Raw genomic sequence first — 210,310 nt, 5'->3', positions numbered from 1 at the left:
CGCCTGACTCATGAGGCAATAACAACTTTCTCAGTTTGTCTTTATGAAGACATCCACACTGCAGAAATAATACATCTTGATACCTCTTTAACTGCCGGGATTCAATGCCTTGCTTTCTGGTTGCATTCACATTGCAAAAATAATCCAGTTTGACACTGCTTGAAATGCCGCGGTTCAAGACTATAGGATTCTGGGAATTATAGTTTGTGGTGGCGCCACAGCCCTCTGACAGAGAAGGCTAAGTGTCTCACACAAAACTACAGTTCCCAGAATCCCACAGCACTGAGCCATGGCAGTTAAAGCAGTATCAAACTGGATTATTTTTGCAGTGTGGATGCAGCCAGAAAGAAAAATGGAGGGGCTTTCTTCCAATCTAACTAAGCAACCTGAGCAGCAGTGGAACAAATGCAATGGTCTGCATGAGCAGCAGACAGGGCCCCTGGAACTGTTTAAGGCTGCATCCACACTGGAGAAATACCCAGTTTGGCACTGCTTTAACTTCTTGTCTGGCTCAAGGCTATGGAATTCTGGGAGTTGGAGTTTGTTGTGGGGCCCAGAGTGGAGCTCAACCCTAGCAGGCAGTTCTTATCAACAGATTAACTGGAACCATGTTTTTACAAAACAATGCGAACACAATACATTGCATTAAGACAGTCATAAACATCCAACTGGAGCTGTTAACAAGGTTAAACATGAGGAAAGCCAAAACAAAATGATAATTTTAGTACATTACTGGTTGGTAACTCAAGGGGCCTCAGCTACAGGATGAGTATCCCCTGTCTCCAATTCAGAATACTCCCAAAATTGTCTACCTGAGTGGCCGAGATAGTAACACCTTTGCTTTCTGATGGCTCATTATACAAACTTTGTTTCACGCACAAAATTAATAAAATATTATACATAAAACATTTGTTGGATGCCTTTAACTCACTTCTGACGTGTGGTGACCCGAAGGCGTCTTATCATGGGGTTTTCTTGGCAAGATTTGTTCCCTTTGCTGAGGCGGAGAGCATGTGGGTGGGTCTTTGGGTTATAGGGTTTTTATGATATTATTATTTTGTATTTTAATGTATTTTAATGCTGTTTTAACATTGTAAGCCGCCTCGATCCAATTGGAGAGGCGGGATATTATTATTATTATTATTATTATTATTATTATTATTATTATTATTTAACTTGCCCAGGGTCACCCAGTGGGTTTCATGGCCAAGCTGGGAATCGAGCCCTAGTCTCCAGAGTCACAGTCCAACCCTCAAAACAACTACTTCACCACTGGCTCTCTTGCATAAAATGACCTTCAGGCTATGTCTATATGGTGCACACGAAACACAAATGAATTTCATGTTTAGACTTGGGCCCATCTCCAAGACAGCTCATTAGGCATATGCAAATATTCCAAAATCCCAAACATTTCTGGTCCCAAGCATTTCAGGTAAGGGAGACTCAGCCTATACATAGATGGTCCAATTTTGCCAAATCATTGCAAGGTGAGTTCAGCCACTGCTACCACACTTCTACATGTTCCATAGTAAATGAGAAGCATCAGGAAGCTCTCTGGAAGAAAAGATACCTCATTCTTCTGCAGCTTTCCCCCAACTTGAGGCCTCTTGACACTACACAGTATAGCACTATATCATATGCCTAGATCCTGGCCTGTGGAATCCTGGGACTTGTAGTCTGTTGAGCCACAGGCACTGGCTGAGAATTCTGAATGCCCCTCCCTAAACTGCCAACCCGATTCCATAAGACAGAACTATGGTAGTTAAAATGGAATAATAGGATTATAATTGTGCAGTGTGGTGTCCAGATGCTTTGGACAACAAATCTCCCATCAACATCTGGAGGACACCAGGTTGGGAAAATCTGCTCTGCCCAACAACAGTTCCAGTAGCTGATTTTTCAAATATTTTAAACATGCCTTTAAATTATCTTGCACCTGAATTAAGTCGGAGTGCCATATGAATACAGTACTTTCAAGCACACAGCATAGGAATGCATTGCTGTTGTGCCACTAAGCAGGGTTCAATGTATGGCAAACCGACAAACAAAGGATATCCAGTAACAAACTCTCAGTCTTGCAGACTCAGGGCAGTCATGCCTCCTTTCAATCTGTATTGTAATATTGTCTTCCTCTTTTCCTACTGCTTTCAACCTTTCCTAGCTTTATCTTTTCCAAGAAATAATCTTGCTTCATGTATTTCCAATGTACAATAGTCTCCATTTAATCATTTTGGTATCAAGTAAGACTTGAGGTTTGATTTACTCTCACACTTATTTGTCTTTTTAGCAACTCCTGGTATCCACGGAATTCTCCTCTAGCATCACCTTTCAGGGGTCCCCTCACATCATCAACTATCTTCACTATCCAAGCTTTGGTAACCACACAGTGCAAATACTAGGACACAGATGATCTTGACTCATTGACTTTCAATGGTGTTCAGTGATTGTACCTCACTGAATGCATTGTTATCATGTTTAAGAGGGCAGTTTTGCTGTGGGGGGAAAAACTAGCAATTTCAATCAGAAACAAAATTTATGTTTATTCTGGAAAGGAAGAAAGTAAAGGAAAAATGCTGCTGCATCATATGTCCACTATTAAGTAGCTCACTTGAGCTCCTATGAGGAAGGATGGAATGTTAATCAAAATGGAATTTGATTTTTCAGAATTAATGTTATTCAACCTTCCTGGGAAATAGGTTTTATATCTAGCATTTAGAAGAGTGATGACAAACATACGGCAAACCAGACTGGACTGCAAATCCCAGCAGCTTTATCCAGCATAGCTAGTAAGTGATGCTGGGCATTGTGATCTAACAACTGATTCCCATTCCTGGTTTAGAAGCTCAGGAGAGCATGATAAATAAAAATACATCAACTTCTCTGTGGTGCAGAACCCTACTAAAGAGGCAGGGAGAGGATCAAGATAGCTAAACGCATACAGCAGGAAGATTCTGCTATTATGTGCAAGCACATCTTTGCACTGGCTTTTCACTCTTCAATTGTGAGTCTGCATGTGCTTGCATGTTAAGGCCTCCAAACAATATGCTGTTGCTAATTCAAAACAAAACCCTAAGAACACTATAGTCCTATTTTAAAGATAAAATTATTTTAGGATCTGACAGAATGACTCTCAATGAAAGAACTGCATTCATCTACTTTTCTGATTAGAAGCTCCATTCAAGATTAGTAACAACATAAAACCAGTAAAAGGGAACACTGACTAGTTTGAAAAACTACTTTAGGGAGATGCATTAAAGAAGCCAACAAGAGTTATCTTCAATAGATGGTCAGGACTGTTATTAGGAGCAGCATTATTTGTCTTTATATTTCTTTTAATTTCTCCAAATTAAGAAACAGCACGAAAAAACAGCAACTCCCAACTGGAAAAAGTAATTATTTTTTATGTCTGGAGTTATGGTTGTCTCAGTACAAGCAAACAGGGGAGAAAGAACTGAAAATGCTTGTCAGAACACTTCTCACTCTACACTCCCTGAAAGCTTGTTATTTCATGTACCTGGTCTTGAAAGAATTACCTTCTTTGGCATCCTTTACTCTGGTGCCCTGTCATTTGATTCAGTGCAGTCTTACATTCCTGAGACAGGGTGAAAACAGCACAAATACAATCCATATACTGGGTCATGTTCTTTCATGACATCAGATTTTTCATTCACTGAATACATTGATCTTTCTCATCACTTAGTAGCCAGTTTTTTGAACAGCCTACATTAAGCCAATTGAACAGGTAGCTGCTTTCCTAACTATTTTCTGGTTTCTCAGATATTTGTCTACTATAGACTTACATAAACAATTGTTCCATAACTATCAGTAATCATGATAATTACAGTTTGTTAATGGGGAGGTAAAACCCTAAAACAAACAAGCCCCAAACTGGCCTTAGAATGCCCAACACACCTGGATAGCAACCTCAGTTTGAAAAAGGTCAGCAGAGAGGAAGCTAAAGCTTGAGTGCTACACACACATTTATGTTCTGTCACAAAGGGAACAATTGGTCATACTTACCTGACCAAAAGTGTTAAACAGAAAAAGCAAAAATAATGTGATTGACTTCAAATAGATGCATCTGCTTTGGAAACATAGAGATAATATATTTCTGAAACTCCGGCCTACAGTATGCAAAGAGAACATATAGCAGTTTTGAGATTTAAGTGAAACAAAGAAGCATAAGCTTTCATAGACTTGAGTCTACTTCCTCATATGCAAGGAATGGAATCTGACACATCTGAGAAAGTAGACTCAAGTCTACAAAAGTTCATGCTACCAGCTTCTTTTTTCAGTTAGTCTCAAAGATGCTACAAGATCCCTTTGCATACTGATTTCCCAGACTAACACAGCTATGTCTTTGAATTCTCCAGACTACAGTAAAAGATTTACCTTTTTTATTTTACCAAATAGCCCCCCCCCCCCTTTTATTTGGAAGGCACATTATCTTTCCTGAATTGTCTAGCATAGTGCCTAGTGCTAGTTAGCTTGGTAAACTAGAGAAAGATCTACACTGGCCACAATACCAGTGAACAGCCCCGAATTCTCTCTGGAGCACCCTGGCCGCTCCGGGGTGACACCGACGGTTGTCTATACATGTGACCCATTGTGCCACCATTCATTGCTCCCTCTGAGGTCAAAAACAAGGTGCCCAGCATCAATCACATGACTGGCCCAGATTCACTGTGGAACTTCTCTTCCCACATGAAGACAATCTGCAGTCAAATCGGGCCTTTGGCCATGCCCTGTGCGTAAAGGGCAACATTGAGGGGTGGGACCAATGCAAATGGCCTGTGTAGACATGCCCTGTCTGTGAAAAGGCAGAATAGGACTATTTCTGGAATACAGATGTGCTTACTTTGTGCCTTCAAGTTGCCTGTCAACTTATGGCGACCCCATGACTTCCTTAGGGTTTCCTTAGGTAAGTGATACTCAAAAGTGTTTTTGCTAATTCCTTCCTCTGAAATATAGGCTACAGCACCTGGTATTTGTTGGCCTTCTCCCATCCAAATGCTACCTAGAGCTGCCAATATCAGCTTAATTTACTCCATTCCAATAAGTGGAACAGAAAATCTCAAAAACATTATATAATCTAAAATTATTTTATAGACATTCCAGTAAATGCTTTGAAGCTGGCTTTAAAAAAAAGATTTACTTACATCTGCATATTTCTACATAACTACAACATTTGAGATGAAGACAATACTTCCTCAAATTCAGAAAACATATTCCCTTTCAAAATTTCAGTTCTATAGGAAAGCATGTATTTTAAACAAAGAACTCAAATCCTGAGAATGATAGCAATGTGACTTGTTACAAATCAAACTCTACATCTTGAGAATGGAAGAAAAGTTCCTTTGGAAATCCAGCAATCCAAATAAAATCAAGGCTTTAATCACTTAGTTTAACATAACTCTGACTTTAATACTACTGCATGGGAGGCTCTTTTCTCCTCTTCTTTCAGTGGCTCCCAAACTTTGATCCTCCAAGCGTTTTGGACTTCAACTCCCAGAAGCTCATCAGCTTGGCGAACAGTCAGGAATCTGAGAGCTGGTCCAAAACATCTGAACGACTTACAGTCTGGGAACGACTGCATCATCTCAAGCCACTGAATGCTATGAACTGACTTTAACAGCAGAAACCTGACACATTCTACTTGCAAGTGCAAACTTTATGCCTGGGAAATAAGCAAGATCAGTTCTTAACTATCTACTAGGCACCTCACCTCTGCCATGACTATGACTCTGGGATGACAACAGTCTATGTCTACATTGTTCCTAAAAAAGTGTACATGAACCCAGAACAGGAAACAACAATGAATTACATGTTTTGGTTCAGTAAAATTCTGGCAAAAGTAGGAAAACATATATGTTTTTTTCCAGTGATGATTCCAAGCACTAATGACAGTGTGGATGCTACCATATTCATATTATTGATTATAATGCTGACTGAAGCCAACTACCAGTAATACATCTGCCATTATTTTTAAAATGCATTCCTATGACAATTTACGTGACAATTTACACTGATGTCAATGAAAGCATTAATGTGCAGACAAGTCGCATTTGGAGATTTCTAACTATTTTTTACCCTTCACTATTAAAAATACTATATCATCTCATTTACGTAACACACAGTTTCTTTCTTATAAAGGAACAGCACTTTTTTAAATAGAACCCAAACCTGATATTTTACAGTTCACATTCTTTGGGACACTCTACATAGGACCCAAGAGTTCCACTTTCTTTCAGGTTCTGATTTTTTTTAAGCTAATAATAGATGGAGATGTACTTTGGAAGAAGAGGTTTAGCCCCTTTTCTTTCATGCCTTATGTTCAATCCTAATCAGACCCATGAAACTATTAGCAATGTAAAGAAAATGGTTACCTTTTGTCATCTCCCTCCCCATCAGAGCCATGTGGATTGAAATTCAGAACAGACAAATAACAGAGGAAAATAACTTATCACACACCATTCCTTAGCATCAGATCCTAAAACCTCAAAGTACTCACACAGATCTACTAATCAATTCTAAAAAACCAAACAAAATTCATGTTACAACCTAATCACTAATTAGATGCATTTAGTCTGATTTTAGTTTTCCAAACTAGTTGCCCAACTTACCTAACAACATAAAGATACATTCAGATTGGCGGCTTTTTAAAATCCAACATATTTGTGTAAGTACAATAAACCAAACATTTCAATACAGTCATTTACATTAGAAACTCTCCTGGCTGAGACTTTTCAATGCAAGGAAGGCTATTCATATTGCCCCCCCCTCCACCAAGAAAATCCCAAATTACTCATAATTTTTTCCTCTGTCTAGACATTGTGTAGGAAAGCTGATGAAACAGCAAGCAACTAGCGGATTCTGAATCTAAAACAACAGCTAAGTGTTATCACACCACAGAAAAATAGGCTGTTTATTTTAAACAAGAAGTTTATTTAAACAACAAGACGGAAGGGAAAACTATCCAAGATCAAATTTTTGTTTAGAGTAATTTATCCCTACTTAAAGACAGATTGCTCTACATGTAACAGCTACGTACAAAAAAGTTATAAAATCGTCCTTGGTTGTACAATGATAAAAGAAAAACATTGAAATTATCCAATCAAATAAGGTATGCATGTTTTTGTTTTTATCAACAATGAGAGCAAAATAACTTACTGGAATATAAAGATAAAAGTTAGAGGAGCATGCCACTAATGGAGAAATGGGGTATTTTCACAGACCAGTTTGTTTTTACCACCCCATCTCCATGATGTTGATCAAACATACCATTGGCCATTTAGTTAAAAAAAATATGCATGTCTGTGCACATACACCAGTTACTTTATGTACAATAGAAGGAATAGGAAAAGAAATCAAAGAAGAGAGAAAGCTATACTGCAGTAGTCAAAGATGTGGCTGAACCAAGTCTTGTTCTTCTAATTGTGAATGTGTTGTCTGTGGGAAAGGAAATTTTGGTTCTCTCTTTTAGTACACTCCTCCTGTCTGCTGCTGGAACACGTCAATTGTATCCTCATCCTCCATTTCCAACTGTATGGGAAAGATTAAAAATGAAATCCAGAGTATGAAAAATGACAGAAACCAATTACTACTTATATTCTTCATTAAAACCTAAAAGGAACACAAAACCAACACAAGGAGAGCCTAAAGATCATCATGTGTACCATATGAAGCGTCACTATTGTGAAACGATAATCCAATTTCTGCTATACAATGGTAGTAAAGAAGGAAAGATAAAGGGTGGCTCACTGGCACTCACAATTATCTATGCTGGCTAGGGCTGGTGGGGGCTGCAGTTCAACATGTGTGAAACATTCACCACTCCTCCAACACACTCAGCTGCAACTATGTTAGAAAAACAAGTTCCTACTACAGAACTTGATACTATCGGATTTGTTAAAAAGAGTAACAAACATTCCACATGACACAATGGGGCTTTTCTGGCCCCACTTCATCTGTGTTATCTTCATTTTCCCCTGCTGCAAAGCTACTCCTGAGGTAGAGAGACCATTTAGAAAAGCAGGGAATGGGCACTTGGATTTGGGAGAACTCTGGAGAGGTTGCTTTGCATTAGTGGAAATGTCTTTTCACTTGTGTAAGGTATCTTTGGATCTAACCCATTCTTTATATTACTGAATCCCACCATGTACCTGCAGAGGACTGTGAATCTTTCACAATCATCAGACAGGTAGGGAGCACCAGAACCCTGCAGGGAGAGAGGCAAGGCAGTAAGACAGCGAGAAAAGAGCTGTATTCTAAAATGTCAAAAACTGCATTAAAAACCTGACTGACAGAATGTGGGATACCAATCCAAAAATAAAATTGCTGCATTTGACAAGTAATTGTATTACTCTACATACAACAGTGTTACTTCCCCCCTAAATAACCAATGTCTAGTTGCAAATATGCAGCATAAGAAAGGTCTAGTATTAAACCATTCCTTGCTGGATATCTGCATACTGTTCTTAGTTGCATCCAGAAAAACAGTTTACTGCCTTTTAGTAAAACAAATTACCTGTGCAGGTGTGTCCGTTTCATTGATTGGCTGCCCATCGAACCGGAATCTGATTTGCCTCATTGACAAACCCTACAGAGCAGGGGGAAAAATAGTAGCAGGCTAAAACATCACTGAGTTTTATCAAATTGCTACTACTAACCACCCTACTTACTTTCCCCAACACTATATGCTCCTTTTGCACTTACAGAAAGTGTCCGGCAATTCAACAACCCAGTTCACAAAGTAAGGGTGCTCAATGGTGCCTCTGCTGGTAACATTTATGTGATATCTCATAAATCTTCAAAGGAAGAAGCAGTGATTTGTAACCATTAAACTTAAGAAAATGAAAGTAAAACTGAAAAATAATTTGGAGTGGCAGGTCTGAGACAGTTGGCAACTATTTAAGAGAGGTGGTTACCACAAAGAAAGTGTTTCCAAATTAATAGAAAACGTATCTAAGATTAATGCACCACAATTTAAATTTAACAGAAACAACTATTCCTGCAGTCCTGATTACTAACCCCTGAATTCTGCTAATCCAACAAAAGCATCCGGGTATGAATTTTCAAGACTGTTTCTTAGATGTCTCTTACCTGTTCCTACTTCAGTGTGCTTACTTGTTCTTAATCATTGTGGTTCATATTACATATATAGTTGGGTTTAATTTTGTTTACTCATATTCCAATACAGTACACTGATCTGATTATCGAAAAGATAGTAATGTTTACTTCCCAAAAGGATATTCAGGCTAAATATCCTTACACGTTTATGAAACTGTTCCTATTAGGCTATGCATATTAAACAATATGCATTTGTTGCTATGTACTTTCAAGTTAACTCTGACTTAGTGACCCTATCAAATAGTTTTTTTGACAAGACTTATTCTGAGGTAGTTTGCCCTTGCCTTCCACTAAGGCTGAGTGTTCCCATGGCTGAGCTGGGAATTGAACCTTGGCCTCCCAGAGTTCTAATTTAACACTGAAACCACTACACCAAACTCTTAGTATTTCCTATCACAGTGTGCCCGCATCATATGCGGGCGCACTATACGTGGCTTTCAGTTTATGCAGAAGAGGGAATGGCATGTGTGCCCTTGGTGCATGCACATGAGCTCCATTAGCATATGTAATATTTGCCTTACAGGGGGGGGGGGGCGCGGGGGCAGCGTAAGGAAAGGGCGCACTATATTTCCTTTACTGCTTTCCACAAAGTGACAATCAGATAGTTAACACATGCAAACATTGCTGCCTCAAAGGAGTGTATAAACTAGAAGTTACTCTAAGCTAAAAAATAAACTACCAGGACTAAAGACACTTTAAATCTAAGCTGCTTTGTCATTAGCCTACTCTGCCCTGATACATAATAATAACAACAACAGCAACTATTATTATTATTCTAATTCTAAAAACCCTATCCCTCCCTCCCCCAGTATAAAAACATAGTAATACTAAAAAGAGATTAAACCAGACGGATATTAAAACAGTAGTATAAAATCACAGTTAAAATCAATGGAAGATTTGTAAAAAAAGAAATGTATAGCAGGGACCAGAGAGGATGGAAAAAGGGATGGAGAAAAGGGGAGAGAAGTGGGGGGGGAGGAGAGGCAGGAAAAGAGGTGGACCTAGTCTGGAAAGGCCTGCTGGAAGAGATCCATCTTAATAGCCTTCTTAAAGGTTTCCAAGGTGGTAATCTGGCGGAACTCGTCTGGCAGGTCGTTCCAGAGTCTAGGAGCAAATGCTGAAAAGGAGCGCTGGGTCACTAGTCCTCTTTGGTTGAAGCAGATTCTTCCCAGCAGAATGAAAACTGCCTCTTAGAATTAGAAATTACTAACCTGTAAAGCTTTGTACTTTTAACAAATTTATGCTACTTCCAGCACTAGAATATTTTCTTGCTTAAGTTTAATTAAGCAGGTTTTTCACATGCTGTGTCTAATTTAAGGACAGAAACCTATGGACCTCCAAGTGTTCCTTGATAACAACTCTACGTTTCATGGAGTTCTAGCAAGCATAGCCAATGATGAAATTTGGAGAGCTACTGTATATACTCATGTATAAGGCTAGAAACTTTTAGTAAAAAATTGGCACAAAAAAACCTTGGGTCGATTTATCCATGCTTCAATGTAAGTACTTGTGATAGAGTCACTGGGAAGACTTGGGTACCTGATAGCCAATCCCAATTTGGGCTGCCTGTGAGGGAGGGACTGCCAGGGAAGGGGTAAAGGGAGAAGGGAGAAGGGAGTGGCTGGGAAGTCTGTCAAGTCAAGTCAAATTAAGCTGAGTTAAGTTCAGTCAAGTTGAATTCAGTTCAAGAGAGCTCTGTTCAGGGGAGTTTGGTGCAGAGCAGTTGAGAGGGAGTTGAGGTGAAGTTTAAGAAAGATGAAGAGACTTGAAAGGAGTTGAAGAGAACTTAGTGGAAAGATGGATGCTAAATGGGAGAGAAAGTGTATTGGAGATTGTAGAGGAAACTGAAATGCCTGCAGCTGTAATATTTATGTAACCATACTACCTTGGAACTACTCTACCTAAGTTACATTCTTGCTAAATGTTATTCAATAAAGCCAATACTTATTTGTTACAACAGAAGCCTCTGCCTGTGTGAATTCTAGGCCATATAGGCACATAAAAACACGCTACCAAAAATATTGAACTTGTAGGAGGAAGACACCTGGGATCATTGTTCTTGTACATTTGGAAAAGGAGCCCCATAGGAATTATATCCTATGGGGCTCGAGCATAGGCAGATTTTCCTTTACACGGGGGGATCCGGAACAGATCTGAAGGGTTACTGTTGCCCACTCCTATTAAGTGATCACTGTATGTGAGGCTGGAAATCAAAGTACAGTCCAACCTTCATATCCATGGGAATTTCCTTCCAGACCTCCTTGCCTGCAGATGCCAAAAATCACAGGACTTCCAAGTACCTTTTTAAAAATGGTGGAGTGCAGCCATGTGCGTGTGCCACCATTGTGAGAATAGTCTGCGGATGGTAAGTCCACAGATAGAAAGGGCCGACTATATACATAAGTCAGACAATTTCATTTTTGGACCTACCCAAGATCTCCCATTTTTTCTTGCTAAATCTGTTGTCACTAGGACCACACCCATCTTGCAACAGGGTAAGGACAGTCTTATCTTGAACATCATGGGCGCTGTATAGATGGGCCCTACAGGGCGCCGTCGTTACATGTGAGGGGCAGCGCTTCCAGACGCGACTCGCCCCTCACACGTGATGAGGGTGGCAAAATGTTGGCGCCCTGTACATAGACACCACCATTTTGATGTGATGGACGCATAGCGTCAGCACGTTCCAGCGCCACAAGAGCCCGCTTTTTGCAGGTTCTTTTTGCTCCGTGACGGAGCTACTCGGTTTGTCCGCTGCAGCTCCCTTGCGGAGCAAGCCAGGGTGGCGGGAGACCGCCCTTTTTGGGCAGTCTGCATCCCACCATGGTTAGCTCTGAAACACTTTTGAAGTACAGCACCAGTCTGGAGTTCATCCTTATTGCACAATGCTTCCAAAGTATGTACAGCACTTTTCAGGCCCAGCAAAACCCACACTAACCCATCTCTCCTCTCATGACTGGAGCCTAATGAGAACAGCGGATTAATCCTGGAGTCCTGCTGTACTTAATGTATGTGGTTCCCATCGCAAGCACTTGTGGACTCAAGGATCACTATTCCTTTCATCCAATATGTAAGCCTGACCTTCAACCAGAGTTAAGAACATACTCTACTGCAAAGAATAGAGGTAACTTAAAAAGGTGAGGGCTCCTCTTTCATTGTACACCAGAGTCACAGCACACTTCAGGGGAAGAAACAGAGGTTGCATCTGCATTGTAGAAATAATCCAGTTTGACACCACTTTAACTGTTGCGGCTCAGTAGTATGGAATTATGAGAATTATAGTTTTGTGAGATATTTAGACTTCTCTGTCAGAAACCTCTGGTGTCACAACAAACTAAAAATCCCAGGATTCCAGTGCATTGACCCATGGCAGTTAAAGTGATGTCAAACTATTACTTCTGCAGTGCGGATGCAGCCAAAGTCAGAACTGCAGCATATACACTCTTTCTGAAGCAAACTCTTACAGTGAAGTCTGTCTACTTTACTGAAAGGTTGTTAAAACAACTATTGCAAATAATACATGTTGAATTGTTACAGTATTCCATCTCACCTTGTGAGAACAACTTTTTCTGTAATTACTTATTGGGACAAAACAGTTTTATAAGTCTACCAAGCCAATGTAAAAGTACTGTATGCACTTTCTAAAACTGATCCATTTCCAAAGTGTGCATTCATTCAGACAATGATGTTACATTCTATAATCCTCACATCTTCATGGATTTTAGGATCAATTCATAAACAGAAGGTAAGACACACCAGATGTGTCTTACCTTCTATTTTTATCAGAGAATGTGAATATAGATGATACCGTCATAAATGCTAACCTAATGTCATAGTTCTGAGTAAGTTCTGGAAAGTAGTAGTTTAAAGTAGTCAAATGTTCTTTAATGTCATAACCATTCACTTTATTTTTAGGCCTTCAAATGGTACAACTGAATGTATATATCCAAAAATAGATGGGATCAACATGTTCGCTATACAGTAAGTAGAATTAAGTCTGATTATACAAGGGATATGTTGTTTCACTGTCACAAAACTAAACTGCATCCAATTCCAAAAACACCTTACTGTCAATATTTCAACTTCATGCAATAAAATTATGCTAATTAGAATTAAAAAAAACAATGTTCATGTTAATTATTATCAGCACCAAGGGGCCTAGGCACACTTCATGAAGGAGGCTTCTGCCTCATTCTCCAGGTTATAATGTCTGAAAGCAATAGAACAGTTATCTTCTAAACAGGAGCAAGCCATACAACAAGACTGAACCAAGGTAACTTGCCTTGGTTTTACTTGTCTCCTGTCAGTTTATCTTGAGAGAAGTAAAACTATAACTGGATAAATTTTTAATTACATCTTATTAATGGACATGAAGATGCCTCAAGGTTTCTTTGATTATTCATACTGCGTCCTCACCTGTCGTTCACAATAAGCTTTCATTAGTTTACTAAGTGGTGTATGCCTTTTAATCTTAAACTGCACCACAGATCCATCTTGCCCTGCAACCTTGAGATTGATGTGGTCATTATTTTCGGTCTTCACTCCTTCCTGTAAAAGAGAGAGAAAAAAAGGATAATCTGAAAGGCAAGTTATCCTACCTAATAACCATTCCAGTTCAATGTTCAGATCACCTCTGAACTAGCCTTCTCAATTCTCAAATCCAAAGACTGACTAGTAAATTCTACCAAATTGCTATCAACAAACAATAGATCATGGCAACAAGGACCACTAGACCATTGCAACAGCACACGTTTCATGTTTTGAAGTGTATGATTTCATTTGATTTCCCCATGTACTAAAACTAACACAATTTATTAAGCTTACAATCATATACACATTTATCTGAACTCTGGTGTTCACTTTTTAGTAGACATAAATCATGCTGTATTATAAGTTCCACAATGAAATGAACCAGTACAGTTAATGTTAAGTTAGCTATCATAGCTCCAAAACACACTGCAGAAATAATCCAGTTTGAGAAAGCTTTAAACTGCCCTGGCTCAGTGCTAGGGAATCCTGGGAATTGTAGTTTATTGTGGTACCAGGGCTCTCTGACAGAGAAGGCTAAATGACTCACAAAACTACATTTCCCAGAATTCCCTAGCACTGAGCCAGGGCAGTTAAAGCAATCTCCAAATGGATTATCTCTGCAATGCATTTTGGACCATTGTTAACAATGAACATTTAAAAGAGTACTTCTGACTCTCTGTGAGGAATCTAAGGGCTAAGGCAGTGGCATACAAGAGTTAATGTTATCCTCCTTAGGAAAGCTGCATCTATTCATGGAGCTTTAGCTTCCCAATACTTCCCTGGTTTTATTTGAACTAAGTCAAGGTATTATTCTAAGGCACTTAATATACACAGGTCTGGATCACAGCCCCTTGGCACATCCATATTAAACTTGTTTTCTTCAGCTCCATTAATATGCAGTAGCATAATTCCTTCTTCTTTTAAAAACAATTTCACTTCTGAGAAGAACAATTGAGATCTCCTGTGTTTGCCTATTTGCTTTAACGCAACTGGGTTTTTTAAAGGTCAATAGGAAACAGAGGCATCCTTACTTTTTATTAACTGTATTATTTATTTATGGCATTTATACCCTGCCCTTCAGCCCTAAAGGCTCTCAGATAAGCTTACAATTATTATTATTATTATTAATTAAAGGGTTCCCTGCACTCAGGCTTACAATCTAAAAAGACAGGACACAAAAGGAAAAGGGAATGGTGGGAGGGAGTGGATTAGGTCCAGCAGTTCTTCTCTCCCTCTGAGGCCTGGAATAATGGGAAGGTTAGAGAAGCAAAGGTCCAAAACACACTACAGAGATAATCCAGTTTGAGACCACTTTAACTGCCCTGGCTCAATGCTAGGGAATCCTGGGAATTTGCAGTTTGTTGTGGTACCTGGGCTCTCTGACAGAGAATGCTAAATGTCTCACAAAACTACTATTCCCAGAATTCCCTAGCATCAGGCCAGGGCAGTTAAAGTGGTCTCAAACTGAATTATCTCTGCAGTATGGATTGGACCAAATTCTAGAGTAGCATTAATAAATGTGAGCAGAACAGATGTACCACAAAGAGATGTGTGTGTGGGGAAAATCTACTCCAAGAAACTAGATATCAATAGGGAAGAAGCCTCTGCCATCCCAGTTCAAAGGGCATCACTTGATATTTTAAAACTTTTTTCAAATAAACTACAGTGGACCCTTGTTATCCGCTGGGGTTTGGTTCCAAGGTCCCCCGTGGATAACAAAATCTGTGGATGCTCAAGTCCCATTAAATATAATAATGGCATAGCAAAATGGTGTCCCTTATAAAAAATGGAAAATCAAGGTTTGATATTTGAAATTTATACTTTTTGGGAACGTTTTCAAACGGTGGATGCTTGAATCCGTGTATAAAAAATCTGTGCATAAGAAGGGCCCACTGAAAATGCGCTCCTTCAACACTTTCCATATTTATTGTGAAGATGCCAAGACTATTCCCATTGAGTTTATAAGATGCAACACTCCAGATATGCACTGTGCCTTTTTCTTCCAGTGTATCTATTTATTTATTTCATTTCTTATGCTCCCTTTCTCCTAGAAAGGGATTCAAGGTAAAAACATTTTTTAAACTTTGCAATGAACAGTTTAAAAAAAGTAAAAACATCTAGTTAAGATGAGAGCCTTTCTTGCTGAAGAGTGGGGTATAAATACAGTAAGTACTGTACGTAAGTAGTTAATACAATAATAAAACACCTAATATTCCTCACAGAGGTTTCAGTAGACACTTTCTTCATAATCTTATATGAGAACTTAAGACTCTTGACTTAACTGTTAAATAACTATATTTCCAGTATATAGAGAGATCTTGTAGCACCTTTGAGACTCACTGAAAGAAAGAAGTTGGCAGCATGAGCTTTCAGACTTTATGCATCTGAGGAAGTAGATTGAAGTCTAGGGGAGCTCCTGCCGCCAACCTCTTTCTTGCAGTGAGTCCCAAAGGTGGTACAAGATCTCTCTACATACTGACTCTACAGACTAACACCATGACTATAGCTTTGAATTATATTTCCAGTTGATCACTTCTTCATCTGGAGTGTCTTGAAAAGAATATATTGTGGATCTGGGATAACTCACAATTAACCCGCAAAGACTTTGATGAGGCGTAGAAAAGGAAAAAGCAGGAGAGGCTACAGATCACAAAGCGAGGACAGGAACATCAACCCCACATTTAGTGAACATGCAGGGGCAGCTGTGGTGGCCATTTAGCAAATCCAAACAAAACTCCTCCAAGCAGTGATGCCTTTTATTGGCCAACTGAAATACACAATAGACTTTGTAAATAATACTAATACTAATACTACTAATGATATACCTGCAGCAAGTATACTGTGCGTTTTGGCTGGCCAATAAAGCTATCACTATGAGGTCGAAGGCTTTCATGTCTGGCATCCATAGTGTTTTGTGGGTTTTGGGGGCTGCGTGGCCATGTTCTGCAAGAGTTTATTCCTGATGTTTGGCCAGCATCTGCGGCTGGCATCTTCACCGTTTGGTCCAAGACTGAGTACTGTATTTCATGTGGAGTGAGGGCTGTTTGTAGGATGAGAGGCCAGAGTGGGATCCACCCAGATCCCCAAAATCTAGTACAAGAAATGGGGGGGGGGGTGTTGTGGGTCTTTCAAGACGAAGCCCTTGGCAAACCCTCTTTTAGGAGGAGGTCGAGCCGCCTTGAGGGGCAAGCCAAGCCCTAGAGAGAGGAAGAGGGAGACTGGGGGGAAATGAGTCTTCCACCAGGCAAGGTTTTGGCGCCTCTGGAGCCACATTTGAAACGAGGCGGAGAGGAGGAGGAGGAGGAGGAGGAGAGGGAAGAGGCTGGGCTCCTGGAGGGAGGGAGGGAGGGAGGGAGGTGCACAAAGAGGCTGGAGAAATAATCCGGCTCCATGGCGGTGTAAGAGGGGGAGGGAAGGAGGGAGTCTGCGGCTGGTGGCTTGTTGTGGCTGCAGAGCGGGCCGATTCATGAGTGCTGCTCTTAGACACAGGCTGAGGAACCACCCAGCCTGGGGCCGCTCCGGCTGCAATGGCCCGATGCCGGGGGATGCTGGGAAGCGTAGTTCCTTCTCCCTCAGAGGCCCCGCACACTACAATTCCCAGAATCCCCTTCTCCTCCCCCGGAGCCCCGCCAGCGGCAGCGCAGCCACACCGGGCTATTATTATTGTTGTTGTTGCTGTGGCTGCTGCTGTGTCTCCAATGCGGATGGAGGCCTCTCTCAAGGCTGGCCGCAGCCTCTTCCCTTTTCCCGAGGCATGGAAAGATAGGCAGGGATCCGGGTTTTACTTAAAATACAAAAGCCGAAGAGGCGAGGCGGCCCCGCTCCCGGGCCCCAGAGAGGCCCCTCTCCCTCCCAGGCGGAGCAGGGGAAAATGGCGCGCAACCACCGCCGCCGCCGCCGGCGCTCTCGAGGAGGCGACGCCGCTCCCGCTTCCCTTCCCGGCCATCCTCCCCCTCAGACCGACCCCTCCGTCCTTCCCTCCTTCGCTGCCCTGCCCCGGGGCCCCGCTTCCCTTCCCTCCTTCCCGGCTCCCTCACCTTGGGCTTCTCGTCGGCCATGTTCCGCTCTCAGCTCCGGACCAGAAAAGATGGGGAAAGGGCGACCGAGGCAGAGAGAGAGAGAGAGAGAGGCTGGGGGAGGGGAGAGTGTGAGAGCGCGCACGCACCGCCTCGGGGACGCGCCTGGGTTTGCGGGGACGCGCACGCACCGCCCTCCCCTTTCTCCCTCGCACAGCGCCGCCATTGGGCCCGGCGCCTCGAGAGCGCGCACCGCCGTTACATAACCCTCTGGAGGCAGGCGCTGCGTGCGCGCTCCCCGGTTCGTCGTCCGCGCTCCGGCCCTCGACGTGCGCGCCCCCCGCCGCGAGCCTTGCTCTCGTGAAGAGAGAGGGCATTGTCTTTTCAAAATGGCCGCCGGGCCTGCGAGGCCTGGAAAGCTCTCCTCCACAGCTGGCCCTCTGAGGCCTAGGACCAGTTTGTGAAAGGACACTGGCTCCCTCCCCCAGTTCTTCGTTGCACCGACGTTCACCCTTCCTTCCCTCTGCACAGCCATTTTATCTTTACACACCCTGCAGGACTTAGCTCCTTGTCTGCCCCAATGCTAGCAATTATTTACATACATTCACGTTTCTTTCTTGCATTAACACCACCATGTTTGTTTGTTTGTTTGTTTATATTATGTTTATTATATTTATTTGTATCCCACGCTTTCCCCAGAACTGGGACTCTTCATGGCCCATTAAAAACACTTCGTCATAGCACATTCAGTATACATCAATGGCGGGAGCAAGCCAGGAATCTCCCTGGAAGCCGAGATGACTAAACTGTGGCTGTCGTACTTTGGTCACATCATGAGGAGGCACTGCTCACTGGAAAAAGCATCTGAGGAAGTAGACTGAAGTCTAGGGGCTTTATCACACGGAGCCCTTACCATGGGCAAAATGTTCCTGAAGTGTTTCTGAAGCGCAAAGGTGTGATTATCCATCGCACTTCTAAAACATCACTGAGGCATCCGGCTTCTCTCCCATGGGCAAAGCGTCCATTGAGAAGCCATTTTTCAAATAATGGGAACTTCAGAAACTTCAGGAACATTTTGCCCATGGCAAGAGCTGTGTGATAATCCTCTAGGAAAGCTCATGCTGCCAACTTCTTTTTTTCAGTGAGTCCCAAAGCTGCTACAAGATCTCTCTACATACCAGGGAAAAACAGCAATGCTAGGAAAGGTAGAGGGAAGTAGAAAGCGAGGAAGACTGTAGGCCAGAAGAATGGACTCTATTAACAAGGTCACAGGTATGACTTTGTAGGACCTAAGCAAAGCAATGGAGGACAGGGCATCTTGGAGGTGTCTCATCCATAGAGTTGCTGTAAGTTGAGATCCACTCAAAAACAGTTAACAACAATTAATGAGCCAGAGTGGGAGGGAGAGCAGTTTGAAATATGACACATGACTGACCACAACTGTTGAATACCTAGAAGACAATGAGAGGGTGGATTTGAGCGGTAGCAACTCAGGGTCCATCATGGTGTAGTGGTTTCCGTGTTGGACTACACCTCTGGAGGCCAGGGTTCAATTCCCCCATTCAGCCATGAAACCTACTGGGTGACTTTAGGTAAGTCACATGTTCTCAGCCTCAGAAGAAGGCAATAGCAAACCTCCTCTGAACAGATCTTGCTAAGAAAACCTTATGATAATTTACTTTAGGGTCACCATAAATTGGAAAAGACTTGAAGGCACACAAAAACAATGGAATAATACGGTGAATTGTTACATATATGTCAAACTGCCATATCATTATGAAGTCGAAGGCTTTCATGGCCAGCATCCATGGTTTTTTGTGGGTTTTTTGGGCTATATGGCCATGTTCTAGCAGAGTTTCTTCCTGACATTTCGCCAGCATCTGGGGCTGGCATCTTCAGAGAATGTTTGCCTGAAAAAAGTGGGTTTATATATACTGTGTGAGCCTGGGAATGCAGGAGTGATTTGCATGTGTATTGTTCTGTTGTTAATGGCAGGCCTCAGGGTGGGAGGCTAATAATAATAATAATAATAATCCGTTTTATTTATAGACCGCTATTCCTCAATGATCATAGCGGTGTACAGTAAAAATTGCAATAGAATACAATACAAAATACACAATGACAGTTAAGGAGGGAGGGGCCTCTTCCTTCAGGCAGTCCCTGATGTTGCTGGGTCTGCCTGATCGCTCCCTCTGAAGCCAAGATGACAGTTGAGGGAGGGGAATGCAAAAGAGGATTAATATCTGCTTGATTAGTGCTCACTGTCTGCTAGGAGATTTCTCATTTGCATTTGTTGAGTCTTTATCTTGCTATCTTTCAGGACTGGTAGCCAAACCTTGTTTACTTTAAGGGTTTCTTCTTTCTGGTTTTTCATTGTCCAGGTGTTTGTGGATTTCAATGGCTTCCCTGCGCATCCTGATGGTAGTGGTTGGCATGGTTCAGAATTTCAGTGTTTTCAAACAGTATTTTATGCCCAGGATGGTTTGTGGCATGTTCTGCTACTGCTTGATTTTTCTGGCTGGCCCAGTCTGCAGTGTCTCTCATGTTCCTTGATTCTTGTTTGCACACTGCGTTTGGTGGTCCCTATGTAGACTTGTCCGCAGCTGCATGGTATGCGGTAAACTCCTGTGGCTGTGAGAGGGTCTCTCTGGTCCTTGGCTGGGCGAAGCATTTTCAGGATTTTCTTTGTTGTTTTGTAAACCATTTGCAGGTTGTGCTTCCTCACCACTTTGCCTATTCTGTCTGTGACTCCTTTGATGTATGGTAAAAATACCTTCCCTTTTGGTGGCTGTATTATACATGCAAATAATATACATGCAAATCACTCCTGCCTTTCCAGGTCACACCATATATATAGCCAAGTCCTTTCCAGGCAAACATTCTCTGAAGATGCCAGCCACCGATGGGTGAAACTTCAGGAAGAAACTCTGCTAGAACATGGCCACATAGCCTGAAAAACCCACAAAAAACTACCATATCATTACTTAAGCAGCTTAAATAGCGGCTCTTCATATGGGAACTTAGACTCTTGACATTACTATTAAATAATTATATTTCCAGTCCAATTCACATCTTAATCTCGAATGTCTGGAAAAGAATATTGTGGATATGGAATAACCCGCAAACACTGCTCATTAAAAAAGAAAATTTGAGTACAAATTGCAAAGAAAAGACAGGAACATCAACCTAACATTGAATATGTCAATTGGACTGAAGACTGTTTATAAAGTAGAAGCTTTCCTTGGAGAAGAATTGAAGAATTTCCTTAGACAAAAACTGGCAATTAATAGGAGTGGGAAAAGCCTTTGTCAGGCACAGAAAAGGAAAAAGCAGGAGACATAAAGAAAACTACCATGTAAAGATCGTAGGAACAACTTCCATTTGCTGAATGGCTGAGAAAAAAGTAATATAAATTTAGGCACCATGATGAGTAAAAGGAGGAAAAAAACTCAAATGCCTAACTAGCAAATGAAAAGACTTCTCAGAACCTGAACCCAGACTGCATAGTCCAAAGTATATGTGGATAGACTTGTGTGTGAGAGTGCATTTAGTAAAACCCTGAGATCCACCCATTGGAATTTGATAAAAAAAAAATATGCTAGGGATGTATTAACCAAGGAATTTATCATCATCATCATCATTACCAGAATCCAGCTAACAAGTTTTTTCACATAAACCTAGGAGTTTATCAAAGGCGATGAGAGGTTATCCCAAAAATATCCCAAACAAAATGCGTAATTATGTGGCACAATTTCAGACAATATTGCACAAAGACTGCAGTTTAACCAGACATAAAGTAGGATTAGTCCACATCTTTTTAACTTTGGAACTTTAGCGAAAATGCATTTTTGAATTCAGTATATTTACAAAATTGTGATGGTACGATAGCCAAATTCATATTATATTCATGATAACCCTCGTTTTTCTTGTTTTTTCTGATTTCCCCATGGTTCCAAGGGGTTGGGATTGCTGCCAGTGGTGCCTAGGTGTCCGGTTTTGTTATGTGGTTATTTTGCTTTTGGAAAGGAGATTACAGCATTGTCCATTCCTCAGGGAGATAGCATTGGGTGGGATGATGCTGGCTGGCAGAATGTGTGGGAACATGTTTTGGTTTCTGAAACATATATTTACTGGAACAGCACTATGTAGACATGTACAGTTGGCCCTTCCCTTATGCGGGGGATCCGTTCCGGACCCCACTGTGTAAGGGAAATACCGCGTAAACTCTAGCCCCATTAGAAACAATGGGGCTTGTTCCTGTGGCATGCACACGGTGTGCCCCAGTGTTTCCTCCAGGGCACAGGAGAAGCCTTTCCGGTGCAGCTTCCAGTGTATGCTGGAAGCTACGTATAGCGCACCCATGTATGATGCGGGCACACTGTAGTATCTTTCCATACACACACACACACACACATGAAGATAGATAGTGTAATAGGGAGCTAGATAAAGGCACCTTTATATGTCTCCAACCTACTCACAGTCCTGGCATAGACTGTCTTGTTAGGGTGGGAGGAAGACCCCATAATGACCTCTAGGTGCCTACTCCTTCCCCAAAGCCCCATGAGGTACTGGACCTCAGGGGCAGTCCAAAGCTACCTCCTAGCCATCACAAAAGGAGGTAGAAGCTGTGGGGCTCCATGATTTCCGGCGACGGGATGACTCCTCCTCCATTTGTGGACATGTGCAGTACGTCCAGTTCTCCTTTATTTCTACTTTATCTCTGCTGTAAACATCGCTGAATATGAAATGCAACTTCGTTCCCCCCCCCCCCCCATTTTCACGATATTATGTGCGGAATGCAAATGTATGTGATCCTCATTTGCGAAATTGCATGTCATTTCCCCTTTATTTGCAGTATTGTTTAACTTTGCTTTAATCTCTCTTTAATACTGAAATTAGCCCCAATGTGATAAACTCCCTTGTCTTGATTTCCCCACATTGTTCTTCGTAGCAATTTAAGCTAGTGTGAGGAAAGCTATTTTTAGTTTTTGCTAATATTAGCTAAGGGCCTAAATTTCGTAAAGGCACCAGATGCTGTCTGATCTTGGGAGCTAAGCAGGGTCATCCCTGGTTAGTCAGATGTGAAACTGCCAATTAATACCAAATACATGTAGGTTATATTTTAGGGGAAGGAGCTGGCAACATCACTTCTGAGTATTCCTTGCCTAATAAAACCCTATGAAATTCATGGGTCACCACAGGTTAACAGGTGACTTGAAGGTACACGTGACATTGAAAGATTCTTTGCTGCAGTCTGAGACTAAATTGACCTTACATCCAAAACAGGACTTCTTGTTAAACATAGGTGACTGCAATACAAATGTAGAAGAGTAAAATCAAACACTGTTGGAAAATTTGGCCTAGGATCAAGAAATGAAACAAGGGAATGACTGAATTTTGCAAGGCGAACAGTTTGTTAATCACAAATATATTCTTCAAGTGGCCAAAGAGGCAACTGTATACATGAATATCACTTGATGGTAAATGTAGAAATCAAAAACACTACATAATTGGAAAGAGAAGATGGAGGGGTTCCATTCTCTTGCAAAAACAAGACCAGGAGCAGATTGTGGCACAGACTATATATAAACTGTTAATATCAAGAAATGAGAAACAAGGGATTGCAGTAACTATTAGATCATTGCATTAATCTCCCACACAAGCAAAGTGATGCTCAAAATTCTTCAACAAGGACTTTCACCATATATGGAGCAAGAGATGCCAGATGTTCAAGCTGGGTTCAGGAAAGGAAGAGGCAATAAGGGTCATATTGCAAACCTACATTAAATAAATAAAAATAAGTACGTTGGATAATGTAATGCATCAAAGAATTTCAGAAGAAAATCAGCCCGTGCTTTATAGATTATCCCAAAGTCTTTAAATGTAGATAATTAAAAACTCTGGATCACTCTTAAAGAAATTAGTATGCCACAACATTTTATTTTCCTGATTCATAACCTGTACTCAAAACAAGAAGATACCATCATGACACAACGTGGAGAAATGGAACAGTTTATAGTTGGCAAGGGGGTCAGGTAAGGCTAAATTTTGTCCCTCTATTAATCGCTGAATGTATCATAATCAAAGTTGGATTACACTCTGAAGGAGGAAGTGTGAAAATTGGTGGAAGGAACACCAAGCATATTTCCAGGAAGATTCAATAAAATATCCATATCTAGTCATTTTCTATCGAACTAGCCCACTCCCCCCCCCCTTTAAAATTGTGTTCTTGCCAGTCTGATCAATGCCTTGGATCAAATTGTGGTACTATGTCCAACCATAAGTCAGGCCTTCAGATTGCTGTAAGATCTTCATAAATCTGTCCCCCCCAATAATGCAAAAATAGTTACTTAACAGTGATCCCCAAACTGTGCTCTTTAAGTGATTTTGGACCTCAGCTTCCATAATTCCAGACTATTGGCCAACATGGCTGAGGCTTCTGGGAACTGAAGGCCAAAATCTCTTAAAGGACACAGTTTGGGGATCACTGAGCTAGAACATCAGCTTCACTTTCACCCAAAATTCCATTCCACTTCTTTAATTTTATTTAATGTGAAATATAAACCCCACCTATGGCACTACCTTTCTGTGGCCATGCGATTTTGTGTTCCTATGAGGCAAGATGAATTTAATCTCCTAACACAGCAAAGCAAATACAATACAATAGGCATAATGAAATCTGGTGAAATGAGTCTCATGATTGGAATACAGTAATAGAGGGGTATAACCTTTTAAAGAGGTCAAACAGAAAGGGAATAGAATTAGCATTATGTATCAGGGATGTTTACACCTGTGAAAAGATCCAGGATTTAAATCCTGGAAGACAGGTGGAGAACATCTGAATAAAAGTTATCTGGAGTCCCTACTATAGACCCCCCAAGTCAGACTGAGGAACTGGATGATGCCTTTCTAGATCAGATGACTGCATACTCAGAAAGGAGAGATGTAATAGTGATGAAAGTCAAGCCTTGCGGGACAAAGAGGCAGGGAACCCAGTCCCCCCTCCCAGTCCCAAATAGGAATTCAAACAAATAGCTAGCACATGTAGGGATAAAGTCAGAAAAGCTAAAAACCAGAATTTATAGTCCCTACACTTGATCAAAGTAGGGCCCATAAATATACTGGTCTCTGCCTGCATTCTTTTATCAATTAACCTCAACTCAGCAAAAGTCAAGTACTGCACTGTCAAGTAAGAATAGAGTGTATTCAGCTTTTGATTCTCATCAATCGTATATCAAATACCTCAGGGAAATCACAAACAATCCTGTTAGAAAGCCACCTAAAATAAGGGTTAATACCACAGGTTCATAAGTTAATTATACATAAATTAATTGTCAGGCCAATTAACATTTGTGAGTTTCTGAAGTTCTAGTATGATGAAAGGGGGCAAATTATATTTGTCTACACAGTACTGTAAAGCAGGGATATGGAATTTCTAACTTGCCAGCCACTTTTGCCCCTAGGATTTTCTCACCAGCATTTCAGTTTCTTCCCTTTCCTCCTCTAGTGCTATGCAGGAATCTGGTTAGGGGTAAGAGCTGTGTTTCCCCTCTTTATCCCTAGAGGAGGACAGCCTTTTTCAGCCCAGTGCAAAAAACTATATTTTATCAATGACTGGGCTTTAAAAACTGATCTAAATCAATAGTTGGACCTTCATTTTCTGGTAAGAATGTTAAAATCCAGTCATAAAAAACAATTGCTTTGTTTGTTGTGCACAGCAGGTTTAGGAGCAGTATCAAGCACAACCTGAAACCATCACATCACCTGACAGAGCTTATTTTAAAAAGTAATTTTAATATCTGCAACACCCCTCCTCCCATACAGAGGTAGCTGTGTTGGCCATTTAACAAATACAAACCAAAAAAATGTCAGCATTACCTTTATTGGCCAATTGAAATGCACAATATACTTTGTTGCAAGCTTTCAAAGCTCCATGGGCTTCTTCATCAGGCAAGATGTCACAAACCAAACAGGAGGGGGGAAAAACCAATTGGAGATGTTAGTCAAACGCCTGCATGATGATTCAGTCCTTAGTAAAGATGTTATGGTGGGGAGCATATCTCCCAGTTTCATTTTAAGACTCTGGCATGCCTGCACCAATGGAAGGGATGAAGGACATTGCCCCTCCAAATAATTCTGCCCCAACGGAATTTTCTTTCATTACCCAAATTTCTTGCATTACTGAAAACTGTTCACACTCAGCACTCTTAAATTTACTGGTAGAATTTAGAGATGTAGCCCTGTTAGTCAAGAATATCAGTATGGGAAGGAATCTTGTAGCACCTTTGAGACTAAATGGTTGAAATAAGTTATACTATAAGCTTTCATAGACTTGGTCCGCTTCCTCAGATACATGGAGTGAATTGATGCCCAGGAGCTTTATAATTTGACTGTTTGAATAGCCATAGAAATGCAAAACTTGTGTGTATGGTGATGAAGTGATAAGTTTAAATGATGGTCCTTAAAGGACAAAAGCAAGAGAAAAAATGTTGCCTAAGGCCAGGGTAGGTGGATGAGTATGTGAATGGTGGAGGGAGTATTGGAATGTGGTGTGTGCAGGCTGGAAACCAAAAAGGAAGCATGATAACCTGGTCCAGATCATCCCTATAAAGCAGAGTATTAACCAGTGTTATGTGTGGTGGTGTTCCAGGAAGCCATTGGCCTGTTACAGACAGCCAAAATAAAGCTGCTTCGAGTCACAGTGGAGATATGGTGTTTCAATGATGCATGCGTCCTAAGAGTCCAGAAGCCACACCAAAGCCATGCTCCAGTGGAGCGTGGCTTTGGTGCGACCTCTGGACTCTTAGGACGCATGCATCGTTGAAACACCATACCTCCACTGTGACTCGAAGCAGCTTTATTTTGGCTGTCTGTAACAGGCCATTGTCTCCCACTGTTGATGGATTCTGGGTATGTTCCAATTCAGCAGTTTCTTTTCCCAATCTTCCTTTGGAATTTTTTGTTTGTTTGTTCAAGAACCACTGTCCTGAGGTCATAGATATCCTGAGGTCAGTTCATGCATCTGAAGAACTAGACCTGGTCTACAAAAGCTTATGCTACAACTTCTTTCACAATATGTAGAGATATCTTGTAGCACCTTTGAGACTAACTGAAGTAAAGAAGTTGTCAGCATGAACTTCCGTAGACTTCAGCCTACTCCCTCAGATGTGAAGTGGCAGGTAAAAAGGCCAATGGTATTTTAGGCTGCATTAATAGCATGGTACAGACTGTCAAAATGCAGCATACCGGTGCCAATTCTAGGGTTAGAGACTGCACGGCAACCGCATGGTTCCTAACCCTACAACGTCACCGTGCCATCCTCATGGTGGCTACCCATCCACACAGGGGCTGCCGTGATGCCGGTGGCGCCGTACAGCGACTATACATCACACACAGGAAGTGGCGTCTTAAGGGTGCCACTTCCTGGTTGCCGCATCACAAAGAAGGAGCTGCTCGAGACAGCTCCTTTTCGACAAGGCATCATTCCCACAGTGACCAAATGGCCCCTTTCTCCCATGGCTGTGGCTTCCAGGGTATCTGGGGGCATGAAGCCCCAAGGACACCCCTTTTCCAGAGCACGCTTCTCTGTGGTCCGGAAAAACTTCGGATTGGGGCCGCAGGGCTGCTGGTGAGGCTGCCCTGCCCCAAAGGGGTAGTCTGTACCACACCACAGTGTCTAGATCAGGGGTAGGCAACCTTTTTGAGCCGGGGGCCGGGTTGCTGTCCCTCAGACAACTGGGGGGGCTGAAGCCAGGGGGGGTGCTTCCACCCTCTGGGGGTGGGGCCGCGTGCTGGGGGCGGAGCTTCCAACTTCTGGGGGACAGGCTTTCTCTGCTCCTTTTCCCGACCTCCAGCTGTCTGAGAGACAGCTAGAAGTGGGGGGGGGGGATTGGGAGAGGGGGTGACAGGCGCGCGCCTGCTCCTCCTGCCCTTCCTTGGCCCCCAGCTGCCTCTCAGAGACAGCTGGGGACCAGTAAGGGCCCGTGAGGGGCAGGAGCAACAGGCGCATGGCCCCTGCTCCTTTCCTTGGGGCTTCGCCAGGCCTGAGGTGTCCTCCTAAGGACACCTCAGGTCTGCCGAAGCCCCGCGGGGAGGAGGAGGCGTGTGCCCACCCTCTGCTCCTCGGTTCCTTCCTTCAGCCGAACAGGCTCCAAGGGGCCCTTTCGGCCGAAGGGGAGGGAGGCTGAAGGGAAGGGCTTGGGCACCCGTCCCAGGCCCTTCCCTTCGGCTCTTCCCTTCAGCTGAAAGGGCTCCAAGGGGCCCTTTCGGACGAAGGGAAGGGCTTCGGCACGGCGCCTTCCTGGGCTCCTCCACGGCCTTTGCAGCCCCAGATCTCTCTCTCCAGAGGGAGGCCTGGGGCTGCATGGCCTCCTATAGGCCCGCTGCGGCCCCTGGAGCCCTGCTGGAGGGTTCTGGCGACCGCAGCGGGGCTCCTACAGGCCTGGAAAGAGCCGGCAGGGGCCGCCAGCGCTGGAGGCCTCCTCCTCTGTCCCGGCCCCTGACGGGGCCCAGGCCTCGTCAGGGGCCGGCAAAGAGCCGGCGGAGGGGTCGCCAGCGCTGGAGACCTCCTCCTTTTTCCCGGCCCCTGACGGGGCCCAGGCCCCATCAGAGGCCGGGAAAGAGCCAGCCGGGGGGGCACCAGTGCTGGAGGCTTCCCCCTCTTTCCTGGCCCCACGGGCTCCTTCCTGGCCTCTGTGGAGGCCAAGAAGGAGGCCGGCGGCCCCCCAAAGGCCTCTCATGCGAGTGGAAGGAGGCCAGAGGCCCCCCAAAGGCCTTTCGTGCGAGGGTGCGGGGCCTTTGGACTCTCGCGTGAGAGGGAAGAGGCCAGTGACCCCCCCAAAGGCCCTGCGCGCTCGTGCAAGAGACCTTTGGCCTCTCATGCGAAAGGCCAAAGGCCCTGCGCGAGGGGTCCAGTCCTGCCGCCAATTGCCACCGGCGCGGGGCCTTTGGCAATCGGCGGCAGGACCAGGCTCAGGCCGGTCCCCCGGCCTTGCCGGGCCGCATGTGGCCCGCAGGCCGGGGGTTGCTGACCCCTGGTCTAGATCAAGAGAAGTAATAGTGCCACTCTATTCTGCCTTGTTCAGGCCACACCTGGAATACTGTGTCCAGTCCTGGGCACCACAATTGGAAAAGGATGTTGACAAGCTACAGCACATCCAATGGAGGGCAACTAAAATGGTGAAGGGTCTGGAAACCATGCCTTATGAGGAAAGACTTAGGGAGCTGGGTATGTTTAGCCTGGAAAAGAGACATTTAAGAGGTGACAGCCCTGTTTAAACTTGTTTTCTCCTGGTCAAGAAAATAGGACATGGAACAATGGATGTAAGCTCCAGGAAAAAAAGATTCCACCAGAACATTAGGAGGATGCTTTGATTGAGAGTTCCTGCATTTATTTATTTATTTATTTATATCCCGCTCTTTCCCCAGGACTCAGACCGGCTTCACAGCATAAAAAAATGTACAATTAAAAACATTTTTTAAAAAGTACATTAAAAAGAATTTTTAAACTGGTCCAACATCCCAGCCTGTCCTTATAGCAATTCCTTCAATGCCTGTTTGAACAGGCGGGTCTTCACCTGCCGGCAGAAGGCCCTCAAGGCCATCGTGGCAGGGGGTTGGACTGGATGGCCCTTGTGGTCTCTTCCAACTCTATTATTCTATCATTCAGTTCTTTCACAGTTACTTTAAAGGTATTAGAAGATCCCTTTCCATTCTTATACTTGTTGTGCTTGCATTCCCCTGGTAATTTTGCCATCTCCTTTTCTCTGGATGCTTATGCTCTTCTAAGTTTACGTTATTGCAAGAGATACGTCGGCTGAAGGAAAATTTCATTTGGGGTGAGAATTCTTATGGAGGGAGGCAGTCCCATCCTTGCCCCTTGTAACTGCAACCCTGTACTCTCACCAGGAGTAATGATTTCCACAAGCGGCAGCAGCCTATAACAAAAAAAACCTATTTCCCCAACCCTTGTAAGTTGTCAGAGCCTCTCTTATGAGATATGAAAAGGTTACACATTTTTGTGGCCTTTGAGTTGACACCATACGAATTTTGGAGTACTGCAAAAAGTAACCAGCACAGGGTGACTCAGATGTCCTAACAGCCAAGGAGGACAAGGCACCGCAAAATGTAGGGCATTAAAGAAAAATGCAGGACATGGCACAATAAAAGCTAAAAACACTTATGGAAATGTAAATTCATGCTTGTATGTCCTGCTCAAAATGGAGGACATTTTAGAATTCCTCCTGGACAGGAGGCTGAAATGTAGGGCATGTCCTGGAAAAGGAGGATGTCCAGTCACCTTGCAACAGCAATGACACCTAGGTGCCACGGTGATCAGATGTCCTAACTGCAAAGCAGGACAATGCACTGCAAGATGTAGGGCATTGAAAGAAAAATGGAGGGCATTCCCAAATAAAAGCTAAAAACAATATAAATATAAATGCATGTGTCATTGTCATGCTCAAAATGGAGGACATTTTGGAATTCCTCCTGGACAGAAGGCTGGAAATGTAGGGCAGATCCTGGAAAAGGAGGACCTGTGCCCACCTTGCACACCAGCACTGCTTGCACTTCCACACCTTTCCACACAGTCAATGTAGGCCTTTTTGGAAATGGGGAGGGGGTCCTTCCATTTTGGTAGCTACTCGAGTGCCTGATTCTAAGGAGAACCAAAACCTTTCCAGAAAAGACCATCGTGCCAGTTTCCTTTCATCTGGAGGATGGTATCAAGTGGAAGCAATTGTCGGGAACCTGGCTTGAAGGTGCTTGAGAAAACTGTACGCTTTACAGGCACTTAAATAGACAGCCTCAGAGGCAGGGAAGGGAATGTGCCTATGGCGAGCAAAAAGATGGATTTAAGGAACAGCAAGAGTTGCATGGACACCCGGAACAGAGGGTTCCTTTTGGTGCCAGTTCCATCTGCTATCCCTGAGGTGAAAATGAGAGCCCTTTACATTACAGCCCTGCACTCTCATAGTGCTGCTATTCCACTTGTACTGCCCTGGCTGTCTCCAGTTGCATTATGTGAGAATAATGTGCTGTATTAGCTATGGCTTTTGCAAGCCAATTATCAGGATGCTATTGCCGCTGTTACTCAATTTGCTAACAAGTCACACCACTACAAAAGTAGAGCTGTGCTGCTAGCAAGGCTAGCCGGTTTAAACCAGAGTCCACAACACACTGCAGAAATAATTCAGTTTCAGACTGCCTTAACTGCCCTGGCTCAGTGCTAGGGAACACTGGGAATTGCAGTTTATTGTGGCACCAGAGTTCTCTGATAGAGAAGGCTAAATGTCTTACAAAACTACAGCTCCCAGCATTTCCTAGCATTGAACCATGGCTGCTAAAGCAGTCTCAAGCTGGATTATTTCTGCAGTGTGTTTTGGGCCCAGGTTGGTTGAAACCTTGGAGCTGCATCCACACTGCAGAAATAATCCAGGTGATGAATTGATTGTCCATATATATTCTAAAAGCCCATTATTATTATTATTATTATTATTATTATTATTATTATTATTATTTCTTTCCAGCCCTCTTACTGGCAAAACAATGACTGTCTGATTTAAACATTCTACCTTCAAGAGTTGATTGGCAGCTGTTCCTGGTTAGACCAGTCTCCTTTGCCAGCTGCTTCTTTTTAATCGCTCCCTTTAACAGCGCAAGGGAGGCCATTCAGAAACAAATCCTCCACTTAACATATAAATTGGGCCAGGACAACTGGCCTTTAAAAGAGCACTTTTTAAAGAACAATTATTATACAAGCTAGAGGTCACCACACCTGAAAGGCATACTGTTACTTTATTTTCTGATTTAGTCCTATGTTGGTATAAAAAAACCCCAAAACCAAACAAACCGGTTGGGGGGGTGTTATTTAAACAACAAACAAACAACCCAACCTTGGCTTCTGGTAAGAAACCCCTGGATTCCTCCATTACTTTCTAGGGAGACTCCTTCCTTATTTAGGTCTTGAGGAAGCGAGGAAGGAAGAATCATGGTGATGTGTTTTGAAGAACGAGACCAGGGTTCAAGTCCCCCACTCAGCCACGGAAATGCATTGGCCGACCTTGGGCAAGTCACGCTCTCTCAGCCTCAGAGCCAGGCCAAGGCAGTCTTCTTCTGAGGCAGAGTGAACCAACGTCCTCATCTCAAAGGAAGGCCAGGCACCGGCTGCAAGATGTAGGGCATTAAATAAAAAAGGAGGACAGGACCAAAGGGAAAACTAAAAACACTCATCACGAGAGAGATTCATGCTTTTCAGTCATGCTCAAAATGGAGGGCAAAATTCATGGTCATGGTGAAAATGAAGGACGTTCTGAAACTGTCCCTGGGCAGAAGGCTGGAATGGAGGACAGGTCCTGGAGGAATGGGGAAAGCCTGGTCACCCTGGTCTGCATCCGTAGCCTAGTCTACTTCAGGTTGAAATGGAGGACGCGTCCTGGAAAAGGAGGACCAAGTCTGGGCCAGGCTGCTCTTTCTTGCCAAGAAAACCCTTAAAAATGGGGTCAGAGAAACGACTCGGAACTTTAGGCGCACTGCAGCAGCAAGCTCTACCAGTTTCCTATCTCTAGGGGGCGGGGGCGGGGGCGAGGGAGTGCGCGCGACACAGAGAGAGAGAGAGGGAGAAGGAGGGCCCTGGCGTGCGCGCGCTGCCCTGTGAAGGATGGCGATTGGCTGGGCCAGGGCCGGGGAGTTCTCGCGAGAGCGAGGGAGCGGCGCGAGCGGGAGAGCGGCGGCCGGCTGGAGCCCGGGCTGGGCGGGATGGAGGAGTTGGACTTGGAGCCTTCGGTCACTGTGCGTTGGAGGGAGAGTAGAGGGGCCCAGGGAGGGAAAGAAAGGCAGGCGCTGCGGAGGGTATTTGGTGCCCGCTCCGGAAGGGGATTGTTCCAGGAGAAAAGTCTCCAGGGCCCAGTCCACACTGCAGAAATAATCCTGCTTCACACCACTTTGGTCCAAAACACACTGCAGAAATGATCCAGTTTGAGGCCGCTTTAACTGCCATGGCTCAGTGCTAGGGAATCCTGGGAAATGTAGTTTTGTGTTAGAGCTCTAGTGCCACAACAAACTGCAGTCCCCAGGATTCCTTAGCACTGAGCCTGGGCAGTTAAAGCGGCCTCAAACTGGATCATTTCTGCAGTGTGGTTGGGCCCCTTGTGTCTAACCTTCCCATTATCCTGTTAATTAAAGGTAGAAAGGTAAAGTGGTCTCTGTTTCCTATTGACCTTTAAAAACCCAGTTGCGTTAAAGCAAATAGGCAAACACAGGAGATCTCAATTGTTCTTCTCAGAAGTGAAATTGTTTTTAAAAGAAGAAGGAATTATGCTACTGCATATTAATGGAGCTGAAGAAAACAAGTTTAATATGGATGTGCCAAGGGGCTGTGATCCAGACCTGTGTATATTAAGTGCCTTAGAATAATACCTTGACTTAGTTCAAATAAAACCAGGGAAGTATTGGGAAGCTAAAGCTCCATGAATAGATGCAGCTTTCCTAAGGAGGATAACATTAACTCTTGTATGCCACTGCCTTAGCCCTTAGATTCCTCACAAAGAGTCAGAAGTACCCAACTGCCTGCCATGGCTCCATGCTGCAGGATTTGGGGGATGGCAGTTTATTGTGGCACCAGGGCTCTCTGACAGAGAAGGCTAAGCATCTCACAAAACTACATTTCCCAGAATTCCCTAGCATTGAGCCAGGGCTGTGAAAGTGGCCTCAAACTGGAATATTTCTGCAGTGTGTTTTGGACCTAGTGTCTGCCATGAATAAGCTTTTCATGACTGGAAAAGGCAAACGGGTAGAGACTTAAGCAAGACAGAAGTGCTCCCGTTCAATGGCTGGGGAGATCAGGAAGTCAGCCTGTGCTGGGGAGGGTTACACTTGCCTTGAAAATCGAGATTCATATTTGGATGTACTCCTGGATGCAGCCTTAGCTGGATGACCTGGTTTTTGGTGGTAGCCAAGAGTGCATTTGCACAGTTAAAACAAGTGTGCCAACAGTACCTGATTACAGCAGAGTGCTTGAAGAATGTTTGGAAATTTCAGCTGGTTGAGAGTTTCAGTCTGATTGTGAAAAGGGGCTGGTTACAGGCAGCAGTTCCCTTGTTACAACGGCTCCAGTGGCTACTGGTCTGTTTCTGAGCATTACTCTAAGTTATGATCTATCGAATCCAGGTTGTCTGAAGGACTGAATCTTAGAATCATAGAGTTAGGAGAGACTGCAAGGGCCATCCAGTCCAACCCCATTCTGCCATGCAGGAACTCTCAATCAAAGCACCCCCAACAGATGGCCACCCAGCCTCTGCTTAAAGACCTCCAACGAAGGAGACTTCACCATTCTCCGAGGGAGTCTGCTCCACTGTTAAACAGCTCTTACTATCTTCCCATATATGAGCCTGCCCAATCTGTATGATTTTCAAGCGGGGCCCATCTGTCAGTCCACTAGCACAGGTACATCGGTTTAGGAACATCAGAAAGGGTCGTCTTTGTGGCTGCCCCCACTTGTGAAAGTCCCTTTGAAGAGACCTTAGGTTGGTGCCCTCTTTGCTTTTCTTCTGTCGGCAGGTGACAAACACTTCCTCTGAAGAAATCTTGCCAAAAAATCCCATGATAGGGTTGCCAAAAGTCAGAAGGATTTGAAGGCACACAACAACAACAAAGTAACTCAAGAGAACTGAGGCAGTACTTACATAAAAAGCCATTAAAAACCAAGTGGTAACTCTTGAGCTCTGGATGACAATATGTTGTTCTGAAGATTTGACAGTAACTCCAGAAGAAATAGTGTCCCATATTAGGTAGTTGGTGAATGATGGATGACACAAGAAAATAATTTTCTGCTGCAATAGAAATGCTTGTTTGTCTTTATAAACTAAGCTAGTTCAGTTGACACGTCTGCACTTGTGCCAGTCTTGCAAATGTCTGCTTCCTCCATCCTTAGATATCTGCATATATGGCAGTGTGGGCAACTGTTTGGGTTGGGGGGGCTTCCAGGAGACCTGGGGTGCTGCACCTCCACCATACTCTCCCTGCAGAGAAAGCCAAAACATTTTTGTCACCAACTGTCCCTTGTAGCCCTCTTAAGAGTCACAGGGAACATTTTTGTCTCCTCTTGAGTTATTTTAAACCCAGGATAGGCGTTTCTTAGAATGAGAAGTGGCCCAGAGTCACTTCTTGTTTTAAAAACAGACCTCTCGATGTTGCACACCCCTGATGTATAGAATGGGCTGATTCTTCTGCCGATATTTGCACTATATGTGGCTGTGAAAGGACCAGCTTTCAGCCATTTGATGTGGAACTGTTCAACACAGTCTTGCTGAGGTACTGATTGAATGCACAAGGCCTTAATCTAAGAAGGGGTTCTGTTCTTCCTTCCAAACTTTCTTGCTGTCAGTGTGTGTAATTCCAGTACTTTTCAAAAGTACACTTTGTAAATATTTTTGGTTGAAGAAATGTCACTATGTTTACCTGTGTCATTTTCTCCTTTTCTTTAAAAAACAGCTGATTCCCGAAGTGGACTCTGACAAGAAACAGTTATGCTTCGAGTGGGGACCTGGGGAGATGCTGGTTTGTGAAACATTGTTTGGATCTGCAGGTTGGCACCATGTTGTTACTTTGCATGCATTTGTTATGGTTTACATCTTTATGGTAGTGAATAGCCTGCAAGGGTGATAATTGTTTTTCTGTTTATGTGAAGAACCTTGTGAGGTTTCAGGAAGTTTGTAAGAAGTTCTGTTCTTATTGGTTAAAAGGCATGGCTGGAGTTCTGCTTCTGAAGCTAGGTGGGCTAGGTCTGGTGAATTCCAGGATGAGAGACTTCGTGGGAATTCCTTGTACATAGCTCACATTACAGCTGGAGATGTTTTCTTCAGTAGAATAAATAAGTATATGGCGGACTCCATTAAAAGAAAACTCTTTTAAGGGTTGCTATTACAGCATTCACAAATGTGACTTCACAAAATGCCCATTGAAATTAAGTGTTTTATACACATTATTACTTTAATAAAACATTTATGAAAGGAGGCAATCTCTCAAATAGTTTGATCCCAAATTGTTTTAATATAAGTCATATAGAAACGTCAAAATCTGGAATCTGGCCAAGTTGCACATTGGCAACCAGTAGAAATCCATCAGCAGAGACCTCATGTGTGGTTGATTGCCCTCTCCTGTCAATTGATGAGCAACTACATTCTACAACAACTACAGCTTCTGAATCATTTTCGGTAATTAACTCACACAGAAGGTTTTTTGTGTTATGTGGCCATGTTCTAGAAGAATTTATTCCTGATGTTTCGTCTGCATCTGCGGCTGGCATCAATGCAGGTGAAACGTCAGGAATAAATTCTTCTAGAACATGGCCACATAGCCCGAAAAACCCACAAAAAACTGTGGATGCTGGCCATGAAAGTTTTCAGCGTCACTTCATACAGAAGGCATTATAGTAATCTTGACTTGAAGCTACCAATGCCTGGATCACCATGGTTAGGTTGAACCATCTGAAGCTCCTAGTTACTGAGCTTGCTGGGGCTTCACATTACAGCAATGAATGCAGGAGCACGCCCAGGCTCCATATCCACTTTTTCAGACCAGGTTCTTGCGTATGGGAGCCAGTAACACTGAAAAGCATTCCCAGGCATTGCGTGACTATTATTTGTTATTTGATGTTTTTAATTTGTTGCCTGCTTTACTTTATTGAACCCTTTCCTTTATTGTTATGTATTATTTGTATGTATTATGCTATGATTTCTTAGATTGTATGCCATGGGCAGGTTTACTTTATCTATTTTATTGTTTGTATGTACAGCGCTGTGTAAATCTACAGTGATAAATAAATAAATAAATAAATAAATAAATAAATAATCAATCTTGCTAGAATGCAAGGCCAGGGCAGTTTATTTTGCCTGTATTCAGTCTCTCCCTACATCTAGGCACTGTTCCAGGGCTTTGATGTCTTAATCTGATTGAAATGTCATGGAGAATTTTTGCTGTGTGTCATCAGAATGCTGATGCCATCTTGTCCAATTTTTAAAGTTACCACTCCCAGTGTTTCCATATGTGCCAAACTAATCCTAGACTATTAGTTGTTGTGTGCCTTCAAGTCATTTCTGACTTATGGCAACCTTAAGGGGGACCTTAAGTTTTCTTGACAAGAGTTATTCAGAGGGGGTTTCCCTTTGCCTTCCTCTGAGGCTGAGAGACTGACTTGCCCAAGGTCACCCAGTGGGTTTCCTGGGGATTCAAATCTTGGTCTCCAGAGTTATAGTACGACACTCAAGCTACTACAGCACACTAGTCCTCTCTTAGAATATTTACTATGGCTTAACTAAGAAATAAGAATGACAGTTCTTTTTACTTGCCTTGTAATTTATTTGTGTCTGGCTGCCTTTTTATATTAAAACATTTCTGGCCTGTTTCAGAAAATAAAGAGAAAAGTCCAAGCTGTCCCTATGTCTACATTGTTCGCAAAGATCAAGACGTGTACTCTCAGACTTTGAGAAAGCTTTTCAACGAATCACATGGAATCTTTGTTGGACTCCAGAAGGATGAGAAAGAAAAGTCTGGGAAATCTAGGACTGCTCAGTAAGTGGTCTTCCACGTCTTGATTCTGTGCAACTATTCAAACAGCATCCATAATATATCTGTGATACATTGTAACTCAGTTCTCAACCCAAATTAAACTGCTTATTTGCTCACATTAAAGTTTTACTACATTTGGTACTCACAGGTGGATGAATATAAAATTGCAGCCTCAGAGGATTATCCTTGTTTGATCTTGATGTTTAGTCTTCTGACTTCTTCTTTTTTTTGAATGCATATCCATTTGTTACAATAAAGAAAACATCCATAAAACAAAATAAAATATGCTGGTCCTTAAGAAAATCCAAATGGGCATTGTCATAATTAATACCTACTAGTAATGTAGTTTTGGGGAGTACAGTCGTCCCTCTGTTCTTGTGGACTTGGGACCCGCTTCCCTTGACTATCCGAGTGAGGTTGAGGGGGTTGAAATGGGGCATGTGCCTGTGGTGTGCACCTCCATTTAAGCCAATAGGGCTTGAATATGCATGATTTTCCATTTTCACGTGGGGGGGTCTGAAACGAATCCCCTGCAAAAATGAAGGGAGGACTGTATAATTTTGGCAGCTGAATAGAAGATTATTTTATACCTCTCTTGAAGCACATGGAGTATGGCAATATCTTTACATATTGTGAGTGGGTTTTTTTTTTAATTTGTTCATGCTTTTCTACTTTTGAAAGATTGGTTCGAGTGAGCAAAAGCTATCGTTCAGTCATAAGAGCTTGCATGGAAGATTCACATCAGATGGCTAGTAAGTTGTCCTACACTATTAATGTGAAATTCACTGGTTTTGAGTCCAGGTCCAAGTGATATTAGAGAGAATTTGAATTGCTTATGAAATTGAACTGGTGTTTACCCATGTGTCTTACAAAAGTTGTCAGTTTGTAAATCTGTTGTTTTAAGATTGTATTTCAGTATTCACAAAATCAGTCCATTGAGATCCAGTTGGTTGAAGTGTGGGTGGCCTACATAGGCATTAGTATTAGTTATTGTAGTCGTTGGAATGTAGCTTATAAAAGTGATTGTTAAGTAAATGCACAAAAACGTTTCTCTTCAGCAAGGATGAGAAACTACAGCCTATTCCTATAGAATGTAGATGGCCCCCTGTAGGCTGTTTCTCTGGTATTCAGTGGGCCCCAAAATTGCTTTTTTGGAAGGGGCAGAGGGAAATTGTTCCTCATGCTCTCTATAGTGTACAGGAAGCACTTCTGAGTACTGTATATACTCGATTATAAGTCGGCCTCGTGTATAAGTCGACTGCAGGTTTTGGGGGCAAAATTATGGATTTTGATATGACCCTTGGATAAGTCAAGGGTAAAACTTAGGTTCATGCAACAAAGGACCTAAATGATGAAGCAAAGGAAAACAATGCCAAAGAACCTACAAAATTATGGCAGGCATAACTGTTTTGGCTCACACTAGAGCAGTGGTTCCCAAACTTTGGTTTTACAGATGTTTTGGACTTGAGCTCCCAGAATTCCTTACCATTGGCCAAGCTAGCTGAGGCATCTGGGAGCTGAAGTCCAAAACGCCTGGAGGACCAAAGTTTGGGAATCACTGCACTAGTGGCTGATGGAAGAGAGAGTAGAGGGAGGTCAATGCTTCCAGGACAGTTTGCACTCTTGCCTTTAATCAGGGGATGGTTTCCTTTTTAATAAGAGTTAAAAATAGTATTTACATTGACCTGTGGATAAGTCGACCTAGGTTTTTGGGGTCAATTTTTTGACTAAAATTTCTAGACTTATATATGAGTATATACAGTATTTATGTTAAAATAAAGGGGGAAAATTGAAAATTGCTTACCAGTCCTGCTCTAGAGTGTTGTGAGTCTGGAATAAAATTGTTTTTTGGCTCAAAGAGTTTCCAAGGAGGAGGACATCTTGATTTCTGTATTTTTTTCTTTTTCCAAGTTTCAACACGGGACCCAGTAATGCATTTGCATCACAGTACACAGGTAACTGAAATATTTTTCTTGTTAAACATTTATTACTGAATTCCTGCTAGCATTGTCAATGTATTTAATACAGGTTGAGAATTCTGAAATCCAAAATATTCCAAAAAACTAAAATTATCTACATGGGTGGCTGAGATAGTGACACCTTTCTATTCTGATGTTTCAATGTACACAGACTTTGTTTCATCCCAAATTTCTTTGAAAATATTGTGTATAAAAGTACCTTCAGGCTATGTGTGTAAGGTGTATATGAAAAATAAATGAATTTCATGTTTAGATGTGGGTCCCATCTCCAAGATATCTCATTATGTATATATAAATATTCCAACCCGCCCCCCCCCAAAAAAAATCCCTCTAAGATTCAAAAGACTTATGGTTGCAAGCATTTTGGATAAGGCAGACTCAACCTTATGCTGATTAATTTACTTGTTGGGTTTTGTTGAACTTATTGAAGGGAACATAATTACTTTAGACATAATTACATTGTGCTTGTTGCAGAATCTTTGTGCTCTTTTATTAATCACATCAAATTTTTCATTGTTTTGGACAAGGTTACTATTATAATACAATAACACAATAAAATTTTAGTCCATCCAAAGCTGTTTTGCACCTGAAATTTCCAATGATAGATGTCTCCTTCAATGTATGTGATTCAACATGTCTAATTCTGAAAACTGAGCTCTCAAACCAAGCATTACATTCTTATGAGAACACTAAAATAGCAACTTTGAAAGAAGGATATAGAGTGGAGAAGTACTGGACGATGACGATTGCTTAGATTTGCCCATTTGCCAGTTCTTTACTCTGAAATCTGTCTCCAGACCCAGCTGTGGGATGCCATAGAGTTTTGGAACAGTAGAAAAGGAGGATATGTACTTTTTCAAACATAGATCTGGAGCCCTGCAGGATTAAAAAAAGTGACCTGAGGGGAGTATGGAGTGGAGACCTAACAGCTAATGATAAGGTTAAATCCTCCTTTTCCACTGTTCCAAATCCTATTCCTAGAGCCAATTTTTTCCCTAGGGAAAGCAGCTATTGGACTCATGTTATAAATAAATGCCTTTAATATTCATTTATGCCTTGAGTTACCAGCACTAGTGGAATTTTCTAGAAAGAAGTAGTACTGTGGGAAGCCTTTTTGCTATCAGTGGCAGTATAAACAGTTGCTTTCAGCTAATCATAGGCGGGATACAGACCGTCCAAAAAGGGCAGTCTGCCTTCGCCTCCTTTTCCACCGGCAGGAAGCCGCAGCGGATAAACCGTGCGGTTTCCTACCAGCAAAAAAAGAACCAGCAAAAAGCGGGTTCTTTTTGCATCATGCTTGCAACACCCGAGTGCGCCAATGGCGCACTCATGACGTCACAAGCGCGCCGCAACGTGCTGACACTAAGCGTCCGTTGCGTCAAAATGGCAGCATCCATGTAGACAGGGCGCTGCCATTTTGACATATGAAATACATACTAGGGTTAGAGGGTGTCTGTATGGTGCGTGCTCCCTAACCCTAGTACCGCCGCTGCCACACCACATTTTGCCCGTATGTAATGGGCCATAATCTCAGATCTAAGAACTGTGCTACATTATGTACTATAGAGTTCAGCAGGTTGTGTGCAGAATACAGTCCCTGTAGTTGCTGGGCTGTATCCATCACTGGAGTTCTACTCATGCAGGGACAGAATCCAGTGTAAGTGGGAGAAGCAGTCTCCTCTTTCCTGTTGTCGGACCCCATCTCCCAGTTCCCCGAAGCATATTTTCATGGAGAGTGGATGATGGCTGTGAAGGGAAGGAGCTGAAAATCCTGATGCTTTCAGGCATGCCACGTTGGATTTAGGCATATTTTTAAATCTTGGAGGATTTATCCCAGTCCGTATAACCTAGAAAAAAGAGGAATATTGTGGTGACATTTTTAGAAGTAGTTCTTTGACATTTGTACACTTAATTTGTGTGTGCTACCAAGGTACACAGATGCTCACTTTCCTTGATAGGCAGCCAAATCATGTTCTATGAACTGATGTCGCTTCTCTTCAACGATTATTGGTGGGGGATGGGTCTTGTCCAACATTAAACTGTTTGAAAAGGGATTGGGAACAACACACAAGACTGGAAAAGACTAGCTGCAGAGGAGGGCAGGGACATACTAGGTATTTGCACACCAGAGTGAAGAGGGCGCTTGGCATGGTGAGTGAAATGTGGATACCTGACCACATGTGCTGATTGTCCTCAGATCTGAAATTTTATGAACCTTAATACTATACTTTAAAAATAATAATCTAAATCTTATGTTTTATAGCATTGTTCTCCACGCTAAAAGTCTTGAGCAGTGTTACACAATTTGGCTGCTGCTGATACAGTTGGCCCTCCCCATAAGCAGGCTTGCCTTCTGCGGTTTTGAGCTTACGCAGAAGGCAAGCCCCAGCAGAAGTAATGGGGCACGTACCTGCGCCACGAGCGTGTACCCCATTATTTTCTACGGGGCTTGAGCGTATGCTCTTTTCCCCATGTCGGGGTGGATAGGTAGGTGGGTGTTTGGAATGGATCGCCTGCGTATGGGGAGGGCAGACTGTACTACTATTACTACTACTACTACATTTTTTCCCTCAGACTCAGAATGTTAGAGTTACAGCTGCCTTTACAGTGGTGTCTGTTTTTCCCCAGGTCTCTATTCTGTCTGCAATGGAATTGATCTGGAATCTATGTGAAATCATGTTCATTGAAGCAGCACCAGGTAAAAACTGGACTATAATGAATTGAAATGTAGCATATTTAGATATACTCAGCTTCTTTGACTCTTTGTTTAGCTGTTGTAAGATCACTTTCCACAAGATTAATTTTTACAAGGAAATTGTTACATATATACTTCCCAGTAGATAAGGGTGGAACATCCTGTAATTTGGGTAGCTCCACCCATTCCCTTCAGTAGGGAATGTAGCAAGGCTACAAAGAATGAGAGAGGAGAATCTCTGACCTAGCTGGTGATTCTTCCCCTCTCCTGAAGGGAGGCCAGGAATTCCCCTTGGTGGGAAAGGAAGCATGGGAGCAGACAAGTGAGGAGAAATTCCTCCATGTGCTGCTGCTTCTATGTGTTGCCACTACCCAGCCCAAAACATGCCAGGGTTCAAGGTGAACAATATTGAAGAGAACAGAAGTTACCACCACCAGACCCAAATGAGCCAGGGATCAAGGAGGTAAGTGACACTGAAGAGACTAGAGAAGTCTCTGCCACTACCCAGCCCAGAACAGGTTGAGGAGGCAAGCAATACTGAAAACGACTTCTACTGCTGTCTCCATTATAATCAAGGTCCTTTTTCTCTGGGCACAGTAGTTGCCAAAGGAATTCCCAAGCAGCAGTGCCAGTCTAAGACACAGGATCAAAACATTTTTGCAAATCTTGCCATGTACACCTGGTGTCAGTCTTAATACCTCTCAGTTTTGGTACTAGAGCATAAGCCATAGTGATCCAGCTTTGCTTAAAGTTTAATGAGTAAGTAAATTGGTCTGACTCTTAGGTCATAGCTCATTTTGATTGGTAGTACTTACACATATTTGGGGGTCTCAGAAAATCATCTTAAACTTGGCAACAGATTTACATCAGTGCATAATGGGTTAATGATACCAGCCCATCCCCTCTTCAAGGCTAGAAAGGGCAGTCAAGTTCCTAGCATGAAATACAGGGAGTCTCTCAGGCTACTTCTTAGGAAACAATTAGTTCCCCCGCCCCCATAGGAGAGCTATCTATCTGGGGCGTATGCAAAGGGATCTTGTAGCACCTTTGAAACTAACTGCGAAAGAAGTTGTAGCATAAGCTTTCATAGACTTGGTCTACTTCCTCAGATGAATGGAGTGAGAATGAGAAATACAGTATCCTTTCTGCCAAGGAAAGAATCTCCTCAGAAATAGAAATAGTTATGAATTTTCTAACCTGAAACAAAGGGTCTCCTTCATCCCAGGAGGATCCTTTAACCCAGGGGTAGGCAACCTTTTTGAGTCGGGGGCCGGGTTGCTGTCCCTCAGACAACTGGGGGGCTGAAGCCGGAGGGTGGAGCTTCCACCCTCTGGGGGCGGAGCTGCACATGGGGGTGGAGCTTCCACCCTCTGGGGCGGAGCCACATGCTAGGGCGGAGCTTCCACTATCCAGGGGCGGAGCCACATGTCAGGGGCGGAGTTTCCACCCTCCAGGGGCGGAGCAGCATAATATTTGCAAGAAGCTACTAGGGCCGGCAATGCCATAACACAGGAAAAACGCATGCCACTGTCTCAACCCACAAAAGAGCAAGCAAGTCCATGTGGAGGGATTTTGCAAAAAGAATACCAAAGGATAACAACAACAATAATAAGAGCAATATTTGCAAGAATGGAAGCGACTAGGCAAGGCCACAAAACAGCAAAAAACGCATGCCACTGTCTCAACCCACAAAAGAGCAAGCAAGTCCATGTGGAGGGATTTTGCAAAAAGAATACCAAAGGATAACAACAACAATAATAAGAGCAATATTTGCAAGAATGGAAGCGACTAGGCAAGGCCACAAAACAGCAAAAAACGCATGCCACTGTCTCAACCCACAAAAGAGCAAGCAAGTCCATGTGGAGGGATTTTGCAAAAAGAATACCAAAGGATAACAACAACAATAATAAGAGCAATATTTGCAAGAATGGAAGCGACTAGGCAAGGCCACAAAACAGCAAAAAACGCATGCCACTGTCTCAACCCACAAAAGAGCAAGCAAGTCCATGTGGAGGGATTTTGCAAAAAGAATACCAAAGGATAACAACAACAATAATAAGAGCAATATTTGCAAGAATGGAAGCGACTAGGCAAGGCCACAAAACAGCAAAAAACGCATGCCACTGTCTCAACCCACAAAAGAGCAAGCAAGTCCATGTGGAGGGATTTTGCAAAAAGAATACCAAAGGATAACAACAACAATAATAAGAGCAATATTTGCAAGAATGGAAGCGACTAGGCAAGGCCACAAAACAGCAAAAAATGCATGCCACTGTCTCAACCCACTTTCTTTCTCTCCCTTCCTCCCTCCCTATCACTCCCACCTTCTCACCTTTTCTCTCTCTCTCTCTTCTCCTCTCCCTCCCTCCCTTTCCTCCCTCTCACCTTTTCTCTCTCTCTTCTCCCCTCCCTCCCTCCCTCCCTCTCCCTCCCACCCACCCTTTCTCTCTCTCTCTCCTCCCTCCCTCCCTCCCACCCTTTCTCTCTCTCTCTCCTCCCCTCCCTCCCTCTCTCTTCTCTCCCTCCCACCCTCTCTCTCTCTCCTCCTCCCCTCCCTCCCTCTCTCTCTCTCTGCCTCCTCCTCCTTCCCCCCCGCCCCTCCATTTATAGGAGGGAGGAGGGCGGGGCCAGGGGAGGAGGGCGGGGCCCATTTGAAGGCCCGGTGCGGCTCCTGGAGCCCCGTTTCAGGGCTCCAGATGCCGCATCGGGCCTCCCAGGGGCCCGGTGAGGCTGCTGAAGCCCCGATTCAGGGCTTTGGCTGCCGCATCGGGCCTCCCAGAGGCCCGGTGCAGCTCCTGGAGCCCTGATTCAGGGCTCCAGAGGCCGCATCAGGCCTCCCAATGGGCGCCGCCATTTTGCCCTTCAAAATGGCGGCGAAGTCTCGCGCGGCCTTTATGGTCGCGCGAGACTTTGCCGCCATTTTGAAAGGCAAAATGGCGGCCGGAGCGGCCGAAATGGCGGCGATTTCGGCGGCAGGAGGGAGCGGGGGCCGGCAGAAAGGCGCCCGCGGGCCGCATCCGGCCCACGGGCCGGAGGTTGCCGACCCCTGCTTTAACCCCTTCCCTCTTACAAAGTCATTAAAACAATGAAAACAGTTTCTTCTCCTAAGGAGTTGCTTTTCCCCATCACCCCACTCATCCTGAGAAGCCTTGAGGGGGTTTGCCAAAGAGGAAAGTAAAAGTACCTGTTAACTAGTCTAAATACAGTCGGTCCTCCTTATAGGCAGGCTTGCCTTCCGTGGCTTTGAGCTTAAGCGGAAGGCAAGCCCCGGTAGAAATAATGGGGTGCGTATTGACGCCGCACACCCCATTCGGCACCATGAGTACGTGCCCCATTATTTTCTATGGGGCTTGAGCATACACTCTTTTTCCCATGTGTGTGTGGGGTCCGGAATGGATACCCCACATATGGGAAGGGTGGACTGTAGTTACATTTTAAATAGGAATTGGCTACCCAGAGCTCTGGGTAGATTCGTCCAGTCTTTCTGAAAGGGTTAGTACTTGCCCAAGAATCCCTAGAACTTGCACCCTAGAACAATGAATTTCTGTACAGGTTTCAGACATCATAACTATCTTTGCCCCTATTGTTATAAGATTAATAAGTGTGTGTGCATGCGCGCATGCCCACACCTTCAAATAATTTTTGTCTAGATTTTTCTTGGCAAAATTTCTTCAGAGTAGCTGCGTCCCACACTGGGGTGTCACCTAGTGCAGGAGGCAGGGCTTTGGGGCAGACCCAAAAGGGTCCACTCCCAACTCCCTACCATGTGAGGCTTTACTTCAGAGTAAAGCTGCGTGGGACAGGGACTGGGGGAGGTGCCGGGACCTCTCCCCTGTTCTGCGTGGCTTTACTCTGAAGTAAAGCTCTGTGCAATAGGGACTGGAGGGGCACCTGGACCTGTCCTGCATGGCTTTACTCTGAAGTAAAGCTGTTTGCAACAGGGACTGGGGGCACCAGGACCTCTCTCTCCCTGTCCTGTGTGACTTTACTCTGAAGTAAAGTCATGCGAGACAGGGATTGGAGGGGGGCACCAGGACCTCTCTCTCTCTGTCCTGCATGGCTTTACTCTGAAGTAAAGCCACGTGGGACAGGGACTGGGAGGGGTATCAGGACCTCTCTCTCACTGCTGTGCACCATGGTGTGTGGCAGGGAGGTGGGGGCACTCACCGGATGTCACGCCCCCTTCAGTGGTGTCACTCAGTGAGGTCCACACTCCTCTAGTGACGCTACTGGTTCAGAGGGTTTTTTTTTATCTCATTGCCTTCCTCTATAACTGGGAGTGTATGGTTTGCCTAGAGACACCAGAAGGTTTTTCTTTTTCCTGCCCACTGAAGTGAGTAGGAGGAGCTATCCAAGTTATAGGATATTTGATCCTTATCTACTGGAAACTGATGTATCACAGGTAAGAATTAATATTCCCACACCTACAATGGCTTCAAGCTGAGGGTTTGATCTGTAAGGATTCTCACTCTTAAGCAGAGTTTACAAGGAGACTAAGTGGATGGCAGGACACATAAGGCCTCTGTCCATTTCTATCCCTTGCAGCTCAAGTTGTGCACTTGGAGCTTTATACAGAACTCCGGATGCCGCCTGTCTTGCCTTGGGGTTACCTGTTACAGATAAATCAAAAGAGTACCATCATAATTCAGACCTACTGTGAAGTTTTATCTTCTGTGTTGGAAATGCATAATCATCTTTAGAGTTGTCTCTAGTGAGTCAATGTGAATAAATGTGACCAAGAGTGATAACTTCCAAAAACAATAGGTAAGACAGAACTGTTTATAGAAATAATTCCTTTTTCTCCCCAGCTGGTCCCCTCCTGTGTCACCTTCTTGACTGGGTTCGTCTTCATGTGTGTGATGTAGACAACATGGTTTGTGAAGTTCTGAGGAATGAAAGTCCAGCAAAGCATGAAAACTTCTGGAATGTGGTGAGAAATTTTGTTTTCCAGAAATTCTGTGTGTTTGCCTTCAGTGTTTCTTCTTTTTCTTCTTCTTGGAAATCTGTCCAGTTGGACTTAGTATAGAAGATTCTCAGGAGTGATCACTCCTACTGGTGTAGGATCTTTTAAGTTTAAATCAGACTGACTCAACTGTTGTAGCTGAGCCATCTATAATTGTGAATGAGAAGTCATGTTTACTAAGCATTACTATGACCTAATACCTTGTGAGCATATGGCCAGCAAAACAAATTTGGAGGCCTGTGTGTAGGACTTTGGTTGGTTGCTCTGTGACTACAATATATATAAAGCCAGTATGCATGGTGAAGCTATATCACTGTTGTATCAGCTACAGAAACTATTTACAGATATAACTAGTGATGGCTTTTCAGCCACCATGTGTTTATTTACATCAGTGCAACCTAACTTGGAGGCAGTTAAAAACAACAAACATTATGTTCTTGGTAGAATTAATTAGTCCTAACTCTTGTTTGAAATGTTGCTCTGACTATTTTGTTCTGAGCCAGTACATATGTCACTGCAGCTGTGACTCAATTGTTACTGTTCATATGTAGGTTGTATCACTTGTTTGATTCCATACTTGATTACAACATATCTTGTTCCTTTTGCAGGTGACTATCTTCGTACTTCAGGGTCGGATGGATGAGGCTCGACAACTACTCTCTAAGGAAGCCAATACAAATCCCACTTCAGTGAGCATGTGCAAAATTTTGGACGAGCTGATGAAGAAGATGCCTGTTCCCAGTGTATGTAGACTGTAGCTTTATCATACAATTCTAGCCAGAGGTAGCAATGACGGATTCATGATAGTGTTGTTATTGTTTTGACTATATGGTCCAGATACGTTACTTCTGTTGACTGGTAGGAATTCTTCATGGTTACCAATCAACATTACTTCTTGCTAGACTACCTGGGATCATTTTAAACTTGAGGTGCTGGTAATTTTAATTGGGGAATTTTGCAGGCAAAGCATGTGCTGTATTGTAACATATGAAGTGATAATGAGGAATAGTTCATTCTTTTTTGTACTGATTTCTTTAATATAAAAATCAGCTTCTTTTGTGTCTGTAGAATACTGTATATACTCAACCATGAGTTGGCCTCATGTATAAGTAGAGGACAGGTTTTGGGGCCAAAATTATGGATCTTAATATGACCTGTGGATAAGTCGAGGGTAAAGCTTAGGGGCATGAAACAAAGGATGTAGAGGATGAAGCATAGGAAAACAATGCTAAAGGACTTAAAAAATTCCAGCAGGTATAACTGTTTGCACTCATACTAAAGGCTGGATGGATGAGAGAGTAGAGAGGAATTGGTGTTTCCTGGACAGATTATGCTCTTGCCTTTCACCAAGGGATGGTTCCCTTTTTAAATAGGAGTTAAAGTACAATACTTACATTGACCCATGCATAAGTCAACTGAGGTTTTTTGCATCAATGTTTTGACCTAAATTTCTAGACTTATACTTGAGTATAAATAATCTTTCAAACATCTTTGATACTGCCTCAAAAAGAGTCTTGCTTCTCAGCTTCAGCTGTGATTGTAAAGACACATCAGTGGGAAGAAGTTCCATTAAAAATTAGTGATATTCATTCTATATACAAATATAGATATTGTTCTCTCATAAAGATGTTTTCTGAAAAAGGAGGTTGCAGATATATTTTTACTCTAAAGTTTTTATGTATGCATCCCTTTTAGTAGGTGAAACTAGAAAATGAGAATGTTTCTGTTTTCATGGAAAGTTATGAAAGGAAAAATAATGTTGCTGCCTGTCTATCCCTTTTCAGCTTGGACACACCCAGACTTTGACGGAGCTGGAGCTGAAATGGCAGCACTGGCATGAGGAATGTCAGCGGTTCTTGAAAGATGGCACATTTGCTTCCCACCCTCACATGGAGACCCTCTGCAAGGTATGTGGGATCTGAGAATGAATGTTTGTGTGTGCATAAGTGATAGGTTTAAAGCAGTTGGCGTATACATTCTGTAACAAAGGTGTCATCATGAAGCATTAAAGGAAGACGTTTGGAGCACTTTTCATTGTGTAATTTTAGGGAAGCCATTGATGCCAGCACATCAGTGTCTTGATTGTATCCATTTGTAAGAGTGATAACCCCAATGAAATGACTGGCACTGGATATCTTTTGTGTAGTGGTTGTGGTGATGATGACTGATTGGGTCCATGTTCTGAAAATAAAGGAGTGGCAGGTTCTGAGGACTGAGCTGAAATTAAACTTTGAGGAGCAGGTATGTTCTGAAATGTAACAATTCATGGCTGCTTTTTAAATGATCTGCTGAAAGAGTATGTGATAATGCAGATGTGGCTTTTTTTTAATCACATATGTGGATTTTGCACAATAGCAGGCACAAGAATAATTGCTCTCCACTTCGTATTGTATGTGCAGTGATGAGGCACATTCATGGATATATTGTGGGAACTTCTTTCTTACTCTAGGTGCACTTAGCAGGAAGTGCCCATGACATTCACACAGACACATCCTATCCCTAGGCACTGTTTTGTTGCTTCTCCGGCCTACAAAAGCTCCCAAGGTGTTGAACAAATAAAAACCAATTATAACACTACAAAGATAAAAACTTTTTAAAAACACATTAAAATACTCATGCCATTGCTTGCCCAGCTGGTTTCTCTGTTGTAGTCTGTGATATTGTGTAGAACAGGGATTATAAACACTTGGATCTCTAGATGGTTTGGACTGTAGCTCCCATAATCTCTGTTGGGGCCATTCAGCCTGGGTCTTCTGGGATTTGAAGTCCAAAACATCTGGAGAGCCAAAGTTTCCCCACCCCAGTGTAGAATACATCTGTGTGAATGTCACTGGCACCTCCTGATTAATGGCATTTATGCCATTGATGTGTGATACTGTATGACTTATATCTGTGCCATTTCAAGAAGCCTGAGAAAGGATATGTATGTATGTGCCTTGAGAGGCTCTGGAGCATTCATTCTTTCTTTTTAAGTCACTGGGAATTGGAAAGGTGGGCTTAATGAATACTAACACATTTAGCATTTTAGTTTTGTGGATTTTAAAAAAAGTGCTCCATCATTGGGAATCAGGAAAGAACAAAATATAGAGTGAAGCTTTGAAATGAAGAGAACTGTTTGATGAATGTGAGGGCTATGCATACATGTTGCATGGGCACAGAAGCATGCCAATAGTAGTTGGTTTTTGAAAGATTAGGGCAAGAAATGCATGCAACGCCTCCAGCACATGAAATTTCCTGGATCAAAATATCAAAGTATTTCTCTCCCCTATCCAACACCACCACCTCCAGTCCACAAAATCTCCCAAGGTGATGAACAAATAAAAACTAATTACAACACTACAAAGATAATAAAAAACCACATTAAAATACTCATTAAAAATTTGAAAAACCCTAAAATCCAGTTTTAAAACAGTTAAAACAGCAGTTTCAAGCACTGCATGCTGTTCTGAACAGCACTGTTTTATCTGCCTGTCGGAAGCTTAAAAGTGACAGAGCCAACCTAGCTTCCTTGGGTAGGGAGTTCCATAGTTGAGGTACTACTGCAAGGAAAGCCCTGTTACATGTACCCACCAACCTAACTTCATGAGGTGTTGGGACTTCTCTGAAGATCTCACATTTCTGGCAGGCCCACATGGAAGGAGGCAGCCTTTCAGGTATCTTGACCCAAGCCGTTAGGGCTTTGTAGGTCAATACCAGCACCTTGAATTGAGCTTGGAAGAAAATTGGAAGTTAGTGTAGTTCTTGCAGGACCACTGTTATATGGTCTTTAAAATGCACACCTGACACCTGGCTGGCTACAGCATTTTGCACTAACTTCAGCTTCCAAACACTTTTCAAGGGCAGCCCCATGTAGAGCACAGTACAGTAGTCTAATTGAGACATAACTAAGGCATGAACCACTGTAGAGTCTCTTGTGTGAGTACTTAAAGGATTTTCTGCTTTGTCAATTAGATCCTACTGGGAGATGAGAAAACCATTTTAGAGAAGAAAGATCTCATGACGACCTGGTATCACTTTCTGGTAACTCGCCTGCTGTACTGTCATCCTACTGTGAAGCATGTGGAACTCCATCTCTATGCCCAGGTGACTTAGGAAATCCCACTTCTAACCAGTTGCTGTCTTGCTGCTACCCAAGCAAAAAGGCAACTGCTGCTTGATTTGGTTTGGTTTGATTTTTGCCTTCCCACAACAGTGGAAATAGTAAGGGACGATGTCATTTTAGATGGATTGGATTGGAGAGAATCTGCAGGGTATTTGCAAAAGTGTTGACAGTACATTTTAAGTAATCTGCTTTTAAGTAACAAAAAAAAAATTAAGAAGCAATACCTCAGTAAAACAATTTATTTTTCAACATCACAAGAAGTAACAACAAATTCTTTCACAAACTACAATAAATACCAGTAGCAGGAATGAATCACTTTTTTTTAAAAAAGTAACTTTCCAAACTCTGCCATTGATTATGTTGACTAGGGCTCAACAAATTTGCAGTCTAACAGCATCAAGGCCACACATTCTCCTCATCTACTTAACTAAGAATGTGTATGTACATGCAGATCCTGTTTGATATTTCTCTGTACATGTTTGTTTGTTCTTATGTAGCCTCTGTGCCAGATGGCTTTTAATGGCATAACCAAAGATAGATAGTGTGGTACACATCCTTGACACTGAATCTATCCTACCTTTATGTGTATTCAATAGTCCAGCCTGGACCTGTTCCTGGGAGGTGAAAGCAGTCCTGAGCCTTTGGATAGCATCTTACTGGCAGCATTTGAATTTGATATCCATCAAGTGATTAAAGAATGCAGGTAACTTACTTTCTGGAGTTTCTTCTTTCCACCTTATTTTAAGGACAAAAGGGTTCTTGTAAACATAGTAGTGGGTGCAAGAAAAAGAAAAACAGAAGTAAAACCAGTTTAAAATCAAAATGTATTGGCAGAAACAGCCACAGAATGAGATTCTGTTAAATGCAATAATTTGTTAAATTGGGTGGAGAAAAGGTTGCAGTTTTCCAAGTAATGTTTTTTTTTTTGGGGGGGGGGGTTAATTAAAATGCTATACCTCTTCCTTTTCATTACTTTTTACCTGCAGCATTGCCCTGAGCAACTGGTGGTTTGTAGCCCATTTGACAGACCTGCTGGATCACTGCAATCTCCTCCAGTCTCACAACCTTTAGTAAGTTGTCTTGTGTGGGTTTCAGGTTTTTTTTTGGTCTGTTCTAGGGCCAGATAGGGCTGCTTGAGAGGTACCTTAGGGTCTTGTGGTAACTAACAATTAAAAACCAAAATATTTGATATTAGGAAGCATTCACCAGAAGAACTGTGGTATAGCCAACTCATAAAACTGAATGTTTAATGCCCTTTTCTGGTTTCAATGGCTACTTATTTTAACATCTTTAAAAAAATGATGCATATATGAAGCACTTTACAGTGTTTAAATGTTTAATGTACATTATCTGTACAGTTCTACAAGTATGGTCCAGTATTACGAACACTTTCTTGCAGATTTCACACTGAGTTTAAGAGAACAGTATCTTGCCTGATACCACCTGCATTCATAACTGGCTTGACGTTTGAACAGCTTACAGTCATAGCCTTTGCCTCCACCACAGTGGGTAGGAATTGTGTGGCTCTTCAGATCTTATTGAACTGCAGCTCCTATGCTGGCTAGAGCTGATGGTAACTGCAGGTGAGCAATATCTAGAGGGCTGCACAATTTCACCTCGGTTGTGCCAGTTCTTGGTGACAAAAGACAACTACAATTCCTTCTGCTTAAAAAAAAGTACAGTTAGCTCTTTCTCTTCCATGAGCTTGCCATCTGCAGATGGCCCCACCCTGTTCTCCCCAATGGCGGCATGTGCATGCGGCCGTGTCTCCATTGAGGAGAGTGGGACTTGTAGTCCCACAGAATTTGCTATCCATGCAGGTGTACAGAACAGAATCCCCGTGGATACGAAGAGCCAACTGTATTCACGAGCAGAATGAATATGTTTTGTAGTAATGGCTATTAGCTCAGTTTAGTTTCACATATAATTGGTGAAATGAGAATATGAATCAGATATGAATTCAGATGTGATCGTGACAAAAGAAGAAAGTGGGACTTGATTTTTGCCCATAAAAATAATATATCTGGAACTGTTATATGTTAATAGGAAGCTTATTACAATGTGTTCTTCTTTTAGTTTTGGTTCCAATATGCGTGAATATCTCCTGCTGGAATATGCTTCTGGACTCTTCTCCCATAATAGGTAGCAATATTTTTTGTTTATGTTAGATGACTATAAGGGGGAAGAAAAAAGTATATTTAGATGGACCAAATGGTTTCTAGATAAGGAGTGAAACCCAAAGCAAATGTATCTTAAAGATCTCCACCTGTGTTACATTGATATTACCTTGAGCATCTGATGTTTTACTGGCAGATGCTGTTTTACTTGTCAGTTGCTTGTGGAATATTCTGCATTTCAGACTGATGGGAACTCCTGATGTTCCTTACATAAGTATAGGAGAGTAAAATAAAAAACCAATTTGATGTCATCCTCATCACAGTTCAAGCAACAAAAATTGGGGAGAGGGGTTAGTGGTATTTCCTTTTGTGTTCAAGGTGTTTCATAATCTTGATCTCTTGATGCCTAAATATAATGAAAGAATATAGGAAGCTGGCTGAAGTTTGCAGTCAACTCACATTACTGAGAATTCATTGCTGGTCAAAAGGCTCCTGACCATAATAGTTCTGATTCAGTTTTACATTATTTGTGACTTAAGTCCCATTAAATTAATGGTGTAAGTTATGACTTAGGGACTGTGCACACTGACCATAAAGGCTGGCCTGGGGGCGGAGTTGGGGCGTGGCGTCCACATGACGCACACCTCAATTCCACCCCCAGGGTGGCGTGACAACGCTCCACATGGTGAGTGGCTTCCACAGGATGTAGTCCCAAAGGAGCGCCTTAAAGCCACAGCTATCACGCCCTTTCCAGGGCGCAAAAAGGAGCTGCTTTTTGCAGCTCCTTTTTGCGACCTGGAAAAGCCAAATCAGGGCTGTGATGTACAGTTACCGCCGCCCTGATCCGGCGCAGCTGGAGGCAGTTGCAGGCTGCCCCTTGGGGTGGTCTGCACAGCCTCTGAGTTTCCATTTGTTTCATGGGATGTTTGTTCAACTGACTTTACTTGGATGGGGCAATTATGTTACGTTGATTCCCAACTGGCTTCTGATTTATTTTGATATTTTGGGGAATGTGGTGCTATTAAAGTGTATTGTTTCCATAACCAGTGAAAGCCAGAAATAGTTTTTCATGGTTTACCATATCCATCTACATGGTTTGTTTGTTTTTTCATCCAGACTTTCTTTTCCTCTCTGACTCGTGGGATGTTTGCTGACTATAACTTTGCATGTTAAATAAGTCTATGAGAACTGCCTTCCAAATAGAGCCATTTGGTTATTCTTGTTCTCTGTAGTTTATGGCAGCTTGCAGTAGACTATTTTGACCACTGTCCAGAATACGGCAGAGCATACTTGGAGCATCATATTGAACGGATTCCTCTAGACACAGAACATAAAGCCCTCAAAATACTGAGGATTTGTGAGCAAAGAATGATGAGTGAACAAGGTGAATCTTGGTTGTGTTTTTTAAAGTACAGTAATGTATTAACGTTAAATATGAATTACTGAGTGTACTTACCTCTCACTCTTCCACCCCATTTCCTGCTCCCAAGTTCGTAGCATCTGTAAAACCATGGCCATGAAAGCTGTCCGGAACAATCGTCTTGGCTCAGCGCTGTCTTGGAGTATCCGTGCAAAAGATGCTGCTTTTGCTACCCTCATATCAGACAGGTAAGCTTTGGGTCAGGAAAACCATTTGCAGTAAGAGCAAAGGAGGAGATCTTAAAGTGGTGGAAGAAAATATGCTCAAGGGAAGGGGAAGCAAGATGAGGGCATTGCCCCACATTTCTAGCATAACTAAGAGTGAAATGTTGACAGTTGTTCACACCTAAAACTCTTCTCTGGCGTGTTGTCATTTTCTTGGTCACTTTGCCTACCCCTTTTCTTTAGATGCTTAAATTTTATTTCTAAATGCTCAATTGAAGTGTTAAGCTCCTGCAGTGCAGGAAATTTTAGGACTTCAGGGAAAAAATAATTTGGAAGGAGACAGAATTCTTCCTCTCCAGCTTTAAAAAATGTTACCTTTGTTACCAAGCTACCTTTCCTAGTGTTTTTGTTAAACACTAAGCACACTTGAAAAGGCATAATTTGCTCCACCTGTTTTAAGATTTGACCAGGTAGAGGGTTACAGATTGTTAATTTGGCAGTTCCCTGCCTTCAGCCTTACAGTCTAAAAATACATGACACAAAAGGAGAAGGGAATGGAAGTGGGGAAGGGGGTCAAGTCCAGCAGATACTGCTTGTACTTTTCTCCTTCTAAGGCCAGGATGGTGGCACTTAAGATGGAGAGAGGGCCTTTCATCTGCCTCTGGGCCTAGGCATGGTGGAGCTGTGCCTGCCTCTTCTCTTCCTCTGTGGCCAGAGTGATAGCAGAACTTTTTATGACTTTTCATGACTTGCTCCAGGCTGCTTTACTGGAATGTTAGTCTGCCATTTTTTGTTCTGCAACCAAATTACTTGCTGTAATTGGCATATTCTAGGCCAGACATTCCCGAAGGTGGTATGGAAGCTTTCTGCTGTGGCTTTCCCCCAATTCTGTGTCCTGGCTTTTCCACTCAGCTCCTCCTTGGATTAAACCATTCTGCCATGTCTTCAAGAGCCTGAGTGTTTGAATCATTTCATAAATATGGAGATGGATCAGAATTACCTGCCCCTCAGTAGTAGTCTTTATGCATTTCTGCCAGTCTGGAGGCATGTTTGGAACAGTGGGCCAGTGGAAACGGGTAGGGGTGGGTAAGGATTTCATTTCATTTTTGTTTTGGTATTGACCAACCTTCATAAAAGTTGAATGTGAGTGAAGACAAAACTAACAGATGTGTCTATCCCTAACACAAGGCTGGACTTTGTCATTTGAGTAATTTTGTACTCTTTCATACTCTTAAAAATACATTGGGATGTAAGATTGAAGTGTGCCTTTACCTTGCTTTAGATAAAAATGTGTCACTTGACAGAAATACTAGGTACTAAAAGGCAATGCCCTTCAAAATTGCAGGCTTTGAATTGTTTGAATGGAATAGAATGGTTCCTTGGAATGAAGGACAGCTATGATGCTAATCTGGCTTCACACACATCCATTCTTCCAGATTTCTGAAGGAATACTGTGAAAGAGGAACCTTCTCAGACCTGGACCTCATTGATAACTTGGGACCATCCATGCTGCTCAGTGATCGACTGACATTTCTTGGTGAGAGCTACATTGTGCAGCTTTAGTCTAGTGGCTGCTAATGACTTGTCCCACTGAAATTAATGCAACTCTCCAATTCATTTTGGTATAGACAGGGCCCTTGGTATCCACTGGGGTTAGGTGCCAGGAAAACCCATGCCAAACTCCATGTATGATTAACTTCCTTTTTATACAGTGGCATAGTAAAATGGTGTCAGGCTTTGCTTTTTGGGTTGGGTTTTTTTGGTGAATATTTTTGATTAGTTGTTGATTGAATCAGTGGATGCAGAGGGTGGATTGTATTTGTTGCAACTAATCTTCACTGGACTGTGCCCAATAAATTCGCTTTAAGCTAACCAAACGCTGGGTTATTTTGGTGAGTCAAAGACTGATAACCAACAGTGTTAAAATTCTGTTAATGCAATCTGTCATCTGGCTACAGGGAAATATCGGGAATTTCATCGGATGTATGGTGAGAAGCAATTTCTTGCAGCAGCCAAGCTGTTGTTAATGTTAATGACTGCTCGTATTGCTCCATGCTCCTTCTGGATGACTTTGTTGACTGATGCACTTCCTCTCCTGGAACAGAAAGAGGTAAGTCCAGCATTTCTGAAGAGCAGATGACTAGCCAATGGTAGAAAAGACTAAAACTGCATGGAAAAGTCTGTGGTTCAAAATGGCTTTCAACCAGAGTTTAGAGAGTTCCCATACTTTCCCCTTGAGATTAAAGTTTGCGCTAGCTAATTTCTAAAGGGGACAAGGCTGGATATCTTTTTGAATCCTTTTTAGGCTTAGGCAGATAATGTGAGCAGTAGTCTGTAGAAACCATTTTTGTCTGGCTCTAGTCCAGGGATGAAAATCCTGAAGCCTTCTAGATGCTACTAGACCGTCTCCCATCACCCAGGCCAACATAGCTATAGTGAGAAATACTAGGGAGTCACTGTACAACTGGGGAGGGCTGCATGATCACTGTCTCTCCTCTAGCCATACTGCACACATGTGCTAAGATACCAAAACATGGTATACCACACCTACATTTATACATAGTACTGAGCTCTTACCTAGAAGCTAAAACTAGTGAAACAGGTCTAAGGAGAGCACAGAATTCTCAAGATTAGTGTAATCTTTTTCTCTCCTGAAGCCACCAACATAATACTATTCATACTTTAAAGGGCTGACCTGCTAGAATCAAGGCTTGAAAGCCAGCCTCCAAGAAATTATGAGAAACTAAGGTTCTATAAATGTTAACTGTTGCTTTCCTCCAGGTGATCTTCTCTGCTGATCAGACATATGAATTGATGAGATGCTTAGAAGATGTAACAGCAACAGAATCAAAAAAAGAGAAACTTCAGGTAATCTTGTTCCAGGGCAAATGCTGAAGCTCCAAAAAAGTGGTTGTTTAGGTTGTTTGACACATAATGATTCTAGGGCATGTCTGCCCTATGGGTTTACATTTCCTACTGAGAACTTTGGCGCAGTTGCCCACTCTTGCTGTTGATAATACTTGGCAGAAGACTTGGAACAAGCCATGCTTGCTGTTTTCTTTCCATGTATACAGAGCGAGAAACACATTTGGCATTGCATAGTGTGAAACAGCCTTAAAGATGGGAGAGACCTGTCATGGGTTATCAGGCTGAATTGGTTCTCCCCCCACTCCCATGCCTTGCTCCTGGGAATGTCTGCACCCCTAAATCCCCAACTTTTCCTTCTGCTAAAGGAATAGGGGGGGGGGACCCTAGGAGCCCTGAATAGCCTGTTTGGGCTGCACTTTCTCCATACCTGTTTTATAATTCATGTGAAAGGAGCCACAAATATCATCTTACATTATTCAAGTTCTCTGGCATACAAAAGGGGCTTCACAGAGAAATTTATCATTTGTGTGGCAACATTGGCAAAGCAAGAAACAGCAGGAAATTTTACCATGAGAACTTTACTTTTCTTCTAAGTCATCAGCATTTGCCAGAGTGAAATATCCACTTATTTAGATAGAAAGTATTATTGATTTCCTAAACTTATCCAAGTTTTTAGACAATTTGACCAAGGCTTTTCTAAAGAGCTAGTCAGATGGTAGCAGGAGCCAAGGGTAGTAACATTAGGGCACTGAGCATTAGGTATCATTCTTATGTCCCACAGTGCCATGGACTATTATATTAGAAGCACTGTAAGAAACTGATAGTTTCCTATGGCTGCTTAGAGGTGGAACAGTTTTAAACAGAGGGTCAGAGCTGGTAACAGCTGCAGCTGGGACTTGGGCAACTTTCCATGGATACCAGGCACTGAAAAGAAGACTCGGGTTCAATTTTGAACCTTCTGACGAGTCTTAAGGGCTTGGGGAGGAGTACGCAGAGTAAATTCCTTATGATTCTTTTAATTTACAAACTACAGTGTAGAAATAGTCTTGTTAGAAGCTGCTGGTTATTGTCCTGACCAGGAATGGGTTTACAAAAGCTTCTGGGTGAGACATAGTAAGTTGCAATATATATATTTATCATCAAATTATAAAGGAAAAGAAAAACCAATTAGGGAATCAGTTCCATGTGCAACACGATTTTCTGTGTTCCTATCCAAAGCAGAGTGTGAGATGCTCCTGGGGGCTTAATGACTGGAGGGGCCCAGTCATTACAGGGCCGAATGCAAATCACTGAGTTGCTTCATTCTTGGCAGCTAAAAAAAGGAAGTGTACAGCTTACTGTGGGACATACCAGTTGAAGAAAAGAATAGCCTTTTTGTTAAGAATATGTAATTTTAGATACATATTGTGACTATTAGGACTCACTCAGATGACTAGTTGCATTTTCCCCCCTAACATCATTCTGAAATATCAAATCAATTCAAACTTCATTGGAAAATGCCATTTAATAAAAAAATCATTAAAAATGAACATGAGCCTTTAGCACATAGCTCTTGGAAAAATATTGAAGTACCTTTCTGTAAGCATGCACTAGAAATGTGTATTTCATGAAATCTGCAAATGAAAGGAAACCTTAATCCTAACTAAAAGTGAAGATTGTCCCTATTGAATTTTATTGGAATCAGAGGCATTTATCTTCGGGGATAATCTGTTATGGAAACTGCTTGTTAGACAAACTCTTTAGGTTTCTGTTCCAAACAGGCCAGCTGTGTCCAGAAATCTGAGAAGGGAAGTAGAATCTAGGCTATGTTATCTAATTTGGTAAATTTCTGTGATTATATTTCTTTCTAGGATGATGATGCTGAGACTATGAAGGTAGAGATGCTGAGGCTTGCCCTTGCACGGAACCTTGCACGCGCTATTGTAAAAGAAGGGACATTAGAAGAACCATGAGAGTAATGGAGCAATATGCAAAATTTGCTTTGTTGATTTATTGTACATACCATGGTGGTTTTCTTCTTCTAGGAATAAACATCAGATTTTGCATTTCTGTTGTAACTTGTCAGGAGAAATGAGTTTCCATTGAGTTCACTATGGAGGTTATCAGACAGGGAAAATTTGAAGTTTAAAAGGGTCAGAACCTGCAGTTAGCCAGCATATTTGGCACAATTGTGCGAATGGTCACGTCCTAGAATCATAGAGTTGGAAGAGACCACAAGGGCCATCCAGTGCAATCCCCTGCCATGCAGGAACTCACAATCAAAGCATCCCTGACGTTGCGTACAAACCGTTTAGAATCTGACAAGAAAATGACATGCACCAGAAAATAAGCATTTTTTGGGAAATATTGGAAATTCATTTCCCTTTCATTCACAAATTCGTTGTTGGTTTTTTTTTTGTGCATTTGTATATATGTCTTTTTCTCAGTAGTTCCTAATAATAATCTACCAGGACAGCTAACATTTAGTTTGCAGGCAGTCCACCAGTAAATTATTTCCAATACCATTTCTCTCATTCAATTTTCAATCTGCTATAGAACTGGATTTTAAAAGAAGTAATATTTCATGTAAATTCCCCTGCCGACATGTTATGCCTGTTGCTTCAAGGTAAACACTGGGCACTTAGCCACAAGATCTTTGTCTCACAACACTGTTGATGAAAAGCTGTAGAGTAAGCTGTTGAGTGTCACAATCTAAGAACAAAACACATTCCAGAATGAAATGGCTACAAGGCAGCTGAAGCAGAATAAACAAAGCCGTTTTATTGAACGTGCAGAAAAACAAATGCATTTGAGACATATTTACAATCTTGAGGATTTGGTAAGAAGCTGCATCTTCAGCCTATGAACAAGTAACATTCATAAATAATTTCTGAAGCTTTTAACAGTACATTTCTACACAGTGAGACTATGGGAACCTCTGGATTATACGGTATGGGATGACAGCACTGCTGACAATGAGAAAGCCATTTCTTACAAAACACTTCGGCTTTTTCATGGTTTCCTCAGTCAGAGCAACTTGCTCGTGGGCAAGCGCTAGTAGTGAAACCTGCTCTCTATGAATAGGCTATGGCAGTGGGGCAGACTTCAGCAACCTAAGCAAAAACTTGAAGCAGAGAGAGATTACAATGCTAGTGAGGACCATGGGACAAAAAAAGTCATCCTGATCCCTCAGCTAATGCATTCCCCCACACTGCCCCCTTGCAATTTATGTACATAAGCTAATCTTTCCAAAACACTCCCAACTGCTTACCTTGTGCTATCATACAATCTTAACCCAGTGAGGATACAAACCAACACAGATGTCTGACTGATCCATGGTGCTTTCAAATTCCTTCTGTGTTAAGTATGAGATAGCCAGAAATGTATGAGAGCTGCTGATGGCAGGACTGAGTTCTTTAAGATACCATTTACTTAGCTTCAGCAAGATTTCTGCCTTCAGTTTAGCAAGGAGTACTGAAAACTACCCATCTAACAATTCATAACCTACTTGAGATTTAGCTCCACAGAACTTTCTCTTCATGACCAAGCAAAATTATTGGCTCAGGACAAGAATAGATATTTCATAATGGTAATCTCAGTGTTTTTTTAAAGGAATATTTAAACTGAAAAACAAAAACAAATTGTGATAGGAAAAAGCGACTACTTGACCTGAACCAGAGATACTCACTTTATGGCTGATGTGCCTGATCATGAGTACCTCTAACATGTAGAAAGGTCAGTTTGTCTCACTACAGGGATCTCTCCTCCTGGAGACAATTGCACTTGGCCACTTTATATCTGGAGTGAATAAAACAGAGAATAATAAACTGAGCACATGCATTGCCATGGCTTCTGTTTTCCTTTATCTGCAGGCCTGACACTTTCCTATAGTGCTATGTACATTTTATGTTCCTAAGTAATACTGCCTTCAAAAAATATAAATAAATCAAGACTCCCAACTGCACCACTTTCCACCTTTGATCCTGATTAACATCAGAATGGATGCCCTTTCTCACTATTAATTTCTCTCCTTGCTCTCCACATAAGCAATTAATAAACTGCCTTTGTGACTGTTATCACAGTTTTAGCTCACAACAGAATAGAATTGTTGAATGCAGAAAAAGAGCTGCCATAGAGTTGTGTGCATACAAAACCTAGCAGCTGCCTGGAAAGCCCACATTGCTGAGTCAGCTGGAAGTAAAAAAAACCTAAAGGCAACAGCTTGAGAAATGTGTCTTAATATTTACCTGTGGGAAAATGTAAAATACACAGCTATTATTCAGCTGTATGGACTGTGCTGGCTTTTAGGAGAGATGTTGCCTAAAAAAGAAAATGGAGTGTCAGATCATAGCAGAAACCTCCTCTTTTGGAACCTGTGTTATTGCTCAGTGAGCCTATAGGTGGTGAGTTCTGGCACCAGAAAAGAAATGGAGCATAGGAGCATCCATTAGGGCTCTGCCCCAAAGGAACGTGTGAAGGCATCATAGCCCTTTGTAGACATCTGACCAACAGAGAGTAACCAGTAAGTTGCCCTGCTGCATACAGAGCTCACCACAACTATCATATTTCAAGTTTTAACAAAGTGGAAGGTTGAACCAATTTGACCAAGGTAGAGAAGGGAGTCGGGCCCCTGTTCTTGGCTGCCCATACAAGTTCATGTTTGGCGTTCACGCCCCAGACTACTTCATCCCAGAGTGCAGGAAACATTCTGGACTAAAGCTACAAGTGGAGCGGACGGGACATGTAAACAAAGCTAAATATCACTAATGGATACCGCATCTGCCCTTTCCACTGCACATTCATTCCAGTCCATTTATATGTCTCTGGGTCATAGATTCCCCCACTGTTCAGTTGGGGGAAACTGATCTATTTCCCCCGCTTCTGTGCAGTGCTGGTCTCCCAGTGTAAAAGTCAGTCGGTACCTCAGCCTCACTTTCTCCTGCAATGAAGAAGAGAAACAATGTTTCAGCCAGCCACAGAACATATGGGAAAAGAGACAAAATGATGCAAGACACAACAGTTCTCAGTTACACATGGGGACAAAGATTAAGAGACACAAGTGAAGTTTGTCATTTGTTTGTAATCATTAACAAATGAGGTATCACATTCTTGGAGAAATGTATTAAAAGAAATCATCCCCCCCCATCCTTCAGCCAAAAAATGCCTCCTGAGCAGCTTACAAAGATCAATACTATGAATAATAATGTGGATAATGACCAATGATATCATCTGCATTGTGGTTTTCTTTTCAGTGGGAGGAGTACAAATAAATACATGGCAGGGGGTTGGACTGGATGGCCCTTGTGGTCTCTTGCAACTCTATGATTCTATGAGTACAGTGGAAACTCCATATCGTCAACCCTAAGAGAAGCCGAACAATGAAGAGAGCGTTCACTTAGTCAGATCATACTTTGATTAATATTTGATAAGGCTGCCATTCCTGGGCTTAAACACCCTAAAGGCACCAGACACTGTCTGATCTTGGAAGCTAAGCAAGGTCAGCCCTGGTTAGTACTTGGATGAGAGGTAACCAATGCAGATGAAGTGCTATATTTCATAGGATGGAACCAGCAAAACCACCTCTTGAGTATTCTTTATGAAATTCATGGGGTCTCTGTAAGTCGACAGAGACACTTTGAAGGTATGTGTGCATGCATGCGCAAACACACACAAACATACACAAGGCTGCCATCAGCCAAATGAAATTCTACTGCCATGTGGGTGCTCTGCATGTAAGCATGTGCGACTGCTCTAGTTGGCTCTGCTTGTTCAGCATGACCAGTTGGAAGAAATTACATTCCTATACCAAAGTCATACTGCTTCAGTGCTGCCTGCCCAGGAGAGGGTGGCAGCTGGTTGGTGTTGAAGCCAGTGGCTTCATTCCCTGGTCTGAGTTCTCTCAAAGAGCCATGCATCCAGCTCAGTACAAAGGGAAGAGTTCAAAGTTTAGCAGAACATGAATTTAGGATTCAAAAGAAAAGCCAACACTGCACTTCATTATATATTCCTTAAACATGAGTATGCGTAGGGTAGAAAAATCAGGCAGAATAGTACATAACATAACTACAAATTTCCTGACAGTATAGTACATTAGATTAGAACATGTTTTCCCAGATTTTACAATAGCAAATTAACTCTGATTACAGACTACAGACTACAGAATGCACTCTCCTGTGGACAATCTGAAGGAAAATTCAGAAATATCACACAAATGGCGTTTTTCTATCCTTCTACAAATAAATAGCAACTTCCAGTTGTTTCTAGAAAAATCCAGGTATAATTATAATTTAAGAATTAACCTTTTGGGTGGTATAATACTAAAAGATAATGAACTCAATTTGACTTTTAGTCCCAACTAAAGTAAACCCACTGAATATATGAAATTTACCTGTACTGTATGTTGACTCACAATCCAACACTTGTTTCATTGGATCTACTCTAAATGTATTAATCAACATAGGATTCTAATCAACATAGGCTTCTACTACCACTGGTAACCAAAATATGTTTCTGCAAGCTTTCAAGAAGACAGTAAATAGCAAGGACCATTCTGTCATCTGCCCTTTGTTCTGATACTCAGACCCAGCAACAGACTAAGCATCTGATATATGGCCTTGGAAAACAGCTATTCAGACAAGGAGTCTGTGTACTGGACAGTCGTTCTACGTCTGGTCAAACCAATAGGGAGCAGAGGCCGAACATTTGAGTTTAAATGGTCCAGTCTGGAGAAACATGATGGATGTAATTATCTTCTAAGAAGAGATGGAGTAACTGAATACACGGTATCTTACCTTTCTAGGATTTGCCAGCAACATGACTTGGGTAATAGCAGCTGGGGGCTGGATGGGATTGAATGGTGTTAGCGCTGTCCCTGAAGGCGGCTGCAATTTTACTTTCATGGACTGCAAGTAAATGACAAAGGAGAAAGTGTTAGGTATTGGCAATGTTTGTGCAAAAAACAGAGTTGTGCAATGTGACAACATATTTATTTATTAAGTATTTATTTATCACCTCCCAGCCTTCCAGAGCTTCTGGGACACAACAGATAAAAACACTAATTAAAAACAATATCAAAACATTTAAAATGTTTTTTTAAACACAATAAATTAAAACCGTACTAAAAGCCACTGACCAAATCATAAATATAAATACTAGCCTAATAGATTGGGTCAAAGAAATAACACTAATTGGCTCCTTGAATCAAAACAAATTTCAAGGGGGCAAATGCCATTGATTCATTAGAATTTAATTCCGTCCAAAGTTACTTATGTGTTGGGACCTAAGGCCCTAATGACCCTGCCAAATTGTAACAGGAAAGTGGTCCAATGCTTCTCATCAGAACTGGCTGGGAAGCAGTTCACTTCATCCTGTTCAGTCCTCTGATCCTGCAGGTTTGCACTGATGGGGGATTCTCATTTCTCCTTGCTCCAGCAGCAAGAAGACAGCTGTTTATTCCCCATTATGGTGTATGTGAATTTCCATCCTGGTAACCCTACCTTTGGCACTGCAGCTTGTAACACAATGTTCTTGACAGGCAGGGGAGCTGTGTTTAACATTGATACCACTACTACCAACACATCAGGTCTCCCGGGTGGACAGTCCTTGGCAAAGTGCAGAAGGATGCGTAAACCATCTTTGTCATAGGCAGTCACAGGAACAGCACTGCCTGCAAGAAAAAAGAAAACACACATGAAGTCATGGCTAACTCCTGGAATGCAGGCAATTTCACTAAGAACATTTCTAGCAATTTATTTTGAGCCAAAGTTGCATAGCTGCAGTAGATTATAATGAGATGCCCCCCCCCCCAAAAAAAAAATGGATGTGGGAACCTGTCCCTTCAGTTTGCATGTATTTCTATTTCTATTGGTGGTAAATCTTGCTTCAAAAGGGGAAGCCCCAAAAACTTCAGATGACTAAACCTTCATTTGAGAAGTTAATTGTATAGCCTCCTTAGACATATTTGTAAAAATACTATTTTTAGGCATGGAACCTAGAATACTGTACTGCAATTTCAATCTCACAATAAGGCAATGGTGCATAATTTTTCTCAATTTCCTTTCCCCCCTAATGATAAAATGCCAATATTCTGAAAGGTAAGAGTGACAAAATGCAAATCCTGCATAGAATAACAGAGGCCAGACTGGCATGGGCAGAGACAAAAGATCTATGTTCCATACATCAAGAAACAGAAAACTAATAAAAGCAAAGAAGCAGCTTTCTTTGGCTCCATATGTTGGACAACAATATTGAAACCTCCTCCTTCAAACATGGAGATCTTTTCTCACTAAAGGGAAAAAAGCTGATAAGAAGTTTCCCACATCCATGTCTGATACCATTCACAAAACTTGCTTCAGAACAGCAGTGTGGGTAAACAGTAAAAATGATTTGTTCCTCAATCTCCTAATTGTTAAAGTGAGATGACAAACAGAAACACACGAAGATGAAAAAGGCTGGTAATGCCTACTGGGCTTAATGGATTCCAGTGGAACATGGACACTGGCCAGGGAGATCTCAGGTCCTTTCAGAGGACTTCCTTGCTGCTGGAATGAAGCTGGCTGGAAGAGGGGGCTTCCTGACCCAGGTGTGCAGCTGCTTGGGTACGGAATTGCAGTGATTCCTGAAGTAGTGATTGGTAATCCTGCAGCAGTTGCCAGAGATGCAGATGTAGCAGCAGGCAATGCAACTCCTGGATGGAACACAGAGCCTCCTATATTACCATGAGCAGAAGTCCTGCAATGGGATGGAGAATAAAAATATAAATAACCTAATTAAACTACAGAACAAGAGGGTATAAAGATGAACTGTTCTCTAGTACCAACATATCCCTTCTTTTTTCTTTTTTGCTCTGTATATGCCGTTTTGGAGTGTGCATGTAATACTACTGATCCTTTGAAAAGCTGTACCACCATCAACACCTCACTGTACAACTGGCCCTCCACATTTATGGCTTTGACTTTTGCAGCTTTGATTATTTGGAAGACTTGGGAGATTCCCAGAGCGGTGTTTGCTTACATAAAAAGAATAGTGTCAATATTGTTAAACTGTACTTGTATATTAGCCAGCAGATACATGCAAAGTAATGCCTACAACAAGGGTTGTATTCACCTATAAGTGATACCTGAGAAATTATCTCTCTCTATGCAGTTACTCATTGGCCTTTGGATGCTCAGTCGCACCTCCCTTTCATGTGAGGAATGTAACACAGAGGTGAACCATATACAGTGGGTCCTTGGTATCTGCTGGAGTTTAGTTCCAGGACTCCCTATGGATAGCAAAATCTGTGGATGTTCAAGTCCCATTCAATACAATGATGCAGTAAAATGGTGTTCCTTATAGAAAATGTCAAAAGCAAGGTTTGCTTTTTTATATATTTTTTAATATTTTCAAGCCGTGGATGCTTAAATCTGTGGATAAAATATCTGTGGATAAAGAGGGCTGACTGTATTTATGGTTGCAGGTATTTATAGATGTGACCATGTGTATCTGCACTTTATATTTTGATGAAGTAAAATACTACAGGATAAATTTTTCACCCAACACATTATTAACTATGTTTTATACTTTTTCTAAATATACTATTCTTTCATATAGGCACACATGATTTCTTAATGAATCTGTACTTAGGATAGTCACTATCAAGGGCTAGAAGGGATGCAAAAATCTTCTTCCCAACAGTGAGAGGTGCCAACTTCATCTGTCACTTTGCAGATCTGTCTACATTATCCAAATTAATGTGTCACAATGTATCATCTGTGTGAAATAAGCATTGTGCACTTACAAAAACGAGGACTTTCTTTGTTGTGGTGCTTCACCTTTATAACTCTCCCAAGAGAGATATGATTGAGGCTTTGTGTTTTCTTTACTACCAAATCAAAATTTGCCTTTAACATTTAAAACTATTACCCGCTAGTCAAATAGTTTTTAATGTCTTGTTTTTTGCTTGTTGCTGTTCTGTGCCTTCATGTCATTTCCAATTTATGGTGACCCTATGGGGAACCTATCATGGGGTTTATTTGGCAAGCTTGGGTCAAAGGGGGTTTGTCACTGCCACCCTCTGTGGCTGAGAGAGTGTCAGTTGCCCAAGGTCACCCAGTGCATTTCCATGGCTGAGTGGAGATTTGAAACCTGGTCTTCAAGAGTCTTAGTCCAGTACTCAACCCATGGTGGCCTTCTTGTTTTCCTACCTTTGTCAATGTAGTATTTTGGTTTTGCCTTTTTATAATGGTATATAGCCATCCTGGAATCTTTTGGAGGATGGAGGGGTGGTTTATAAATATTTAATTTAATGTAACATTAGATAACATATGGTGCTTTGTGCCCAGAGTTTTTTTGTTTAAGAATAAAAATAAAATAATAAAAAACAGTTTAGTATCAATCACTTAACTGATTGAACATTTTAATAAAACAGTCCAGAAGTCTCAGTGCTGCATGATGTAAGGGAAATTCCCTATTTTTAACATAAGAGAGAAAGGGGAGAGAGAGAAGAATGAAAATCTATAGCAGCGATTGTTATCCAGCAGAGAAAACAAGCAAACCCCCTACCCTTTGCTTTCATCTAGAAGATGTCCTAAGGGATTCATCTTGTGCAAGCCATTGCTTCCCAAAGCACAGCCAATGTATCCAGAGGCAGCTGGCACTGTATTAGGGAGGCCCAACGGTGGTCCAGCAGAGAACATGAAAGGGGCTGAGGTAGGGGCAGGGATACTTGAAACAGGCGGGGGAGCTGTGAATGTGGAAGCAAGAGGTGCTGATGTTCCACACATGGGCTGCGACACAGTAGGAAGAAGAGGATTTGTTGCAGAGTTGCAGGCAACAGAAACTGGCTTTGGATTCAAGAAGTCCAGCTCCACAGGCTCATTCTGAAACAAGAAGATGAAACAGTGCTCTGTAACAGTAAGTTATAAAATTTCACTTTCAACTCATTATGGCACTGTATGTTGGTATTCATGCCATTAGGAGGAGAGTTCTGTGGATATCATGGATCATGAAAAGCAATAACAACAACAACAATAATAATTGTTATTTATATATCGCCTTTCTGAAGGATGGATCTGAGAGCAAATCATGCCTTCACTCTCACTAGAAGTCTCCTTCTTTGGAGGTTTTTAAACAGAGGCTGGATGGCCATCTGTTGGGGGTGCTTTGATTGTGTATTCCCACATGGCAGGGGGTTGGACTGGATGGCTCTCGAGGTCTCTTCCAGCTCTATGATTCTATTATTCTAATTCAGTGATGGAAGACACTTTTCTGAGTTTATAAGATCTGAACAGGGCTGGTAATAATAAGGTGTTCTGGAGGTCTCATTTGTGGGATCACCATAAGTTGGAGCCAAATTGACAGCAAAAAAAAAAACAACAAAAAACACAACACTACTGGCACTCCATGAGGTCAAAGCTACCCTAAAAGGCTGTGAGATCAGAAGGCCTGATCATAAAAGGAAGTACAGTGTGCCCTTTTTTTACGTGGGGGATCCATTCCGGACCCTCCCCCCCACGTAAAAAAAACCATGTATGCTCGAGCCACACTGAAAATAATGGGGCTTGTGCATGGTGCGGTGGTGTGCGCATTATTCTTAATGGGACGCACCGCCCCTTGCACCCCGCGCACTCCCTAGCGGCTTTCAGTGAATGCTAAAAGCTGCATATGGTGCATCCGCGTATGACGCAGATGCACTGTACTCTTCCAGGTCAGCTATGTATCCTTACACTCTAGATATGATATTTGGAGGTTAGAGCTAATCTGTATCAAGTGGGAAAGAAGGCTTATCCTTATTGCTTCATTCCTTATGACAGCATAAACTGGAATAAGAAGGCAAAGCTCACCTCATCAGATCCATGTAAATTAACAATTCCCTGGGCCAAAGAGCTTCCCAAAGTATCTAAGGAGTCCCACCAGCATCAAACAAAATACCTGGAACAAGTTCCATTGGTTGTTCTCCGCTGATTCTTTTGCTGCAGTGGGAGCTGGATCATTTAAGCCTGAGTACAAGAGATAATTTTAGGGAATGGAAAGGACAGAAATGGAAACATTTTACCAGGGGAAAGCACACAGCTGCATACACTGAAAGCCATTCTGTAACATTTGGGCTGAAACAACAAGAAGCTGAATATAAGCCTGTGACCAATCATGCTTCATCCTAAGCAGCCTTGAGCAAATCACTCTTTTCAAGCTTGTTCCCAAAAAGGCTGCTGTTCATTCTGAAAATGAAGGACAGGCTTTATATGGGAAATAATTTAAATTACCTCCCTTTGCCCAACGGGAGTTGCTGCACATTCAATTGTGTAAGGTTTTGGAAACATTGGGCCAATTCACATATGCATTTTTTTTTTGGCTGTTCTTCAAATGCAGGCAAATATTATTTATTACTATTCAGATTACACTTCTTGTGCAACCGACAGATATAACACTGTACACTACAGATTGTGTTCCCAAATACGTTTTTTTAAATCAGATCAGCCCGTTCAAACAAATAGATAATGTGATACTCTACAAGAGAAAGACTTTTAAAAAAGGAGCACAAGGTCACTACCTAATCAGCTACAGGGGTGAGGAGAAGACCTTGAGGTCACAGTATCCTGTCTGACTTACCTTCTGACTATCATAGCAAGGATAGGTAAGGTTGCACAAGCCTCCTCCTGTCAATCTCAATCATAATCCAATCCAATAAACTCAGGGAGACTTTTTGAAAAAGTGTCTGGGCAACAGAGACATTGAAGCAACAATACTACAAGCCCTATGCACAGCAGCAATCAATACCTAGCAGTAACTTCCACAGCAAATGCACCCAGCTCACTCCTGCCTTACCTAAGCAAAGCAGTTCTTCATCAAGCAAGGAGAGGGAATTGGCTCTACTAGCCACCTGAGTAGAAGTGGCTTCGGCCTGGCTGGATGAACGACTTCGAGAGTGGCCAAGTGTCTGAGGAGGAGGTGGGAGAATGGGTATTTCTGATGAGGCTGGAGCTGGAGTTAGGGTTGGTGCTGGCATCAGTGTTGCAGGAGGCATTGGTGGTGGTGGTGGTGGTGGTGGTGGTGGTGGTGTTGTACTAGAAATGTCCAATCCCGCCAAGTCAATGAGTGTATTGATGTTATTTGTAGTATCACTTCCTGCAGCATTCAGTAGAACAGAAAAGATGACAAGGGATGCAGCAAGCACAGCACTTGTACAATTAAGCTGTTATGTAATGAGGGTTATAACCAACAAGAGCTATCATGGTTCTGAACACTTAGGTATGAGAAATGAAATGTTGTCTATTTGTTAAGTAAAGCATACATTCCCACATTTTTAGGGTGCTAGCCAGAGCAGTGGAATGGTTTGAGTGTTGGACTAGGAATCTAGAGAACAGGGCTCAAATCCTGGCTCAGCCATGGAAACCTACTGGGTGACCTTGGGCAAGTCACACTCTCTCAGCTTCAGAGGATGACAATGGCAAGCCCCTTCTGAAAAAACTTGCCAAGAAAATCCTGTTATAGGGCCACCTTAGGGTCACCATAAGTCAGAAATGACTTGAAGGAACACAATAGCAGCCTTTTAGAAAGTGATCTAAATAACATTCCTAGTCCTTCATGTTTCTGTGAGAACACACACTAGTGCCTCATTTCAGCAAGCTGATCCTGAAAAGTGGCCACCTTCACCTGATTTTTAAAAAAGTACAACCCTTAGACAATGTCCAGGTACAGACAAGCCTTTTAGTTTCAATTTAAGGAACTACAGTCGGCCCTTCTTATACACAGATATTTTAATACACGGATTCAAGCATCCACCGTTTGAAAATGTTCAAAAAAAGTATAAATTTCAAATATCAAACCTTGATTTTCCATTTTTTATAAGGGACACCATTTTGCTATGTCATTATATTTAATGGGAATTGAGCATCCACGGATTTTGTTATACACAGGGGATCTTGGAACCAAACCACAGCGTATAACAAGGGTCCACTGTACTGCACTAGGGCAACGTTACTGTTTATAAAACTGTATACTTGGTATGTTACAAAGATTCAGGCTGTGGTCTGCAGGGACTTAACTTCTAAAAATATGCACAACAGAGGATGGGGAGAGTAACAGAGAATAAACAAGGGAAGTGAGGCAGGAGTAAACTATATTTTGTCGACTGCATTGTCACCAGTTAGCTCTTGAGACACACAGGCAAAACTGTTTGTTGAGTGTATGGGCAAGCTCATTTCTTCCATTTCTTCAACAAAGAGAGGAAGAACTTCCTTATCCTCCAGATTTTAAAGAAAACTCTCTCTCAATACCTGTGTTGAGGAACCTGAATTCATTGCAGCTCTTTGACATATGCACACATATCAATGTCAACACATTTAATAATTGGGTTAATATCTAAAGCAGCAGCGTGCCAGTATACAAAACTAGTAATTTGGTTTCATCGTACCTTGCCCTTTCCAGATAAATTTCTAAGGGGCAAAATGTGTGATATGAAAGATCCATGCTGAGAGACTCTGATGCACATCATTTGCTTTTAGAGCATCATCAAAGAGCGTAAAACCATGAGAGACTTCTGGCCCCATGTATCATACAGCTAGAGGCAGCCATTCTGGAACAGTTATTTCTCCAGGACATCTTATCTAAAATATGTAAAGTAGAGACTCCTGTAGGGTATTGCTACCATTTTGGATGCTTTTTGCAGTATGACTTAGGAATATTCTGCAGCTAATAAACAAATTTATTTGCTGGTATATTTTCTCTGGTATCTTCTGCCTGCACCATCACCCCCTCTCCCCGCACTGTCTGACTGGAACAGACTAGGAAGCAATCTAGACAGGAAGAGTCAATGCTTTCAAGGAGACTGGCAGACCAAGCCTATTAATCCACTGTAGTACAAAGGAGTATAAAATACTCTATGCATTGCAAGTGGCAAATAATTTTAAAATCACATAAAAGCTAGAAATATGATTTTTAATAGAGGGGCGAGAAATGTGACTTACTGTCTGTTGTAGGCAGGATAGAAATATCCACTTCACCATTGATGACTTGCCCCTCAATAATTCTTTTATAGGAATTTATTACCCGTGATAAGTTGTCACTGGCTTGTAGAATATCTCCTGTAAGAGACAAAGACCACACTACAAATGTAAACAATTCTATTGTTAGTAATGATTTTTCCATGTGGGACCATGATCAACTTCTTTGATTCAGTCACTGTCATTACAACACCTGGAAAACAATGGTTTCCCCAGCACTGATTTAAGTGTTAGGAGGCTATTTTTTAACCAAATGTTTTTTAAAAGAATGTTAAAATGTGCGCAGAACCCAGGAAGCAAGAAACAGCTAGCAATGATACATCTCCTTAGCAATCTTGTGCTATGCTCGCTGAATCCTTAGACACGACTAGCACACTGTGAAGTACTCAGGTGACTAAGGAATACAAGTTCCATTCTAGGAAGACATGGAAACCTAAGGGCATATTTATTCTATTTTATGGCATTTTATTCTTATTACAGATTAAATATGGAAGTGCAAGAGGTCAACAGAAATACAGACTTCAGGTTTCTTAATGTAAGCCCACTTACCAACAATTCTGCCTTTTGCCATTTGAAGTTGCTAATGACCTTCAACACCTGACTTTAAATGCCGGCGAACCTATGGCACGTGTGCCAGAGGTGGCACTCAGAGCCCTCTCTGTGGGCACATGCACCATCATCCCAACATAGAGTTCACCAGAGTTTGTCACTAGAAATCCAGAGGGACGCGGCACTTTGCGATAAATAAATGGGGTTTGGGTTGCAGTTTGGACACTCAGTCTCTAAAAGGTTCTCCATCACTGTGCTATAACCATTAAAACCAGCATGGCTGGAATCACTTCCAGCCCTGCAAAGAACACACTTCTGTTTACCTAGGCTGCTGTCATTATCCTCTGTCTCACTGGCCAGTTTGAATAAAGTCCGCCTCTTGGTTTCACATCTATCATACAGCTCCTGGGGGGATAAATGATAGAAGAAAATAATCAATAAGTCAGAAGAGATATGCAGTCTTTTATCCTTGAGCCTAATTTACTCATTCATAAAAATTTAACTGGAGACATTATCATTTCCTGATGTGTGTATAGTGTGACTGATGCAGGGAGATGTTTTTGCATGGAAAGATGGAATATTTAAGGTATTTGCTTCAAAAGGTGGAAGTCAGAAGAACCAGATGATAACAAACAGTGCATTATCTTCTAAAAAGAAAACTCACACCCACCTTCATAAGTTCTTTATCAGCCTCTGAGGAGTCTTCTTTGCTGTAGTGTACCAACATCTCATTCAACAGTTTCACATTGTTGTTTACCTCCTCCAAGGTATGCATGCGTTTTGTTACTTTCTGTATTCGTGCCTCATCCTTCAAGTTTGAAAGCAATAGAAATAAAGTAATTCTTCCCCTTTTCTTTCTCACCACAATCTAGGCTAGCTTGAAGAGTTCAGAAGCCTACATTTTTATAAACAGTGCTATTACAAAATTATACCAACCAGGTTCCTACTTACTTCTACCAGGAAAGTAAAATGCATGCTTTAAGTGCAGTGGCAAATATACTTAGATAAGTCTGCACAGGTCTGTAGTCTTAGGGGCTCTTTAGACTGGCACTTTGGGCCAGTGGGGGGGGGGGGGGGGGCGGAGTCAGGGCGTAGCATCTCCACAACACACGGCTCGGCTCCGCCCCCAGAGTGCCATGATGCTGCACGCCACTACAAACAGTGCATGGCGTCACGGCACTCCTCTGGCACTGCGTACAGATGACGCCCTGGAAAGGCCAGATCAGGGGCGCAAGATGCGGTTGCCACAGCCTTGATCTGGCTGAAAAAGAGGTGGCTGGAGGCCACCCCTTTGGGGTGGTCTGCATAGCCTCTTACTTATCAGTCTAAATCACCTTGGACTATTAAAGGTGAAACTGTTGAATCAATATTTTGATCTTTTTTGAATAGGGAGTAAGAAACTAAGAGAAGGGATGGATATAGTACACAGGTGAGCTGAGGAAGAACTTACTAGAATATTATAATACGAGGCTAATGACAACTTCACATAAGGCATTCGCTGTTGCGACCCCAAGATTATGGAATGACCTGCCAGAAGAGATCTGTCTCATTACTACCTTAGAGGCCTTTAAGAAGGCACTCAAAACGGATCTCTTCCAGCAGACTTATCCACTGAATTCCATATACAGTAAAAAGGTTATGACGACTGCTCTTCCTTGACTCTGATTGTTGGCTAATGGACAAATTGTAACTTTTAGAGAACTAATAGGAATTCTTGGTAAATTCAGTGTTAGTATTTTATTGTTGTATTGATTGTAAATTGTACTAAGTGTCTTTTAAGGTTGTAATCCCGCCTTGATCCATGGGAGAGGCGGGAGGTATAAATAAACTATATCATCATCATCATCATCATCATCATCATCATCATCATCATCATCATCATCAGTTATGGGAAGAAAAAGGAAGCTATGTGAAATGACCAAATGCAAGGGCATGCTTCTATTTTCAGAGTGTTCTACAACAGCAGTATTTTAACAGGTACACCTCATTGTGCACAACTGAGAGAAGTTGCCCTTGCCAAATTTATCTCTTTTAGAAATGTACTATTGATATTAAGTGCTGAAACTCACCTCTTTCACCATAGATTTAATAAGCTTGTTTGCCTCTTGTAAATCATCGGGATTTTTGCTTTTCAATAGTTTAGCTAAAAGCTGCAAAAAATTGGAGGAAAACAACTTTTAAAATGTTTAGAAATTGATGAACATTTCCTGATTTTGTAGAATGTTGTTTGATGAATTGGTACCTGATGCTTGCATTAGCAATGCTTTGATTTGTTTTTTAAACTTCTATCTATAGTTGTGCATTCTGATCATAAATGCTTTGATAACACTTGCCTTGTGCACCACTTGTAGTATAAACTTGGAATAATTGTAATTAAAAACAATAATTTATTTATTTATTTTTATCCCGCCTTTCTCCCAAAACGGGACCCAAGGAGACTAAAAACATATATAAAACACATTAAAACAACAATTAAAATTGTACAATTAAAACTGTAAAACATGACACACTACACAGAAACAAGAACCATGGATACTGTCAGAAATATTTTTACTAGAACCATGCTAAGAACAGTGAGTCTGTGCTCTGAAGCTAACCACAGTTAATCACCAAATACTTCAGAATGAGTATGGGGCTTGGTAGGATTAATACTGGCTTGTCATTACTTCTACTGCATGACAGGTGTAGAGGTGTTACTGTAGTCCAAAACACACTGCAGAAAAATACAGTTTGAGATCATTTTAACTGCCCTGGCTCAATGCTAGGGAATTCTGGGATCTGTAGTTTTATGAGACATTTAGTGTTCTCTATCAGACTGCTTTGGTGCCACAACAAACTACAATTCCCAGCATTCGCTAGCACTGAGCCAGAATAGTTAAAATAGTCTCAAACTGGATTATTTCTGCAGTGTGTTTTGGACTATGTGACATTGACAACCAGAAATTTATAACCAATTTAGCAAGAGGAGAGGGGGACAGAGAAAGAAGGTGAACTTTAATTATTAATCTCAGTTTCAGAGTATCAATTTGACATCCACTTCCATTCTACCCTTGTAGTGGCCTGTTATAATAAAAGCTATAGAAAGATGGAGAGTCACTTTGGTTAAAAGAAAAGCAGTTTTAAATTGAGGCTTGAGAGAACTAGGGCAAAGTAATAGGAAGGGCATCTTGACCTAAAGGGAAGCTGGCACCAGCAAAGAAGACATAACATATACAACTTAGATAAAAATGCAACTGTTGAAGGTTAATGGAAAGCTACTGAATGCCTGAGGGAGGGGGGGACAGAGTCAGGAATGCAGTTTAATATATGCATAAATTTCTGTTCTGATTGTAAGAATTTTGTATGTTTAAATTGTGATTAATCAATGAAATGTGAAGAAGGAGCTTCTTTGTGTAATTGACTATAAAATTAAGCCATTTTGTTTTGTTCAGGACCTCAGCTTTTTGGAACTGGAATTCCACTGAGTTCATTGTTCTTTGCCGGTTAAAGAATAAATTTATGGATTTTCAAATTACTAGGTCCTCTTGCTAATTCTTTGCTCTGCCAAAACTGAAATTTCCTGAAATTTCTGTTACACCCTCTTTTGGAAGAGCAATCACAAATTCCACAGCTGAACTCAGCTAAGCCTCGGAAGCTTGTTGTTCTGTATGCTTTCAAGTTGTTTTCAACTTATGGCAACCCGAAGACAACCTTATCACAGGATTTTAATTTATTTTTTTGTTTTGGAAAGACTAGTTCAGAGGAGGTTTGCCACTGTCTTTCTTCTGAGGTTGGGAGAGCATGACTTGCCCAGGGTCACCTGGTGATTTTTGACAACCAAGCAGGGATTCAAATCTTGGTTTTTTGTAGCCCAACACTTGAGCCACTAGACCATGCTGGCTCTATCACCTTAGAAGCTACTGATTCAAACCTAAATTCAGCTCTAAACTTACCGGGTGACCTAAGGCATTCACTAGCAATCTCAGCAACTCATCTAAAAATAGGGATAACAATACTAGTTTTTTTTAAACTATGCTATAATAGTGATTTGAGATAATGAAAGAAAAGCATGTAAGTACTTAGGAGCAGTACTATATAAGTACCAACTGCTATTATTAAAAAGTATCTTATTCTTCTATTGCTAACCGACATACACAAAAAGTTTTATGTTGGATTAGCTCCAGTGAAGTCATAGAAGGCTTTCTCAGACATCATTTGTGATAATATTTCCCCCTAATATAAATATAATTATATGTTTTATCTTCCTTCCACTTTAGTGATGTTTTCAACATACAGTAAAGATAACCTGAAATAAAGTGAATACAGGTTGAATCTCCCTTATCTGAAATGCTTGGGGAAAGAAATGTTTTGGATTTTTGAATATTTGCATGTAATAATAACTTGGAGATGGGAGCAAAGTGTAAACATGAAATTTTTGTTCATATATACAGTACCTTATACACACAGCCTGAAGGTAATTGTATACATAATATTTTAATTAATTCTGAGCACAAAACCTAATATGTATACACTGAATCATCAGAAAGCAAAGGTTTACTTTGTTTGTCACCCACGTGGACAAATTTGGATTTTTGAATATTTCAAATTTTGGAATTTCAGATAAGGGAGACAAAATCTGTAGCTTCCCAAAATGAGGCAAGTATTTGTGAGAACTTCACATGAGTGTTACTCTTCATTTATAATATGAGAGGACAACAGGCACCATTTCCCAGCCTTCCCTCCAAAAATGTTTCACTGAAAGCAGGAAAGCTCCTTTTAAAATAGGATTTCTTATTTAAGGGCCCTTTCCAGTTTGCTGGGGGGAAAACACAATACATCACTGAAAGAAAGGGGTAGGGTCAACAGTGGGTAGAAATTAATGCTATAACACACATGGAAACCTTTAAATTTTAAAAACTGGCAGCAGACTCCCAGAAGCCCTAGCCAGCATGGTCACCGCTGAGTGACAATGACAATTGGATGGCAGCATTAATTCTACCTCAAAACAAACCCCAACTTTACTATCTCCTAAAGGAACCACAACAGGGCTGTTCATTGTTACTGTAAGACGTGGCTTCCTATTTACCTTGGATTTCTCCTCATCATCAAACACAGGGTTTTTGGGACGTGATGGGGGAGAAGGGATTAGGGTTCTCTCCACAGGAATTACAGGATCAGACAGAACAATACCTGAAAGCAGAAAGAAAAAAATGTCATTTTTAAACAAGACAACTGAGCCTAAAAAAATACAAATCATTCACAATATGGAATCTGATCTAGGATGTTCAACATACTAATGTTCTTATTATACTTGTTACTAAAAAATCTGACAAAGACTACAACATCTTACATAATTCTTATCCCACAAAAGAACTTGATAATGTTCTGAAGTATTGAACCCAAATAGTAATAATCAGCTCACTTTCAGGGAAGTGACAGATATCTGCAGTTGAACTCATTATGTCCATGATGGTGAACCTATGGCATGAGTGCCAGAGATGGCACACAACGCCACTGCCCCTGGCATGCAGCGGGGGGAGGATGAGGAAGAGGCACACACCTGTTCCTCCTCATTTCTGACCCTTCACGGCCTCCAGTTGCCTCTTTGGAGGTAGCTGAAGGCCAGGAACAGCACAAGGAGAGGAGGAGGAAGAGGCGCATGCCTGTTCCTCCTCCTTCCCAACCCTTCCCAGTCTCCAGTTGCCACTTTGGAGGCAGCTCGATGCCGGGAACAGCCCAGGAAGGAATAGACACACATGTGTTCCTCCTCCTTCCTGACCCTTCCTGACCTCCAGTTGCCTCTCCAGGAACAGCATTGAAAAAAAGAGAAGAGGTGTGTGCCTGTTCCTCTTCCTTCCCGGCCTTCAATTGCTTCTTCAGGAATGGCTTGGGAAGAGGAGGAGGAACAGGCGTACACCTGTTTTTCTCTCCACCACCTTCAGCTGTCTCTGGAGAGGCAGCTGAAGGCCCAGGAAGGCAGAAGAAGAAGCCCTGCCCTGGAAGCCCCGCTCTCAGAGGGCAGAAGTTCTTCTCTTGGCACTGTGTAACCCCCAGTGTCAGAAGACCTCTTAGTATTGGCACTTGACACCTAAAAGGTTCACCATCACTGCACTATGATATGCTGGGTAAATTCTCTTTAGATGGCTTTCTTCTTATGATCTAATCAGTTTTTACCCTTGAGTCTACATTACTGACTTTAATTCTGTTCCTTGCCTAGTATTTCTTAATATCATGTGACCCAAGTGATCAAAGCAAATATTAGGCTGAGAGGCAAACATAAAATTAGAAGTTAACATATAGATTGGTAATTAAAGTTAAGGAAATAGTGAAGTCAGACCTACATCATCACTATTCTGAATTCTCCATAGTGAAGTTAAGTTTCTGCAGAGAGATCTGTTTTATTAGGTATAAATCAACCTTCTGACTGAACTAGTCTTCTGCCTTAAGACTGTTGGAGTCTTACCTTTGATGCCACCAATATTACAAAGTCCTAGCTGACAACAAGGAAGGATAAGGAAAGATATAACAGGGAACTGTTCCCCACCTTGTCTTTTCAACATGTAGTAAGCATCTTTGATTTTGGATTCATCTGGCAAAGCCACTGTCCAGCTATATAGCAGCTCAATTATTTTGGTTTTGACCTTCTCCGACACTCTGTCTCCCAGGTACTGCAAAAATAACCAAGAAGTGAAAATATTTAACTTAGGCAGCCCTCACTTAAAATGATTTATTTTGGGTCATAAAATACTAAGTTATATGTAAACTCTGTTACAAGTTTTGTTTTTCCTTATACCAGGTACAGTCTATTAACCAGAAACAATTACTGCTACATTCATCAAGGAATTAAAGATACAAATTACTAGGCCAAAACCTGTTTTCCAAGGATGTTTTCAGAGAATGTGAGCACTCTGAGTTTTAAAAAATATTTTGACCCCTCTCCCCTTAATCTGAAACAAATTGAAAGAGCTATCAGTATCTTAACCTTTGTTACTCGGCATTGCAATCCTATGCATGTCAACCCAGAAGTAAGTTTCACTGAGTTCAAGGACAATTACTCCTAAATCAAAGAGTACAAAACTGTAATCTAGAAATCCTTGATAATCTGAATACAATATATCTTCTTTGTACAACTCCTAATGATATAGCATGCATGTCTAACTATATACCATACTTACCTAATTTTCACATTGGACATTGTTTTTTGCTATTATGTGCCTTCAAGTCAACTCTGATTTATGACAACTATATTATCCTGAGGTTTTCTTGGCAATATTTATTCAGAATAGTTTATTCTTGGCAATATTTATTCATTTGGAACTGCCTTACTCTTAGAATGAGAAAGTATAACTTGCTTAAAGTCACTCAGTGGATTTCATGGCTGAGCAGAGATTCAAAACCTGGACTCCCCAAGTTCTATCCAACACTCATACCACTACACCACACTGGCCAGGGAATGGCACATTATCCTCTGACTATTCAACAGATGGTCCAGGAAGAGTAAGGCCCTTTTCTTAAGTGCTGGATTTCTGTTAATTTATTTAAAGCTTTTCTCACTCTAGAAGAGGAGAGATGGGCAGGCCAACCCCAGGCCTTGCCTGAAAAAGAAGAGCCTTCCCTCCAGTCCATCTGCTGTGGTCCAGGCATCAGAGGGAGAGAAGATCTGTTGGACTTTTCCCCTTCCCCGCCATTCCCTTCTCTTTTTGTATCTTTTCTTTTTAGACTGTAAGCCTGAGGGCAGGGAAATGTTTAATTTCAAAAAATGAAACCGCTCTGATAGCCTTTTGACTGAAGAGTGGGGTATAAATACTATAAATAAATAGATAAATAATATTTTATGGATCCAATCAAGCAGCACGAAACTGTAAGAAAAATAAACTTCATACTAACCTTGGGAGATACAACTTTGATTAGCTCATTTAAAAACCTAAACTTCCCCACTTCATTATGAAATCTTCGGCCACAGTTTTTCATACAAGCTTCTAATACCTGTGGTCAAACAAACAAATAGACCTAAGAAAAATTCAAGAATTCAGATCTATCTACCTCAACGTGTAGACTAACATTAGTCTACAACATAGACTAACATTACAGTGAAGTTCCCCGCAAATCAGTCCTAGTCCCATGGCAACTTCTCTCTGATATTGTATACATTTTTTTCTGTGCATTTTTCCTAAATTCACCTGATGAGAACTAAGAAGAAAAACTGTGTCTATGCTGATGACATTATGCACAGGGAATAACATGGAACTGTAATGTTTACAACTTACCCCAGTCACTGTATGTCATGTCTTCAAAGGAAATTATATATGTTGGCCACAACATATGCGAGTACAAACTGTGCTATCTCCCAAAATTAATGGTGCATTATTTATGCAATTTGATTGGATGAGATCTATGCACTCATGTCTCTATGTAAATGCAAGGTTCAACATGTCAATGCTATGCTAAAGAGGTTGGGCCTGTTGGCACAATCCCCATGCATACACAATGTTCTTTGTTCGAGACTGTTGCTTTAGATAACAGCATGAATACTTGTTTAATAACTAATGTGGTCATGAAGAACTTGATAGCAGAAGGGAAGGTGCACATTAGCTAAAGGGGACAATTTCATTAAGAAGAATTCCCACACAAAAGCTTCATATGAGAGGGTATTATCAATATGAGAGAGTATTTTTAAATAATGTATTCTATTTAAATATTATCAGGGCTTTTCAGTGCAATATATCTGAGGCTGTATGTATTTTGCATTCAGAAAAAAAGTTTCTTCCAAATTTTGCACTCAGAAAAAAAATGATTGCATATATACCACTTATTTATATAACTTAACTTAGGGTTTCTGTAGAATATGAAATGTTTTAGCAAAGGCCAGAAGAACAGGGTGTGGAAGAGAGGAAGGTAGGCACAAACATGAAAAAGAGGAAGAGAAATGGAACAAGAATAGAATGGTAATATTATGTGGGCTTCAACAGGAAGTTGTTCAGGGCACAGATGGCCTTTCGTCTAATTACTGAAAATTCTGTCCACATTATTCAACATACAGCACATATATATTCTCAAAATTTACTTCCAAGAATGAAGAGTAGGAACTTACTTTTAAACAAAACTCTAAGCTGAACACAGCCTAATCCTATACACATTTAGCCAGAAAGTGAGTTCACTATGTTCAGTACAGCCAAGAAACAACATACAGGATGATAACATTAGAAAGCCAAATACACGATTATGAAATGCAGAAATGTATAGATTACAGAAAACATTGTATCTGACCATCCTCACTGCACTCTTTTGTAAGGAATCATGAGTCATGAACACTATTTGTTGTGGGAACAAAGGCTCAGGACTGATGGGACCAGATTATCTTTTGAGCAATGTGAATCACCCACTCTCAATTTGTGTCCTACAGTTTAAGAGCAGGAAGGTCATCTAATTCAAATCTTGCCAAAAGGAGATGTCCAGCAACTGCTCCCAAGGTGAACCTATCTACTTTAATCTAAAGAAGAAACACCCCACCTTTACTTAGTGAAGATGTGACATTTATAGATAAACACAGAATTTTAAAAAGAGATAAAGAACACGTACTGTCAAGGCCTGGACTGCCTCCCATTCCTGTGGCGATTGGACTTTATGAGCCAGCAGCCTCACGGCTATCTGTGGACTAAAATAAAGAGAGTATTTATTTATGTAGATAGCATGATCCATGTACATTAAGTTTACAGAGGAGGCCATAGCTGTCCCTGCTCCAAAGGGCTTATAATCTAGATACTGGAACAAAGGGAAGGAGATGTGATCATTGCAGGAGCATAGGCTTAGTTGCTGTAGGGTTTAGGGAATAAGGGGTGGTGTCAAATTGCATAGCTGGCACTGCACATGCAACAGCCATATTTTCAAAATATTATATGCAAACAGAGCTTTCAAATTTGCTTTGGAAAAAAAAAAAGAAAATTGAAACTTCCAAGGGTTATCACAAAGCCCCAAGTGAAGCAAAATTGTCTAAAAAGTTACATGTGGAGTGTCAGCTGCACATCCTTCTGCATAATTTTATAAAACAAGACTGAAGCACATAAAAGGATGCAATAAAAGGCAACAATAAGTTGCATGTCTATAGCCTGAAAACCCTTTATCAGCATTAACTGTTCTGTCCTCACCGTTGTTTTAGTATATCAAGCAGAGAATTGGAAGATTCCTGAGGACACCCTAGATCTTACTGTGTAGTCCTGGGTAGACTGTAATTTTCTTGCCCTTCATTTCCTCAATGTGGGAATGATAATATTTCCCAGTTTCACAGAAGTGTTATGCTTCATGAGAGTTTGCTATGAAAATCTGCAAATTGTTTTAGAAACAGAAAAGCCCTGTATAAATATAAAAGGCTGCAGTCATGGCAATGATGTTTGTTCTCTGGATGGAATTAGCATTCTTTATATTCTAAAAGCATTTAGAGTCAGAAATAAAGTTTTTCAAGCTACTCTTTACTGAAACTTAGCCCTAGAGTTGGCCCTACCTATGTTCACTGGCTGTTTTGTTACAGCTATCAAAACAGTTTGAGCATGGTATATCCCTTGGAATGATCTGAAAAAGCATTAAATATCAAGCTTTATAAAACACCAGTACTACACATCAAATCACTGTATTTTGAACTGCCCACACGGAACACATTAACTGAAGCATCAAAACCTGCAATTTTATAAAATGGCTTCTTCCAGAAATTAGTTTATGATGAAGCTTTATGATGTTTTGGACACAGACCCTTCAAGTTCTTTGTTGATCTGATCGCAGAAGCCAATGATATATTCCCAGTCTTCTTGTCTATTCAGAGGGTTGGTGGCTTTATCTGATTAAAAGAAACAAGAATGCATTAATCCAAAATGCAAACGATATTCTTCCTTTCCAGATATTGGAAGGGCCACACGCTGCCACTATTTCCTCTTCAATAACAGCTCTAAGTACTAAAGCTCTCTCATGTTCAGCATAGTTCTTGCCGCTCACATAGATCAGATTTGCCCAAATTGAGTGCCAAATGCTACATATTATGAAACTGGCACTAAAGCAGTTTAATGTAGAAAAGAGATGACAAAACTGATCTCTAGAAAATGAGGCAACCAGCCACTCATTGCCCCACATTTTCCATTTTGCCATTTTCTACCAGTTTTTAAAGTATTGTAATGAACTGTCAGATCCCCTGAAAACTGCATGCAAACTAATAAGGATATTAAAATCTCAATGCATCTGACACAGTTCATAGCATTCCAAGGTGTAATCTGTTGCTGCTTACTAACCACTTACTAACCAAACTAAACTGAAACAATTCTGGCTCCTGTGTATCTTTTTTCTTGTTAGGGCTTAAGACAGTTTTCTCCCAGTTGCCTTTTAAACAATTTTGCAGATTTTACACAGAAAGCACCTCTGATCTCCCTGTGTCAGGCATTATCTCATATGCTCAACACTGGGGACTGGGCTTCCTTGTCCTTATGTAAGGCTTTTTTTTTTTGCTTCCCATTGTGGCTTATCTACCAAGAAGTGCCCACATATCTACGTGTCCCTGAGGGTTCTGGGGGACAGGATGTGCTAAAGACATATATTCAGTTTGTACAGACCCCTGGCCAAGCCTCCTTACCCTCAACTTTTGTCCCACTTGCCCCAGAACACATCCAGTACTTTCTTGGGGCAATTCAAAGATATAGCCATGTTAAATTGTAGAATCACTATGTAGAGAGATCTTGTAGCACTTTTGAGACAAACTGAAAGAAAGAAAATGGCAGCAGGAGCTTTCGTAGACTTCAGTCTACTTCCTCAGATCCACATTGCAAGAGATTGATAGCAGCAGGCAAGCTGTCTTGCAGAAACCTTTATCTTCATCTTAAGTATTACTGAATGAAACAATAGGCTTCTGAGGAATCCCAATGTTTCTTTTAATAAAATGTGTATCTTTGCTTTGTTGTTGAGCAGACTTACTGTACTCAGTGGAGGTTTTACATTTCTTATTGGGAACAGATATCTATTAAGGTTCATTACTTCAAGACCTGCCTCTCTGATGCATTAGCGTTTTGAAAACAGCAGATTTCAGAAAGCACAAAGTATTCATAATGTTTTCTGTTTCATCTGCTCTAGATATATCAGTTCAGACACTGGGCACTTCACTGTCTGCCACACAAGCACCAATTTAATCTATTTTTTTAAAGCAAAACTGACCCAGACAACATGTGAGAGAATGAAATACTGTTCATTCTAGGGCTGAGCAATATGGGTCTGTGCTGTTTTACAAAGGCAATAATTATAAACAAGTAATAACTGACAACGAACAAAGAACAAGGAACACAATGAATCAAATTGTTAGAAGCCTTAACTATGCATGATGTAAGCATCTAGTAAAATAGGCACAGGCTGATTTGCAAGCTTTATTTTCTTTTATTAAAATCATTGTACATTTTGATTTTACAAAGAAAGAATAACCTGAAAATTCTGCACAGTTATGGCACTAATTTGTGTACTGTAAAGAGTTCCTAAGTAGTCCTGTGAACATAAATAGCACCTTAGGAAAAGAACAGGATCCAAGTAATGCAAGATCTCTATACAAACCTATGCAAACATACTTCATGGCTGCTTCCGTCATGTTAAAGTTAGGCCTATTTAACTCTGCTGCAGCCATGTTGAGAGCTTAAGTATAAGGGAAGGGTAGGCTTGCCATATCCCGCCTGGGGACGGGACTTTCCCGGTTTGGGGCAGGTCCACACGGTCTCGCCCCAGTTTGGCCCCGCCCCTGGGATTCTCCCCCCCCCAGTGAGGCCCTGGAGGCGGCTCCACGATCACGGAGTCCTCCAAGGCCTCGCTGGGGCTTGGGAGACTCTGTCTCCCAGGCCCCAGGGATAGGGTTGCCATCCCCAAGGACCTCCAAACCGAGAAAAATGTAGGACAATGTTTTAAAATGTAGGACTTTTTATTTCTTGGCCAGGAAATTAAAAAAAAAGGTCCTACATTTTAAAACCTTGTCCAAGGCCTCCCTGGGGCCTGGGAGACAGCATCTCCCAAGCCCCAGCGAGGCCTTGGAGGACTCCACGATTGCAGAGCCGCTTCCAAGGTCTCCCTGCCACAGCCAAGATCAGCTCTAATTCTCTTGGCTACATCCTTATCTCCAGAGACTATAGCTTGCCTATTCAGTTGTCAATCAAAGGCTCTTCAGTGCTGTTCAACAACTGAACAGGCAAACTGTAGTCTCTGGAAATAAAGACGCAGCCAACAGAATTAGAGCTGCTGACCAGAAACCAAAGCTGGTATAGTGTTCTATTATAAACAAATCCATAACTCTGCTACCGTGCAGCCAGGGAATCTGTCACCAAAGAAATCTGGGTCACATCCTTTAGTGGAGCAATACTGCATCACGTGTAAAACTTTGTTACCTCAAATCAAAACATGGCTATCCAATCATAGTTTGGACATTAGGAAACCTGGGGCCACTTCAGAGGGGTGGAAGGGAAGGGAGTGTAGTTAGTTTCTACAAGGAGATGAGAGAGAATTCAAAGGAGAGGGAGTTATGCCAGTTGGGGCGGGCAGAGGAAAAGTGACATTTGGGGAATTGGCTCTACCTTGTTAATTCTGCTTTCAACACAGGAGTTAGTTATGTACAATCCTGCTATGTATAAAATGAACTCAACTACTGTTTTGGAGAGATGTCCAGAAGTATATTGTTCTATATACTGAACTCATGTTCATATGATTTTGAACACATACACAGGAAATTTTTACACAGAAAACATGAATATACAGTATGAATTAATGGATGCAAAGGGGTCTTGTAGCACCTTTGAAACTAACTGTGCAAAATAATTTGTCACATAAACTTTTGTTGACTTAGGGTCTGTACGCATAGGTCAAAAGGCCCATGTTCCCACTGGCCTCACAGTCTCTTGTATGGACGATGCAAGCTGATAGCCTTGGGATGAGACTGACCAGTCCAGATGTTGATCTGGTGGTCCCAGACCAAAGGGGTCTTAGCAACAACAACAAAATCAACAAGCCTTTTTTACAGTTAACAAGCCATAAGGCAAAACAACAGCAACACAACAACAACAAAACCAACCCAAACACCCCAACCATTATATACATCTATACGCAAAAGTGTGAGCATTCCATATTGGAAAGTAAGAGCAAACCTCCTCTGTTACCTTTTTTTTTATCCTCTAGCAAATATATCCAGTACTATTTTAAAACTATCTGGGAACTTACTTTAAAAAGGTGTAATTAGTCTTAATCTGCCATCTTTATAAAATGTACAGAAAAAGAGTATATGGCTCCAAGACTTTGGAATAGTTTTCCTGAGGAGATCCGCCCGGCGGCCTCATTAGAAACATTTAGAAAAGCAGTTAAAACCGAGCTTTTTAGCCGAGCATACCCCACCTGATATGAATACCCCCCTGATATGATATGAATGATATGCCCCTGTCTGTGTATGATCCCTGCCTTGCTTGTTAATGCTATTGTTATTGTCTGATGTTGGTTATTTTATTGTTTTTAGCTGCTTTTAATTGAGTTTTGAGGTAAACACTTTGTGCTTTTATTTAGTCTGTAACCCTGCTTCGATCCACTGGGAGAGGCGGGGAAACATAATTAAATTATTATTATTGTTATTGTTATTATTATTTGGGATAAAGATTCTACTAGTCCCTCCCCACAAGGGCATATGAGAACCCTGTATTCAATTCGCTGGAAATATCCCTCTAAATACAGTCGATGGAACTACGTTGAATCTGGCTTTCCTGAATGCCATCCTACATTTAAAAATTGTTAGACTTCTTAGATAATTTGCACCCCCATTTGAATTAAACCTCAAGCCCAAACTAATGGGAGAGCAAGTGGTGTGAGCAGCAGAAACAGAATATATTTTATCCATTGAGCAAAGATCAACTTTGCCCTAGGCCAATTGAGCAACCACACATTGTGCCTCTGAAGGCAAGGGCACTCAGGGAAGAACCTCTGTTAAATATCTTTAGCCAGCCATACTCAGCCTTGCAACCTCCAGATGCAGTGGACTACAACTGCCATCATACTCGTCAGTGTGGCCAACAATTATGGGTCTTGGAGCCTAATACACCAAGAGATCATAGGCTGGAACTAGTTGTCTTAATATGATGACACACACACATGGAGAGAAGTGATGGTCTGTGACTAGACTGAGACCATGTTGGCAAAGTCAGAGTATGGCACAATATGAACCAAATGAATAGTCCCAGTTCATAATCTAGTTGTTGTATCCAGAAGCAACAGCAGTTTCTCAGCCATCTTCAAGCAGCTCAATATACACCACAGTAGTCCAGGAATGGAAGAGCCTTTATTTGTCAGATGTAGCTCACACAATCCCTTATCATAGGTCATATTGAATGGAACTTCTGGGAATTGATTCAAATCACCTGACTAGGCAGCAGACAAAAGTCTCACCAGGTCCTCCCTAGAGATACCAGGGATTAAATCAGTATCTTATCTATGCAAGATGCACATATTCTACTATGAGGTACAGCCCTTTCTCCTTATTCACTGCTGGCAAGGCTGTGACTCTCAAATACCTTATGTCTGACTGCAAATATACGCATGGGGGAGAAATGGTGATTTGGTTGAATATTTTGGAATAAGGATGACATTAAAACTTCTATGTGTTATGGTTACAGAAAATTAACAACAATAGTACTAATAATAACAAAAAAATTTTCCCATCTCTCCTCAAGGCTTGAATGAACATAATACACAATTTCTTAACAAGTGTGCCAGTAAACCAGAGAATTATCCCTCCACTCCCAACTCACCCCAAACCCTAAAAATAGCTATGGTGGGAATGGTTAGAAAAAAAATAAACCAACATTCTGAATGAAATTCTACAAAACAGCATCCGGTATGAAGCACTCCAATAAAAAGAAAAGTTATAACACCAATGTCATCTATGGTTGCGGAGCTGATGCTGGAAACACCCAGGCTGCTTGTCCTGGGTGACTTCAACATCCCCTTCGCGGCCAACTATGTTCCATCCGGTGCGGCTCGGGAATTCATGGATACCATGGCGGCCATGGGCCTGTCCCAGCTGATCTCGGGTCCAACGCATTTTGCGGGTAATACACTGGATTTGGTTTTTTGTACGGATGCGGAAAATCCGTGGGTGGAAATAACCAATATTTCCCCCCTGTCATGGATGGATCACTTCCTCGTGGAGGCAAAAATCAAGGCCTCTACCCAGATCCTCCCCAGGGGTGGTGGACCTATTAGGATGGTCCACCCTCGAAGGCTGATGGAACCCAAAAGGTTCCAGCAAGCCTTAGAGGGGAACATGGTTGGAAATGACGGCGACTCTGTTGATGCCCTGACTGGTATTTGGAACACCGGTCTCTCTAGGGCTATACACAGTATCGCTCCCAAGCGCCCTCTCAGGCCTGCTTCCAAACGTAAGCCCTGGTATATGGAAGATCTCCGGGCGAGGAAGCGGGTTCTGCGACGGCTAGAGCACCGCTGGCGGAAACACCTACGCTTAGCCGACAAGGCTCTCCTGGACCACCTTTTGGAGGACTACGGAGAGGCGATACGAGCAGCTAAGAATTCGTTCTATGGTGCTCGTGTCGCGTCCGCGGAGTCGCGTCCAGCAGAGTTGTTCAGAGTGGTCAGGGAGCTAACTCAGCTCCCTCCCACCCTGAACCAGATCCTTGAACCTTCTAAGGCCTGCTGTGACCAATTTAACAACTTTGCGGATAAAACCTCTCGGATAAGCGAAGGTCTTAACGCCGGCATTAGGGCAGAACCTAGGGTAGAGGCATCCAGAGCCTCCGTGGACTCCATTAAACTAGATCAGTTTGAGTCGGTTAGTACCGAGGATGTGGACAAGATCCTTGGAAGCGTTCGGAAGACAACCTGCTCCCTCGATCCCTGTCCCTCATGGCTAGCGGCTCAGGGGGGACCGGTGGTAACTACGATGTTACACCGGATTATTAATACATCTCTGAGGGATGGGCAATTTCCATCCAGCTTGAAATTGGCCACTATAAAACCGCTGTTAAAAAAGCCCTCCCTCGACCCCCTGATGCATAGCAATTATCGGCCAGTCTCGCTGCTGCCATTTTTGGGGAAGGTGATCGAGAAGGCGGTTGTAATCCAGCTTCAATCGATCTTGGATGAAACGGATTATCTGGACCCATTTCAAACTGGCTTTCGGGCGGGTTACGGGGTTGAGACGGCCATGGTCGCCTTGGTCGATGATCTCCGTCTGGGCATCGACAGGGGAAGCGTGTCCCTGTTGGTGCTCTTGGACATCTCAGCGGCTTTCGATACCATAGACCATGGTATCCTTCTGGAGTGCCTGGCAGAGGTGGGAATCGGGGGCACTGCGCTCCAATGGTTCCGGTCCTACCTCTCCGGGAGGTTCCAGATGGTGCAGCTGGGAGACTTACATCTGGGGTCCCTCAAGGAGCCATTCTGTCTCCCATGCTTTTTAACATTTACATGAAACCGCTGGGAGAGATCATCCGGAGACATGGGGCGCGGGGTTATCAGTACGCTGATGACACCCAAATAGTCTTCTCTATGTCTCCGACTGATGCAGTGACCGAGGATGGCATCTCTCCTCTCGTGGCCTGCCTGGAGTCAGTAATGGGCTGGATGAGGGAAAACCGACTCAGTCTGAATCCAGAGAAAACGGAGGTACTTGTGATAGGTTCTCCTGGCCCGGGATGGTGGTGGTTCCACCTGTCCTGAATGGGTTCACGCTTCCCGTGAAGGACTCGGTACGCAGTCTGGGGGTGCTCCTTGACTCGTCGCTCCACCTTACATCTCAGGTGGATGCGACGGTCAGGAGCACCTGTTATCAGCTTCGGCTTATCCGCTAGCTGCGCCCATACCTGGGCCAGAGGGACCTTGAAACGGTAGTACATGCTCTGGTAACCTCTCGATTGGATTTCTGCAATGCGCTCTACATGGGGCAACCCTTGTACCATACCCGGAAGCTACAAATGGTACAGAACATGGCAGCCAGACTGGTCACTGGTACATCCAGGGCCAGTCATATTACACCTGTACTTAAAGATCTGCACTGGCTGCCTATTCGCTTCTGGGCGCAATACAAGGTGTTGGTTATAACCTACAAAGCCCTACATGGCTTGGGCCCAGGATACCTAGAGGACCGCCTCTCCCCATACAATCCGCCCCGCACCCTCAGAACATCTGGGCAGCAGTTACTGAGGGTCCCAGGGGCAAGATTAGCCTCTACATCGAGGAGGACGTTTACCATCACGGCCCCGACCCTCTGGAATACGCTGCCCATAGAGCTCCGCTCGGCCACCTCCCTGGCCCAGTTCAGGAAGGAATTAAAGACCTTCTTGTTCCAGCTAGCATTCCCGGACACAAGTTCCAGTTAGTCTCTCTCCCCCCCCCCCCCGACAGCAGTGGCAAGCTGGCCAGAACGAGTTTTTAATGTGGGTTTTAATTGTATTTTTATTGTATCTGTGATTGTTTGATATGTTGTGCACCGCCCTGATTGCAAGAAGGGCGGTATAAAAATAAAACTTTTATTATTATTATTATTATTATTATTATTCTGTAGCTACTATAGTCGCTCAAAATGTAATCCAGCTTTAACTCAGTATTTTAACCAAGCAAAAGGTGATGCAGACACTTGTGATCAAATGGTGTCTACCTCCAACCCAGAAAAGGATGACTAAGCAGTGCCTTATGGTATTGACATCTTCTGCCTGCATACATATATTGTATTGTATAGATCACATCAACTCTACAATGGAAAAAAGCAACAGATGCAAAAGATGACATTTTTAAGAGAACCAGCTAAGTAAACAAAAATGTGACGGTTATAGAACAGACTGATAGAGCTCCCAAAGGAGGCAGGCATGGATGATTAGATATTCAATCACCCACAAAGAAAGGGAGCAAAGGTTGTATTTACTCTGGAGAAGGTAAATAAATTGTGGCAGCAAAATGATGGTTTTTAAGGAAAGGACTTATGAGAGGGTGCTGTGTTGTTTCAAACTGTACTTTTTAAAAAACTACTTTTCATCCTTTTTAAGTATATGTTTTAAACTATTTTAATATTGTTAATAGTTTATGTCTACGTATTTAGTGTTGATCTTTGTATGTTTTAATTATGTTGTTGTTTTTGTTGTAGATATGCGACTTCAAATCATTTTCAATTTTTCTAAGCCAAATCTATCACATGGTTTTCTTGACAAGTTTTGTTGGAGGGAGGAGTTGCCTTTGCCTTTGCCTTCCTCTGAGGCTGAGAAACTGTGACTTGCTCAAGGTTTTCAGTGAGGTTCCATGGCTGAGTGAGAGCAGTCGAAGCCTCTGGTCTCCAGAGCTGAAGTCCAAGCTCAAACCACCCCACCATGCTGGCTCTCACTATATTGTACTCATTTTAATTTGTAAGATGCCCTGAGCCCAGTTTGGAAGGAAAGACAAGGTATAAATAACATCATCATCCTTTTATTTGGAACACGCAATAGTTAGCTGCAGGGTGTGTCCTTGATTTTTTGAGGTTACATGTGGTTGTGTAAAATCCTAGAGTTCTATTATTATTTGAAAATGTTAGTTACGTTTTGTTGTTGTTTTAAAATGTGGGTTAAGATAGTTCTGTAGCCACTGCAGAATGGAATCTCCTTTCCCTTTCCTTATCCCTTAGAGACTCCCCAAAACTGCTTCTGGAAGTTTTTCCAACCCTCCAGATGTGGTTTTGGAGGTTCACTATATTGGAGATGTCATCCCATTCCTTACTATATTAAATTTTCTGTTCCACCAGAGGGACTTCAGCACTAAATGCTGCCTGTATGGTCCAATAAACTATAAAAGGAATTTTATTATTTAAAAATTAAAGTTTTAGAGTGTTATGGTCAAGTGTTTGGTTAGGCTTTGTTGTTGTTGTTGTGTGCCTTCAAGTTGTTTCCTACTTATGGCAACCCTAAGATGAACCTATCATGGGGTTTTCTGGCAAGTTTCTTCAGAAGGATGTTTGATGCTGACATCACCTAAGCATGAGAGAGTGTGACTTGCCCAAGGTCACCCAGTGAATTTACATGGCTGAGCTAGGATTTGAAACCTGGTCTCTAGAATCGTAGTCCAACGCTCAAACCAATATCAATATCTATTATTTTTAAGTTCAGCTGGAATAATTTTGAAATCAGCCATATTTTTATTTTGAAATAAAAATATGACTTCAAGTATGTTTATTGGACTCTAAGAGGAGAGAGATACTATCAAAATGAATGGTAAAAGAGGGTTAAAATAAGATTATAGCCCTCATAGCTATGGAAGTCTGCTTGACAGTATGAGAGCAGTGAACTATGCTGACTCACATAAGGTTTGCATTTTTAAACTACCCCTTCAACCATTCATTGTAGCTTGCAAAATTGTTAGAAACTTGAATATGTATTTTTTAAATTGAAGTAACCAAAAATCCTGGGGGGAAACACAAACCCAAGAACAGTAAAACCCAGTCATGGTACACAGAGTTGGATTGCTTCAACAATTAGTGTCAGTTGATTGTATGTGAATAGATTGTGCTCAAACTATATTGTTGCTAAAATGATAAAAAAGCCTTATCTGTGATCATTCAATCACACATGCAACCTACAACTTCAACATTACAGTTACCACATACTGAATGTACATGTGAGCCAGCTCTAAACACATCTTTCAACACCATATGACATATAGGAAAGCTTTATGTATTTTAAAATATCTTTAATTATTTTGAATGAAGTGATCAACAGAGGAATCTTAAACCAGAGGATAGAAAGTTAACGTGGCTGGTCGATAGGAGGTGTTATTTTCAGGCAGACCTTTGCTTTTGTTTTTAAAATGGTCTCTTATTGAAACTAATCGAATAGGATTTCCCATGCAGTTCAAAGCTGTTTTGGGTGAGCATCCTGATCTAGTGAACTATTGGACCTTCTACCGTGTATGTTCTATGCCTTGGCCAACATAACATGCTTATTTTAACATATTATTTTTAAATCTCCTATTAGTTTTCTTTGAAACTAATAGGAGTGCTGGTGAACTGTTAGTGGCAGGATGACTGAGCTGTGTACCAAGCAGCCCATAATTCACATCTCACCTCTGCTACACACCTGCCATGTAGTCTTAGAGAAACCATTCTTTTCTCAACATCAGTCCTCCTTCTACAACATAGCAATAACAACACTTGACCCACCTTGTCAGCATGCTGTAAGGATCAATGATATAAGTGAACATTCTAAACTGTGCATGGAGAAAAGGGAAAAAAGCCAACAAAATACTTCAAAGGTTATCAGTGGCTACCGATAATGAAAACAGTTTGTTGTTGTTGTTAACTGCTCTCAAGTTGTTCTCGACTCATGAGGACCTTATGGATGAGACATCTCCAGAATTCCCTGTCCTCCACTGCTCAGCTTAGATCCTGTAAATTCAAACCTTAATAGATTCTATCCAGGTAGCGTGGGGTCTTCCTTTCTTTCTGCTTCCTTCCACCTTTCCTAGCATTATTGTTTTTTCCAATGAAAAAATGTGCCTTCTCATGATGCAGCCAAAAAGCAATAGCCAATGTTTAATCATCTTGGCTTCCTGGGAGATTTCCAGACTGATAAAAACAGTAGGCCTCCAAAATATCAGTTGCTGAAGAGCGTGCTTAGGAGTCTGCTCTTGTCTTCATATCAATGTATCTAGGATTCCTGTAGGCACCTCATGTATAAATTGAGGGCAGGTTTGGGGACCAAAATTATGGATTTTGATATGACTCACAGATAAGTCAAGGGTAAAACTTAGGGGCATCTAACAAATGATGTAAAGGATGAAGTAAGGGAAAACAATGCCAAAGAACTTATAAAATTCCAGCAAGCATAACTGTTAGTGCTCATACTAAAGGCTGGATGGATGAGAAAATAGAAGGGATTCAGGGTAGATGACACTCTTGCCTTTCTCCAGAGGATGGTTCCTTTTTTAATGTGAATTACAGTACAGTACCTACATTGACCCATGGATAAGTCAGTTTTTTTGGGTCAATTTTGACCCAAATTTCTAGACTTATACATGAGTGTATACAGTATCTCACAATTTGGTATAGATTAAAAATACCAGAATTATCATTTATAAATCTGATAAATCAAACTAGTAGGTAGATTGCGGGGTGTGCTCTTCTTTATAACCAAGAAACCAGTTATTTAGAAGAGGAGGAAAAGGTACAAAGTGTTCATTACCTTCCTCCTCTTAGAAATAAATCACCAATTAATAGGGCCAGGCTTCAGATGGGCCATGTCCACTGCAACTGCAGTTCTGGATTTCTGTTCAGATGTCTCAATTTCAGTGTATAGCTTATTAAAGGGAACAAGTTTTGCTGGATCCCTATTGGGGAAGGGGCTCACTTATTAGGACAGGCCTTGTTTGGAAGTTCATACAGAAACAAATTGTGGGATAAATTGATGTTGTACATTCCCCCCCCCCCCCATCACCACCCAATAAGCTTTCATGAGCTGTAAACCACATTCTGAAAGAGGACCAGGACCAGGATAGAAGTGAGATGGAAGAATAAGTTCAAAAGAGATTCCACAGTGAGGCAAAATAATAAATAAGTGGATGGGAACAGCATAAAAACAAGGGAATAGGTACAAATTAGGTCCTTCTTTCAGGAAGCATTAACCTTTCCACATATTTATTTATTTATAGTATTTATACTCTGTCTGATACCTCTGTCGTTAATTGATTATTAGTTTATATCAAGAATGAGAAATATATGGTGCTCCAGATGTCATTGGGCTGTAATTCTTTCCAGCCATAAACACCACAGCCAATGGCGAGGGATGATGGAATTACAGCCAGCAGTATTTGCAAATGTTCCCTGGCCCTAGTCAATACTGACAAAAAATCCTAAGACAGTCAGTAACCTGAACATGTCACAATATACTGGCTTTGACAGAACTACAGTAGTACAAAACATAACTACTTGTCATCTGGCTCCATCTGCTACAGGAAGTGCCCCATTAACACCCATGATATGCACACAACTAATTATGCCTGTATAATTAGTTGTTAATTGCAGAATATTTTAATATTAGGAAGTGGATAGAAGTGATATGGCTATACACTGGGAACACAAAAATAAAAAGAGGGGGAGCACAATTAATCAATAAAGGAGATAAGAATTTTCCAAAGAGTGTCACAAATGTTATCAGAGTGATCTTTACAACAGCCCTGTAGATTAGAATATATATAATGTATATTCCATCTATGACAGATGAACTTGTGAAACAGCACCTTGCTTGGAGATACTTAATGCATTACATCATTAATTGCTGAGGAAGATACATTTGAACCATAGAATCCTAGAGTTGGAAGAGACCTCAAGGGCCATCCAGTCCAGCTCCATTCAGCCATGCAGGAACTCCCAATCAAAGCATCCCTGACAGATGGCCATCCAGCCTCTGTTTAAAGACCTCCAAAGGAGGAGACTCCACTACACTCCAAGGAAGCGTGTTCCACTGTCAAGAAGTTCCTCCTAATGTTGAGGTGGAATCTTTTTTCCTGAAGCTTGCATACATTGCTCCAGGTCCTATTCTCTGGAGCAGCAGAAAACAAGCTTGCTCCCTCCTCAATATGGCATCCCTTCAAGTATTTAAACAGGGCTATCATATCCCCTCTTCACCTTCTCTTCTCCAGGCTAAACATCCCCAGCTCCCTGAGTCTCTGCTCATGGGGCTTCATGGTTTCCAGGCGTTTCACCATTTTGTCTGCCTTCCTCTGGACTCACTGCAGCTTGTCAACATCTTTTATGACAAGTACCCTGCTTTCTGGGGGCAATTGGCTTACAGATTGTAAACCCAAAAAGCATCTGAGGAAGTAGACTTAAGTCACGCTGCCACCTTCTTCTTCCTTTCAGTGAGTCTCAGAGGTGCTAGAAGGTCTCTCTAGGTACAGATGGCAAACCGCTTAGCCTTGCAGTGGTTCCCAAAGTCTGGCCCTCTAGGTCTCATTTTTGGGCTCCATCTCCAGTGCCTCCTCCATCTTGGCCAATGCTCAAGGATTCTGGGAGCTGGAGTCCAAAAAAGAATGTGTAGGGGAAAGGAGTCTGGGAGTCAGGGGCTTGGGGAGTGCTGAGTTCACTATGAGGCGGAATAGAAACCGTGTCAACGCCGGTGCCGCTATTGCTGGAGCACCAGGGGCTGGTTGGCGGTCTCCCACCCAAGTCCTGACCAGGGCTGGCCCTGCTTAGCCTTCAAGAGCAGAGGGGATCTATCTCCCCAGGGCTCCCTCCCAAGGGCCACTGCACCCGAGGAGCCCGCCTCCCCTTCCGATGGCCGGGGCTCCTGGGCCCCACTCCAAGAGGCGGAAGGGGGCTACTCACTCAGCCAGGACTCCAGGCTCTCCCCTTCCGCCTCCGCCATGTTGCCGGCCGGGCAGCAGACTCCGCCCGCTGTCTGTCAGCCACCAGCCCTCCCTGACACTGACGAGGGAGAGAGGAGCGGCGCCTGCCTCCGCCACGCCCCACAGCGCCCCCTGGCGCCCGGCGGGGTTCACGCTCTTCCCTTGCCCTCCTTCCATCAATCTGAAACCGCCATGTATCCCCCAATGCTTCCCTATCCAGGGCAAGCACTCTCGGTTATAGCCACAGCAGTGGCCTCCCTCCCCAGGGCTCCTGTCACTTGGCCTGCTATCCCACGGTGCCATCCCCATCCCCTCCTCCTGGTTCGCACCATGCAGAAGCCTTAGGGGTTATTATTTTTGGCACTACTGTTACTCATAAATTGTCATCCCCATCTGCCACTGAATGTCGTGCTAGTAGTTGATATCAACAACTAGCAAAGTTAAAACTATACCTCCAGATGACAATATCATATGCACATCCTAAATGCATTTGTATGTCATTAGTCTGCAGATCTTGTAGTGCCTTTGAGACTGACTGAAAGAAAGAGGTTGGCTTTACTAGATTTCAGTGGCTCTGAAGTCTAGGAAAGTCCACGCTGCCAACTTCTTTCCCTCAGGCAGTTTACAGTGTCTAGGCCAATTGCCCCCAACATTTTAGTGGCCTCCAGAAGGATGCAAGGCTGAGTGGACCTTGGAGCCCTGCCTGGGATCCAACTCACAGCCTTGTGGCTGCAGCACAGGCATTTAACAACTGTGCCATGAGGGCTCCTTAACAACAACAAGGGCTCCTTCTTCTTGTTGTTTGGTGTGTTCCTTCAAGTTGTTTTCAACTTGTCATGATAACTTTACTTAGCAAGATGGGCTTACTTGGGCTTTGGTTATTGTTGTTGTTAACTCCCCCCGAGGCGATCTGGACTCATGGCTGCCCTTTGGATGAGACACCTCCAATAGCCCCTTTCCCCCTGGGATGCTCATTGGGAATATGGCCCACAGGGAACCCTTGGGGAATACTGGCCCATAGAGAAGCATAGGAAACTTCTCCAGTGTTTCCTATGGGCAAGTATTCCAATTGGGTCCCAAAGCGGCTTTTACACGGTGTAACCTGAGAGTAAGAGGGAGGGAGAGGAGAGAGTGAAGCACAGTCAGGGAAACCCTTCCTAGTCTGCTGCTGCTGCTGCCGCCGCCAATGGAACAGAAGAGGCGGCTCCGTCCGTTCAGGCATTCGCGGAGGGCAGCCCTGCCTTGGGAGGGGTCCTGAAGGCAGAGGCAAGATGGCGGCGCCCATGGCGGAGAAGCTGAGGGTCTTAGGAGGGGGGCCCTGCGGCCGCTGGAAGGCCTGGCTCCCCCGGTAAGAGGCTGGGGCTGGGGCTGCACTAATAGCCACTTTGGCATGGCTCAGTGCTAGGGAATCCTGGGATCTGCAGTTGGCCACTGTGGCCCCAGAGCTCTCCCTGAAAGGGAAGGCTGCATGTCTCTCTCACAGCTACAGATCCCATGCTTGGTTTGGGACTTCAAGGCGTTTCCGATGTATGGCGACCCTTGGCAAGGCTTCTTCAGAGGGGGTTTGCCATGGCCATCCTCTGAGGCCGAGAGAGTGTGACTGGCCCAAGGTCACCCATTGGGTTTACATGGCCGAGCCAGGATTCCCTACCACTCAGCAAGGGCAGTTAAAGTGGTCTCAAACTGGATTATTTCTGCAGTGTGTTTTGGACCAGAGTCCCAAGGTGGGGAGGTGCACCCAATTTATAGTCAGGAAAAGTTACTTTTGGGATCCACAACTGCCAGCATGGCTGTATTCCATTAGTGCACCTGATGAAGTGGATGGGAATCTATGGAAGAACTTGCTAAAACAAATCAGGTTTAAGTGTGCTGCAAGATTCATTTTTCTTTTTATTTTATATCACGAAACAGACTAATTTAGCTGTTTCCCCCCCAAATAATATTTCACATGTGGTTCTACAAATGAAATGGTAGTTACAAGTATAAGGTATGCACTTGTATATCCTTATAAGGTGTACACTTGAACATGGCTTGTTCTTATGATTTGGATAGGCTTGTATAACAAAGGAGTTGAAAGATATTTAGTTCTTGGCACTGTCAATATTTGTTAGTGAAATGAAGCCCTAACACTGATTTTCATTCTATAAAAGGTTGTTTAAATTGGTGTCCTGTGTTAGTTGTTGTTGGACATGGATGAGTATGGTTCTCACATAAGGAGTAAAGCATAACTTTGTGAATTACACTTGTCCCTCCACATTTGCTGGGGTTAGGGACACGGGACCCCCGTGAATGTGGAAAAACTGCAAGTAACAAAAACACTATGTTTTTGCCTGAGAGAACAGCTCTCTAGGAATCTCTAGGTCCTCCAGTGTGACTTTTGGTTAAAGTTGATCATAGAGTTGCACTAGAGGACCTAGAGATTCCTAGAGGGAACGTATTTAATAAAATCCATGAATCAAATCCGCAAAAGTCAAAGCCACAAATGTGGAGGGTTGAGTGTACCTCTTTGATACAAGTTGTAGTGTAGAGGATCTGTTGGAGTATTTAGGATATATTATGCAGGCTAAAATACGAACTTGCTCATATGTGTACTTATCCTAAGGGGAATATTTACATAAGACCACATCTGTATGTTTCATGTTGCTCTATAATTTCTGTCCTCTTATGTATGAACAATCACGTCTGCCATGCGATCACCCACAGCCATGAATGGAAAGGGATGTAAAGAAATCCACCTTGTAACTTCAATCTAACTGTTATGGGTTTACATGGTCGAGCCAGGATTCAGACCCTTGGTCTCCAGAGTCATAGTCCAACACATAACAATATGAGGTTGAATAACCGGCATCTTTGCAAAGATTACACATATCTAAGACTGTTGTAGTCAATGGGATTTTGTTTGCCTCAAATTCTATTTTGGATTGTGTTAAAAGCATGATAAATTATCTTAGTGGGTCTGAATTATAAAATTGGATGTGGGGAAGTGGGGTATAAGCAGAATTATATACATCCACATGTTGGGGCTGAACATATTTGTGACTTTTTTCTGTTCTTTATATTCTTTGCAGGCTAATTCAAGTCAGGTGGAGTCGATACAGTCCTAATTTCCTTGAACCAGAGGTGAACAAAGAAGTTTATAACAAACCACTAGAACAATTATCAGAAGAAGAAAAAACAAAATGGGATCTTAAAACAGTCCGACCTATAAAAGCTACCCCTTCCAATGTCAGCAGCTCTGTGTTCTATGAACCAGTGATCAGGTCTGGATGCTGTCTTACATATTAAGATTAAATCCTTACACTTGTGTCTGACACTAGTTTTCTCCAGATGTTTTAGGCTTCCAGTATTCCTGACCAGTGGATATGGGAATGGAAATTCCATTCCCATATCGAAATCCCATATCTGGAGACTAACCAGTTGGGAAAGACTGATCTATCATTTATCAGAAACATTAATTGATTTAATAGAGTAATTTAGTTTATCAAAGTGTTATCTGACAGAAATATGAACAGTTTTAGCTGAAAAAGTTGAGAATTATAGCATGATGTTCTAAAGTGTTGGGGCTTAGTAGTATTGATTTTATGTGATAGGGTTCAGTCCAGAATGTTTCCAAAATATTTCATGATTTGTCTCCATAGCACAGGTACAATAGCAGCTCCAGAACAGCAAGAGTGATATCCCTTTAACGGGTTTTCAACTCCCTTTCCAGGCTTTCCTCTGGAACACAAAGGTCCAAAACACACTGCAGAAATCATCCAGTTTGAGACCGCTTTAACTGCCCTGGCTCAGTGCTAGGGAATCCTGGGAATTGCAGTTTATTGTGGCACCAGAGCTCTTTGACAGAGAAGGCTAAATGTCTCACAAAACCACAGTTCCCAGAATTCCCTAGTATTGAACTAGGGCAGTTAAAGTGATTTCAAACTGGATTATTTCTACAGTATATTTTGGACCAAACTGATCAGGAAAGCAAGAAAAAGAACAATCTGCAGTGATACTGCTTGTCTGTATTCCCCACTTGTATAACTCAATTTTGTAGGCCTCTGCTGGCTGTTGTATAAGATGGGATTGCTAGTTCTGAACTGTGGTCAAACATTCTTTAACAGGTTCTATGTTCTTTGTTGTTCAGGGTTGGTGCAGTGGTTTGTTTTTATCAAGCTCAAATGCATGCTGGAAAAGGACATGACACCTTTACCAGAGCATGTTATGTGGGCTGCAGGATCATGGTAACACAGTGAAACTGTAGATGCCATGGTTTGTGTCAGCACTGGGTACTGCCATGCCAGTCAGCAGTGCATGACTTCAAAATACCAGACAAGGTACCTCATGATGCTTGTGCTTCCCTTTGAACAAATAGTATCACCACCCAGTGACAGAAGCCAATAACTTTCCAGCAAACCTCTACAGCTGTTGATCTGAGAGTGTAGTAGGTGGATTATAGAGGGAAGCAGAAGCATGATGAGAATAGTAAATAACTAGAATTCTTTTGACAAATTTTGCTAAATACTCTCATGGTTTATTAGCATAATGGAAAGAGTATAGTTATGGGGATCTTAATGTCAGAGTGAAGATGCTTAGAGTACCAGTACAACTGCATTTGTATTTTGCTACAGCAAATTTACTAGCCTTATGATGAAGGGAGGAGATAAGATTTTGGCCCGATCCATTATGAATCAGGTAAGTTAATATTCCAAATTATTGTTCCTTTTATTTGTTATTGCAGTGTGCAGAAGCAAAAATATTCCTATCTTTAAGCTGTATAGGAGAGATGGATGGAGGACATTCTTGTGGATGGGAGAATATTTTGTCCTCTTGAGGCCCTCAGAGACCACACTCTTTCCCACAACGTTGTCACTGCAGAAACCCCTGTAGCTCTGTAACAATGCATGTGTAGATGGCTCCCCCCCCCAATGCATTCCATCTTGTAGCAGATTCATGCTTCTGATAGCCCACCAAACTATGGTTTGGTAGTTTTGAGGATATTGATTCTGCCAGGAAGCAGGACACATTAGAGAAAGCCATATGTATGTATGTGCCTTTTCCAAAAGAATCATTGGGTATGGAGTGAACTGGGGGCTTCTCAGTTGGCTGTGAAAAGCTGCAGATTTCCCTTTTCTGCCATGCACAAATTGTCTGTCTCTGGCTTAGTTACTTCACCACAATAATCATCTTCAGTATCTCCACAGCTGTTTCATCTGCAATCTTCTTCCTGCTAGGCACCTTGCTAATAAGAATTTGCAAAGCTCACAGACAATAATAGCCTTCATAATGTATTCTTTTAGACAAGTACTTGGAGGTCGGCAGACATGCATTTAACTATGAAATCTTGCCTTTCAGCATTCACTCCAGTATAAACCAGAGACCTTCATCATGGCCACAATTAAGGGCCCTGAGTGTGGTCAAGAACACTTTAACATTGGATAGAGTGTCTGCTAGTGGCTCTGAAACCTGAAGGAGCAAGGTTCAGTCAGATTTCTGCTTACTAGTAAGGAAACACAATGGTTAGGATCTACACTGGGAACGTTTCTCAAGGTCACAGTCTGTGTTTATATATCGTCCTGTCTTCCCAGAAGCCCTTTTAGCACTGTGTGGGGTTAATGTGCATGATAACTTTGTTCTGGGATTGAGCAAATCCTGCTGCTGAGAATGACTTTAACATAAGGACATGTGGACTCTAGGAACATAAGATGTTGCCTTATACTGAGTGAGACCATGGGTCCATCTAGCTCAGTGCTATCCGTTTTTTCTCCAGTAATCATAGGTTTTTAATTGAAGATCTTGACATTACCTAGTAATTTCCCATCCAGGTAGGTACCAGGCCTGACCCAGCTTAGCTTCTGAGATCAGGAGATCAGGTGCATTTAGGCTAATATCATGATACACTTTTACTTTTGTTTGCGATCTAGACTTTGGAAGCTATTAAGAGGAAGCAGCTTATGAAATACCATAAAGCTGATGAGAAGGAGAAAGAAAACATTGAATGCAACCCTTACACTATCTTCCATCAGGCATTAAAAAACTGTGAACCTGTCATTGGGCTTGTGGGTGTCCAGAAAGGAGGCAAAACCTATCAGGTAATCTGTGAAAGAAATAGAAAATGAGTCCATTCAAAAATTAAAATTATGGTGCCATGGTAACTCAGACACAATCATATTGGCATAGGTTTTCTCCCTAAAATACAACTATTATTATAATTGTGAAGGGACATTAAAGAGGCCCCAGCAACATATTTTCTTTAAACTTTTGGAAAGGAGCTACTTCTACTTCCATCTAAGTTGGGATGAGAAAGTACCTCCACAGGGCACTCTGCAAGTGGCTCCACAAGGCTCCTTTTGTGCCTTTCAAGGCCCACACCACCATTCTTTGAAACCACTGAAGATTACTTAAGACAATTTCAGAACCATTCAGAAGAATAATGGGCAACTGTTGGGTATTTTAAATCTAAGAAAGGTCTTTTTTTGTAACATGAAGTGATCCAAAAGTTCCTAATGGAAAAAAAGGCCTTTGCTGGACCTAAAATGGCCAAAGAGGGCTAAAAATGTGACAAAAGTGTCCCTATACCTCAGAGTTTGGGGGCGAGGGCATTTGGGGGAGTATGGAGTACAGTTTTCCTTCCAGTGATCCCTGGGGAAGCAAGTATAGCCCCCTGACAGTTGCCCAGTTGCACTGCTGCACTTTGAGGTAAACAAGACCCCATTGCTGGCATTTATTTCATTAATATTGAGAACAGTTTTCTGTAACATAATCCATTTGATTTTTCCCTTTTAAATTGTTTCCTAGTTGTCTTGAGGGTTTGTCAATAGTCTGTGATAACTATTCTACATAAATTTAAATCTGAAATTCTGGGCAAGTTCAGCTTTGGCAGGGAAAATTCATGGCTTTGCTGACAGAATGTTGAATATGGCTGGACGGTACTTTTTTCGGTACTTTTTTCAAGGACCTCGCAACCACAGTGGGCAAAACAGAGAAATCCCAAGCACATTTTTGACAACTTGGCTTTTTCATCTTACACATTGATCAAAAAAATTATGTGTTTTTGGAACCCAGATCTTGGTTTCACATTTCTGAAATCTGTAAAAAAAATTTGTGTCTCAAAGGTCCCAACCCCTCTGAAGGACAGCCGGCGGCGTTTCTTAGCAATGAAGTGGATGATAACAGAATGCAGGGTCAACAAGCACAGGCGGACACTTATGCCTGAAAAGCTTTCCCAAGAGTTGCTGGAAGCCTTCCACAACCAAGGTCCTGTAGTAAAGAAAAAGCAAGAGCTTCACAAAATGGCTGAGGCTAACCGGGCCTTTGCTCACTTTCGGTGGTGGTAGAGTGCGTACCATTTTGTCAGATGCAACCTATGAGGACAGAGACTTTGTTACAAGACAAGGGTTCTTTTTAAAATTCTGTATGGTTTTCTTTGCAAAGTACCAGCCTGGCAGGGCCGTGGACTGCTTTGCAGCTGCCTCTTCTCAAATAGCATGACAAAGAAGATATTAGCAAAAATAAATTTTCCTCTTTTTCAGGCTCCAGTGAGATAAAATTCTGATTACTATATGGCTGAGATGATTTAATTAGTACCGGCTTCTGTATGCATGGTTTCTCCTTTGTTCCATTCTAACCTCTTTCCACTCAGAGGATTTATCTTTGATACAGAGTTATGGGCTATCTTGTGGAGGATTGAAAAATAAACGGTATTTTGTATTGTTAAGCAGAATCCTCTGGCAACATCCTGGACTGGAGAATTGTAACGCAGGTGGAAATTGCTTGTGGGTGTTCTCTGTGTATCTGTTATGGACAGTGTCTCTATTTAAAATGCTTTTGAATCAGTGGTTTAGCTTATTGGTAGGAAACATATTGAATGAAAATTAGCCTCTTAAAGGAAGGTTAGCTTCCCTTCTTTGATATGGTCCGCACATGCTTTTTATCACTTGTTTTCTCTGCAGTCATGCTCAGACAGCTGAATATTTGAGCTGACTACATAGAGTATTTGAAAACAAAGTTTGGTCTAGCATTTTATCTGTAATGGTCCATTCAACTCTGTAAGACATCACTTGATGATGCAGATATCAGGTGATGTGGACGCTTGAGTAAACCACTCTTTACCCCAGTTGTGTCCCTGAATCCATACAAAATATTTTAACTGAAGAGTTGCTATGTCCTTATGATAGATGGGATCTTGACATCTTGGGTGTTGATCTGCAGATTTCTTGATTCTTTTGCTTGTAGAATGTGATGGGGTTGACATGATCTACAACTCTGGTTTGAGAATGATAGTTCCTTATTGGTATATTTGTAGGAAAACTTCTCACTATGCTACCAATGTCTTTCAAAAGAACTGTTTCTCTGTGCCATGAAGCAGCCTTGCAAATAAATTTAGAGGAGTTTCTGGTTTGTTAGCTATAATGTCTATTACAACAGTCTTGAGTCTGACACTTCTTACGTAGCCAGATTAGACTATCCATACAAAGAAGGTCAGTAGCAATAAGGTTGGAGGAACCCTAAAGTGTGACAAAAGTATTTAAAAAGTGGTAAGGGGGATGGAGACTGTAAAGTGTACATAGTATACATATAAATTTAAAGACCATTGAGTGCTATCTCACTGAGGAGACAAAACTGCAAAGGAGTGCATAGGATCCCACACAGCAGCACCCCAGATCACAACGCTTGTAATACTGATTACATGCAGCTAACCAAGGGCCAAAACAAGACGGCCTTGAAGGGGTGGCTTCAAGCCGCCCTGGAGAAAGCTGGATCAGGGCTGCAGCAAGTGCATGCTGCGGCCCCTATCTGGGTTTTTGTCGGCTCAAAAAGAGGCTGCAACATGCCACTTATTTTTGAGCCGGCAAAAAAACGGCTTAAACGCTGTGCTGCTGGATCGCTGCCCGCCATCTAGTCGGATGGCCAGCGTGATACAGCTTGGGGCATTGTCAGGGCGTGCATCATCTAAACACCATGCCCCCCCCCCCCCCTACACCAGCATATTGTGCCAGTCTGTTTTGGCTCCAAGTGACTCTTTGTAACCCTGCCCAAAAGCAACTTTGTATAGCACAAGTTCTTGATGGATACAAAAACTACAGTAGATGCAGAAGTGTAAAATGTTTATTTTTTTAAAAAAAGTTCCAAAGAGAACCAACCTTCTTAATAGTAGAAATGTACAATACTGTAATTTAAAGTAATTGTATAAAAGTTACAAAATCTGTTTGTAGTTGTATCTTCTCTAGAATAATTTTGCTAGAGAGGATCTGGAAGAGTCCATTGGCATTACATACTGTGCAGCAAAGCCTTCCAGATGTTTCATCCTACAACTCATCAGTCCCATCTACTGTGGCCAATGGTGTAGGATTGTGAGAGTTGTGCTCTCAAACATTGGGAAGGAGCAGCAAATATTCCCTACTGTATGTTAGAGGGAGAAGGCACTGCCTTAGCTGTTAGCTATACCTGAGTGGGTTAGAAATGGGGGAGAAAGGCAGCACGCGTATTGGCGGCTGCAGGTAGAAGGAATTTGTGTAGCACCCTCTGGCAACTATAGAAGGCTCAATGACCTCATAGTGGCACCCTGTATTAAAAATCAAGGTGCTGCTGAATAATCAGTTGATGCATTCAAACGTGTGTGTGTGCAGTTGCAGAAGCATTACAAGGTTCCCATGAAACTAGCAACTGTGCAACAGCTTTATATGACATTCTCTTAATGACTAAACCACACAATAGTGATGCTTCTCCCTTGATGTCAGGAGGCTGTTGTGTAGCCCAATGGTGTAGAACCTATAGCCCTCAAAATATTTTGAGAGTAGAGTTCTTACAAACCACCCACCATGACCAGTGGTACGGAACTGTGGAAAATGTGTGTTCAAGTGCCTGTGAATTTATGCCAACCTCATGAATTTCATAGGGTTTTCTCAGGCAAGGAACACTAAAGAACTGGTTTGCCAGTTCTTTCCTCTGAAGTACAACCTACAGCATTTTGTTGGCAGTCTTACATCCAAGTCCTAACCAGAGCTGACCCTGCTTAGCTTCCAAGATAAGATGTGATCTGGTGCCTTCAGGCCATGGGAGCTGTAGACCAGCACATCTGAAGTGCCATAGGGTTCTCACCACTGCTGTAAACCCTTAATCTAAAAATATACATGCAAAGAACCATGAGAAAATGTCCCTGTCCCAATCCCAAATGTGTTCTCCTGGAAACAAGGTCCTCTTCATTTTGATAGAACATACTTCATGTAAGCAAATATAACATTTTCTGCCTTCCCTTGGACTGTTCCATACAGACTGCTTGTTTGTAGTGGCACAATTGAACGTTCTATATGAAAATCTCCTTGCTTGTGACACTTTAGTGTAGCAAGGTGAAGGATTCTAGCCTTGCCTTCCCCTGATTACCTAAAGCAAATCAACTATGTAGGACGAAAGTCTTACCTAGTTGAGAATTCAGTTCCCACAATGGGTCAAACAGATGCCACTGAGACACCCATAGGGAGAACATCAGTTCAATACTGCCCTCCTCATGTCCCTCCAGCAAGTGGTAGTTAAGAGTATTTGAAGTGGACACAAACTGAAATTCTAGGCTTGTGCTTTGATTATAGAATCACCTTCCTTTTTAAAATTGAGGTTAGCTATAGAAGCTGAAGAGATGAAAAACAACAGGCTGCCAAATATAAGATGGAGAATGATACCTATCTCACTGTCTACTTTCAGAGTAAATAAGGTTATTGGTTTGAACCACTGCTTAATTGCTTTTTAGATTGCACACTTTAAAATCAGCATATGCAAGTAAGAAAACAACCCTCTTTAAAATGTCAGCCCATCTTGTAACAGTGATTAGAATAGGTCCTTATTTAGTGCAATACAGTAGGAGCAACAGTTTTGAAAACACCTTCTCCCCACTAAATGCAACTGCCCTCCTACCTCCCTAGTTTCAACTGGCAGCTACCCAGCGCAAAAAAGCTGTTGAGGGAACCTGTTATAGAGTCTATGTACAAAAAGTGCTAGGAAAAAAATTGAAAATTGCAGCTTTTGTTTCGCTTTGTATGAAGTTTGCTGGTGAAAATGGGTCAGAGCAGGAATGGACACCTGCTTGTGAGCTGGTGCCAGTGGTTAATGGTTCAGTCAGTGACCTCACTGTAATAGTACTTCTGGGCAGCGTCTGTCATTTTCCAGTTGGCAGCCCGGAACTCAATGATCTCCAATAGTAGCAACTGGGAAAGGGAGCTGAGGCCCTCCTGTAGAAGGAAGCCATCTCGCAAGAGTGAAAAGAGTTCATCCATACGCTGTGAGTTCATCTTCTCCAGCTGTTCACCAATGCGGTGTAGCTGCAGCACCAGACAGTCCACCTTAACAGAAAGAAATTAACACTTTAAGAACTCACCTTCTGTAAGACTCATCTTAATGTTTAATTCAGAAGGAAACGAGCTGCTTCTCCTATGGCCCTCCAGATGTTGATGAACTACTACAAACCATCAGCTATGTTTGCTGGGGCTGATGGGACTGAAGTCTAACAATATCCAGAAACCATCTTTGTCCTAAGTAAAGATGTCAGTTACTTTAGAGGGGTTCTACTATCAACATGTAACACTTTATAGAATACAAAGGGAAAAGAGCTTACAATCTAAAATTCAACATGGAAAAACAAAAGAAGAAGAGACCTTGGTAAAAAGAAAAACAATATGCCATTGTTTCAGTTACCTGTCTAAGCATCAGTTTTTGAAATGACTCTATTCAAAATCTTACTAAGTACGGTAGGAATTAGCCATTTAAAAAGCACCATAATAGCCAGTTCCTTCACAAAAGAATCCCTTACATAAAGAACAAGCCACTGTTTTTTGCCTTTTAAGACATAGGAAGCTGTCTTATACTGAGTCAGACCATTAGTCCTCTGAGATCAGTACTGTCAACTTGCTGGCAGAAGATCTTTACAATAGATCAATGATAGGCAGTTATGGCCCTCAGTGCTTCTGGCTACCACTCCCTTCAGCCTTAGCTAGTAGAGAACTCACAGAAGGTGCAGTTCAAAAACATCTCAAGCCATATGTTGCCCACCCCATAATAGAGGCCACTTGCATCATATTTTCTGACATCACTGTAGTGCCCTTCAAAGGTGTTGGATCACAATTCCCATCATGCCTGGGTATAATGAGGTGTAATCCAACATCTGAAGGGAAACTAACATAATGGAGATGGCTAGTTTTGTTGCACTATTCTTGAAGAAATCCATCCCTGTGAGCTAGCCTGACATCATTCAAGAGTCAATATCAAGTAAACGGGGTGTGTGTGGTCAAACCCAAGCAGCACATCGTTGCAATATTCAGGATGAAACAGCAAAGCACTTTGCAAATCAATTCCTTTTCCTTACCTCAGTTCCCAAGCTTGCTCTTTTGTCCCTAACTTCCGATACTATCATCCCCATTGTGTCCCTATAGAACTCACCTCTTCCTCTTTTCGCATGCTATCTGGCTGTGCCAGCTGGAATAGACAGTCATAAACTGGATTCACCAGTGCCATCATGGGCATGTTGTTGACCTGTTAGTGAAGAATGTACTTGTTAACTGATATTTACAACCCTAGTGGAATGCATAAATCCCTCCTTTCCCACTCCCTATGAAACTATGAAATCCAGAAGATTAGCTGTATCTGAGCCTGTGGAAACAAGAACAATAAAGAATTGTTCAACAACATCAAGACAAACAAATGTATTATGGCATGAGCTTTCTTTTTGCTGAAGCACTGACTCAAATGCATGATAAAGCAAAACAGAAGCCACAATGTATGTGTGCTGGGGAGGCTGAATTAAGATCTGGGACAGAGGAGGGCTCTTGCCATTTGAACTGCCAGAAAAAGAGTGAATTCTTGATGGTGCTACCATAACTATGGAATGCTTTCCCAGAAGGATCCACTTGTTGCCACCTTTCTATCTTTCATGCAATACATAAAAGCTTTTCAGTCTTGCTGACTTGCAAACTTGTACTATTTTGGTTTATTATAGGCAGAGCTTGCTGCAAAGCAAACATATGTAGACTTGGACTGTTAATTGTTTTGTTCTTTTTTGTAAGCCATCTTGAGAATATGATAGGGCAGCATAAAAACACTATACAGCCAGCCTCTGTATCCACGGATTCTGCATCCACAGATTCAACTATCTACGGCTTGAAAACATCCCCCCCCCAATAAAAAAACCCCAAAAAGCAAACCTTGATCTAAGAAGCAGAGCCCTCCCTCCAGTCCATCTGGTGCCATCCAGCCTCAAAGGGAGAGATGCGGGCCCAGTTCCATCAGGCCTGGCCTAGATTAAGAAGCAAAGCCCTCCCCCCAGTCCATCTGCCATGGTCCAGGCCTCAGAGGGAGAGAAGAACTGCTGGACCTGATTCCCCTTCACCACTGCCATTCTCTTCTCCTTTTGTGTCATGTCTCTTTAGATTGTAAGCCTGAGGACAGGGAACCGTCTAATTAACCATTTGTTAGCTTTCGTGGCTGAAGAGTGGGGTATAAATACTCTAAATAAATAAAGTGATTTTGCCATTTTACAGTTGGCCCTCCTTATCCACAGATTTTTATCCACTAATTCAAGCATCCATGGCTTGAAAATATTTTTTTTAAAAAGTATAAATTCCAAATAGCAAACCTTGATTTTCCATTTTATCTAAGGGACACCATTTTGCTATGCCACAGATTTTGTTATCCATGGGAGATCCTGGAACCAAACCCCAGCGGATAACAAGGACCCATTGTATATTAAGTACACAATTTTCCTATGCCACTGTATATAATGAGACTTGAGCATCCACAGATTTTGGTCTCATGGGGGATCTTGGAACCAAAGCCCAGCAAGTACCAAGGGCCCACCTGAGCCAGAATCGTATCAACTCTGCAGTTTGCTCCAGAGGTGCTGAGGTACCAGGGCAGCCTCTTCTCAGCAGTTCTGTCCCCCTACTTACTCTCAGGTAGTCAAAGATGCTACAGATGAAGGTGACATAGCCAATCCAGGCCTGGAGGGAACGAGCTCGCAGTTCATCCCGGTCCTTATATTCCTGTTGAAGACGGTTGAGGAGGCCCCGCCGGAAAACACTCTGGCCCACCTGCTTGCTCTCCGCCTGTGAGAAAAGCAAGGCTATTAAATCTGGAAGGATGCTGTACAGTATATAACCTCAGCTGTAACAGCAAAGGCTGCTATTTCTTTTTATTTCTCATACACAGTTCAAACCTATCACTGTAAAGAAAGTATGTGCCATGATGAAAGAGACGGATCTCTGTAGATGCACAAAGTTTACAGGGAGGCAAAACAGAGGTAATTAATGAGCTTTGCTCACCAAGTCTAAGCTGTATTTGAATCGACAGATACATTTTCTATTGTTGTTAACTGCCCTCGGGTCAACTTCAGTTCATGGCAACCCTGTGGATGAAACATTTCCAAGAATCCTTATCCTCAAGCCCAGGCCCATGTCCTCCCTGACAGAGTCTAACCATCAGGCATGTGGTCTTCTTGTCTTTCTACTGCCTTCCACCTTTCTTAGCACCACTGTCTTTTCTAATGCTGAGCTTAATATCCAAAATGGTCAAGCAGATCAGGCCGAACCTAGGTCCAGCTGCAGGAATGGAAGCATGGCTGGGGACAGAGCTAAGGTGAACAGCATGCCGATACAGAATCCTATACATACATATTATTTATAATTTTATTTAATGTTAGGTTCTTTCACTTTGTTTGAAATCAGCAATAAGACAAGTACTGTAGTCTCCATCTGCTGCCATCACTCACCTTTCTTTCATCAGTTATAATGGGAATACAGGAAAGTAAGAAGGAACAAAAGATAGTACTGTACAAGGACATTGAACGAGGAGGAAATTATATACCCTTCCAGATGTTACTGGACTGGAACTCCCAGCAGCCCTAGCCATCATAGCCAGTGATAAGAAATGCCAACAACTTATAGAGGACTGCACAATTGCTACTCCTATTTTAGAATATTTAGGACCCCAATTAACATTTTAAAACAAGTTTCTAACTCTCACAGTAGTGAGAATAATGTTGAAAATATAATGGCATCATATTGAAAAGACCCAAAAGAGGACCAAAAATAAATAAATAAAAAAGAAACCTATATTTAGTTTGTTTTCAAATCTCATGGTTTCCAATACCATCTTATGTTTTTATGGAGCTGTCTCAGGTTTTCACTTTGACTCTACCAGTATAAGGGGTCACTGAAACAGTTAGGAAATTTGTGGTTAAGTGTGATGCATTCCTATCATGCATGGACACACATTCATGAAAATTATATGGCATACAAACAAGCAGAATTCACACAATATGTAGATATGGCTGACAGCACCAAAGAAATAACCCATTTTGAAAATATAGGACATGCAGAGTCCTACCTGGATTATGGTGTAACAGATGCGCCCTGCCTCTTTGCTGAACACACAGTCTTTGAGGGACTGATCCACAATAACATTGGCCACCCTCTCCAAATCCACACTGCTGGGGTCTACAAAGAAGAAGCAACATTGTCACTATTGGCTTTAAACAAACAGAAATGTGGATGGGTCTGGGTGTTTAGAATCTTGCAGCCATGCATAATTTCTAGATTTTTTTAATTTTGTGGGATCAAAGCTGCCTTCCTGGAATGGCAGTAGACAAACCACTCCTTCCTCAACTCTTTAGTTAGGAATGTCATTTTCTATTCCATCTGAAACAGGGAAGGAATCATAAGGCCCAGAAATATGTGATGCATGTTTAACGCTGCATGAGGAAGCTAACTGCTGAGTTATATCCACCCTATAGTTTTAATTCAGTTTCAAACTGCTTGAGGTGCTATGGCCCCTGGGAAAGGAAAGCTGAACCTTTCATTATATGAAGTAGTTAAGATTTTTAATAATAAAATTTTCAAGACAGATTGTGAGGGAGAGAGAGAAGGAGGGAAGGGTAACACAGAACAAATGCCACACAAGTTTTCATCATACAGCTGGTCTTCCACATCCACTGATTCTTTATCCATGGATTCAACCACCCATGGCTTGAAAATATTCCAAAAAGACATAAATTACAAACAAACAAATCTTGATTTTGCCATTTTATCTATGGGACACATTTTACTAGGCCATTGTATTTAATGGAGCTTGAGAATTCATGGATTTTGGTATCCATGGCGGTGGGGGGAGGGGTCCTGGAACCAAACCTCAGTGGAAACCAAGGGCCCACTGTACTTTAAAACACTTTCAGTTCAAAACTTCTTGGCCTTTCAGTATGAAACAGCACTGCACTGACTGTGTATTACAATATCAGAGATGGATAAGACTATGAATTTGAAGGAAGGCCCAAGCTGAATGAGAACAAAAATCTTTCATTAACAAACTATCTGTCATTATCCCTTTTTGTTGTAATTAAGTGCTGTTTTTTTTTTTTTATTTTCACAAACATACATAATACATACATATAAACATAATACATACGTACAACAATAACAAAAAGGACAAACATTACACTGAATATCTAAACCTAAGATATAATCACTCTTTAATACTTCCATCACATCTTATGGAGCTTGGCTTCTTTAGCCTGTTCAGATCCCATCGAACTAGGATATCCTATCTTTTCTTCGTACCTAACATCCTTATTACATCTAGTCCATTATACCAAGGATTATCCTATTCATCTAAAAAGAAAAATACAGGGAATAATCTCTTATTATATTACCTTAACATTTGTCTCATTCCAGTATAATCAGTATATTTCAGTATGTACACCTACTCAATCATTATAAGAAAAACAATATCAAAGCTATAGTTATCAAATATCAACCAGGATATAGATCCACACACTCCCAATTCTTATTCACCTTCTTTGCATCATTCCCCTTGGTGATTTCTGTTAATATATCCATTTCCTTAGCCTCTCTCAGTTTAACCATCCATTCATCTGTTTGAGGTATCTCTTTCTGTTTCCAAACTTGGGCATACATAATTCGCGCCAATGTTACCATATACAAGATAATAGAGTACATCTTCTTCACCATTGGGTTATCTATTATACACACCATATTTAACAGAAAGATACGGGGATCCAATGGGATATTTATTCTTAGAATTTTTAACATTAAACTATGTATATTCACCCAGAACTTCTTTGCCATGTCACATTTCCACCAAAGGTGGAAAAAAGAGCCCTCTTCTTTCCCACATTTCCAACATAAACTGCTAGCAGTCTTATATAGTTTATTGATTTTTTGGGGTGTCATATACCATCTATAGAATAACTTGATGTAGTTCTCTTTGTAGTTTTGACAAATTGTAAACTTTTTTGTATCTCTCCAAGACCTTTCCCAGTGATCCAATGTAATAGACTCCTGGAGATCTTGTGCCCATTTAATCATATTGTGTTTAACGGTTTCATTTTCCAAGTTCCTTCCCTTCAAAATTCTATAATATTGTGATAAATGATTTTTCCCTTTATCCAATAACACTTTATCTAAATCGTTATTCTCTTTACTGAAACCTTTGGATTTCAAATCGACTCTAAATCTATTAGCGATTTGAAAATATAGATACCAATCAACATCCCGACCACCAACAGCTATATCTTCTTTTTGTTTTAGGGAAATAACATCATCTGACCTCCATAAAATCAGATCCTTATATGTCAACCATGAGTTCTTATAGTCCTTAGTTCTCCTAAAAAAGGCTTCTTGTGCAGATACCCATTGTGGTAGGTTAATGTAAAAGAGGGCTTTGATCTTGTTCCACACAAATAGAAGGGCATTTCTCAAATAATGATGTTTGAAACCCTGGTGTTCCTTGATTTTATCATACCATAAGTATGCGTGAATTCCAAATCTTAAGTCTCCGCATTCTAAGGTCATCAGTCTATCGTTATCTAATCTTACCCAGTTTTCGATCCAACACAAACAAGCAGCATAATAATACAGTTCAAAATTGGGTAACGCACATCCTCCTTTACAAACATCATCAGTTAACAACTTCCACCTTATTCTAGCCCTTTTCCCTTCCCAAAGAAACTTAGATAACTCTTTCTGCCAAATAAGAAAATGTTTTTGTTCTGCTATTACCGGCAAGTTCTGGAACAAATATAAAAACCTAGGAAGGATATTCATCTTTAATACCGCAATTCTCCCACAAAAGGAGAGATTTAGCTTTGACCAATTAGACAGATCTTTCTTAGTTTCTTTCCATAGGGAGGTATAGTTATTCTGAAACAAATCTATGTTCCTTGACGTTAAAAAGATTCCTAGATATTTTGCTTTCTTAACCACTTTATATCCAGAAATAGAACTTAATTCCAATTGCTCTCTTATATCCATATTTTTAGTTAACAATTCAGACTTATCTTGATTTAATCTTAGTCCTGAGAATTCTGAGAATATTTGCATAGTGGTGTTCAAAGCTGAGATGTTATATAACGGGTCTTCTACAAAACAAATAAGGTCATCTGCAAATGCCCTTGCTTTAAAGACATGGTTTCTGATAGAAATTCCTTTAATATCAACATTAGACCTGATATTATTCATTAACACCTCAAATGCAGCAACAAATAGGAGAGGCGACAGAGGGCATCCTTGTCTTGTCCCACGTTTTATCTCAAAATATTCTGTTCTTTCGTCATTAATTAACAATCGCGCCCTTTGTTCTTTGTATATCGCATTTATCCATGTTAACAAATTATTACCCAAATTCATTTGTTTCAAGAGTTCTTTGAGGAAACTCCATTTAATCTTGTCGAAAGCTTTCTCTTGATCAACCAATAACATAGCTATTTTTTTATCAGGGTTGATTTCACAATGTTCAATTATATTCAGTACAACTCTCAAATTATCTTTTCCTTGGCGTTTGGGTAAAAACCCGCATTGGTCCTCATGTATATGGTTAGCTAAAACTTCCCTCATTCTGTCAGCCAGTATACTCGAGTAGATCTTGTAGTCAGTGTTGGTCAAAGAGATAGGTCTGTAGTTATTCATATCTTCTCTGTTATTCATTTTTTTAGGAATTAAAACAATCAGGGCTTCCTTCCACGTCTCGGGTATTCCATTGATTAATATATCATTGATAGTGTCTTTCAAAGGCCCCACCAACACATCCTCCATTTTCTTATAGTATATGGCTGAAAAGCCATCTGGCCCCGGTGCTTTATTGACTTTCAATTTCCTGATCGCTTTTATTACTTCTTCTTTAGTTACTTCGTGATTTATTTTCATATTTTCCTCATCGGATAAGAACAACGAGGTTTGGTTAGACAGGAAATTTTGTAGTCTTTCTTCCACATCAGGGCTTTCTTTGGTGTCATTGTATAAATTCTGGTAAAAAAATTTAAATAGTTCTTTGATAGCTTTTTGTTCAGTATATTTAATGCCATTAGAAAAAATACTTGTAATCATCTTTCTTTCCCTCTGTTTCCTTAGTTGGGTAGCCAGTAGTTTCCCAGCCTTGTTTCCCTGCTCAAACGTTTTTTGTCTTATCAATATCATTTTTTTCTTTATTTCTTCCACATCTAAAATCTTTAGTTCTTGTTTTAGAATCTGCACTTTGATTCTTAAATCCTTATCGCCTTTCTCTTTCCATTCTCTTTCACTCCGTTCCAATTCTTCTTGCAGCTTGATCCTTTTATATGATAGTTCTTTTCGCTTAATTGAGTTTAGTTTGATCAGATTGCCTCTGATCACGGCTTTGCTGGCATCCCAAATACTTTTCTTTTTCACACCTTCTATCTCATTTTCCTTAAAGTAATATATTAACGCTTCTTTTACCTTGTCACACACTTCCTCGTCATTCAGCAATTCATTCAGCAATTAAGTGCTGTTGACTTTGACCCATGGCCACCCCATAAATGAGACTCCCAAGTCACCTTATGATCAAATGATAGAGTTATAATCTGGAAAGTAATCTTCTCTATTTCTTTAGGTCTGGGGCCTATGGACTCTGCCTGATTGGTAGTGAGGTACAAGCTTGTGCCAAATGTAGGTGGGGTGGGGGAAGGAAAAAAAAAAAAAAGAGAGAGAGAGAGAGAGAGAGAGAGAGAGAGAGAGAGAGAGAGATGCTGACCTTTGAGTGCTGTCTTCAGCAACTGCTGAATCTCTGTATCAAATGAGTGTATCTTATAGTCTTCTTTGCCTGTGTCTCCCATCTCTTCCCCTCTTCCAGTGATCAGGGAAGCAGCTGATTTAGTAGTAACTGTGGGGAGATAAGAGATCAAACAGTGTTTACTCAGGACAGGAAGGGCAGCAGTATTAATCTTAGCTGGCATAGACACTGGCTCTCTGCTGAACAGAGGAACAGCACTGCCAGTCACACTGTAAGAAAAACAAATGCATCCATAACAAAGGGGGAAAGTTGGAACCAAAGCTCTCCTGCCTCTTTCTCTTCTAGCAGATCATGAGTGTTTGACAAATATCTTTGGGCCTTGACTTGTTCTGTTAACTAGAGAGATGGTGGGGAGATGTGCTTTCATTTTGATTACGAACTCACTCTAATCAGCCCACCTTGCTCAGTGCCAGACCAACGGATTGGCACAAGCATGTGCACAGTGAATTGATGCGGCATCAAATGCACTGCTCACTCATCAAAATTCCAGACCTCTGACATGCGCTTTCACTGCAGTCAGGGAAAACCAAAATGACAAAACAAAGCATGCTTCCAGAGAAAACATTAAAAAATGACAACTACATTTATTCACCACTGAGTTCAGGATCAGCTTCTGGCATTTTAAGGGTTGGAGCCTCACTTCAAATTCATGGCCCCCTCCATTTCTCAGCCCTTGGTTATATTTCATGTCTCTCATATATACACACACACACACACACACACACATATATATATACTGCCCTTTTCCCAAAATTGGACTCAGGAAGGCTCACAACATTAAAAAAACAGTACATTTAAAAGTATACAAAAATAGTACATTAAAATAGAATTAAAATATTACAATATTAAAACATGTTACATATTAAAAGAATAAAATACAATTAAAAAGATAAAAATGTTAAAAATACTTTAAAACAATACAACACCATCCCATGCTTTAAAAACTTTGTTTTAAAAACCTGTCTAAACAGGTAGTCTTAGCCTGCCGGCAGAAGGATAACAAAAAAGGGGCCATTCTGGTCTCCCTGGGGAGGGAGTTCCACAGTCTAGTGGCAGCCACGGAAAAGACCCTTTCTCACGCACCCACCAATTGCGCTTGTGATGGTGGTGAGACAGAGAGAAGGGCCTCTCCTGAGGATCAAAGAGCCTGAGCCAGTTCATACACAGAGATTCATCCTGCCAACTAGCCTGGACTTTTTATATCTCATGGACTATTTGATGTAAACCCCCCCCCCCCCTTTTCCACAGTTCGGTGCCTTCTGCTATGCCTGAAATGTCTATATCCATTCTTCTATTTCTCAGAATACTTCTAGTGCTGATTTCTCCTTAAGATCCCAGATGCCTACCTCCTTCATCCCAACTTCTTGCATCATTCCTAGAGCACCCCTTTCACCTCCCTTGGAAAAATGTAGTAATTAAACCTTTCGAACAAACTGCCCACTATAATATACAGTGAGAGCAGGGCAACCATTTCAGGAGAAGATGGTTTTCTTTCCCACAGATTAGTAGAAATGGTAGCCAATATCAGCATGATCCTAAGGGCTGTCCTAGATCACCATCATGGCCCTGGGTTTGAAGACTTGAGCAGGGCAGCTGATGACCAAAGGCTCTTGGAGGTCTCTCATTCGTATTTGTTGTTGTTGTGTGCTTTCAAGTTGTTTCCGATTTATGGCGACCTTCAGGCAAGCCTATCATGGGGTTTTCTTGGAAAGATTTATTCAGAGGAGGTTTGCCATTGCCTTCCCCTGAGGCTGAGAGCATGTGATTTGCCCAAGGTCACCCAGTGGGTTTCATGGCCACGCTGGGAATCAAACCCTGATCTCCAGAGTTGCAGCCCACCACTAAAACCATGATGCTACACTGGCTCTCATTCATTATCCATAAACTGAAATGGACTCGAGGGCAAATAACCACTGAATCATGCTGTGCTGGAAATGATCCCTTTATCAATCCAGTTTCTCCACATACCAAAGCAGCTGCACAAGCATTCTTGCACAGAGGGAATACTGGATATAATATGTAATAGAAAAATGTTCTCAAGGTTTCTGGGTCAATGGATTGTGTGTGTGGCTGTTGTCTTAGGTGCTGGTCAAAATGTGGGTTGATCAGTGCCCAGTTAACTTGGGCTGCTCCCCTTTTATGCAACTTCTGTGATCACAGAAGGTATTCCAGCTGAGTGAGAGAACTCTTCCTTCGCATATAGCAAGTGCTAAGAAAGAACAATCCCAAGCATCTCTAGCTAAAAAGTATCTTGGCTGGCAAGGACTGGGAAAAAGTTTCACATCTGGAAAGCTGACACCGGTCAGAACAGACAATATTGTTTTGCTTTGGTTTAAAGCACCTTGAGAAGTCAAGTGTGAGCTTTGGAATATGACCCCGGAGAGCAGGGTTTGAATCCCAGCTAGGCCATGGAAACCTGCTGGGTGACCTTGGGCAAGTCACAGTCTCTCAGCCTCAGGGGACGGCAACGGCAAACCCCCTCTGAAGAAACTTGCCAAAAACAAAACAAAACCCTGTGATAAGTTGGCCTTAGGGTCGCCATAAGTCGGAAATGACTTGAAGGTACATAACACAACACCTTAAGAAGTTCACTTAAGATCTCAGTGAGTAGTTATTTCAGTTATGAAGGATAACTCAGGTGCAAGCAACATGGGCCCGACAGCTGTTGCTGGATAGCAGCTTCCCACAGCCCTAGCCAACATAGCCAACAGTAAAGGATCATGGGAAGTGTTGTTGCTGTGTGCCTTCAAGTCCTTATGGATTTTTCTGCCAAGATCAGCTCAGAGAGGGTTTGCCTTTGCTTTTTCCATTGAGTGACCTTGACCAAGTCACTCTCTCTCAGTCTCAGCGGAAGGCCATGGCAAACCTCTGAACAAATCTTGCCAAGAAAACCCTAGGATAGATTTGCTTTAGGGTTGCCACTAGTCACAACTTGAAGGCATACAACAACAACATGCTTGGCAAGGACAAGTCACACACTCTCAGCCTCAGAAAACCCCATTATAGGTTCCCCTTAGGGTTGCCATAAGTCGGAAACAACTTGAAGGCACACAACGACAACAAGTGCTGCTGCTCCAAGTCCTATGCAATCCTGGGATCTGTAGTTTTACAAGGCCTTTAGCCTTCTCTGCCAAAGAGGGCTGGTGCATCACTAAATTACAAATCCCAGGATACTGTAGGATGGAGCTATGGCAGTTAAAGTGGTGTCAAACTGCATTATTTCTACAGTGTATGCACCCCCACTACTCACAGCTGTCTCTGGTGTGACCCGGCCTTCAGAGATGGATAAGTCATGCACAAAATGGAGGACATATAATTGTTGTTGTTGTTGTTGTTATTGTGTTCATTTATATCCTACTTTCTTCCCAGTACAGGGACTCAAGGTGGCATTTTGGAATTCCTCCTGGACAGAAGGCTGAAATGTAGGGCATGTCCTGGAAAAAGAAGGACCTCTAGTCACCATGCCTGCACCAGCTGTCAAAAATGCTCCGAATGGAGGACATTTTGGAATTCCTCCTGGACAGAAGGCTGAAATGCAGGGCATGTCCTGGAAAAGGAGGACTTCTGGTCACCATGTGGGTGTCAAAAATGCTCAGAACTGGGGACATTTTGGAATTCCTCCAGGAGAGAAAGCTGAAATGGGGGACAAGTCCGGGAAAAAGGAGGACTTCTGGTGGCCATGCAAGTGTCAAAAATGCTCAGAATGGAGGGAGAGGAGAGGGGGCTGAAATGTAGGACAGGTCCTGGCAAAGGAGGACCAAGCCTTGGGACCCACCATGCCTGAGCTGCCTCAAGGGAGGTTTGCAGGAGGGGGGGTGTCAACTTTATTGATTGATTGTAACGCAGGCCAAGGAACGAGAGGAGAGGAACGGCGTTCCTTCCAGAAGAGTGGAAAGGCGACCCACCTGGAGGGGAGAGCCAGAGGCATCTTCAGCTCCTTTGATTGGGTCCCTCTGGCTCTGGAAGGGCAGCCGCTCCAGCCAAACCCGGGGGAAGGGCTTCCTCTTAGGTCATTTCCTCGCCCAGCAAAGGGGCAGGCAGCCTGCAGGTATCGCCCCCTGCTGGCAGAATGAGGCGGCCTCCTCAGGGCCTAAATAATGCACTATGGAATTCTGGGAATGGGGGTTTGTTGTGGCTCCAGAGCAGAGTATAAAAACAACTCACTCCCCCCCACACTCCCCAGCTGTTGGCATTGGCAGTGCATTAACCACTTTTCACACTTAGGAGTTTATCACACCAGGGTTAATTTCGGCATTCAAGTGAGATTAAAGCACATTTAAAACATCCCACAAACAAAGCGGAAATGGCGACTAACTGCGCAAATGGTTATCTCACGCAATTGCACAAATAAAGTGATGGTGGAAACACATTGTCGCTGGAATCCTGAAAGTAAAAAAGATGCACTTTGCAATCACTTTAATGGCGGGTTTTGTGCAACGTCATGTGAAATCGTTTCACGTAATTATGCCATTTTCCTGGGATGTTTATGGGATAAACTCCCAATCTCCTTCGTGTGATAAACTCCTTAGAAACAATCACAGGCAGAGGATTCTTCCAAAGTTCCTGGAGGCTTTTATCTTCAATTATAATAAAATATATACATATAATACAGCACGCGCGCACACACACACACACACACTCTTCCCTCCACATTAACAGCTTTGATTTTGCGGCTTTGATTATTCATGGATTCTATTAATATATTATCTCTAGGAATATCTAGGTCCTCCAGCACAACTCTATGGTCAACTTTAACCAAAAGTCACATTGAAGGACCTAGAGATTCCTAGAGAGAACACTCCACTAGGCATTTGTGGCTCCTCCAGCGCAACTCTATGGCAATGTCTGGCAGATGTTGACCACAGAGTTGCGCTGGAGGATCTAGAGATTCCTAGAGAGGACACTCCACTAGGCATTTGTGGCTCCTCCAGCAGATGGCTGCCATGGCTACTCCCTCCCACTAAACCAAGATCTGTTGCATGGAATAGCTGCCTCATTCTGTCTTAAGACAGAGCCAGGCACCTCTACTGCATATGGACAAGTATGCAGTATTACAGAGCCAAATTGGGAGATTTACTTTTAGACTACAGCTCCCTCAGTTCCCAGAAATGTGGGAGTTATAGTCAAAAAAGAAACTTGCCTAAACTCTATACAAACAAAAGGTTTTAACACTGTGTACAGAGGAGTAGCAGATCTACACAAAAACCCAACCAAAAACAATCCATGAGTGTCCATATTTTACCTTATGAAAAACACTCCACACAAAATCATCCATAGCATTGGACTTACTTCTTGTTGCTCTTTATTTGCAGTTTTAAGAGCTGCAAGCTAGGTCAACATTCCCTTAAGCAGTTTTACAAGAAGTAGCTCTTGTAGCATAAAAAGGAGAGAGGAAGAACGGTGTGTGTGTGTGTGTGTGTGGCAGCACCTTTAAGATTACAGTAACTGGTTTTTATTTTCGCATGTACTGCCACATCAGTGTTACTGTCATAAGCGCTTGTATGGTACCACAGTATACAAACATCTTAATGGCTGACCTGGAATAACACTTCCTCAGCACATGCACCCAAAACCTTCTCCTCTACCTATGATTTCTTGATTACGTCTGTGTAATTTGGCCACATGGAAAGTGGTTATTTGAGAAGCTCCACCAGGATTTCAGCAGCTTCCCCCCCTGAGCCTGGAACAATTCACACAACAAATTCATTTTCTTATAGCCACTAGACATGCTTAAATTCATTAGCTATTAATAACTTTGAGTGTACAGCCTAGACTTGCAATAGCTACATCTTGGGCTTCACAAGAGATACAGCCATCTAGTCATAGGTTCTGCTTCACAGTCAAGAACCCTGATTGGTCCGGTTCCAGACTCCAAGACAGCTGCATAGGCTCAAAACCCTTATCTCATTAATACTGAATATGCAGCAACTAAAGGAACCCAGTACAGGATTAGTGGGTACTCTCCTACATGCAGTACACATATGCAGAAGATATCTCAAGGAAACACATTTTCTTTGTCATACCAATTGAACTGCTAAATATTTTCAGAATTTGGCCGGGTATCAAAGGGAGGAAGATAATATTTCACTGACCACATAGCTAATATGGCTGTAATAAGCCCATCTGTTAGATGGAAATTTCAGTCAACCTGACAATATTAAAAACAGGTACAGATAGAGGTATGTCTTCACACAAGAGCGTAATATCACTAAAAAATACACCTATTGCCCCCAACGTGTTTCCTATTCAGGAAAGATTCCCTCTCTGTCTACATTCCTGGACAGTGCCTCATCTGCCAATTATTATTTTTTTCAGCAAACCAGCCTGGTGTAGTGGTTTGTGTGTCTGGAGACCAGGGTTCAATTCCCCACTAGGCCATGAAATCCACTAGAAGACCTTGGGCAAGTCACATGCTCTCAGCCTCAGGGGAAGTCAATGGTAAACCTCCTCTGAACAAACCTTGCCAAGAAAACCCCATGATAGGTTTGCCTTAGGGTCGTCATAAATGGGAAACAACTTGAAGACACACAACAACATAGCTGGAATACTATCCTGGGGCCATCCATAAAACACGTCATCTTTTGTTTGAAATCCTCCCCCCCCCCCCACTGCTAAATTTCAGTCTATGCTTTCAAAATTTTTGTCACACCTGTCCCCCACTATTTTTGAGATGTTTTCTGGGCCCAAGAGTGGTGGAAATTACAAGACCCTCATGTCTGCTTCCTGCCACAAAGCAACTCTTGAACTCAGGAATGCTGTGCCACTACAGACACTAGGGAACAATTGATCAGACTTCAGATTTCTCCGGGGAAAATTGCATCACTTGTTGAACATGGATTTCTGCAAAAAGATATGCACCATGGTAACAGCAGTACTGCACATGGTTTACACGTACCAGGAATATATAGCAGTTCAATACTGCTTTTGCATTCATGGCTCCACCCTGAGATTTTTTGGCTTGGTGAGGTACTTGGAATTCTCTGCTAGGATTATTAAATTGCTGGAAGTACAGAACTAGAGCTCTCTAGCAAAGAATTCTGGGTAGCTCATCAAACTGTAAATCCCAGGATTCTATAGCATGGAGTCCTAGCAGTTAAAGTGGCATCAACCTGTTGTAACAGTGCAAACCCAAGGACACAGCTAGATGTAGTCTATGAAAAGCTCTACTATTAACGGCCAAAGCAGCCAACACTGGGTAAGAGAGGTCAATGCCCTGGATCAAAGTAAAGCAGCTACAAAATGGTTCAAAACAAACTAGGTAGTTGAAACAAGGTATGCTCACACTTACCTTTGTGAACAGCAGTACTTTACGTCTCTGGCCCCTTAATTTCACCAAGCTCCAAAGGCAGGAGCCTTTGTTTAAACCACATCCATTCTATGAATCAGTCACCCTACCTCCAATAGACAGTCTGCAGCTCTTCAAGCAGATTTGAGATTGCTTTCAATTTATTTCATCAACACCCTTCCTATGAGCATACAATATTAAAACAGTAACAGCACCAGCTTCCTGGATAACACTTTGGTTGCGTTTAGAAAGAATACTACTGTCTGCCCTGGATGCACCAATTAGGTCAGCCATCTGTTGTTTTAATAGCCCTTTTCATGCCTCCTGGACTAATCCATCTTAACACCAATCTAATTAGACAAAGCGAGCATTGCAGTGCTCATCCCCTGCACATGGGGCAACAGTGCCCCCTTGTGAACTGCACTGTGAACTGAGGTGCAAATGTGATATTACCATGTGCCTGGGAGACTACATCCTTTACTGCCCTTGTGGATTTCAACTAACAAGTCCTAGCTAGTGCTTTTCGTTTCACCCCACACTGGACTTGCTGGTTTTTCAAACATTTCCTGCCATTCTGCTTTTAACAGCAGCCTCATATGCAGATCGCAGCCAGCCATCATATTATTCTCCATGCTATGAAAAGTCCAAGAATAGATCAGAAGTGGCATGCTTGTTTTCTGGCCAACTTGAAAACCCACCAAGTGTCAATGAACAAAGGCACTTCACATAAGGCAATACTTCACTAAAGAGCTCCAAAACAAGACACATTGATGGAGCAGATTATAAAATTCATTGTATGTGTTATGTGCCATGATTTTATGATTCTAAGTTGCCTGTCCACTTATGGCAACCCCAGACATTACTGTACAGTCCGTCCTCGCCTTACGCGGGGGATCCGTTCCGGATCCCTCCGCGTAAGGCGAATTCCACCTATGCTCGAGCCCCATTGGAAACAATGGGGCTCGTGCGCAGCGGCGCGGGGTGCAACAGGCGCACATGCCCATTCAATTGAATGGGACGCACCGCCCCTTCCGCCCCGCGGCTTGAGCGTGTATGCTCAAGGCCGTGTAAGGCACGCCCGCGTATGGCACGGGCGCACTGTAAATACACTGGCTTCTCCCTTAAGAAGACCGAGATAATAATAAATAAATAAATAAATAAATATTTATATACCGCTATTCCAAGTTAGATCACAGCGGTGTACAGCAAGAAGTGATACAATATAAAAACCCGACATAACACGTATTACCGACAAAATAGTAACAACATCCCATTAGAAGTTACAAACTATAAATGGTGGGGTTGTCTATGCTGACAATTTTCCTGGTCTACAGTGACCTGCTAACACCACACACTTTACAGACAGCCATCAGCCTAACCAGCCACACATTCCCCCTCCCCCAAGAACTCAATTTCTCCACTGCTTTTTGCTTTCCCAGCATGCATCAACCTATCAACCAATAGCTGTTATTGTTTATCAGTCTAGACTACCTTGCACTCTGATACACAGACACAGACACACACAGAGAGAAATAAAAAATAAAACTGTATTTTATTTATCTTTTATTCTATAAAATGTCCAGAGTGGCAAGGGGCTAGATCAGGCTACCCATTCAATCTTCCTCCCCCCCTGCTTGAGTATCACATTCGTTTTTGTTTTTACTCTCCCCCTCTCTTCCCCCCAGTTGTATCATTTGTTTTTATGTCAGTGAATGCAGCACACACATCACCTCTCCCTCACATCATTTGCTTGCTCACTTGCATTCCCTCCCCCAATCCCCCCCCCCATACATACATTACAGATCTTCACATAAGCGAGCAAGCGAATGATAGGGGATGTTGCCACACACAGGGAAATCAGGATGTTTAGAATCCACTGAATTATCTCAGACAAGTTGCACTCTCTCAGCTCCAGAAAACCTCATGATAGATTCACCTTAGGGTAGCCATAGTCAGAAATGACTTGAAGGCACACAGCAACAGTAATGTAATCACAGGATAGATTCACGTTGAATACATTTATTCATTTAAAGATAAAACTTGTTCCATATAGGCTGGTCCATATCCTTAGAAGCCCTGCCCTTGCAAAATAACTTGTCATATGGAAAATGCAAATGCCATAATGGATTAGGCTCTAATAAAACAATGAGAGCTAAAAAACAAAAGCTGCTCAGTCATTTACCCTGAAACTTCTCTCTCTTGTTCCTGCATTGCACATGTGGTATTACCAACAAGCGCTGTGAGAGGCACAGTCCTAGAGGTATACTTCAACTACTGGGGATTAAGTGTCACTGGATGAATTATGCATATTTGAGTAGTTTCCAAAGGTACAGATGCCCAAGACTCTAGCTATGATGTCTAATAGAGACCTAGAATTTAAGGTGCTGCTGAGTAAAGTGTATCTAGATATGTTGCTAATATAAGGCACAAGATTAATTATAAGATCCATGACTTAATGGCCAGGCAGTGGAGGGAGTGGAATAGACTGAAATAAGACAATTGCTTCTCTTTTTAATAGCAAGAAAAACTTCATAAGCACAGGCACATCCAATTTATTAGAACATCTACATGTATCTGTATGTCTTTCCATGTTTAATAAAAATAAAAAATTAACTAAAATAGAAAGAACATAGCATCTATACAAAACCTAGGCCTGTTACAGACTGCCAAAATAAAGCTGCTTCGGGTCTCTTTGGAGGTATGGTGTTTAAATGATGCATGGGTCCTAAGAATCCGGAAGCTGCACCAAAGCTGCACTCCAGTGGTTAGGAATGGAATGTGGCTTTGGTGCGACCTCTGGACTCTTAGGACCCATGCATCATTTAAACAGCATACCTCCAAAGAGACCCGATGCAGCTTTATTTTGGCAGTCTGTAACAGGCCCTATAGAGGCCAAATGCTCTAAATCAGCCCATGGATTCTTAGCACCAATCTTCCATTCTCTTGCAGAGCTTGGACAAACTGTAGGAGTTGACTGGCATGTTTCTAGGCTGATTTTATGTTTCTGTTTCTTCATACATATGAATAGCCGAGTTCAACAAGACAAATGGACCAGATTAGCTTTTTTGTCTGCAAAATGTTAGTTCCTGATTTGTTTGCTCCAAAAAGTATTTTGTTTTGCCTGCACAAGAAACTTGGTTCTGGGATAAATTTTATCCCAGAGAGGGGTGAGTTTATAATAAAGGAAGCATTCAAGTATTGTTTAAAGAGACACAGAATGAGAATGTCAGTTTGCTTATATTTGCATCAACAGGCCTTTTCTGCATAATTGTGCAAAACTAGAACTGAAACACGTCCAGAAGGCCACTTCCTGCAATTTAAATTTGTCAATTGTACATTAAGACTGGAGTGTAATACAGTTGTCCCTTCTAATTTGCAGACTTGGCATCCACGGTCTTGCTTTTCACGGTGGCAAGGTGAGGAGGGATTAAAATGGCGCATATGGGAATGTGTGCCCATTATAATCAATGGCTTTGAATATATGCTAATTTCCATTTTTGCAGGGGGTGATCTGCAATGGATCCCCTACAAAAATGGACAACTGTATTGCAAAAATGTAAAACACTTTATTTCTGGGTCTGCTGCATGACTACAATGCATGACATCTGCCCTTTGGACAGGCAGTAAAAACATGGAGACATGAGTGTATCTGGATGTGCATGTAAAATACAAACAACAGTAGAACTGCTGATACAGAACACAAATGGGCAGTGGATGCAGAGTCACTCTCAAAAATCATAGCTGGATATACCTGAAGACAGCTCTGGAGGCTTGTCTTCCTTTGGCAGCATGCTATTCATTTTGTGTGTTGCTTATTTTACACAATGGGGTCCATCATTGATGAAACATCGTGGTATCATGATATGCTTTAAGACAAGAAAAGTAAGGAACAAAACCCCACACCGTCCAGTTTAGGATACTATACTTTCACTGTACCTAAAGCACCACTGTGGGTGGCTAACAGGAAGGCATCCCCTCCACATTATTATCAGAGTATCCCTAGCATGAACTGTGCACCTCTGGCTTATAGTCATTGTCAGTGCTGGAGAAACTTGGCCAGGAACTAAGTCAAGTGCAGGAGCCAACTGGAGTAAGATACTGTCTCAGGAGAGTTGGAGGGTAGGCCACTATGTCAGTAGTGGAAAGCTAGAATAGCCTCAATAATGAGAGGGTGGGAATTAGAGGAACGGGTTTTGCAAACAGGATAAGAATTCTCTTCATTATTTGAGCAAACTTTGCTGCATAAGAGGTTGCTCAGTGGTGATATTTGTATAACTTTTCCAGGAATGAAGGCTGGTGCCACAGGAGACAGTAGAGGAAATGCTTGGTGCAGCAGCTAGCAGCAGGAAGGAGAGGTCCACAATGCCCTTGACCAACAGTACATGGGGCCAGTTCCTTCTGTTTGCAGCAAATAGATTAGTAATATGCACCTGGGGCTTTGGCAAAAAGACAAAACCAGCTCTGCCAAACCCTTCACACTCACTCACAATACAGTGGCAAGGCTGCTAAAAACATTTCAGCAAGAAGTACTGCAGGCAGCAGCTCTTGCAGACATCAGCCTTTCTGCTTCTTTGAGGCACCTGAATCCTTCAGAGTAGCCAGGAGACTGCAGAATAGCTCATACCACAAGAAGGTGAAGCCTGTTGACAAAGCAGCTTTCAGCAAGCTTGGGGAAAGGCCCTTGAAGAATCCCCCAGCGCCCTCATCCCGTGCAACCTGTTGGACACAATCCAGTAAACCAGTGTATGTCCGCACCTGGGGAAACAGAAAGGCAAATGAGGGGTTGGTATTTAATGTGAATGTTTTTCTTGATTTTTCGGTACTGTTAATGGAAGGTATCTGCTTTTTGGTCTTTGGGCAAACACAATTTTGTATTCTTCAAAGATCACTTCATTGACCCAGAAGTCTGTTGTTATTTTTGCAGATGAGAATAGTAATAATAATAATAATGTTTAGTTATATTATTTATAGTAGTGCTAGGGAATTCTGGGAACTGCAGTTTTGTAAGACATTTTGTGTTTTCTATCAGACAGCTCTGGTGCCACAATAAATTACAATGGTGGAAGCAATGTTCCTCTAAGATGGTTGTGAAAATATATTATATGGTTTAAGTGGCTGAGATTATTAAATCACAGCACTTGAAATGATGCAAAAGATTACAATAGGAATTGCATCATGTTAAGTAGCACCAGGTGACAACCATTAAGATAACACTTTATTATAACTGTACTGGGATCCAGTGCAAGTGTGGGTTGTTGAGGAGTGTTGGTTGTTGAAGAGTTGGTGGTTTCTAAGTTGATGAGAGCCAAAAGGACAGTTTGCAAATATATTGTATATATTGCAATGACTAAAAATAAAGAGCCTCCAAGGATTTGGAAGAAATCAACAGTGTTTGTGAGTTATTCAAGTGTGGTCAGTGCATTGCCAAATACGGAAATCTGAACTGGTGCTTCTACACTCTGCTATTGTTAGCTACTGTTGAGGATAATCACCTCAGATAGTACTGAGAGCTGGCATCTCTTGTGGGCGTAGAGTTTAGATTTTTAATACTGCATCTCAGGCAGGATAGAAGACAGACAACAGGATTCCAGGATTCCCTAGAACTGAGCCAGGGTAGTTAAACTAGTCTCAAACTGGATTATTTCTGCAGTGTGTTTTGGACCACTGTCAGTTAGGGAGACAGAAGATGATTTTTGGAAGTAACTAATCTACCAAATTTTCAATTTGTCCTTCAGTTCTATTTTGTTCTATTTTTTTCTACTTATAACTGTTTTATATTAAATATTTTCTTTACTTTTTTTCTATTACAAATACAGTTACAAATACTATATCTTATTGCAAATTTACTTATTTATAAATGTTATATGTTTCTAATTCTTCTTCCCTTTTCTCCTTTACTCCCTTCAGTCTTAATAAGCCAAATATATGTCACTGTAAATCTAATTCATTTTTAAAGTACAGACAAATGGGTAGTATATTGTTCTTAACATTCAAAATACAATTGCCAGAAAAAAATTGACTAGATGTGGTTTAAAGCCAGAGCTTACATGACTAACATAAGTAATCAAGAGCTTCCAAATTTCTTCAACTTTATCATCTTTGATTTCTCATCTTTCTAATCTCATTTTATATGGTTGCATTTGCACTGCTGAAATAATGCAGTCTGGTACCACTTTAACTGCTATGGCACAATACTATGGAATTCTAGGATTTGTAATTTTTTGAGATATTTAGCCTGCTCTGTCAAGAGCTCTGCTGCTGCAACAAATTACAAATGCCACGGTTCCATATGATGGAGCCATGACAGTTAAAGTGGTGTCAAACTGCATTATTGCTGAGTGCAGATGCAGCCCAGGTTAGCTTTTCTGAACTGAAATCAATTGATTTATCTGTTTTTGTACTGAAAGGTATCTTAACATTTTTCATGATTTCACTCTTTCTAATCTTGCAACACTTAACAGGAGTGCTATACACTTGTTGTTTGGCAATATTTCATTTTCATTTTCAAACACAGAATTTAACAGTAGTGTTCCTCTATAATGTGGTTTTTTGCTTATCCAATTTAATATTTTTTCCCTCCAGAAACTATTTTTGTTCAGGTTAGCCACATATGTTGTCCACTTCCTATTTTACTACTTCTCCTCCAGCATAGCTAAATAACAATCAGTCAAAGAAATGTGGTGAATGCCAGGAATCTACTTTTGTTATTCTATTTCACAATTCCAAAAAAGCAGCAAAGGGAAAATGGATACTATGCTGCATTTGCTGGATATTCCAGGATGGCTAATATATTATAAGTCTGATTTAGATAATGTGTGGCATTACCTGGATCCTGTCTGGATTGGATGATGTATGGTCTATTTTGGCACACAATAAAAAGGAAGGTGGGTGAAAAAGCAAAGGTCCTCAGGTTTGAAATGCCTCTCACCTGCCCAAATGATGCTCGAGCTTGTTCAAAGCCGCCCACTTGGAGTCGTTTCTTGAACAGGTCAAAAGGATAAGTGAGGGTTTTGCTGAGGACTCCAGCACAGCTGCCACACACAAAGTTTTTAACATTTCCTAAAAATCAAAGAAGTAAGAGGATGGGAGAGATACATACTGGAGTTACTTTACAAAGAAACTAAGTCATAATCTAGAAGCGCTAGTATAGTTGGCCCTCCATATCCACGGATTCTGCATCCAGGGAACTCAGCATTCAAGGCTTGAAATTAAAAAAAGAAAGAAAGCAAAACCCCAAAAAGCAAACATTAGACCCGTACAGACATGCCAAAATGAAGCTACTTTGGGTCACTTTGGAGGTATGTTGTTTAAATGATGCATGTGTCCTAAGAGTCTGGAAGTTGTGTCAAAGCCATGGTCTGAAGCGCAGCTTTGACGCAGCTTCTGGCTTCTTAAGTTGTGTGTGTCATTTAAACAGCATACTTCCAAAGTGACCCGAAGCAGCTTTATTTTGGCCTGTCTGTACAGGGCCATTGATTTTGTTATTTTTATAACAGATTTGTATATGATGGGACTTGAGCATCCATCGATTTGGTATCTATTGGGTGTGTGTGAGTGTCCTGGAACCAAATCCTAGTGGATACCAAGAGTCCTCTGTACAACACTTAGAAAGACAACAATAAAATATTAGGTAGAACAGGAGACTAAGGCAATATGGGGAGCAATTACTCATGTTAAAGGATTCTGAAGACATTACTATTAGCTATTTAAAAAAAATGTTTTACATGCAGGAATTTACAACTTGAATGGTCAGAGTGCTGACAGCAACTTTCTAAGTGCAGATATACAGTATACAAAAATGGACTGTACTAACAGTGTTTTTCCTGCAGTAGCAAAGAGAGAGATTACTAAATGTTGAATACCCCTTTCTATGCACATGAATGCATGCACAGACACACAATCACACCCCAGACTAACCTTTTTTCATTTCTTCATTTGGAAGAATCCAGTCATACAGCTTCTTCAAGAGATTATAGAAAGAAAACTGGAAACCAGCATAGGGGATAACAGCAATGGTGGTAGGAGTGAGCCCCCTATAGAAAGACCGCAGCCCTTCTCCCTGGTACATGCTTTTTACAGCATGGCGGACATTCCTGTAAAGCTAAAACAACTAGAGAGTGAATGTGTTTCCCTGTTTGGTCAGTGCAGATAGGCTCATAATATTGCTTTCTATAGTCTGTAACCCTGCTTCGAACCTTGGGAGAGGCAGGGAAACACAAATAAATTTTTATTATTTATTTTATTATTATGCATTAGCACAAAAGTCAAATTTCAGCAATGCTCACAAAAATTTTTAGTTTGGGGAGTGGCACTCTCCCATGTACAGTATATAGTGACTTTCTACTTGTCTTTTTATTTCCAGTTAGATGGCCTGGACAATAAAGGCCCTAAAATCATGCAAGCACATTTCTGTTATATTGAACACATTTCTACAAAAAGCTAATTTACATAAAACTGTGTTGTCTTCCTTAATTTTTTCTGAATGCAGAGCCTTCACCTGCTTTGGACACAAGAGAGGATCCCTGGGCACAAAACTTAGGCTTGCTGAGGACAGGGGCACAGATTACTAATATATACAGGTAACCTCCAAACATTTGGTACATACAGATTTACCACATATTAGAAAGCAAGCACAGTGTACATATATGTGTGTTACACCATTAAAAAAAATGATAGGTTTGCCATGTCAGAAATGACTTGAAGGCACACAACACTAACAAAACTAATATGGATGACCAACCATGTGGCAGAAAACCAGAACTTGGAAAAGTTACCTCTCTGAACTACAACTTCCAGAAACCCTCATCTAACATGGCTGCTGCTAAATCCAATCATATTCCTATCATAACAAGGGACCTTTCCCCAGATTCCACTTTACCTCTTTCCTCATCCCTTCTATTTGGGATTAACTTTTGTGTATTTCTTCTACTTCTCCAATCCCTGTCTCTTTTACCCAGCTGCCTGTGTTTGAAACATGTCTTCCCTACTCTGTTTTGTCAGGCTTGTTCTCTCACATGTTCCAAGACTCTCCCTTTTTCTTTAACACAGGCTGTTTTCCAAACAGAGGGCTCTTAAAACTATAAATTAAAAAGCTTCATGCCCTTACTCCATCTTTGCCTCCTTCACAGTGTGTGGAGATGCCAAGACAGACAGAAGCAACAATTGTGGGGAGAGTTTTAGAAGTGGAAGACAATCATTGTTTAGACCCATCCAAAATTCTGAATTGGAGTGACTGCACAAAAAAAGCCTTATCTAGAAGCAGATTGTGGTTTCCCTGAACTAGTTTAATCTCATTTGCTACCTGAATCACTATTTGTCAACCTGATTATGCTTCCTGTCTTTTCCAACTACTGTAGACAGGAAATTCTCTGACAAGAACAGTGTCATTTCTGTGTTTGGCCCACACTTATACACCTTTGCCATTAAATAAATATTCAGTAAAGAGCCATAGTGCTCATCCATGATCATTGTGTGACCATCACTTAACTGGGCAGATACAGAATGAATATGAAAGGAACCAAGTTGCCAAAAGGCACACAGTGAAAAAACTTTTTTCACTCTTTCCTTACCTTTGGCTCCCCTTGGGCAGCAAGGCGAGTGCGCAACGTGTCCAGAGGCTGCACTGTCACAGTGGCAGCACAAGCAGATATTCCACCGCAGACAAAGTGCACAGAGAAGGCACGGGCATCATAAGATGTGGCATGGTACATCAATTTTGTCAGAAGTTCAAAGCTTACGAACTTGGAAAACAAAACAAAACATGTCCAATTAAACTGGGTGACAAATGCAGTTTCACACCCATAGTGTGGCTACTATCAAGCTGTGACCCCTAGCCTAGGGGCTTGTCTACACCAATGGGAAACTTTGTACTCACTCTGTAGCAGCTGCAACCTGGGCACACAACATTTCTCAGGATTCACAAGCAATGAATGTCTTTCTTCTGAAAACTCAGAGAAAAGAAAACTGTCACTCTGCATTAACCTGGAAAATCTGCAGCAGCAGTGAAGATATGACTATGTGGCTGGAAATACTGTACTTTGCACTACACATAGTTCTAGAACCACCCTTTTCTTCTGGGTTACTCTGATCTCACCACGGTGAATGTGACACTATCAGAGCACTGCAGACTGGGAAACTGCCATGACTATGGAGTGAGTACCTGTTTCCCACCAATGTAGACAAGCCCTAGGAGGGTGAATAATGCTGCTCCCCAGGAGTTGTTAAGACTGCAAATCCTAACAGCCCTAGCTGCCACTGCTGTGAGTGAGGGATGCTGGGAGCTGCAATTCAACAGGGATTTTTAAATGATCTTTCTTTCACAAATACTATACTTAGAAAACCACAAATAGCAGGTCCTTTCTGCCAGGCAGGAAAGTAGTGAATTAGTACTAGTCAATTTCACACAATGGACATAGGAAGTCACATTAGCCTTTTCAACAAATAATCTATTTGGATTTAAGAAGCATGAACCCAGTCCTCTACATGTGAATTCAGCAGTCAACTTCCCTGTACACAATATTTTAAAAAGAAATGATTTAAAATTACATAGATTTTACAGTACCCAGATCATTAGGTGTGTATCAATGTATTGTGTTTTAAAATGAAAAACACATAAACCCACATTTAAAATACAATACTATAAAATCATCAAAATACACTCATAAGAACACACACACAAATTAAGGAGTCATGATTTAAAATCAACTGGGCAAGCCTGCTAAAAGATATATATATATATATATTAATGCTATTTTAAATGCAGTTGGCATTTTTAGCTGTTGTATCTCTTCTGGCATGTCATTCCACTCTGGGGTCAGCAGATGAAGATGTACTCTGGAAAACCTATGCCACTCTGGTCTGGGAGCAAACACTCCCCAGAAGACCTGAGTGTACAGGATAGATTGTATGGGAGAAGGCGATCCTATAGGTAACCTGGACCCAAAACATGTAGGGCTTTAAAGGTACTTTAACACTTTGTACTTTGCCTGGAAACTAATTAACAGCTAGTGGAGTGATTTTAAGATTGATGTAATGTGATCACTCCTGGATGTATCGGTAATCAGTTTGGCTACCCTATTCTGAGCCAGTTGCAGTTTCCGGACTTGGTACAATGTAGAGCTCATTGCAGAAGACTAGACTTAAAATTAAAAGTGAGTGCCCTACCATTTTTAGGTCCTCCGATTCTAGGAAGGTGTGCAGTTGGCGTATCCGCTAAAGCTGACAAACAAGCACTCCTGACTGCCACATCTATCTGAGCTGACATTTGGAACGACAGATCCAAGAGCGCTCCCAAACTGCAAACAGTCTTTCAGGGGCAGTGTGACCCCATCCAGAACTGGCTGACACACCTCAAACCGCAGATTAGAACCCTTTATAGTAAGCACCTCTGCCTTGTCTTGATTTTTTCAATTTATTTTTCTTCATCCAACCCATTAACTCTTCCAAGAATTCATTCAGAGGAGACAAACTATCCTTAGCTGAACCTGTTTTTCAAGGTATATTTGGGTGTTATCAACATACTGATAGCATCTCGCCCCATGCCTCTGGATGACCTCTCCCAGCAATTTCATGCAGATGTTGAATAGCACTGGAGACAGAATGGCACCCTGTGATATGCCATATGACAGCACCTTTTTTGAGGAGCAGCTACCCCCAAGTACCACCATCTGGAACCTGCCTGAGATGTAAGACTGGAACCACTGCAACACAGTACCTCCGATTCCCAACCCCTCCTGCAGGAGTTCCAGAAGGAAAACAAGGTTGATGGTACTGGAAGTCGCTGAGAGGTCCAAGCACACCAACAGGTATATACTTCCCCTATCAGTGTTAAGACTGAGATCATCCGCTAAGGCAAACATAGCAGTCTCAACTCCATTTTCTGCTCTGAAGTTGGTTTGGAATGGGTCGAGTTAGTGTGTGTCATCCAAGAGCACTTGGAATTGGAAAGCAACTGCCTTCTCAATCCCTTTGCTCAAAAAGGAAGATCTGATACTGGTCTGTAATTATTAAGGTCCAGAGAATCGGGAGTGGGGGGATGTTAAGGCTATTTCAGCAGTGGTCTAGTCACTGCCTCTTTTAAGCAGGATGGAAAGACCCTGGCAGATGCATTAATGATATGTTGTATTTGAATTCTAATTGCAAGGCAAGTTTGCGGGCAATCGTGCCAATAGTCCTGGTTAGATTTTGGTTCCATTTATCAACCAGAATTTCAGCAGGGTTGTTGTTGATGTCAGCCATATAACCCTCCAAGGCCTCCTGGAATCTCAAGGGATCCATTCGCCTTCAAGGGCAGACCATTTTAATTGGTCCTCCACTCCTTTCGGGGCAGACTGTCCCTGTAATGTTAGCCTTAACCATAAAATTATCTCTCCATGACAACTTGGAAGTATTAGTCACCTCCACCACAGATTTATATGTTACAGGCTGAAAACAGCATCAAAAGTGTGAACTGCCAAATGTGCAGGTCCTGAAACCAATTGAGATAGGCTTATGTTTGTCATGGATACCATGAACTCCCAAGGTACACCTGACAAACTGGCCTCCAATGGTATGTTGAATTCACCTAGAAGCAAAAATCTGGTGGACTCCAACAACAGCTCTGAGGCCAGTTCAGTGAGCTCGGCCAGGAAGTCTGACAGGCGCCAGGGTTTATGGTACACACTAAGAGAATCCCCAGTCTATTCCTGGTTTTCAGGCTCAGATAAATAAGATTAAAAGTGGTTCAGCTCTCTGATACTGGTCAGGTTGAGTTGGTCTTTGGAGACCACAGTTACCACACCCCTCTACCACCTTTCCTTCACCTGCTCTCTAACACAGTACTTGGCTGCGACAGCATGTGCCAGAAAACAGAACTGATAATGTAAATGTCACAGGGCAAATATCTAAGCCACAACATTTCCCAATTCTTACCTGGACAGCCCCATAGGTAATTGAGAGGAGCTGAGCAGGGACATGTCCCTTCCAGAAAGCTCTTGGGCTCTCCTCTTGAAGAATCATCCAAAAAGCCTGCCAAATACCATGATACTTAGCCTGTGGGTTTTTGGGTGACAGTTGTTCTATCTGAAGCTGAAGGAGAACAGACGTAGTTGTAAAGTGCATCATGATTTCAGCAAGATTCAAAGCAAATTAGGATTGTGATATTTCTGACACCCTCCACTTTGGTTTCTTACAAAAGTTGCTTCTCATATGCTGGGGAAGCTGAATCCGGAGAGCTAAATCATCTAATTCTCAATTCCTCTGGAGGGCTACATTGTGTCTTAACTTGCAATTTCAAGCAACTAGCAGTGGCACTGTATCACTCCAAGTTACCCAGATGTGATATTGGAGGGGGTGTCTTGCTGTTTTGGGGGTGTGGGAATCCCCTGAAACAGCATTTAAAGGTGTTTTAAAGCCATTTAAAAAGTAGTTTCACCCAATGTTTAGGAACACTGGGGTTTGGGAGAGTCAGTGGGTGTCCCAAAGGCTGGACCCTCTGAGCTTCATACATCACAGGATTTCAGAGCCTTCTATATGCACTTAGTATTTCTGCATTGAACTTAATAGACCATTGGAGAATCAGAGTTCTCTGAATTATGTAGCATACATTACAAAAAATGTGACTGGCAAATCAGTGACTGAAGATAGCCTGTAATAAAACTATTATAAAACCAACCTCTAAGAATAATAACAAATAAATCAAAATAAGACCAGCTGAAAGATATGAAACCTTTTTAAAAGTTCAGTTTGCCATTTTATTTTGAATAACATGTACTTTTAATATATCAAATATAATTTTATGTCAAAACAAATCAATATAATGTACTTTACATTCTATTTTAAGGTTCCATTTCTGTAAGTTTTTAATTATATTTTAATCACTATAATTTCTAAGGTGTCCTGAGCCACAATCTGAGAGGAAGGCAGGATATAAAGAAAGATAATGATGACGACAACAATGAATTATACTAATAGTTGCAGTAGTAGCAGCAGCAGCAAAATTGCTTTCAATTTGTTAATGGTTGCATTTTTACCCTTTTCTTTTTAAAAAATTGTTTTTTTCCACCATGGTTTCAACATTTCCAGAAATGTTGTATCTCTCGACTGGGACACACATTCCCAAAAACTATACCTGAAAACGGATCTTTAGGACATCAAAGGGGCTGATCATTGCCCGCGTAACCAATCCAGATGCAGATCCAGCTGCTGCTATTTCTCCTGTTGAAAGGGATGCACACTGGGAATCTGGGTCATAGCCAACCATCACTCCAGGGTCCACAGGCAGCTTCAGTATCCATCCAGTCCTCTGGCCCTGATGCTGACAACAAGGAAGGAAGAGTTTCAACAGAGAAAGCTGCCTGAGAATAGTGCTTGACACGTTATGTCCAAGTATCTGGATAATAGGTAGGCCAGGGAAAGGGATCAAACACAGAATAACTCTCTACTGGGATGGGCAAAGCGTGGCCCCAGACTCACATGTTCCCATAACCCTACTATCCTCCCCACACTACTCTTCTGCTGCCCTCCCCAAACCAACAGTTATCTAACAGCTTTTCCCATCCAGAAATAGATTTTTGGCCATTGATAGTTTTGTGAATTTTCTTGCTTTGTTTCTGGCATTTTTGGAAGTTTGCACTGCTGCCTTGCAGAGTCCCAGGGGAGAAAACTGCTTCCTGGACTTAGCCCTCCTTTCCACACCAAACCAAACTCAGCAGGCATTTAGTGCTTCAAATAACCTGCCCTTTACCACAAAATCTCACTGTGGCATTAAAAATACTCCATTTAAACAGTTATACTAACTATAGGTATCTGACACTCTCTTTGTTCTGTTTAACTAAAAACCAACAAATTAAAGCCATGTACATCTGGAGAAAATCCAGGAGGCCCCAAAGCCCTTAGTAAGTCTTTCATACACGCCTGCCATGAAAGCGCCTCCACTTCACATGTACATTTGATAGGAATGTGGGGCAGGGCCTTTTCAGTGGCTGCCCCAAAGAGTCTAGAAATACCAGACTAGAAGGGCCTCCTCTTTGCTGCCCTCCTCTTAGCAGGCAAAGGCTTGGTTTTTAATTTAGAGAGCCTTTTAGGACTGAAGCCTTTTAAGTTCTTTTCAGGGTTTGCAAGAGGAGTCTATATGGGCTTAAACTGTGTGATTTTACCTGCTTTTTACCGTTTTAGAGTCTCTGTTTTAAATTATTTTAATATTGTTGGTGATTTAATTATGACAGCCAGCAGGGTGTAGTGGCTTGAGCGTTGGACACTGGAGACCAGGGTTCAAATCCTGGCTGGGCCATGTAACCCCCCTGGGTAACCAAGTCATACTCTCGGCCTCAGAGGAGGGCCATGGCAAAAACCCCTCTGAAGAAGCTTGCCAAGAAAACCCTCTGGTCGGGTTGCCGTAAGTCAGAAAGGACGTGAAGGCGCACAACCAGAGTTTAATTCTATTCTAATGTTTACGATTATTGTAACTGATAAGGTGCCTTGTGGAGAATGCTGCTGGGGTATAAATACAGTCAACTGGGTCTGGATCTAGGGCTGTTTCCAAAGTGGACACACATTCCTCTGTGCAGGACTTTACCCAGTGCTTAACCTTGGGCAACAAAGCCACACTCTTTCAGCCTCAGAGGCCTGCAATGGCAAGCCCCCTCTGAAGAAGCTTGCTAAGAAAACCCTCTGGTAGGTTTGCCTGTATTTGTTTTCCCTTTAAGTATGCCCACTTTGTGGTGCCTACTCCTCCTGGACATGATCTGGGAGAGGCAGCAGGGGGAAAAGGGGTGGGACTGGGGGGGTTAAGCAGTGCCCCTGAGCATGTCCAAGTGCGTCCCCCGTGTCCCCCGAAAGCCCTGCCTCCCTGGGATCCCCAGAGAAGGCTGTCCTCCTTCGGAGGAGCCCTTTCACTGTCCCAGGAAGGGCTTTGATGGAGAGTTCCTGCATGGCCCTCCCTTGGGGTCTCTTCCAGCTCTAGAACCCTCCCTCTCTTCCTCCGGCCTCCTCCTCCTCACCCAGCCTGCTGCTGTGGGGTCTTCTCTTCAGCCAAAGCAGCAGGAAGGCAGGCAAGGGCACCGCCAATCGCGCGCCCCGCCCTCACGAGCGCCGACGCGGCCGCGCGGGCCTCTGGGAAATGTAGTCCGCCAGGCCTGACGGCGCGCTCTACTGGGAATGTTCTCTGGTGCTGAGGGAGCGAGGGCCCGCGGGGAAAGCCAGGGGGGTAGACTAGGCTGTCCCTCCCTTTGGAGTGGCCTAGGAGGAGGCATACAGCCTCTTCTTCTTGGGACTGAAAGGGAGGCCCCGGGTGGCAAGAGGGTCCTGGGGGAGCCATAGACTTGGAAGGGACCACAAGGGCCTGATCCAGTCCAGCCCCCTTCTGCCATGCAGGAACTCTCCGTCCAAGCACCCCAGCACTCCCTTCAATGCAAGGCCTGTGTGTGTGCGCATGTATGTATACATATGTCCAGCATGCAACACGTTAGAAGGAGGGGGAGAGACAGAAAAAGCATACTCTCTAGACTGGGTCTTTAATCATAACAAATACAGACAGGCTTCAATTAACGATGCAGGCCTTCTTTCAAATGCTGCCCAGCAACCCCGCTCTTCCTCGTCCTCTGCGCAGCTGGAAGCTTTTGGCGGCATAGACTTAAAATGAAAGGGAGGGGGGAGGAGCCCCAGAGATTGCGGAGGGCTCCCTCTCTCTCCGGCGGAATCCTGTGCCGCGCTCCTGGAGCCCTGGGCGGGCAGAGCAGAGCAGCTTGGAGGCTCGGCCTGTGGCTCGTCGGGAGCAGGCGAGCGGGGTGAGGCCGCGCAGCTTCCCCGCGAGGGTTCCAGGCGAGCGGCAGGACTCCCGGCCGGGCCCGGCCCGCGGGGGCGGCTCCACGGGGCAGCCCTTGTGGTCCGAGCCCCGCCGCAGAGGGAGCGTGCGGTGGACTCTGGGCGAGATCCTCTGACTGGGACTGAGAGCGGCGCCAACTTGGGTCAGGGCAGCGGCGGGGCCTTTCCTATCCCCCGCTGCCGCCCCTTCCGGCTCCGCCCAGCGCCAGACCGCTCTCAGCCGGCGGCGCTCCTCTCCCTCCGGCTCTGGGCCAGGGGGAGCGGGGCCCCGTCGCCTTTGCCGTGTCCACTTGGGGCGGGAGCTGCCTGGGGCCGGGGAGGAAGGGTGCTTAAGCCCCCTCGACAGCCCCGAGCCTTGAGCGAGCGGGGCCTTGGCTCCCCTCCAGCCCCAGGCGGCCTTCCTAGCCGCGGCGCTCCCCGAAGGGAGGAGCGCCGCCTTCCTTGCCTGCCTGCCCCTCCGGGGGTTGCCCTCCCTCCGCTCCCCCGGAAGGGACGGCAGCCAGAGTGGGCCACGGAACAACGAGGCTCCGAGTCCGGCCCTTTCTTTGCAGCTTGGCCTGTCCACCAGGGGTCCCCGGAGGCGCCGGGGCCTTCGCGCGGGGAGCAGAGGGCTCCGGGCGGCATGCGGTGATAGTTTCACTGCTCTCGGTGCCAAGTTGGTACCGGCGCGGTGCCTGCTTTCCCCCTCTGAGTCACCCGCCCTCCCCCCTCCGCTTGGGTCCTGGGGGGCGGAGGTGCTGGAGGCTGGGGAGTGAGCGGGGCCCTTGTCGCTTCATTGGCCCTCTGCTAGACGTCCCCCGGCCCTTGAGCCCCGGCTTGCCTGGCTATCCTCCTCCGGGCAAGGAAGCACAGCCGGAGGCCAAGGGCCGCGGCGAGGAGCCTCGGGAGGGGGAAGCAGCCCTGGCGCCTCTCTCTAGTTTCGGCGAGGAGGACTGCCGGGTTTTGTTACAAATTTTTACATCCGGGTCTCACGCGCGGAGGGCGGGGTTGATGACGCAGAGGGGAGGGGCTCTAGGTGCGCGCTGAGCAGCCCCGGCCTAAGGCCTTCCTCCGCATTATTATCCCCTCGTCGCCAGGGAAGCCCCGCCCTCCCCGCGTGTGTCCCGGATGTTGAAGCATTCCATCCTTCTTCCTATTACGTCATTCTTACTCCTGACTGCCTCCCCCCCCAGAAGGAAGAAGGGCTTAGGGAGGCCACCGCGGGTGGGCTTTCATTAAATATTGACTGATTAATTGGAATCTTAATGATGATGAACCCACCCCTGGCGCATTCCTCTGCTGCTCTCCCAAAGCAGGCTGTCCGAAGGGGCCAAAGGGGCCTCAGTTACAAAGCTGGGCTGAAAGAAGATGGCTGTTTTTTAATAATTAATTAATGAATTGGAGCATGGCGAGGGTTAGTTAGCTGCTCCTGGAGAGGGAGATGCCCGTGGGGCGGTGGCTGGAGGGCTGGACTGTGCCTCTGGAGACAAAGGCTGGGGTTCCAGTTTGGCCATGGACACCGACTGGGTGACCTTGGCCTCTCAGCCTGAGGAAGGCAATGGGGAAGCCCTTCCGAAGAGGCTTGTCGCCTCAGAATGGTAGCCTCGGAAGAGGCCCCAAGGGAGCCCAACCCCACTCTGCCATGCAGGCACTCTCCATCAAAGCATCATGGCCACCCAGCCTCTGCTTAGGGAAGGAGGAGCCTCTTCCACTGTCAAACAGCCCTGACTGTCAGGACGTTGTTCCTCCTCCGAAGGCTGAGGTGCAACCTCTTTCCCTGGAGCTTGCCTCCATGGTTCGGTGCCTAGGGTCATCCCAAGTCAGAACCGACTGGAAGGCGTCCGACAAGGGTTAGGTAACCCAGCAGGATCCAGAAAGCGCCTGGCCAGGGATCAGCAACTGCCTCCTCCTTCAAGGCTGAGGGCACAGCCCCCTTCCTTCCTTCCTCCAGAGGAGCATCATTCTGCACAACCCAGATTTGTAAAACTCCATCTTACAATGCTCCATGTAACCCAGGTTAATGGAAAATAAAATGTCATAGGCAAAAGCGTTTCTGCCGACTGGCAGAATGCAGGATGCAGCCCAGGGGTAGGCAACCTGCGGCCTGTGGGCCAGATGCGGCCCGGCGAGGCCTTGGGACCGGCCCCTGCCCGGTCCTGCCGCCGATTGCCGCTGGGGCCTTTGGGGGCAATTGTCTATAGAAGCCTCAGAAACAAGCATTTATATTAACATTTTTTTTAAAATCAGCAAAATTTTTTGCATGTCCTCCATTTTTTAAAAAAAAGTGTCTTCCATTTGAAAATTTTGTCCTACATTTGTCCTGGTTTATTTATATATTTAATTTTTAAAAATTATTTCATTATTTATTTTTTTGGCTTCGGCCCCCCAGTTGTCTGAGGGACAGCAACCCGGCCCCCGGCTCAAAAAGATTGCCTACCCCTGATGCAGCCCATCCCTTGCCAGCCATCCTCCTTCATGGAACCTCAGACCATGATCCAAAAACCCAAACCGTTCCTGGTGGCACCATCTGCAGAGGCAGTTATTCACCTCTGCTATTTGCCTCGCCCTTCCTGGACCATGCCCTTCCACTGGGAGAAGAGAGGAGATGACAACCTGTGCGTCCATCTCTCAGCCTCATAATCCCTTATGATGTTCTGAAGGCTGTGCCTTGCAGTGTCATTGGTTCCTACATGGACCAAAAGGAAGGCGTAATGGTCAGTAGGCTTGACCAGGCTGGTCAGCCTCCCTGTCACAAGAATAAGCTTTTAGCATAGCTTTTGCCATAGAGAAAGTTATTGGTGTCTACTGTTTGGTCTTACTGTGACTATTTCTCCAAATCTCTTCCTCTGTGTCACATTTCCTACACTTCCTCCAAGGAGCTAGTGGGAAATATACATAACTTTAACCCACTTTATTCTCATAATCACCATTTAAGGTAAGCAAACTCTTATAGGCCATGGGTAATTTTCCCATCCCAGGACCTTCCAGGGCCCACAGGGTCCAAAAGATCCCCAAAGTCCTGGAGGGGAAAGGAAACTGGGTGTTCTCTTCTAGTTGGGGGGGGGGGGAGGGAGGGATTTTTTACGGTTAAAAAACAAACGTTTGATTAGGTTAATCATTTCTCAGCTTCAAAATTAAGGTTATTTCCTCAGTTAAAGACAAAGATTTTCAAACGGGCATCAAATTTAAATGTATTGGCCAGAGCTTAAAGATTAATTTTGTGCCTAAACTGATTGCTACACATTGCTCTAATACTGAATAAGGATATTCAGCAAGAGTGTTGTTGCTGTGGTTACTGGCTGGCTAAATTTAGAGCTTTGGAAGTACAGCCTCAGACAGCCAAGATTTACCTTTAGATGGCTGATGGCCTGCCAGCAACAGGTATGCAGATTTCTTTTTTAAATAGAAGCATGAATGTGTCATGCAGAGACTATATTTGTCTCAGAAAGGACACTTGTATGCAAAGTGGAACATTATTTGTGACAAGAACAGAGCCTGAGATGACATCATGGGTGGATGGCTATAAGGGGAAGATGTGCTCAAAGCAAATTTTACTCCTCCAAGGTCTCCTTTTTCCTCCATGCATTTAGGTAAGCAATATTTCCACTGTCCTTGGGCCAAAAACGCCCTCCTTTTTTGGAGGGGAGGGGGAAGAGTACTTCCAGCAGCATATATCTCAAACTCATTTTTGCAGTGCATAGGGAAATGACATTAACATTTTTTAGCCTGAGGCCAAACTAACTCAAAGTAGAAGAGATCCATGAATTAATTAGTGGAAGCATCATTTTTTAAAAAGAAAGGAAACAATACTTAGTACAAACTGTGTAAAATATTTAAAAAATAAGCTTGAGAGAGTCCACTTGTTTAAGAAATCCACCAGACTTTGTTCCATGTAACAATCTTCTTGTAAGTTATAGTAAGCACCCCCTCACTCTGGTTAGTCAAAAAGTGTGAACTAGGATATACATTTTAAGTCTGTGCTATCCTGTCAGAAAACTAGAGGCAATTTTGGAAAACAAAACAAAACAGAGGATTTACTGAGAAAAAGCACTGCTGTCCCAGACAGTACAGCACAACAACAATAAATAATACTTAAAGACCCACAATATCCATATTGTGCAATACCAGCCATAAACCTCTCCTGCTTTGCACCCCACCTTGGCCCTCATGCAGATTTGGAAGTGCTGATTAAAAGGATTACTAGATGTACTTCATACACTTCAAACGGCAGAGCTGTGAAGTGCTCTTCCAAGACAGTAGTCATTCTCTTTATCACCCAATACTTTTATCACAGGGAGAAGCAGCTTCTGACAGTGAGGAACCAGGTCTTCGCTTCCCCTGCTCCACTACAGTATTCATAACTCTCTCCCTCACCTCTGCCACCCCAGAAATGGAAGACTAACATGGTCATACTGGGATAAGTTTTCTCATTTAAGTTGCAATCCTGAATCTGATTCAACACAATGAAAACTGGCCCTATAAACATTTAACCAAATATGCAGAACTAGCAGATGTGTATACTGGGGTGGGGGAAGCAAATGACTGTCTGTATACATTACTCTACACTTGGCCATCAGCTGAAGCCAGTATGCTCTATATGGCAAATGAACACACACATGGATTCTGAGTCTTGGATATTAAGAGGCAATATTCTCTTCCCCATGCCTGTTATAACCTGTAGATCTTCACCTCAGGGTGATCACTTGAATAGTGCCCTCTATTCATCGGACACATATTGTGAAGATAAAGTGATCGCTGAGTGTCAAATAACACATTTAATGTTTTGACTCCTTGCTCCAGAATTCACTATTTTGAGAAGTCCAACACAGTGTGGAGCCCTAGTATCTTTTGGGAAATTACAAATTATTTCAAATCATTGCTGCATGGCTGGAAATAAGTACTGTATTATTTTTATATAGCTACCTCATTTAATTGTGGCTTCTGAACTCTTAGTTATTACCTACCTTTAACCAATGATGCATTAGAAAACAACTGATAGGTATTTTGGTTGGACAAAAAAGTATTTGAAAATACACAACCTTCTAATTTGCCGGTTCTTCAGATTTGCTAATGGCTTTAAATTAATAGAAAAAGACACTGATATTCAAGTGAAGAATTCAATGTATATTTATTATTCACAGTTAATTACTATCTAACAAATGCTGCTGCTGAGTTAAAGGATTACATACATAGGCCTGTTTTTATTTAAACACTGGTTTTTAATATATATATACACACAAGACATTATGTCTGCAAGGCTGCATGATATACACCAATTCCAAAATAAGAAAACAATCAAATGGTCCAAGTGTAGAATGCCATAGATTTCTTTTCCAATCATTTCAGAAGAAAGGAGGTACAGTGGGAGAGAGAAAGACAGCTAGGAAGGAAAGGATAAGAAATTAATGTACTACAGGGCAGCTTTTTCTTTCATTTGCTGGGAGAAATGGAAATGTAAGGCAGAGTTCATCTCATGAATAACACACTTCTAACACTATAAAAAGGCACCCGCCAACACAAGAATTTCTCCATCTAGGCAGAACAGGAGACCTCTGTGGTGGCTTTGGGATCTGTTGTTGGGATGAACGTTTCAGCCAGATGGCTCAGCAAAAGAAAATAAGGTGATATTGGCACAAGAGCTCAGAAGGTTGCTCTCCCCTGTCTCAAGTCCAAATCCATTCCTAATATCACAAGAATGGCATTGTGTGATTTTTATCAGGGGACATTAGGCTGAAATACAATCCATCACACAGCCTGCTGTGAACTAGGAATAAGAAGCATGGCTCTTTCAACTAAAGTAATGCTGGCATGAAAGGATAAGGAACTGCCAAAATACAAAGACAGTAATTTCCTTTTTGTGAGAACCAGTCATAGATAACAATTGTTGTTAGCCAGCTGTACAAGGGCTGGACTGTTTATCACCAAGCATCATGTTCAAACATTCCATAAGATGTTAAGCATAATTCAGCACAATCTTGAGGTCTCCTTGTAACATAAAACATGTATTTCAGATGTTCCAGGCTAGTCAATCTCTATAATACGGCATCTTCAAACAATATGCCATGCCATACTTTTCACACTCGTGCAATCTTCTCTTGCCACTCAAAGGTTCCTGGCTTCAAGCTCTAGCCTTGCCTCTTACAGAAAAATTTATGCCTTTCCCATTTGATAATAAAGGTATCAGATGCTCATACATGTTTTAAAGCTCCATCTGTTTTGTGGAGATCTCTGCATTTAATAATAAAGCTACAAATAATTCAATTTATTAAATATTTACATAAAAGCAGGAAAAATTTGAAAGCTGTGGACTGTCATTTTACTGAAAAAAATTAAGGAAATGAGGGAAAGGCACTAATGGAAAAATACAACAATGTGCTCATCCACATGCTTAAATTAAAAAAAAAAAGCTAACATGGTTAATGAGAACATGATCTGGCTTAAGGACAGAATTTCTCAGAACAGTCCTGCAACCTGTGGGGGATAAAGCCATCTTCCCTCTGCTCTGGAAATGCTGAAATTTTAGATGGAAGGGGGCGAAAAAGACCTTACCTTACCAAAGGAAAATCTTGAAGGCAAAAGCAGAATTGGCATGTGTGTGTTGTTTTTCAATTGGCTTATGGATCTGGTCCCCCCCTTATTCCCATTTAAAAAAAAAACAGTTTTTGCATAAACATAAACACCCAAAGAGCTTTCTCATCTTTCTTTAATGGCATGGCCTCCATTTAACATTAAGATGTCATGCTCTGATGAATTGCTGTGTCAGTGGCGGGGAAGAAAGAATAAGTGAACAAAATACAGCCCCCTAGAAGTAACCAAGATAATCAATTAATATGCATTTTAATTTAAAAGGTAAGTTTTGGCGCACAAGTTGGACCCTTTTACTGTCCCCTCCCCACAAAGTCCATTCTGAGTGAAAAGAAGTATTTCCCTCATGCAGAGAGGGTGACTCAGATTTTATGGCCTGATGACTGGAGATCACTGGCTGCTGTTAGACTCTGAATGTGTACTTTACTGTTTCTCTCGTTTCCTTAAATAATCTTTAATAATTTGCTCTAGATGTTCCGATTCACTGGGGTCACATAGTTGCGTGGAAACATGCCTGTTTGTCCATGACAGGCTCCCTTCCACCAGTTGGGGTCAGAATTGTCAAGGACCTGGATAAAGTCTCCACGACGGAAGCCCAGCTCACCTTCCTCCTGAGGGTCGAAATCAAAAAGAGCCTGTACGTATGTGGGTTGCTACAGAGAGAAGAAAAGAAAGGCAAATTAATTTGCTGTAATGCCTTGTCCTTAGGCAGCTTTGATACTAACAGGAACCAATTATATGAATCGTATCTCATCAATTTCCAAAATAGATACATGGCTACCAATCTATTTGCAAACACAATTATAAATGCTAGTTGCTACCAATAGAACCATAAATGGCTTAGAACCCAGGTATCCAAAAGACTATCTTCTAAAATATAAAACTTGTCATCATCAGAGGCCTGGCTCCATGTTCCACAACCCAATCATCATTATTTGTAATTACACAAACAACAAGTATCCTTTTAACTGCAGAATCTCATAGTTGGGATACCTTCCCCTGTATATGGTGCCAAATTTGATTATCACGTTGGCTGAAGGCAGATTTTTTAAAACAAATTGTCTGCTGTGTTGCATCCAGTGCTATCACAAGTGGAAGGAAGCTTTGTGCAAGGAAATTCCCTGCTCCCTCTTCCCCACTACAGCCTCACATATCTTTCCAAAAGCTTCTCTTGAGGGGCAAGCAACCACTGGCAACAGCATGGAATGAGTTTTAGGGTAGAAGTACAATTTCAAGTCTGTGCAGATGTCTATGAGGCTGTCTTTACTTTCTATTGTAAAGGATGAAAGTTTGTTTCTTGTTTTAGGTGGGATGAAGTAAAACATCTGGAAAGCCATCTGCTAAAAGGTAATGTAAATTTTCTAACTGTGGCACTTTTAGCCAGGACAAAGAGGTACTACTGCAATACATTTTAACTCATCCTAAGGAGGCATGGGAATTATATTTATCCTTCATGCAATTAATGTCCTGAATGCTTTGCACAACGAATATAAAGCAGGTATGATTAACTTTGAAGCCATAAAAATGGAAATGGGCCAGAACTGACCTCTTTCTCCCTTACCTGAGGCACCTGCTCAATGTCCCGGAGGAATATCTGTTGATTTCTGGAAACAGAGGTTGATCTGTGATAGTCTACCAACTCATTTAGAGAATTGAACTTTACCACCCAAAGGAAGTACTTGCCAGCTCCATCTCGAAGCACCTTAAAGTGCTGCACGTCATTTCCAAATCTATAAAAAGGGAAGAATAAGTCCAGATGTATTTATTCCTCAAAACACATTACCTCATGAGAAGTACTGCCTTCCATTATTAAAGTAAACATTTACTTATTATGTACACACGGTAAATGGTACCTATGTAACTGGCATACAAATACTGTGGAGATTTAAGAAACACTTGAACAGCAGGTGGCAGTATTATTCTAGGACAAGACACTATTAGGGATGATCAGAAAAAATATTCATTTAGTGGTAAAGGCACAAACTGTTTGAAAGTTTCATTAATCTCTTGGTTGACTTCTCAACTCTGGGAGTGGGTCTCATTTGTATCAAAGGTACAGTGAATGAGAGTGAGACTCTTGGAGCTGCTAAATTTAAATGGCAAGAAGAAAAACACTCAATTGCAGGGCAGTAGACAACAAGCAGGTCAATCAATAAGCATTCCACATCACTGCTTGATATGCATTCATGTTATCATCATTGCAATCAAGTCATTGTTAACTCCAGGATGGAGACAGATTATATTCCATTAGCATTGTACAAATTAGTGTGCTAAATTCACTTGGGTTTTGAGTACAGAATCAAGCAGGCCCAAAGTAATACAGTACTCACTTGACCGAAAGAGAAAAGTCTCCAGGAGCACTTTCACTCTCTCTGATGAGGAAGGCACCATCATGTCTCTGTTTGCCCAACATCTCCTCAGCCTTTGCTCGCGGGATCTTCCCAAAAAACCACCTGAGCAAACAGAGAGCTGAAAATTAATCTCAGTTCAAACTCAATCGAAAGGGCACTTTCCAACATACTGCGTTCATACCTGTGCAACAAACTGACAGTTTAAAATGACTGAACTGAATTTTAGAATTCTTAAAATGGGGATTTTATAAGTGCAGGGTTTTGGGGGAACCCAGGCTGTTTTAGGTCTTGGTGAGGCATTTTTAAACCTGGAAGTAAACTGGAAATTGACTGAAGGATATGATGGGAATTTTTATTTAAAGGATGAAGGTTTGCCAGGATGTGGCTTGCAGACTGCACTTTGCCTAGCATGATCCTAGTATGTAATGAATTATAACAAAAACCCATCTCATTTCTCAATGAACTATGTCCATCAATTTAGCTATTTTTGCAATCCTCAAAGCTTCTAGCCATTCCATTATAACAAGAGAGACATATTTCTACTAACAAAACAGTGCTGTTAGCTACAGTAAGGAGACTCATTATTAACAAGCTAAACAGATCCTTGGGGAACTTTTCCTCAAAACTAAAATTACAGTTAACTACTTTCTTATTCCTGATATCAATAAATTACATTATAAACCAAGAACAACATAAGCAGACCAGATGTTAGTGATTTTCAGTGGAAATGAGAGATCTCATTTTGCATCATAAATGCCAACAGTGTGAAGATTTTATTTGGAATATACTGATGAACATTAGCCTAAAGATATAGACGGGATTTGGAGCATATTTGATACATTCATAGGAGTCTTTAGCCACAATCAAATCCTGACTGAACTACAAGTTGTACACATTTCGGTAACTGATAACACATTTGGGAAGGAATCACTTTAACTCACTTGAATAATTTGAGCTGCTATAGTACAATGGCTGAAGAATGTGAATTATGATTTGGAAAACCAGTGAATCAAATTTCCATTCTTCCATGAACTGGCTGACTGGCCTTAGGGAAATTTCATTCCCAGCCTCAGCCCACACTATAATGGAGGCAGGAGGGCCTTCACAATATTGACTTATCTGACAGGGTTGTTACAGCTAGTTAATGCACAGGAAGGCCTCTGTGAACATTTGAAGTGGCTGCACAAATAATTAAACATAGTAAATGCTTCTCTCTCTACCTTCCATTAGAAATTATCTGCATGAACTCTTTATCTGAGACTTTTTCTTTGGGGGGAGGCGGAATCTGTCTTTTACTGTGCACGGTGGGAAGCACACAAGGTTGGTGGACTGATTCCCAACATTATGTCACAAAGTGAGCTGCACCTGTTCATCTTTTGATTTCATTTTTTAATGTCAGATAATACAGGAATTACCACAAAGCAGACCTTGTTTTTTAATCTGCTGTATATATTGCTTATTCTTTCACATGCAAATTAAACCTTTTTACAAGTATATTAGTGATTCAGACAAAAGAAGAGTGACATCAATCACCAGTGCCAAAGCCCACATGATGTGGCCAAGTAGGGAAGGATAGTCAAAGGAAGTTTCCATCCTGCCCAAAGGAGGCTGTGCTTTGGTTATCTTGGTGGATGACCTATGTAGGGAACTGGACAGGGGAAGTGTGTTACTGTTGGTTCTGCTAGACCTCTCAGCTGCTTTTGGTTTCCACTGACCATGGTATTGCCAACTCTTTGAGAAGGCACGGGTCTTTCTTGGAGGGAGACATGCGGAAGATGGTGCTGGAGGACTCGTTTGATGCCCTGGCCTGTGGGGTCTCTCAGAGGTCAGCCCCTCCTGCTGTGTAGCATCTATGAAACTGCTGGGAGATGTCATACAGAGTTTTGGGGTGTGGTGTCATCAATATGCTGATGACAACAAACTTTAGCTCTCCTTCCTATGATTCCAAGGAAGCTATCTTGTTGTCAGTAATGAATCGGATGAGGGCAAACTAACTGAAACTTAATCCAGACAAGACAGAGGTGCTCCTGGTCAGTTGTAAGGCAGATCAAGGAATAGAGACTTTGTCTATGCTGGATGTGGTGACATTCCCCCTGAAATCTCAGGCTTGAAGTTTGAGTGTTCTCCTGGACTCAACACTGAGCCTGGATGGTTTCAGCAGTGGGTAGGAGTGCATCTGCACAATTAAAACTAGTGTGCCAGCTGCCTCCATTTCTTGGGACATCAGATCTGGCTATGGTGATACATGTGTTGATTACATCCCATCTGGACTAATGTAATGCACTCTATGTGGAGCTGCCTTTGGAAATGGTTCAAGAAACTTCAGTGGGACCAGAATGCTGTACCCAGAATGCTGATCAGGTCCAGTTATAGGGATCATATGACTCCCTTGTTGAAACAGCTTTGCTGGCTAATGGTTCATTTATGGGTGCAATTCAAAGTACTGGTTATGACCTATATGGCTTAGGTCCAGACTATTTGAAAAACTATGGCCCATTACAGACCGCCCAAAAGGGGCGGTCTTGGGCCGCTGCCAGTTGCAGCGCAGAGGAGCCGCAGCAGCCAAACCGCGCGACTCCTCCGCGCTGCAAAAAAGGAGTGCAGAAATCGCACTCCTTCCGGCAACCTGGAAGAGCCGCCACAAGTGCCAAAGCGCGCACTCGCGACGGCTCTTCCGGGTCTAGATGTCCGGACGCTGCGCATCCGTTACGTCAAGATAGCCGCGCCCATCTGTATAGGGCGCCGCCATCTTGCCATAAGGAATACGCGCGAGGGGCAAGGCGCGTCTGGAAGCACCACCCCTCGCGCGCATTCCTGGCGCAACGACGGCGCCGCTTAGGCCCGTCTGTAAGGCGCCTATATCTCCTCATATGAACCTACCAGAACTCTAACATCTTCAGGCTTTCTCTTGGTCCCACCACCATCACAAGCTTGTTTAGTGGGGGCATGAGAAACAGCCTTCTCCGTGGCTGCTCCCATCATTTGGAATTGTTTACCATGAGAAGCTAGGCTGCCCCACTCCTTATTGGCCTTTTGCCAGAAGGCTAAAACTTCTCTTTTCAAGTAGGCTTTTACTGTGCAACTGCCTGGGAGGCCTGATTGGGGTGTTTACTTATGTATGTTTTTAATAGTTTTATATTTTTTGTTTTAAATGATTTTATATTTTTAACATAATATTAATGTGAAAAATTTAATTGTGTTTTTAAATTGTACTGTCTTAAAACAACTTTTGTGAGCTGCCTAGGGTCCAATTTGGAGAAAGGGGGCATATAAATAAAATAAAGTACAAGTTTATACTGCCTCCTGAGGTTTTCCCAGGAAAATAAGTGCCAGCATGTCCAACTCAGATTACACTGCTCTTTTTTACACTTATGGAGACACACAGAGTAGACAACTATACTGCTCCAGCAAGGTAACCTTGCTGGGAGTTGCTATCTAAGGCTTCATAGCCATAGCAAAGTTCTATTGCTCCTTTTCCATGTGCCCACTGGCTTAGTAGGTTTTTGCCTCAGAAACTTTAGCAACTACAATTTCAGTCAATCTCTGTCAACAATCCTCTCTGTATGTTTGTGACCAGTCACTATGGAGCCATGGCAGTACAGATTGCTTTTACATTCGGCATGTTTCCTTATTGCTGGTATCAATTCCAAACCACACGGTGATCTTTTACCAAAGGTGAAACAAACTGTTTGAAATTTAAAAAAGAAAAGAAAACAGATACACTGTATTAAGTAAAGGACAAGTTGACTTTGTGATGTATTCACTTTCTTTAAACATGGAGGCTTCCTAAACTAATCTGCAATGCCTAAAAACCACTTTCTCCTGATAACCAGTGGTGCCTTGAGAAAATGTACTCAAAATTTATCACTACCCCTTGTTTTGCAGTAGGCATGTTTCCATCTCTTATACTGGCATTTTCCTTCATTTCATAGTATCACTGGATTTACAGGACCCTCCTGTTTGGACTGATCTCTTAAATTAACGAAGCAGGACTAAATTCACCACTTGCTATGTTTTAGTCTTATTTTCATAGTATTTTTTAAAGAAATGTATTATCCATTCACAACTTGCACAATGGGCAGAAATAGCAGTCTATAAGTTGCAGTTTGTTTCCACATGAGAACACAAAGTCAACTACAACTAATCCATATGCACAAGTTTCCACTTCTTAAATAGCCCGACTGAATGTTAAAAATGTGAGGGCAGCTTAATTCAGTCTGGCTCTTTGTATTTCAGTACACAAACATGCACCTACTAGGCTGCAGGATTTAATTGGTAGATTAAATAAATTGAAGTTTTAATGAATCTGTGTAGATGCATTTTAACTGACAAGGGCATTGTTTTAAAAATTAATTAGTTTAGAGGTAGCCATTATAAATATATATTTTCAAGAGCAAGACAGAAATGGATTTATTTTTAAAAACATTCTGGTGTATTATTAGGATTTTATTTTTATTTTTAAAAAAGATGGCCTACAGTCAGTGATAGCCTGATACCAGATCATTGTGATCTTGAAATCTTGAAAACAGGGCCAACCCAAGTTAGTATTTTGATGGGAGACTACCAAGGAATGCCAGGTGCAGTAGCCATTATTTCAGAGGAAGGAACTGGCAAAACCACCCCTGAGGATTCCTAAGAAAACCATATGAAATTCATGGGTCACCTACGTCAACAGGGAACTTCAAGTTACACACACACACACACACACACACACAACAATGAATGATAACTTTTGGCTGGGATCTAATGGGATGCTTCCACTGATTGAATTGCTTCTGTCATGTAACTATAAAGAAGGTGTAATCCCCTGTCCAATAGTGCACATCAAAAACCTGCTCTGGGAACCTGGAAAACTCCATTGAGTTAGTAGAGATGGATCCCAGGGGGAGAGGAAGATAAAGAAATCCTGATGTAATTCTCAAAATGAAGCAGGATGTATGCTTCCACTTACTGAATTCACAGGCATTTTATTCAGTTTCTCTAACTGGCATTTGAACTGAAGTCTTGGGAACATATAATTTATCTAATTAATCAAGTAAATATATGTATACATTCCAAAGAAATTAGATCCAAGAAACTATGACGGGATTTCTGCAAGGTCCACTTCTGATAATGTCACATAGCATTAATTTACTTGTAAGCTGCTTTGGATGGGATATTGTCTTTTGCTTATACTACTCTACAATGTAATCTAGGTTTTATATTACTGTGCAGTGAATCATTTCAGTAAGAGTTAAAGCGTGAATCCAAAACAAGCAGAGTCTGCAGAGCCTCCTCATTTGGCTCTGGTCTCATCTTCTCTGACCCTTCCGCCTGGCAGACAAAACAGCTGACTGATTGTATGTTGCAAATATTGCACAACCACGTTTTTTTAACACAGATTAAAAATCCCCAGATTTTGCATGGGAGGAAGAGCCCTAGAACGGTGAGAACCAAGAGTGACTGCCTATGGCTAGAAAGTGTTCTTGTAGGAAGATGATGAGGTACAGGGGTCTAGAGTTATCCGGTGGTGCTCCTTCTTTCCTCTTGGGTTGTTTTCTAAGTACTTGGATGCAGCATCTTTCTGTGAGTGATGTCAATAATTATCCCTCTCCTCTCTCCATCAGATCTTTCTTTCCCACTCCTTCTCCCTCCCACTTTGCTGTGACATGGAGAGAAAAATCTTTAGTGGGTCCGTTCTGAAAGCTTCTTCTTTGGTTTGCTTGGTGATCTCTATAGAAATCAGTAATAATTGGAAGGGCAAGGAGTATGTGGAGTATGTGGAGAGGGGGTTGATTGAGATTATATCTGCACAGGATATTAACTGGAGTTAAGTAACTGAATAGGATCTGGGTGGGAGAGAAAATGGGAGGGGGCAGAAACAAAAAGAGAAAACAACAACAATAGGAATATCTTCTTGGCTGTAGGGATGTAATTACCTCTAAGGAAATGTTACCCTTGGTAGAAAAATGACCAATGAAACCTGAATAATTACTTAGATTCAGTTATCTTACTGTGGGATTAATCCACAGATAACATGATGAAGCACTGACTTCCCAGGGACACTAATAGTTACTGTAATTACTAGTTCATTCACAATGCTGTGTTTTACTTTATGGGACTGTCTGTTCTTAATTTTTATTTTTATGAGCCACTTAGTGAACATGTTACAGGGTAGCTTATAAATAATAATAATAATAATAATAATAATAATAATAATAATAATTGAAACGAACATGTCTGGCAGATGCTTTTCTCTTGCTGGAAAACTTGCGGATTTTATAGATTCTAACATGCTTTCAAGCACTAACATGAAAAATTTCAGGAAATGCATGGAATTAGAAGTTACTTTCAACAATGAAGTCAAAACTGTTCTTCTGTTACTCCATTTCTACAAGAAGGCAATATACATAGCCCCATCACAGAATGGAAAAATCAGCAAGGAAAAAAGGACATAGGGCAGTCTGTAGACTAGACAAATTCAAAAACATCTGCTCACAGGAATCAGAAGGAAGGTAGCAACAAGGATGAAAAATGAATGGCAAAATGGATTTCCAAATCAGATTTCCCCAAGAGCCATTCTTTCAAGTAAAAATGAAACTCCATGTCTCTATGCAGTATTCAAGAAAGTTTTCCAGCAAGGTGATTTCTGTGCATAGTTTAATGAAGACAAGTTCCTGTTCATTAAAATAGCCTCTGTATTGAGGCCATGTCACATTTAGCAGAGTGAGCCACTGCTCAAGTTCCACTGAAAATAAGGAGATCAAACACATTTTCCAAGTTGCTGATCCAATCTATTAAAGACATTGGCTACTCATGACCATACAACCAATCAACAGCACATTTGAACATTTTCCATAGGTTCATAAGAACAAAATTCTCACTGCTAGATGAAAGAGAATAGTGCATATGAGAATTTTAGACCAACTAAGGGGTTGTTCACATTACGTTATAAACCAGTTTACATACTGATTTAAAAAGGGATCAATCACAGCTGTGCCAGTTTTTTCCGACCTAAATTCCAGAGGGCAGGGCAAGGCAGGGCAAATCCCACTTAACCTGGTTCTTTTGGAACCGGGGATTTCAGCATGTCTTTTCAAAAGAACCGGTCCTTGTTTTACCAGCCGCCAATGGGAACTTGCTTTCAATTCAATACGGCACACAGGAAGGAAGGGCTTAATGTGTAGGGAGCAGATCATGCCCACCCATTTGCTCTCTCCCTGCCAGCCAAAGCCATAGCCATAGCCAGGGAGGGGGTTCTCCTAGGAACATCATTAGATGATGTACTTTTTAAAAAAAAAAAAATTGACAGCTTATGCACATCTTTGATATTGCATGGCCGCAGTAGACAGCATAAATACTTGCATCGTTGATATGAGAAAGGTGTGCATGATTTGCTTGAATTTTTTTTATTTAAAAAAAAAACCCTATCAGTGGGGCTGAGGGTTAGGGGTCTTTTTTTCCTCTTTCCCAAGAAAACCACAACAACCCCCAAGTTGATGCAAACTAAAGCTCTCGCACACATATTATATTGTATTGATACCCCACATTTAAACCCGCAGGGGTTTCTTGGCTGAGGGAGTGTGACTCCTCCCAAGGCTAACCTATCCCAGGGTTTCTTGCTAAGGGTTGTTCCAAGGCTGACAGGGAAGGGGGGGAAATTCATCCAAAAAGTGTGACATAGATGCTCATCATTTGATTGACAGTTAAAAAAACTCAGAGAACAATGGAAACTCAGCTCCATTTTAAACTGACACAAATGGTAATGTGAACTTCAACAGGCTTAAATTGCCACTAAGAGATTCGATCAGAGTAAATGTAGTGGGAACTTTGATTTGGTAGTGCATCATCGAATTTCCCCTGATCTACTTGGCACAAAAACATTAGTGTGAATGCGGCCATCATGCCTAGCATTCTCAGAGATCATTCCCTACAGTTGAATCAAATTTTATACTAGGTGAAGCCCTTCTAGTTAAAACTGCAAAAGACAACAACCTGGACTTTAGTGCTGATTCTGCAAGAGTAGCTGTGAATACACTGCTTGAGAATACAAGCCCACATGATCCATTTCCTTGTTGCCAACAGCACCAATTGGCATTATCACTAAATTACTTCATTTGGTGTTAAATTTAGCTTGATGGCATCTGCACAACCCATTTATATAAAGTTGTATTGATGGTTCCTATGATCATAAATATGTGTTCTTGACACATACACTCACAGGTCTGAAAGCACAACTGTAATCTGCTGAACTGACATCTACAAAAAATTGGCTGGGATGGGCCCCCAAGGATTTACAGGAATGCTATGAGGTATCCATTAAGAACATTTAAAGCAAGTTGCTTCCTGGTTTGCTTGATAAAACAGTGGTTATTGTATTAGGTTTATCAGTGCTGTCTTAAAATATCTAATTTTAATTAAGAGGTTCTTCTTTTAAAATGCAGAATCATTTCTGCATCACACCCTCCCCCTTTAAAAATAAGGAAGTATCATAAGGACCTCTTATTTCAAGGCCTTCCCACAGCTTCTCATGCAGTAAGCATGCCAGGCACACAAGGAAGTCGTGGTATGGTATTTTACTTACGGATGTGGTTTCATTTCAATATAATTTTTGGGAATGAAGCCATCTTTGCCATTGAGTTCTGCCTTGTACCAGTTTTGATCACATTCTTCATTCAAAACCTGGAGGAGAGAGATGGCAGGGAAAGGGAGAAAGAAAACAAAAACAAAATTCTTTATGTTCTTGATATGCAGTTGACATGCTTGTGTAATTCGATTTTGCCAGTTTTCTAAGTTCTTTCATTCTACTCCAACAGCTAAAGTGACTAGAAGTGAGAGAGGAAGTAACTTAGCTTTCCAAGTTAGGCAATTCTGTGGAATAATTAAAGACACACCCAGTTTGTGAATTCCATATTTAGTCTTTCAGTAAAGTTTGCCACTTTGGATCAAATCAACTAGACTTTGAAAATCAACCCATATGCTGAAACTCACTATGAAAAACATGATATGGAATGGGTGAAAGCTAGCATGTCATCAGAATTCTAACAGGATACAGGACTGATATAACACCTACCTATAGGTAGACTTGGGCGGTTTACAGACCGCCCCTTTGGGCCGGCCTGTACACGCCCCTTTCCCCGACGGATTGGGGCCTCAGCTGCCACAGCGGCAGCCCTGAGGCCCCGATCCGCCGCTTTTCCAGGCCGTGGGAAGCAGCAAAAGGCCGCTTCCCATGGCCTGGAAAGGGGTGTCCTTGGGGCTTCAAGCCCCAAGGACACCCCGACAGCAGCAGAGAAAAGAGAAAGGGGCCGCTCGGCCCCCTTCTCTTTTGTGTCACTGGTGCAGCTGTGTAAAGGCTGTGCCAGCGACACAAAACCAGGAAGGAGCTCCGTTTCGGAGCTCCTTCTGCGGCGACAGGACGTCATGTCCGCGCCGCCTCATTTGGAGGCGGTGCAGTCGTGACGTCCTAATGGCAGCGCCCATGTAGAATGGGCGCCGCCATTTAGTACGTACTGTGTACGTACTAGGGTTGGGGGCATCCGAAAGAGTACGTTACTAAAAGGCCCTTCTGGAAAGGGCCTCTGTTATCTTTAGGAATTCATCACATGATCTATACGTAAATGTTTTATAACTTATGGAGTCCATTTATGCTATCTTTGGTCTGGAAGCCTACACATAGCATTTAAAACGTATCCTTCATTCAGGCCTATATTCCATTTTTTAAAATTAAAAATATTTGTTTATTGCTCTCATCCTTCCTGGGTTAATAAAGCAATTCACAGTGGATAAAAACTTTCCTTAAAAACAGAATTCAACCATATTTTAAAAACTAGTTCGACCCCCTCCTTCTATTAAAATTGTCTTTGAATTCTTCTACATATTTAAGCAATCCACTTTCATTACATGTTACCTAACTCCAAAAAGGGAACTGGTACATTTCCTTGGCTGGGAAATGGAAAAACTCCAGACACATCTGAAGTTTCCTTTCCAACTAAAAGATCACACGACAAACAGAAGCACAAGTTACTCTCATATCAGGGAAAGAATACATTTTTACAACAACAAAATTATTAATTAATTCGCTAAGATCACATGCCATAATTAGATCAGAAAGTACTTAGCCTACATTTTAGTAGAGTTTAATATTATTCAATATAATGGAATATTTCATTATATCATTATATAATGAAACCATGTCATATATCAGCAAATGCATAATGAAACAACTGATATCAGTGATCAGCCAAAACCACCAGATTTGTTCAATTACTTGAACTTCTTTTTTTTACAAGTAACTGCCTTTTAAAAAACATCTCAATGTGCTCCTAGCCAAATTTACTGAGTATTTTAATTGTCACTCAATTAAATTATTTTACTAATTAGTTACTTCATGCCTCAGACTAACTATCTCAATAGATGTGCATCAAGGGAAGTTAAAGACTTTTCCCTATGACTAACAATCACATCATTTACTGTTGGAATTATCTTAATAGCAGTTATGATCTAAAAATATAAACAATGCTTACAATTAGTGCTAAATCTCTGATTAAAGTATACTTCAGATGCTCAGTTTAAGTCTAAATTTAGCTGAGTGAAGAAATTCATAAATCTTCAGACCTGTTAACATGAACATTGTGAATTTAATACACAGGTCATGTTCTGTTAACATTTTCCACACTGAAAAAATACAGCACAGTAAACCATGATATTATCTTTCCATGGTGGTGAGAATGCATGCTCCTGTGAGGCAAAAGGCTAGTCTGACATTAGCAGTGCTGCCAGTAGGTTCTCCCCTGTTACAGGCTTTTACTAAGAAGCCAGACTATAGTACCAAATAGCTACTAAGCAGCAGCAATAGTAGGGGTGACACTGGTGAAGGATGTCTCATAGATAACAGTAGTGTTTGTACTGTGCAGAAGGAGCCATAGTAAAGCCCTTTGGAATGTCTTTATGATGAGACAATCCAAAAAAAACAACAACAAGAGATAGTCCAGAAGATGTGACTCCATGGTCAGAAGGCACACAATGAGCTACTAGGGTATAGCAGAGAACAACTATGAGTAGCACTGTCACTAATGATGCAACTGGGCTCAAGCTGAAAGGATATTCAGCTGTTGACATGCTCAGAGATGAAAGGAAAGTCCAAAGCTGCACAAGACATTATTATAGGAATACGGAATAGGAGACACATCAACCAAGGGAAGCTAAACATAGTAAAATAAGAAATGAAACATATAAACATTGCAATACCTGGGGTAAACAAGCTGACATGGGCAGGAATGGGACTTTTGAGCCAGATAATTACACAGGTTTTACTCAGGAAATAAAAATGTAAGAAGAAATAGGGTAGCATTAAGAGTGATGAGAAATGTAGCAAAAGCTGTCAAAGGACATAATGCAATGAATTGTATCAATAAGACTTCAGGGGAAATCAATCAATACAGTCCAGCCTTGCCATATGCACCTTCGCCACCAATGTAATCAATAGGACTCTAGCATAATTTGCCTTATGTGTGTGGGGGTCCAGAATGGATCCTCCATGTATAGCAAGGGCAGACTATATACAGTGGGCCCTCATTATCTGTGAGCCTCCGTTGTCCCCAATGGCAGCGCATGCATGCGGTTTCAGGACAATGGGGGCTTACTGCTGTCCCTAATGGCGGCATGGCCACATGCATGCGCCACCACTGCGGACAACGAGACTTGAGGGCCTACAGTTTTTGGTATCCACGGTATGTGTGTGTGTGTGTCGGAATGGATCCCCCACAGATACCAAGGTCCCATAATAAGCATAATCCAAGTTCGTGCTACAACTACAGAGAAGAAGAAGAAAGTGAAAGATTCCATACTGGAGTCCAGGAGGAAACTGACCACATGCCAAAGCAGGTCTTCCTGCTAATCATAGGCAATTGGAATGTAAGAGTACAAAATCAAAGACTGTAGAGAAATTTGTTGTGGGGTCAAAAAGCAAAGTGGAAGACTGACTTGATTTTGCAAGGCCAACATCTTGTTCATCACAAACACATTCTTTGAACAACCAAAGAGATGACTGTAAACATGGGCATCACTTGATGGCCAGTATAGAAATCAAACAGACTACATCATTGGAAGCAGAAGCTGGAGAAATTCCATTCTTTCTGCAAAAATGAGGAGGGGGATCAGATTGTGGCACAGACCATGAAGTGATAATACCAAAATTAAGAGTAAAGCTAGTGAAGAACAATAATCATGCCAAAATACAACCTGAAAAACATCTCCACAAAATTTAACAATAACATAAAAATAGATTCGCATTATTAAGCCTGACTACTGGAAACCACAAGAATTCTGGACTGAAGCTAGGGCTACTGTCAGGGAGAAATGCAAAAAGACACTATCTGCAGCAAAAAAGAAGGAGAAGCCTTGAACGATTAAACTCTAAGCAGTTCAGGACAGCTGGGAAGCAAAAGTAAAAGGGGACAGAAATAGGGCACTGCCTATCTGTTTAACTTGTACGCTGAACACATCATACAAAACGCAGGATTAGAGTTGGAGGAAGTATGTGTCAAAATTGGAAGAAGGGACACCAACAATTTAAAATATGCAGATGGACCATACCCCTAGCAGAAAATAGCAAAGCCTTGGAAGAATTATTGAAGAAAGGCAAGGGCAGGTCTACAGTTAAACATTAAGAAAACAAATGCTTGGTAAAGGTAAAAGGCAGCAGAAAAGAGGAAGACTGGCCTCCAGATGGATAGACTCAGACAAACAGGCCATGGCCCTGAGTCTGCAAGAGCAAAGCAGAGCAGAGTGATTGATGACAGGATGAGTTGGAGGTCTCTCATTTATAACAAAAACTTTTCTTTTTAGAAAGTACACTACTATAGGTTTTCAAACATGTTTTATGTATGTTACGTACAAGATGATTATGGCTATCACTGTGCTTTTTTGACTGCATAGGTCATGATAAACATAGAAGGTAAAAATGTTAAACGTTTTGATTAGAAAACCGAAGAGCGTTGAATTTCACAATGTGACTGATGTCAGCAGAAGTCTGAAATCAAGCATTAAGTTTCATTAGGCTAGGAAAACAATTCTATTTTTATAGGTGTTAGAAGTGAAAATTCCTAAAGACTTGAAATGATAGCCAAGTCAGTAATTAATGGGAATTGTTGGGAAGTAAAACAACTGTTCTTTTGTACAGGAACATTTGTGGCTGAGAGGAAAGGTATTTTTAGCAATTATACTTGAAGCAAGCCTATGTGACAGCCTTGGTCTGTATGTAGTCTATTATTATAGTCATACTAAGAGCACTTAGGATTGCACCCTGTCAGTTCCTAGTTTGATAAGAGACCTCTAATCATGAAAGACCATCTCTCTCCTTGGGAGAAAAGGTGTGTGTGTATTATTGCTTAGAAAATGTGAAGTTGTTTGGGAGGGGCAAACTAGACAACTGGATTAGAACTATACAACAGTTACAGTTACATGTCTGGACAAAACAAGACTCTACAGGATTCCTAATTTATGATTATAAGGAGTCAGCTACTGCACTCTGTCTGTCCACATTTTTGCCCCCACCAGCTGTTTTAGGCTCAGGAGAGGTTTGTTTTTTTTTAAAAAAAACAAAAAACAGGAAGTGACTAGGAAGTCAACTATCACTTCCTATTGAAAAAAGTCCCTGTGACGACACATTATTTCTTAACACTGTTCTTTTTGGTTGACAGCACCCTGGGCCTTTCATCCCACTGCTGCCACCAAATTATGTGACAGGTAGACGCATACTCTTCTGAGATCTGCCACCAAAATATACTTATGGGACGGTGGGTCCCCAAACTGAGGCAGACCCTTTTCCTAGTTTAAGACTACTGTGTAATAACAATGATGGTAACATGGATGTGATTTAAACTGTAGACAAGCTTTTGTTGAAATAAAATCTGAACTTTATTGAACAAGTGTTTTAAACAAATACTTCTTAAACAGTTGTTGGTTCAGGTACTTGGGTTTTCTTATTGCTGTTAGTAAGATTACTTTCTTAAGGTTACCAACACTCACACTGTCCTTCCTGTTTATATTCCTAAACCTACAAGCTAATAATATTGCTACACAGGCTAACTATAATAACTCCCTGACTGGGAGTAACTATCTGGTTAAAAGTCCCTTACTCTAGACTTTAACCATAGTCCCCTCTCTGGAACTAACCTCACCTAGGCCCTTCCCTGGATTCGGCAGAACCCTATCCAACTTTCCCTGTCAGCAACAGCCCTATTTATCTTCTCCAGCCTTCACTGTGATTGGCTGGCACCAGCTTCTTCCTATTGGCTGTTGTTATGCTGGCCCATCTCTGTCAGCTCTCCACAGTCTCCTCAACCTAAAATGGCCCAGCTCCATAAAACATGGCAAGATTGTTCCTGAAACTCAACCAGAGGACAGCTGGGGACAAAAGCATAAAACACTGGAGGGTGGGGGACAAAAATAATACATCTGCACATGCCTTGCTACTCCCCCACTTCAGCTTGAACAAACTGTGGAACTTTACTGCATAGTTTATTTATTGTGCAGTTCAAACACTGGCAGAACCAGCTCTCTGGTTTGTTACCTCCCAAGAAAAAGAGAGAACACTTAAAGCAAACTGTGGTTTTGGAGAAATTAAACAAACCCAGAAAGCCAACTGCACCTGAGATTCAGACATCATGAGTTACCACAGATCAAAGCTCATTGGTTTATTTAGCCATTCCTACAACAGGTATAAAGATCAGGCAGCATATACCAATATGCTCCTTATATCCTATAAGACAGGATTCCGTCATGTTGTGGAGCCAAGACATATTTCATGTAAGTATACAACAATATTTGTATACTATTATATTAGATATAACAAACAGAGAGCCTAGTCAGGTTTAGGACCATTCCACACATACGAAGATACACCTCTTCTTCCTTACTCACCACAGTCCTTGTGACCCTTTCCCAAGCTGCTATTCATCTCAAAAGAGAAGCTGTCATTGTGTGAGGGTTAATCTCTACCACAGAAAACATGTAAATCATTATTAAAAATCAGCAAACAATTAACCTTTGCCAAAGAAAGATGAATTTGGCTAATGAACATTGCATATTCTGGCATCAATGAGCATATTCTGGCATTGGTATGACCCGGTGTGTGGGGGGAGGGGTACTGCCTTGACCCCCCCCCCCCAGGGCTGTCTGTCTGCCAAGATTCTCACTGCAGCTCCACCAGTCCATGAAGGCAATGTCCCCATACAGCATCCACTGCTGAGGGGGTGGCACTGCAGTCTCTGGAGGATCTGTTTAGGATCCAGTGTGGCTGCTGGGCAAGTGGGAAAGGGAGGTGATGCCCATTCTCACTCACTCAGTAGCTGCACCAGTTCCTCTGGATATACCACCCCACTAGGTGACATCCCCCTCTGGGATGTCACCCGGTATGGTCTGCACCCTTGCATTATTATCATTATTAACCTTTATTTATAAAGCGCTGTAAATTTACACAGCGCTGTACATACAATCTTTTTAATTGGACGGTTCCCTGCCCTCAGGCTTACAATCTCTTGGTTGACAAAGAACCTAGCTCTAATATCCTAAAAGCTCATATAACCCTACAGTCTTGAGGATGAGTCAAGGTTTCTCATGCAAGGGAGCTATGGTTCAGTTGAGAGAGACAATCAATGGTATTAGCATGCAATTACAGTTCTACACTGGAAAACTCGAGAACCAAATGATCATTTAACACACTACACTTTCTAGAAATCCACACCTATGAAAATAGTGACATAATTTCTCCCACCCTTCAATCATGCTGAGTGCAGATATGTGTAAGGCTCATTAATAATACCAATTCACAAAAACCTTTGTGCAGTCTCTACAAGTTGTAATAGTAGACAACAACCCACAGCAATACTCAAATGTTGTTATTTAGGCTGCTAAGTGGAACAGGCTCAGCTGAGGGCCTGCAAGAGAAAGTTTAGACTTAATGGAACCAGCCAGTGATTCTGTGATGAGATGAATAGCAATTCTGGAAACCAAGGTCTTGAAGCAAAACAAATTGCTCGTACAAAGGAATAATAAGAAAATGTACAAGATGTGTTGTTGCCCATATTAGTTCAGTATATCTATCCCGAATGCTTTTTGGACATCTGACCTTTGCTACAAAGCAATCTGTCTGGCATTTTTAATAACTCGTGATTAAAGAGTTCAGCAGTTTTCTACCTTCTGTTGTAATCCGCCTTGAATGTTGTAACCCGCCTTGATCTCAAGGAAAGGCGGGCTATAAATAAACGATTTATTATATTATTATTTAACTAAGGTTGTAAGGATGAAGCCTCCTCTTTGCCTGCAAAAGTATGCGTACATGTTTGCTTGTTCATACATATATATTGCTATGTTTGCTGTGCACAACAGTACATATTATCTCAAATCTTTTATCAAGAACCCGAGTAGCTACATATTTTGAAACTTGTTAGCACTCAGACTGGCGAGAACAGAGCTGAGCAAATATGGACCTCTAGAATATTTTTTAAAGTACAGCTCCCATAAATCCCTTTCAACTGATTATATTGGCTAGAGCTGATGGAAGTTGCCAGTGAAAAACATGTGGAGAACCACAGTTGTCCCCCTCCATTCCAGAAGCTGACTCGCCATCCTAAATGCCAAAAAACTAGTACTCTGACACAAATATCCTAGAAATGAACTGCTAAACAAGGAAGTTGCGATGTAACTCTTATTATGTGTGAGTTCTAGCTGAAACTGCAAAAGGCATGGTGATTAGACATGGATGATCATGCCACCACATCATGTGAGGATACCAGCATTCACTATAGGAAGACCAGCTCCTCTACATCTCCCTGCACTGGACTCTTCTGGTAATGACAACCACCTTACATCATCCTCAGGGAACATTTATTTTTTCTGGAAAAGAAGCAAGAAGTTCCTCCAGGAGGATCTAATTGCTTTTATAGAGGTAGGAAACTCATTTCCAGTTCTTGACAAATCCACGATTCATCTGGCATTTGGTTCATGTTCTGAGCATGTACCAGTGATGGCAACCTGACTAGAAGACTATCCAGATAAGGGAGTACTGTAGCTCCCACCCTATTCAAAGAGGTTAGAAAATTTATCTCGGAATATGCTGTCTTGCAAGGAGAGGAGGGGAAGGATAGGATATCACCTGGTATCTCTTATTTTCTCTTCTGCACCCTGATGGAGAAAGACACATGGTTTAGTTATGAGACATCAGCTCAGTATGGTTCACAGTACGTTCTAGGTCCAAGGGAGTAAGAACAAAACTACCCATTTCATATTTGCTTCATGATCAAATAATAAAATGCAATGTTTGAAAAAACCTCACTTCAGATGTCACACTGAAATTCGTTTTGGCTCTTTCCTTCCTCTTCTGAAAACGGAAACAGGAAACAAGGTTTGGTTTGAGTTGTCTTGGAATGCAGTCTTCAATAAGCACACTACATTTCATTCAGATGTCTTCAGCTCTATCCTGGCGTTACAGAGGTGCAGGTTGAGTCTCCCTTATCTGGATTTCCAAAATCCAAAATTCTCCAAAAACTAGATTTTTTTTTCATGGATGGATGAGATAGTGACACTTTTGGTTTCTGATGGTTCAATATACACAAACTTTTTCATGCACAAAGTTATTAAAAATAATGTATAAAATTACCTTCTGGGTAGGTGTATAAATTGTATAAAAAACATAAGTGAATGTTGTGTTTACACTTGAATTCTATCTCCAAGATATCTCATTATGTACATATGTGCAAATACAGGTATTCCAAAATAAAGAAATAAAAAAGAAATAAAAATCTGAAATCCAAAACATTTCTGGTCTCAAGTATTTCAGAAAAGAGAGATATTACCTGTACTGCATTCGAAACTGAGAAACACAATCCTCAACATAATAGTTATACAAAATCCCTCATTTTATTCAACCCTCACCAGAAGACTGTTGAATACCTTTCCGCAGCAATTTTTTTTTTTGCAGAAAACCTAAGACACCTAGGATGGTTTAGGATTCCACTTTTGTTACAAATAAATTTTATTTGTCATTCCTTTCAAATTTGTCATTCCTCTCATTGCTATACAGTCATCCCTCCATATTTGCGGCTTTGATATTTGCGGCTTTGATTATTCATGGATTTTATTAATATGTTCTCTCTAGGACTGTCTAGGTCCTCCAGTGCAACTCTGTGGTCAACTTTAACTAAAAGTTGCACTGAAAGACCATTTGTAGCTACTCCAGTGCCATTCTATGGTCAGTGTATGTTGGACATTGACCACAGAGTTGCACTGGAGGACCTAGAGATTCCTAGAGAGGTGTCCTTCAGGTAAAAACATGGTGTTTTTGTTATTTGTGGTTTTTCCATATTCACGTGGGTCTTGTTCCCTTAACCCTAGCAAATATGGAGGGACAACTGTATAGCAATGTTGACAGCTCTAATACAGCTTGTTAAGAATTCCTGTGTAAAAAGCTTGGCCAACTGAAGGAAACCTATATGTAGTTTTTTGTGGGTTTTTCGGGCTATGTGACCATGTTCTGGAAGAATATATTCCCGATGATTCACCTGCTTCTTTGGCTGGAATCTTCAGAGAAACGTACTTCACTGAAAATTGTAATTGTAATTTGCGGTGGCAGCAGAGCTTCCAGAAGAGGCAATTTATTTGGGGGAGGGGGCACTATGGAAAGTCTAGAGAGTTTGAGGTCTAGAAGAATAGCCTCAGGGCTGCATTTTGCCCCTGCCACAAACTAACTTATCTCTTACTGTGATGTCATGCACTTTGGCCATAATGCCTGGTGAACCATACAAGTAACTGGTATTAATCTGGAATCAATATAAGAGATCATATGCACTGTTGAACATCTTTATAATATTGTTGTGTGTCTTCAAGTTGTTTCCAACCCTAAGGCACCTATCTTGGCAAGATTTGTTCAGAGGTAGTTGGCCACTGCCTTCCTCTGAGGCTGACAGAGTGTGACTTAGCCAAGGTCACACAGTGGCTGAGCTGGGAATCCAACCCTAGTCTCCAGAGTCATAGTGCAATACTCAAACCACTACATCATGCTGGCTCCTATAAGCCAAGTATACACAAATGTATATGTGGGTACATTTAAAAAAGAAGAGTATGATTGACTGTGTGTGAGAGGAGGGGGGGAGGACATTATCACACCGTCCTGCTGTCCTGCCACAGTCCTATTTAACAACGGAAGCATACTGGTTTAATATAATTTCTTATCACACTTTTCTCCACAACAGTGCTGTGGTGATCCATGGTTGAGTGATCTGTTTTCTGCACTGCCAAACACTGCCTTCTGGAAGGCTCAAGATCAACCCCACCAATCTCCATCTCCTCCTTCAGACAGAAGCAGCTGCTCCAAGCACCCTCCTTGCCTTTCTCTTCCCCTCCAGGACAAAAAAAGGTTTGGGAGGAGAAGAGGGACCAGGGCCCAAGTCTTTCCCTGTTATGGTGTTCTATGGGCATAAAAGCAACTGTTGCTATCTTGTTATGGTTCTTTGAACACAGAAGCTACTCCTGCTGGATTGGATCCCTTGAGACTATGTTTTCCAGATAACTGCCACCACCTGATGAATTATCTTCTCCCCCCTTTAGCAACACATCAGAACTTTGCTGGGAGATCTGCAGATACTTTCGCTTGCCAACTTAGGAAATAACTAGCAAGCTAAGGCATGTGAAAAAAGAGTATGAGCGAGGCATGGTACTTTGAAGAAAAGCTTTATTCTAACTAAGGACGTCAAGCAGGATATCACTACATGTAAGACCAGGAATGTAAATTACAGAATACAGTCATTTCAGGCAAGCCAGTAAAATAAACCAGAAATCTAACGCCACTAACTAGTACAGGTTTCTAACCTTACCTACAGCTCAGATGGGATTTGTAGTTCTTGATATTTCTAGACAGCTGGAAGCCTGGACTCCACTGTCCAGTTCTACCAGCTCCTTATGATCTGCCTCAGGGCAGACAGCCTCCAAAGGCAGACAAAGGCAAAACTCAAGCCTCATTCTGCAAGGAGGCTTTTTAAAATCAGGGAGTCATTACTTGTGATGTAAGCCTTCATTAAAATGCATCTCTTCCCCCATTATTCAACCCTTTGTTGTCTGGGAAGAGGTCCTCTGATAAATGGAAGGACTCCCATTTATCACCCACACCCTCCCTTGAGCAAGTCTCATGTGCCCCACTGGAATCCCACCCCACAGTTTGACAACCACAGACCTAAAAGGAAATATTAGCAACACAAAATATATTGGGGAATCTAGAAGTCACAAAAACATGTCCAAGGAAGTAGTTCCCTTCTGCACTAGCAGACTTAACAGGAGAGTTAAATCAAGTGCTCAGCTTACTTAAAAATAAATTCTTAACTTCATAAGAAACCACAGAAACAAATGACTTTTCTGAACTGTGATCTAGACTTAAATGTAATATAATCGCCTTGTAGCTTCCTCTCTCATTTTTAGTATACAAACTAAATATAATCTGGAACAAAATTAAGAAGGTTGATTAAAGACAAGGAAATTACATTATCAAACATTAACAATTATTGTATGAGAATAATTTTTATTATCTCTTTACAATCCTGAATTTTTTTAGATACCAAGCAACAAGCCATCTTCTTGGTTAATTGCTTTCTATTCCTTTTAGTTACCCCTGCTAGTTCTGCATATTGTTTTTAATGCCTGTTACTATGAAGAAGCTCAGCCCTCAACATAACTGGAAACTGAATTCAAAGAGCTCCCTTAACAGTTTCTCAAAAAGAGGAAGCTGAACATTCTAACTAAGGAAGAGACAGAGTTTACAGAGTGCACTGAGTGGTTTGAGCCCACCAGTCTTTTATAACTGTAGTATTCAGGATGTTATCACGGAAACAGAAGACAGAACATCCTTCCTTATATCAAACTTAATCTCCATTTAAAAGTGAGGAATACAGCATTTTACAGGGCACAGAGTAAATCAGTCTCTGGTTAGTTAATGGTCCAGTTAAGCAGATGTAGTAATCCTAAAACACTGCTTTCTCTGGTCATGTGAAATCCTGTGTTCACACTATAGCTTACATATATACTTTAGTTTTGTTGTATTTATCCTCTGTACTTTACACTTATTCTTTAAACAATGATAGATTTATACTCATCTATGATGTTGCTTCATCTCCAAGCAACACTTACCAGCAACCTGCACCTACCTATAGTAAAAGCACAACAGTCTCTTAGGCCTACAACAAACCAAATTTGTACAAAGGTTCTATTTGTAAGAGGTTAAGCAACTGGCTTGTTTTGTTTTTAAGTTAGTTTGATGCCAGAACAATTAGAAAATTTGCACAAGGATACATAAGGCTGTTGCCTTCCCAAAGAAAAACAATGAATTAAAAGCCACTTAAATTTACAATAAAAACTCTTTCACAAAGCAATATGACATGGACCTCAATGCATGTATATGCCTGCAAAGCCTGTCAGCTTATGGTGACCTCACGAACTTCATTATGTTTTCTTAGGTAAGGAATACTCTGAGGTGATTTTGCCCACTCCTTCCCCTGAAATACAGTGGGCCCTCCTTATCTGTGGACTTGCCATCCACGGATTCAAGCATCGCAAATGGCAAACCGTACTGCCATTATGGCAAGGTGGCTCCAGAGGGAATCTGGGTGCTGGGCTCCTCTGCTTCCTGGGTGCCCAAAGATGAGAAGTGGAGGAAGAGGAAGGAGGGAGGGATGGTGACCTAGTGGCTCCAGAAGGAGCAGGTGTGGAGCAGGTGAGAGAGGAAAGCGTAGGCAGCATTCAGAGCAAGTGAGTGCTTCTCAGCATGGGTGCGCACTGGCTCACCTGCCTTGGTCAGAAGCCTGCCCTGCCACTGCCCTCTGGCCTGGCGGCGGAGTGGGGAATGAAAGGGGGTGGGCAGAAGGAGCGCTCTGCTCTTCCTCTCTCCCTCCTCTTGGTTCTGGCCAGGCAGGGTCTGGGCTAGACTGGCTTGGTCAGTCAGTTACTTGCCCCCCCCAGCCATAAATCCTAGTCCCCAGATGGAGACACCCCGTCCCTCCCTCCTGCAAAGAGGTGAGCAGAGTCCCCACCATCCCTCCTTCCTTCTTGCCTTCCTTTTCTCCTCCTCCTCCGCCTCTCTGGACTCCCTCACTCCCTCCGTGCCCAGGGATCTCTCCTTCCTCCCCTCCCGGCTTCCCCGCCTGTGGCTCCTTCTGCCCTCCAGAGACACAAAAATGGTGGTGCCACTGCAGCCAGAGGGACCCGTGCCCAAGGGAGGACATGAAATGGCCAGGACATGCCTCCTCCAAGCAGGACACGCCCCCTTTTGCCCTGCCCAGGAGGGAATTTGAATATACATGGATTTTGGTATCTGCGTAGGGGTCCAGAACGTATCCCCCACGGATACCAAGGGCTGACTGTATAGCCTGCAGCACCAGATATTTGTTGGTGGTCTCCCACTGAAGTACTAACCAGAGTCAACCCCGCTTAATTTCCAAGAACAAGTGGAATCTGGTACCTTTAGAGTATTTATGCACATGGGTCCTACTAGTCGTTTGTAAATGTTAGAAATAAATGCTTTGTGTGCCTACACATAGGAGTCAACAAGGAGTTATAGATGGGCCTGTTTATATGTTGAGGTATTAAGAGGCTCACCAGTCTGAGGGGGGACATTTTGATTACAGAGAAAGCCAAATCACTGAAAATGGTACTTTAAAGCTGGAGTTTTTGTTGTTATTTTATTACCCTTGTCTTAGCATGGTACAAGAGTCAAGCAGTAGAGACTAGTTGGAGACTCTCGCCACCATGACTCAAGAATGCACTACATTTTATTCAGGCATGCATAAAACAGTCTTCAGAACACATAGCGCTGAATTATCTTCCAATGTCCACAAAAAGTAATATGACATGTTAGCATAATTTAAGATCAATAGATTCAGTCCTGACTCTTAAAGATGTGTTCCAACAAGTTAATTCTTGAAAGAGAAAAAATAATCTGTCAGTATAATGCTATTTAATAATTTGGTATCGCAGGAATTTTTGGTTCATGGTTCAAAAGTGAAAGCAAAATTGACTGTCAAAGAAGCCATCTAATGAATAATGAAAGAACAGATCTTTATTACCATATATTATCTACTGAAAAAACTTCCTGTGCACAAGTGTACTCATTATTATGTATCAAAAAGATGATGCTGTTTAAAACTCATTATTTAGCTTTCCCAGGTTTGATAACCAGAAAATATTTATCTTACCTCCCCCTCCCCTAAAATTACCAGGGGACTACCATTTCTATTCACCAGACCATGAGTCCCACTCTGGAAGAAAGACAGCATACAAATAAAATAGATAAAAAATAACAATGTGGAGAATTAGCAGTAAGATCATATGAACTTCAAACAAAGCACCATCACCACAACCTGTATATACCTGAAACCAAATCGAGAATTAACACTCGTCCAATATGGACACCGAGAAACAGCAATATAAGGGCATTTCTGTACGATAAGACTGCACGTGCCATGTTCCAAACAGGAGTGTTTAATTTTCCATGTGCTTAGAGAAATCTTGGGAATCCTGTATGCCAAACTGAACTCCATAAAAAAGAAGTGTTGGTGGTGTTGCCATAGAGAATGTAGACTGAGAATGGAGAATGTAGACCTTTGAGACTGACTGATATAATTTAGGATGACCTTCTTCACTTCTTCAAATGCACTGATAGAGTACAAAATTAATGGCACAGATATATTAGGAGTTATATTGTGGGGTGGGATCAGAGTGCATAAAGTGTGAAATACAGTACATAAACTGTGAGATGACAGTTGATGAAGTGATAATCTTCTGGGAACAGCCATGAGAAGCACATTTTATCTACTGAATATAATCTGTGCCCTTTACTGTAATCCCAATCCTCTCCAGCTAGACTCAATGGAAGTATAGTGTCTAGATCAAGGGAAATAATAGTGCCATTCTATTCTGCTTTGGTCAGGCCTCACCCAGAATACTGTGTCCAGTTCTGGACACCTCAATTCAAAGGATGTTGAGAAGTCAGAGTATCCAGAACAGGGCAACCAAAATGGTGAAAGGTCTGGAAACCATGCCTTATGAGGAGCAATTTAGGGAGCTGGGTATGTTTAGCCTGGAGAAGAGGTTAAGAGGTGATATGACAGGCGAAGGCATTCCTCTTCAGACAGCCATTCAAAACAGAAAGCTTTTAAAGAATGGGCCAGGGTGTTATATTGTTTTAATGTGTTTTAAACATTTTTATCGTTTTGAATTATTGCCTAATTTAACATGTAATTTGTTCTAATCATTGCAGTAATTTAATTCTCTTTTAATGTACTATTTTTGTATGCTTTTAACTGCACTGTTTTTTAATGTTGTAAGCTGCCCTGATTCCCAGTATTGGGAGAAGGGTGGGATATAATAATACTAATACTAATACTAATACTAATAATAATAGAGCGCTGTTTAAATATCTGAAGGGATCTCATACTGAAGATAGAGAAAAGTTCTTTCCTGAAGCTCCAGAGAACAGGACCCAGAGCAATGAATTCATTAACTGCAGAAAAAGAGATCCACCTGAACACTATGAACTTCCTGACAGTAAGAGCTGTTTGACAATGGAACACACTCCCTTGGAAAATGGTGGAGTCTTCTTCTTTGGAGGTTTTTAAACAAAGGATTGATAGCCATCTTGGGGGGGGGGGGGGTACTTTGATTACTTTGACAATGTATTCCTGAATGGCAAGGGGTTGGACTTGGAAGGCCCTTGAGGTCTCTTCCAACTCTACAATTCTGTGATTCTATCTTCCCCTTAGAGAAGTCACAAAGCCAGTAACCAACAGCAGCTTATGTAATACTTTATATTTTGCCACTTATTGCCATTAAATGCAACTTTTTAAAACCTTCATCAACATGGCTTAGATCTGTTTAAAATGTAAGTTGGAATGTCATTTCCAACTTAGGGCGACCCGAAGGCAAACCTATTTCCTTGGCAAGATTTGTACAGAGAAGGTTTGTCATTGCTTTCCCCTGAGGCTGAGAGCATATGTCTTACCCAAGGTCACCCAGTTGGTTTCACAGCCCAGCTGGGAATCAAACTTTGATCTCCAGAGTTGTTGTCCAATGCTCACACCACTATGCGATGCTGGCTCAGAAGATCAGAATAATTAGCTTTAATACATTTTAAAACAATGAAGAAAGTCATTCTTGATTATTAAGGATCCTTCAAAATAAAATAGATGCAAGGAGAATAAGTACTTCAGCTGACATTTTATTCACAATCATCTTAGGATAACACAATGATTCTTATACTTCATCCACTAAGAACAGGAAAACATGTATTCAAACATTAACCGGCATTCTCTTCAACTCGCTTCTCTTTATTCCTCATTCCATTGCACATGTTTATAGAAAATGGGGTAAGATGAGCACCCTAGAATGCCAATTTGGAAGCTCCTTTGTCTTTTAATTTCTCATCTATGATTCTCTAAAGGAAATATTGTACAGTACAGTTCTAAAACTTGCATTATGAACTAATTCAAACAAAAATCATTTACACTTATGTGTCTAGAAGTTGCCACATTCACAGTCATTTCTATGGATTATTTTAATATTCAGGCTCAAACTACAAAGGTTTTGTAGAATGAGGTTTTAAAACACACAAGTTAAAAGTGAGATTTCAATATTTAGGTTTCAGGAATGTTTCAAAGACCAGATGTTTAGCACGCCTCAAAATTAACTACTAGGCTCTCAAAATATATTTTTTCAAGGCTTTTTGGCCAACAGAAATTAGAACACAAATACCTTAAACTTAGTAAATATGAGCTTCCAAAATGTGCAAGATTTACCTGAATGTCCATTTAAAAAACAAACAAACAAGCATGTCCTAACTGGGTCATTTCCCTTCTTGCAGCTACTAAGGAAAGGGTTAACAAAACAACTCTTTACAGACCTAGAACACTTAACAGAACGAAATCAGAATAATATGATTACTATAATCTGTCTCACACATACACAGCTGGAGTTTTGTCTAATCACTCCATTCCAAGACATATTGACAGAGATAACAGGCCAATTTCTTAGAATAAGCTGCTTTTCAAGGTTTACCCTTAGGCTTGCAGCTCCCTCCACTCCTCAAACAAGTCTACATGTTTTGCCAGATCCTTTTGTGTTTGATCAATCTGAAATAGTATATGCTGCCTCACAGAAGTAGGAAGATCAATTGAATACATTGAAGTATCTTTTATTGGTAATACTGCTACCATTTTAAATGCTAAAGTATTTCAGAGTCTTCTTCCTTAAATCAAATGGACATATATCCCTCCCAGAGTGACCAGCAGTTACATTAAATTCTAATTTTGCATCCAAGCATGAGATCATATTGTATACAATACAATAAAACTGCAGTTTAAGAAAAAAGGCCTAAGCACTGCCTTGTGTAAATGCTTTTAACAAGAGGGTTGTTCAACAGAACCCCAAAACCAGATAGTGCTATGGTTTCCAAACTTTGCTTCTCCAGGTATTTTCAATGTCAGCTTCCAGAAGCCTCAGCCATTATAGCCAATGTTCAGGGATACTGGGAGTTAAAGTCCAAAACATCTGGAGCATCGAAGTTTGGTGTAGAGAGTATAAAGAGGATGAAAAAAGGATTGTTGTTAGTAGTGAAAAATGACTTAATTATGATATTTTAAAAAAGACAGTTGAAGAAATTTGTTAAAGCCAATTCCAATGGTATAGAAGCACCATCCTCATCCTCATCTCCCTCCCTCCCTCTGGATCAAGACAGGGAATGGATTAAAATACAGCAACAGCATGTGCATATATAACATAAATTTAGTTTGTAATGCATTTAATGGTCATATCCCACGTCTAAGAGAAGATGATCTAAGAAAAAAATTCTGTTCAATTTTCTATATTTGACACTTTGGAGCTAAAATATAAACTAAGCTATACCTATAAGACAAGTTTTCCGTTAGCTGCTGTCTATGCTGAGATGAAAATTTACTGAATTCAAATTCTGCCTTTTTCCCAATATGGGATTAAAAAGAAATTGCTTTTTTAAAATGAAATTTAATTTCACCAACAGATCTGTGAAGCAGGCAAGACAGTATTTCTTGGGTAATATTTTTACTAGAGGGATGTAATTGGCATAGTATTTGTTCTATTCTCCTGCAAAAAGAGAACACCTTTCCACAGCTTCCCTTGCAGGTTTTCCTTCAATGCCGCCTTTAATTGACACAACAAGTTAAGTAGTATTCTGAATTAACTGTTTGGTCCTTCTGAAGATAGTCAGAAACTGTGGACATGACTTTCCCTGCTGACCGCTGAGTCTTTAGTTTCTTTGGCCATGAAGAACCTGAGTGCCATCACTGCAAGGACTGTTCTGTCTCCAGATCACAGTGATATAACTATGTTTCATCAACAATGATGAGTCCTTTCCAATAAATAAATAAATAAATAAATAAATAAATAAATAAATAAATAAATAAATAAATAAATCACTAGATTGCTCAAATTGTTGCAAAATCAACTTGCAGGTATCCACTTGATTTAGTTTCTGGTCAGTATTCAAACATTTTGACACCCGCTTGGCTGACAGTTTCTGCACATGAACTACAAACTCAATGTACTCCTGTGATACCTCTAGTGTCTCAGCAATTGTTTTTAACTAGGATTTACCAATCTTCCAAAATCAGGTCATGAACACACTCAACGATTTCAAGAGCTGAAACTGTTGAAGGCCTCCCAGACCTTGCTGCGTCTTCGGTCTTGAAATCTCCACAGTGAAAGTTGGCACACCACTTCTTCACAGCTATATTGGGTACTTGTCACTTATTGTTTGCATCATATACTCATGGATTTCCTTTGGAGTTTTCTTCTAAAGCAGGGGTTCCCAATCTGGGGATCGATCGACCCTTCCTCAGGGGGTCACCAGATTGGGACTCGCCCCTCCCCCTCCCCCTGCCTCCAAGTGGCCAGGCCTCCTCTGGCCTGCCGCCACCGCCTCCTCCTCCTCCTCCTCCTTGTGGCTGCTGCCACCTTCACACAGGGCTGGAGCTACCGCTACCGCCTTCTCCCCCTTCTCCAATTCCCCCTTCTCCTTCTCCCCCATATGGCTGCCGCCTCCTCCCACTTCTCCTCCTTTCCCACGAGGCTGCTGCCACCACTGACAGCACTACTGCTACTGTGGCAGGCCAGAGGAGGCCTGGACGGTGCTGGAGGAGGAGGAGAGGTGAAGAAGAGGAGGAGGAGGAGCCTCCACTGGCCTTTGCGGCCGGAGGTCTCACCTCTTCTTCTGGCTGGCAGCCTCCCTGATTGGTTGGGAGGTCGGAAAGGGGTGGGACTTCCGGCCACAAAGGCCGCTGGGACTTGAAGGCACCTGGAAGTCCCATCCCTTTCTGGTTTCCCAACAAATCAGGGGGCCGGGAAGGGGTGGGACTTCTGGGACTTGTAGGCAGCCGGAAATCCAGCCCCTTCCTGGCCTTCCAGTAAATCAGGGGGGCTGCCAGGCAGGACTTACAGGCGTATGGGGGTCGCGGCTCAACAAAAGTTGGGAACCGCTGTTCTAAAGAAACAAGAACTTCATGATGGCCAGGAGTTCAACATTTGAACATTTCATATTATTTGTTGATATGGTTCTATCAATTATCTGAAAAAAATCAGAAATTAGAGCTATGATGCTGCAACTTGGCAATTTATAATACAAAAGAACATAATTTCAAGCTACAGTAATTATGTTCAGATTCTGGGAAGTGGGTCAGGCCAAGAACTTTTCAGCACCATCTCATAAAATCTGCCACAGATGACAATGCCAAAATCCATTTACCCCTAGCGTAAAATAGTGCTGAGGTTACATGGCTTATTCTTATGAAAGCACATTGCTGGATTTTAATAAGATGGTTGCCAAAACCTAGCAGTGCTCCAAGCAGTTAAATACAGAGTAGTGTTTCAATGTCTTCATGTCCTCTCTGACATTCTCTGGGAACTTGCTCACTTCCTCCCTCATCACAGAATCAATACTGAGACAATATTAATTGGGGATATAAATATAGCCAATCGTGTTCATTTTTTGCTTCATGTCCAAAAGCAATTGAGACCTAGGGCTATCTACAATATTACAGCAAAGGAAGCTTTCAAAAGAGTCGGTAACAGCTTTCACTAAACAAAATCCATCTGAAATGTAGGTCAATGGGAGCAATGGTCCGATTTTAGCCACAGCCAGGCTGCAGACTGTCTTATAATAATAATAATAAAAATTTTATTTATATACCGCCCTTCCTCAGATCAGGGCGGTTTACAACATTTTAAAAACATTACACACCATTAAAAACATTACAATAAAAAACAGAAAAGCCCCGAGTTAGCCGATCCTCTTGCCAGTGAGGAGGAAGGAGGTCCGTAGGACAACTTAGTCGGGGAATGCGTTGCCAAAAAGGAAGGTCTTCAGATCCTTTTTGAATTGGGCCAGGGAGGTGGCCGAGCGGAGCTCTATGGGCAGCGTGTTCCAAAGGGACATTTATGATTCACCATAACAGGTCTATGTGTTTTATGGACTTTGATTAAGATGGGCATATTGTTTTCTAAATCCATCAATGACAGAAAAATAAAAGTGACTACTCTGGAGGGCAAATCAAGGAACAATTCACTCCATGTAAGGGCTGTTTGACAGTGGAACACACTCCCTCAGAGTGTGGTGGAATCTCCCTCCTTGGAGGTCTTTAAACAGAGGCTGGATGGCCATCTGTCGGGGATGCTTTGATTGAGATTTCCTGCATGGCAGGGGGTTGGACTGGATGCCCTTTGCGCTATCTTCCAACTTTATGATTCTATGATTAAAAACAAGGATACAAGTTATGAGAGTTACAGTTAAGTGCTCTGCCAGAGCAAGCGCTTTCTATCACAAGACGCCTTATTTATCCACAAAGCTCTCATTCACATTCCATTTGCAAACTTTACGGTATATAAACTGATTAAGAGGATGGTGACAAGAAGTAAGATTTAGTATCCATCCTTACATGAGCTTCTTTATCCTAGTTTTGTACTTTTATGTTTGTGCACATGCTATCTAGCTTCAAGCTTTCCACTTCCATCTCTTAGGACCCTTTCTCATGACCTGGAGGCCCTGCAGGAGTTACATTAAAGTCTTCCTGTGTGGTGGTCGTCTTGTCATGCAGAGATGCTCCCACTGTGAATCCATCCCCACAACAAGCCAGCACATGCTATCTGGATGAAACAACACTTGGAGGCATTTTTAAACAGCCTACATAGGAAGGCTGCCTCATGAAAAGCACAAATTACATTCAGGATTGGAAATGCATTTATTGCAGAAATTAAGGAAAATTAGAACCGGATCATATAAAGGGAATACTCAGGCAAACCAAACCACTCACTCAGAAGAAAACACAAAGAGGATCACAAATGGTACTAGAATAAGATCCATCAAAGTCTGCAAAGAAACGTTCTGTGGTATGAAAACAAAAAGTCACAACACAATGTTACTTCAGTTGCCCCCGATTCAGTTAGGTTGCAGATGAACTCCCAAGAAATTGTTACACATGTAATAATTACATAAGTTAAGAAAGTTACTTGCCATGTTTCCCAATTGCAATACTTGATACAAAGCAACTACACTAAACTTTTCCATGGAAATTTCAGTTTCTCTTCTCTTGCATTAAAAATATATATAGTAATTTTCATATTCACTTTTTCATAGTACATGTTTGTCATCTTTAGTACTGATATCATTCTAGCCAGTTACAAGTTTCTTCTTCCAACATTTACACTAATAATTCAATAGTCTTCAAATAAATAATATATTATTGGTTCTGAATACTGGAATGTAAGACAAGAATAGAGACTTAGATTTGTTAAAATGACATTCTTAACTAATGCATGGCAGCTACCAGGAACTGTCTGACATTTGAATTTCTCAAAAGTAGCCTTCTGGTGGATTATGACTACAGTATGTTGAGAGAGCTTTGACGGTATGGCAGGGGGTTGGACTGGGTGGCCCTTGTATCTTCCAACTCTATGATTCTATTATTCTAATGTTTGAAGCTTCCTCAATGTTGTCAGGAAATCACTACCATCTTCACACTCATATGCCCTATCTTGACGTTGTGTGCCTTCAAGTCACTTCTGACTTATGGTGACCTTAAGGTGAACCTATCATAGGGTGTTGGGAGGCTGAGAATGTGTGACTTGCCCAAGATCATCCAGTGGGTTTCCACGTCTGAGCAACGAAGCAAACCCTGGTTTCCACAGTTGTAGTCCAACACTCAAACCACTTCACCATGCTGGCTCTCATGCACACATATACGGTAAAAGAAAAAGAAAGGATATGGGAGATAGAAAAGAACATGAAGGAAAAGGGAGAAGGCCAAGTTAAGACCCCATCATAGCCTGTTTCTGGTCCCAAAGCAGAAACAAAAGCCAAAGGTGCCTGTTCTAGGGGATTGTGCAGAGAAAAAATTGTGAATTGCTGGCCTACATGTACTGGTTCTTTTCTTTTCACAGTGTCACTATACTGTGAACAATAAAGGTATCAGGGTAATCTAGCAAACTGTGAACAGTTTTGCTGCATGCTTTGTCCCCAAATCATTCTGTCTCTGTTCAAACCTCTCTCATTTCATTCTCCTACTTTCCCCACAACTCCAAGACACCTAAGAGACAATTATATGAATAATACAAATCCCAAGCTAGGGCCTTTGATTGGAAAACTACTATACTGTAGTTTTATAAATCATACTCATTTGTTGCAGAGTAAATATTTGTAAGTCACACAATATTTAACCAGCCTTTCAAAGGTGTCTAAGCAATATGGAAATGAAACAATGCTTTATTAAGACATTACAAAAGAAATTGTTAATGCCCAGTTTCTGGTTTTAAGAGACAAATGTCATTCCTTCCCTCACACACCAATATTAGTACTACTTAGGGAAAGACCACAAAAGCTTATTCATGAAGGGGTTACATTTTGGTGGCACAGCTGGAGAAACAGAACATAGAACCGTATTGCCAGTACCTCAGAGGACAGGACCAGAATGTAAAACAACCTTATCAGACTGGAGAGCAAGGCCAAAATTAACAAAATGAATTTCAGTAGGGAGAAATGTAAGGTACTACACTTAGAAAGAAAAAATGAAATGCACAGATGTAGGATGGGGACACCTGGCTGAACAACAGTGCACATGAAGGGATCCAGGAGTCTCAGTAGATCACAAGATGAACATAAGCCACCAGTGTGATGCCGTAGCTTAAAAAAGTCAGTGTGATTCGCTGCATCAATAGAAGTACAGTGTCTAGATCGAGAGAAGTGATAGTACAGCTCTATTCTGCTTTGGTCAGATCTCACCTGGAATACTGTGTCCAGTTCTGGGCACCACAATTCAAAAAGACTATTGACAAGCTTACACATGTCCAGAGGAAGGTAATCATAAGGTGAAAGGTCTGGAAACCATGGTCTATAGGAGCATCTTAGGGAGCACGGTATATTTAGTGCGCAGAAGAAACGGTTAAGAGGTGACATGACAGCCCTGTATAAGTATTTGAAGGGGTGTCATATTGAAGAAAGAGCAAGTTTGTTTTCTAGTGCTCCAGAGACTGAGACATGGAGTGATGCATTCAAAATACAGGAAAAGTGATTCCATTTAAATATTAGGAAAACTCTGTTACAGTAAGAGCTGTTTGGCAGTGGAATATACTGCTCAGAGTGCGGTGGAGTCTCTTTCTTTGAAGGTTTTTACACAGAGGCTGGATGGCCATCTGTCGGGATTACTTTGCATCTTCCTGCATGGCAGGTGGTTGGACTGGATGGCCCTTGTAGTCTCTTCCACAGAGTATCATGTCCCTGTTCCCATTCTATTTTTCTATTACTTCTCAAGAAGGCCAGTGGGTTCTTAAAAGGACTTGCTTAGACCATCAGTCATAAGAGCTGGCTGGGATTCTTGTGCATACCACCCAACCTGGACGATGTTTATCTTGTCAGTTTGTGAACAGGCTGGGCAATTAAGTCACACATGCCATCAAAGGCAGCTGCCTCCTGATTTTCTGCCATTGTGTAAACCAGTGAGAGAAGAGATGTGGCATCAATAGGTTTCATGGAATAATGGCCCTTGTTAGTACTATTTTGTTGTTAAATGTGCCTTCAAGTCAACTCAGATTTAAGGGAGATTATCATACCTGAGGCTTTCCATACTTAAATTGCAGGTAAAATGTCCGTTGTGAAGAAATGGCTGCTCCAGTAATGCTTTGATAATGGGAGAGGAGAGTGGACACTTCAGTGATGCTTCAGAAGCGCGACTGGCTATCACACCTCCATGCTTCTGGAGCATTTTATTGGCGATTTAAGCATGGTAAGCCTCAGGTGTGATAATCTCCAAGGTGACCATATCATAGTTTGCCTGGCAAGATTTATTCAGAGCATAAATTCTTCTAAATATGAATTCCTCTGATTACAGCTCAGAACACTTCTGTAGTATTTTTATTTTATTTTATTTATTATATGTTGTTGTGTGCCTTCTGAAGAACCAAAACTGACTTGCCAAAGGTCACCTAGAGGGTTTCCATGGTCAAGCGGGGAATCAAACCCTTATCTCCAGAGCCCTAGTTCCACACTCAAACCACTACACTACTTAATTAAGAACCCACAGGACAGGAACCTACCCCTTAAGGGCTTAGATCTAAAAATGAGAACCCCAAAAGTAAAGAGAATGGAGACATAGATAAGCAGGGGACAAATGTGTGATTATTTCCTTTATAAGATCTCTGGCTTAGTTACAGTAAGACACAGGGATATTGATTAGACCTAGTTTTTCTTCTTGCTTCCTGACAGCTATAGGAACTGTAGTTTGTGGTGGTGCCAGAACTTCCAGGAAAGGCAACTGGGGGGGGGGGGGGGACACTCTGGAAAGTCTAGAGAGTATGAGGTTTGCAAAAATAGACTTGGGGCTGCATTTTGCCCACCTCTGCCACAAACTAACTTATCTCTTACTCTGATGTCATGCACTTTAGCCTTAAAGCTGGTGAGTCATACAAGTAACTGGTATTAATCTTGAACAGTGATTCCCAAACTCTGGCCTTCCAGGTGTTTTAGACTTTAGCTCCCTGAATCCCAGGCCACTGGCCAAGATGGCAGAGGCTTCTGGAAGCTGAAGTACAAAACACCTGGATGGCCAGAGTTTGGGAATCACTGATCAAGATAAGAGATCATATGCATTTTTGAACATGTTTACAGTGGGCATTCCTTGCCATCTATGCATGGCAAGCACCACCATTGGGGTCAAAAGTCTCTCGCCTCCTCCTTACCTCCTCCCTCCCTCCAACCTCCTTCCTTACATTATTTCTTTTTGCCCCAGCTTGACTTTGGGGGTGGAGTCTGCTGCCCAGACAGCTGAGGCTAGGGCCGCTTGAATTTCAGCGACCCCTCCCCAGGCCTAGCACCCAGAATGGAACCTCTGGTGGCGTGGCCACATTGCTGTACCGGCATTAAGAAGAATGGGACTTGAGCATCCATGAATTTTGGTATCCGAGGGGGGGGGGGGAGTCCGGAAAGGATCCCCCATGGATACCGAGGGCCCACTATATAATGTTGCCTGTGGTGCCTTCAAGTCATTTCGAACTTATGGCAACCCTATAATGGGGTTTTCTTGGCAAGTTTCTTCAGAGAGGGTTCCCCACTACCATCCTCCTGAGGCTGAGAAAGTACAACTCACTCAGTGGATTTACATGGCCAAGCCAGAATTTGAACCCTGGTCTCTAGAATCATAGTCCAACACTCAAACAACTATAATACAATTTATAATGTACATTTTTTATTCAAACATTCAAAGTAGTCAACAAAAGCCTACAAAAAGTAGTACACATACATACAGTGGTCCCTTGCCTTATGCGGGGGAATGTTCCGGACTGTGCTGTGTAAGGCAAATCCGCCTATGCTTGAGCCCAGTTGAGAATAATGGGGCTTGTGCTCGTGGAATGCATGCGCCATTCAGGAAAAAGCTGCATAAAAGGCGCCCGCATATCACATGGACACACTGTACTTTCTCCTCTATCTCCTTTTCACATGTACACATTCTCACTGAATGAATTCACATTAAAGGTACAATTACACATCTGGAGCCCTATAAATGTTGTTGTCCTTGTTTGCCTTCAAGTAGTTTCTGATTTATGTGACCCCTTAGGCAAACCTATCGCAGGGTTTTCTTGGAAGAATTTGTTCTGAGGGGCCTTGCCTTTGCCTTCTTCCAAGGCTGAAGGTGTGACCTGCCTAAGGTCCCTTAAAGAGTTCTCCATGGCCAAGTGGGGATTTGAAACCTGGTTTCCTAATCCAGTGTGTAAACCACTGTATCATATGTGGTATACCAGACCTTAAATCAGAATGTCCAAGCTGTCACAGAGAGAGTTAAAGGCTATTGACTTGGTTTGTATTACCATATTAAGATGTGAACACCAAGCTAATCTCCAAATTTTATGCTTTTAAAATTAATTTTTACAAGTTAATAAGTGTGAAGATAGACTGAGAATCTAAATTAAACATAAATTAATGAAAAATGTTATCAACAAACATCATGAAGGCAGCCCCAAGTGAGAGCTAATTAATCTCATGTCGCCAGCCAAATGCCAAATGGGAAAATTATTGTTGATATTTTAGCATATCTAATGTCCTTATGGTAGTCTATTACTTGACTAGCCAACAGTCAAAATGCATCTTCCTTCATATTCTGAACAGCTTTGAAGATGTAGATGCATATTAATACCAGTCTTTCAAGTGAAAAAAAAGCATAGGACAAAATTATTTAAAAGATACATCAAGGCTACAACAGGAGTCTAGTTTAATATATTATTCATGAAGAATCTTATCTTAAATTTAAATGAAGGTACTACAGATCAGTTTTTAGACCCTTAAAGCTAAAATTCTAGCAGAAGTTTAGCCCACATGGACTTTCTACATTTCGCCCCTAGACCCAAGTGTCCTGTGCAAAATACAATTTTCACCTCAACACTAACATATATCTAGTCAATAATTCCAGCATGCTATCTGAGCTCTTTTGAATGTGATTATTGTTTCACTATTAGCCTCTCTCACTCTGCTTGGATTTTATTGATCTGCTGTATTTTAATTCTTTACTTTTTAATCAGTCCTGACTTTTTGACTTCAGAGCTATACTAAGTGTATTGTTAAACTGAAGGCTGTTACAGTTGTTGCTATCATTGTGTCAGACACTGCTTGGGTGGTATGAAGCGGTATATAAATGAAGCTTGTTTGTTTTTGTTTGTTTAATGTCCACATGCGCTACGACTTTCAAAACTGTTAAATGCTAATGATCATCAACACCCTGGTGTGCAGTAGATGCTTCTGGCAAAACCCTATGGTAAATTGTTCTTGCACTGTAATAGGCAATGGGAATAATAATAATAATAATAATAGGATTTATTTATATCCCGGCCAATCACTGGGAATCCAGGTGGCTTACAACAGTAGGGAATACAAAGCAATAGCAATAAACAATAACAATAAAATAATAAACAAATGTATCATAGCAATACATAGCAAAAATGTAATAATAATAATAATTATTATTATTATTATTATTATTATTAGGAATATGGAATAAAGGTAAACAAGCAGCCTACCAGAAAGTTCACATTGCAATCTTAACACTGAGTTGACATTAAAAGCAGACAACTACCGAGTCCCACTGAGCCATTAAGGACTATCACTGCTGCTTATACAGAGTGAAGTACAGTTATCCCCCCACATTCACTGGGTTAGGGGTGAAGGACCCCCATAAATGTGGAAAAACTGCACATAAAAAAAACACTATTCTTTTTACCTGAGAGAAGACATGTCTAGGAATCTCCAGGTCCTCCAGTGCAACTCTATGGTCAACATCTGCCAGGAGTTGATCATAGAATCATGCTGGATGACATACAAATGCCTAGAGAGGCTTTTTCCTCTAGGAACTTCTAGGTTCTCCTGCACAACTCTATGGTCAGCTTCTGGCAGAGAAGACCTAGGGATTCCTAGAGAGAACATATTAATCAAAAACACAAATAATCAAATTTGCAAAAGTTAAAGCTGCAAACGTGAAGTGCCAACTGTAAAATAATCTCTAAGAGTTCTCATTTCCATGTCATATATAGGCAGAAGAGCCAATAAAACAAGGAAGCTTAATATAAGAGGGCAGGGTAGCATTTTAAAACAAAAAAACAGTACTCCCTGCTATTAGGGAAATAGAAATAATTACAGGGGAAGAAGCCCTATGCTGTCAGATTCAATGGTGCCATAAGGATTTCAGAAAATTACTTTGTTGCATCTTAATTTTTAAATATTATACAATATTCTGAAAAAAAGAATGTGGCAATGTGAGCACTGAATGCACAAGAGCAATACCAGTTCAAAAGTATCTAATTGCACAGATGATTAAGCAAGCCACCTCAACATTTTAAACAACAGCAGGAAACTTCCTTCTTTTCCTGGTATATACTAATCAGAGACCACCAATTCCTTTACTCATTTTTCTGCAAAGGACAAGAGAGGGTCACAACAGCCCAAAATAACAGAATTTCTAGGCCAGCAGAGTGTGTGATCTGAAAATTACAGCTCACATAAATGGCTAGAAGATGCTTCTTGGAAATCTCAAAACTGGCACCGATTCATATTCTCTGTCTTTCTGCCTGTCTCTTTCACACACATTTCTTTCTCTCTCTCCCCCTCAACTCAATTTTTCCTCTCCCCCCCCCCCCCCCCCCGGGTTAATGAATGTTTTAGTCTGCATTCTTGGTGCCATATTAATCGAACATGTACAATATGGAGAAGCAGTTAATAATTATTTTAAAACCAAAACTTAAGATGACAAATGACAAATGTTGAACCATTCAATGACTACAAATCACACATCCAACATTAAAGAAATATATTACTATAATTTGGTGTATGTTATATCACTACAAAATTAATCAGCTACGTCTCCTACACATAGGTTGTAGAACAAGCACCAAACAGACATGTCTATAAATCTTTACTCTCTGCACGGGACACAAGAATCAAACTCTTCCAAAGTTTTAAGCAGTAGTCCTTGCTCAGCCATGGAAACCCACTGGGTGACCATGGGCAAGATACACACCCTCAGCCCCCCAATAGAATCATCTGAGCATTAAAGTCAGGCACATAACAATAACAAACTATGTTGTTCATGCTACCACAGTTATGGGTCTCATCTTATCTGAAAAAATGCTTTATCCATATTGGACACTATGACAAGATGTCAATTGCCCCCAGCTGATTATCACATCACTAGTAACCATAAAACCTTATAAGAAAAACAACTATTCAATTAAACAGTGCTAAGCAGTTATTTAGTTGGTTTCCCTTCAAGATGCCATCATTGGTTGTTTCTGTAACAACTGACTTTATATGATAAACCAGTAAAATGGCAGCATTTAACACCAACTTACTGTATAATATTGAAAACACACCTGTCACACTGGACAGATTAATCTAGTGCTGGATTTTTTGGACTGTTTTGTTCACACTGCACTGATTGCTCAATGATAAATACAGTTGAAACCACAAGTACTTTGTGGACAAACCAGAAGGAAAGTAGTGTTTAAAGCATAGGTAGGATTCATGAGACTCTTCAGAGGTTCCTGGACTGCAAGTCCCAGAAGCCCTAGGCAGCATAGCTAGTGGTAAGAAATGCTCAGAGCTGCAATACAATGATAACAAAAAGGCAACATATTTCTCTCTCTTGGTTTAAAGAGAAGTCCATTTAAAAGAAAAAGGTAGCTGGCCGATTCTACATCTTGACATGAAGACAATTTTTCTGCATACAGTATGCATTTCAAGAGGAAAGCCTGAATTACTGTATATACTCAACTATAAATCGACCTCATGCCAAAGTAGAGGCTAGGTTTGGGGGCCAAAATTATGGATTTTTATAAGACCCATGGATAAGTCAAGGGTAAAACTTAGGGGCATATAACCGAGGCAGTAAAGATGAAGCAAAGGAAAATGATACCAAAGAACATACAAAATTCCAGCAGGCATAATTATTTGTGTTCACTCTAAAGGCTGGAAGGATAAGGAGGGAATTACAGTAAATGCTGGTCTGTGCAGGAGGCGACTAAGAACACGCGTACATGTCAAAAAGGATAAAAAGGCAACGCAAGAAAATGACAACTACATTAGCAGTGATTATCTTGTGATAACTTTGCACAGAAAAGCTTACAAACACACACAAATGTCTTATTCAAATCTTTCAAAGCCCAATTCCTCTCAGCGCTTTGAGGGGAAGTGCCAGAGAACTGCCATCATCACAACCTTTCCACCTAGGCATTCATAAAGGTCAGAAGTGATGCCACCATATAGGGGATCAGTGCTTTCTTTGAGTACTTCTGGGATTGACTAAGCTCTCTCTTTTTGCCACTGTACTCAGAGACGGGGAAGGTTCCTTTTTTGATGAAAGTTTACATTGACCTGTGGAATAGTTGACTCAGTGGAAGGCAACTGAGAACCACTGTTGCTTCAGAAAACTTAGGAATATAATATCTGCCTTACACAAATGTTCTCTTCAAGGGTTTAGCTTGATAGCATACTGAAGTAGCTGCTCTTGTATTCATTAAAATTTAAGAAGTATCCTTTACTAATGCAGGAGTCCTGTACCAAGGAAGATACTTAAAATACTATTTCACTGCCTCATGGATATTTAAGGAAAAACCAATATGGAAGTGTGCGTGTCTGGCTAAAAATGAATCCAACTCAAATTTCAATCACGTGCATGTTGTACATTTTTTGGGATTAAGACCTCACTAAAACCTTTGCTATTTTTGTAGTGAAAATAAGGACAGATTAATTCTAAAAATATTGGGGGGGGGGGAATTAAGATCTAATAATACTGTCACTTTATTTAACAGAAACAATACCTTTCAAAACTTTATCAATAAAACATTACTATGCAGCTTAACACACACTTTGAACAAAACGGACATGCTGTCACCAGTACGATGTGCCCCACAACTAACCTGATATTCCTATAGAACTATAATGGTTTTCTCAAGCAAAAAGGATTTCCATTATTACATTTTAATCTCATTTTTCTGTCAGTTAGGTTACTCCATACAGGTTTCAATAAAATTCAAATAAAAACAGAACACGGGAGTGGTTATCAAGACAGTCCATTCTTTTATCTCCACCAACCAAACTCTGGATAGCAAATTGACTGAGAGATGGGCCACCCACAAATATCTCACAGCCCAGGCAAGCTAATATGGGACAAAACAGGTATACTTCACATAACAATGAAACTCCCTCCCTAGGGAGGCCAGGATGGTTGCCTACTTCCTCACTTTCTGTCAGAAGCTGAAAACATATTTGTGCCGCCAGGCTTTTAGAAATTGAATGGTGTGGCCAAGGATGGGTTGTGCAGTTTTATCATTTGTAAAGTGGTTTGAGCATTGCACTATGGCTCCAGAGACCAGGGTCTGAATCTCCTCTTAGCCATAAAAACCCACCAGGTGGCCTCAGAGGTAAGCAGAGGGAAAGGCAAACCCCTCTGAAAAAAACATGCAAGAAAACCCTATGATAGCTTCACTTAGGATGGGGTGCTCAATAATGGCTCCTTTTCATCCTGGAGAGAAGTGACCAGTATAGTGTCTAGATCAAGGGAAGTAATAGTGCCACTCTATTCTGCTCTGGTCAGGCCCCACCTGGAATACTGTGTCCAGTTCTGGGCACCACAATTGAAAAAGGATGTTGAGAAACTGGAGAGTGTCCAAAGGAGGGCTACTTTTTTGCCGGGGGGGGGGGGGGACTGTAGGAATCTATCCTTATTCTTTCTGGGTGATTTCTGCCTCTGGTATCATATTTTTTGTTAAAAGTTTTATTTGTACACATCCACTTTATGATCTGAGGTATACTGTATGACAGGGGTAGGCAACCGTTTTGAGCCAGGGGCCGGGTTGCTGTCCCTCAGACAACTGGGGGGCCGAAGCCAAAAAATAAATAAGTAAATAATTTTTTAAATAAATAAATAAACCAGGACAAATGTAGGACAACATTTTCAAATGGTGGACACTATTTTTAAAAAAGTGGAGGACACGCAAAAATTTTTGCTGATTTTTTAAAAAATGTTAATATAAATGCATGTTTCTGAGGCATCTATAGACAATTGCCCCTGCGCACGAGAGGCCAAAGGCCCCGGCGGCAATCGGCGGCAGGACCAGGCTGGGGCCGGTCCCAAGGCCTCGCCGGGCCACATCCGGCCCGGGGGACGCAGGTTGCCTACCCCTGCTGTATGGTCTTCAAATTTAAGAGGCATAGGGCTTTACAGGTCCTGACAGTAAGAGCTGTTTGCTAGTGGAACACACTCCCTGGGAAAGTGTGTTTGGAGGTCTTTAAACAGAGGCTGGATGGCCATCTGTCAGGGATGCTTTCATGGAGAGTTCCTGCATGGCAGGGGGTTGGACTGGATGGCCCTTGTGGTCTCTTCCAACTCTAAGATTCATTTTTATGGGGAATCGCCACCAACTCTCTTGTAAACTTAGAAATTTCACTGTGTTTCCAGCCCTAAGTGGCTCATGGTCTAGGGTAAGGCCTCTTGCCAAGCAGAAAGTAAAATGGAAGTTGATTTCTACTTTGCTTGTTAACGAAGACAAGTTTATTCTGGTCTTAAAATGTGTGGGGAGGCCTATGACATGGTTAAAATGACACCCTGCCCCTTACTTATTTATTTGAATGATATCCCACTTTTCTCCCAAAATGGGGCCCAAAGTGGCTTACAAGACAGCAAGGGGGCATTTTTAAAAATTATTTAAAATTTAATTTTTTCAAAAAAATTGCAAAAGTATCAGCATGTAACTTTGCAGCATGGAAAAACATGTGGTTTATCATACTTCCTAGAAATGGGTACAACTGACTACTGGGAGAAAAATATAAATGGGAAGCTCTATTACTCTTGTCTCACTTCAACCATCTCACATCACACAAATATGTTCTTTTGGGATGATGGGTCAGATTTTTTTCATGAAGGAACTGAAAATGCAATCTCAGCACCAGCTCTTTAGAAACATACAATTCTGTTTGACATTTGATCTGAAGTAAAAAAGAAAAGCTTACTGGAAAATAATCACGTGAACAGCATTTGACTGGAGGTTAGAAAATTAGCTGGCATCACTGTTGAATAAGTGGGCTGAATTAAATCAACCAAAGGACTGAAATGGCAAAATTACAACTAACCTGTTGCTGTTCAACCTACAAGAAATGGATTTATATTCAAGAGTGAAAATAAACACTTAATGGACCTTGCACTTACAAAAACAAGGTCTTAAAAACAATAAGGCATTACTGCTTTGTCAGCTTATAAAACATACTTTTAAATGCTTTTTGACAATAATTAAACTTTTATCAACTGTCAGGAAAGAGGACCATGGATCTTCAATTCCTTAAAATTCACTTTATGTGCCCTCTCCACGGTTAAATATGCTACAGTACTGAATGATGGCACACAGTATCTAAAAAACAACAGTCGGGGAATGGATTTGTGTCACTATCAGCCAATGGAATCAGTCAATCTATTCTCTCTTTCTCCACCATATGGCAAACCAAAAGCAAATATCAGCATATTAACACTTGGACCGTTGCCATCTGGCGAGACCAACAACATGACAGAAATCTGCCAGAAGTTTATTACTGTATCTCAGGAACAGTATCCAATAGCCATATAGTGCACACAGATATAGACAGAGTGAGTGGTACCAATTACAGTACACCAAACTGGAAGGAAACAAAATGTAAGGAGAAAATCCTAAATGTATATAGAACAAAAGTATATGTCACTTGTTACAAATTAGCCAGTTCAGGACTGATAATGATGGAACACTGGCTCTTGTAAGAGAAAGTATAACACTACTGTGCTCCCTGAAATATAGCAAGATTCAGGATGTACACTGGAAATGAGTTTGATGCTTTGGCTGGATTATCTTGAACCACAGTGAGTAGATAGTTGTTGGTCAATCAAAACAAGTTTGCAGCGTGCAAACATATCTAGCACTACCACAGGAGGTATTAGTGGCAGGAGTGGTCAAGAAACATTCTGGTGGTTACTTCTACTACAGCAACTCCACCCACACTTAGGAAAATGAGAAGGTAATATTCTTCTGTATGCCACTGTAACATTGCAGACTGTAGTTCTGCAGAAGCTTTGGGTGCCTTGAAGATGAGTCAGCACCGATGCACTTCAGCTTTCAACTAATGCAGAGTGCCTCCTTGGAAATTATTAATGCTGAGTGCATAATTCAGGCAATCTTGCAGCAATGCCATTGCCTTCCAATTTTCTCAGGCAATGCAAAGTTCTGTCTTTAAACTTGTAAAATTCTGTATTCTGGAATTTACAAATAGAAACAGACAGAAAAGGGAGAAAATCCCTGCTTTATAGAAAAAAGATAAATTTAGGTTGAACATGTTTCAGAAAAAAATATTTTTTTAGGATCACACATGATTGGCAAGTTTTAACCTAGAATAAAACCATTGCTATAACCAGACTGAAAACCAGGCCAAAAAAACCCAAACCATTTTTGCAACTGCATGCCCTGATCCAGCATTTTCCTGACTCAAAAAGAAGTGGCAGAAAGCTGCTTCTTCTTGAACTGAGAAAAAGCTGGCTTTGCCGCTGCAGTGGCTTTTTAGTGTTTCTGCAGCACGGCTCATGTAAATGCCGTGTCGTGTAAATGCCGTGAAGCCACCATATGTGCAGTTAGCCATGTAGCTTTCTGGCGGCCTGGGGGCATGCGCTGTGTGAATGCCATGCCCCCATCCTGCCCGGAAGTCAGCTCTTACTGCTGGTGTGTTTTGCCCTCATGTCTATGAAAGCTTATGCTACAACTTCTTTCACACAGTTAGTCTCAAAGGCAGGGGTAGGCAACCCTTTTGAGCCGGGGGCCGGGTTGCTGTCCTTCAGACAACTGGGGGGCGGAAGCCAAAAAATAAATTAAATAATTTTTTAAAAAATTAAATATATAAATAAATCAGGACAAATGTAGGACAAAATTTTCAAACGGAAGACACTTTTTTTAAAAAAATGGAGGACACATGAAAAAATTTGCTGATTTTTAAAAAAATGTTAATATAAATGCATGTTTCTGAGGCTTCTATAGACAATTGCCCCCCAACGGCCCTGGCGGCAGGACCGGGCTGGGGCCGGTCCCAAGGCCTCGTGGGGCCGCATCCGGCCCGCGGGCCGCAGGTTGCCTACCCCTGCTCAAAGGTATTACAAGATCCCTTTGGATATCTATATAAGCCTGTTTGCTGGCCAGTTACTATCGTGTTCTGGTGCCCTGTCTCCTATTCCACCTTTGCAAATGGTCAGGGAACTCTCAGCAAGAAGTAAGACTTATTGGTGGTTGCCCCTGTGTATCTACTGTAAATACATTATTGTAAGAACAGTCTTCCAGGGGAGGCTTAGCAGAGAACACATTTGATGGTTTTTAGAAGATTTTAGGAGATCCACATTGTAAGGAAAGAAACTGGCAATGGTTCACAGGAAATTGCATTAGAAACTGCAGCTGAAATTTAGTTGTTGTTTATTCTATTCCTTTAATGAAGGACAAATATTTCAAATTATGTGTAAAAGTATACATACACAAACTGATAAAGGGAGGATGAAAATGGTGCCTAGCCAATTGAGAAATAGCCTCTTTGCCATTCTGTATGGCAAAAGAAAAAATTCTGATTACCTCGCCAGATATTAGTTAGCTGTGCCATAGACCTTCCTGACAACACTGTAAAAATCCTGCCTATTTTCAAAGAAGAAATACAATCCAAGATGTATCATACTGAAGTCTAACATTAATACACACACACACAGAGAGAGAGAGAGAGAGAGAGAGAGAGAGAGAGGCCAATGTTTAAATGGTTTACACAATTTGAACCAAAGGTTAAAGATCTTCATTCAGTTTTGGACCACAGCCAGAGGGTTACTAATGAGCAAGCAGCTAATGGATGTACAGTAGTTGAAATGATACTCAACCAAGTCCAGAATATGCAAGTATTCTGCAGTAATGGCACTATGACATCATTGGCAAATTATCTGCTGAAAATTAAACCACATTCATATGGCATGCAACTTTCCATGGAATGGTATTACTGATCATTTTAGTCTTCAGTTTAATAGCAACACAAGCCAACTACCCCTGGTAGAAACCAATCACAATTTAACTGATAGTTAGCAATATTCATCTAGGAAGCAAAACACAAGAAATCATAAGCATTCACCAGTACTGATCAGTGTGGTTATATATGAAAGGAAAGTCTTGCCAAACTGCATACCTAAAGCAATTAAAGTTATGGCTTTCTTCATTCCACTTTGCAATTTCCAATATTTATAAACATTTTCTGACTAGTTTATAGGTAACTATTAAACACAGCATCAAAATGTTAAAGACAAAATATGTTAATAGACAGGTGATGTATGCCTAGCATCTGTAACTCCCAAAATCTCAATGTTAGCCAATTGGAAATCTTTAAATGTGGAGCAATAGCTGCTGAATTGCAAAACTTTTCATTATTACAATACAGAAGACCATTATCAGGACTCAGATTTCTTGATCAAATTTGCCAGCAACCTGAAAACAAAAAGCTGTTCATTTATATGAAATGTAGTAATTTATCACATCCTCATAAGGTCAGCATGAACCTAAATCCATGAAAATCCCAAATAAAGAACTGTTAACAAACACTGCATATAACATCTTAGAAACCAATGAAAGCTTTTGAAAATCAGGTTAGCTTCAGACAAAATCAGTTGTGCTTAAGTTCCACTGATTTAATAGAGACCTAGGCCTGAAACACACGGGCCAAATAAGGTGGCTTCTGGGAGCTGTGGGAGTGTGGCATTCAGATGACGCATGCCCCAAAGCGGCCGGATACTGCTCTGGCACTGCAATTTGGTCCTTTGGAGTGAATCAAAAAGGAGCAGAAATAATCTGGCTCCTTGTAGCACCAGTTTGGGACCACAGTGGTAGCCTGCTTTGGAAGCAGGTTGTGCAGTCGCCGCAGTCCCAGCCCAATCACAGCTGGAACAGCCTCCAGCCACTCTTTACAGGCTATGCGCTTCGCCCCTTAATTACTAACTTATCCTACTAATTTCAACTAATTTATCTAAATCCAACTCAACATCTTTACCGAGATATTGCTTCTTAATTTTCTCCTGAATCAATGCATATACAGTCAGCCTTTCACATTTGCAGATAGCATTCGTGAATTTGGATATTGGCGATCAGAGGGGCAAACAAGGCAAGCCCCACCACCCTCCTCATCTGATACCTGGGACAGCTCAAGGCAGCAATCTCAGGCATGGTAGGAGGGGACAGGGGAGCCCATGCGTGAGCCCCGCCCACCCCCTCCGACGCCTGGGATAGCTCTGGCAAAGCTGTCCCAGGCATCAGGGGAAAAGGTGGGAGGGGCTTGCCTTATTTCATATGGCTACAGAATTGTGTGCTACTAGACAGAGGTTTCAATTTCAAAACAGAAATGACTGAGTCCAGTCCCTACATGGCTGGCTTGAATCATATCCTTATTTCTACATTTGAACAATTATTGTAATGTCAAGCTTGGACCTGAAGTTGGAGGATCTTAGCCCAAGTCTAATACAGTCAGCCCTCCATATCCACAAATTCAAGAATCTACGACTTGAAAATATTCCAAAAGGATAGAAATTTGAAAATGCAAACCTTGATTACGCCATTTTATATAAAGGACATCATTTTACTATGCCACTGTATATAACGGGACTTGCGCATCCCATAGATTTTGGTATCCACAGGGGGTGCTAGAACCAAGCCACAGTGGATATCAATGGCATATTGTACTACGTGGGTGCATTATATGCTGGTTTCCAGAACGGATCCCCTGTGTAAAAGAAGGATGCACTGTATTTTGTGATCTGTATAATGCCTGTTTTCACATCCTCGTGCAGTGGGGTCCACATTCATATTTACATCAAGATAAAACAGACGTACAACCTGAGTTTTAATCATACTTCCATATTCTCTTTAGGAAGGCAGCTACATTACCCAGTATCTAATTTAAGGCAGATTATTCAAAGACCCGCCTTTCAAACACAGGTTGCCATGGTTCTGCTTTCAACTGTTAGCCATCTCCATTTATAACACAGGACAACAATATCTAAGGCTGGGAAAGTAACATGTGACACCAGGGGTGGGTAGGCAGAAGACAGACAAACCTACAGGTAATTTCCAATAAAGGTTTTTAACTCCAAATTACTAGCATAAAAACAACTTCCTTGCCTGATCATATGTTGCAAAACACCTTGTTCTGCAATTCAGTGTCCAACTGTTTGAGCTACCTCTCTGCACTTGACTTCAGTTAAATGACTTTGGGACTCCTGTGAAAGACAAAACAGATTCTGTGTGGTGAATTGCAGCAAATCTAAAATCTGCCCACACGTTTTACATCATCATCACCACTACCACCTCCAGAACCTTCTTTTATCCGCCCTGCCTTAAAAAACCCTCACTCAGTTTATTACTCATTCTTGCAGTTGTCTTGGAGAACAGCTAAGCAGAAAGGCTGGACACAAATATTCTTGAATTAAATAAGCAAGACTGCCTTTTGGGGGCTCCTATATAATAATGTACCTACCTATCTTTACAAACCCTCTCCGGGATCTGTACTCTCTTGCACACTGACCGTAGTTCAAGATTACATACCATGAAAGGGTCAGGTTCACCATACTCTAAATTCACCTCAGTAGTCAACTCAAAATTTCCAACATTCATTAAATTTTCAGGCAACAAGCTTACCTCAGTAAACAAGATTTGAAAATCAAGAGAAAACCTCTCTCTGTGTCTTCAAGTCACCTGTGTACCCATGGCAACCCCATGAATTTCATAGGGTTTCCTTAGGCAGCAAATACTCAGAGGTGGTTTTGCCTATTCCTTCCTCAGAAATATAGCCCACAGCACCTGGTATTCCTTGGCGGTCTTCCACCAAAGTACTAACCTGGACTGTCTCTGCTTAGCTTCTAAGATCAGATGTGATCTGGTGCCTTTACTATATTTAGGCCTCCTCCGAATGTGTAGATAATATAATCCTTACTTCTATTGTAAATAAAGCTATGGAACTAGCTCTGGGACCCCCAGTTCCTGATTGTTAAGCAATCTGTGATTCCCTCTGGCCCAAGTAATACTAAATCTCATGTATGCTGCAACTCACAGCATGAAGAATTATATCCAATGCCTGTCTCAATGTTTTTCTTGGTAAAACCAAGAATCCCACAGTAGCTTGTGGCATGAGGTTTCCAAGACTAGAGCTAAGTTTTCAATGTGCAGGCAAACATCAGCTGCCAGATAGACACATAGGGAGTGCATAAGTAAGTAAGCCAGAACACCATGACTTGCGCAGCAGAAGAACATTTTGATGCAAGGCCAATGTATACAAGGTAAGAACTGAATGCCCTATCCCCTGGCCTGGCTCAGGCAGGCAAGGCAAGTGGTCTGCCACTGGCAAACCAGGGGGAGGGAAACAGAGATTAAACAGGGGAACAAATAACGGAGAACAACTAGATAGATAGTAACGCCAAGAGCCACAAACCAACTTTCAACACATCTTCAACACGCAAAGGTAACTGCATTTGTCTACCTTTTAGCTAAACAGTCCAAATATTAAAAAAGCCCTTCTGTACAAAACTGAACAGACCAAACTAATCTAGTTTTGGGAGGGAGGGAGGGAGGGAGATACACAGGGTAAAAATTAGCCAATGGGAGCTTCAGGGTCCAAAGCAAACTGCAGAAACAACAACAACAACAACAATACATTTTAAAATGTTTCCTAAATAACCCAGCCTGAGACGGCTTTAAGTGCCCTGCCTCAGTGCCAGGGAATCCTGGGGAATGTAGGGAAGCGACAGAGAAGGCTCCTTGCCTGGCAAAACTACAGTTCCCAGAACTCCCCAGCACTGAAAGCGGCCTGAGAGTGGACTACTTGGCAGTGTGTGCTGGCCCTGGAGAGGCCTGGGGAGGGCAGCCTCTGCCTCTTTTGTGCGCCACTTACTTACCTTCAGGATGTCCCCCCGTTTGAAGCTGAGCTCGTCATCCGCGGTGGCTTTGAAATCGTACTTGGCGACGGCTTCCATGCTGGGGCCGCTTCCCTACAGCTCCGGCGGGGCTCTTTCTCTCTGTGTGTCTCCGTCTCGGGGCCCTCCCGCTCCAGCCCTTCCTCTTCCTCCTCCTCCTGCTGGTGTCCGTGGAGCCCTTCCTCCGCCGGAGCTCCGGCGCCGTCTCCCGCGCAGGCCGAGGGCCCCTCCGCCCTAGGAGCCAAGGAGAGGGGGCAGTGAGCGAAAGGGGAGGGAAGAGGCAGCCGGATCAATGACAGGCGCGCAGGCAGCAGCAGCAGAGACCGCGCCCTGAGCCTCTCTCTCCTCGCCTTTGCCGCTTCCTCTTTCTGCAGCGCCGCCGAGTGGCAGGCGCCGCGGCCAATAGCAGGAGGCGGAGCTCGCTCGCCCCGCCCCCAGGCAGACTCCCCCCTCCTCCCTCCCTCTCTCCCCCCCCCGGCCCAGAGAGAGAGAGAGAGAGAGACAGCGCCCCTGGCCTCCACGCCCCAAGGAGACCCTCCCCCGCCCAAGGGTGGCCCCAGGCCCCAGCCCAAACACAAGGCACCACAAAAGGGAGGAGAGGAGGACATGGCCAAACAACAACTAGCCCCCCCACACACACACACCCCCTCATGCTCGAAATGGAGGGCAGGCCTACTCCACAGAATCCTAGACCTGGAAGAGACCACCCTGGGACAGGCAAGCCCAGCAACATCCAAACAACGATGCCCTTATGGGGACAACCAAAATACGCAATGACACCTTGCAAGCTTTCCAAGTCACACTGGCTCCTCCGTCAGGCAAACGGGGAAGACATTGAAAACCTTAGTTCAGATGGTAGGGAGGGCTATCTGCAGCTGGCACCTCCCCTTTGGCCATGGGGTCACTGGTGGCATGGGATTTCATATATGGCCAACACGGCTACCCCTAATGTCCTGTGCCATGCAGGCACTCACCATCTAAGCATCCCTGACAGATGGCCATCCAGCCTCTGCTTAAAGACCTCCAAGGAGGGAGACTCCACTACACTCCCAGGAAAGAGTGTGTTCCACTGCCAAACAGCCCTTACTCTCAGGAGGTTCCTCCTAATGCTGAGGTGGAAACTCTTCTCCTGGAGCTTGCATCCATTGGTCATCCTGCCCCCACCCTGCCTACCAAAAGCCAAACCTCCCTCCCCCCCCCATTCACATCCAGAGGCTAGGCCTGCTTCTTCCCAGGACACCTCCACCTATTAGCCAGGCCCCCTTCCCCAACTTCTGAAGGGAAGCCCTGAAGCCACTCAAGGGAAATAAAATGCCTTCTTTCCCCTCTTCCAAAAAATAGTCCAGTAGTAGTTTGTTGTGGCACCAGAGCAGAGCTCTACTTAGAGGGCAAGAGGGCCACCACCCTAAAGACGCACTAGTTGTTATGGTGGTGTGCCTTTTCAAGTCCTTTCCAACTTATGGCGACCCTATCATGAGGTTTTTCTTGGCAAGATTTGTTCAGAGTGGGCTGGCCATTGCCTTCCTTCCCCTGGGGAGGCTGAGAGACTGTGATTTGCCCAAGGACATAGGATTTTAAGAGACACTGGAGAGGAGGGAGTTAAACCTGGATGCAAAGACATATCCTTGTAAGTCTGGAAAATCAGTATGCAAAGTAATCTTTGGTGCTGCCAGAGATCCCATTGCACATTGATCCTCCTGCATAGGGCACAGTCTGGGGCCTTGATTTTGATGAGCTGGTAAATGTCGACTTGGCAACCTGTCACAAGCGCTTTCTTTCAAATGAGAAGAGAGAGCCCTTCCCCACCTTGCTATCAACTACATCATGTCCCTGCTGTTCACAAGAAAAAGGATGGGGTTGCTTCTGATCTCACAGGAATGGGTCGCAAATCATTTTCACATGCCATTCTCTCAAGATACAGGACAGCTGTGCCAGAAAACGCTACTGAAACAGGTGCCTATTCTATAAAATAGAATCTTCTGGAAACAAAAGGGGATTTGGGTGGAATTGCCTAATATTTTTAAGAGCAGGAGATCTCATTTTGAGTTATCAGACTGACATTTAGCACAGTCAGAATTTTTAAATAAAAGTGGTCAGAGGCTTATCTTTATTCATGTGAAACACGCTGCATGTAAGCAAATGCCTCCTTTTGAGGAAAACCAGTTTCTTATATCAGAGGAAATGATGTATATTAATGTATGCAAACCATTTTAGCAGGTATGGGGTCATGCTGACCCTGATTGTTCAGTGGTAGTTATCTTGCACAGGTAAAAATGTAGGGTTTGTGGCTTTATTTTTGCTTGTTTTTAAGAAGCACACATTTCCTGCATAATGGAGTGCCCTCCTCCAAGTTAGACACACTGCAGCTGTAATGATAATGCTTTCAACAGAGGCATGCAGTCCCTTCAAAGAGAAGCATCTTGAACTAGTGGAGCAGTTCACTTTTAAAAAGTGGTTTGCAAGACTGCCTCTGTGGCACTGCAGGAACAGGAACAAAAAAAAAAATGTTACTAGTACTTTGAAAATGACTAGCAGTAAGCAGACAGAGTGGGTGGAAGAAAGCTCCTGAGTGAGGCTATATCTCATTAGTAGCAATTACCACCACCTATTACAGTAGCGTGGGCTTTGCTAACTGGAAGAAGAGCATGACTCTCTCAGCACTATACATTCGACATGAATGCTGGCACAATGCTATGGTAAACTTTAACCAAAAGTCGCATTGAAAGACCTAGAGAGAACACTCCACTAGTCATTTGTAGCTCCTCCAGCGCAATGTCTCGCAGATGTTGACCACAGAATTGCACTGGAGGACCTAGAGATTCCTAGAGAGGTGTTCTCTCAGGTAAAACCATAAGTGTTTCTATTATTTGCAGTTTTTCCACATTCACCGGGGTCCCGTGTCCCTAACACGTGTGAATGTAGAGAGATAAGCGCACATAGGGGACTCCTATCAAGTTAAAGTATTTAGTCATTTAATTTACAAATTTTAATCAATTAATCGAGTGACTAAATGTGCGTATGTAAAAATATTAGTTCTGAAGAAACATACTTTGTTTAGTCTGATTACACATGTGTGTGCCATAGCAAACATTTTGTATGTAGGAAAAAGGAATTCCCTGTTTCAAAGCTGCAGCTGGCAAGCACACGGTACAGATGGCTGATTTTTCTTTTTAACAAAATGGTCTGCTGCCCAAATAAGGCCGGAACAGACAGCCCTTTAAAGCCAAGGTCCAGGCAGCTTGGGAGAGCAGTGTTTACACACTATCCGCTCCCATGCTGCCCAAAGTCAGGCGGTCACCTAGACCTGGGCGCAGTGTTTCTACACTGCTGGAACAACTTGAAGCTACCATGGGGTCACAGCAGGGTGGGAGAACACACCTTTTCCCAAACTAAAAAGGAGAAGATCTTTGACACTCCCTTTTCGGCCAGATTCAAGATAGGTTGCGGCCGCAGCATGTGTTTACCATGGCCCCAATCCATCTTTGGAAGGGACAGCTTCAAGCCTCCCTTCTGCCTGTCTGTTTCACCCCATAGTCACCTTCTAGTTGATATTTTAAAGCCAACTAAGTAATTGATTAAATGTTGCAACCCTAGTTAGAAACTAGGCAAGTTTGTTCTTGTTGTCGTTGATGTGTGCCTTCAAGTCATTTCCAACTTATGGAGACTCTAAGGCAAACCTATCATGGGGTTTTCTTGGCGAGTTTCTTCAGAGGGGGTTTACCATTGTCACCCTCCAGGCTGAGAGAATGTGACTTGCCCAGGGTCACCCCAGTGGGTTTACATGGCCAAGCCAGAATTTGAACCCTGGTCTCCAGAGTCATAGTCCAGAGCTCAAACCACTACACCATGCTGGCTATCAAGGCAATGACAAAAAAACGTAATTTGTGGAAAATCTTAACATATAATCATATCATTCAAGCACAAGAAAAGGATTCTTTCAAGCAATTATTTTTATAACACACATAAAGTACAGTACAGTAAGACACAGACTTAAGATTGCTTAACCTATTTACCCCCAACTAGATTTATATAAACAAGCCCTGTTAGGTTACTTGAAAGTAAGCAGGCTTAACAGTTGTATCAGAAGTCTTATTCCACAAAATCCTAAATACATATGCAATCAAAGATCCTGATATTTTAAGAGATAAAACTATTAGAAATGTGTGTATGTCATATACACATACTGTATTTATTTATATCAGTCTCACATATACAGCCATATTTTGCAAATTCAGAATTGAGAAAATGATGTCCATGCAATCCCAGCTCTCTTTTCGAGATCTCTTAACAATTTATGCAAACAAACATTCTTAACACACTGCCATCTGTAGTTCTTCTAAATGACTAGACATCCACCAATCCACTTGCCAAATTGCCTAGGTGGGTGGATGGTCTCAGCCATCTGGAGATATCTAACTGTAGTTTATGAGTATGTAAAGATATTAGTAATCTGTTTCAAGCAGCATGAATTCTCTTACACAAATGAAAGAAAACACTGCATCGCTCCCATACCCTCTATACAATCCAAAGAAGGGTGGGGATAAAACTGGTGGCAACACTACATAAATCATAAATACAAAGCTAGATAGTCAAGTAACATTTGTGGTCCCCATTAAATTAAAATCAGGCCCCTAAAAGCCAACTACTATTTGTGTTGGCTACTGATCCTATCCCTCTTAATTTCCTGTTGCACATTTCTATCTCACTACTTCTGAAGTTCTCCAGTACCTAATACAAACTGAAATATGGGCCTATCACTTTCTTCAAGTTATCTAAGCATAACAGAGAATTTAAAGGGGTGAGCAAGTGTTTATCTTTCCTGTCCAGCACAGTGAAACCCCTCCTATTTTTCTGATATAGAAAATTGGGGATGGAGAAATGGGGTTTTAGTCTGTTACTGGGCAACCTGGCAGAGGTTGCTGCTGGAAAGATTTGTGGTTTCTGCCTGCCATTCTGCAACCCATTGGGAGACCTTGATGAAAATACTGATGAACTGCACAAATAAAATAATATGTTTGGAAAACTTCTGTGTATGACATGGTATACAAACACAGCACAAACTGAAAACATTCTTAATAGTTGCCCTCCAAACAATAACACAACAGTAGTTTGGTCTACATAAGCCAAAATACTTTAAATTCAAAGGGAATTAAAAGTACTTTGCCTTGCATTAGCTTGCCAGGTGGTGGTTTTAAATAGTTATACCCATGTAACAGTCTCGACAGACACCATTAAGGGGAAAAAATAGATGCAAGCAGATAAAAGAGCTGACTTGATGGAATTATGTGATACCAGTTATGAAAACCCCTGACAATTGAGCAAAACAATGTCCAAAGATTCTAGACTTATTTTAGATAGACACTTATACTACCACGCTCTCAAGTGGGCCAGTGGTGCAGATCTCCCCACCTATTCTCCATCAGCTTGCTGTCCTTTTATGCTAAACATGTAGGAGGCACAATTTGTCATAACACAAAAATCAAGGGGCTAGTGGCAAAGATACAGATTGGCTCCATCCCTTCTGCCACCACCTCACTATGTTTCAGGAAATGGGAGGAAAATACAGTGGGGCTGCATCTGCACTGCAGAAATAATGCAGTTTGACATCAATTTAACTGCTGTCACTCAATGCTATGGAATACTGAGAATTATAGTTTGTTGTAGCAAGAGAGCTCTTTGACAGAGAAAGCTAAGTATCTCACAAAACCACAATTCCCAGAAATTCCATGGCACTAAGCCATGGCAGTTAAAATGATGCGAAACTGCATTATTTCTGCAGTATGGAAGGAACACAGGTGGAAGATAACATGATTCATCTTTCTTCCAACACTAGTCTTCTTGGTTCCTCTGCTGGATGAGTGAGTAAAACGAAACTTCCCATAAAATATAGAATCATAGAATCACAGAGTTGAAGAGACCACAAGGGCCATCCAGTCCAACCCCCTGCCATGCAGGAATGGAAATGCAGCAGATTGTTAGAGAATGAATGAAGCACTTTGTGCTTCTTCTACCACCTCTTGCATTTCAGTATTGGTTGAACAGGAGATGTTGCACCTTCTCGGGGCCTAATACAGACTGCAGTGGGTTTATGCAGGGGGTAAGGGTTCCAACCCAGTCTGGAAACCTGCTTGGCTTTGCACTGGAAAAAGAAGAGGGAAAGCACCCAATTCTAAATTTGCAATAGAAAAAGAGTAGGAAGCCAAACAAGGGTTCAGCATTCTGTTCGTCTTCTGGAACCTTACAAACTCACTGGGACAAGATCCTTTTATTTTATGGAGAGTAGCCAGTGGCTCATCTTATATTTAATGTATTTGTAGTAGTTCCTCAGTTTACATTACAAAGGAGATGACAGAAGCAAGAGACTCTCTGATGTTGCTAATGATTACTACTTTTTGCTCAACAGAAACAGCTGGCTCTGTAATAAGCATGTACATTGCATTCTTTCATATAGCATCCACCCTACAGGAAGGACTGATCATTGCCATAAGAAAAGGGCAATAAGGCCAATTTTCTATTTCAAAGGAACCAAATCATTCTTATTACTATTTGGGGATGTTATGTGAAATCTTCAGTAGCAAGAACAATGGTTCATTTCCTCCTTGTGTCAGGAAAAGAATTATGTTCAGTTTGGTCTTATAAATAGAAACTTTTTCTCTCATACTTTTCAGGACATATGTATTTTATAAGTTACGTAAGTATTTGTGGGCTAGTTAGTTATGTTTTTAAAAGTACGAAAAATCTTTGTGGATTTATTTGATAGACACCATTTGCTTCTTGTTGCTAGAAAAAGGATCAGGATTTATATCATTATTTCTAATTTGTTCTAGATATTGTTGTTGTTATTATTATTATTATTATTAAGCTTTATTTTTATAGCACTGTAAATTTACACAGCACTGTACATACAATCTTTTTAATTAGACAAGTTCCCTGCCCTCAGGTTTACAATCTAAAAAGACACGACACAAAAGGAGAAGGGAATGGTGGTGGGGAAAGGGATCAGGTCCCTCAGTTCTTCTCTCCCTCTGAGGCCTAGACCAAGGCAGATGGACTGGAGGGAGGGCTCTGATTCTTAATCAAAACCAGGCCTAATGGAGCTGGCCCTGCCTTTTCACTCCCTCGCAGGCCGGACCATGACTCTGGAGACCAGGGTTTGAATCCCTCCTCAGCCATAGAAAGCTACTGGGTGAACTTGGGCCAGTTACGCTGGGAAGCAAAGGCAACCCACCTCTGAACAAATCTTGCCAAGTAAACTCTGTGACAGGGTGTCTTAGGGTTGGCATAAGTCAGAAATGACCGGAAGGCACACAACATAATTACAATGAGAGTGCTAGTGTAGTGCGGTGGTTTGACTGTTGAATTATTACTCTGGAGACCAGGGTTTGAATCACTGCTCAGTCATGGAAATCCACTGGGTGATCTTGGGCAAGTCACACTTTCTCAGCCTCAGAGGAAGGCAAAAGCAAACCCTCTCTGAACAAATCATGCCAAGAAAAACCTGTGGTAAGTTCACAGAAATACTATATGTACACATTATATACTACTATGTAAAACATTACACCAAATGTCCCATTGGACAATAATAAAAATATGTGCAGGAGTTGCCACAGGTCAGTTTACATACACAAAGTTACAGTTCTCTGAAGAGCCCTGTAGGAGGCAAACATTGTGGATTTGCAATGTGCATTATACTGTAGGGGTAGCATTACACAATTGGCTGGACATGTTTGCTGGAAAAGTATGTCATCACATGAATGGACGCTAGCCACTTCTTCCCTGAAGCTACAAAACAGAAAAAATATCTGTCACAATATCTTGAGGTGGTGGTGGTTTCCCAGCTGACAAGACTATATTTTCCCCTTCTCAGTAATGTCTCACAGCAAACATGGCCCAGATGTAAAGAGTAAATTAATTTGGAGGAGTTGTAGGATGGTTTGGGGTATAAAGGCTCTTTTCTTTTTAATTTGGGACGGGGGGTGGGTGGGTATTTCTGCTTTATCGTGAATCAGCGCAGGGCATCCCATAACAATTCTAATTCCATACCCAATTCTAAGAAGCAATGTTCTTTTAAGATGCGGAACTTGGAAACATTACCTTTGACCTGCACCCCCAGAAACTCCTAGCTGGTTGAAGGATTACGGGAGTCTGGGTTGTGTTTGTACAACTTCTGGTTACAGTCTGCTCTTAGGAATCATCTCGGTCCCCGAGAAATGCCCTCCCCTCCAAAAAAGAAAAAAAAGCCAGCAATATATCCTATCTTTTCTTGGAACATTTTTAAGATTCTGGAAGCAAGCTTGGGTTGTATGGATATTTTGGTCAGGTTCAGGAGTTCACAGTACAGCTATCTACCCCCCCCCCCCTCCTTTCAGCATACCAGCTATTTTTACCTTTGCTCAGAAAGCATTCTGTGAGTCCTAGGAGAGCCTAGCTACATGTCTGGAGTTTCTCAAAACACAACAACCCTGCACTCTGTATTTACTGAGGTGGCTACAGATCCTGTCTGATCTTGGAAGCTAAGCAGGCTCAGCTGTGATTGGTATTTGGACCAGAGGCTGAGAGTATTCCTTGCCTAAGAAAACCCTATGAAATTGATGGGGTCGCCAGAAGAAGAAAGGTGACTTGAAAGTATAGATACAGTGGGCCCCTGTTATCTGCTGGGGTTTGGTTCCAGGACCATCTATGGATAACAAAATCTGTGGATGCTTAAGTCCCATTGAATACAATAGTAAGTGTCCCTTATATAAAACGGAAAATGAAGGTTTGCTGTTTGGAACTTATGCTTTTTTTGGAATATTTTCAAGCAGTGGATGCTTGAATCCATGGATAAGGAGGGCTGACTGTACACAGAGAGCGCTCCTCAGCTGGACGTGGCACAAAATGGGTGCACAGGTTCCAATGCAATCCAAAAGCTTGCTTCTAATGCTGCCTTTTTAAACAGAACAGTTTGCTGAGGGCAACTTCCTCTTTCACAGTAAACACACGCGTTACAGGAGAACCTCATTTCAGTGGCACAATCCAACATGGAAACTATGAACTCAGCACAACGTTCCTTCTGATAACTGCCCTATAGGTCTACTATAATCATATATATGTATGTATACACACACACATAATTATTTTAACACCTTTGTGTGATGAAGAAGCCAGAGGAGGTTTGAAAGCTTGTGACACACATGGTATGCCTTTTGTTTGGCCCCATAAAGGTATCCCTGTTTTGTGGATTTAGGACTTTGCTATGTGGCCAACAGGGCTACTGCCCCTGGATAGGTTTCTGGTGAAACAGATGCCTTACAAACTGATTCAGACCACTCCATACAAACCAGAGCCTTGACACGTTCCGCAAAACAAACATACCCACACACCCCACAATTGACACTGAGATGTATGTGTGTGTGTGCCTTCCTCCCCTTTGTAAGTGTGCAAAGGGACCTTGTAGCACTTTTTGGGACTAACCCGGGTCCAAAATACATTGCAGAAATAATCCATGTTGAGACCGCGTTAACTGCTCTGGCTCAGTGCTAGGGAACCCTGGGAATTGTGGTTTATTGTGTCGCCAGAGCTCTCTCCCTGACAAGGCTAAATATCACACAAAAGCCCAGTTCCCAGAATCCCCTAGCACTGAGCCAGGGCAGTTTAAAGCGGTCTCAAAGTGAACTATTCCTGCAGTGTGTGCTTTGAACCTTAGCCTTCTCTGCCAGAGGGCTCTGGTGCCCCAACAAACTACAGTTCCCAATATACTATAATAATACAAATAAATTACTAGTGTATTTATTATTATTATTATTATTATTATTCCACAGCATGGAGAGCCATGGCAGTTAAAAGTGGCGTGGAGAAAAAGGCTGCATCCACATTGGAGAAATAATAACCCGGTTTGGCTGCGCTTTAACTTGTTGTCTGGCTCAAGGCTATGGAATTCTGGGAGCTCCGCTCTGGGCCCCACAACAAACTCCAACTCCCAGAATTCCATAGCCTTGAGCCAGACAAGAGTTAAAAAGGGGGGGAAGGGAGCTGGAGTGTCCCCTTCCTCCCAGAGTCTCTCTCTCTCTCTCTCTCGCCCTGGCACCAGCCTCCCCGCCCTGACAAGCAGCTGCTGCAAAAGGCCCCTCCCGCCTTGCGTGTGTGTCAGCACAACTAGAGGAAGAAAGTCCACTGCGGCTTCCGTAGAGCTCCCCTCTTACCGTAATAAGCCCGCTGGGGTTCCGCTCCAAGCGGCCCCCTCTCTCTCTCTTTTGCCTTCCTGCCTCCCCTCTCTCTCTCTCTCTCTCCTCCCCCGCCCCGCCTCAGCGGCTTCTGTCTTCGGCCTCAGCAGTGGAACAGCTTCCGCCACGGTCTTCTCGCGAGAACGCCGCAGAGCGGGCGGGGCTGGGAGGAGGAGGAGGAGGAGGAGAGGGATGGATGAGACGTTCCCTGGTGCTGGAGAGCGCATGCGCGCAGGTGGGACTGCCTGAAGGAGTTGATTGGTTGCCATGTTGAAATCTGGAGAGGGCTCCTGGGCCTTTAATGGGTGCCTTGGAAGATTAAGGTCAGGAGGAATAGTGCAAAGGCAGGCTTATTGCTGAACACAAAGACAATAAAGATAAAGACCACTGAGGACCTTCACAAGTTCAACCTAGACAATGAAGACCCAGAAATAGTGAAAGGGTTTTCAGATATTGCTCAGAGGGGACTGCAGCCAAGTAATCAGAATAAGATTAAGAATGAGGAGGAGGGCAGCTGTGAGAGAACTGGAAAAGGGCCTGGAATGAAAAGACATACAACTGAGCACAAAAGTCAGGATCATACAAGCTGTTGTTTTCC

At 42.0% G+C, this 210,310-nt stretch overlaps 7 protein-coding genes across 17 annotated transcripts; 2 read left to right on the top strand and 5 right to left on the bottom strand.

Annotated features, from left to right (window-relative positions):
- Positions 1 to 6,924: 6,924 nt before the first annotated feature.
- On the bottom strand, positions 6,925 to 17,931 carry SUMO2 (small ubiquitin like modifier 2). Of its 2 annotated transcripts, none has more exons than XM_089536602.1 (4): positions 17,697 to 17,931; positions 13,546 to 13,677; positions 8,528 to 8,599; positions 6,925 to 7,542 (listed from the first exon to the last, which is right to left on the bottom strand). In XM_089536602.1, exons 1-4 carry the CDS (start codon positions 17,715 to 17,717, stop codon positions 7,480 to 7,482), a joined length of 288 nt encoding a protein of 95 aa, XP_089392728.1. In that variant the 5' UTR covers positions 17,718 to 17,931; the 3' UTR covers positions 6,925 to 7,479. The 2 variants fall into 2 exon arrangements, with proteins under 2 accessions (XP_089392728.1, XP_089392719.1); XM_089536593.1 differs by lacking the exon at positions 17,697 to 17,931 and adding an exon at positions 16,485 to 16,892.
- Positions 17,932 to 32,352: 14,421 nt separating this feature from the next.
- NUP85 (nucleoporin 85) lies at positions 32,353 to 59,594 on the top strand. Of its 2 annotated transcripts, XM_089536569.1 has the most exons (19): positions 32,353 to 32,465; positions 35,166 to 35,259; positions 37,082 to 37,244; positions 37,923 to 37,993; positions 39,153 to 39,196; positions 41,849 to 41,918; positions 46,724 to 46,845; positions 47,487 to 47,621; positions 48,663 to 48,785; positions 50,830 to 50,961; positions 51,577 to 51,683; positions 51,967 to 52,050; positions 53,057 to 53,122; positions 54,330 to 54,481; positions 54,588 to 54,705; positions 56,118 to 56,218; positions 56,640 to 56,791; positions 57,463 to 57,549; positions 59,400 to 59,594. In XM_089536569.1, exons 1-19 carry the CDS (start codon positions 32,433 to 32,435, stop codon positions 59,499 to 59,501), a joined length of 1,956 nt encoding a protein of 651 aa, XP_089392695.1. In that variant the 5' UTR covers positions 32,353 to 32,432; the 3' UTR covers positions 59,502 to 59,594. The 2 variants fall into 2 exon arrangements, with proteins under 2 accessions (XP_089392695.1, XP_089392706.1); XM_089536580.1 differs by lacking the exon at positions 53,057 to 53,122.
- Positions 59,595 to 60,289: 695 nt separating this feature from the next.
- On the bottom strand, positions 60,290 to 97,469 carry LOC149322185 (ADP-ribosylation factor-binding protein GGA3-like). 4 transcript variants are annotated; one of them, XM_089536529.1, is made up of 17 exons: positions 97,378 to 97,469; positions 83,781 to 83,865; positions 82,617 to 82,692; positions 80,925 to 81,023; positions 79,582 to 79,705; positions 78,124 to 78,227; positions 75,128 to 75,208; positions 73,729 to 73,866; positions 73,382 to 73,463; positions 72,474 to 72,590; positions 70,333 to 70,632; positions 69,439 to 69,506; positions 68,071 to 68,387; positions 65,993 to 66,258; positions 65,025 to 65,194; positions 64,320 to 64,430; positions 60,290 to 62,467 (listed from the first exon to the last, which is right to left on the bottom strand). In XM_089536529.1, exons 1-17 carry the CDS (start codon positions 97,415 to 97,417, stop codon positions 62,357 to 62,359), a joined length of 2,289 nt encoding a protein of 762 aa, XP_089392655.1. In that variant the 5' UTR covers positions 97,418 to 97,469; the 3' UTR covers positions 60,290 to 62,356. The 4 variants fall into 4 exon arrangements, with proteins under 4 accessions (XP_089392655.1, XP_089392663.1, XP_089392672.1 ...); XM_089536537.1 differs by lacking the exon at positions 80,925 to 81,023; XM_089536546.1 differs by lacking the exon at positions 97,378 to 97,469 and having other exon boundaries at positions 82,617 to 82,685; positions 83,781 to 83,857.
- A 1,129-nt stretch (positions 97,470 to 98,598) lies between these two features.
- Positions 98,599 to 105,769, top strand: LOC149322184 (small ribosomal subunit protein uS7m-like). Its single transcript, XM_089536517.1, has 5 exons — positions 98,599 to 98,745; positions 100,466 to 100,657; positions 102,008 to 102,071; positions 103,301 to 103,468; positions 104,492 to 105,769. The coding sequence occupies exons 1-5, from the start codon at positions 98,669 to 98,671 to the stop codon at positions 104,711 to 104,713; spliced, it is 723 nt and encodes a 240-aa protein (XP_089392643.1). The 5' UTR covers positions 98,599 to 98,668; the 3' UTR covers positions 104,714 to 105,769.
- A 705-nt stretch (positions 105,770 to 106,474) lies between these two features.
- LOC149322183 (MIF4G domain-containing protein-like) lies at positions 106,475 to 125,007 on the bottom strand. 3 transcript variants are annotated; one of them, XM_089536493.1, is made up of 6 exons: positions 124,744 to 125,007; positions 117,417 to 117,545; positions 112,743 to 112,852; positions 111,308 to 111,463; positions 109,803 to 109,895; positions 106,475 to 108,709 (listed from the first exon to the last, which is right to left on the bottom strand). In XM_089536493.1, the coding sequence occupies exons 2-6, from the start codon at positions 117,496 to 117,498 to the stop codon at positions 108,482 to 108,484; spliced, it is 669 nt and encodes a 222-aa protein (XP_089392619.1). In that variant the 5' UTR covers positions 117,499 to 117,545; positions 124,744 to 125,007; the 3' UTR covers positions 106,475 to 108,481. The 3 variants fall into 3 exon arrangements, with proteins under 3 accessions (XP_089392619.1, XP_089392628.1, XP_089392611.1); XM_089536502.1 differs by having other exon boundaries at positions 124,851 to 125,007; XM_089536485.1 differs by lacking the exon at positions 124,744 to 125,007 and adding an exon at positions 121,361 to 121,566.
- A 2,555-nt stretch (positions 125,008 to 127,562) lies between these two features.
- On the bottom strand, positions 127,563 to 142,417 carry SLC25A19 (solute carrier family 25 member 19). 4 transcript variants are annotated; one of them, XM_089536465.1, is made up of 7 exons: positions 142,361 to 142,417; positions 138,848 to 139,033; positions 137,650 to 137,805; positions 134,310 to 134,480; positions 132,658 to 132,841; positions 131,669 to 131,799; positions 127,563 to 129,495 (listed from the first exon to the last, which is right to left on the bottom strand). In XM_089536465.1, exons 2-7 carry the CDS (start codon positions 138,977 to 138,979, stop codon positions 129,295 to 129,297), a joined length of 975 nt encoding a protein of 324 aa, XP_089392591.1. In that variant the 5' UTR covers positions 138,980 to 139,033; positions 142,361 to 142,417; the 3' UTR covers positions 127,563 to 129,294. The 4 variants fall into 4 exon arrangements, with proteins under 4 accessions (XP_089392591.1, XP_089392582.1, XP_089392573.1 ...); XM_089536456.1 differs by lacking the exon at positions 142,361 to 142,417 and adding an exon at positions 141,215 to 141,276; XM_089536447.1 differs by lacking the exon at positions 142,361 to 142,417 and adding an exon at positions 140,718 to 140,788.
- Positions 142,418 to 146,622: 4,205 nt separating this feature from the next.
- Positions 146,623 to 209,793, bottom strand: GRB2 (growth factor receptor bound protein 2). Its single transcript, XM_089536433.1, has 6 exons — positions 209,692 to 209,793; positions 199,493 to 199,744; positions 159,019 to 159,116; positions 150,435 to 150,557; positions 149,666 to 149,834; positions 146,623 to 148,757 (listed from the first exon to the last, which is right to left on the bottom strand). Exons 2-6 carry the CDS (start codon positions 199,568 to 199,570, stop codon positions 148,572 to 148,574), a joined length of 654 nt encoding a protein of 217 aa, XP_089392559.1. The 5' UTR covers positions 199,571 to 199,744; positions 209,692 to 209,793; the 3' UTR covers positions 146,623 to 148,571.
- Positions 209,794 to 210,310: the final 517 nt, after the last annotated feature.

This window comes from Sceloporus occidentalis, unplaced genomic scaffold (assembly GCF_023333645.1).
Source record: "Sceloporus occidentalis isolate IW3139 unplaced genomic scaffold, rSceOcc1.0.p SCAF_1, whole genome shotgun sequence".
NCBI classification, from domain to species: Eukaryota; Metazoa; Chordata; class Lepidosauria; order Squamata; family Phrynosomatidae; genus Sceloporus; species Sceloporus occidentalis.
Note: the sequence above shows the minus strand (reverse complement) of the source record. Positions and strands in the feature narration are given on the sequence as shown.

What these genes read in the sequence shown, in the direction of transcription:
- LOC149322183 (XM_089536493.1), bottom strand. Translation starts at nt 117,498, where the DNA reads ATGGGAGACACAGGCAAAGAAGACTATAAGATACACTCATTTGATACA. An exon ending in TCTGTTACACCATAATCCAG is followed by an intron (nt 111,464 to 112,742) that starts GTAGGACTCTGC and finishes CTTTTCTCACAG; the next exon opens with GCGGAGAGCAAGCAGGTGGG. An exon ending in GCATCTTTGACTACCTGAGA is followed by an intron (nt 109,896 to 111,307) that starts GTAAGTAGGGGG and finishes CTTCACTAACAG; the next exon opens with GTCAACAACATGCCCATGAT.
- NUP85 (XM_089536569.1), top strand. Translation starts at nt 32,433, where the DNA reads ATGGAGGAGTTGGACTTGGAGCCTTCGGTCACT. An exon ending in AGAAGATGCCTGTTCCCAGT is followed by an intron (nt 47,622 to 48,662) that starts GTATGTAGACTG and finishes ATCCCTTTTCAG; the next exon opens with CTTGGACACACCCAGACTTT. An exon ending in CTCTCCTGGAACAGAAAGAG is followed by an intron (nt 56,792 to 57,462) that starts GTAAGTCCAGCA and finishes GCTTTCCTCCAG; the next exon opens with GTGATCTTCTCTGCTGATCA.
- SLC25A19 (XM_089536465.1), bottom strand. Translation starts at nt 138,979, where the DNA reads ATGGTTGGCTATGACCCAGATTCCCAGTGTGCATCCCTTTCAACAGGA. An exon ending in CTGCCCAAGGGGAGCCAAAG is followed by an intron (nt 132,842 to 134,309) that starts GTAAGGAAAGAG and finishes TAGTTGTTTTAG; the next exon opens with CTTTACAGGAATGTCCGCCA. An exon ending in CTCGAGCATCATTTGGGCAG is followed by an intron (nt 129,496 to 131,668) that starts GTGAGAGGCATT and finishes CTGTTTCCCCAG; the next exon opens with GTGCGGACATACACTGGTTT.
- LOC149322185 (XM_089536529.1), bottom strand. Translation starts at nt 97,417, where the DNA reads ATGGCGGAGGCGGAAGGGGAGAGCCTGGAGTCCTGGCTGA. An exon ending in TATCCTGCCTACAACAGACA is followed by an intron (nt 70,633 to 72,473) that starts GTAAGTCACATT and finishes TGAATGCTGCAG; the next exon opens with GAAGTGATACTACAAATAAC. An exon ending in ACTGGAATCCATTAAGCCCA is followed by an intron (nt 65,195 to 65,992) that starts GTAGGCATTACC and finishes TTTTTCTTGCAG; the next exon opens with GCAGTGCTGTTCCTGTGACT.
- LOC149322184 (XM_089536517.1), top strand. Translation starts at nt 98,669, where the DNA reads ATGGCGGCGCCCATGGCGGAGAAGCTGAGGGTCTTAGGAGGGGGGCCC. An exon ending in TTCTATGAACCAGTGATCAG is followed by an intron (nt 100,658 to 102,007) that starts GTCTGGATGCTG and finishes ATTTTGCTACAG; the next exon opens with CAAATTTACTAGCCTTATGA. An exon ending in CCCGATCCATTATGAATCAG is followed by an intron (nt 102,072 to 103,300) that starts GTAAGTTAATAT and finishes TTTGCGATCTAG; the next exon opens with ACTTTGGAAGCTATTAAGAG.
- GRB2 (XM_089536433.1), bottom strand. Translation starts at nt 199,570, where the DNA reads ATGGAAGCCGTCGCCAAGTACGATTTCAAAGCCACCGCGGATGACGAG. An exon ending in AACGGGGGGACATCCTGAAG is followed by an intron (nt 159,117 to 199,492) that starts GTAAGTAAGTGG and finishes TCTCTCCTCCAG; the next exon opens with GTTTTGAATGAAGAATGTGA. An exon ending in ACATTGAGCAGGTGCCTCAG is followed by an intron (nt 148,758 to 149,665) that starts GTAAGGGAGAAA and finishes TTCTCTCTGTAG; the next exon opens with CAACCCACATACGTACAGGC.
- SUMO2 (XM_089536593.1), bottom strand. Translation starts at nt 16,649, where the DNA reads ATGCCAGCCGCAGATGCTGGCCAAACATCAGGAATAAACTCTTGCAGA. An exon ending in GCACAGTATACTTGCTGCAG is followed by an intron (nt 13,678 to 16,484) that starts GTATATCATTAG and finishes TCTCTTTTACAG; the next exon opens with GAAGGAGTGAAGACCGAAAA. An exon ending in AAGCTTATTGTGAACGACAG is followed by an intron (nt 8,600 to 13,545) that starts GTGAGGACGCAG and finishes CCTGCTCTGTAG; the next exon opens with GGTTTGTCAATGAGGCAAAT.